Below are 275926 nucleotides of genomic sequence, written 5' to 3' on the forward strand. Positions count from 1 at the left end.
ACTTGAAATGGCCTGAAGACATGATGACTGATGGTTTTTAGTGAGGTGAAATTAAAGCTACATGTCTGACCAGTGTTTACCGAGTTGATGATCATAAAATAAGTTAACTATTAAAACGAACTGCTGAACATCAGTTCACAAATAAAATTGTTGCTGCCTTTAGTTATTGTTTTGGAATACATGTTCATCCAAGCATGAGATTTATACTTGTTTTTTAATAAACAGCAATAAAAATGTATTACACTATTAATGTAAAAAATAGAATAGTTTTTTTTTAATGTAGTATAAAGAATAAAAAAAATTGACAACATTTAGTGTAGCTGGGACATGAATTTACATTTGATTTGTAAAAAAAAAAAAAAAAAAAAAAAGTCTGAGGAGGTCTGCCTCCTCATATCAGAACACCACATAGTATTGATTGATTTTATACATGTTAAATGCAAACCTCTGAGTGCACAAGTGTCCATAAGAGTGAATGAGCATGTTAAAAACATTTATTTACAACATATTCTGATCTTATGTAATTAGAAAAATAATAGCAAAAAAAAAAAAAAAAAAACTAGAATTTTGAACCAAAATTTTAGAGGAATATAATGATGGATGAGAACTATTGACACTCGTCTGTAGAATTCCTGGATTCTGTTTTCTACATGCACTTTTTCAAAGGATGTGCAAAGGAGGGTCTTGCCAATGTGACATTCTGAGAAAACCCAAATGTCGTTTTACAGTGATGTTATTTTGCTTTCATTCAGGTCTTTTAGTAAGGTCGTTGTAAGAACACTAGATGGAGCTATTTACTTTACAAACAAAATAATAGCATGGTCCTGATAGTGTCAGTAGTGTACTTATTTTATTTACTACTCAGGTGTCATGACTTCTGTGACAATCTATTTCTAACTTACATGCTTGCATATTACTTGCAAGCATGACGTGACAATTAACACTCTAAACAAACTGTAACGTTATTGTATTTTACTGATAACAGACAAGCTCACATGCTCTATAAATAAACAATTAAATAAATTATCCATAAAATGATGTTGCAAGTCGCCGAATCACTGATCTCATAAGACCCCGGTGATTATTTAAACTCTTTGAGGTCCTAATTTAATATCAGTTGCACATTTAAGGTGATTCAAAATATTGCGAGAAACCATCCTTTTAAAGGAGTAATAGAAAATAAAATAGGTAGGCCTAATTGGAAAAATACAGATTTTCTCTTGACTTCTTGAAGAACACCATTAATTAAGTGCATAGATTGAGCTAATTTCATGACTATTTATGATGAATATCCTGGCAAGAAACATTGTTTTTTTTTTTTTTTTTTTTTTAATTTGACGACCACTAGGTGGAAACAACCGCTTGAATCTGACAGAAAGATGTCCGGACTGATATAGTGACTTCAATTAACCTGAGCTGTGCGAAAAAAAAAAAGAAAAAGAAAAAAAGATACCATATTAGGTGCTTTTCTCGATTTTTGTTTAAGATACATTTCAGATAAATTTCATAAGAGACATTAAAACAATTCAAAAATGTCTTTGTATACAAATGTCTTATCATTTCCAACTAAATATGTTCATTGATATTTGATAAATTGTGCACTCCAAACTATATGCAAATAATAGCCTATGTTCAAGAGTTTTTTCGTATAGCCAAACATAAGCCGGATCAAGGAATATTACTCACTTTTACAACCCGTCCGTGCAGTTAGAACGGCTCACATGATGTTTTACAATTTGAGTCCTTTCCACGGAATATAATGGGAATAATGTAGAGTAAAATAAAATGACATGTTCTTGCCATAAATGAACATATATAAGACATGAACATTTGATAGACTCCCCCAAAAAATCGAAAATAATAGGTATTAGAAAATAATTTTATAGCCTACTTAAAAAATCTCGGGCTTTCAGACGTCAGACGTCGCGGAAATATTTATCACGGGTCTGGAGAGTTACGAAAAGCGCACGAGACACAAAATCTTTATGTCAATGTCTTTTGTTTAACATGTTGTGTTTCGAAGTGTTGCAGATGCTGTGCTTTGAGTACTGACCCTTGAACCTCCTCTAAAATATATAGAAAATAATATTTATAGACCGTCTTATTTAGTTTCGTCATGTAACCAAACATGAGTTTCTGATGACTATTGACCTTCAACCTCCACTCAAATCTAGAATAGAGTTTTATTAGTGGTCAGGGGTCATGCTCCGTTTGAGCCAGTTCAGGGCAGAGGGGGATCGTGTTGTTTTGTAGAAGACTTTATGAACACCGGGCTGCTTTTCTGCCGCTTCAAGTATTTTGTCTTTGAGTGAGACTTGGACGCAACATTTTCAGACAACATAAGCAAGATAATATTGTTGTAAAATAAATTAATTTAAAAAATACATTTTTTGAAGAAGAGTGATATGTAAATATGCTAGGCTATAGCAAAATAAATAGTCCCACAGTTATTATTTAATAATAATAGTAATGTGTAAGGGTATGATGGATCCGAGGGATTTTTTTTGGGGGGAAAAAATGACTGCATTATACGGGGCTCTTTGATTAGGCAATACTATTTTTTAGTTGAAATTGAGTTTGTGTGTGTGTTTTTTTTTTTTCTTACATCCCACTGGGTCGTTTTCTGACTGAGCTCTGGATGGCTATCTGTAATAAATATTTAATCAGGCATCATGTGGTAGAATTCAAAATAATGCCAAAAAACACCAAAAACCCTTAATTCAATGCACAATTTAATTTTTGGGGGGATAATAATGTGTACATGAACAAAAACATTAGCTGATTTACGGGATTAATTTGACAAATAATATAATAACTTTTGTTGATATGATTTATTTAATTTATTTTATATTTGCATTGCAGGCGGACTGATAATAATAATAATATTGTGGTGATGATTGCTATTATTATTATAGTCCATGCAGCTGCTAATAACCCTGTGGCTTCGCAAAATTGAATATTCTTCTAATTTATCGAGCAGGAGGCAGCATATAGTCCCTAGTCAGGAGGACAACTTCATTCCTCAAGGTTTTACAAAATTAAGAGATGTCACTGTTTAATAATAATATCTGACAGTGTTACAGAATATTACTGCGCTTTGCCATATGTGGAAACATAATGTATAGTAGCCTTTCCAGTATGCTTATGGATCCTCATTCACTCACTGTGTATTAAATCATACTTCGGCTGCACTTTTAGACAAATTTGACTTCTGGAAAACGATATATCCAAGTCGGTTATGTTTTAATCATGATAGATGAAATGCATCGTGAATGTTCCTGGATATTAAAGAGAAGTGTCAGGTTGAATCTGGAAAGCACGAGACCACTTCCACAGGCAGAGCGCTCAGTCCCTCTAACATCAGCTGAGTTTTTGCGGCCAATTTTGAAAATGACGCAAGGGATGACCGTGACCAATCAGAGCGCGGAACGGAGATTGACATGTAAATGACTTCGCCTTTTAAGGACAAGTCTCCGCCCTCGTCAAGTCCACGCTTGTCCCCCCCGAGAGCTCTGGAGCCGCGGAACCCGAGAGAAGGTGCGCTCCGCTGGGACACAGGAGGCATTAAGAGACGGGGAGGGAGGGAATGAGATTTCTTGCTACCCAATCCCTCTTTTCCCCAGGGACAGCAAGCCTTCCCTGGTCCATCCCTCCCTCTTGTTTGGTAATCATTTCATTTTACTCCTTTTTGAAGCAGTCGCCCGTTTTATCCCACTTTTCATTTCACAATCCCGTGCGCGTCTGTTCGCCTTCTTCTTCAGAGCAAGTTCGCGTTCTCCCCTCTTTCTCCCCGCGACGAGAAGGTCTGCTTGATCCCGGCTGATCGTTTCCTTTGAGATGCTCCACAGCTCTTGCCTTCTCTCTCCACCCTCTTTTAACTAGAGACCGGTTAATCTTGAGTGAACTGAACTTGGGTTTGGAATCTAAAAGAAAGAGGAACACCCAAAGGGATACGGCAGCGCGTCTTTGGATAAGGACCTCTTTCCCCTTGTTGCACTTTGGGGGAAGATTTTTTTCCCTTTCAGTTGGTTTTTGTTAATCCAGGCGGTGCAGGAGGATTATTCCACTCGAGCTGGTGTAGAGAGACATCCCCCAGAAGGCTATTTTCATGTTCTCCATCCAGGACGGTCTCCCACGGGGAGCCTTGACCATGAAAGAAGAGCCCCTTACGAGTGGCATGACGCCGGTGCGCTCTTGGATGCAGAGCGCGGGGATACTGGATGCCAACACAGCTGCGCAAAGGTAAACATCACCAACAAGCTCCAAGTTGTTCATATTCCAAGTAGTTGGGTGCGTGAATCGGAGCTGCTTCTGAAAGAGAAAGCGCTTTGCCACAGTTCTGTGAGTGTTTCGAAACGAGTTGTTTTGAATCTGTAAGTGCTCATACAAAGTCGTTGCAAACAGCACAGTACCTATCCCAGTCAGTTTGTCGGCTGTTATTTAGTTGTAGACGTGTTGTAACCGATTGCGCATCTTTAGGCGCATTAGCAAAAGCTGCTCGCTCCACTCCAGAAAGGCGGACTCTGATTACACTAGCTGTCACACATGAGAAAACATTGTTCTACCTGATTTTTCGCGGTTGAAAGAGAGCTGGAGCGCTTTCAGGTTGTCCTGGATAGGAATGTCCCGCTCATGCCATCTCATTACCGTTAAAATGTTGACATTTCGCGCTAATCTAATAATATTTTACGTGCGTCGCAGGGGCAGAGAGCTCTAGTAAGAATCACTGACAACCACGAGTTTATAGTTTGTTTGTAAATAAAATATGCAATATTCGAGAGCCCTTGAAATAGTCGATTAAAAAGGATCTTAAATTATTATTCGGCGTTATCTTATTCATGTGTTACATTAGCTACAGAATAATGCAGAAAGTGTCGAAAATGTGTTTTACGCTGTCGTAGACAAAACTGTTTTCACAAACAGAAAAGTCAAACCGACCACGCGTGTTTTTTCAATAGCGTAATGCAAACCAAACCAGTTTCCAAACCATTTGCGCTTGGATCAAAGTTAGTTTTAGCGCTGTGAGTTGACTTCCTCCGCGCCTACTCTCCTGAATGGTGTTGAAACACCGAGGAAATGTGTGATCTTCTGTCTCAGCCTTCAAAGAAAGACCTGGGATTTTGAGAAATGTGTAAAGGTTACACTCAAGTTGTCTTGTAGAAATTTTACGCAGAGTGACAACATTTGTTTGAGACTCGAGCATTAAAAAAAACTCCGATAACGGCTCAAAATGATTATTATATGGGCCGTGATATCATGTTAAAACTGTTTAAAAATATATAGGAGAGGGAAGAACAGGGAGCATCACACTAATTCTGAAAAATGAATTGTATGTTGAACCGGCCACGCTTTTTTTAAGAAAATATACGTGTGTTTTTGGACCAAAATTTCAATTTATTTTCTTTTTCTGACTTCATAAACGCACAGAGAAAACGGTCAAGGACTAAATGAGATTTGCTAATTTACTGCTATTGATTTTTTTTTTTAGCATAGCCTATTTGAGCTCAATTAAAAACTTTATGTAGGCCTAACGTTATATTTGTTTATCATTGGCTATTTAATTTGTCTGGAGCAAGGCCAAGCGTGCGGGCTACAATTAATTAACATCTAAATAATATTTTATGTGATATTTATACTAAATTGAGCAGTAAAACGCTGTTAATGAGACAGGTTGTTATTTTCTGCTGGTGTGTGGAAAAGGCTATCTATATGCATCCTAAAATCAAAACATCTTCAGGACATATACGCTTTCGAGGCGTTTTTAATGTACAAATTATCTTACAGTTCATCGCCTACCAAGAGATATGCTGCGTTTACATGTTTTCGTGATTCCCTTGAATACGTTCGGAGATAAATCCCCGTGGTATATTAATATTGCATATTGTGAAGGATAAAGTTGATGTTTCAAACTTACACCAAGGCCAGCTGCCGTGTACAAGTGGCCGAAATCACCTGTCCATTCACAGCCTTTCACATGCGCTAACATGACAAAAGTCGCGAAAACCTTGTTCACCAGTGAGTTATTTGCAGTCGAAGCTGTTGATGTTTTATGATATTAATTCGAGACAAAAATGCAGAGTCTTTGGGCATCTAATTACCCTACATGGGATAAACTCACATCTTGAATTATTTATTATGGGGAGAAAAAAAAAGTCGCATTGAATGTAAGTTTCAATGCATATGCGCATACAAAAAGTCCATATGCAATGTGACAAGAAAAAGCACGTTTTATGTGCATTTATTTATTTAATTATTAAAAAAAATAATCGGTCAAAATTATCGCACGTTTTATAGCCTAGCCTAATTTCTCATGCTTAAAGTTAACCGTGCTTTCTCATCATGTAGCAGGGCTGCAGAAAAACACATATGTAAATGTTCATACCAAACCGTTTCCCTCATAATAAATTATTTGCACTATATAATCAGCCTCATACACAACATTCTCCCGAGCTCAAACGTATAGCGAAAGTGTCACGATAGCATCTTAAACTAAAACTAAAAGATTCAAAAAGGCTACTTAAATGTTTAATAATAGTTCTTAATTTTTGCATTACAAATAGTGTGTTAATAACCCTTAATATGTTGTACATTTCAATATTAGTCCATTAATGCTTTAGTTAACTTTCAGGTAAAATAAATATGCACCTCTTCTTCTGCTTCTACTTTCCCCTTCTCTCTTTCTTGCTCTCTCACTCTCACATTGTTTTTAAATTTAGTGCTCCATTTTAATCTCAAATATAGCTACCAACATCAGTTTTATGGGTGCAGTAAAGGGTGAAGAGACAGTAAAGAGAGTGAATCTAGACAAAAGAAGCAAAAGTGAGAGCTTAATTTTATTTTAATCTTTAATGTGATCCTGTTCCTACCATGTGTTGGCTGTGGGGTTGAGCTTGTTGTAAAGTGCAACCCTTTTTTTGGTTTAGTGCTGTCAGAGTAAAAAAAAGGAAAGTCATTATTCAGACCAATTGGGATTCTGCATTCAATTTTTTTAACTGCAAAAAATGAGGATTGAAGCATGATTCCCTTATTATTACTCACAATGTAATCACAGTTCAGTGCAAATTTTCATTCAGTGTAAACTTATTTGGATTGCTTTGCTATCTAAATAGATAGACAGAGTTGGCGGAACAGGTTTGTGATGCTCGGGTAGCTCGGGGGTACGTTTGTGGGGTCCATCTCCCCCCGAGCATTTCTCTCTCTCTTTCTCGCTGGGCCTAGGGGTGAGTGAGAGGGCCGCACAGCTGGGGAACAGATTTCGATTGACCCTTTCACCGATTCCGTACCCCTACACTGTAAAACCTGGCAAAGTGAATTATGTCGCCTCTGTTTTGTCCGCTGGGGTGAGAAGGAGGGGGTCAGACTAATGAAGTCCAGACCCACAGGCTTTGTACAAAATAAAATAAAATGTAAAAAAGCGTTTTTTTCTCTGCACCGTCCCAAAATCCCTTACATGCTGAAATGGCGGGATAGCCAGATATGCTACAACAACACCGGACGGTACAGAAATGGCACTTGGCCGCTCCCAAAAAAAGTTGTTTAAAACATTTCCGTATTCGTAAATACATTAAAACACTCACCGAATCACAAAACACACCTGATTTACAGGGTCTCGCTCTGCTCTGTCTCAGTTGACGCCTGCATGCTGGAATGTAACACAGAGAAACAAGTGTTTTGGAAGCAGCTGGCCCATAACACGCTCGCGATTAGAGGCCGGGTGCAGGGCCACCTCTGTAATGACCCCATTAGAAACATACAGGTGACCAGCTAATGATTTCAGCTGTAGGCCACTAACGATTTTAGAAATGACTGTAAGGTTGTTGTTTTTTTTAAAGAAACGAGTGCTATAATTTGTAGTGTGTGTGCAGGTCTGGCAGGTGCAGTAGGGCTAAACCTACAGCAAACACTCACAAGTGCAATCCTAATAAAACACACACAGACCTCACAGTGCAGGGGCAGCACTTCACACACACTGACTACACTGCTCGCTCTCTCAGTCCAGCTGAGGAGAGACATGTGACCAGTGCATTGATCAAGGCGTCTAGAGCAGATCAGTTACAATGAGACCCTGGCTAATTTAACTCTCTCTCTCATGATAAAAAGAAAAAACAAATATATGGCATTTCGGAGTGAGACAAGGAATTCAATGTGATTCAATTAAAGCATAAAGAATGCAATAATATTAGGGCTTAACAAATGTAAATACCCCTTTCCTATGCACTTGATACACTTCTGCAGCTCTAGCCTATTCTTTGTCACATGTTCAATTAGAGAGTCCTGATCGCATGAAACATTTGTCTGTAATTTAGCCGTCCAGCTCCAGGAAATAACTTCTCACTGTGCAATGGTTTACTTGTCTCAGTGCAATTACGAACAAATTAGAAATGAGCTGGAAGCGTTTAGCACTGGCTGGTTATACGCTTTTACGATTAAAGAAGAGGAGTATTATGTTCCCGACGTGTTGCAGTGTCTGACAGTGCCGTCAGCTCTTTGAATTTGTCGGTGCATGTGTGTTAATCTTTATTGCTAGTTACACTGGCTTTATAGTGCGATTAGCAATCATTGTGTGGACAGTAATTACCATTATTTGGATACAAGACATTAAAAGCTCCTGTTTATTTTAGAGACTTGCATTATGGATCAGAATATTATTTTTTCAGGAAAACCTGATTAATCTTTATGGTCCATATCACACGATATATATATGAGGACCACTATTTTGCATTAAAAAAGTCTGAGTTCATAATCTTAGACTGCATCATGTGACGTGCCCTCGTTTTGTCTCAGCTGTGGAGCGTTCCACACTGACATGATATAGCGAGCGATAAACAAACGCGGGTGAATTTGATTAGATGTCTAATCTGTGAGTGAGCCGCGAGTCTATTGACTCAGATCATCTCGTGTTGAGAGCCACAATCAGTGAGCAATGATGGCACATCAACCCCTCTGACTCCACGGGCCTTCAGCACAGCACCTTCTCTTCTCAGAAGAGACGTTTAGGTGGCATAAGCAGTGTTTTTTCAGTGGCTCGTTGTTTTTTTTTTGGGTGAAAATTCAGATTTTGTTCAACGCGTTTGTTTAAAACATGTTCGGGTGCTTTTAAGTGGCATTCATTGCATGAAGTGATTCCCTTATAGATCGAGATTATTCAAAATCAGTCAACAAAAAGGATCCAAATAAATGAACGGATGATAAATGACATTGAAAAGTAAATATTTGGGCTTTAATTTTTTTTTTTTTATTATTATTGAGAACCATGCATATTGTATAAACCAGTTTACATATAGCCAAACATGTCGGTGTATATAGAAAGTACAGTGAAAAAAAAAAAACATCTGTACATCTTAAACAATTGCATTCGCAGTTTGTATTGCTTTAATATTTTTTCTATTACGTATTTTTCCAAATGTCCAATTGTTCAAACTTATGCATTTTTTTTTCAAACAATTTGACTATATGAATATATTGACAATCAAATGCATTAATTAAATAAAAAATAAGTGTTACATTTTCATCACCGTCCAATGAGAAACACCTTAACATAGAAACGAACCCTCTGATGCATTTTTTAAGTTACATATAAAACATATTAGGTGATAACTTTTGACCCTTACCCATAATTATTGCATTGGATTTGCATTTCTCTTAAAATACATAATTTGAGGGGTAATATATTTTTTTCTACACACTCTAAAAAAATGCTGGGTTGTTTTAACCCAATTTTGGGTCAAATATAGACAAACCCAGCTGTTGTTAAATTTATTAATTGCATTTTTTTAATACATCATTTGGGTTTGTCCGTATTTTACCCACAATTGGGTTAAAACAACCCAGTATTTTTTAGAGCGTGGGTTGTTTCAATATGGACAAACCCAAAAGATTGAAATTGAACCAATTACAGTTGAAAGGGAAAGTTGAAGTTGGGTTACCATTTTAAATAAAATTTTTAACCCAACATTTGGGTTTGTCCATACTGGACCCAAATTTGTGGGTCCAATATGACGAGTGTGTATATTTCTCTATTTTTGTATGCCTTGTCTTTACTAATCCATGCATCAGAGGTTAAGGGAACACAATCAGGAACAGATAGGCATTTAAAGACACTGTGTACTTTTCAGGAAAGTGTTAGTATTTGTGTGTGTGTGTGTGAATAAAACGGCGAGCAGGCGGTGGTGGCAGCGATGCAGGCAGCTGGTGATGTATGTGCCAGCTTATCGCTGGGAGACGTGACAGACATGCCGTTTGTGTTTGTGTGGCAATAGAAATCATGGAGAAATGACAGGCCTTTCTTTATGCAAAGATCCTCTCCGACACGTTTGCTTTGACTTACGGCCACCCGTTACTGTGCAGCGGTGACAAATGCCTCTATTACTCTCTGCACTCTGTCATTCCAGAAAGGTTTTCCTATGATTCCACGTCGTAACATCCAATTAGCGATAAAGAAACAAAGATGCCGACTATCCATAAATGCAATCAGCACATCTGGCGCGGCGCTTTCACCTCAGATAACTGCCATGTAAAATACACATTTTTATACTTTAGGGGGAACTAAACTGCCCATTTTGACAATTTACAATGCACACGGCTTGTGTTGAACAATTAAATCACCACACACTTGAGTCGAGAGAGAACGAGAGCTACAGAGATATGACACTGCAACAGGCCAAGTGAACCAGAGAAAAAGAAAAGGCCCCGTTTGACCACAAGTGGGATTTGGGTTTCAAAACAACCTCTAATTTTCTCTCTCTCTCTTCCTTTTCTCATTCTGTCTCTGCTCTCCACTAATCCCAATATGCTGCCCGTGCTCCTACAGCGCTTTAGTCCTCAACTCATTAAATCTTATTACACAGCTAATAAGCGCTAACCAAACATACCGCTGCCATGCTGACTGCCCGCTGCCGCCCCCCAACACCGCACGAGTGCACACACACACACACACACACACTCGTAAGCATGAGCAAATGTATGCCACAGTAATTGTCTGTTTCTGCATAAATTACTCCTCATGTAAACATAGAGTATGTGCATATCTTAGCATCCAACATCCTCAAAATACTTCCACACGGACCCGGATGAGCACGAGAAAAGCGAGGATGTTCTGGTTCTCAGCTTTCTTCTTTCTCGTTTGGTCTGTTTTGGACATTTATTGGAGTAAAGGTCAAATTAAATATGATTCCCTAATGTTGGTTAATTTAGAGAATGATCTCCTTCTCACTGATGAAGGCAGGTGCTTTATCGACCAAGCTGATACCATCCAGCCATGTAACCTTGTTTTTAGTTTTGACGAGACCTTTCTGTCAGGGAAACTGGTTCTGAGACCTTTTTGAAAGGATGGAAGCAACAAAACCGAACAAGAAATCCTTAAAAAAGTGAAAAGAAGGAAAAGCGCAAGAGAGAGAGAACGAGATTTACATTTACTTGTTGGATCAGCATGTTGGCGCTCAGCCAGGGCAGAGATGATTTTTCCGCGTCACATTTGTATAAACAGAGCGCTGCTGTACGGCTCATTAGTTCGATAGTGAGAGAGAGAGACGAGCTGTAGTTAAAGACTTCCCTTTGTCACAGTCCATCACAGGCGTGATTAATGTCACCAAGATGTGGGGCCGAGTCTGTGATGCCACCCATATGCCACACACACACACACACACACACTCTACATGTGTCATATATAGTATCGCAGGCGTTTTAACAGACACCATGCCGAGAAAAAAAGAAAAAATACTGGTTGACACAGTCAATACAAAATTGACTGCCGTTTTTGAAAGAGATGGAAACATTTATTCAGCAAGGATGCTTTCAATTGTTGTTAAAGAAGTTTGTACAACGTATTCTCACCCCAAGGCGTCACCTTTGACCATGCTTCAATATTTGACGTTTTAGGCGCCCTTTAGCGTCACTTACATGACGCGATCCTACGGCGTCATCTAACTGACGCTAAAGGAAAGCGTCAGTTAGAGGACGCGGTTAGGTTTAGGTGTGGGGTGGGGGTAGGGTACACGCGATCCTAGGGCGTCATCTAACTGACGCTAAAGGGCGCCTAAAGCGTCAGATATTGAAGCATGTCCAAATGCTTCCCAAGGCGTCAGTTAGGTGACGCCTTGCGAGTGAGAATGGGCTGAGTTTGTAATGTTACAAAAGGTTTCTGTTTCAAATAAATTGTGTTCTTTTTTAACTTTCTATTCATCAAAGAGTCTTGATGGAAAAATGTATCAAGGTTTCCTCAAAAATAATAAGAAGCGCAAATGTTTGCAACAATGATAATTGATAATAATAAATGTTTCTTCCGCACCAAATCGCAATATGTGACATGATAATTCGAACATAAACATTTTTACAGACCCCAAATGAAGTGTAGTGTACAATAAAGATAACTTACGTTTGTTAACACAACAATGATTTAATAAAAATGGAAACGTTTTCCTTTGCGTTTTTCGCTTATGGATGCTTATGGACCCATTTAGACGGATCCGCGAAAACAAATAAAGACGCTGTATAATGCTGCTAGGCCCATAGTTGGCGATGTCACTTTGTAAAGAAACACTACACATCTATAGACGGAGCATGTAATACACGTGAGCATTGCGTCACTGTTTTCATATATTTGCGTTTTTTGTAGTTTTCATGAGGACAATAACGGTAGCATGTAATGGGCTCTATGCACGGCGGTATTTCCGGTGAAGCATTAGGGATGCTCGATAACTTCCGGCGATCGTAGAGTCCAATGCAATACCGAGAATTTATATCGAATTTTATACTCCATGGTTATACTAAAGAAACGTTAGTCACAAAAACAGATAAAACAGACACCCCTCGTTGTGTTTATGCTTCTTTTTAAAATTATATTAAATAAATATAACTATATATAAAATTACATCTAAACGTATGTACGTTTCATTTCAAAGACTGGAGGACAGTAAATTTTGATGACTCTGCCATAATCCCGTTTTCCTCGGTTTTCCTCCGCTTTAATCTCCACAACCGGAAATGGACGAGCATCCCTGCGTCAAATGCGGAATTTATGCGTGCATATAGCCCATACACATGAGCATTGCGTCACCATTTTCAAATTTTTGCGTTTTTGTAGTTTACATGAAGAAAATAACGGTAGCATGTAATACACACGAGCATTGCGTCACCGTTTTCACAAATTTGCGTTTTTGTAGTTTACATAAAGACAATAACAGTAGCATGTAATACACATGAGCATTGCGTCACCATTTTCACATTTTTGCGTTTTTGTAGTTTACATGAAGAAAATAACGGTAGCATGTAATACACACAAGCATTGCGTCACCGTTTTCACAAATTTGCGTTTTTGTAGTTTACATGAAGACAATAACAGTAGCATGTAATACACATGAGCATTGCGTCACCATTTTCACATATTTGCGTTTTTGTAGTTTAAAAAAAATTCAAAAACGTTCACTTTGAGCCCTATTGCTGTGTAAATTAATGGCAAAAATGCATAAGTTTGCCATTTTTAGCTTTAAAAAAAAACTATCTTGTATATCTAACTGACACTTTTGACCATGCGTGTAAATCCAACGCACATGGCAACCTTTAGCATCAGTTAGATGACGCGGGTAGGTTTAGGTCTGGGGTAGGGTTTGGGTTAGACCACTAGGAGGCGCGTCTCATATTGACGCTAAATGGTGCCATGTGCGTCGGATGTTGACGCATGGTCAAAAGCGCCAGTTAGATGACGCCTTGGGATGAGAACGGGCTGCAAATTCATAACTTCAACATTAAGTATGCATGTTAAACACCAACCGACCTCTGAAACATCTTTTCTTTTTGCTGACGTAATCTAAGTCCCATTTGCGGGAAAAATAGTAGTAACCAATAACGTAGCCTAACAATCCAATCAAATCCCGACAGCTGATAGCAATCCCGACAGCTCTACATTTGAATACCAAATATTCTGTTGTACTCTGAAACACGGAGTTAAAAGTGTTGTAAATTACATATTTGCAATTAAGTGGTGCAGGGATGACGTCAAAACCCGGAAGTCTAATTCGCCACTGGTTTCCTCGAGATTTTCCCATGGGGTTTTATAATGTTAAGGACTGTGTTAAACATAACTCGACGATACTTTGATGTTTTGTTCTACGATGTAAACTGCACACACTCACACCTCAACTATTAGATACATACGTTTTTAAAATAAACATGCAGTTTGATTTATCATCATTTTGCAGTGAGTTTATTGTTTTATTGAGATGTACATGCGAAGGCATCACTACTTTTTGCTCAGACACGTCATCTAATTCCTCAAAATCTCAGCAGATCCTGCTTTGTATCGGCAGTTTCTTCTCTGCATGTTCATTAGCAGATGATTTCAGAGTTTGAGTCTCTGTGCTTAATATCTATTTCCCTCAAGTGTTCAGGCCCTTGAGCTGTGAGGATCTTAGCCTGGGGTTCCTTTTTTCATTCAACATTATTAGACTTTGACTTTTGAATTATTAGACGGCGCTCTTGTATTCTGAAATGTCATCATTACAAACCCTTCAGCTCTTGCCTCTTGCTATGAATGGTTTATTGTGAAAGCGGTTCTGTGAGACTGTATTTATTGATTCAAATAAAAGTCTTCAAGTGGAGGGTGTTTTTACATCCAGAATTGTGTCAGAACCATGGTTGTTTCTGGCTTGCATGCTTTTTCCCCTTTTATTTCTCTCTGCTCTGTGACGAGAAGATGTCAAACAGTGTGTTTAACAGAGACCGTGTGCTGTAGCCGTCCGTTAGCGACTGATTTACACAGCTCTGCTGTCTATGTGTGCGTGTGTATGTCACCTCGATAGCAGTTATTTCGATACGGAGGGAGTGAGAGCCGACCAATCGTGCCTGCCTCTGACTCAGAACTGCTGGAGTGGATATGGCAGCAATCAACATAATTAAAATAATAACACTAACAAGCTTTCCGAGTCGATCGTTTCCTGCGCGTAAAGATCCGTGCTTTGCGAGAGTGTGCGGGAACGCTGTCTCTCTCTCTCCTTCACCCCATCAGAAACATGACGCCTGGCTTTGTAACCGAGCTGATGGAGTAATGGAGTGGAGCTCATGATGCAATGCGTGTGTGTTTAAGTGTGATGCTCCTCCACAAATGTGTCATTTTGTAGTTCTGTCTTCCTATGTGAAGGTGATAATTTGTGTTTACATGTGCTTGTGCATTTCATGCAGGATTTGGGCCCAGACTGTTGATGTATCCTGTTGTGCGAAATATATGACATATTTATTCTGAAATGTAAAAATGTCACACTGCAGGATCATTCATACACTCTTAAAAATGCTGGGTTAAAAAATGTAATTTCAAATTTTAAACCAACGTTCACTTTCAACTGTACATTTTTAAATTACATTTTTAACCCAACATTTGGGTTGAAACAAGTGTATTTGAACCTATTATCTTGATGATTTGGTTTAAAAAGGTTATTTAGCATTGGCAGTCGACACTTTACATTTTTTTCAAAATGATTTTGACGTATAATACACTTCTCGTAATGTTATTGTGATCTTTGATGAACCGTATGTCTTTTTGGTATTGCATTTAGAGGGCATCTGTCAGACTTAGCACCGCCCTGACCAGTCAGACAGCTAAAGATCTTCACTGCGAATCAATTACTACAGATGAAGAAGATCATATTTCCCATTTACGTTGAAGTCATCCGCTTTAAAAGTGCTCCTCCCAGAATCCCCCTCCCACAGCCTCTTCTGTAAAAGCTGTTTTTGCCTTCAGTGTAGTAACCTCAACTTCACGAATGAGATTTCATCAGGCTCGGATACAAATGAAGCATTAAGCCTTGGTAATAGTACTGGGGAGGGGTCAGGCTTTATTAATGTCCTATCAGGGGAATATCTCAACGAGCGGAGACAGAGAGCAGGCCGCTTTCCAAAACACTGGCTCCCCACCCCGAGCTCAGCAGATGAACAAATATTTATGTATGAGCATATTTTTGAGATTCAAATGCATTTCGGCTCACCTCATCAGGGTAACGAGTAAATAATGAACTGACTTAACAATGACAGCTGCAATTTACGTGTGTGAACTTTTTCATTTAATGATTCAGGGGATTGTAAATATTACGGGGCGCTTGTTTTGACTTAAAGGCGATGTCATTATTTCTATTAATTGTGTTAAAATACTTTTTATATACGTTTTATTAAGTCTGTTATGGTCACGGCTGCTTTTATTTGATAAAAAAATACACCAATACTACATTACAGTCAGTGCTACAATATTGTGCAATATTACTACACTGTAAAATTAATATGCTTTATCTAATCAATAGAATTGTGGCAATAGTTTACAAGCAATATTGTTAATTAAATTTAACAAATTAGAATTGAGTAATAATTAATCAAATTAATTCCTTAAAAGTTAACCATTTAAAATGAGTAAAACTTTTAGTCAACATTATGGTGATCGGTGTTTGTTTTAAAATTACGGTTTAATCTTTGATTTCTGTCTGTTAGTGAGATATTTTTGTTAATTTTTTTGGTGTTAACTTTACTCATTTTAAATCGTTAATTTTTAAGGAATAATTTGATTAATTATTACTCAATTCTAATTTGTTAAATTTAATTAATAATATTGCTTGCAATCTGTTGCCACAATTCTATTGATTAGATAAAGCACATTCATTTTTACAGAGTACAATTCTAAAACAGCTGTTTTGATTTGACATTTTTTAGTGTAATTTATTTCTGGGATGAAAAAGCTCAACTTTTAGCATCATTACTCCAGTCTTCAGTGTCACATGATCCTTCACAAATCATTCTAATATGCTGATTTGCAGCTAAAGAAACATTTCTTATTGTTATCATAGTTCATATTTTTGTGGAACATGTGATACATTGTTTCAGTACTTCTTGATTTTTATTTAGCATTTAATTAAAATGGTAATCAGTAACGTGCGTTTGGGGCGGGACTATTTGTTTGGCAACCAATGGCAGATGTGCTTGGAAAACCTGTCATTATCACCTTTACATACATGAATATTTAAGCATAATATGATTTATTTATAATTCAAATATATTGTTATTAATTAATATTTTGATGCATGCCAAATTTCTTTGTTGAAATCTAATGTGGGAAAAGTGTTAAGAGATCTGATGTCAGTTTCTGCTTGAGGGAAGGGATGCATGCATTACCACCCTATTAAAAATCCAGATCACCTGCATTTTAATCTTCCTTCCTTTACTTCAGGCCGTTTTCTCTCTCTGAGGACCATGTGTCCACTGATCCAGGTATGGAAAGATGATCAGTGCTTGCGTCAGTGGACCAGGGCTGACGGTTTGATTGATAGGTGGAGGTGCGGGGTTGGCGTAGAGGTGCGGGCCTCCTCCTCTCGGGCAGATCCTCGGTCTCTGTCAGTCCGTAGTTTGCCACGCGTTCTAATCGATGCTCAAGTGCGCGAGTCGGGATATAGTCTCCTATCGGCTAAACCCTGGGGAGGCCCGAGCAGGTTTGACTGACAGGTCAGGGAAAGAGGAACGCAGCAGTTGCCAAGGCGAGCCGTACCCAGTAGCGATTGGCAGCCGCAAAGGCAGACGGTGCCTTCTGGGGTCCCCGCTCTGAGCCAGATTACAATTGTTGAGGTGGCAGAGCAGAGAGGGGCAGACAATAGAGTTCATGGCACACACAGGGCATGAGAAAACAAGCCAAATATCGCTCTTCTACCCCTTCTCAGTTATGTCCTGTTATCTCTCTTTGTAACAGCTCTAATTTAATGCTTGTGTTTCCTATAGTCTTTATCATTTTACGGGATTGTCGTACATGTTCCCATGTAGAAAAAGGTTGTGAATCACATGCAGATCTTAAAAATGTTGACGATGCGGTGACTTTTCAATATATATTTATGTGCAATGTGATATTATTTGTGAAAGTTCATGTGAAACTGCCATTTCATCTTTCTGCAAGCTCATGTTTTGAGTGATTATTTGGGTTACAGTACATTAATCTCTCCATCTCTCTCTCTCTCTCTCTCGTAGTGGTGTGGGTTTGGCAAGAGCCCATTATGAGAAGCAGCCTCCCTCAAACCTGCGCAAGTCAAACTTCTTCCACTTTGTGCTGGCCCTGTATGACCGGCAGGGACAGCCCGTCGAGATCGAGAGAACCTCCTACGTGGACTTTGTGGAAAAAGACAAAGTAAGCACTCTGTCACTAATAGACGCCGTTCCACAACGCGACAGGGTTTGCGATATGCTGGGATGCTGCTTATTGAACTTAGAGAACATGCTAAGAATGGTATAATTGTTTTTAGATTATTATTATTTATTTTTTTTGTAGATTATTTGGTACGATTTTTTTTTGTGTTAGAATTAAACCTCGAAATAATTTTAATAAAGCCGAAAGGTTATCATAGATTTTATTTTAAAATCTCTGAAAACCTCAAATGTGAGACTAAGATTTTATGCCATCTCACACTTTGGTTAGTTTTATTTTTATTGTTGCATAGGTCAAAACCATTATTTATTGTCAGAAATGAATCTGATTGTAGTGTTTGTAATTTAAAAAGTAAAAAAATAACACTAATATGTGTATATATATATATATATATATATATATATATATACACACACACACACACACACACACATATATATATATATATATATAAATGAAGAGTTCAGATGCAAAAGCCTCTAAATGCCATTTGAAATTTTCTTCTTTAATGATGATTTTTATCAAACTTGTATATTTAAGTTCAGTAATTTCACTTAAATAACAATTAATAGGTAATTATCATTGCCATTTAAGTGAAATCACTGAACTTAAATATACAAGTTTGATAAAAAAATCATCATTAAAGAAGAAAATTTCAAATGGCATTTAGAGGCTTTTGCATCTGAACTCTTCATATATACATATACGTATATAGACTTATATATATATATATATATATATATACGTAATTACGTATATATATATCTCTGTACATTTTTTTTTATTAAACAACACAAATTCCAAAACATTTTCCAAACCCTCTGCAACAATGTTTAATGTAAAGTTAACTTTTAAAAAAAAATACTTTTTGATCATACATATTCATAATTTTTAATTATTATCTTGTGCAGTTAATATAAATACTAATTTTATTAAACCACACCAACATTTCCCAAACCCCCTTCAACAATGTTTCCTGTTTACACACATTTTGAACACATTTTTTGTTTCTTTGTTGTGTAGTTGCAGTGTGTATAAGTGAGATCTAGGTTCTGGGCTTCACCCTTTCTCAATAGTAGCTGTACCAAATTATACATCTAGGGGGCAGCAATGAGACCACTTTTTTAATAAGAAGTCCATTGACAATATTATATCAAATGTTCTTATTAACTTCAGAGCATATGTATTCATTTTCTTTTATTTAATTTAACTCTAAAATATTCAGTTTTTGTCAGAACACACTGTGTTTAGCTTATTCTCAGCACATTATTTTCTTCTTCTGAGTGTGATTATCAGTCGTGTGTTTGTACCTGCTAGCCCGCGGTGTGTGTCGGAGGGTAGTCCTGCTCACCTCGCGGTGTGTGTGTCGGGGGGTTGTTCTCAGTAAAAGGTTACAGAGAACAGCTCCGCCCACATTCATGCGGGACGGGGTCCAGCTGGCACAGTCAGAGCTCTGTCCTCGCTGTCCGTTCACCTCCGCCATAACCCCCGCCCAGCATCCCCTCCACACACTCCTCCACTCCACCCTGGGTCGCTGCCAAGACGCTACCACTGAACTTGGCAGTGAGGAGATAGAGAGAGACTGACGACATGTGTGGGTGTGTCGTGTTCTTGCGTCTCATTGGATTGATGTTACATTAGGGGAAAATAATTCACCTGAAGCCGGGATGAAATGCTTTAAATGTAAACCTCACACGATCTCAGTCCAAAAAAGTGACAAACTATAGGCGTTTGGATGGACTGCACTTCTTGTACTGTGACTTTCGAAATTATTTTGTAGTGAATGACTCACCAAAGACTTGAAGTAAGCCTTCAAATTAAGTCAGGAAGACTTTTATTGAGTAAATTGATCAAAATTTTACGATTTCAAAGAAATAATGTTCTGTTGGACTTACTATTTATCAAAGAATCCCGCAAAAATTTATTCACAAAAATATTAGGCAGGACAGTTGTTTTCAATACTACTTTTGAGCAGCAAATCAGCGTATTAGAATGATTTCTGAAGGATCATGCGACACAGAAGACTGGAGTAATGATGCTAAAATTTCAGCTTTGCCAACACAGTTATACATTTTAAATAAATTTTAATAATAATTCACAATATTACTGTTTTGTTGATCAAATAAATTCTGCCTCAGTGAGCATAAAGACACAAAAACAAAATCTTACCGACCCCAAACGGTTAAAGTGGTTCTGTATTCAAAAATATAAGGAACTACTGTACATTCAAGTATGAATTGCTAAACCTGCACAAATAAACATTTAGTTGTGAATCTTATTTAATTGTAGTGTTTGATAATTATTGTTCCCACAGTGAGAGTGATTTCATATTACTTTCACAATTCATATCTGAAGGTCAATGTGCTTAGATAACCTGTCTTGATTGTGAATGCTTGCACAGCACACACATGTAAATGCACAGTATGCTGGTTTTGTTTTTTAATCTCATACAAGTCCTATTGCTTTTGTGTTCTTTTAGGAATACAATGGCGAGAAGACCAACAATGGCATCCACTACAGGTTACAGCTTCTCTACAGCAATGGTGAGACCCACACTGCTCCTCCAAACCCTTTCCATATCCCATCAATAACAAAGACATATTGCGAGGCAGAGAGAGGCCAACTGTAAACGATATGTAACCACAATCATGCAACATGTCTCATCACATCTGGGAGAGTATTTGAGCGCTCCATCTGTTTATCCTGAGAGGAGTTCATGCTGTTGAACACATTTGCCACCCTTTCACAGTTTACGCTCATGTCTAATGTCATTCTACGCTACTCACCCACACAGACACGTTAAACATGGTCTCATTTAAGCTCTTAGTTCTTAGGAAGGATATACTGACTGGCCACATTTGTTACATGTCACTATAAGTGATTTAAATGAATGCCAATGTATATGTACATTGACATCACAGAAATAAATTATATATTAAAGTAGAAAATGGTTTTTAAATTGTAACAGTATTTCACAATATTGCAATTTACGCTGCTTCTGTGATCAAATAAATGCAGCCTTCACCCAAAAAAAAATGATATTTTGGCTTGAATTAACTTCAACAGGTTCCACATAACTGGGTTACGTTAAACAAATATAATTTGTTCATGTAACTTCAACATAATGGAATTTAATCATTTTAAGCAATTTAATGAGTTAATGAGATAATTAAGTGAATAATTGAGGGATGATTGATCATTATTGAAGACACCTGATGGTAACAAGCAGAATCCCTGAAGGAGAAAACTGGAATTTGCAAGTCACCATTATAGTGATCAGTGTGTGTTTTAGTTGGGCTTTTAACTTAATGATGTTGAAGTTACATGAACAAATTATGTTTGTTTGATGTAACCCAATTATGTGGAACCTGTTGACATAAAAAAAGTTAATTTATTGAACCTGTTAACATAAAAAAGTTAATTAAAGCCAAAATATAATTTTTTTGAGTGTTGGTGAACATAAGAAACTTCTTTCAAAGACAGTAAAAAAAGTATTACTATGTTTGCATAATATGTGAACAACTATATAGAACAACATGTTGACCTACACAGTCATGACCTACTTTAAAGTAACTTTCATTAATATCCGTATTAAACATTGGTACACTATTTAGTGCTTCAGTCAAATAATTACGACCCAAAAATTTGAATTATGTTCTCATTTATCCTCATGTTGTTTTAAACCCATATGACTTTCTTTCTTGTCAACCACAAATGCTGGTTGTGTTTTGTTTCATATAGTTACAATGAATTAGGACTGAAGCTTTCAAGCTTCAAATAGGATGAAATAATTATTTTGAGTTGGATCTTCTGTTCAATCTTTTCAAAAAATAAGATTCATTCATGATGGTTTGTCGACATTAAGGCGAATAAATGAAGTGAAGTTAAATTCCTTTAATGTACATTTCAACAGTTAGAAATGCCACCTTGAAATATCTGAAAATTAAAATGAAAGTTATCATAAAGTGTCACTCATCTCAACATGTATGGTATAGGAAGATTCAGAACCAAAGACTTGATTCAAGACTTGCTCTCCTTAGCGTAATGCTAACAGCTAGTGATGAGTGATTTGTCTATAGATGTGGATTCTCTGTCATCCACCAGCAGAGACAGCAAGCAGGGCAAGAGAAAAGCAAGCTCTCACACTTTAAGGCGGGAAGATCATAAATAATAGAAAAACTGAGCCGAGTTTGTTTTTGCTCAGAAGCGTTAGCGGAATAGCTCAGTCAGCACGACAAACATAACAGAATGAGCATAAACGTACTGTGGGGAAAAGAATAATAAAACAAATTAATTTCCAAGATTTTCGTAAGAAATTACTCCCTTTATGTCTACTTTTCAAAACAATTGGGCTCTGCGTTTTGGGGCTGGCTTTCTGTTTTGTTTGCTCAAAGAGCCTTTTAATTTGAACACACACTTGATTCTACAAGCATTTGTGTTGAAATATGGCAAATTGGATTTACTTTTTATTATACAACTGAGCAGGATTGCATTAAATGCAGAGCAAATGATAACATTTTTGTGTCCAAGACGCATGTTTTTGTGCCTAATATATATTTATTCCGTTTAAACTTGTAGGTATCAGGACAGAACAGGATCTGTTCGTTCGATTAATAGACTCCATGACTAAACAGGTAAGTACTTTTTTAAATTTATTTGCAATGGTTTTTGTTATTGTTGTTAATTCTTCTCCACTCTGAAAGTTGCATTTATAAAATGTATCTCACCAGATAATGAGTTAATAACTAATATTAATTAAATTATATTATAAAACATATTATAAATAACAAATAATTCAACTACAATAACCTTGCCCGGATGCATACATACTCACGTTATTCGGTATATACTATATAGAAAATTTCAACTGCTTGATTGTTCTATCGTTGATATGTTAGCTATATTAGCACCAGGTTTATTAAAAGAAGGATATTTAGTGGTATCCCACCACACACCAGCTTATTGGTGGAGATGCAGCCAATAAGTATTTATATTATGGGGATGATTAGGATGGACAGAGGCCAATGGGAGTAAATCTGGCTAGGATGCTGGGGTTAAACCCCTGCTCTTTTTCCGAAGGACATCCTGGGATTTTTTTATGACAACAGAGAGTCATGACCTCGGTTTAAAGTCGCATACAAAAGACGAGTAATGAAAATATAAAGCCAACTTATATCCAACTGCATACATACATGTAAAGCAATATATAGTAGCAAATCTCAACTGCTTGATTCTTTATTTTGTTTAATAATATTACTATATAATCAAACATTTCTAGATAAGTCTGTCCAACATTATCTGTATACATACAGTACATTCACATAAAGCGATACTACAGTATATAACAAATCTCAACTGCTTGATTGCTTGTATTGTCACAAAAGGTAAATTATATTAATACCCAGATCTTAAAGGAGTAGTTCACTTCTTAAAAAACTTTTGCTGATAATTTACTCACCCCCATGTCATCCAAGATGTCCATGTCTTTCTTCTTCAGTCGAAAAGAAATTAAGGTTTTTGATGAAAACATTCCAGGATTTTCTCCATATAATGGACTTCATTGGGAACCAAACGGTTCAAGGTCCAAATGAGAGTTTCAGTGCAGCTTCAAAGGGCTTTAAATGACACCAGATGACGAATAAGGGTCTTATCTAGGACCCTTCGAGTCATGACTTGAAAAAAGATTTGTTCATTTTGATGAACGAGTTCGAACAGGAGAGTCACGAGCCCTCCTCACAGAACAGAGCAAGGCGAGCTTTGGCTAATAAAACTTAAACTATTTTATCTATTTTTTAAATGAGCGATCGTTTCGCTAGATAAGACTCTTATTCATCGTCTGGCATCCTTTAAAGTCGTTTGAAGCTGCACTGAAACTCTCATTTGGACCTTGAACCGTTTGGTTCCCATTGAAGTCCATTATATGGAGAAAATCCTGGAATGTTTTCATCAAAAACCTAAATTTCTTTTCGACTGAAGAAAGAAAGACATGGACATCTCGGATGACATGGGGGTGAGTAAATTATCAGCAACATTTTTTTTAAAAGTGAACTACTCCTTTAATTGCTAAATGCGACTATAAGGCATGGAGATATTAAGATATTCTAAACATTATGATTTTCTAAAATACTTTGAAACAGCATGTCTTGTGAAAAGCGCTATCCAAATAAATCTGAGATGACTTAAAGTGCATGTGATATGAACCCCACGTGCAAATAAAAGTGCCATTATAGATGCCTCTCATACCCCGAACTCAGTTCTGCACCTGCGTTCTTCATTCCGTCATAAAATGGACCAGACCTTAACCCCCTCCGGTCTTCACATGGCCTATCCTTTCCCCAGCCCAGCAGGTCCTACTGTCACTGCGTGTCAGCCTGTCTCAGATCAATATGGCAACCAGTTCCTCGACAAAGCATCAACCCCGGAGACCAATCAATAGGTCTTAATGTAGCTGCAGAGCCGACACGCTGGAGACAATAATCCTCCCGACGACAAAAAAGGGCTATAGCTGTGCGCACCCGTAAAATCCTTCTCCCTACCCGCGCACGCAGTCTTTACATATGTGCATCAACAGCGAAGCTGCAAATATCGATTGACAACGGACACGTTTTTTTTTTCTTCTAATTGAGAATACGAGGGATACGGTTCTTGGTTGAGCTACTGTATGCTGCCTCCAATTTAAACATTTCCCCAAAATGAATTTAGCAAAATAGCTTTGTTCTACATTACTAATCATATTATTCCTCGTAAGGCGAGATGACTTTATTAAAGTACCAGGAAAGAGTGTGTTTGGAGTTCATGGAAGAGTTGTAACATTATTCCATGTCGCTGGAGTCAGATGTGCTTAAAGACCTGGGGTGGGGCCACTACTATGGCGCCAGCGATGTGAATCAAGAACGATGATATATAAATATCGACCCGATCCACCTCCCGACCCCCTCCGATACCAAATCCCCTCCCCCTTCGACAGATTTGGAGGATGGTGATGAAGAGGAAGAGACTTTCATAGGCAGCGGAGAGAAAGATCAATAATGTAGAAGTGGTCGTTATCCTAAAAGTATTATTCCCTAGGGCGTTGGGTCAACCCCGTCTGGCCGACTGACTGACTGAGTCGAGTAAGATGGAGGATAGTTTGAGGTGGATTGTGTTTTGTGTTCCTTATGTGTGTGTGTTTATGATGGATTCATCTTTACCGGTGATTGGGATGAGGTCTGGTTGGAAGGGGGGTGAGTCCTTAAACTTCCTTGATATGCACCGATCATCCGTCATTCAGGCCAGGCATGACAGCCCGATGACGGATGCCTGGGAGGAGGCCTCTCTTTCGGGGCCTGGCTGGCCATCTGGCTGCTCGGGTTGGATGCTGATGGGGAGAATGGGAAGATTGTTACTCCACATGAGCCCCAGCAGAGTCTGGATCCCCCTCAGATCACTGCATACATCCAACCGCCGATGACCAGATTTAGCTTTTAGCATATGTTAAAGTTGTCAGCATGCTTCGAACCAAAATCATGACTAATGACCAGGTGTCAACATCCTAAACATTTATCTTGAGCAATCGCTGGTTTCAGGATGAGCTAAAGGAGGGCTCAGCCAAGAGTCAGAAAGTAATCATTTTAGTGAATACTATCTTCCAAACTACACTACCACTCATTTTTTTTTAAATAAATACTAATTAAAACTTAATCAAAAGTGATTGCAAAGACATTTGTTACAAATGTTTTCTTTTGCAAATAAATGTTGTTCTTTTTTAACTTTGTATTCAAAGTGTCTGGAAAGAATGTATCATGGTCTCCTCAAAAATATTAAGCAGCACAACTGTTTTCAGCATTGATAACTATAAAATAAATGTTTCTTAAGCACTAAATTAACATTCGAATTATTTCTGATGGATCATGTTGCACTTAAGACTGTAATGATGCTGAAAATGTAACTTTGCCAAAGTATTGTTGGTTTAACTTAAAAAAAAAATAAGTAACCCGGTTGCCTTAAAATTTTAAGTTCATTGAAATGGAAAAATTGAGTTAATAGACCCTTTTACAGTTGGTAAACATGGTGACGTTTTTTTGTGGGCGGAGCTTAGGTGGAGGCAGAAAGATCCATCTGGCCGCTTCACTAACGCTAGTTAGCAAGGATTGTTAGCTTGTTTTTTAACAATGACTGGAGAAAATCCGATATTATCTTAATGTGTAAGGTCACTCAGTGTCCAGGACCGCGATTGTTATTTCCAAAAGTTATTTTTAACGGATGGAGCCAGATTGGCCGACCTGTAGCCGCCTACACGCTCACTCATGGACGATCTGACAGGATTAACGTACGTTACCTCGGTTGAGTGGCCTGACTTCTACACCTATCTTATAGAGAAACCGATCGTAAAGAGAAACTGAGGCATAAATCTTTAGATGCCTATATGGTCCTGTACAAGACTTGTGTGTACGATCCGCAGTTCTGCCGAGCCAGCGCCGAGACCACGACAATCATGTAAAGAGTAACATTACTGTGCGATTTTAATGATGTGAATATTTTCTAGAAATAAAAGTTTCAGATACAGCATATTCATTTTTCATCAATTCTTGCACCAAACAACACAACAAGATGACATTTAATAATAGTAACAATTATTTAAGCTCCTTATTATGTAGCCGAATCTGTGCTGTTTTGCATTGACCGCCTCCAGTTTTCACTTTGTTTTGCCTCCAGCTAGCGCCGTGACGTAACTGTGACGTCGGCGCAAAAGGGGTCTATACAATGAAGGAGATTGATTTAACTATCAGAAACTCAAAATATTAGGTTATCTGAACTACATAAATGATCTAAGTTGATCTGACAAAAGAAAAAATGTTGTGATTACAAATCATGAAAATATTTTTTTACAGTAAAGGCATTTTAAATTTTTATATAATAATTAAATATAATTATTTATATAATTAAATATAATTTTATATTGAAAAAAATAAAGAAAGAATATAGCTGTTGGGTGAGCACATTCAATCACTTCTGGGACAAGTTGTCACATTGTATTTAATTAACTTTTTTCTATGGACAATAATTGTGAGAATTTTTTGATATTTTTTTGGTAGAAAACACTTTATGGTATGTGACTACATAAAAAAAAATACTTAAAAAAATAAATAAGCCCTGGGAAATATTCACTGGTGTAAAAGTGTGACAACTAGCCCCGGTCTGCTCTGCCTGGTCTAAAAAATACTATGCAATATTTTTCTGCTAAACTTTTTATATTTAGCAATAACAAGCATTTGTCTCTCTTCATTCCTAGGCAATCCTTTATGAAGGCCAAGACAAAAACCCAGAGATGTGTCGCGTTCTCCTCACCCATGAGATCATGTGCAGGTCAGTTCAAATGTACCTCTCATTTCCTAAGACAAGATCCTGAGACCTCTATAGCAAGTACAGCTCTTCTCACATTCAAAGCACATATTGAACACAAAGCAATTTTTGAAGTATCTTTCAATGCCTTATTAATCCCTTTTTTATTATTTAATGTGAAAAGAAAGTATTACGCTTCATATTACTGATCACGATTCACTATCGCTGCATGAGAGAGGCTTTAGAAGAATATTAACATATGGTTTGGGAGTTCAGCTCAAGGGTGTACCACAGGGTTGCATAGGTTGGCCTACACGATTCTTCCCGCTCCACTGTGAAGTCCTACAGGGCTTTCCTCATTACATTGACCTTAATGCAGTGTAATTATGGGTTCACAGTAGGCTTGCATGGCTGGAGGCCTGGATACAGGTGAGTTGTCCATGAATTTTTGCCTGGTGGCCTTTGGAGGGGGTATGGACCAGTAGGGGAGCAGGGCTGGGGGGTTGAGGAAGTTAAGGGGGCTCAGATGCTGATGTCCTGGGTGACAGGGGGCTGACCAGGTGGGGAGCTCAGAGATAATAATGTAAAGAGGGGAAATTATTGGGCTTCGCTTGGGACCCGGGGCCAGTGGAAGACACAAATCCTCCAATGTGGCGAGAAGACAAAAAATAATCAGAATACCGATTAGGGCCGCACGATAAAGCAAAATAAAATGGATATTGTGATATGACTGCATGCTTGGCGTTAATTAATACCATGTTCTGTCTGAATACTCGTTTCTGATTGGCTGGAAGGTGTGCAATAAAACATTTTAATGCACAGATAGTTCCAAGTCAGTTTAATCACCGCTCTATATTAAGGTGCTGCTTTCATCACACACACATTCTTACGTCAGTTCCACAGAAACTTGTTCAAACTGTGCCATGACTTTTATTAATAAATTAGCTTCGCTACTGAATTGCAACATTATATTACTCAGCAAGGAGATTGTAATGTCGCTGTTTTTGGAAGTAATTAAACTCACAGCTTAATTGCTTGTAGAGAGACGGTGAACAGACGCAGGTAATTCACACGCACATCTCTCTCTTTCTCGATAGGCTAATTCATTCAAATAAACATTAGAATTCAATCAAATAGATATTGCTATTCAAGTCATCTGCTGAAAATCCATGTACCTTTTCATATCTCACTATATATTGCAGAAAAACTAAATATCGCAGTGTCAGATTTTTACAATATCTTGCAGCCCTACTACCCATGCAGTTTGCGTCCAATATTTTTAATATATTTAATTAATGCTAATGTTCTTTGCTTTGCTCTGACAAGAGATTTGCCAAGAACAGAGACTTTTATGGGGAGCATGTCGAGTTATTAAAGCGCTGAAGTGAATTTCAACACATTCCGAATCATTAAGATGGACTTTGCTAATTACGTTCATCACTGAAGTGATTCCATCTGGCTGCCACCAGCGCTACATAAATCTCACAAATGCTTCATCCAAAAAAGTGGACATCATCACTTCCAGAAAACTCTAACCTGTTTTATGCCACACAGTGACATCACTGGATGTTGGGTATTCTGTGCTATTTTGTCCCTCAAGGAACCAAGCTTTCTTGTAGATGATTTCGATACAGGTTCCATTTCCATAATGATGGCTCAGTTTGAGTTGGTCATTATGTGATTGAGTGTGATTATTAACTGCCTCCCCTGATGAATGGTGTGTTTCCATTCGCTAATGAGAGCGAGATGAGAGATATTTCCCCTGTCTCTCACTCCCAGGTGATAGAACTCTTTATCAGGGCCCTGACGGAGTCTGCCTCACCTGCAACACCCATCAACAGACTGAAAGCACAGCAGCTGTTCATGGCAAACTTGACGTTCTTGTCCCAGACATAAGGATGAGTGTCCTATGGTCCCTTTCAGGTTTAATAAATAGCGCTTGTTGTGGAGATCATTTCCTTTGTGAGGTAAATGAGCTTAGCAAACGACTTTGACAGATTAATTGGCATCTCTAGTAAGAAGAGTTATAATATTGCCTCATGGACATACTCACAGACACCAATAATTTTGTTCTGAGATTTAGCTGGTTTGCACGGCCCCATTAGCTGCCTGGTAACCATTCAAAATGAATTTGCTTCTATTGACAAAACTATTTTATACAAAAACCCAGAGATGTGTCGCGTTCTCCTCCCAGGTCAATTCATATTTACCTCTCATTTCCTAAGACAAGATCCCGAGACCTCTATAACAAGCACAGCTCTTCTCACATTCAAAGCACTTTCTATGCCTTCTTAATACCTTTTTTATTATTTAATGTGAAAAAAGTATTACTCTTCATATTACTGATCATGATTCACTATCGCTGCATGAGAGAGGCTTTAGAAGAATATTAACATACCAAATAAATTAAAAAGGGTGGTTTTTTTTTTATATTATTTGTTATATTTCCCCTGTCTACTGCCTTTGAGGGTTGTTAGTGTGTCCATCAACCAATCAGTCTGTCGTTATGTCATTTGCGGCTCAGGAGATTGGCTAAAATATTTTCATGTGGTAGGTGGGTATACATTTTCAAGATTCAGCCTACAAGTAAATGTTTGACGTCCAAATTTTATAGATGGAAATAATATGCCCCTAAAAATCAAATCCAAAATGCTAATTTAGCTTCTTAACTGAAAGATTAAACGTTAGAAAGAGTCTGGTGTTCTCCGTAATGTACCGTACAAAGGAATTTGTCATGGGACAGGACTTGATTTGCCTTGAACCATTCAAGGTCCTTTCTGGTCATCCCAATGACTTGAAATTGGCACTTCAGAGTCTCCAAATGAGGCATTGCAGCAGATAGTTGGCATGGCGCGTCTACAAACTCATGGCGCGCGATGCACAGTGGGCACGGACTGGTCTCTGTCCGCCAGCCTGGATGAGGATGCTGTGTTGGAGAGGTCTGTCATCGGCTCTCGCCCTCCAGTCAGGCAGCCTGGTGCATATGATTAGCCCTGGCTACATCCTCTCTGTGCCTGACTGGGTAATTACAACACTTGGCCTTTGAAAACAAGCTCTCTATTGACATCCATTCTCTCTGTCCTTCTCTATCGTTTCATGTCTTATCTTACCCCTTCAGCATGTTCCACTCTATCTGATGTTAGTCTTAAGATCCCCCAGGGAAGCTTTGAAGGCTGTTTTTTTTATAAGACTCGCTCTGATATTGCACCCTCATCCGATAAACCCACCTTTCTAGTTTTCGAGTGAATCTACTTCAGTGTACCGGAGGTCCGTCTGGTGGACTAGTGAGGGCCACTGTGGAGATAGCAAGCTGAGTAAGTAGCTCTTAAAGCATCTGCTCCTCAATCTATGTCTAATCAGTAGGAGCGACCAGAGTAGGTGCCTCTCTACAGCCGCACAGCTTGTCCTGTGCTTATTTTTGGGGCTTAAGGTTGGAGCCGCATTTGTTTTCGTGGTTCTGGCCCTTCGTCATTAACCAAGCCAGGGCTAGCCTACTCAGACCCTGGAGGGAACGCCATTAAGGCCAGATTATGGACGCTCCGCCAAGGTTTGTTTTTGCGAACGGGGGCCCGGGCCTCCCTCTGGACCTGGCTGTGCTCCTGGGGTCCAGTTTGTTTATAACACTTCTTTCGCAGTTTGAGGAGGTTGTCACCACAGCCTCACCATTGGGTTTCCAATGCTAATTGGTCTCCTGGAAGTTTGCTAATGGTTCCAAGTAGCTGGGGGAATAAATTATGGTGGCGCGCACTATGGCAACAGTCTCACACACACAAAGAACAGGAAAACAAGGAAACGGTTTATGTTTTTTTCAGGTTCTTAAAGATCAAACAATGTGATAAATGATTCATAAAGTCAGATCATTTTGCATTCAGTGGCTCTAAGTGAGGATTATTTGTCAAATGGCAATCTAATGCATGACAGCATGAAGCAAGTAGGATGAATATATCAGGAGTCTTAGTGGTCGGAAAAATCCATACAATATGATTTGAAGTTATTGCTTAGCTAATCTTAACCGAGGGTAAGGATTTTTTTGTTTAAGCATCTATTTCATAATTTTATCAAACTGTGCAGAGAAAAAGGGAGTAGATACACCAACTCGGTGTCTCCCGCTTAAACCGCTTTGTTATTCAGGAGTGCTGCTTAATGATTAATTTTGATTATGCTTAGTCACCGTTCATAAAAAAATTTCAATATTTTCTATAAATATGTTATATTATAAAATATTATTTTATATCATATTTTTAAGTATATATATATATATATATATATCATAATCTTTTTTAAGAATAAATATATCATTGAAAATATCAATATTTTCTATAAATATGTTATATTATAATATATATATATATATATATATATATATTTAAAGAAAAAATATATATCTCATAAAATATCAATATTTTCTATAAATATGTTATATTATAAAATATTCTATTTTATCACATTTCTAAGAATATAAAAAAAATATATATATAATATTTACTTGTTTTACCTTTCAATATATATTTTTTAAGTGTAATATATCATATTTATATGCAATACTATATTAAGGGGGAAATTATTTGGGATTATTTATTATATTATTAGGCCCAAATTCTTAGGGCTATTCCTGCCTCTTGCTGCAAAAACTAAATCCTGCAGCAAGCACTACTGCAACACTATTTCTCTTCTGACTGATGATCTCACGCTGATGAGATTAAATTTAATTGGAACCATTTTCACAAAGCAGGCAGCACCAGTGGTCTCACCAGTTTGGTTGGCAAGGGGTGAATGGGCAAGGCGGGATGTATTTAGGGGAACCACATGCCACCAGATGAGGTGCCAGCCTGGGGCGAGGGCATGGGCAAGGGCAGAGGTGATGACAGTGTCGGAGAGGAGCATTTGGGAGAGAGCCGCTGCACCAGGACTTCTCTGGGTCCTGTCCAAACTGTCAGAGGCTGGCTGAGTGACCTTGGCGGGGGCCCAGCCCAGCTGGAGCACAGGGCGAGAGGAGAAAGAGGGCGACCTGTCAGGCAGCCACCAGCTTGAGAAAGACTTGCCGGTCACCACATAGCTCCATCCCTACCTCTCAGAGAACAGAGCAGAGCATTTCTTTTAAGCATCAAAGCACATCTCTAAACTCTTTTCTTCTATGGTCTTTCAGAGCTTTCTTTGGTTCCAAATCAAGTCACTGTTCTCACATTTTGCATTTAAAAATCAAATTGAACTTCAAGTTGGTTGACAAAAAAATACCTTTTATGTTTCTTGCTCTCTAAATCAAGAGTAAATATAACCCTTTTTAAATATATTCTTTGTAAATACAGGTTCAATTGAGATTATTATGCAACCAATTACAAATTATAGTTTGAGTATATTGACACCCTATGTTTTTGCTGTTGATTCAATATTGGTACTGAGGTCGCAGTGGCTAGTATTGCACTCAAACATTTTGATATCGATCCAACCCTATTAGATTGGCATGTAACTTATGTCTTTTATCCATTTCAGCCGGTGTTGTGACAAGAAGAGCTGCGGGAACCGAAACGAGACGCCATCCGATCCTGTCATCATTGACAGGTAAGAACATCTTGTATCTTACTCCTGCCTCCCAAAATGGAAAGACGCCTGACCTACTGGCACCTGGATATTTTATTCATATCCATTCATATCAGACCAGTGAGTGAAAGATCATTTGCGAAGTTTGCATTCACATTCTCCTCTTGACAAATGCAGCTCTCGCAGGGGTTTGTGTGTAGATGGAGCGATACGATTCTGAAACATTTGGAGATATTGAATATATTGCATAATTCCCATCCTTTTTGCCTCCACACGTTTTTACTTTTAGGTTTTCTGACTGCCTATTCCGTTCTGAATACGTTTCTGAAACTCTTTACCCTGTTGACTGGACTTCTACCCACTAAAAGCGTCTGTAGGGAGGTTCTGTAATGACTGGAATGGAGTAGACGAGATTGTGTGAGAGACTGTGCACTTCCAAACAGGACAGCAGTGAGAGTGTCCTCCTTGGGCACAGGGGTCATTACCAAATCCATGTTGGCTCATTAGACTGGCCTTGGAGCGTATCCAGTGGACAGAAGTGAAGGGAGCCGGAAATCAGTGACCCTCCCTCTTTCTCAACACACACACACACACACACACTTACAAAAGCGCGTACGCTCAACCACACACGAAATGTTCTCACCTCTAGCTGCCATGGAGTGCATCTGATTGGTGTAAGGTCCGAACCTGCAGAGATGATGTCACCTTTTCATGCTCTCGGTGTCTTTTATGGAATGTACCATTATTTAGCCGCTCAGTAAATGACAAAACCCTGCAGCCGTTATTGCATCCACGCCGGCAAACAAACTACCAATAATGCCAATTTACTAACAACCGACGGGGCGAGAGAACCATCAAAGGCAGGACAAAATACGACAAAAGCGTGAGCGAGAGCGTTTGAATTTTTCATCTCTCTACAATGAGGCTGATATTGCCATCTGAAATGTTTCCTCTGGGAGTAGTCTGAATGAATGGCGCTACGTGGGGGCTGAATCGCTGATGTCTAGCTTGTGTGTGTGTGCCAGCCACATCCGAACTCCTCATTACGCTGACCAAAACCCATTCTAAAGTGTTTACGGGTGACAGCGGATGCGTGTGATTTAAGGCGGACCGGTCCATACGACTGCATTTTAGCGCCCTATTAAGATGGGCAGTATTTATAGGAGCGCCGCCCTGAGCTCCTTAAACCAACAGATAAATCAGTTCGGCGCGAGGGGCGGCCGCCGGCCCACCATGCAAATCAGCTGTAGCGCCCGTCACTGTAAAAGGCTTAATGACGGCCATTCATTCTGCCCTCCACAATCTCTACCTTTGTTTCAAGCACAGATCTGGTCTGTAAATCAAGACCTGCTGTGCACGGCTGTGCGGCCCCATGCATCACTAATAAGAGCCCTCGGACCCACACGCGCACGCTTGCATTAGCGCGGCCAGGCCTGGTGGCATTCAAAGGAATCATTTTTCACCCCTGCCTCTCTGGTAGTTCGGTCTCATCAATTTTGCCCCATTGATCGTGATGTTTACTGCTAATGGAGACGATAAACAACAACAAACAAAAGAGCTTCACTTGATTCTTTTTGATTTCGGCCCATTATCGCCTGTCACGGGAAATAAGGCAATTACGGCGACACAGTCACTTCCTGCCCTGTCTCAGCTTCGTAAGTGCGAGTCTATTCACTTGTTAAGGGTTAAGTAGGGGTCAGAAAGGTCAGGGGTCGTATCTCACCACCCCTTTACTTACACAAAACGGAAAGCTCTTGCATTACATGCCATTTATGGATCAAGAAGTGCTCAGGCAAGAGTACATTTGTGATGGGCTGAATGAAATATTGCTCCGTATGCTTTAAAACAGGTGTTAGTACAAGCTAATTTTGCAATTAGATTGGCCATAGAGTTCCCTAGTTGGACAATAAATTGTGCAGCGCTGTCAGTGCTTAGATGGGTTCGGCCTAATTACCTCCTTTTTCCCTCTCAACCATCTAGCCTCAAACATGATCATCATTACTCGCCTCTACGATTTTCGTTTTGAGTCATGCACGAAGAGAGACATGAGATGATAGAAAAGGGTTAACATCCATTTCCATGTGACCTTCATGACCTTTGCTCCATGTCTATGTTCACCAGTGCCTGTCCTCGTATCTCTTTATCAGGAAAGCATGTTTTCATAAAGGTCCTATAATGCATTGAATAGTAGATGTGTGGAAGTGTGCGTGTTTGCGTGGAGTGGAGCACAAAAGTCTGAGACTACATTGAAAATCATATTTTAAAGGAAAGATCAATTTCTTTCAAATTCAACGTTTTCACTTTTTTACTATTTTGATATATATATATATATATATATATATATAAAGATCAAAATAGTAAAAAAGTGAAAACGTTGAATTTGAAAGAAATTGATCTTTCCTTTAAAATATATATATATACAGTATATATATATTTTTAAGGATTAGAAAAATGGGAAAAATATGATTTATATTTAATATTTTATAAATATATGTATAATATTAAATACAATATTGAAAATAAGAAACATATTTTCAATAAATAAATAAAATAATTTTATATAATTATGTAATACACAGTATATTAATATATACAAACATTTTTAAATTAACAGTACAAAATAGAGGCATTTTCACAACTGGTCCTTGGGAGTTATCCATCTCCTTTATTTTTTACATGTGTGCTTGTGTCAGAACTTAACCCTGTGTTTGTCTGTTTGTGTAGGATAGTGTTTATACAAATGTGCATGCGTGTCTGAACTTCAGCTTAACCCTTAGTTTGAATGTTTGTATGTGATAGGACTGTGTGTGTGTGTGCTTTGTACATATATGTGCATGTCTGTGTCAGAGCTTAACCCTGTGGGGGTGTCTGCTGGTTTTTGGTTATCAGCCTCTCTGGACTCTTCCCAGCAATCGCGTTCTATTGATCGAGCTGCGCGCCCATCGGTGCCGGCCAGATTAAGAGTATAGATTTGCAATAAAAGAAGGACATTACTGGGCAGCCTGGGTAAAATTGAAAAAAATGATGAGCTATTGGAAGTGGAGATGAGTCAGAGGCAGAACAGAAGGGTGTTAAAGAGGCAGATTTTATGTGTGTATGTGTGTTAGAGACACATTACAGGCGGACACTGTACATGTATGACATTATATACTGAGGGCCAGAAAGTCTTAGCCCATTTTATAGTGCTTTAATGTGGAATATTAAGAGGAGTGATGCCGCTATTTTAATGATGAATCATTTTTAGAGTAATAATTTGCAGTCACTCTTTACAAGCAGCATTTTAATATCATATAAAAACACTTCTTAAAGGTGAACTGTGTAATTTCTGCATAACTAGGTTTGACAAATGGAGTTGTAAAAATAACACACCCTCCTGTCTGACATTGGTAAAATAATGTTTGCCAAAAAATATTGTTCAAGTGTTTTAGGTTGGATTCACACTATGGCTGTATGGTGTGTTTTATATGTGAAATATGAATGATTATGGTGTAGGGGCAGGTGTCCCGTTTGGCTGGTTCAATAATTCAGTATATCCTGTCCCTCACAGGGGATTCCCCCTATTCCAATCTCAAACACACTTCTGTGGAAAAGAAAAGGAAAAACAGGGGAATGGAAGGAAAAAGGGAAAGGGAGAGTGAGTTTCGAGTATTCTGCAGTTGCACGGCTCTAGCCCTGGTGGTGGCACTCTGATAAAAACAGTGACAGATGCAGGTGAAATGAGGCCAGTCGCCATGACGATGTGGAGCGTAAAGTTCCCATACCCATTCTCAAATGGTCATCTCTCATTAACCCTGAGTCTATTGAGCCGTTTTTACCCCCATCAACCGTAGAAGCGATTGCGAACACAATCATTCCTTTGCTTTTAGCCTGGACTCTAAAAGTTATGATGTTTTTTGTGCCTTTTCTGTATAGTAAATGTCAAGAGATGACAGGAAATGATGGAGGAATTGGATAATGACATTTTGCGGGTCAATTGAGACCCATCACAATTACATTGCAATTGCAATCGCGATTGCATTTTTTCCCCAACCTAACACCACAGATTACAATACATATCATATCTTACAACGTCAGCACTAATTTTGCAACCACGACCTAATGTGTACGTGTGTTTTTATCACAGCCGTAACACGATGATGACCTTGAGTGGCCGACTGAGAGGATTGAAGGGAAATACGACAGTCGCTGTTTGTGCTGTAGACCTCTCCTCTTACACGCGGGCTATCTGTTTCAACTCTCGTACACCAGCAACACAGCCAGGCCTGCAAATAGAAAGCCACACAACCACAAGCACCTTCCCTCTCGGTTCTGTTGTTACAGGCTCACCCTCTGCCACACACAAGCCTTAAACAGAAGGTTAACTCACTGTAACTTATCTGGAGCACCAGCTTCCACATGGACCTGGATGCTTACTGTCTTGTTTTGCAGTATCATCCATGTGTGACAATAAGATTTGTGTGCCACATATGAAGACTTTCACTTTAGAAAAATGTCTTTCACTTTATATACAGTATATATATATATATATATATATATACACAAACATATATTGTGTGTATATATATATTGTGTTTCGAGAAAAAGCTTGTTAAATTTCGAGAAAAAAGGCGAAATACAATCTTGAGAATAAACTCATTAAATATCAAGAAAAAAACTCGTTCAATTTACATACGTTTTTTTTTTATTGCTTGGCCCTAATCCTCTTCCGTATATATTTTATATAATTTTTTAAAACAATTTTAATTAATAGTTGTCTATTTTTTTTTCTATTAATATAATTCTATTTATTTATTGAGTATTCAATTAAATGTTTTATTTTTCTAATTTTTCTTATGGAATGTCTGTTTTTTTTTTTCTCATTTGAAAAAAAATATTTTTTTTTCTCTTTTTTTTTACATTTTAAATATTTTTTTTAAAAATATTTACTTGTTTTGTTATATGCATCTAGCTAAAAATTTTCTTCATACCAGAAGTTAAGTCATTCAGTAAATAAGGTAAAGACAATGTAATTGTAACTTGTTCCTCTTCGCTGCTGAGAGCTTTGTACTGGTAAAGAGTTTGTCTGCACTTCTATGTCTTCACTTAAAAACAGATGAAGGTCGTTGAGGCTAGCATGAGTCATAGCAGAGTGAAGGGCATCTGTAGTACCTGTTGTTTACATCTCTCTATGGGGAAGCGTTGTGTTTGCATCCAGAGCCTGAGGTGAGACGTGTCTGGGAGGGCCGAAAACTGTAGGCCCAGGCTCAGTCACAGCCTGCAGAACGGCCCCGGGGCCTGCAGAGATGGATGTGCTCCTGAGGGCCCCCTCTGAAAGGCATGAATAAATGGAGAGGAAAAACCCAAACAAAACAACAACTGCGCATCTGTCAGTTCTTACACCATTATGCTGGTTTTCATGCCTAACAGTTCAACTCCTTTAGGGATGCTGTTAGATGCTCCGAGCAAGAATCTCCAAACAGCCAGGTGAGCATCGCATCCTTCCAGTGAATGGCAGAGTGTGTTTGGGGTCATGGGAATCTGATCGCCCCCCCTCCAGCAAATGTGGAAGTGTTGCAGCTAAATCCACCCCTCCAGTGCCTGTCACTAATGCTAGCATTATCCCTCGCTACCCCTCTGCGAGGGAAAAGCTATCGATCGTTTCTTCCTCATCCCTCTGTCGACATATCGCTGCCTCCTGCGGGTCTCAAAGAGGGAACGCTGGGTGCTGTGTAATCTGGGAAAGTAAACACAGGCAGGGGCGCTCTTAGCCACGCCCCAGTATTGACTAAGATCATGCTGACTTGTCTGGGATACCACTGAACTGGACCTGAACCCAGAATCCGACCCACATTCTGACGCCAGAGGGCTACTGTATGATCGCAGACTAAACTTATGCTTTGCATTTTGCCTAAAACTGCCCATTAACTCTCTCCTGTCTCTAGGAGGGCTTTGATATATATGTATATAATATATAAATGTCGAAATAAAATTGATAGTGCTTAGTGCGATTGTCAAATCACAAAGGTTGCGATTTAATTAAAAAAAAAAAAAATATATATATATATATATATATATATATTGTATATATATGCACTACTGTTTTCTGAGTGATGCGCAACATTTACATGTAGTTCATGAAACAATAGTTACTGTTGAAGAAGTTAAGGTGTAAATATTGGTATTGTAATTTTACAGTAAAATAGTTATTTGTATTACTTGGATATTTATTTTACAGTACAGTATTACAATATTTCTTATTTTAAATAATCACAATAACAAATCATAAATATTATTTTATAGTTCTGTTGAATTACTCATTAATATTGATTTTTTTTTTTTTGGAGAAAAAAAATCAACACTAGAAAAAAATGGTTAGTTATTTTCAGTCCGAAATTGCTAGTAAATTTCACTACAAAAGTAAAGTAACACATTGAAATTAATGTTTTTAATGTAAAGTAGAAAGACTGAAATAGTATTTTCTTATAAAACATACTCCAATAATCTTTTGTTTTATTTACAACTTCAACAAATATTTTTTATTAACAGTGAAGCTTTTCCAAAATCGTTTACATTATAATAATTTCGCCATTAAAAAAATTCTTCGGGTTAAAGTGTTTTTTTTTTTTTTCTATGCAGATGAACTCCCCAACAAAATTACCCAAATTATTCAATCTTTACAAATATAGCTATTCAACTCATATGGTGAAAATTCCTGTATTTTTTTATATCTCAATATATATATATATATATATATATATATATATATATATATATTGCTGAAAATAAATCTCAAAGTCCGCGTTTTACAATAATGTACAGCCCTAGAATCTAGCAACGAAAAATTGATCAAATTTGTACATTTCAATATCAAATACATCCAGCGTGCTTCCATCCACTCTGTGATAACTTTACCCCCTCTCACCTTAGTAACGGAACGTCTGCCCAATTAAAAACAGCCCTAATGAGCCCCTGCTGTTTTGCATCAGAGGGTTCTGTGCCATGGTTCATTAAGGTGGCTCTCTCCATGGTGCTGATTCTGGCTAGCAGATGTGAAGGGGGTTAGCATTCTCCTCCTTAAACTGCTGAAAGGGTAGAGCGTTACTGTCGCCCCATAGAGATCCTGACCAGCATGGGTCTCCGTGCAGGTCATGGTCTGGTCAAACTGCAGATGTTCTCGAGAGGTGCTCACACATAAGGGTGGTTTTGAATACAGAATGCATCTACGGTAAAACAAATCAAAAGTATTTTCGGATTTCTTTGAGGTTTTTTTTAGTAATCAATTTAGGTATTTACCATGGCCTACACTGTAATCACATTTTTTTCTTTTGTCAAATCAATTTAGAAAAGTTACGTGGTTTAGGTTACATAATATTTTAAATTTCTGTTGATTAAGCCAATATCCTTCACCGTATTTTTTAATTTCAATGAACTCAAAATTTTAAGTTAAATCAACAATATCTTTTTTTACAGTCTAACCACATGTTAAGTAAGTGACAACATATTTTTATATTTTTTTCAAATTTCACATTGAAAATATTTCCTTTTTTATTTTTATTTTTTATTTTTTTATAAATATTTGATTTAGCATTTTCACTTTTCTTCCCAGAATTTCCATTCCATTAAATTTTTACCATTAAACACATTTTTTCTCACTTAATTTTTTGCACTTTCCTCATTATATATCTGAATATTATTTCCCTCACTTTCAGTGAAGTCCAGTTTTACTCTAAAATGTCACATTATGGAAATAAAATGGGTTGCAAACTCTGTTTCATGCTAATATAGATTCATGTTACAGGGATTTCACATACAGTGTATGTGTAAGACCATTGAGATTATACTGTGACCTAACCAGCACAACGTGACAAAAATAAAAACCAGTGGGCCGACAGAACCTATTCTCACTTGTTGGGACAAAAACTTGATGAGATACTCTATTTATCGCTTTTTGTTATATCAGGGTTGTGCAACGTTATGCCATTGAACACAATAAACCTACGGTAGATAAACGGTAACAACATGAGAAGAAAGGTCATTTCCCTTTTAGATTTCCCAACTGGATCAGGATGAGATTTGGGAGCTGAACTCTACAGGTCCAAACCTAGTCAACCTCACAACCTAAATCCCACACAGCTGAACAGCAGGACAGCACAGCGCTATACAATGTCCTTGATGAGGTTTTGAATGAGTGCGATTTATCCTCTACCACTCCATCTATGCTTTCTTTTTCCTTTCCTTCCTGTGTCCTTTGGGTCTCTCACTGTCTCAGGGTGCAATCTGGCCTTGACATGCCCAGACCAGCCTATAAGCGCAGAAAGAAGCAGAGACCAATGGAGAGGACAGACGTGATGGTGTGGATGAGGGTAGAGGGCAAACGAGAGAGAAAGGCAGGGGCTGGATGGAGGCAGGTGGAGAAATGGAAACAAAGTGAGAATGGAAGAGGGGGAGGGATGGAGGCCAGAGAGATTGGAGAGAGAAAGAGGAGCAGATTAAGAGGGTATTGATTTCTATATAAAGATCCATAAATCTGATGTGGGCGACCGTGGCAGCGTAGTAGCCAGTCACAGGAGACTGCTTTAGGGACTGACCGTTACATAATCACCATACTGTACAGACAATCACGCATAGATCCTTTCATTGAGATGTTATATTGTTTCAATGAACTGCTAGATGCACTTTCATTAAAATGCAAAAACAGTGACCAGTTCAATCAATCAGTTCAACACATAACATTACACTACCATTCAAAAGTATTATATATTTTTGAAAGAAGTCTCTTATGCTCATTGGTGTATATTGTGAAATTTTATTACAATTTAAAGGGGTCATGAACTGGCTTTTTAAATTTTATTATATTGTTGTCTGAGGTCAACTTATGACGTTCGCTTGGTTTTTGCATTCAAAAACATCAAAATGAATAAGTAATAGGCTATTTTCTACCCTAGTTTTGAGCCTAGCTGAAAAACGCTCGGTTTTTATGGGCGTCTCGCACTGAAGACTTGGAAGTAAACGCCCACTGCTGTGAGTGGATAACAGTTTTGCATATTATAATGAGTTTCAACTCACCCATCGATGCACTTGGGGGAAATTGTTTTGAAAACGTCCAATGTTGTAAAATGGCAACCGGAATGATTCGCCCATACATGTTCGACCCAGAGTCTGTGTGTTGCACAATATAGCGAATAGACGGACAATGTTTTACGTCATCATCTGGAACGTCATTAAAAATAAAGTTTATCCATGCAGTCCTATTGGAATCCAGAGGAAGCTTATGCAGCGACTGTCGTCTTTCACAACCAGGCACTGCACAATATTTTGTATTGCTTGCTCGGTAGCTCGAACCGGTTTGTCATCACGAGGTAGGCATCTATGTTATTTAGCTATGCGGGTAATGTGCGAACCGGTGGGTGGGGCTAAACCGGCCGTGTTGAAGTAGGCGTTGATCTTCTTCTGCGGCGGTGGTGTTCTATCCTCTTTGACGTCAAAATTCCCCACTTTGAAAAACGAGTTGTTTGCTGAGCCTGGTGTCAATAAAAGCTTTTATTGGACTAACAAGGACGTTTTCAGCTCTGAAACTTACAGGATATTCTTATAATATGATGATCTAGATGTCAAAAGCTCAAGGAAAATTTGATTTCTCAGTTCATCACTCCTTTAAAATTTTAATATTTTAGTCTCACATGATCCTTCAGAAGTCCTTTTAATATGCTGATATTCTTCTTTTTTCAATGCAGAAAATTGTGCTGTGGAAACCATGATAAAAAAAATCAGAATTCTTTGATTAATAGAAATTTGTGATTTGTGATTGGCTCATGCCCCTCCTTCAATGTTAGGTTACATATTGTATGTAAACCATAAATCTGAATGTTTAAAAGAGGAATAGCACACTCAAAAAACAATACATGATTTTAAAGGTATTGTAATAATTGTTTAAAAGTGTGTTAAATCACTAACTCTAAGTAAGAGCAATTACTGTACAACACTTCTGCTTGCCTTAAGTGCTGTAGTAAACACCACTAATTAGTGTTCACCACTATATACAGTAGAGAGCTTTCCCCAGAGCAGACATTGCGTTTGATGAAACCTGGCTCATGTGTGAGTTGTGGCGGTGTAGTTTATTGTGTTGGTATTTGTCTGGGTTGGCCTTTGTTGTGTTATGTGCAGTGGACATAGATCTCTCGTCTAGAGCTAGAGGATCATGTATATTTGATGCTTTGCTGTTGTTAGTTATTTTAACCCTGCACACATGTACAGTATGTGCACATAGTCACAAATGCACCTACTTGTATTAGTGTCATATGCTTACAGTCTCGCATGTCAATTCTCATTCATACACACAACACTGTACACACACTCGTTTGCTCACCCGAAGCTACATACACCTCTTATTAGAATTTTATCGGCCCTGTAAAAAAAAAAAAAAAAAAAAAACACTCTCTCTCCCTTTCCAAACGAACACTGCGTCTACATGCAATTACACACACACACTTTCTCCGTCTGTCTTTCTTACACACACACGCGTTTCTATATTTCTCGGTCTCTCCAACAAACACAAGAGTGCACGCACACACTCACACAAAACACAACACAAATCAATACCAATTTATAATTCAGGATTGCTGGAGTTTGGGTTTTAGGGCAGGCCAGCATCCAGCCTTCATAAATATTACAGTGTTATTGACTGGATCCGAATGAATTGGAGATTTTTTTTTTCTTTCTCTCTCCCTCTCTCCTTGCCCCCTTTCTTGTTTCAGGGTGCCGAGCAATAAAGCTCGCTTTTATTTATTCCCTTTGAGTTGGAGATGAGAGGCCTAACTGGACAACAAATTTGATCCTAGGAATGAAATAAAGTGGCTAATGGTGGGCAGAAGCCCCCCCCAAATCTGTGGAGAGTAGTATAGCGTGTGCAGGGATTGGGATAAGTGGGGCGATTTGTCTGAGCCGCGTCCCCTCTGGTTGCCAGAACCGGGTGCACTTTCACACATGGATTTATGCCCTAAGTAAAAACACATTGTCTTCTCTAATACATTGATCACTCGGACCGGAGCCAGGGGTGCAGTCCAGAACGGAACGAGTTTTTGATAACTTCAGTTTACCGTAATGTTTGATTTGTAAAAAAATTAACCCATTAAAATTGTTACATTTAAAAGGTAAAATTGAAACTGCCTTACATTTTTTAAGGGAATCAGTTACGTACACTTTTTCGTCCACTTTAAATGCAATTATTGATGAAGAAATTTGAGTGGGAAGCCTTTAGAAATGTATAGAAATTGTGGAAATTGTTATGACAAGGACCAAAGAAGTTACATCATTATGATGAAATCATTTTTACAGTAAAATTCCAGCTTATTAGATGAGCCATGTTCAAAGGTGATGTGAAATAGTGCATATAACACCAGATATGGCCTACAGTTATGCTAATTAGATATATTGGCGGAAGAATTGTTTATTGTGAATTTTTCGAATAGTCTGCCAGATGAGATATACTGTATGGTATATTTGGTGTTAGGCACGGAAAAAGGCTTGTTATATACACGTATCTGATCGATTTGTTATACATTTACATTTCTTCATTTAGCTGACGCTTTTATCCAAAGCGACTTACAATTGCTATATATGTCAGAGGTCGCACGCCTCTGGAGCAAGTAGGCGTTAAGTGTCTTGCTCAGGGACACGTTGGTGTCTCACAGTGGATTCGAACCTGGGTCTCTCACACCAAAGGCATGTGTCTTATTCACTGCGTGATAATAATTCTTACAATAGTAGGTACTAGTAATTTAAATAATAATAATAATTAAGGACTCACTGAAGGGAAATTTGATGCAAGAATGAACTGTCTCCTGCAAGAATAGAGTGTCTCCTGCAGTTATTTTCAACAGTTGGGAGGTTCAGAGCTGTCAGACCTGTAGAGTGTGCAAGTGTGTTTGGGGAAGATGTCTCTAACCCTCTTCTGTTTGCGTTCCCTGGCATGTTGTATTCAGGCACAGTGTGAAGCACTCAACTTGTCCAACATACACCGAAAGAACTGGTTGGTAAAGTTCGGTGAAAACGTGTGCACACACACACACACGCGCAAACACACACGGTTCAGTTTTCCCTGACCTACCCCTCCTCCCACCCCCACCACACATCTCCTGGGGAGTCTCAGCCGATGAAAGAAAATCAATCATGTCATAAAACAGGGGAGAAAAAAAGAAAAGAAAAACCTGTTTTTACCTCTGCAAGTAAACCACCAGCAGCTATAAACTTATCTAACTGATAAAACCCCAGTACCACACCACACGCATGCACTCACTGTACAAATAAAGCACACAATTTAAGTTAGCGTGACTTAATGTTTGCCACCCATTTTACTCTTATATATATATATATTTTTTTTTTTTGATGCATGGTAAAAAAAAATAGACATTATGATAAGAAAATTAACATTTTGATTAGTGATTACAAAGTCAAAGTATTTTATTTTCTCTTGAATAACGTGCACACATTAATTGTTCTCAATAACACTGGGAATGCTTTTAGATGTAAATGGGATTGAATTGAAATTCCAAAATAAAAGTACTGTATAGACTGAATGAAAAATGTTAATTGTTAATTAAAAGTGTTTTATTACTCACCATAATGTTCCAAACTCATGACTTTCTTCTATAAAGACAATATGTGTGTGTGTGTGTGTGTGTGTGTGTGTGTGTGTGTGTGTGTGTGCGTGTGTGTGTGTGTGTGTGTGTGTGTGTGTGTGTGTGTGTGTGTGTGTGTGTGTGTGTGTGTGTGAGTAAATGCTGAATTTTCATTTTTAACTATTTGCTTAAAGGGGTGGTTCAGGATTTTGGACATCGAGCCTCATTTGCAAGTTAGCCTTAGTGTTATTTATCAGTGGAGACTGGAGACAGTTTGCAAACATTTTCATCCAGTCGTTCCAGTTGCATATAGTTCGCCGGTGTTAGCACGAGTCAACCGTAACTACTAGCCTGCCATTAAAAACAGTTCTACCCACTCCACAGTACACCAAAAGCAAATAAATTATAACGCCATACTATCAATGTAAATGTCTGCTGAGAGAATAATGTTAATCACACACCCTCAAGTTGTTGCAAACCTGTATGAGTTTCTTTCTTCTTTTTTTTTCTACTATGGAAGTTAATGGTGCCAAACAACTGTTTGGTTCCAATCGTTCTTCAAAATATATTCCTTTGTGTGCAGCAGAAGAAAGAAACTCATACAGGTCTGCAACAACTTGAGGATTTTCATTTTTGGGTGGAGTATCCCTTTAAAGGCTTTTTCAATTATACACAGAACTTATATATTTACATATTCTGGCTTGCATGATTCATTCAGATGCTTACATACACTCTCTCACACTAGTTTAGAGGCCGGGTTGCAGGGCTAGTGGCTCCAGAGAGAGGGGGGATTTAGGTTTGCTCGTTCTCTTCCAGCAGTCAATACCGAGCTCATCAACCAGCCCGTTTTAATCCCTTAATCAACCACAGCGACTGACGCTTAATTGGGCCGAGAGTCCAGTAAAGATCCCTTCCTCCACCTCTGATCCTGTCAACACATACATAAGGGCCACCGCTCACCCCTCACGCATCTTAACCGTGCTGGAGAATCTACCGGTAAGACACAGTCAGCTGAGAATAAGAGTTTCTCGATCAGGGCTTTACTGTCTGTGTGATTGACTGGACTTTCAAACATTGCTGCAATACTAACAAGCTTACTAAGAGATCTCCACACGAGTTAAGCTAGACCTTAGAGACATTTAAGCCAGGATTGGTAAATGTACCTGCTGTTTTGTATCCCTCATTTAAGGGCAGGTTTCCTCAAAGTTCCTTAATGATAACGGATACATGTAGAAGCCCAAGTAAAACTATCTGTTTTTCTCACAACACAGCTTGAGCTCAAATCTATGGAGTCTCCAGCACACATCCTTACTGTACTCTTGCAAAGCACCCGACAAAAAATGAATGTATTGATTTCTTTCTGACCACACGCAAGATTTTTCCTATTTTCCTACCTGAGCCAAGTGATCTATATGTCCCCTGACGTGGGGTAATGGCCAGGCTGACTATACATACTGGCTCTGAAAATACCACCAGACAGGTTCACTGGTGCAGGCCTTACAGTTGATGCCTCACAGTAGCGCCAGTCTGCTTGATTGGGTTTCCAAACGAGCCAAGGAGGTCTAATATATTTGGAGAGAGCTATCCGTTAGCATTCCCATTCATTCCAATGGTTGGCGCATAGTCACTCCTGAAATTCCAAAAACTTAATTCCAGATTTTTTAGATCAATCCATCCATCCATCCAGCCATCCATACACCCACCCATCCATCCAGCCATCTATCCTCTAATTTTAGTATTATTAATTTTTTTAAATGGACAAAACTTGCTTTTTTTTCCTGCATGCTCCAAGCAATGTCAACAGTAATTGCTGAAGCTAATGAGCCAAACCTTCACCCATGAAACGAGCAGCTAAAATCCATCCATGCTAGCAGTAGGTACCAATGCATTGTGGGAAATTGTTCATGTTTCATACAATGGGTGAAGAATGAAAATAAGCAAAGACATCTGACAAAATCAAGCCAATTATGCCCGATCATTTAAATGTGATAACTTTGATAAGTTAGCGTTGGAGGGCCAGTAATACTTTTTAGCTCTGCCATGTGGGCCAACTGTGACCGCCCATAAGGCATTGTGGGAAAACAAATCCAGCGCTTTATCAAGCAAATTCAGGGGTTGGTTCTCATCAGCCGCAGTCTGTAGGCAGTTAACGGCAGCTTTATGACGGGAGCAGAGAGATCAGTCTCTGTAGACGAGTCCGAGTAATGAAAGGCAAGCCGTTTGTCTCTCTCTCTTTCGTCTTTACGCTAAAGGCTCTGGTTGCATGGAGCTGTTCAGCAGACCCTGGTGGATGCTAAAGGATTGTTTGTTGCCTGCTAATCATGACCGGCGTGTCTGCTGAAGGAGCATTTGGCAGTGGCAAACGAGGAAGAGAGAGAGAGAGAGTGGGCACCGCTGCTGCCCAGGCGTCTTTAGCGGCAGTAAAACCCTCTTAGTGGGTAGTGCCATCTGGCCGAGCCCCTTGTGGGGGCGTAATGTGCCCGAATCGCGGGGTCGAGATGCTTTACTACCCAAGCCTGCCGGCTGCAGATGGCACGGGCAGAGCCACTAGAAAACGCCAAGGTCGGGCACGCGCTGTGGCGTGGGATTCACTGCGCTAAATGGCATGGAAAGCATTTGATGGTGCACTGGACAGACAGCGAGGCATCTGAGGGCCCAGAATGCATCTCCCAGCATCCATCAGCACAGAAGCTCAACGCCCCTGTGTGCGGAACCGGACCTAAATGAACATCAGGGCCACCAAAATTAAGCATTGAAGCGTTGTTTAAATGAAGTCTCAAAGTTTCAGGTCACAGAAAATCTTAAAGATTGTATCTGTGCTTTAGTTTGGCTCAGATTTTGCCATTAAAGTGTGGACACATTATGGGCTGTGTGCCCATTAGTGTGTATTTAGGTATTTGCGCCTGTGTGAGTGGGTTCTGGGCCCACTCCAGAAATCCCACGTCACCCGTGCGGTTCTTAGGGACTCTTTATGTTGTAGTGGGTGGCAGCTGGCAAAATGAATAGACATTTTAAGAGCAGCGAGACATGAACGGCGCAACACACAAAGGAATTTAATAAGTATGCAGTCACCATCAGAGAGAAATGAAATATAGAGAAGAAAAGGTATTGGTGGAAACAGTGTTTTTTATTTATATGAGCCCGCTTTCCCTTCACCCTCCATCCAGACGTCCACAAACGGGCCGGGGGTCCCAGAACTCACACTGCCGTCGGCCAGAGAGATGAGACTGAAAATTAATTTTGGCTGAGGATGGGGTTTCATTAAATTCTTTTTTTGGCTCATTTCCCTGAGTGGTCCCTGAGATGAACACCCTGGCATCAGTGGCGTCTGTGCCAACCCAGCCCCCAGCGCTCAACAACAAAAAAGACATGACGGAATAGTTTCAGCATACACAAGTCTGAAAATGTCCAATTGAACTTTTAGAATAAAATAATTCTAATCACCCTTTGTGTTGTATGTGTTATATACTATATACACACCAATGATTTGGCTGATTAGAAGATCAGAATAGACACTTTTCAGCACACTTGAGTGAACTATTTTGGACTATTTATTGTTATAAAGTGTAGTTGCATTAAATTGATTCTTATATTTTACTTTCATTTTAGCTGCTCAACAGGATTTTTTAGTTTCACAAAATGTTTATTGTTTCCCCCATATACTCTGGCAATGAGTCATATTTTTGTGAGTTTTAAATCAATTGGTATAATATTTACTTTTTTCATTAATGGCCAATTAGGTTATTTCTGTCAATAGATACTTCCATGGCCTCGTGTGAAGCCTTTTTCAAGTGCTTTACTGTCACTTTCCGAAAAGCTATCAGAAACCATCCAGCCATGCTTTTGTTATTTTTTGCGATATATTTTAGAGCAAATTCCTACCTTTTTCTCTCAGTCGGACTCGGGAAAATTGAGTTTTCAAGGTGAACATCCCATTACTGGAGAAGGTTGACAAATTAATTTGGTGTGCGCCTTGTTGCAGTGTGGGTAGTGATAGAGACCAGCCTGTCAATTTGAGAAATGAGGGCCTACTCAGGCAGCCAGATGGGAGTGAAATTGAACAGCACATTAGCTAATTACTTATGCAAATCACCCGGTCTTGCACCTTAACTTAAGCACGGTGGATGATACTCAGGGCGGCTGGAGAGTTTTAGATAATACTAATCCTACTCCCATCACCCACACGAGCACATCTTTACCTGCTGAGAAAGCTCTATGAGGAATTGCTCACAAATAGCTGAATGCACAAACATACGCACACACGCAGCGTTCCCACTCTCGTGAGCGCACACACATACACGCAAAAACAAAGAAACACTTGTGAACCCGAGAGAAAACAAAGAGCTTCTGGCGTAAGGGGGAGAGAGTTTATTAAAACTGTTGAACTGGTCATATCTGCCCGCTTTCCAACAGATACTGTTTGCGCAAGTGCTGTCTGCTGCTTTTTTAAGTGTAAAGGCGCTTTGGATGCCTCGCGTCAGCGTTGTCCAATGCATTGACCTCGATGGAGTGAAGCAAGTGTCAGCTGCAGCTTTACCTCATATTCAATTCATATCCTTCAGATCAAACTACGTCTGTTTGTGAAACTATATCCTCATATTTTTGCTTGAGGACAGGCCATTTTTAACGACATCATTTCTTTTCAAGCTTTTACTTCAGTATTTTTATGTTATGTGGAGTCACATGAAACTATCTGTATTATAAAGCACTATATAAATAATAAAGGTGACCTGAATTGACATGAAAGGCCATTAAAGAATATTTCAGTTTCAGTACAAGCTCAGTTGACAGCATTTGTGGCATAATGTTGATAACCACAAAAATGGATTTTCACTTGTCCTTCCTTTTCTTTACAGAAAGCAAATATTTTGGTTAAATCAGAAGGAACTTATGATAGAAATGAATTGGGCCAATCTGTGAATGTTAAAATATTTTCTCATTTAATATATAGCCACAAAATATGAACAATGTGTGTTAATATGCTCCACAGTCGTGGCCCTATATTCACTTTTATTCTAAGTTCCTCACTGATACCTTGATTTTTGCTTTTTTTGAGAAAACAATTATGACAACATATTTACATTGCTTGAGTAGTTCACTTTTAAAAAAACTGAACGAAATGAACAAATAAAAATGAACAAATCTTTTTCAAAGTCAACTCGTTCACTTCGTTTGTTGAATGAACCAAATGACACGAAAAAAGATTTGTTCATTTTGATAAACAGGAGTCACAAATGCGCATCACAGAACTCATAAAACAGCTTATAAAACGTTTTTTTTTTTTTTTTTAAATGAGCGATCGTTTCGCTTGATAAGACCTTTATTCATCGTCTGAAATAGTTTAAAGCCCTTTGAACAGTTTGCACTGAAACTGTCTTTTGGACCGTTTGGTTCCCATTGAAGTTCATTATATGGAGAAAAATCCTGGAATTTTCATCAAAAACTTTAATTTCTTTTCGACTGAAGAAAGAAAGACATGGACATCTTGGATGACATGGGGGTGAGAAAATTATCAGCAAAAGTTTTTTTAAAAGTGAACTCCTTTAACTCATCAAAAATAAGTTATTTTCTTTTTCTTTTTTTATAAGTTATACAAGATTCAACTTTAAAGTCAGTTTAGTGTAATTTAAGTTGAAATGACTTAAACATCCAAGTTGATTTTACCTTAGATTTAAATGTCGAAATGATGTTTTGTGGTTATAAATACTGTTGACTGAGCTTAACTTCTACCGAGCGCAACATTCTTTTAAAAGTCAGAGAAAGCTGTTTGCCAGAAGTCAGGTGTTTTCTTAACACCTCTGATGACAACATCCAGACGGGACAGGTTGCGGACGGGGGCGGAATCTCAGCTTTTCAAGGTGTCAATCATGAATCGCCCACCCCCTCCTCCTTCCCAAAAGCAGCAGTGTGTTTTCAGGGGTCTGCATGCATCGCATCGCTCCTCGTGTCTGCGAGGGGCTTACGGAGGGCTTAACCGCTTCGCCGTGGCCTCTCCCCTAATCACAGTTCGCTAAGCCCACCTGTCAAAACACGCCGCCACACCAGCTACAAGATCTGCCTCAGTCCCCCTTAATTAGCTAATCTAGCTCGGGCTGCGCACTGGGAAAACTGAGAAAGAGACTGGCAGCAGTCAGAGACGTCCAGCCCGGTTCAGCCGAAACGCTCTCTAATGCTGAGCGTGTGTGTGTGTGTTTAAATGGACGTTGACTTATGTTGTACAGTGGAAACTGTCGATCTATTGATTTGTGTGCAGCTGACGGGCCCAAGGCACAAGCTTAAGTATTATTAGCGATTTTGCAGTTTGGCAGCTGGGCATTAATTAATGCTCGATTTCTCCGACAAACAGACACTTTCTCAGGCCGTCGTTACTGTAGACCTTCATCAGGCCTCTGAAATTCTAGTATTGTCAAGTCCACAGTTATTCGCATTTCACTGATGTCTCTGTTTTGGTTTTGTAAAAGAAATGGGAGCGATAGCCTTTGTGCCTCTTGGCTCTAGAGCTGGAAGTTTTGCGTCAGGGGTTCGTCCGCCCACAGTCTTTGTTACTCGTGAGCCATATCCTGTTTGATTAGAAAAAAAGGAGCTGCTTTCAAAATTCATTTTAGTTTGATAGTGTTAACTGCCTTGATGTTGCTGTTGTAGGTTGTTAGTGGGAGTTGGCGTGTTTTGCTCATCTTTGCAAAAGGTTGCGTATCCAGATGTTTCAGTGTCGGGTCTCTGCTAAAGTGTAGGTTGTGTTTTAACATTGATACTTGTGGATTTATATGTTTCACCTTTACCTTTGGTGGAAGTATGATGTAGAAAAACAATACATATTATTATTATTATTATATGTATTGTCATTGCACGTACAACGAAATTGCATCAGAGCAACAATCGACAGTGGTTTTCATAAAGTGCAAAAGATTTACAGGTTTATTTAAATAGTACTCCTTTTATAAATTTAATTATATATTGTCTTCACATATTATATTATATGATATTTAGGAAGTTTTTATGTTGTGAAGCATTTATGCATTATACCTTTTTTTTTACTTTCAGCTATTTTTATTGGTACACTCTAAAAAATGCTGGATTGTTTCAACCCAAATTTGGGTCAAATATGGACAAACCCAAATGTTGGGTTAAAAACGTAATAAAAATTGTACAGCTGAAAGTGAAAGTTGAAGTTTTACATTTTTAACCCAACTTTTGGGTTGGTCCATATTTGACCCAAATTTGGATTGAAACAACACAGCATTTTTTAGAGTGTAAGATTAAGTTTGACAAGATTTCATTGACAAGGTGTTGATAACATAAAGTTTCATAAATGCTCATCACTATTAACATTAGACGATGATATGCAAACTGTAACAGACCTTTCAAACAATCTAAAAAAAGATATTGAAAATATACTATTTGACATTTTTATGTTGAATGGCATGAATTCCTACTCTTTTTTTTTCAAGATTTCATTGACAAGATGATACTAACACATTTTCATAAATTCTCAGCACTAATAACATCCTTGTTTGTATGTATTGGAAAAAGTTTATACATGTAACTGACGAGAGAGAGACACTCCCGTTCCCAGAGGAAATGCAAACAGAGAAATAGCAGGAGGAAGTGGCTGCTCATTCCCAGGGGAAGGACTGGACAGTTTTAGTGGAGTTTCGTGGACACCCTGACGTTCACACAGTCAGAGCCAAGGCTGCTGTCTGATGATGCAGGGATTTTCATGCCGGTACACTCAGCTAACCTCCGACCCCTTAGCTGTGCACTTTAACCCTCTCATGCCTGACAGACACTCGCCTCTTAAGAAGCGGCCCTGAGAAACCAATACAACTTCCTCCTCTAAACAAATCTTGAGTTTCGCAATCATGACGAATCGAGAACTTTAATTAAATGCAGTTGTGTGAACAAATTTCAAGGGAAAGTTTGTGAATTGGATGTACAGAATATTCCCAGAGAGTGGTCATCAGTAACAGATACCAAGATACTGGCAACTTCGAGACTTTTCAACATGAAACAGACGTTGGGAGAGAGCGTCAGAAATACGAGGAGGGCAGCATCTGTGCTGCGCTGTCTAAAGCTTTAAATACCATTTTGCTTGAAGTGAACTCCAACAAAAATAATCCAAATGTGTGAGAAATATAGGAGTGTGGAAAAGGTGTGCAGATCCTGGGGGGAAACTAATCATTATTCAGAACGAAAGAAAGCCCTGATGAGTTTACAGCTCAGAGATCTGCTTTTGAGATTATCATCTTTATTTCAAAGAAATAGTGTTCACTCAGAGAACGTTATGAGTGCTTCACTGTAGAGCTTTTGGAGCAGACCCGAGGCATTTTGGCTGTTGTGAAAGTTGTTTATTTTGTTTATTTCTGCATTACTACTACTACAGTACTACTTCTACTACTATTACTAATAGTAATAATTATTATAAGTATTACATGTATTATAATAATTAAAAAACTAATAAATTAGTCAATTATAATAATAAAAATTATTATTATTTCCACACACTTATACACACAATAATGATAATAATTATTGCTGTTATTATTTTAATTGTTATGTATTAATTAATTCATGTTTAATTATTATAATATATTTAATAGTACTACTACTAATAATAATATTTACTACTAATTATTAATACTATTAAATAATAAATTATAATAAATAAAATAATAACAATGATTATTATTATTATTTTCACACACACAAATATACAATAATAATAATTATAATATATTTCAAAGTTATTATTTATTTCTGTTTGTGTAAAATGAGGGTAAAAATTTAGTAATTTTGTCAGTAATTTTCATAATAAAGGATTATAGGATTTCAAAAATTATCATCGCTATTAACATCCTTGTTTTATGTAGTTGGAAAGGGTAAAGTAACAAAACATTTTGAAAACAAAACAAAAAACATTGATTCTCATAGTGCAAAAATACAGTTCAGACCCGAAAGTACAACATTAAAAGAGCCAATGAAATCGAACTTCAGTACTGACCCAGCTTTTCAACTAAAATACTAGCATTTCATTTGGATAAGATCCCTAAAGTGTTTCATTCTCAAACGATACAGAAATTCAACATTAAATGTAAAATCTTATTACTCAATGGAGGAGCTCAGGTTCTGATCCGTCTGTTTATGAATGTTGTCATATTACCTATTAAATGTATTTATGGTGCAAACAAGCATAACATTGTCATTGGAAGTTGGCAGAAATGGAAATGGCAGTGAGCGAGTGAGAAAATGCTTTTGGCAGAGCAGCGCAGCGATTGGGCAGCGCACGAGAGCCTTGGCAGCGTTCTGTGTTTTCCTTCGGTGGTGAAGTTGCGATGCCACCAGGGAGGAAAAGGAGTTTTACTGGCACTGAGCACTCAGGTGCATCCACAAAAACACACACCAACATCCATCTGGGCATCATTAGATATCATACCAACACAGAACATTATGTGCCGCGTGTCATAATATATGATTATTATTCAAATCTTTTACAGCTGGGGAAAAACATGAAAATGGGCTTCACAAATGTAATGTTAACTGTAATGTCTCTATTTGAAATAACCAGAGATTCGAATTAAATCTATAGGCTTGTTTTCACTGATATCTTCCATTCTTGAGCGTTCTGATAGAGATATCAGTTTCTGAAAGACGTGCGTTGGTGTTTTTTTCCGTCCTGAGCTGCTTCACTTGCTCATAATTAGAATGGCATGTTTTATTGACTATAATAAGGGATCATATTTGAGTGCTAATTCAGAGCTGCTCTTATGGGAGGAAATAACTGTCATTAAGCAGGCTGTACGCTATCGAGAGCTGCCTCTAAATCACCGGGTCAGGCTACACGTGCTGAAAAATGCCAAACAAATGGGTGTCGGGTAAACATCGGTAGCTTAACGGCAATGAAGCAAAGCTGTTATGTGCTGCCTGTGCATTTGAATCAATACTTGTTTTGAATGTCAAATGAACTACATGCAAACGAGCAATATATGTCAAGTGTCCTCCGTCATAACTGACTAGAAAGTGAGCATAATGTTACCGTTGGCATCCAGAGAGCGGTTTTGGCCTGACATCAGTGGTTAGTGTACACTTCTGAGATCCAGCCGTCCATCTGTCCAGGGTCCTTCTCCAGGAGCAATGTGTCCTTGGATGGACCCCCCGTCCTCGGCGCGTTGCGGTAGTGGACTCCAGCATTCACAGACTAGCAGAGCCAAAGCTTCTCTCAGGCCTGCCAGCTCACACTTAGCCATGGCTGGGCTTGAGTACGCTGCTGGCGGCCATGACGGTGACGCCCCGGGGGGTACTGGCTCCCCTGACTGGCTTTAGTAGAGGAGAGATAGAAATTATTCCAGTGATGAGATGATTTCAAATGCAATATTGAGAAATGGAATCAGGATTTATGTATTTTTTGATTTAGGTTCAACTTTTATACCTCATTTCTCATGTGCCACTTTTATTGATAGCTAATGGCGCTTTTCCATTACCAGTACCAGCTCGACTCGGCTCGCTTTTCGCTCCGTTTTCCATTGCAGATAGTACCGCCACAAATAGTACCCGGTCGTCATAGCGACTCCTCGCTGCCCTATCAAGCTCTCGCTGGATCCTCTCTTCGGCAACCAAACAAAGGAAAGTCTGCACCTCCTCGTTTGACCACGGCGTATTTTTCCGTGTTGCCATAATAAAAATAGTAGTAAGTTTATAAACTATCTCTGGCCAAACTATTTAAAAACTTTTTACAGGTACAACTTTTACACAGTGGAAAACCAAACAAAGGAGAGATGAGCTGAGCCGAGTCGAGCTGGTACTATGTAGTGGAAAAGCTCCATAAAAGTAGACAGGAAATAATGGTGGACTCAAATTGTGTCGGACTTGTGTCACTAGCTCATCATACGTTTTGAAGTAGCATGATTCACTTCAGCATTTTTTCCAGCGATGTAGAAACATACTACAGTACGTCACTGTAAATTTCATTTTAGTGAATCGTCTCATTTTGAGTAAATCAAGCGGATCGCAAAAATGTTTCAGTTTATTTTAGTATGCAGTAGGGTTGTAACGGTTCACAAAATTCACGGTTCAGTTCGATACGATACACTTGTGTCAAGGTTCGATACGTTTTCGATACAGCAAAAAGAAAAAAAAAACGCCAGATAAATGTCCTTGATATAATTATTTTAATTATATTTTTATTAAAACCAAGATCACAAAGTATGATGTTTTTTTACTTTGAGCAATGATAGAGCGATACTTGACTTTTCTTAGAAGCTTGTAAAACAAAACAGCCCCTTAGACAAAATGAAAAGTAATATTGTAGTACTAGTAGTTATAAACAAAGGTTTATTTTAGTTCAGATTAACATTTGAGGGCAGCAATTGTATTCATAATGTCAAAATAAAACCGACGTGATTACTTGAAAGCATTATAGCCTTTTATTCCTGCCAAACTTACCTAGTGTTATGCAGTAAACCAATGGTGAATGTTGCTGATCTGTGGACACTGGATAGTTCGTGGCACATTTCTTCCTAGTTTCCACGTCAGCGCGGTTTGATCCGTTAATAACGGAGAATTTGAAACGTGAATGTTTCTCACAAGATCTCGCAGCGATGTTATTACTTTACTGGCGAACTCAAATGTTTTCTTTACTGGATTTCACTGTGTAGTTACAGTGCTGCTTGATTAAAATCGCCTAGCGCTGCGTTGGTCCAAACTGATAAACGGTCCGTCAACCACACAATGACGAGTAAGGTTAGCTCAGTTTCGTTCCGCTTACATTTTTTTTATTCCATAACAATAACAATATATAACATACACGTACAGAGGATCACATACTATTACATTCATAATAGCATCAAAGAAACAATAGACAGAAAGAAGATTCGTTCCACTTACATTTTGATGTTGGGCAATGTTGTGGTTACGTCAGCATCTATGAGCGCGTTTACCGCGCGCGACACGTTGGTCGGCAGGAAAAATGGTCCAACGAACCGTTCGGTTTAAAAATGAGTAGCCTACCGAAAGCCTCGTACCGAACGGTTCAATACGAATACGTGTATCGTTTCACCCCTAGTATGCAGTAATATTAGTTTCTGTGCTGCATGTTTTTGTCTTCCATGTTTAAAAATGTTTTTTTTCTTTTTTTTTTAATATCATATTGATTCCTTTAATGGCTTCAATGTAGTTATTTAACTCGCTAGCTTGTAATGTACACTAATGTTCAACACTAATGTTCAAGACAGTGAGTAAGACTTTTAAGTTACATTGTTACAAAAATGTCAAATAAATGCTGTTCTCTTTCTATTTATCAAAGAATCCTAAAAAAAAAAAAAACCCAAAAATGTATCATGGTTTCTACAAAAATATCAAGCAGCAAGCATTGATCATTATAATAAAACGTGTTTCTCCAGCACCAAAGCAGCATATTAGATGATTTCTGAAGGATCATGTGACACACTGAAGACTGGAGAAATTATGCTTACAGGAATAAATGACATTTTAAAATATGAAATTTTATATAGTATTTAGGCTATATTATTATAATTCTATTATATTTATTATTTGTATTTTATTTAGATATTATTATCATTTTAATATTTTCTGTATTTTTGATCAAATATATGCTGCCATGGTTTTTGAACAGTATTGATCTATCTTTAAATAATTTAACTATTATACTTTAAATGATCATAAGCTTTTAGCTTATGTAGCTACAGTTTTAAAGTAGGCCTAGCTACTCACCATATATTTACAACCTTGGAAGGCGTCCATAATGTTCTAACCTTTTATAGTCCACCTAAACATAGCTTTTGTCTTTATTTATTGATGTCTTCTTTTGTTTGCGTGTTTAATTTATGTTTGCAATCTGTTCTTCAGAATGAGGATGTATCTGAATTGATAGACCAACCTGGTTTCTCAATGCAGTGTGTGCACGGTGTTGGACAGGTGAATATAGGCGGGTGTGAACATGTTTAAAGCGTGTGACAGAATGTACGGCACTTAATAAAGACCCGTCCTGTGTAACGGAGATTGGAAAGTTGGGAACTGTGATCTCAGCTCATTAAGAGAGCGCCTTCATCTGTGAGGTGCGCTGTCATCATCCCTCACGCAAACACGCAAACACCTCACCTCAGCCTGTAATTAATCTTTACCTTTAAAGGGTCTTACGAGCCCCTCCTCTGCCAGTCCAAGGTGCATTATAGCACATGTCAGTTTGTGCCAAGAGGTAAATAACAGCTTGATGAAGATTCTGCTTCACAAAAATCGATAAACGTTATACAAGATTGGCACTTTGAATTGGGTCCGAGTATGTATCTCATCTGTGTGTGTGTGTGTGTGTGTGTGTATTTTGGTGTGTTCTCTTAGTAAAAGGAAAATTAGATTTGTACCTGAATCTACAGGGATGCAGTTTGTGATTCTCACTGTACGTGCTACTGGGTAATGTTGCGTCAAGTTCAAACAGCATAGAGTAGTTTTAAATAAACTAAGTTCAATTTCCCAAACCACATCATTGTTCTGCTCTCTCCACGGCGAAAAACGCTCCTTTCATCTCCTTTTGAAGAATCACACACGTCAGAAAGCTGACTTGGGACCTGGGCCAGGCGGGAACACAGAAGTTGATACCCATTTATACGTCTATCTTGTTTTAAACTGATTCCAATAAAACAGCTTGCAAATTTAATGACAGTTGAGATGCAACTCTGGCTCCTGGAGTCTTCAACTAGAGCATCAGTTTTCACTTCTGCCTGTACCTGGATCCCTCACCTGAATCAGTTGGGGAATGGTACCTTTTTAAAGTAACACTTTACAATGTTTTTGTACTCAACAACGTATGTAATTGCATTACACTGTTCATTTTAATGGAAAGTAATGCATTTAGTGGTACTTCTTCCTTATTACAATCTGATTTTTACATTTGAGGTGATATTTATCTAAAAAAAATGTTGCAAATTATCTTTCCTGATAGTGTTCTCACTCAAAACATGGACCGTTAACCATACTAAAAGTGTGTTTCTTGACTTTTTAAGGAATCATAATTGCAGGGAATATTGCGTTTTGCATCCGAATACATTTCATTAAATTTATTTTCCAGGTAAAATATCTAATTCTTGAAACAATTTACTTGGGAAGCGCTGCATAAAATAATTAAGTGCCCGTTTTATGCTATTTTAAAGGTTCCTAATTTAGTTTTGGAGGTGTGCTGCAATAGGTTTACATTCATCAAAGGTTAAAACACACTTTTATTTCCTCATAATATACATTGCGCCTTACCTCATTTCTCCAGAAGTCTGAAAACGGTTCCCTCGTCTCTCTAAACCCCTCCTTACCGTGAGCCTCTGCTCTGATTGGTCAGACGGCCCAGTTTGCTGTGATTGGTCTACCTCTTACAGCACGTTTTAAAAACAAAACGCCCATTTTTTATAACTGAATTTCAGCTCCAGAGGCTTCATCAGCACTTGTTACACAGTGATACGAACAATGACGATGGCGTCGGCTTTTCCGTATCGATTCCGTATAAAATATAACACAATACAAAAAAAAAATGATTTTAAATTGTAATAATAATTCATGATATTATTGTTTTTGCTGTATTTTTTATCAAATAAATGGATCCTTGTTGAACATAAGAGACTTCTTTCAAAAACATTTAAAAAAATTGCAACCAAACCCCAAACTTTTGTAGTATGAGTATAACATTTGAGTATTATTTAACCCAACAAATAGGCATAGTTGCCGCTTTAAATATACCCGAGCCTGAGGCTTTCAATCAGTAAAGTTATTTGAGAAAGTAATGCCTGCAAATGAGAATTTAGTTTTAAAGAGTATAGCTCATTAAAGCTAGACATGATCTGAAGACCTCTGAGTCGTTATGGTGGGTAATGCAATATTCTCTGAGTGCGTGGTTTGCGTCTGGCTCAGATTTTGCGGACGCTGCTCATTGTCTGGGATAATGCACACTACCATGATAGCCCCATGGCAGGAGACGTCCACCCCTGGCAGGGCAGAACTGCTGACGGGGCGGCTCTGATACAGACTAGACCCAGCAACAACAAAAGACGAACGACACGGGAAGAGTCGGACGCCGAGGGACTTCCCGTTTCCTGTACGGGCACACGTCGGAGTTTGTTTACCGATGGCCCTGTTGCCGGCTGTAATCACAAGAAGGGTCGGGGAAACAAAACAAAGATTGACACCGACCGTACAGCCCTTGACAAGCCGCCTCCATGCGTTTGTTCAGCAAAATGAAACACTCCGGACTTTTTTCACCTGCTCTGGCAAGCAGCGGCGCATATGGCCCGCGAGTTAAAAATAAAGACAATGCGCATATATTATCATACATAATGCAGAACGACCCCCATTTAATATGCAAATTCCCTGAAATATTACTGAACACCTTCTGTTCAGAGCGAATACATTTGAATTTGCAATTAGAAATTATCCTGTATAATTAATGAAAAGCGTCAATTTTTGGCTGCTTACTAATTTGATTAAACATGTTGATGAGGCATTTAGCAGCCCGACTGAATGGAGACTGAAACTGGACTGGAGCAGAGCAGAGAGAAAACCAGAATCGGTCCAGTTCCCCTGTGACCTTTCTGACCTGGCTGCCTGGCTCAACTGCGCGTGCATTTGCATGTGTGTTTGTGTGTGTGTGTGAGGTGGCTTTGGAAAAGGGTGGGGGTTACAGGCAGAGCAATTAGTAGGGCTGCGTTTCGTCTGGCCATGTGTCGTAGATGGCAAAGAACAAATTGCTTCAATTGTGCAATGGCTTTCCCTACAAATCAGGGCTGTGTAAAAGGCTGTACACTCTCTCTCTCTCTCTCTCCTCCCTTCACGTGTTTTCCACGGTGACATCATGAGAGGCTGTGATAGGGTGAAACAGGTGACTTGAACAACAGCAGCTCAACTCTGAAAAAGGTGACGTGTTTACAACTGAACGAGGGCTGCGAATACAACTTTTGCTTTCACCTGATTTTATTCACACCGAGCACATCACAACTTTAAAAGCACTACAAATACCATCCGGCTGAATAAAGGTCTGTTCACACCAAGGGTGGTAGCTCTGAAGATATCTATAATGAAGACTGTATCAGCATCTACCAACACATATTAAAGGAGTAGTTCACTTTAAAAAAAAAAAACTTTTGTTGATTATTTACTCAGCCCAATGTCATCCAAGATGTCCATGTCTTTCTTTCTCCAGTCGAAAAGAAATTAAGGTTTTTGATGAAAACATTCCAGGATTTTTTTCCATATAATGGACTTTAATGGGAACCAAACGGTTCAAGGTCCAAAAGACAGTTTCAGTGCTAACTTCAAACTGTTCAAAGGGCTTTAAACGATTTCAGGCGATGAATAAGGGTCTTATTAAGCGAAAAGATCGCTCATTAAAAAAAAAGTTTACATTTTATAAGTGCTCTGTTCTGTGATGCGCGTTTATCAAAATGAACGAATCTTTTCCAGAGTCAACTCGTTCATTTCGTTTGTTGAATGAACCAAATGAAACGAAAAAAGATTTGTTTGCCAGATAAGACCCTTATTCATCATCTGCTACCGTTTAAAGCCCTTTAAAGCTGCACTGAAACTCTCATTTGGACCTTGAACCGTTTGGTTCCCATTGAAGTCCATTATATGGAGGAAATCCTGGAATGTTTTCATCAAAAACCTTAATTTCTTTTCGACTGAAAAAAGAAAGAAATGGACATCTTGGATGACATGGGGGTGAGTAAATTATCAGCAAAAGTTTTTTTTTTAAAAGTGAACTACACCTTTAACATTGTGTTTATTCAAAGCTCTGCTTTAAACTCAAGCTCTGTAGAGTCGGTGGATTCTGATTGGCTGTCTGTGTTTTTATCGTTCATCATCTCGGAAAAACGTTTTGAAGTGTTCATCTTTGTCTTTATCATTCTAGCTGTGCGTTTGGACTTCCCCATTCTCATAGCTACAACTAGAAGGATTTTTAAAATGTTATATTTAGTTATCATTAATTTCCGTCGGTGTGAACAGGCTTTGAAGAGTTTATTTATCTTTTGGGTACATGTTGCCGACAGTCCCTGATGAGTCACTTATTCCATTCGGAAAACTAAGAAAGCTTAAGAACAAACGAAACGTTTTTTTATTGTGCAATGGCAGCACAATGAGATAGAGCTGTATAATTTCTCATGCGCTCTGCTGCTTTTCAACCATCACATTCATTCAGTATCTAAAATTCAGCCAATCAGATCAGGCGATAAGCCCGTTCCCAGGGAATTCTGGCGTTGTGCGTGTGTATGTTTGTTTATGTTGACCATTTTGATCTCAATTCAGCCCCCTGTTGCTATTTGTTATAGGGCTCTGTTTGTTTTGCACTGTATACAGTATCCATATTACACATACACAAAGTCAGTCGCAACGATGACACGGGGCTGGCTGAAGATCTTGAGAATGAGAGAATGCGAGCGAGCACGCCCAGCAGCTGATGCTGAGATAATTCTTTTGTCATGAGAGGTATTTGGCGAGATCAGTGCGGTGGAGGGTGTGTTGGTGTGTGACCTGCGTGAATGAGTGCGTATGCGCGAACGGAGTGTGTGAGAGGGGCTGGGCCGCGTCCAAGCTTCGCACCTGCACCGCTCTCTTTGGGCCCCTTCTTCCTGTTCTCTCTCACTCTCCATCCCTCTCTGTCTCTCGGCACGCTGCCACGATGAAATATCGGCTGTTTTCATAGCAGTTCGGTTCCACTTATGCAGAACTTTTCCCTCCTTAGAATTTCATTGATTTGAATATTGGATTGCAGGTCTTGTTTCTCCTCAACTTTAGGAAAGGAGAATCTAATCTTAATAGTTTCTCATAGACAGCAATGAGACTGACTAGAGGAAATCTAGACTGTAGTGTCATACTTCTCACATTTTTCTCCTGTGAAATAATGTTCTCTCAAGTGGTTTGTTACAAGTATGTCAGAAATGTTAGTATTTCATTAAATTCTTTCAAAGCCACATTTTTTGAGCGTTGCAGTCCAAGATTGTATTTTATTCACATTTTAATACATTTTTAGCTTTTTACTGACACAATTATACTTGATTTCTAATTATGTATATATATATATATATGTATATATGTGTGTGTACTGTATATATATATTTTTGGTCTTGTTTGATATGTGTGTGTTTGTGTAATAATTCTAATAATTATTTAAATGTAAAAAATTTATATATATATATGCATAAATACATATACCTATACATACACTTTTGACATTTAATTACTTATTAGAATTATTTTGAGCTTTCTTACCATATGTCAGAAATACTCTTTTTTGATGTGTGTATATATACATATATATACATACAGACATACATACATTTTTGACATTTAATTAATTATTAGAATTATTCTGAGCTTTCTTACCATATCAGACAGTCTTGTTTGATGTATGTATATATATATATATATATATACATACATACACATACATATTAATTATTTCTAACTACTACTATTTTTTTAGATTTATTTTTTAGCATTATTCATTTCTCAATAGTTTGAATCACAACTACGTATATATTTTTAATTATTGTGTTAATTAATACATTATTTTTATTCTCAACAATTATCTTATTTGTGTCTCTTTTAATTTTTCTTTTGATTTTGTAAAAGCAAAATTTGAATGAAACTTTAATGAGATCTCCAAGAAGTCTCCTGAGCTTTGAAAGAGCATCCTCTGAGCAGCACAAGTCCTCCACAGGCATGTGAGGAGTTGGTGTCACGCCGCAGGGCCTCGGCCCTCCTCGTCATTCTCCTTTGTTATTAGTGCCAGAGAGACCAGCTGCTCCCACAGCTGTAAGAGAGGAGGTGATTTATTAATTGAGTGGCAGCTTTTTTTAATCTCACACGTTCTGACGGGACGTGACAGGAGCTGTTCTCTCTGTTTGTCCTCCTCGGAAAGTGGCACCGTCCCCACGCTGCTCTTTTGTGATATGGGAACTTGTGTGGAACAGTCTCAAAAAGGAGATCCCAGCCCTTGTCCTCTTAATATCACAATGCATCACGCCTGACGGGACGAAAGTCTAATAGAGTGTAAATCTCACAGGACACCACTAACATCAGTTATCAGATCTTCCAGAACTTATCAACACATCCACACAAATGAAATCCTCTGCAACCTGCCGCACCTGGATCAATATGTCGACTCGTGGCAATAGCGGTCTGATCAAATTCATTCTCTGAGATCTTTTTATTTTCTCTTTCCTCTCTAAATTACTCTGGACAATTGTATCACACACACACAAAAAAGAAAATCTTTTGTTTGTTTTCATTGTGCCACAGTGCCAATATATTCCCAATAAATTTCATTATAAAAAGCATATAAGTAAAATGTATTTATAAAGATTCGGATTTTTTTATAGGGCTGTGAAACAATTAATCACGATTAATCACATCCAAAATTAAAGTTTGTGTTTACATAATATATCTGTGTGAATTGTTTCACACAGAATATAAAGTGTATATATAAATACACACACACACACACACAAGCACATGTATTAAGAAATATTTGCTTATACTGTATAGCCTATATATATAATTTGTATTTTATAAATATTTTATTTATAAATAACACATTTTTCTTGAATATATACATGTGTGTGTGTATTTATATATAAAAAATAATTATACACAGTTAACATGTATTATGTAAACAAACTTTTATTTTGGATGCGATTAATCGCGATTAATCGTTTCACAGCCCTAATTTTTTATTTATAATTATAATTATAAATAATATTTTATACTATATTAATCTTTATTTATTTATTTTAAAATGTTTTATTTGCGTGTTTAAATTTAATTATTTAAAATTGTTTTCTCTGTACTTTGTTTCTTTGTATGGTCAATTGGGATAGTAGTTTATTTAAATTAATTTAAACATGTTATACTATTTTTTAATAATAGTTTTAATAATAAAATATACCAAATACAAATTATTATAAAATATAATTATATATTTGTGCTTCTGATTAGTTTGAAAACAACAATCATAATTAAAGATTCTGCAAGTTTTGTACCATCAGATAGATAACACAGTTATAACACAGCTCTCATTACAGAATTTCTATTTATTTCATAGATTTAAAAAAAAATAAAAACATGCGCAGTGAATCATTAAGACAGTGAAAGCACAACATCCTAAAATGAGCAGATTTTCCTGAAGTTTTTTAATATATTATTTCTTACTGTACAGATAGTGGCATCACCTTCTGCCAGCCTGTTTTGTTCTGTAACCACTAATAAACACACTACCCGTGTGCCGGCACAGCCCAAACTGTCTATTTCAGTCATGCTGGATTTAATGGCGTACAAATCACATGACCCCGAACCCCACAGCGCGCTACAGTTTAAATCTACGATCCCAAATGACCAGCCTCCAATAAATCAATACGCTATCTGAGCGTATCCGCCAGCCCGAGTACATAGAGTAAATCCATTCTGCTGTTTAACAAACAAGAGCGTTTGTGTTCAGTGGGTGTAGGTTTGCAATCTGAAGGCAGCCGTGGCTAAACACTTGACCTCTCTCTTTCCCAGCGTTGGCAGCTTTCTCTCACTGTCATACTGTTACTCATTCACATCTGAGCTCACGCATCACTCAAGGCCTTTCTGGCATCTTTGAGCCTCACCAGACGAGATGCTGATTTGAGAATGTGGGAAAAAAGAGCGGCATTCATCAAATTTCTGTGGAATGTAAATCAAAACAGAAAGTGTTCACCTGCAGGCCTGGATTCCATGCAGCACTGCTGAACAGATTCTCATTTAGGCAAACTCACCCCAGCTGTGTACACTCTGAGCGAACAAGAGCCCGAACTCTCCTCACACACACGCGCTTTCAAACTTTTGCGGTAAGAATCGAGCCCTCTCCCAAGATGGGAACCGACGGAATGTTTCTGATTGGCAAGCTGTAGCTACTTCTGGCATGATGTGTTCCTCCAAACAAAACCCCATCAGGAAGAGAAGAGGAAACATTAAAAACACAGACAATTTGATGGAAGGTATTCAGACTTTTTGTTGTCCACAAAGGATGTGATCTGTGGAAGTTGAGACTCATTTGAACTGGCCAAATTTCAATGTGCATGTGACTTGTAAACGGAGGATTTCTTTATGTTAATTTATTACTTATTTATGTATTTTATTTTATTATTTTGGGGCACATCAGACATATTTTTTATTATTGTTTTTTTATATATATATTTTTTTGTTATTTTTTTATTTATTTTTTATTATAATTTTAGAATTTTTATTTTGTTTTTATTTTGGGGCACATCAGACATTTTTGTATTTATTTATTTATTTATTTTTTGTATTATTATTTTTATTTTATTATTATTTTGGGGCACATCAGACATTTTTTAAATTTATTTTATTTTTTATTATTATTTTTATTGTTTTTTTTTTTTTTGGGGGGGGGGGCACATCAGACATTTTTATTTATTTTTTTAATATTATCATTTTTATAATTTGTTTTTTTTTTTTTTTTTTTGGGCACATCAGACTTTTTTCTTTTTATTATTATTATTTATTTATTGGGTGGCACATCAGACATCCGACATTTTCTTATTATTACTATTATTATTATTATTATTTTATTATTATTTAGCTGTTTGTTCCTTCTTCTGGTATGATGTGTTCCTCAAAAAAAAAAAGTCCCATCAGGATGAAAAGAGGAAATAAACAAATAAAAGACTTGGGTACGGTTGAAATGCGGCAATCTACACGTGAAGATTCTGAAAAGATGTTGGCGACTGCGTGTATGCGTGTGTTTCTCTGGAGTGTGTAACCGTCCTCGGTCCTGTCCAGGCCAGCACACAGCCAGATGGTGATGCTGGGTTCACCTTGTCCATGACCGTCTCCTCAATGCAGCAGAGAATGAGGTGTGCCAAACAGATGGATAATATCTGCTCTGTGATTTTAAAAACCTGCATCTGGATTTTTTTTTTTTCACTCTCTGACTACCTCTTTATCTCTTTCTCACTTGCACTCTTTTCACCCCGAATGAAGAGTGAACTTTCATCTTTTCTGGCAGCCCGGCCCCGTTCGTGGTAATTCGATTTTGCTTTCGGGTGGTGTTGTTCACGTTCAGAATAAGTTCTCTCCCTCCATTATTTGTGTTCCCGTCGTGTTTAATTAAACCCAATGTCTGACGTGCCCCAAAATGGCTGCTGCTCTCTAAACACTTCAAAGCTCCTGCAAATTACATTTACTATGTAAGCGTTGCATCATGTGTGCTTTTCAAATCAACATACTGTATGTATCTAGGGCTGATATGTCTGCTCTCCTTCATCTTGACTTGGAGCTTCCCACTTCAAAAACAAAGCAAAACACACCCCACACAGGCAAAAGACTGACCTGGAGGTGTTTGTGTTTCTTGTTTATGAGGTTGCAAATACACAGTTTTGTAAAGAGATCGACTCTAGTTGTGTGTTCATATGTGAGTGCTGATTTCTCTTGACCGACAAACAAACGGTTGACGTGATGCTTGAAAAGGTTAAAGTGGCATGAGTGATATTAAAATGAGGCGGATGAGAGGCAAGCCCAAGGCGTTATTCAAATGGAGGAGTTATTTTTAATTTTGGTTCAATAAAGCAAGACGTTCAGCCATCCCTACCCAGATACTTAATTAAATACTTCACACACTATATTAGTTTTGTCTTGCCTGCCGCCGGTTTGGAATGGTAATAGCCATAAAGAGAAACATTTGTCTGACAGATAAAGTGAGGTATAAATCACTTTTCCCCCGAAGAACGATTTTGGAATAATAAAATACTCCTGTTTGCTGGCGTGAGAGAAATTATATTAGTTTCTACTTAAAGAGGCAGAGGCTATTTCACAGAGTGACTCTTTTATTCTACCGGTCTTAAAGGACTCTCACATGTATTGTGGTTCACTCACTTAGCCCACTGATTTACCTCGTGTTCCGCTTTGGTTCAAACACCGTGTGACTGTATTTCAGAGAAACATATTTATAGTGTTAAGTCACTCGGTCTCCGTGATTGTTTTAAAAGGGCTGAGAATTCTGTCATCATTTATTCATTCAAGTTGTTCCAAGCCTGTGTTATGGATCATTTTGTCAGGCAAGCATCAACATTTATTTTCAATGTATAGACATCATTTGAGGAAAGTATAGAGTAATTAACATAAATATTTGAATATTTGAATGTGAATTGAACATGAATGGCATATTTTTTTTTACATGTGCAACTTCAAACTGCTCAAATATTTTTATTTTATTTTATTTATTTTATTTTTTTGTGTTAAATTAAATTTAATTATTATTTTATTTACTTTTTTTATTTTATTAATCTGAGAGGGGATGTTCCACATAATATTCACCCTGATCTTTTCCATTCAATAAAAGTGCATAAGTGCATGCTGGCAGAAGATGCAATGCAAACACTTTATTAATAGGCCTAATTCTATCTAACAGGTACAGATAGGCAGACAGGATACTCAAACACTCTAAATAACAACATCTCTTTGACAGAGACATAAAGAGAAACAGAAACATTGACCGACACGGACTGAACAAACAGAGAGAACTAAATACAGAAGCAAATGAACACTAACGAGGTGAAGACAGGTGACACAGATGATAATCACGATGAACAGGTGGATGATTAAGGGAGTGAGATCAGATGTGGAGACAAGAGGATGCTGGGAAGTGTAGTGAAAATGACGAAGACAGAATGATGCAGACGAAGACTGTGACAATGTGACTGTCCACTGTTGTTCTGCTAAGAATTACAAAAAGGCGCCATAGAAGAATCATAAAAGTCCACAAGACTTTTGTAAGACTTTATAACTCTTTGTAAGAAACAGGATCAAAATTTAAGTTTGTTATTTCCTGAAAATTTGGATTGCGATTAATCGCATTCAAAATAAAAGTTTGTGTTTACTTAATATATGTGGGTGCACTGTGTATAATTATTTTGTATAAATATATAAACACACACACATGCATGTATATTTATGAAAAAAAATTATATATAAAGTATAAATTATATTATATAAATTATACATACATCTATATACAGTAAAGTCATGAAAATATTTCTGAAATATATACAAGCATGTGTATATATATAAAATAATTATACACAGTGCACCCACATATATTATGTAAACACAAACTTTTGTTTTGGATAAAATTAATCACGATTAATCATTTGACAGCCCTATTATATTCACATATTCAGATGCAGCTTTTGAATTTTTTTCTGTACTCTTTACATTCCTCACTGAACTGTCCATGATTTAGTTTCATTCTGTAATATTTCATCTAATGTATATATTTCATCTCTGAATTTGATCTCTGTCATTCACCAGCTATGTTTTCTGTAAACACTGAGCATTTGATCTCCCAGCGAACAGTGAAGGCACTGACAGTCCCTGTGGTGTGCAGTGACCTCACAGCTTCATTCCCTCGCTCTCCTGAGGAAGATATCTCCCCATGGATGAGCGGTGTCGGACGCCCATATTTCTCACTCTTTCTCCCATTCTGAGGGTTTTAACTGGTGGCATCTGCTTCACTGTCTCTCCCTCTGTTCCCCAATATGCTCCCAATCTGTCCACAGGGCCTTTACTCGCTCTAATCTACGACTTCATCTTCAGTGAATATCTGTTCGCTCGCTAGGCTTTGAACACTGCCGAGGATTAGTGCTGTCTAACTCGGGATGTTCCGGATCCCCTGGACTTTATAGGAATAGTTCAGCCCAAAATAAATATATTCTGTCATTATTTACATATGACCTGGATGACTTTTTATATTTTGATGGAAATAAAGTGGCCAATATACCGGTGCAAAATGACTTTGAAGCTACGAAATGACTGAAAAGCACCATTAAAGATTCATAAAATCCCAATTTTGTGTGCAGAACAGACCAAAGTTTATCTTGGTGCATTCATTTAAGAAATAGCAATGTGTGAACAAATCGTTCTTTAAATTTGAATCGGATCTTTCAAGTGAATCAGTTCATAAAACCTTTCTGAATGATTCATTCATGAATCCAGTACTCATAACTTGCTGACTCATGATTCAGTCATAGTGGTTGACAGCTGACTCAAGAGAAAGAAAATACATGTGGTTGAGTAAACAATGACAGAATTTTGGGTGAACTATTTCTTTAAAACAGTCTTCAATGTGCTGTTTATTTCCCCTCAGTCATGATGAAGCATGGGAAAGTATCCCTCCAGAAGCCGCTCAGCACGCTGTATGCTGGTGTTTTGGCAGTGAGAGACTATAGGCTTCTACGGAATATCTGTTTCGGCTGTCCTTTAATGAGGGAATATTCCCGAAATTAATACTGCATGACTTTTTCTTAGTCTTTATGGCTCTTCCTGAGATTAAGTGGCCTCAGAAAACACCTACCATTTCTCCTTGTCTTTCCACCCACAAAAAAAAACACGCTCCCTCCCTCTCGTCCTCCCCATCTGTAGTGGTTCCCTCTGTCTGAATAGAAAAATCCAGCAGGCCTGTGGGTGAAAAATGGGGCCATTTGGGCTTGTTTGTAAGTTCTGTCAAGAAGCAGCACCCCTGGCCTGGCCCGGTTAACAAATTGGATGTTTAATCTGGTGACATTCCTATCTGGGCCAAGGGCTAATGTATGTGTCTAAGAATAACCGGCCAGCAGGCCTGATAGATGGGAAGCTATTATAGGCGGTATTTAAATCTGAGCGCACAATTCCTCTATTTCCATGGTGGAAGAGTGACAGCTTGATTTCTACACTGGGGTGCTTGGATAGAGCTGTCAGCCTACACACATCAAGGAGGGATTTTCTTTGTTTTCTTTTCTTCTCCTCCATCGCCTCTTCCTCCTTTGGCTTGATTGACTGGACAGGCTGTTAACTGTGATGGTTGAGATGGAAGACAGTGTTGTAACGGGATTCGGGAAGTAGATATACTGCCTACAGATCTTTCACTTCAGTTCTTGACTCAAGGAAGAATGAGGAGATGGTTTACTGGTCTGTCTGTCTATCTATCTATCTATCTATCTATCTATCTATCTATCTATCTATCTATCTATCTGGTTTGATGGTCTATCTATCTATCTATCCATCTATCTACAATGGTTCTACCTTGCTATAGTCGTATCCATCCTTCCATCCATCCATCCATCCATTCATCCATCTATTGTTCTATCTTGCTATAGTTTTATCAGTCCATCCATCCATCCATAGTTCTTGCTATAGTTTTATCAATCCATCCATCCATCTATTGTTCTATTTTGCTATAGTTTTATCAATCCATCCATCCATCCATCCATCCATCCACAGCTCTATATATTGTTCTATCATGCTATAGTTTTATCCATTCATCCATTCATCCATCCATCTATCCATTGTTCTATCTTGCTTATCCATCCATCCATCCATCTATTGTTCTATCTTGCTATAGTTTTATCAATCCATCCATCCATCCATAGTTCTATATATTATTCTATCATGCTATAGTTTTATCAATCCATCCATCCATCCATCCATCCATCCATCCATCCATCCATCCATCCATCCATCCATTGTTCTATCTTGCTATAGTTTTATCCATCCATCCATTCATCCAAAGTTCTATATAACGTTCTATCATGCTATAGTTTCATCCATCCATCCATCCATCCATCCATCCATCCATCGTTCTATCTTGCTATAGTTTTATCAATCCATCCATCCATCTTGCTATAGTTTTATCATTCCATCCATCCATCCATCCATCCATCCATCCATCCATCCATCCATCCATCCATCCATATTTCTATATATCATTCTATCATGCGATAGTTTTATCAATCCATCCATCCATCCATTGTTCTATCTTGCTATAGTTTTATCAATCCATCCATCAATCCATCCATCCATCCATCCATCCATCCATCCACCCATCCATCCATTGTTCTATCTTTCTATAGTTTTATCCATCCATCCATCCATCCATCCATATTTCTATATATCATTCTATCATGCTATAGTTTTATCAATCAATCCATCCATCCATTGTTCTATCTTGCTATAGTTTTATCCATCCATCCATCCATCCATCCATCCATAGTTCTACACATCGTTCTATCATTCAATAGTTTTATCCATCCATTGGTTTATATATTATTCTATTTATGAGAATAGAGTATTATATGTGTTATTAATATATACATTACTTCATTAGTATATGAATATTATATTTATGAAGAGAGGTGTATTATTGCTTTTTAAATATAATTTAAAATATCATATTTAGACCTACTTTATTAATGATACTTATATGGTGTGTATATATGGTGTAATTATGATATAATATGGTATAGATTTTTAACCCCACTGGGTTCGTGTGATTTTACTTCTTTTTCTTTAAATAAGCGAACTCACTTGGTATTAGTCTCACACATCGACGCATTGTTCTCTGATCACAACAGAGCTGTTATACTATCAAGTCTGACCGTTTGATCTCCATGCAGAGGAAATTATTATCTTAACACATTCACCCTGTCCTTCTCACAACAATCAGTGGGGCTTCCAATGGGGACCAAATCATCTGTATGATCTACTTCTCTTTTCCTGCAGTCTGTACAAAATCACTTTTGACATTTGACAGTTCATTAAGGGGTGTTGTTTCATAAAATCTAGTATTCATTGTGCTGAGCATAATGATTCAGACTTCATGAGGGAATGTGCAGTTTCTGTTCACATAATGGGCCGTGTGAAAGTGTGGCAGGTTTCTGGGGTTTCGTTTATGGGTGTAATAAGTGACTGTGCTCTGTTCAGGAAGTGCAGCTTGCAGTAATTTCTGATCCATTCCTCCGTTGTGAGGTCAGCCACGTTCACGTGTTTTACACACTCTCTCTTTATGCATTATGTCATGGATTGATTTCAATTGGAGGTACAAATGTGTACTTCGCCATGGCAACAGGGGCCAAAATAATGCTTAGTAGGGTCTTGAGGAAATCTGATCACAGGGGAGGAGTGATTCTGTTACTGTGATTTGAGTTGCTTCATCGTCTGTCTCTGGCGTTAAGTACAAACAGACACAAGGACACTGTTCACTGATCCAAACAAACATCCCACCATCAGGGCTTTTGCAGGATCTTCTCATTTCTTATCTGTCTGTCTGCACCTCCTTCTGTCCCATTTTTCCCATGGTGAAGTCATGGATTTATTTTCCCAGGCTTGTCTCTTGCAATTCAGCATCTTTTGTATGAGATTAATCTCATATAAAACAGGAAGAAGCGAAAAAGAGGATTGTTAGTGTACATCCCTATCACTTGTAATTCAGGTATTATTTGTAATTTCAGTAATATTTTATTAGTATTACTATTATTAATGATTTGTAATGATTTGAACACACCCTCAACCCTTTAAAAAAGCTTTTGCTGATAATTTACTCACCCCCATGTCATCCAAGATATCCATGTCATTCTTTCTTCAGTCGAAAAGAAATTAAGGTTTTTGATGAAAAATTCCAGGATTTTTCTCCATATAATGGACTTTAATGGGAACCAAATGGTTCAAGGTCCAAAAGGTCCTTCCAGACCTGTATGACTTTCTTTCTGCTGTGGTACATCTCTTTTTTTTTCATTGTCCATACAATGGAGGTTCAAATGATTCAACGAGGTTCAAAAGTTAATTGGTTGATCCTATTGACCTTCATTAAACAGACAAAACAGTTCTTCAGAATATCATCTTTTGTGTTCAATACTAAATAAAATGGAAGGACATGAGGGTGAGTAAATGATGACAAAATCTCTAGCTTTTACTGGTAGATCGTTTCCTTATTCCTAAAAATTCTTAAAAATGTTCCCTTCGTGTTTTACAAACTCCCCAGATGCGCACAATAAATTTAATATGGATTCAAGCGAAATCCAGTCAGTGTTCATCTCTGATACATGCAGGAGACTGTGAGCTGTAACTGTTTTTGTACTCATAACAAAGGTAAGAGGCCAGGGGAGTGGACGTTAGATGCAGTGTAAAGGATGAGACTGAGGAGAGAGAGAGAGAGAGAGAGAGAGAGAGAGAGAGAGAGAGAGAGAGAGAGAGAGAGAGAGAGAGAGAGAGAGAGACAAAGATCCGTTCTAGAGACTGTTTGAGTGCCTTATTAAATATTTAGTCTGATTGTACACGGTCCTGTAATTGCCATCTTGGCTAGTGAATAATTGATGACGTGTAGGAGAGCAAAGGAGGGCCCCAGTCTCTCTCTCTCTCTCTCTCTCTCTTACACACATATCCACACCTTGCTTTTTTTGTACACCTACATTGTTGATATAATCTTGTCCTCATTAACTAAAATGATTCTGAAGTGGGGACAAAGTCAGTGAAATTATATTATAACCTCTGGTTTGTTTCCGGAATGTTCTCTTTGCTATCATACACAATAAATTATAGGGATGTGCTAAATTATTGGCAGAAATGTGGGTTTAAAATAATTTCACACAGTTCGCTACATTGAGAGGGCCAGAAAAAGCAAGTGAGTTTTTCTTTTCCGATACAGTGAGGTAATTGGATATCAGTCTGCGTGTTGAGAGAGAGCTGAACGTTGTGAATGGGGCAAAAGTCATTCTGTTAATCTGATGCAGAGCCTATGAGAGCGACCACCGCCCGTTTTAAGCATCCCTAAGAAAGAGCATCTTTTCATAGAAAGCAACGAGTGCTCACAGCAAACGGTGGCTGAGAATTGGAGCCATGGCAGCTTTTAAAAATACCTCTGCTGAAATATTGATTTTTTTTTTCTGCTTCTTCTTCTTCTTCTTGCCTAACATAATAAGTGAGAGACTCCAGGGATGTGTGCGTATGTGTGTGAGACGATGGGTGAGACAGAGATGCTCTTTTCACACATCATGAGGACAAGTATGTGTGTGTGTAAGAATGTTTGTGAATCTGTACATGTGTCTGTGCAGATACAACAAGTTGTATTGTAAGCTACAGTGATACACTGGTGAATAAAGCTTCTTTCTACACATTAAGAAGAAAATGGTTATTTTAAGAACTGTTCACTGAAATTGGACCCACTGTTTGGACCCCATTGGTTCACTGTTATTTTGGACCCCACTCACTTTCATTATAGGTTAAAACATTCTTCAAAATAATGATGACAGAATTTTTATTTTTGAATGAACTATCCCATTAATATATCTTTTTTTTCTTCTTGATGCCATGAAGACAGAATAGAAAATCTCAAGTTTATCAGATTTTTTTTCCAAAGCCACTTGTAATCTCTTTATCATTCAAAGTCTGCAATCAAAAGTTCGAAATCGTCTTGAACTTATATTCAGAGATCAACTTTATCTAAGTTACCCACAGTCATTTTAAAACTCAATACTCTGAAAGTGTATTTTGGACCTTGAACCGTTTGGTTCCCACTGATGTCCATTATATGGAGAAAAATCCTGGAATGTTTTCATCAAAAACCTTAATTTCTTTTCGACTGAAGAAAGAAAGACATGGACATCTTGGATGACATGGGAGTGTGTAAATTATCAGCAAAAGTTTTTTTTAAAAGTGAACTACTCCTTTAATGTAATCCCAAATTTGCATTTTGGTCCTTTTTTGTCCTCAAACTCTCAGATTTCCCCTTCATAGTGGCAAATACACATCACCAAAACATTTGTTTGCCAGCATCACCCCTAAAACAACTCAAACTGTTTTTTTATGTGCATGTACTGAAGAGTTGTAAATGGTCAGGTGGTCTAACACAGCTAAAGTCAGGTTTGAGGGCCTACCATAGGGCTTTTCTATGAGCTAAAAGCGAGAGACCCTGGCCTTCACAGCCTGAAGCCCACCAGCCCTTCCCTCAAGTTAGAGACAGAACGATGGAGTGAGAGAAGTGTAAAGGGTGCTGTAGACCAGCAGTAATTCCTGATTTGGAGTTGGAGGCACATTAGGGACTGACAGGGCCACACATCCCCCTGTAATTGATTGCAGGCCAGCGTAATGAGGTGACGGCTTACAACAGAGACGCCAACTCCCTCATTATCTTTACCCACTTTTTTAAGAGCAGAAAGAGAGAGAGAGACAGCAAAAGACAGAGAGAAGGATGGAGAAAAAGAAACACTGAGACTAATAACCGAGCCCTGGCTCTAGAAGGTCATTAATTATTTATGTTGTTTTAATAAGTTTTAGATGGGGAGGGAGAGGTTCAGCGTGAGAGTTAGTCTTTCCCTTCTCCATCTTTCTCTGTCCACACCTCAATTTCACCTGTTCTGTCATTCTGTCGTTTCCTATAGCTGTCTGTCCATTTCATACTGGGGTCTTTGTATCACAGGTGCAATATCAGTCATTGCCAAAGCCTCGAGGGGACTTCAGGATGACATGTATCCACACTTGGAAATGAAAACGCTCTGTATTTCTGAAAGTGACAATGATAGCATATGATTGTTGTATATGATATTTGCTTTTATTAGCCAGGAGAATGTTTTTAAATCATTTCTTTTTTGCATAGTGATCAACCTATATGGGTTTTGCAATATAGTCCAATGGCCGATATAAAGCTGATAAAACAGAATTTTATATTATTAAAAACACTTTTTATAGATGTATTATTATAATAAAAATATTAGGGCTGTCAGTTAAACGCGTTATTAATGGCGTCAACGCAAACCCATATTAACGGCGTCAATTTTTTTATCACTCGATTAACAGTCTTTTTGGCCTAGCAAACTTTGTAGTTTTCTTTCACATGCTTTTGCAACAGGACGCGGCATGCGCACGCTGCGCTATGAAACCCATTCATGGCTAGCTAGACCGGAAACAAAACAACAATCACGATGCCGCACACACTCGTTTGGGCTTGCGAGCCGGCCGAATAGTTGGTTAACGTTACGTTTTGAGTGGATGACGAGCGTGAGATGCCGAAATGGATGCCAATAAGATTCTGAATGGAAACTTTACTTTTAAAAAGTTGCCAAAAGGTTCCATTGACAAGACCAAAATGATCTGAAAAAAGAAATCAAGAGACATTTAGAACAGATAAAAATGTGCGATTAATTGCGATTAATCACGAGTTAACTATGACATTTAATCGTTTGACAGCACTAAAAAATATATATTATATCTAAAAATAATATAAATATGAATTATGCATATATAATACAGTGCCAAATACATTTATATTTAAGTGTTGCAATATATAATATAATGTATTGCAACACAAATATAAATGGATACCAATTATTTTTTTTATTATGTGGATTGTGTGCTCCTATATATATATATATATATATAATGAAATAGCAAATGTTTATTATATAATTCAATATTATATTTGAGAATTGAAACATCTATTGGGTGAACAGAAAAATTGCCCCATTAAAAGTCAAAGATGCTGTCAATAGAGCATAAGTTGCATTAAAAGTTTAAAGTCTGCTGGTTCCACTGGACTCTTTCAGAATCTGCCCTGCTCGTGCCTTTCCACTCGCCCCCGTTTTCCTGTCTGAGATCTCTATTCCACCCCGAGCCTTGTCATCTAAAAGCAGCTCTACCCCCCCTCGTTCCGCACACTTCCAAACACTGGGCTAGTCCTGCCTCGATCCGAAGGGAGCCGACCTGCTTTGAAGTGCTGCCGCTTTTCCAGGATGAGACCTGGAATCTCACATTCCCTGTCAACTCCTGCCCAGTGGCAGATGGAGAAGTCTAGACCTACGAGACTCTCTCCCGTCACGAGCTCCTCTCTCCCCCTCCATGCCCTCATCTCTCTCTCTCTCTCTCTCTCTTTCTTCCTCGACTCCGAGGGCTGTGCCGTTCCAAAGCGGGACGGGTTTGAGCCCACGATCCAGGCAGGATTCTCTACTTTCAGATGGTGACTGGGGCGGTGTATAAACACAGTGCTCCTCTAATATCTGAGAAGAGCTTCACTTACAGCCCTTGTCTCCTGCTGTGTTTTAATTCAATCCTTATTGATCCATATCTCTCCTTCCAAGGACTCCAATATCATATGAATGGAGCTCAGGGATGGGTTCCCCATATTATTGTATTCCATGGCCATAAAGGGCATTAGCAGCCAACAGAGCAACCCAGATCAAGTATCAGTCGATACTAGCTAAAGAGAGCAGGCTTTCTCGCTTTCTCTCCATCTTTCTCGGCGGATTTCTCTCTGTCCTATCTCTATCTGGGCGTTTGCTGTAAGAGCGCTGATGGGGTTAAAGTGTATATATATATATAGTGATTATGTCATGCGGTAAAGTGAGATTATAAGAAATCGCTCGAGTTAGCACCGTGTGTTTTTAAAGATATTGTTACTGTCTTATTAGGCAGAAATCAATGGCGTCTGCAGATGGCGGCCATTTATATAGCAGACGTGGCTTCTCTCGCCGCCTTTTCTCCCAGCATCCTTCTCTCCACACGCTCTGTGGGGCGGCAGCGGCGGAGGTTATCCTGTGGTTAATGTGACATGGCTGTCTGCGACCTTGCTGGTTGTTAACTGCCCGGATTATTATTGTGATAATGTGGCAATTAAAAGGAAAGCACTCCATCAAAATAGTGGGGCTTATGGTCCTGGAGATGAATGCATAGAGATTACCAGCCAGGGGAAATGCATTAAGACTGCAATCCATTTCGTACTGTAGCCCACCTCCAGCAGCGGAGGCTATTACGGCTCATCTTCATTGATATCTATTCCCGATCAATAGCGCCGGGCTCAGGTAAAAATACGAGTAAATCAACAAAGCTGGAGTTGGTCTTCGATATAAAGGAAGAAAAATCAAACATCATCTCTAATTGCACATCATATACGTCTATACCGGGTGTCTTCTCTGAGACGGGGCTAAATCACTGCAGCTGCTGAGTGTTTTCATTGTGTTTCAGTCATTAAAAAAACATTTCTGTCTTTCTTTTTCAGATTTTTCCTGAAATTCTTCCTCAAGTGTAATCAGAACTGTTTGAAAAATGCAGGGAACCCCAGAGACATGAGGCGATTTCAGGTGAGAATACTAATGTGTGGACAAAAACAGTGTGGTTACATGCACACAACTAGGGAGTAATCACGCTTTGTTGTCTCCGTAGGTGGTGGTGTCCACCACAGTGAATGTGGACGGCCATGTCCTGGCCGTGTCAGACAACATGTTCGTCCACAACAACTCCAAACATGGGCGGAGGGCGCGACGCCTGGACCCTTCTGAAGGTAAGACGCAACCTTCGCAAAACAAATACATGTTTTTTTTTTTTTTTACTTTCTATTCATCAAAGAATCCTAGGATGAGTTTCCACAACAGCACAACTGTTTTCAACATTTATAATAATTGTGCAGCAAATCAGCATATTAGAATGATTTCATGAGACACTGAATATGGAGTAAAAATTTAAATGTATTCAAATGGAAACTATTTTTTAGTTTATTTTAAAAGGAGTAGTTCACTTTAAAAAAGAAAAAAACTTTTGCTGATAATTTACTCACCCCCATGTCATCCAAGATGTCCATGTCTTTCTTTCTTCGGTCGAAAAGAAATTAAGCTTTTTGATGAAAACATTCCAGGATTTTCTCCATTTAATGGACTTCAATGGGAACCAAACGATTCAAAAATGAGAGTTTCAGTGCAGCTTCAAAGGGCTTTAAACGACACCAGACGATGATTAAGGGTCTTATATAGCGAAACGATTGGTCATTTCAAAAATAAATAAAAAAATTGAAGTTTTATAAGTACAAATGCTCGCCTTGCTCTGTTCTGTGATGTGTGTTCGTGACTTTCGTGTTCAAACTCGTTCATCAAAATGAACAAATCTTTTTTCGAGTCATGACTCGAAGGATCTTAGATAAGACCCCTATTCATCGTCAGTGTTGGGAGTAACGCATTACAAAAGTAATACATTACAGTAACATATTACTTTTTGCTGTAACGCAGTAGTGTAAGGCATTACTAATCAATTTTCAGTAATATTTTACTCGTTACATGTTCAGTCAGGCTTGTATTACAGTTGTATTACAGTGTATTTTACTTCTTAAAGGCAACAGACTATGTGAAAGTTTTAAAGCAGTCTTTTTGTTCCAGTTCAGAGCGGTCGCATCTGTAACATTGTTTTTTCCTCATAAATGCGAACACGAAAACTAAAATGCCAACCCCTCCTCATCCGTTTTGCGCAGTGTAATTAACAGAATTACAAAAAATATATTTTGCCTCCTATTTTTTTTTGTCACTCATGAATGTGTGTCTTTTCCCTAATATTAAAAATAAAACATAGACTGATATTTGTCTAATGTCTGTCCTTTAAGGAAATAGCCTATATACGTTTCAATACATGTATTTTCTGAGAATTTTTATTTCAAGTTTTGACTGCAAATATCATGTCCATAATGCTGGACTTCCCCAATTTTAAATAATTTATCCTCAACTAGTTTTGTGGAGTAGGTCCACGTATTTTATAACGTTAACTTCAAATAATACTAATAGCCTAATTTAAAGATAAGGCAGCATTGGATCTGGACCGTAAGGAGAATAACGCTGGAGTTGGAAGAGGTGTGTCGCGATTCTGTAGGTTCGTGGATCTGAGTCGTGTGGCGAATCGCGATTTCGGTTTCATATTGCATATCGTTACAGCCCCAAAGTTAAGTACTACGTAGTTATTTTGGTGAAAGTAACTCAAAAGTAATACATGAGTAATGTAACGCATTACAATTCTGAGACAGTAATATTGTAAGGTAATGAATTACTTTTAAATAACAGTAACAAGTAATACCTAATGTATTACAGTTTGGAAGTAACTTGCACAACACTGTTCATCGTCTGGTGTTGTTTAAAGCCCTTTGAAGCTGCACTGAAACTCTCATTTGGACCTTGAACCATTTGGTACGCATTGAAGTCCATTATATGGAGAAAATCCTGGAATGTTTTCATCAAAAAACGTAATTTATTTTCGAATGAAGAAAGAAAGACAGGGACATCTTGGATGACATGGGGGTGAGTAAATTATCAGCAAAAGTTTTTTTAAAAGTGAACTACTCCTTTAAATTCAAAAATCACCCCCAAACTGGTACTGTAAGTTTGAGACCCCATTCATTATAATAAATGATGAAAGCCAAACTCGTTATTGTTACTTTCAACTTCCTCACCTAGTTCTCTCAGTACAGGTAGTCTCACATCTGAAGGGGCTACACTGGGTAATGTTGCTTTGATATGAAGTGTTAAAAGTTTGTGCAGAACATCACCTCCCAGCTGACCTCAGAACAGTTCCTGTATGGGGGAAAACATGTGATTAGCTCAGGGACTGTTTTGTGTGAAAACCGTCACTGTGGAATCACCGGCACTCCTGTGTCCCAATCGAGGAAAAGGAAATTCACTGCTCTACTTTTAGTCACTCTTCAGTAGTGCTCCAAAGACCAGAACATGAAATGGAAGTCACTGATGGTGATGCATTGTGGGAGTTGTGCAGGCTTTCATCTTTAACACAATACCCATGCATTTATTGTAAAAAGGAACAGCTGTTCCTTTACATGCCAACAAGTGAATGCAAATTACGCCCAAAGGTTGTTTACTTTGATTCGTTTTCACATGTATTTGCACTTATTTAACAAAGAGAACAATCAAACGCAATAAGAACTGATTTAGACCCTAAAGTTTGGGATCTTTGAATTCCCTTAATGCCGTTTTAGTAAAGTGGCCATTGGTGTACAGCACAATATGCAGTAATGTGGTCTGAAGTTGCACCAGGAGCCCCTTGGTTTGCCTGTTAGCTCACCAAGCTGGGACCAATCAATTCCCGTCCATAGCCAGTGGAGACATGGGCCAGTCGTTCAGTCAGCCTGTCTGTCTCCATACCGCCTGCTCAAAGACGGATTTACGATAAAAGACCAAAAAAAAAATCTTAATGGTTTTATTGAGCTGAGTGATGCACAGACACCAAAGGCAAAAAATAAATAAATAAATAAAAATCAAATGAGCTTTTACAGTCATCGGACTTCCTGTTTATCAGGTTTTCTTTTCTTTTGCATTGAGAGTATGTGAGGAGAGTAGAGTAAAACACTGGTAAATGGTAATTTGTTTAATGATATTGTTTCCCAATGAACCTTGACACCGACCCGCTCTAACCTAGTGCTTGTGTTGCGATCTTGTTTTACGAAGCAGCCACTCCATGCATTAAGGCCATCAGCCCTAGTGAAGGATGGACGACTGGGGGGGCGACCGTCATCATCATTGGGGACAACTTCTTTGACGGATTACAAGTGGTCTTCGGCACGATGCTGGTTTGGAGTGAGGTAAAACTTTTGAAGGATTATTATTTGATTTGATTTGATTTTATTATTTATTTAAAGCCAAATCTTTAAATATTTCTACATTATCTTTCTTTATTATCTTTCTAAAGACTACAGTACTCTTTGACTTGGTACTGGTAGGCCTACTACATGGGTTTAAACAAATCAAATTTGTTTCAATAATGTAAGGACTCTTACATTTAATGTTTAATATTACATAAAACTTTTCAAAGATTTCAAGTTTGAAAGAGAAAAATCACAGCAGCACAGATCCCACTATGATTCAAATCTATGACCGTGTCCTTGAGTAACGAATCATTATTTAATGTGTTACGATGCTTGTGTATTGAGTACTGACCACTGAACGTGTGCTCCGATGGCTTCCAGCTCATCACACCTCACGCTATCCGGGTGCAGACGCCCCCTAGACACATCCCTGGGGTCGTGGAGGTCACACTGTCTTACAAGTCCAAGCAATTCTGCAAAGGAGCTCCGGGACGCTTCGTCTACACAGGTATACAACACTTTGCAACAGCCTGGAGCCATCAGAAAACATTTCTGTCATCTTTCTCAGAGGTCGATTTTTGCATGTGTTCTTTGTCCATTTTATCGAGTTCCTGCCTTTGTTAGCTTAAAATACTAGGGCTTGTATGCTTTGCCCCCCGTAAAGTCGCTTTCCCACGATGGCATACTGTTAGCATATCATTCTTGACTCCACACAAGTGCTAGTGTCTTTACTTTTGGCTGATGTCCGTTCTCCTGTGTCCAACGGGCGGGACGAGTATCATTTAGTCAAATCAATGCTTTTCATGCGATTATTCCATCAGAATAATCCAGATGCCAGTCAAAGTGGGCGAAAGGTCAGATCTAGGACTGTTTGGTGTGATAAGAAAATGTCACAGCGACGGCCATAAAAGAGAAAGAAAGAGAGGCCTGTGTTCAGGCTTTCTGTTATACATCAAGCTTTATCTCAGTGTATTTCCTAGATTCTTTGTTCAAAACGCCTCTCATTCAGATGCATTTGCCATGTAAGCAGCAAAAAGAGACAACTTTACAATAGAGAGAACGGCCCCTGTCTTACCTTCGACCGTTCCTTTGCAATGCTAATGTCTGCCGGACCGACGAGATGAGTTGACTGACAGCTGTTCACCGCGTCCGCTTTGTGAATAGCTTGATTTTTTTCTTAAAGTTCAAAAGAATATTCCCAGTGCAATGAAAGCTTGTTGCATATTGTAAAGATGAATCAAAAAGGACCTGTGGAATATCTCTGAATCAGAAAGCACTGCAGAGACGAAATTAAATGTAAGGTCATACAAGATAGCGGACAATGATAATATATGCACGCACAGATTATATATATCTCTATAATAAAAAATAAATAAATATTATATATATATATATATATATATATAATAAAAAAACGACAATTATATATCATTACACACTATTATTAATATATATTATTATATTATTAAAGATAAATATTTACCAGATAAATAAGTTAAATGTGTGTGTATATAGTAAATATTTATATATTCAATAGTACTATCTTCAATATTAATATAATTTCTTTGTTATTACATATATCATTTATAATAAATACAGACTATATACATGCACTTTTTATAGCAATTTCTAGAAGAATAGCTCTTTCTGTTTCTTAAAATCATGTTCATTGTACCCTGCAAATGAAATTCACACATGCATATTTTAGTTTGTGGATGCACTGACATACATCCAGCAACTTATTTACTGTCCCAGAGATGTGTGACATTCATGAATGTGAAATGAAGCGGGCTTTTAAATACTAAATAGGCAGACTGTACATAATTGAAGAGGAATGAGAGTGCATCTAACCTCAGTGATGTCTTTCCCACCAGAGATTTCCCATAAGCCCCAGTGAGCTCAACTTTACACAGCATTCCAGCTAAAAAAAAAAAACCTCACTCCTTATCATCAGACACTTCCAAATGAACAAGAGCCAGTTTGAATATTTTGAAAGAGATACATTTAGGTCATCAGAAATTAAGCGTTCAGGCCTTAGGGATTGGGAGGGGGGTACGTTCATTGGCAAATGAAACGGGCATCTCTTTGCAGACACACATTATTTTTATCATATTCCTTTTATCTGCTTTTCATTAGCAGTAATGCACCCCAGAAATTCATCAAAGATGGTCAATGTGCCCATTCCACTGATTATAGGTTGACTGTCTTATCTTTGCTGGAGTGCAAAGCCAGAGCAGCATGTCTTCTCTGATACCACTGCCATTAACACGTCCATCACAGGAAGTGATCTCACAGTCTTCAAACTGAAGCATGTGGGGCTGTTAAAGAGATAGTTCACCTTTCTTCACCAGGGATTGATACAATTCAGAATTTAGTACATTAGAGTTTATCAGTTCGAATTAAGTCACATGGAATTTTTTATTTAAACTGGACTTGCCCTACACATGATCTTATATTGGGATAACAGGAAAAGGGCTTTACTTTCTAGCTCACAGAAATGTAAAAAAATTCAAACAATCAAATTGCAATTCTGTATCCTGTTTGCTACCACACCAGTTCAAATTGAAATTTTGTTATTTAATTGCTATTAAATGGGTTCCTCAGTTAAATTCTGAATATCCAACACTATCTCACGACCAATTCGTATGAATTTGACGAATGATTAAAAAGTGTCTAATTCGCACGACCTCACTCGTACGAATTTGTACGATTTGTCTAAACCCACGTGATGGTTAGGTTTAGGGGCGGGGTAAGGGGTAGGTCATTCGTGTGAATTCATACGAGTTGGCCAATTCGTAAAATATGTACGATTTAGCAAAATCGTACTAATTCGTACGAGTGAGGTCGTATGAATTGTTACGATTTAGCCACTTTTTAATCATTCGTCGAATTCGTACGACTTGGTCGTGAGATCGGGTTGGAATATCACACAGCTCTACTAAGCACCTGCTGCCTCTGGCTTTACCATCTAGCTCTACAGGGAAATGTCAAAGATTTGCTATGTCCAAATTCCCTGAAAGCATTTCATGTGTGGCATGGGCTAGTTAGGACATCTTGTTAGATTAGCAGAATGTTAAGTCCATTCTCACTTTCATTGTTCCAGCTGGTACCTAATAACTATTACGGCTGTGTTGTTGCTGTCTCACATTTACTCTGTTCTCTCTTGCTCTCCCTTCGGAGAGATCTTCACTCTTATTCTGTTAGTTCTGCTTTCTGCCTGCATGCATCATTAAGTCCTTCAGTCCACCAGCTCATGTCTCTCTCTCTCTCTCTCTCTGTCTCTCAGGGGGTTAAGACTCCCCAGGTGTTGGGTTAGAGGAAGGAGGGCGAGATGAGTGTGAAGAGCCTGAGGGTATTGACTTTCCTGGGAAAACACAGCTCTCTAAAATCAGTAGCCAAATACTGCAATAACTCAACAGCCATTGATCCTCTTTCCCCTACGGCCACATTGATCTATACATTACAAGCTCTGAGACTGGCGGCATGGATTCGGCCTACGCTAACACCACCCTCCCAATAGCCAGTAACTTACTGCCTCTGCCATTATAATCATAATAATAGTACATGTGACCAGAAGTGATGTACAGTTAAACGACACCACATCGTGCCGCTGGTTTGCAAGCGTTCAAGCTGTATTTGGGGCATCTAAAAGTCAGCATTTGACTTGGCCTTTTGGGTATACCATTTTATTCGATTGCATCAGTCAAGGAGATCTACCAGAAATAAAACTTGTATCTGAAACATCCTCTCAACTTCCTGAAAGGGGGAGGGCTTGTATTCCCTTAGAGATGCTGCATGCATTCCAAGCAATTGCACAATATCCTAGAAACAGAGTCTGAGAGGATACTGGAGGTGCAGGACTGTTAATATGAAGAGCGCTGCTCTCCTGGGTGCCAATGTGCCTGTCAGAACTTGCCTGATGCTTTCCAGGCTGACAGCCTTTGGCATTGCAAACAAGAGCTGTAGCATCTTTGCTGGGTGAGACCTTTTGTTTAAAAGATGCAGGGGTCACTTAAAAAGGGTACAGAATGGTCAGGGACTGGGTGTACTACCTCCCCGTCCAACTGCTCAACCCATTCCTGGGACCTCATTTCAGCTTGTTTGAGCATCAATTGTAGGAAAGGGGTTGTTTTGTGAAGCTAATGACTGTCATGGGTTTGTAGGTTAGGCTGGCGTGGTCCCAAAGGTTTAGGAAGGGTGCAGTTGTTTTTGTTTTGTTTTTTTTTTGGTGGTAATGCTTACTTTAGGTTGTGTTATATTGACTTGCACTTCTGTTGATGGGATAGTTCACCCCAAAAAAATACCCAAACCTCTATGACTTTCGTTCTTCTGTGGAACACAAAAGTAGAGATTTTGAGATATTGGCAGTGTGCTATAAGTATAAGTCAATGGGATGCAATGTTGTTTTGGATCCCAACCCAGAAAACAAATTTTGGTTCCCAGAACGTTCCTAGAACTTTCCCTTATGGTTAGGGGAACGTTCCCAGATTGTTCTCCTTGCGTTATAAAAATGGAACCTAAAAATAACCTAAATGGAACGTTCCTATAACGCTCTTGTTTGGTTCCCAAAAAATAACCTCATGGGACCATTCGGGAACGTTAGGGGAACATTCTGTGTCATTATACTGAAAAACAGTACTTGAGAATTTCTTCAGGATTGAGGAGGAGACTAAGAGAATTGTTGGGTGGAAGAGACTAAGGGAATCTTTGTAAGGGTGGGATTGGATGTCAAGGCTACACAACAAAGATTTTCTCAATCTAGCTATGTAATTGCCACAGCCTGGGGCCCGAAGAGTTGATTGGAAAACCATGGAGCACCCAGCTGGTATGAAACTTAAAATCATGGGCTGGATTTGGAACCTGCTCGCTGTGTTCTCACATCAGCCAGGGTTTCTGGCGCCATTCACTACATCAGCTCTTTAATACTGGCACTAAAGCTTAATGGCACAGGCTCTGTGGATGCAGTGGCTGATGTTTCTCAAAAACTGTCCCAAAGCCTGAGCTCAGAGAGGGACCAGGAGCAGTTCACTTGTTGCACAAGCCATGGAACAATGGGCCACTTTGTTACCTTTTCATCCTCGGAGCGGGCAGATGGAACACATTAGCGGAACGTTCCACTGGATGAGCTCTGCAGGGCTGCCGAGCACGTAGAACAGGACCCGGCATGATGTCATCATTTCGTTCAGTTGTTTCACAGCTTGGACGCCGATGTATTTGTGAGTCTCGCACTAGGAGGTGGTCTGTCAGCAGTATCCTGACTGTGGCATATATTGCTGAGATACTTTAACAGTAGCTGAAGTACAACCTTTTAGTGGAATCCATAACCAGGCTATTGGGATGTGTTAACTTATGTAATTACCAATTAATTTTTTTCTTTCTTTCTAACCAAGCAACATAAAGAGTTTGTCAGGACTGTTAACTAATTCATATTTTTGTATTTGACAAAATGCTAAGGCTGTGTTGAAACAACCATACAGTATATTGATATACGTACCACAATGCTTTTTCTCATAATATTGCATTTATACTTTAAGACTTAAAATTTTTGGTGATGCACCAAAATAAATAATTTTAACGGAAACCAGAAATTATTGTTTAAACTTATAATTATTATTTAATAAAAAATAATTTAATTGTATAATTTAAAAAAAATTGTATTTTTAAAATATTGCTCTTTAGACATAAACGACTCTTTTAGACTCTCTAGACATAAAAACAGAATTTTTGGTAATAAAACACATTTTTAAACTAAAAAAATGCTTCTTTGACATTAAATGTACAATTTCTTATACAATATTTTGTATAAAAATGTATTTACAATGTATAATTTTTTATACATTCTAAATAAGTATAAACTCTGAGTCTATGTTTCTCAGTGCAGTCAAAACCACATTGAGGATCAGGGAGATTGAAACTGTATTGATGTATTGATTCAGGACGCATGTATTGTGATGTAAATTGTATTGTGACGTAGTTGGCGGTTCTCATCCCTATGGTGCTACACAGCACCAACTCTCAGGCCCTGTTTACACCTGGCATTAAAATGCATTAAGCTCGATCGGATCATTAGTAGACGAGGCAGACCCTTTTACACCAGGTGTTTTTAGCTCTTTTAGTCTCTTTTGTCCGCTTTTAGCCACTTCTGTCCTGATTTCTTGGAGGGAAGGGTCTATAGGTGGGTAAATGAGTTGTTGTTGTTGTTGTTTTTTTTAATCTGTTGATCTAATGGACAAAATAAGCTTGAAAATTTAGTTGGAAAAACATACAGAGAGCATAAGACCACTCCGAACGCTGCATGAGTGTGTGCTAGAAATCAGGAATGGTGAAAGAACATGGTTGGTACGTTTTTTTTTGTTTTCAAACCAAACTTGGGTCTCCAGCCAAAGTTTAAATCTCATCTGGCTAGTGCGTTTCCCATAATGTTCACTTTTTAGGTGAGGAGGCAGAGATAGGCGTTTGAAGAGTTGACTGTTTGAACGCATTTGACCACTCAAGCATTTACACAAAAGCAAACTAATGCGTTTTCGACTACCCCTGGAAGTGGTCGAAAGTGGACAAGCTTTTAAACCTTGTCTACACCTGCATCTAGTGTCGTCCACTTGTGATCCGATCGACCAAAACGCATCTTAATACCAGTTGTAAACAGGGCCTCAGATATTTGGAAACGTGTGCAGTGACTTGAACGTAGTGAAGCAGAAGTGACATTAACACACCAAGCTCCTTCTGTCACCCCTACTCTCTCTCTTCCCCCTCGGAGAACCAACAGTGATGCAGCCGTGCTGATTACCGCTTGCATCCGTTTGCCTTGCCAGCTAGATATGTTAATCATCTGTTAGGTAATTGCCTCTACAGCGCCTTGATTAAGTTGAGTGACACGTCAAGGAAGTGTGCTTCAAAGCCATACTTTCCCCACCTGAGGAGCCTGTTATTATTTTGGAGTCGCAGCCTAAAGTGTCCCCCCATGAAATCACTAATTACCCAACATTGGTTCCACAGGTCTCCTCTTTAAGAGAAAAGAGACTCCTTTGATAGTGAAATGAGCCTCGGCCCTGTAGAGGAATGGCACGTTCCCCTGGTGAAGTAAAGCCCTCCTCAGCTCATCAAATGTTCAACCTCTTCCTATTTTAATTCACTGATCTTATTTCCCATCTTGTACATGCATACAGAATGACTGAGACCCGTGAAGTGATACAGCACTTGTGCTTTCGGGACATCTCGTTGCTCCCTTACTATAACGTCAGACCGAATGTGAGAATCATTTGTTGAGTATCATCTGCCCCTAAAAATCCAGACAGTGTTTCATAGTGCGGTGTCACACAGGGGTAAACCAAGGTCAGCTCGGCTTTCGTAATTGCTGCCATAACAGCGAAGCGTATTCAAGTCGTAATTAAAAGTGTGTGGTTTTTAGTGCGAACGAGTCTGTGTTGTCTGCGTGTTTGAAGAGGCTGGGGTGGGTTTTTCTTCATCTTCCCTGGTGGCTCTCCACTTTAAAGCAGCCTTGCCTCTACTGTCAATCACAGTTTAAAGTTCATGAAATTTCTATGAGGATCGATCCAGGGAGGAGGAGGTGGTGGGAAGTGTTTGGGGGTTGCAGGGGTCAGGGATGGGGGAGCGGGCCGTAATGATTGATCAGAATCTCACTTCTTGTTTTATTCCTTCAGAATGGTGCAAAGAAGCGCATTCTGATTTTTCCACCATTCGCGAAGCGCTATATTTCCACATGCCGTGGCCTTTTTTTAACGTGAAGACAAAGAGGAGATGGATGGGTTGAAATCGATGACACGCAACAGGGGGTTTTCAGACGTTTGTCAACAAGCCAGATCTGTGACCTCGCGGCGACAGACCAGAACCGGAAAACATATCGCTTCCTCTAACGTCGCCCCGTTGCGCACCTGTAAATGTCTTCCCCCCTAAAGAGTAGCGGGGCAATCTAAGTGCGAGATTCCCATCTGCAGGGGAAAGAGCCGCTCGGTGCCATTCTCTCCCATATCAATCATGTAGCACATGAAAATGAGAAATTGAGGCGTGTTGCGTCGGAATCTGAACCTGCATCAAATTCCCCATTCCATCAATGCGCCTCCCGTGGACAGAGCAGGGCTTGATCAAGTGTTTCAGATGGGCAGAGGGCTCCATCTAAAATCATTTAGTCTGCGTTAGAGGGAGACCGCTGAAATAGCCTCTCTCTGAATGGCGCGGACACACGGTTGCGATTGTGGCCTAAGGGGGCATGACTACGCTTACGATCACTGCATCACGGGGACTAAGGGGGAGGGAATGGGAATGGAAATGGCACCTAAAAAGCCCCATGTTGTAAAGACAGATGCCATCAGGGAGAGGGGAAACGTGATCAGCTGGGGGGCTTGCTGGAAAGTGGGAACAAGAGAATGTAAATAGAAAAACAGTGGAGGGTAAATAGATGTAAGCCCATCGGAGAGCATGGATGTAAACAAGCGCAAACTAAACGTACATACAGTTGGCCGGAGATGAGTTATTCAGGCTCGGCTTGGAAATGAATTGCTGCGATAGGTTGTGTAGCGGGTTGTGTTCCATTCCTAATTCGAATTGAGGATGGTGTTTAAAGTCCAATTACATTTCTGAATTTGAGGTAGCATACAAGGACAATAAATCAATGAAAATTAAAAGAAAGAAAAATGCTTTTTTTTAAAGGAGTAGGTCACTTTTTTTAAGAAAAAACTTTTGCTGATAATTTACTCACCGCCATGTCATCCAAGATGTCCGTGTCATTCTTTCTTCAGTCGAAATGAAGGTTTTTGATGAAAACTTTCCATGATTTTCTCCATATAATGGACTTCAATGGGAACCAAACGGTTCAAGGTCCAAAAGACAGTTTCAGTGCAAACTGTTCAAAGGGCTTTAAACGATTCCAGACGATGAATATGAATATTTTTTTTCGTGTCATTTGGTTCATTCAACGAATGAAATGAATGAGTTGACTCAGGAAAAGATTCGTTCATTTTGATGAACGAGTTCGAACAGGAGAGTCACGAACACGCATCAAGCTTATAAAACTTAAACTTCATTTATTTATTTTTTAAATGAACGATCGTTTCGCTTGATAAGACCCTTATTCAGTGTTGTAGTACTCGAGACTCGGACTCGTGTTGGACTCGGTCACGAGACCATATTTTAATGGTCTTGGTCTTGTCATGGACTCGTGTCCATTTGGACTCGGAATTGACTCGTACTCGGACATCTTTTTTTTTAGGACTCGGAATTATTCCCGAGTCCACTCGAGTTCAATTAAAAATATTTTTCATGATTATTAATGTATGTTAATAAAATATTTCTTTAAATTGATTGACACGCCCAGTGATTGGTGATTTTCTAGTGCGCAACTGCGCATGACAAATTGTAATAAAATTACTTTTAACACCACCTACTATGTGGCCTTTTTACCCTAAACTGATCATATTTTTTAAACTCTAAGAAAAAAAAAAAAAGATTTCTCTAAGTAAATAAAAGTAAATTAGGTAATCAACCCTCACTGGTCTCGGTCTCGACTCGGAATCGACCGTCTCTGGTCTCGGACTCGACTCGGACTCAACTCTATGGACTCGGTCTTGACTCGGACTCGACTCTCTCTGGTCTCGGTGTCGACTCGGACTCGAGTGAGGTGGTCTCAACTACAACACTGCCCTTATTCATCGTCTGGAATCATTTAAAGTCCTTTGAACAGTTTGCAGTTTGCACTGAAACTGTCTTTTGGACCTTGAACCGTTTGGTTCCCATTGAAGTCCATTATATGGAGAAAATCCTGGAATGTTTTCATCAAAAACCTTAATTTCTTTTCAATTGAAGAAAGAATGACATGGACATCTTGGATGACATGGAGGTGCGTAAATTATCAGCAAAAGGTCTTTTTAAAAGTGAACTACTCCTTTAAGTATAAAAGCAAAGCATGTTGAGACGAACATTACAATTTAGCTTGACAAAGCCTTGTTCTGATTCTGTTGAGCCAATTCTTCATTTGCATTCTCAGCTTTTTTCCTCATTCTGGTTGTATATCTTTACCTCTCATCTTTTATTTCCCTCCATAAGACTCATGCTGTAAGCATTGCCCTCATTAGTCTGGCTATCATGAGTTGGTGTGTGTTGAGTGGTTTCCCAGTCAGCCCTATTTGACCTCTGACTTCTGCAGAGCGTGTAATAAGAACAGAGAGGTATGCTGGGATTGATTTCAGAGTTGCACGCACTACCTCTAATTTGCTAGATAGATGGAGCCTCAACAAGCTCATATGTGAGGACAAACGCAGGTGTGCCGTGCAGGTTAACTGCATGTCAGAGGTCAAACGCTCGACGGTTTTGTTGAGAGGATTGTGATGCGTGTCGATGATGATGGGAGACACGATTCAGACTTGACCCTGTCGTGCTGATGATAGTTATGCAAGCATACGAGGAAATGCTTTTTTGTCTTCTAAGGCGGCTCATTGTGTTGTCCCGTCCCACTGGACATCTGAAAGAGGAAATCATATTAATCTTTCACTGTTACCTCACACTCCAAAGCAGCCTTCTATTTAGCATCAGTAGATCTCAGTGGAGAGTGTGATAACCTTCAAATGAGAACGAGAGAGAAAGAAAAGCGATGTGCAGCCCCACAGCGCCTGCAATAAGGAGATGATTAAATTAATAATAAATATACAACCCTCACACACACACACACACACACACATACACTCGCCACCTCTTCAGCGAACTGCATTATCTTTCCCTTTTCGCAATCGCACGTCAGGCACAGCAAAGACGCGTGGATGGCTGAGAGGAAGGGAGAAAAAAATCAATACAAATTACGACGGAGAAAGTGGCACTGATGGCTAGAATTGCAGCATATGTTTACACTAAATCAGGCAATCTATCTTCATATGGGCTGTGTAATGCAGGCGGGGTCAGGGTTCGGCCCATGCACACACACTCTCCAATTACTCCCACTTCTCGGCGGGAGGCAGCCGTATCGATTGGCTGAGAGGACAGAGGCCCTGCAGGCAGCCAATGGGGCGCTGGGGTCAAAGTTCAGGGGGATTTTAATAAGAGAAGTAATGGGCTTAATTTCTTGGGGGTGTGATAGAGAGACAAAGCCCTCCCTCTCGTGTCCCCTGTTCAACGGTTCATTAAAGTGCAAGTTTTATGGGATTGCTTTGTGAAATTGCTCTCATGGACACTCTTCCTCCGTTGTTCCTGTGTCTCTTTCCTTTTCTTTCTTCTCGTCTCATTTTTTTTCTTCTTTTGTTCTTGTTTGTTAGTTCTTTTCTTCTTTTACATTCCTCTATCACCCTTTCTTCCTTCTTTTGTTATTTTGTTTGTTCATTCATCTGATCATTTGTTTGTTGTGTTTGTTCATTTCTTTCTTTCTTTCTTTCTTTCTTTCTTTCTTTCTTTCTTTCTTTCTTTCTTTCTTTCTTTCTTTCTTTCTTTCTTTCTTTCTTTCTTTCTTTCTTTCTTTCTTTCTTTCTTTCTCCTTTTTCCCCCTTTCCCCATTTGTTTTTTCATTTGTTCATGCATTCATTCATTCCTTCATTCCTTCCGTTACCTTCCTTCCTTCTTTCCTTCCCTCCTTCCTCCCTCCCTCCCTCCCTCCCTTCCTTCCGTTTCATTCCTTTCTTCTTTCCTTCCCTCCTTCCTTCCTTCCGTTTCCTTCCTTCCATCCGTTTCCTTCCTTCCGTTTCCTTCCTTCCTTCCTTCCTTCCTTCCGTTTCCTTCCTTCCTTCCTTCCGTTTCCTTCCCTCCTTCCCTCCTTCCTTCCTTCCTTCCGTTTTTCTTCCGTTTCCTTCCTTCCTTCCTTCCTTTCTTCCTTTCTTCCTTTCTTCCGTCCTTTCTTTCTTCCTTTCTTCCTTTCTTTCTTCCTTTCTTTCTTTCTTCCTTCCTTCCTTTCTTCCTTTCTTTCTTCCTTTCTTCCTTTCTTTCTTTCTTTCTTTCTTTCTTTCTTTCTTTCTTTCTTTCTTTCTTTCTTTCTTTCTTTCTTTCTTTCTTTCTTTCTTTCTTTCCTTCTCTATCTCTCCCTTTGTCTTACACAGTTTTTTCCCCCTGACACTTTATATCCAGATGGCAGCAATTATCCCAAAGCTGACTGTCCAAAACTGATACAACAAAACAATGGCACATAGTTTGCTTACTGAGTCTAATAACACTGCCGATTGATCAAACCCGCATTTCTTCTGACCCGGAGAAGGAGCGCGATCGTTTCCACTGTGCCTTTCTCAGAGCGTCCTGAGAGACTGTCCCTTCACTTTCACAGGGGCATTGAGTCACAAAGATCCCCGCACCCCCCCTCCTCCGCAAACGCTGTCACTCCACAAGCTCTTTTCTCCTCCTCGCTGTGAAACCGGCTCAAACAAATTTGATATAGCAGCTCGCCGAGACCATTCCCGAGGAAAGAAAACAAATATTGTTATAATGGTAATAACATCTATTTGCCACGCACGACAAACGGCACCGGGCCCTTTGAAAAGAGGCCCCTGCTCCTGCGCAGCCACCTTATTCTTATTCATGAAAGCACCGCTTATGCATATTAGTGCAAACTAGGTATTCTACTCGCTAGCATTTGGACTGTCAATCATCCTTACGGAATACAAGAGGCAACGGTGACAAAAGCGGACCGGGCAAGAAGGCTGACAAATTGTCCCCAAAGTCAAATTTGACAGCCTTTTATGATTAATGGGCTTGATTATGGAGAAATATCTCCCTAACTGCTTTCCGGGTGTTTCTTTCTGCCTTCGTATCGCGACGGAGAGATGGAAAAGAGGAGGTGCTGTTCGCTGTGACAGAATGAAATAAAACGTGAGCAGGATGAGTGAGAAGAGAGGAATTGAATTAGGCAGGAAAGGTTAGAGTTTGGGAATAAAGAAGTGTAAAGGGGGACAGGAAGGCCATAGGGCCTCGCTAAACACTTCATAAAATAAATTCACACAGGGGGAAGCTTGGATTGATGCCACAGGACAAACGTAAACAAATATACACGGACAATTGTACATACACACGCACTGATATTTAATCCCTCTGAACCCTGGCAGAGGACTCTGGGAAATGGACGAGATGACATAATGGCCTGTTTCTGAGAGAACTGCAGTCATTCAAATCAAATAAACATCTTGTTTTCGGTTTGTCCCGCAGCTCTGAATGAACCCACCATAGACTACGGTTTCCAGAGGCTACAGAAGGTCATCCCTCGCCACCCTGGAGACCCAGAGAGGTTACCTAAGGTAAGTGCGGTCTGAAATAATTGCTTTGGCTGGATATATATTTTTTTTTTGTTCAATCAAAATCAGGTAACGCTTCCTTTTACAGTACAGTACTTACAGTGTACTTACCTAAAAAGTACTGGCTTAGGTTTAGGGGTGGGTTCAGGGTTAGTACCTAGTTATTACCCTGTAATTACTATAATACGTACATAGTATGTACTTGGGTAACAGGACTTTAAAAGGAAGTGTTACCGAAAATCACACATTTTGCTGTTCCTGGATTTGTTTTAGATTTACACCACCTCTCCTGTTTTTGAAAAAAAAAAAAAACGAAGCTTGACATAAACTTTATAATAGGAGTAAAACATTCACAAGATGGGCATTTGGCATTAAATCTCCTTTCTCACTGCAAAGGATGGGTGTTTTCTACAGTATGTCTGTGAAACAAACCTTGATTCTGAAAGCCTGAGGGTCTTCTGTTTGATAGCATAGAAGAGCAGCTCGTTCCCGCTTGTGAATGAAAAAACAACTGTTTGTGTGATGCGGTCTTTGAGAGGGTGAGATGGAGGTTGGGTCTGTGCTGTTATCCATGCTGGTGGCATATTGCAGCTTTGGGGCAGCAAATCAAAGAACAAAGCTGATATAACGGGTGCAGACTGTGTGTATATATACAAAACACACATGTGTACGCACACACATCGAGTCGAGCGCAAAAACCTGATGTGCCGTCAGGTGCCCTGGGCGGTTTGCCGCCTGGTTAGTATGAAAAGATTATTTTCCCCTAAAAAGGCAGGAAGCTAAGTGAGAGAGATTCTTTCGGGCAGGGCTCTGGTGTAGGAGGGGATCAGATCTGATGCGGACTGACACTTTAAAACAGCTGCCAAATTGAAACCATTTATCAAAATCTGACATCTGAGATCCAGTCACCAAAAAAGCAGTTTATTTGTAAATTGATACTAATAGTGAGCATACATTGTCTGGCTGCTTTGATGCTGTGATACGTGGCAAGGGGAGACCGCCAGCTATCACCTCTTATATACTTATACATTCAAGAGGAAAACTCAATAAGAATTTAGACAGTTTTTTTTTTTGTTCACCGCCCTTTTCCTTTTCCTGGTGCCTCGTTTTTTGACGCAGGCCTATAAATAAATAACCATGTAAATACATAAGGCAGGAAAGGAGGTAAATAAATAATTAAGTGAATGAATAAGTAATTGAACATGCAAATATGTAAGTAAATTGGGCCAAGCCAAAAATGGCAAAATATTTAGTGGTCTTTTTTTAATCACTATTCAATGGTCTGGAAATTAGCAAGAATTTGCACAAATACTGTAAGGAGTAGTTCACTTTTAAAAAAAACTTTTGCTGATAATTTACTCACCCCCATGTCATCCAAGATGTCCGTGTCTTTCTTTCTTCAGTCGAAAAGAAATTAAGGTTTTTGATGAAAACATTACAAGATTTTTCTCCATATAATGGACTTGAATGGGAACCAAACGGTTCAAGGTCCAAAAGACAGTTTCAGTGCAAACTGCAAAGGGCTTTAAACGATTCCAGACGATGAATAAGGGTCTTATCAAGTGAAACGATCGCTCGTTTAAAAAAAAAAAAAGTTTAATTTTTAAAAACTCAAATGCTCGCCTTGCTCTGTTCTGTGATGCGTGTTCGTGACTCTCCTATTCAAACTCATTTATCAAAATGAACGAATCTTTTTTTCGTGTCATTTAGTTCATTCAACGAATGAAATAAACGAATTGAATTGGAAAAGATTCGTTCATTTTGATAAACGAGTTCGAACAGGAGAGTCACGAACGCAAATCACAGAACAGAGCAAGGCGACCATTTGAGCTTATTGGTAGTAGAAAAATGTCTCCCAGTTTGTTTGTGTTTAATATGAGGCCAAATATTCACTATAGGGTTCAAATCTAGACTCTGACCAGGCCAAAACATGAGCCTGATAGACTTGTTCTCTTGGTTGACTTTGTAGTTTGAGCAGGAGCATTGTCTTGTTGAAAAATAACATCTGATCATTCCTCTTGAGATAACTTTTCATTTGTGTGAAGCAAGTTATTTTGCTATATTCTCCTGGACACCACAGTATTAAATGACTTTTCACAGTGAAGTATCTCACCAATACCAGCAGCTAAAAGGCTCCCCACACAATGACACTCTTCCTCCATGCTTCTGTGTGGTAGAGATGCTTTTATTATCATATTTCTCTCCAGATGTTCGAAGACACTCATGCAACTCATCACTCCTGACACAACTTTCCATTTTCTGCCAAAAACTTCATTTCTGTCTTTGATGTTTTTCTGAGACAGCAATGGTTTTTTAAGTAGTGCATTTGCTTAAATTTTCTCACCAATCATTTGTTGTTAAGTCAAGTAAAAGCTTAGTGTTAAGCTAAGTTTATTTGTATATGCACAGAGTTTGACTGTGAATTTTGCATTTACTTGACCCCCTTCCAAAATCCTGATCGGATCTGCAGTGTGTGTGTGTGCCAGTGATGGCCCCAGCATTTAGAAACCCAGCTGTGTTTGTCTGACGACCTTTGCTGGGGCCAGGCATGTATCAGGTTTATCTATAATTTCATTTCCAGTCCCAGGTTTGGCCGTGAGCACACACCTCTCCGTCCAGATAGATCATGAATATGGACGTGATTCAGGACGCTCCACTGTCCCGCAGGCAGCTGCGTTTCTCTCTGGCATTCGGGACACACGTTCCTGGCAGTCTCAGGTTACCGCGAGGTTAACGACCTGTCTGTGAGATACTCTCAAAACGACACCTGGATTATGGCGTTTCTTATGAACTCAGAATGGTGGTCTCTCTTAGCAAATGAGTCTGCTTCCAACACAAGACAATCAAATGCACATTCAATTAAACGAAAAGTCCTGTTGTTTGCATGTTAAAAATGGGTTTTCTGCTCAGTCAGAGAAAATATGTACGTACTTTGAAGTCCTGGACAAAAGTATGGAGATGGGCTAGTTGTCACACTTTTTACTTAAGTGAATATTTTTGAACATCAATTTCTATATGGATGTGAATTTTGATCCTAAAAAGCTATTGAATATCGCAACTATGGTTGCCGCAGGAAAAACGTTTGTGACAACATGCCCCATTGGCAGGTTACATTGTTACACTATGTGTGGTAACTTTAACAATTTGATTAACAGGTATTAATCTGCACATTTTATGATTTCAGCTTAAATTAAACAACAAAGTAATTATGAAACAGCAAAGTAATTATAAAAAAACAAAATGTAAAATGTAATCAAGCCATTGTTTTGGTCAGCAGATATTATAAAGTACAACATGTGACTTGCTAATTTCAATTGACAAAAATGTTTTTTATTGAAAAGGCTTTTAGAAAAACCAACTTAAAAAAGCTACTTTTAAAGTATGCACTTTTAGCTTATTCAGATATTTCTTGCGTGACAACTAGCCCCGGTCTCCTTTTTAAGCTTTATGCGTCTTCTTTAAGAGGAAGCATGTTATTGACTTCCTTTGCCTTGTCATGCTGGCACATTTTACTTTATCAGTTGCTCTTTATTAGCACGATAAGCTTGTGTGTGTGTGTGCGTGAAAGTTGTAACGTTGTAGCCTATGTATGTGTTTGGTGAACCTCTGCTCACCAGGCTCAGTGTGTGTGTGTGTGTGTGTGATTTATCATTGTTAGGGGACCTGTCGGATGGCTTGCTCTCCCGGGTCAGCTGATCTGCTCTCGCCGGGCGCTTGAGAACCATCCTCCCATAATTGAGCCCCTGGAAAGAAAGCAAGGGGAAAACAGGAGGAAGAAAAGATAGGAGGAAGATAGAAACAGGCTTGTTCGGGAGACAGCCTTCAGGGCTAGAGAGCGGAGAGCCGGGCCAATCTAAAGTCAAACCGACTCACCTTGTTACCTGTGCTGAATGAACTGTAGAGCTTCTGAGCAACTCCTCGTGACCCATTCACCCACATACACTCCCCCCCACACACACAGAAAGAGAGAGACAGCAGGGGGCCAGGAGTGTTGAGATGGTTTCATGCTGTGAAGCTGGGCTGTGGAGTTCTGTGAAAAGGAAAAGGAGAGGAACACCGCATCTTGATGCACCGTAACACGTGCTCTCTGCCTTTTGGCAGGTAGAGTGAAGAGATTAACATGCAGACATGAATCCAGCTCATCCAGAACACCTCTCAGGGGAAGGAGCCGCTCACACGCCTCCCTGAGCGAATCTCTCGTAGAGTCCGAACCCTTCCCGGCCTGTCTCTTAAAAAGAAAGCTTCCAATTAGAAGGGAAAAGGAGTTTTGCAGACATTTGTTCAACACAGAAAGAACTTTTTTGTTATGATGTTCTCGGGCATTCTGATGCTAATGCTAAAAACAATGCTAATGCTAAAATGCAGCTGAGCATATAATCACAGTGGGGATTGCAAAATAATAGACTTTTAAAAGAGAGGAGATATATTTTGATGTTGGGGATGAATCAGAACAAACGGTAGCACTTTGTACTATTTATTTTTTACAGTAATTACAACAACTGGGTAATAACTAGGTACTAAACCTGAACCTACACCTAAACCTAACTTATAGTTGAACCTACACCTAAACGTAACTCCCAGTTACCTTATGTAACCCAGTATGTTCTTACGTAAGCAACTGTAAAATAAAGTGTAACCGAACAAACTTTATTATCTGTAACTTTGGTTTGGCCCAGTGTTTATTTACAGAATAATTTTAGTATTATCATTAGTAATATTTTGAAATTTTTTTTTTATATTTTTCAGTTTACATTTTTATTTTAGTTTAATTAAGTAATTTACATTTGTATTATTAAATTCAAATTATTACTATCCTAGGTCTGATTTATTTTTATTTCCATTTTAGTTCAGTTTATTTATTTTCAGTTAGTTATGTTGGTGCTTTACAATATTAAACATACAATATTAAAATGTACTTTTAGTTCAGCTTGATTTCAATTAACAAAAATGTTGGAAATAGTTTTAGTTTTAGTTAATAATAATTAAAAAAACGGGTGCGTTCCATGCAGATAAATCACACTTCTGCTTTGGTTTATGCATTTAAAAAAACTTCAAGACGTTTTGAAGTGTTGGCATTTGTGCTAAGGGTGCCCAGAGGCTATTTGGGTTGCGAGACAAAGCTCAGAAGATTGTGATTACCAAATTAGCATAAAATCATATAATTTGCATCCTTAAAAACAGGATCTCGTTTAATAAATAAAAATGATATGTACATGTAGGAACCGTGGGTGATGGAGTGTGCCGATCACTCACAGTCCTCTTGGTAGCACAAGAGACACTCCTGCCTCGTCCTTAACCTGTGATGCGAGGGACCCTCCATAAGATCCCATCACCTGATCCCCAACATTACATTGGGCTCCCGGGTGAGGAGGAGAGGATGTCGAATTGGGGCTCTGCTAAGAAAGACCACCACCCTAGAGTAATAAAGATCACAGGATGACTAATTGTATGCCTGGCAGGCGGCAGATCTTTACACCTCGACAGTCAGCTAATAAGACAAAAGGCCCAGCGCCTGTCTCTCCCAGGGCCGGGTGGCACACCTCTGGAGCCCAGACTGGGGTCAGGTGCTCAGGCCGACCGGCTGTAATCATCAGCGGGTCTACTCGAGGGCAACTGCCACCTTATCAATCATTGAATGCATTTCATTAGGGGTTTAACAGAGTGAGTATTGAGCCTCCGAGTGATATTGAGGTTATAGAGCAGCTTGACTACAGGGAACGTAGTGCTGATTTGAGCTGGCAGACATTTGAGGGGAATGTGCCGGACGTTTTTGTTTTGGCTGAGAAAGTGTGTTTTGAAAGTTTGTAGAGATGTGTGAGGGGAACGTGTGTAGAGTATAGCCACAGGTCGTTCTGTAGACGCCACATAAATAATGAAGTAAAGCTAAGTCCACAGAGCAGAGCTGTACAGTTTATTCACCTCGTGGCTGTTTGAAGTCATTTTATTTCTCTCTCTTTCTCTTATTTCTCTGTTTTCTGTTTTACATTCTTATGTTTCTCAAATAATTATTTTCTTTTTAAAAAATGACAGGCTAACCAAAATTGTTTAGTTTTACATTTATACATTTATTAACTTTTTTTTATCCAAAGCGACTTGCAAATGAGGAATACAACAAAGCTATAAAAATACATTATTATAAATATGATTTAATTTTATTCACTTAAATATATAAATAAATAAAAACATTTTTACAGTGCACTTAAAAATGTTTTCACTAGTACTGAATGATACAGCTCAGGGACACATTCAAAGAAAAATACATTTTGCCTTATTATTATTATTATTATTATTATTATTAATCATATCATAGCCATTTTTTATTGTCCATTTAATAATGATCACTTGCAAGCCTCTTAAGGTGACTTAAGTCACTGTAAAAAGTGATTTTTCATTAAAAAAAGGTTACTTGCCATTTCTTTATAATTATTTGTGAAATTTACTAGCAATTTTGAGAGAAAATTGTTTCAAAATAAATTCTTCAATATTTTTTTTGCACTGTAAAAAAAATATTTTGATTAGTAATCACAACATTTTTCTTTTGTCAAATCAACTTAAATAATTTATTTAGTTCAGATAACATATAATTTTGAGTTTCTGATGATTAAATTAATCTCCTTCATTGTATTAACTCACTTTTTCCATTTCAATGAACTTAAAATGTTAAGGCAACCAGGTTACTTAATATTTTTTTTTACAGTGTTGGGGTTTGGCATTTAATAAAATCTCTAAACCAAAAGTAAGAGAGAAATTTACCGCTAAACCAATAATACTTGAATTTTTCATAATTTCTTTATCCAAATAGTACAAGTTTTCACATTATTTGTACATTATCTAAACACAGAACAAACAAGCTACTAAATCTATGCGTGATTTGTTGTTTAATGCAAGCATGTTGTATTTATTAATGTGTGTGAAGATGTGAATAGTTAAGCACGAGTAAATGTGTGTGTGTGTTTTACGGAAGTGCGTGTGTGCACGTTCATGTTGTGCCAAAGGGCCCGTGGCAGGGTGTCGTAGCCAGCGAGCATCAGAGACATTAACTAACTTCTGTTTTATAATGGAGATTAATGAACTGAGCCGGGGCCAGAGGGAAGACAGGACAGGAGAGGAGAGCAAAGGAGAAAGAGGGTATGAAAAAGAAAGAGAGAGGGAGCGAGATGAGGGGTGTGCTGCCAGTGCCAAGGCTGTGTTGGTGACAGATTGCCCACTGGGTGTGGATGGCAGAGCGCTGTTGAACCAGGGACAGGTTGGGCGGCTGGGGCCGGACACGGGGAACTGCGGCGGGGAGGCGGCCTGGAACAAGAGCCCCATACCTGGACAGCATCAGGCACGAGAGCAGGGGACAACCAAACCACAGAGACACGTACAGATGGGCAGAGAGAGGGAGGGAGGACTGATAAAGAAACACCCACAGGAACACTGACATACAGGCATACAGTAAAACAAGAAATACTTTCTAAACAGGTGCATACATACACTTAAAACACTGCACGCATGTGTGCTTTATGCATAAAAGTGAGTGCCAAAACAATAATCAGAAAGAGCTTTAATACCAAGTTTGCTTGCTCACACAATCTTTCCAGTGCACGCATATGAATACAATACATAATAATGCAATTAAAGAATTAAAATACATCATAGTATAAAGACAGTTAGGTTAAGCCAAAATAGGCTGTATTTATAATTTTATGTATAATACAAAGTACTATAAAAAATGATGTAAACTGCAAAAAAGTATATGATCAATAAATTATGACATACATTGCTTTTACTCTAATTTTCAACTTTTATTTATTTTTAAGTTATACAAGATTTAACTAATTTTTTAGTCAGTTTAATGCAAAGTTAATTGTACTTTAAATGTTAAGGCAACAACTTTATTACAAGATTTTGCACTAAACAGTGGGAGTGTATTATTCATATACTAAATTAATACATAAAAAAAGTTGTTATCTATATAATAAGATGTTGTTATCTTAAATTTGACATTTAAAATAAATTGTGTTGCTGTAACCTAATTAAATAAGGTTGATTTTGTCATATTAAATAAAATATTTGGTTTTAATGTTTGTTTATCTGGTATAACATTTTTACAGTGCAATAAAAACACTTTAATAACACTGAACTATACACCCCGGACAGACATCCAGATTACATATAGGCCTATCTCATATTATATTATATTATATTATATTATATTATATTATATTATATTATATTATATTATATTATATTATATTATATTATATTATATTATATTATATTATATTATATTAAATATATTTCGGGAGGTCTTGTTTTGGGTGTTTTAAAGGTGCTCTCTTCTATTCTAATCATGTCACTTTTTATTCAGTTTTGGGGTTTACAAAACGAGTTCCTACTCATCACATTATAACTATTGTAAAGGTTGAATAAACATGTTATATTGAATAATGCAGGAACAACAGAGCACAAGGTCTCAACTCTCTCTCTCTCTCTCTCTCTCTCTCTCTCTCTCGCTCCTGTTTGTCATTGACTTGAGCCATCTGTGAGGATCGTTACTGCTCGTTGTTGATTGGCTGAGGAAGGACTGTTAGTTCTAAGGTCATATTTTGTCGTGGGAAATGCAAGTAAATGAGGATGAGGAGGAGGAGGAAGCCTAGTGCCCCCATCTCCATATGCCCCCCGATCCTCTCTTGCGCATGTGTGTGTGTGTGTGAGCACTACCACGCCAAGTCCCAGTTGAGCTCTTAAAGCTAAACTCCAAAGGAATATCACAATATTTGGTGGTTTCCTGAGCATGTTTCTGCCTCTCCGCCTGATCTGAAGGCCACTGTTGTTCTTCCTCGTAAATGTAACAGTTTCCACACAGTGTGTTCAGAAACTCCGCCAGAAAGTGTTCAGTTTCAGGGCCTCGTGGCCTGGCATAAAACAGTCACTAAGAGCTGCACTTCACAGATGCAGGCATGACATAGATGTGAGAAACCTGAGAGCTAATGTTCCAGCGTGAGCTCTGCTTTTCTGCATGTATTAAGGCATATTTGTTTATTTTACCTTCGTAAGTGTGTATGGTGTGTATTTTTGGCCTTGATGCACTTTTTGGGGACAGACGGTCTAAAAATGTCCCTAGATATAAGAACAATCTGAACATCATATATAAGAACAATCCACAACTGTTTTTGTTGATGTATTCATAAAATGAAATGGTTCCTATATAGTGTCTTTATTCATTTCTAAAAATGCTAAAAGCTTTGTTAGGGGTATTTTAAAGTTTAATTTACGAACAATACATTGAAAAGTGCGATTTGTTGTAATACATTTATTTACTTACTTATTTGAAAACTAATGTTCCAGCATGAACTGTGCATTTTTTATTGTAAAGTAAGGTATATTTGCGTATTTTTAGCTTCATTTGTGTGTGTGTAGCCTAGATGCACTTTTTGGGGGACACGATTTCAGAGAAATGGCCCAAAGTCTTCAGAAGATAAAATGGTTCGTAGATAACGTTGTAAAACGTATAAAAAAGACACAGAATAGTATTTTTAATACTATTTTTGTAAAGGAAGCCTATACAAAATCTTTTTTTCTTTTGTCAAATCAACTTAAATAATTTATTTAGTTCAGATAACATATAGCTTTGAGTTTCTGATGATTAAATCATTTTCCTTCATTGTATTAACGCACTTTTTCCATTTCAATGAACCTAAAATTTTAAGTTAAACCAACCAATATTTTTTTACAGTGAACAACAAATTTTCCAAATGTAATAATCAAATTCAACAATAACAACGGTGTAAATAAAGTAAAGTACGCAGCCGTATTAATTATTCATACCCTTGTGTGCTGGGAACTCCAGTACCGTAAAGCTAATATTTTACTTGATTTTATACCTTACAAATATACTCAGATTTGTTAAGGGTTTTCTGCTTTGCGGTCGATACTTGTTTGTAAATATAAGCAACATTTACTTTAATTTCAACATGCTTGAATTGTGTACAAATATAGAATCAGTCTAATATTTCCAATGTGCGTGTGAGTGTGTGAGTGTGTGTACAGACACAGGCTGTTGTTCTCACAGTACAGTAATGATAGGTTTGCCAGCAACCCCAGCTGCCTCTTACCTGGCAACTCTTGAGGGAGAAAAACAACTAGAACTTCCCCTCTTCATCCCCCTCTCTCTCTCTCTCTCTCTTTCTCCTAACATACTCACTCACTCACTCAATTCCACTTTATTTGTGCACATTTCCTTCACTTTGTCTTCTTCTGTCTTCTCTCTGTCCCTCGAGTCTTTTTTTCCTTTGTTTTCTTCCAACCCTTTCCCCCTTTGCTCATCTTTCAGCGCTGTTTTCTGTCTGCATCTCTCTTTCACCTCTCGTCATGAGATTTACAATTACTCTGCTGTTTCCTCTCTTTCTCCTGCTCTCTTTTTTTGTCATTTTATCCTGATTTCATGAACTGCATCTGTAGTTCTTTGGGTCAATCTTTTCTCTCTTTGTCTGTGTTTTACTCTATACTTTCATCTGTCTCTTTTTTTGTTTCATGTCCTCATACAGTCATGTGAAGTGTGTGTGTGTGTGTGTGTTTCAATGTAATACCCCAGGGAGCTCCAGTAGAGGTTGCCATAATACCAGCTCTGGCTTCCTCTGTATCACCTCCACACATCTCTGTCTGTCTCTGAATGCTGTGTGTGTGAGAGAGAGAGAGAGAGATAGACTCCTCTTTAGCCTGAACATGGTGGCTCAAATGTTTATTGGCATCAGTGGTTATATGAAGAATGGAAAAAGGTTGTTTTTTTTTTTTTCAAATGTTCTTCACAATAAGAAAAAAATATTATTTTAAGAACTGTTCACTGAAAGGTTCATTGGGGAACTAAAAATTGAACATTAAAATGATCAAATGGGACATTAAAGATCTTTATAATGTTACAAAATAAATAAAAAAATGCTGCCCCCCCCCCCCCAAAAAAAAAAAATATATAAAATATATATTATTAATATATATTAATAAAAAGAGGCAGCACAGCACAATTTCAACATTGATAATAATAAGAAACATGTATCTAGCATCAAATTAGCATATTATAATGATTTCTGAAGAATCATGTTACATTGAAGATTGGAGTAATGATCCTGAACTTTGTTATCGCAGGAATACATATATTAAAATAGTTATTTAAAATTGTAATACTATTTCACAGATTACTTGGTTGCAAATGCAGTCTTGGTTATAGTAGGAACTTGTTACTGACTCTAAGTTTTTGAATGGTATTGTATTTCTGAGCGGGAAAAAAAAATCAGCTCGACAACATGTAGAATTTGTTAGCAGAAAGAAAAGATATTCTATAGAAAAGGTTACATTATTTTATTTCTGTACAATAACATATAATGATGAGCTCATAAAAACTAATCTCAATTTTGACAGAACTTATTGTGACAAGGTAAATAGGTAAAACCAAAGTGATTTGATGTTTCCATTAGTGAATTGGAAAACTGGGGCGAAGACAAAATGTAGGAGAGAAAGTGAATTAAGCACAGATGGAGCAGAAGCCGTTGTAAAGTGCTCATGTCCTCTCTTGGTTTCGGTTCCCTCAGTGAGACCAGAATGGAGTTTGTGGGCCAGTGGAAACGTGTGACTTACACAGGAACACTACAGGATAACACGCACAAACACACACAGTCACACACGCCGTGTGAAGAATGACAGTGGAGCATATGTGTAGTCTGAAAGGATCGCAGCCCTGGATCACTGCTTGTGTGATTTGGCACAGGTTGAGTGCGTGTATTCGTGTGTACGTGTATGTGTGTGTGACAGGTTGGTGTAAATGAGATTCCAACAGCTTCTTTTTCTGTCCGCCTCATCACATGTTTTAGTTTCTCTTTTTGAGCATGGCTTGCTTATGTATAGTAAATAACTTTGGGAAAACTTGAAACATGAAGAACATGATTTATTCATTTTATAATTATGCCTAATTATGCTTTTTTTATGGTGCTGATTTTTGCTCTACGACATTGTTTATGTGTTGAGATGCAAACGGTGCTGATTTACAGTGTCAGAGGTGGTTATTGGACTAAACTCTGTGTGTTTGTGTGTGTTATTAGGAGGTACTGCTGAAGAGAGCCGCAGACCTGGTGGAGGCGCTGTATGGGATGCCTCATAACAATCAGGTATGAAAAATCACAAGAAATGACATGATTTCATATGGAGTAAGCTGATTTATATGTTGCGTGTGTTTAAATAATCAGTACTTTTTAAATATTTAGTAATTATATACGTATTTATGTATATACACACACACACACACACACACACACACACACACACACACACACATACATATATATATATATATATATATATATATAGATAATAATAATTAAAATAATTATAATTATTATAATAATATAATTATAATAATTAATTTGTGTTTTTATACAGATTTTTTATAAATAATTCTATTTAAAAACAAATTATATTATATATTTTTTATGAATTAAATTAAATATAAAATTCAATATATATATATATATATATATATATATAATGTTATATTATTAAGAATAATTCATATAATGTGTATAGAATAATTTATAATAACATTCGATGTGAATTATTGTATAAAATAAAGCGTTAACAATATTTATTTGTTTGACATTTATTTTATTGAGGAAGAAAAGCATTACCAATTTATCATGAGTTTTACATTTTTAATAATAATAATAATAATAATAATTTATTATTATTTTAATTTTAATTATTATTAACTACTTATATAATTTATGTCTATATTACATCTTATATAATAATATTTACTGTATATATCTTTACATTTCTGTAAGCTGAATTAATTATAGTTTTATGATTATTATAGTTTTTTTAAGTATAATAATTATAAAAAAATATTGTTAAGCTATTTATCATGCTAAAATATTATTCAATTAATATTGATAATAAATCTTTTTTTTTTTTTTTTTTTAAGAGCATTATTGTTTTCTTTTTTTACATTTGCTATGGTTGGAGCTATCATTTAATTTAATATCTTGAAACCCATTTCAACCCTTTCTCTCTCTCTCTTTCTCTCTTTCTCTCTCTGTATTGGTCAGGAGATCATTTTAAAGCGAGCTGCAGACCTGACGGAGGCGCTGTACAGCGTGCCGCGGAGCCATAACCAGTTGCCCTCGCTGACAGGCTCCAGCGCTCACTCAGGCATGATGGGAGTTAACTCTTTCAGCAGCCAGCTCGCCGTCAACATCTCTGAGGCCTCACAGGGAGACCAAGGTCAGTGTGTGTGTTGACATGCAGTATTTAAGTCCCGAATCACACATGTACGGCTGTCAATCTAATCAAATTTACTGCATACATCAACATTTAGTAGTCAATATATACATGAAGCCCACAGCTAAAAAAATGTACAATCAAGACTCGATTGAAGGTGGTACTTAAATTACACACAGTTCAAGGGTCATGCTTAATTGTGTTCATATTTTTAACGCAAATCATTTGTCTAATGTGTTGCGTTGACAGCCGCACAAAGTGTTTGACTGGTTCTGATTGAAACATGATTTCATGATTTCTCGAAACTCAAAGCTACTTGACAAACTCAACACAGTCTGTCAGTCCGTGTCTGGATCTGTTCACCTGTCTGTTGGTGAGCTTCACACCCAATTCCAGCCCCGGACCAGCAGCACTGCACATGACGATCACATGGCTGTGTTTTGGCAGGCCTGTCACCCACAGCACTCAAAACTGCCACTCACACTCACCTGCCCATAGAAACGACACGTTCATCAGAGTGAACCTGTGTGTGTGTGTGTACACACTCCCTGTCACTCCTGAGAGAAGTGTGAGCCACAGGCTGTGAACGAGCCGAGAGACTCAGACTGACAGCGCTACACGAATCAAACACGTTATTTGCAAATGCAAACGCATATGAGCAAAGCATGCATGCAATTGGGTATGTCTGTGTGTTAAAACCAAGATTATAAGTAAAGCAACGTCATTCTTGAGCATCAGATCAGCATATTAGAATGAATTCTGAAGGATCACGTGACACTGAAAACTGAGTAATGGTGGCGAAAAATCAACTTTGATAAAACATAAAAATTACAAATACATTCACATAGTCATTGTAATAATATTATATTATTAGCTGACTGCTAAAGCATGGTGTCAACATCAAGGTCATGAGTTTGATTCCACATAAATGGATAAAATGATTGGTTAAAGTTGCTTAAAAAGCCACTGAAATCGCTACGACGTTGCTTAACACATCTGAATTATGTAATTTCTGCACCACTAGTGTCAATAAACAGAACTGCAGTCTCCTTTGGACTTGCATGCGTGCATCTCATGCCCTGTGTGTGAGCATTTCCATGCACAAGTGTTTTCAATATCGCAGCGCCGAGCCATGTTTCTCTTCACCCACCAGATCTGACACTCACAGACAGGAAGTGAGATGAACAGATCACTCTCCTTATATCAGAGAGAGAGAGAGAGACACAGGAAGACAGAGGCACTCTCTCTCCCTCGACACTCTCTGCTTTCCCTCCTGCTAGCACTCATCCCGTTCTCCTCTCGTCTGTTTTCCTCATTCACGCAGGAAAGGAACACCTACAGGAATCCATGAGGTCATGGGAAAGGGCCGTTAGCTATTATAAAAATATTGCATTTGATACTTCATGCTCGTATGCAGTGAAACTTTAATTCGGTTAGCCTGCTGCTTTTTCTCGTTCATCCATCAAACTAATTATTGTTTCAAGTTCTAATTAAGTTGCAAACTGATTTACAGAATACACCACGTCTTTTATGCAGCTTATCAACCCACGTACTGTAGGTAACGGTTTATTTAGGGACATTTTTAGAGGCTCTCTGCTAACGAATGATCTTATGATGCAGTTATGTTGCCACTCATGTGACTAAATCATGTTAAAGGAGTAGTTCACTTTTCAAAGAACTTTTGCTGATAATTTACTCACCCCCATGTCATTCATGTCATTCTTTCTTCAGTCGAAAAGAAATTAAGGTTTTTGATGAAAACATTCTAGGATTTTTCTCCATACAATGGACTTCAGTGGCTGCACGGGAACCAAACGGTTCAAGGTCTAAAAGACAGTTTCAGTGCAAACTGCAAACTGTTCAAAGTGCTTTAAACGATTCCAGATGATGAATAAGGGTCTTATCAAGCGGAACGATCACTCATTTAATAAATAAATAAATAACAAAGTTTAAGTTTTATTAGCTCAAATGCTCACCTTGCTCTGTACTGCGATGCATGTTCGTGACTCTCCTGTTTGAACTCGTTCATCAAAATGAACGAATCTTTTTCCGAGTCGATTTGTTCGTTTAGTTCGTTGAATGAACAAAATGACTCAGAAAAACAAAAAATGTCACGATTTTCTGAATTTATTACTTGTTTTCCAGTTTAAAACTACACATTTGCTTTTCTTACTAAATTGAGTTGAAATTCATTCCAAATTTAGGGTCAGTAAAAAAAAGATAAGAAAATGATTGATCAAAGTCACAGTAAAGACATTTGCAATTTTACAAAAATAGTATGTTTTAAACAATTCAAACTTTCTATTCAACAAAGAATCCTGAAAAAAAACGTATCACGGTTTCTCAAAAGTATTAAGCAGCTAAACCAGTTTTCAAATATTCAGCATCAGATCAAAATATTAGAATAATTTCTAAGGGAACATGTGACACTGAAGACTGGAGTAATGATGCTGAAAATTCGGCTTTGCTGTTATAGAACTACATTACATAAACAAACTTGTATTAAAAGAATATGATCTTAATAAGTTGAAACAATAGAACGTTGCTTAAAATGGCGGACAAAACGTTCAGTGCACTCTCTATCATATCATTTTTTTTATTCATTCAGTTTTATTCTGCTTCTTCGTCATGTGGTTACTAAGGTTTTCACTTACTGTCAAAAATAGCTCTCTCTCACGTCTCGGTGATCTCCATGTCTCTCAATATGGCTCTGCTCCGTTCTATGACCAACCGCGAGGCGAAAAGAGTCCAAAACACCCAAACGCTGCTGCTTATGGGAACATAGACAACGTTTTGTTTGACTGTACTGAGTGCTTTCTTAACAGCAGTCGGATATCTTGTTGGTAAATGTTCTCACACTTATCAATGTTTTCCACCCACTAGAAACACAAACCCAGCATGTCGCAGACACACATTATTCCAACTGCAACATCAACAAATCACATCAAGAGTCTTAATAAGCAAACTTAATGAATCCCAGGGCATATTTGAACTTCAAGCTACAAGTGTCCTCAACCTGTCGCTGTGTCTTACGTTCCAGGTTACTCTCGTAACTCAAACAGCGTGTCTCCTCGCGGGTACGTTCCGACCTCCACACCTCAGCAGTCAAACTACAACACCATCACCTCCACCATGAACGGATACGGAGCCGGAATGACCAACCTGGGCGTCCCTGGATCCCCGAGTTTCCTCAACGGATCCGCCGCCAACTCTCCTTACGCAAGTGAGTGTCCTGTTTGTCAGATCCTGAAATGTGTATTGGGCTTCTTAACTAGTTTAACCAGCAAGGTTTTTGTTAGCCTCACTAGCTAGGCTACACTCTTAAAAATAAAGGTTCCAAAGTGTGTTCCAAATTTTGTGTTCCAACTCATTTTGGGTTCCCAAAGAACCTTTGAGTGGACAGTTCTTTTCTTAAGGCCTGTTCACACCTATAGAGAGCCGAAGTGATGACGTCACTTTCTAGGACAACTCGGAAGCTAACGGCGCATGGGTTCCCTCGGTCGAAAAGCTACGGATTTTCCCCATAGACTTTTGGAAAATTACAAAAAAATAAGATCTGTGTTCAACAAAGAGTTGTGAAACTAACACGTTTTTTTCGATCAAGATAATCTTTACAAGTTAATCCAAAATGTTTACATACATAAAGATTTTAAAAAACACAAGCAGACACAATAAAGTTTTAAAAACCACAAGCAGGTTATAACTGTGTGTTCTATGTCTAGATCAAAACGTGAAATTATTTAGAGGCTTTGTTCACCACAGATCTTATTGCAGGCGATTTAGCAAAAACCCATTCAAAAATCCCATAGACTTTAGAGCGTTAAAATGCTAACTCACTTCCGCGTTTTGGCCAACAGAGTGACGTCGTGACTTCGGCACTCTATAATGATAACTATAATTATCAACATCCTGTTTATTAGCATGCAGAGCAGTTACTGTATGTGACCTGTCGCTTTAAATGCTCGAGTGGTTTAAAGTCAGAGTCCAATTGGCTGTTAATTGTTCTGAAAATGATTCCAATAATATTGTTCCTCTGTGGCATTATCGTTATAGCTGTGGTGTGGCCTTCCTTATTATATGGCAATGATTATTAAAACTTTATAGGATTCGCACAAGGTCCTTGATGGGTTTGAATTTAGCTTGTAGAAATTTAAGGCCTGCAAAACCTGGAAAATCATCTTGTTTTGTTAAAAAAAAGTAGTTGACATTGAAAAGGAATGTATGTATGAGGTTTGCACACCTGAGAACGAATATAACTTATTGAAATGGCATTGAATTTAATTCAGCACTATATTATCTATATGCAGTACTCAAACCACCCTAATTTGACTGAAAAGCAACCAATAGCTCACTTTTTTTACAGGTATTTAAGGCCGAGTTAAAAACTAAGAACTGCACTTTTTTGTAGCACATTTTAATAATCTGAAGAACCTTTTTCCACTATAAAGATCATTTTGTCCAATGGATATTCTATGGATGATCTACATGGGACCATCATAAAGAACCTTTATTTTTTTAAGAGTGTAGTCTGACTCATCAGCTACAAACCAGCCAGGATATTAGATACTGACTGTTTCAGCAGGGTTGTGATTAACTCATCAGTGTATGTTTAGGATTCTGAATGGTTGTCTGAATTCAACTGTTTGTGATTTTGGATATCACAACAGGCATGTTTGGTCACGACTCAGCCAGCGTCTTAATTCTAATCTGAAATGCTAAGGTTGTTTGTTTGTCTGCGTGTTCTGTGAGGGAAAGGTTATTGTCTGTCTGCTGTTCCATACACTGTGAAAGTCTCCATCCGAACTAACTCCACGAACACTCATATTTTCTCATCTCCTTTCATGTCTAACACATTAACGACTCCTCCATGCCTCTCACTCACTCCGTCACACGCTCGCTTTCTTGCTGCGGTCAGGATAGTGAGCTTTCTGTCTGCACTTTCATGTAAATACGTCTGCTACTACTGTATTTTTTTTTGGGGGGGGGGGATCACAATGTTGGAGTCCTGATGAGGTTTATATACTGAAGACTGTTCATATATTCGATATATAGCAGCTGTATTTTGTGTGATTGGCACTTGTTTGGCAGGCCGAGCTTTGCGCAAAGCTGTTTTGGGGCAGGTTTGCTTTACATTCATTATAAAAATGGGAAACAAGTTGGCAAGGGTTTTCAATTGGAATTTCATTGAAGAAAATTCATTGGTTTTACACCAGTTTGGTGAGAAAGCTCAAGCTTTCTGCTCAAGAATCAGCACCGAGACCATTGGCTTTTATTACCTGTCTTTCTCTCAAAGCATGCAGACGACCGCATATTAGATGTCCTGATAATATCGGAATGCTTTATGGATACGTGTGTCAATAAAGAAAGCAGCTCTCATGTTGATGCTTCTCCAAAAGTGTGGTTTGGCAGTCAAATGTGGACAACATTGACATAAATGCTCTTCAAGAGTTGTAAGTTATGGATCAACTTTGCAATGCAGGTGTAGCACACGGTTTCATTCCCATAATACCTCACTCTGCCATAGCCCCTCCCCTTCAATTAACCCTCTAACAATCGGCATGACCCACCTCATTAATCTCATCTTTGTGTGTGCGGGTGTGTGTGTGTGTGTGTGTCTCTGTGTGTGTGTCTGTTTCAGTCACCCCCTCAAGTCCTCTATTGGAGCACCATGCCTCCTCTTCCTCCTCCTCTTCATGCATCCCTACTTCCATCTCTCTGTCTGCGGGCCCTTTCTCATTCTCTCCTGTCCATATGATCTCTGCAGTCAAACAGAAGAGCGCCTTCGCGCCGGTCGTCCGGCCACAGACCTCCCCGCCCCCCACCTGCACCAGCACCAATGGGAGCAGCCTACAGGGTGAGCACCCCACCCCTCTCCTGACTCTGAGCCAATCAGGAAACAAGACCCTCCTCTAGAATGTGTCAACAAAAACAAATGGCACTACATATTTGAGGACAAAGTTGATCCATAACTTTCTACTTTTTACTTAAATTGGTTTTACTGCAAATAAAAAATAAAAATGCTTTAGATTTTCATGCAGGTGGTGATGTCTGTTGGGGCAAATTAGTGTAAAATAGTATCAAAATTACTTCAGAGTTGCATGGAGTCAATAACTTATTCATAAAAGATCACTTCTCATGTTACTTGCATGTTATGAGCCCCAAAACTTTCTTATATTCTCAAAATTTTACAATATGCAGATCAGTTTGTACTAAGGAAAACTTTTAACTTTAAACTGTTAAACTATTAAACACTGTAAAAAAATAGTTGGTTTAACTGGTTGCCTCCATTGAGATGGAAAAATTGAGTTAATACAATGAAGGAGATTGATTTAATCATCAGATACTCAAAATATTATGTTATCTGAACTACATAAATTAAGTTGATTTGACGAAAGAAAAAAAGTTGTGATTACAAATCATGAAAATATGTTTTTTTAGTGTATAGAAATGTTTAGCTTAGCTAAAAATATTACACACTCTGAATGAGCTGCACTACTGACCCGTAATAACCATAATTGTATGGTTCAAATCGGTCAAACGCTGCAAAAAATAAATAAATTAATAACTAATGATTTTCTGTCCCATTACAAATATCTAAACATTCTTAAATCAAGATACTTTTTCTTGGGAAGAAAAATGACTTGAGATATTAAGTCTTGCTTCCTGAAAAATTAAAAAAATATTTAGTTTTTTTTTGTTTCTGCTTAAAATAATAATAAATATCTGCCAATGAATGGGGTCAGAAAAATTCTAATTCAAAACAAGATTTTTTTCTGACCCCATTTGCAGATCATTGTCCTTGTTTTAAGCATAAACTCACTTAATTTTTTCAGAAATTAATAAGACTTAGACTTAGTCAAAGCCAGGGCTAGGCGTTAGCTAAATTAGGACATTTAATTAGATTTTATAAATGTGCCTTAGAAAAAACAATTACTGTGTGCGTCTTGAGACAAAACAAGGGCACTGACATTTTAAGATAAGTCAGTGCAAGTTGTTTCCAGTTAAGGCGGCTCAAACTTGGACTAGACTTAAGCCTTGAGTCTGTGAAACTGGGCATTAATATCCTAAGTCAAATGTATCTTGATTTAAGAACGTTTGTCCTAAAAAACAAGACTGAGTAAGACTTTTTTAACAGTGTACATCGGAGTCAAATAGATCATATCTGTTAAACCGTCTCTATTTTTGTCGACAAACCTCTTGTTGTTTTTTCTCTTCCAGCTATGGCGGGTCTGATTGTCCCTCCCATGTGAAGAGGAACCTGATCTTCCTCTAAGGCTTCATTGAGCCAACAACAAACTCACTGGCTCACCAAATCTGTCTGCCACCCCCTTTTTGAACATCACCAGTCCTACGAGGAGCTGCCCGAAAAGAACATCGACACCTGGATCACTAAAAATATATATATATAAATATATATATATATATATGAGAAAATGTCCCATGTCTTGAAATGTCAATAGATGTGTTTGTTTTGCCCTCTATGACTTCATCCTTGGAGACCCCGAGAACGCCGTACCGGGTGGCATTTCGAGCAGGACAATAAAAGCTGGATAATATCGCAATGTGAACGAGAAGCCGAGGTTTTGATAGGGGCTTCTTTGCATGGCAGATGTTGTCTATAAACTGGTCATTCTCTGTTCGTTTCATCTTGTATGTCTGTCCTGTTTCCACTGTGAGAAGAGAGATGCCACTCATCCAGATGGGACTGCCACAGCTCAAAACGATTCATCCCTATTTACAAAATGCAACGTCTTTGGTTTTTAACATCAAGCTGATTTTATTCCCATCCGCTTTTGTTTGAAACCACGATCCCAGACTGAAAACCGTGATATATAGCAATGATCAGGATGATGGATGTCAGCCGTTTTTTCCTCATACTGTTTCTGTAGTTCCAGTGTAGTTCCAGGTGTGTGGATAGGTAGATTTAAGCCAGGAATGCTTTCTGCAGTTTTAATCACATTTAGGTACCAGACTTATTGTTGAACTTCTTATTGTGCTTTTTTGTATGTATTTATAAAGTTCGTTTCGGGATTTCTTTGGTGAGTTAGGCCTGAATAATAGTATCAAATATCTGTCAACACATTTGATGTCTTAATACCTTTTAGATATTGTAAAAAGAGTGAAAAATAAAAGGGATTACACTTTTTTTGTAAAAACAAAAACAACAATGACAAAAAAAAAGAGGTCTGGAACGTGACCAGGACACCTGTTTTTTTTAAAGCAGGGTGTAAAACTTCACCACTTTTGTAAAAAAACGAAGAAAAAAAAACAAAAACAAATCGACAAAACATTTTTTCAATCGTGTATTTAATGTTTTCTTTTTGCTAAAAGCATTTGTGTTCTTGTTCCTCCTCTTGTCTTGTGTGTTCTCGTGAAACGTGTATGATCATAGTTATTTCCTAATGCACTATTTTTGTTGGGGCACTTACAAGAGCTATGTATCTTAGCAAGCAGAAGAAAATAATAATGATAATAAAAAAGAACAAAAAAAAGAGAAAAACTTATACAAATATGCATTTTCAGATGATTATTTTGGGATTACTCTTTGCTTTGGTCATTATAGTTAAAATCGTTCATCATGTGATTTTGTTGATGTTTCTGAAATGTTTCCATAATACTTCTATGTCCTTGTTGAGGTTTATTTTACATGTTTCGCTGGTGAAATGTCAACATTTCTATGCCGTCATATCTAACGTGCCACATGATTATTGTATCACATGTCGAGAAATGGGCTTCATCAGAGAAGTCCAAACCTGTTGAAACGGAGCACATTTTGACAGTGAGGTCAGTGTGGCTAGTGATGCACACATGCAGAAGTTATGCAATCTGTATTTAAATGCAAATCGCTATCCACATTTCAGTGGATTAGCTGTGAAATTAAATATTGGAAGGAGATATATACAGGATGCCTTAAAATAGGATGTTCTCCAACATTCCAAATCAAAAATCAAGAAAAAAAGTGATTAAAAATAGGCAATTTTCACTGTAGAGAAAATGTGGAAAATCATTGCAAATGTGATCAACATATTGCAGGTTGTCATCTTCATAAAGATGGTTTCTTTGGTTGGACACGACCAAATATCACTAACTGTGAGCACTTGAAAATGACGTCAAATTTTTAAATTGCAGTCATGTTTTTTTTCCCCCTATTTTCTTGAAGTATGTGTGTTTGCAAAGATGACACGTGAAAGAAATAGTGGTTTCTGGAGACCTCTTTTAATTTCACAGGTGACCTAATTACTTATTCGTCCTTTTGGGGTTTAGACATAAATGGGGTAAAGAAAATACAGTTTGACCGTGCCCTATTATACTACGACAGCTGAATTCAATCTCAAAGTTCACATGAAAACATCTCAGACACAGTCAAACACACACACGTCCATCCATTTCACCCATGCATTGAGTTTCCTAATCGCTTGTGAAAGGATTTTTGTCATAGATGTAGAGAGCTAGCTTCTGCTTTCTTTCACAAACCCTGTTTTATTTGGAAATGTTGAACTCAAAGTGAAATGAAGAAAGGTACTGCATCTTTGTGAAATATGAAATATTATATCAAAATATATCAAAGCACAATGTTTAATTAATGTCTTTAGAAATCAGATAGGGAGATGTATTCTACTTTCCTTTTTTCTCTCTGACCATGCTGTAAATAAATGCATGTTTTTTTCCAGATTTTTTTCCCCTGTGATCCCGTGCTTTTTGTACAGAAACAGAAAAATAAAGATTACATTTGGCTTGAAAGCATTTTGTTATGCGTCTTCATAACGTGAAAAGCACAGCCAGTGTGCTTCGCTTTCACAACGTTTTAAAACATCAACAGTCCATCGAGTTATAAAAGTCACTTTTTATGCTGTGCTTCTCAGCATGGGGTGGACCGTCTCAGGCCAGAAATCTCCAGCTCCGCTCCAAACTTCACAGCGAGGCTCATCCTTCCAAGGTTTCGACCTTTTGGTCTGCTCCGCCTGCCAGCACTGCTCAGTTGATGGGATATATTTTTGAAACCTTATCCAAAGACGACATTGTGTTGTTTTTTTTTCAAGAGTTTTGGCCCTCAACCCCAACGCGCTGAACCTGCATAAAGACACATTGACCCATGCAGATCAGAATCAATCATTCCTGAAATCACTCCAGCGCAGTAATTTTCCTGAGCTCTCTGCTTATATAGGACAGAATGACGGAGATATTCAGAACGTGATTTGTGCTCATGTCAAGGAAGTATCTGAGACATGAAGCTGGTGGCCTTTTGATTACCTCTAGAGTTTGACAGTCTCACAAATTGCACAGTCGACACGGGCTAGTTTACAGCATGTCTGTCTACACCTAAAGTCGGTCTTACTAGCTATCCACTATATCTCAGAGGAGAAGTTTAATGGAAAAGTAGAAAATTATCATTTGGCAGTGTTTTTAAAGGGGACATATCATGCTAAATCCACTTTTTTAGCCCTTAAATGCATTTGGAGTGTATGTAAGTACAGAAAAGATGAAATTATACTCTTCAGGTGCTTCGTTTATATCTTTACATTCTGTTTTGGTCATATTTTGCAACCTGTTCAGATTTTTCTGTTCTCTATGACATTTTTTGAACAATTACGTCACAGTATTTGCAGTGGAACTGAAAAATAAGGACATTGACTACCGGCCCAACACTTCGAGCAATCCGCCATAATTATTTCTCGCTCCGATTTTGTAGTCCAAGCTCAATGATGCAGAAGTTACGAGAGGGCAAGTCAAAATGTTCGGTTGTTGGATGTAGTGACCCGGAGCACTTCAAGGATTCCAACTTCAACAACCTCCGCCATTATGGTTTGCCGATTGACTTTGTCTGAATGAGGGGTCAATTCCTTCTATCTTTGGAGACGACGAACAGAGCTTTTCGATAAGCTGTGAATATCGTTAATAAAAATAAAGTACTTTGTAAAAATAAAGTGCAGGTTTGTCGTCGTCTTTTTCAAATCGCTCGTGATCTGGCTCGAACATGTAAGGCTTGATGGACAAGTCTTCCGTTGTTGACATTTTGTTAACTTGTGAATAAAAATGTTCTTTGAAGCTATAGTATATAATCATATATCTCTAATCAAACTACAAAAATGGCCGAATGGGCGGGGTATGACACATCTCCTTTTTATTTAAAGAGACCGCTCCAAAACGAGACGCACACTTGTAGAAAAGGGGCCTGTGGAGCTGTTATAATGAGAAATTTAGACCCAAGCATTACAGTTATGCTTTACATAGACCACAAAGTATAAATCCAACAAATTTGAAAGGTTAATGTTTTCAAGGAAATAAGAAAAAACAAAACAAATTTACATGTATTTGGTGGCTTCAATGCATGCATTAATATGGAAGTGTACAAGGGAGAACCGTTATGTTAATGCATTGAGCATGCTCAGTTTTTGCACATCTACAGTGAAGAGTCAGCTTCAGAAGAGTCATTTGAAGTCTTGTTTCTTTATCTTCTGGGTCCTCACAGCCTTTGATGCCATTGGGCGGCAGAGCTTGTATCAAAGCTTTAGCTCATAAACAGGAAATCTGCCTGGTATCTCCAGAACGTGTGGGAGTATCAGAGCTCCGTCTATCTCTCAGTCCATGCGGCCGAGACCAGACTCCACAACCCTGAATGAGCACGTCTCAAGCACTACCATGACCCTCCTATTGTTGCTCAATGAATATCCACTTGTCTGTTTGTGAGTGGGAGAATGTCGTTCCTCAAAGATGCAAGGCTGCTATCAGTGTCTGAGTTTTCCCATGGAGAGTTTTGTTTCACTGCCATACATACGTCAGCTCTACGATGATAGCCAAATGACGGACATCTTGTGTAATGCCTGCTACAGTGCAATTTCGATAACGCTATACGATCATTACAAATCACACTGTACGACATGGATTGTACAATGATGAAACCTATAGAATCGTAAGCTATGACGCAAGATAGGATTGAAGGATAAAATGTAATCAGCATGTGCTGGTGGTAAACAAAAAGACCAAGATGAATCCACTTCGGCAGTTGTGGATTTTAATGTACGCTGAAAAAAGAAGAAGCGAAAGAGGAGAATATGGACACGGTCTTGGCTAGGGAGAAGAGGCCAACTTGGCAAGCCAATTTTGCAAGTGGAGCTTTAAGGGAGTAGTTTTTTTTTTTCCGTGTTGATCAATACGCCATTTCATGTTGTACCTATTTTTATTGGCTAGTCAGTAGACGTAGGCCATAGCAGAAAACACACTTGAGATTATCATGCTAATCTGACACTTTTTGAAACTGTCAGAAAAGAATCGCAGGCTATCTTTTGTCGCAATGTCGTGACAACAGCCGTCTTTGAATTTCTCTAAATGTACGACATTGGGCCAACTTTTTGGAGCCACGACCATGGAAAATCACTAAGATTGGTCAAATTGTGTCTTGGACAGCCCAAAATCATACAGTGTATCAGGCATAAAGGGGAAACATTAGAGCTGGTTTGTCAAAGCTTGAAACCACCAGCCACACCTGACAGTTTTAGGGCAAGACTCCCATTTCATATTTTTGTTTGATGGATATTTCAGAAGAAAAATGGGGCTTTAGTTGAATATGAAAACAAGTAAAGAGTTTTTTTGGTAAGCGAGTGAGAGACACTGGTTTGTATTTGTTTCTCATAACCCTAAAAGAATAGCTCGCTCTAAAAAGTCATCGTTCAACAAAATAATTTAGTCAGTTAAAGAGTAACTAAACACTTAACCAACTTAGTTTAGTTAATCATCTGTAAGAATGGATCTTTATTAATACCAGTCATTGATTTGAGTAACTTTTTTGACATTTGTGTATAAAATGTTCTATTTCTACAATATATGGTGTAAAAACGTCTTAGTGCTGCCCTCTTCAGGTTGAACGGTGGCTACTGCAGTTGAATTTTCCTATTGGATGTTCCGCACTTCGTGACGTACGCAGGTTTCAGCTCACCACGCGAGCAGTATAAAAACCATCTTGTGTCGTCAAAACCACTGTAGGGAGTCAGGAGTTGGAATTGTGAGTATTGAAAACGATCAGAATAGAGTGTTTTAGCATATATTTGGTCCCCTCTATCTCCGCTGGGGTCTGCCCACTTTTTCAGCATTTTCAAATATTGCCAGTGGGTGGAGTCAGGCTCTGACCAGGGGTTTCCCTTTAAGAAGTGTGAGAAAACATTTGACTGATAATGTACCTTTTCCATTTTTATATTTTATATGTTGTTCCCCTATGTACAAATAATACAAGAAATCGTTCTCAAAGACTTCCTTTCCAGGTGTGTGGGTGAGTCAGAGAACTCAATGCCATGATGTCACGGCCCATCTGTGTATCAGCCACCCTGACAAGTAAGGAATGTCCGTGCTTCCTGTGTCCTGATGATGTCATAGTGACAGTGCAGGCCCGCCGTCGCTTCTGCGAGGGGTTGGGCAGCAGTAAAACAGGCCCAGAGGACTGACAGGGAACTGTAAGTCATCTTAAACAGGAAGTGCATGAGGCCTCAGCATATGATGACATAGGATCCCTCCACCAACTCTGCACAGTTCACAAGGTGCATAAATCACCCGTGCAAAAGTTCACCTCCAGCCAGGGAAGCCACGATCGCTGAAGGAGCTCTGGAAAGATCACATCGGCCCATCGAAACCATGTGTTGCGCTATGGCCGGCTCTCGTCTGAAGGAGAACCTATTTAGGCGTATCTCCCGCTGTTGGTTGCGGTTCCCTCCCGGATTTGACGATTGTGTTACAGCGTGGCACAAGCAAATGGCCTCTGCAGGTGTGAGTTATTGAGAAGTGATCCATCATTCTTGTCAAAGCCAATCTCGGTTTTGATCGTGAGATATACGTTTAAAAGTTTGTTAGGGCTACTAGCAAAGAGAATTCCATCCGTAGAAGGAATGGGAAAGACCTCACGCTGACATCCATGGGCCAGGCGGTGATCTAACGTAAGAGGAATTGACGTGGTTTGATTTAGTTGATGTGCGTTTGCTTATAAAGTGAGACGTGCATTGCTGAACACTTGTTACTTGCTCTTCCTCCACCTGTCATTGAGTATGACAAGTGTTACCGGATGGCTCTCGATGAATACTGCTTTAAAGATGCACGTCTTTCACAGCCAAGGGGGATGCAAAAAATCACCTGTCAGAATAACCGCTCAAACCAAATCAGTTTGCCGTTATAGAAGAGAAAATCTCACTTTAATTAGGAGGCTTATAACTGTGTGTGTTTCTTCCCAGTTAGTCCCTCCTTCCTGTCATCACCTTAGCCTAAAACCACACCTCATTCTCTCACCACGATCTCTCCATTTTGAAACCGCTCGTGGTATCAGCTGAAGAAATATTATCATTTCCGTTGCCAATCGGACCTTGTGTGGCCCTGAAGCGAGAGGGCCGTGTGGAGAGTGTGACCGGGTCACCGAGACGAAGTGTCGCTGGATGCGGTTGCTCTGCTGGGGAAGAAGCGCTGTCACACCCCCCTTGGCGGGAAACTCGATCCTAGCGGCTAAGAGGCAAGCTGGAGAAAGCCCCATCACTCCTGCCACATCCCAGAGAGCTTGCGTCCCGGGAACCCTGCTTGTGTTGAAAGAAGAATAACATCCCTTGTTTTGTTTTGGTATTCCTTTTTTTTCTGTTTTAGACGGCCTTCGTTCATTCGAAGACAACCTCGGCGTAAAACGCCTCGTTGAGAAAACAGACAAAAAAAGAGTACACTTTACACCTGTTTCCTTTTTTCATCTGTCTTCATTATTCTGTAGGAGGCAGGATGTTTGGTTTGGCTGCGACCTGCCTCATGACTTAATCCCTGGGTGCTATTGTTAAATTTTCGAGAAAAAGAATGAAAACCAAATGTGGTGTGGGACCGAGGATTGAGTTTCAAGCCTGCGCTTTAACAATGTTATATTTCCAGCCGCGCAGGCCAAATAATTCACTTATGTTTCTCTTGTAATATTATGCCAAACATGAGATCTTTACTTTGTCAAATCTGGTAAATATCAAACCCACGATATCAATAGGAAAACAGTTTTAATAAGCATTCCCAGAAGAGGTCGGAGGAACACCTCTCACCTGGAAGCGATTAACGGGACAGGAAATGGAGGGAGAGAGTGAGTGCTTCCCAATAACGCCAACCCCTGAAGAACAAAAAAATGCAGAATCATCATAAACCATTATCTGAGAGCAGATGCAATCACTGGAGACATCTGGGGTACAAACTAATATGTATACAGTAAATATATTTTTAATGTGCATAATAAGTTCAAACAAAAACAAATAAACATGACTATACTTCACATAGAATCATTTTAGTAAATTTAACAATGAGATTTTATTAAAATTCGTTTTTTTTGTATACCAGTATTTTTATAGTTAACTAAAACCATATTCTATCAAAAATTCTATTTACATTCAAATAAAGCTGAAATAAAATTAAATATAAATATTAGAAGATGAAAGGCTTAAAATAAAATAAAAAATTAAAAATGTAGCTTTGGCAACTAAATGAAATGAATATGTTTAAGTTGAAACACTAAAATGACTTAAATAAAAAATAAAGCATAATTGAAACATACAAATTTTAAAAGTGACAAAAGCATTTAACAAAAACTAAAATTAAAAAGGAAAAACTGAAAATGCTATATAATATAAAAAGTAAAAACACAATTCAAATAATATATAAAATGTATATATAAAAATCGTCATCTCATAATTTAATCATTCCAATTATATTTTAAGTAGTAACAATTCCTTTATTTTTATGTACATTGAAATATCTTTCATGCTATCAAATTGGTTGCATTGGTTGCATTAATGTATCTATGTTTATCTTTGAGTTCGATTGTAAAGTACAAAACAGACTAAGTCCAAGAAATTATATATTTTACAGTATCATTATATACATAATACAGTATATATATATACGCATATATCCATGATATACTGTATATCCCAGTACAGGTCGAAATGTTAAATATATAGGGACCAAGTTGCCATCCCAGATTTTGTATGTAACAGGAAATGTATAAAAAATCCGTTCAATTTTGTTAAGATGGGTCGCCACATGTCTGATGTAAAATCCGGGTCCCAAAGCAAAACCAGGTGAGAACCACTACTTTAAGGAAAAGTTCTTCTTTAAAAGATTCCCAGTGAGCAGGGAAGCCCTTCCCGATTGAAATTCAAACAGCAGAGACACTGATCATCTCCCAGGTACAAATAAGAGTTAATAAATCAATCTGCTGCCTGGGTGTGCTCACAGTCACTCGCTAAACAAATGGCTTCTGCATGCTTAATGAGAACACAAGGATGGGGTGGAGGGCTGGAGGTAAAGTAACTAATACCTCTGATGGAATCAGCAGACGTGAGCCGCAGACACCTGCCAAAAAGCAAACGGCACCGGCCCAAGTCAGGGATTTGGCCAGCGAGGCCGTGGCGGCATCCGCGTAGGAGAGCTTCTCGTTCCGTGGCAGATTTACAGCAGACCGTGAGGCTTTTCTTGGAGAGACAATGGGCTGTCGGAGCACCCAAAGGCACGCAGAGGATAACTACAACAGCAGATCGTAAAGAAAGTCTGATGATGATGATTCTAATCCAGGCCTTTTCTATAGATGTCAGACTTATTTCGTTAATGCAAGGTGATGAAATGAACAGATGAGCAGCAATCAGCACTGCAGCTGCAAAACACATCCTCTTGCACATGTTCAAAACCTCACTTCACTAGCTGGATCATTGTTGCATGTCTACTGCGAGGTTTTGGCCTACAAGATCATGTTGTTCAAGAATTTTCTTTGGGAGATTCAAGATGTCTTTCTTGAGCACTGAAACGGTTTCTTCGATTTCAGTCACAATATTTAACATGACATTTTGAATGTATTGTTCTGGGCTCTCAGAGAGGTTCGTGTAAGGAAATGCAAAAACACACACACACAAAAAAGATTCCAGAAGTTTCCACCCTCATTTCCTCCTAAGGTATTTAAAACATTTTGCCAATAACTAGTTTTAAAGCTGAACCAAACCAACCAGCTTTGAGATTAATCAACTTTTTTTTTTTTTTCAAATTTTGATTTTAAGCAAAAAAGTATGTGAAATTCAGATAGAGAGGCACTAAGTTATACATCTGAAGAAGCACTCCACCAAATGTAACCCCAGAAAGGTTCAAACGACAATCACCAGTGACAACTGGAGACTCACCCGCTGCAAAATGTAAAAGACTTCGGACTTTGGAGTAGCTACAAAATAAAAAAAGACAGACTCCATCCAGGCCCATGCGAAACAAGGATAAATATGATATCTGATTAAAGATATGCGTGTTTATGTTTCAAAGAGTACCATTTCTAAGAAACATTAATTTGAATTCGAAATTAGACTGAATAGAAATGGAAACTGATCTACAGGTAGCCCCGATACACATTAAATGCAGTCACATAAGTGATATGATACGCGATCACTAGATTTAATTGGCGTCCGCGCTGTGCCGTGCCGAGGCACAACCCACGTAAAGTTGATAATTCCGCGAATGACTGCAATTCAGATTTCAAACAGAGATGGCGCCAAAGAGGAAAACCAACGGACTGCAGCTTTAACTAATGTTAACAAATTAAACCTTATTGTAAAGTGTTGCCCATTTCTCCATGAAGAAAAGTGGGATTTCTAAATCTGTAACCTGCACCAAACACACACTTCATGCCATCAGATCCAGCATTTACTTCACCAAGTATCATCTATTCTCCATCCATGAATATTTATCTATTTGACACTGTTCCAGGTGCCTTCTGGGTAAAAGCATTTGTGAATGTTGGTGACAGACTAAATGAAAGTGTGTATGAATCTAAGCAGAAATCCAATGATTGAAATGGGACCATCTGCAGGAACATTAGAAGGATTCGCAGGGAATGCATGAACTGAAAAAAAAAATTTATAATGTAAGTCGCTTTGGATAAAAAGTCTGCCAAATGTGTAAATGTGAAACTCTATAATCAACAATCATCTTCAAAATCTATAATCTAATAGAAGTATCCACCTATTTTTTCATCATCATAGCCTGTAACTATAGCAATCTAACTTTGATAGACAGACTCAATTTATATATTTAACTCATGAATTTGTCGAACTTTATAAAATATATATGTGGACTTTTAGCGCATATATGCATGATAATGTATGTTTCTATGCGAGAGCCCTGTAGAAAATATTCCATATATTCTTGCGTCCCATGAGAGCTTTAATGGGTCATTCCGCATGTTTACACAGCAGCCGAATTCTCAGCAAAGCGTCTTCGACGAAGTCAGTTCTCCGTTAACTATGCGAGGTAGCTTGTGGTGAGCGGCGCTCTCATATATATTTCAGCTGAAGCAGATTGTTGAAGGACTTTTGAAACAGGAGATTTGAGATGACTCAACTTTCACTGCAGCCGTATAAACATTCACTGCCGCTCTGCCCGAGATCCATCAGTCTGCCCTTAGTGAAAGCGGCCATAAAAAAATCCCCTCCGGGAACAGTGAGAACGTATGAGAGTTCCAGGCTGGCAAGGACTAATATTAAAACAACGAAGCCCCATAATTATCATAGAATTCCAAAGAAGGCCGGCCCTTAATTAGGCCACACAGGATCCTCTTTATAAAGTATGGAAGTAATAAATAAGCCATTAGCTGGGCACTAAAGGCGCAAGAAATAAAACCCAGTGCAGGAGAAGGCAAGAGATTGGCCTGAACTCAAAGACTGATGGTGAATGATATACTAAAGCCCCTGGGTCACAGATCTTCATCACTATTCTGAAACACAGCTCAGAGCTCGACTCTATTCTTACTGCACTGTGATTTATGGGTCATGTGACCTGCTGCAACTATAGGCGCTGAGGATGGGAAGCTCCGCCCACACCTGTTAGCTGATGTACGGCAATAGTAAACAAGTCACACAAATCATTATATACTGTTAGGCGTTGGTTTACTAAATTTCTTCAGGATAATTTATCGCTAACGTCACACTCGTATCCAATATGCGGTCAAGCGCAGTCTTGTCAGGGCTGCTTTTGAGGTTGAGAAAAATCTCATATCTATGAAATTATGAAACCTCTCCTTTAGGAACCGTACAGTTTTATTAGTTTTACAACGGCTGCCGTTAACGAATGACCGCCTTCACACACCGAGTAAAAAACAGCAAAGTTAATGGCTAACAAAGGAAGTCAGGAGCAACGCTAGGCTGATTATGGCAATAACTCTCACAGATACTAATTACAAATGGCTGTAAAATAAGTCAAACTGGTCATCCTAATGAGCACACCAGAGACCTATTGTTAAATTCCATTAAAAAGATCTATTCTTTCTCCTTTTTCTTTCCATTTTTTTCCGCAGCATCAGTGTCATGTTATCAGACGTAACGCAACAAATACAGCATGTCTCTTAAAGGTCATTATGCTGTAAAAAGTTTCTTTAGGTAAATTATTAATGTAATTATCCAACTTGAAATTAAAACCGATATGAAAGAGAGGAAGCAGGAACCACAGAGTGTCAACAACATATAAAAGCATGTCCACATATTTCAAAATTAAGCTTTGGCTAATTAAAAACACTAAAATTCAAAAGGAATTAATAATTTTAATCAGCAATGACGCATTAAATTGATCAAAAGTGAAAGTAAAGGCATTTAATGTTGAAAAAGATTCGACTTTTATTTCGAAAAAATGCTGTTCTATTGAACTTTCTATTCATCAAAGACTCCAAAAAATATCAGTTTCCACAAAAAACTATAAAAAAAAAAGATATTAAGCAGCACAACTGTTTTCAACAGAGGCCTCCATTACAGATTTGCATAAAAAAATGTGCGATATTTTTTAAATGTTGATAATAAACTATTGCATAATGACAGCATTTCCATGAACCGATGTTATGCAAAACATACTTTTTCCTCTTGTGAAAAGTAATTACAATTAAAACAATAGGAGGAGTTTGTTAAAGTACCATGCCTGAAAAAGGCAAAAACTGCTAGCCTGGCTAACGCCAGACCCAATTCTCGTTGAGACTTTTTTCATGTTATCGCATTTGAGGCGTGGTTTACGAATGCCCGGCGCCGTTTATTGGGTGCTAAGAATGTCTATCAAATGCGCCTGTTCCAGGATAACAAAAAGTAGGTGCTTTAGGATGTACAGTAACTTTTATTTTATGTACTATATCTACTGTCTAACTTTACTAGTATCATATTGTTTATAATACACATTTCCAGACACGTTAAAGTAATGTTACTTCCTACGATCTTACTGTTACACTGAAATTGTTCAGTCTAGTTCGCTAACCGTTTTCGTTATCATATTATTCATTCACCTATGATGACATTGCTGATTGTGAAAGATACACGAATAGTTAGTGAAATGCCTTAGGCTAGATAACACCACAAATGTAACGTTATCATGGTGCGAGCATAGAGCATTAGTTCAACGACAAGCTGATAAAAGTATCTTATTATTGTAATGTTGCAATGGGAGTTTACATGAGTTGTGTCATGTGATGCTTTCTCCGCTGTTTTGAAAGTCTCAGTAGCCCCTTTTCCACCAAAGCATTTCGAGAGCCGGTTCGGAGCCGTTGCCTGCGCGCGAACCAGTTCTTTGTGTTTCGACAGCCAAAGAACCAGTTTGCGGCCGGGAAAACAAAAAGCGTTCTCAACATCTTTTCTCACCATCGCAAAGCCAGGAGAAACCACAGAAACACGCAAGCATTTTTTATTTATTTTTTTTTTTTCATTTGAAACATAAGCAAAGAAGAAAACAGTCACGATATAGAACAAATAAATGGAAAGAAAAAAGACACAAGACAGGGGTACATAACCAGCCCATTCTCACTCCCAAGGCGTCACCTAACTGACGCCTTGGGAAGCATTTGGACATGCTTCAATATCTGACGCTTTAGGCGCCCTTTAGCGTCAGTTAGATGACGCCCTAGGATCGCGTGTACCCTACCCCCACCCCACACCTAAACCTAACCGCGTCCTCTGACTGACGCTTTCGTTTAGCGTCAGTTAGGTGACGCCGTAGGATCGCGTCATGTAAGTGACGCTAAAGGGCGCCTAAAACGTCAAATATTGAAGCATGGTCAAAGGTGACGCCTTGGGGTGAGAATGCGTTGAACTTATCCGAAAAGATTACATATCAAACGAAAAGATTAAAAGACTTACATATTTCAATTGTTTTTAAAGTTTTCTTGGTAATCCCAAAGCAATGTACTTGCAAGCGTTTCTAGCGACGTGCACAGTGACGTAACGACATCGTTCCCTGGGCACTCTAGTCAGTGGAAAAACAAACAGGTTCTGAATGGGTTCGCAAGTTGAACCAACTCCGAACCAAATTTGAACCAGCACCAGTTCCGAACCAGTTCTTTTTTCGGTGGAAAAGGGGTACATGTGGCCGGCGTGTGTACCATGAGTGCTCGCTCTTGTGTTTGAGCACGCACAAGAGCACGAGCGCTCTTGTAAAAATTGGTTGCAATCTGAAAGATCACCGATAGAGGCCGCTAAAAAATACATATCGCACCTTTAATATCTCTACATTTTTTAATGGTCCAATTTTTGTTCAGATGAGTTCAAGTGCTTAATTTCCTTTGACTACATGCAAAATGCAAGTCGGTGCATGGCTCCAAAGAACAGAGAAGCTCTCTTCACCACCTCCACTAATGTGGGTCACTGCAAATGAGCGATTGCCTTTGCCGTTATAGCACCAAAACACTTTCTGTAAAGCTCTAAGAGCGTTAAAATAAACCACTCTAGGGAGACGTGCTGCAGGCTGGTAAAGACCATCCCACCTCTCCAGTGGAGAATAGGTGGTAGAATAAACTTATCTGAGGACGAGCCAAATGGGTTGTTCTCCTCCAGCTGAATTTCTGACAGAACCCTTTCGCCGTGCCATCTTTCGACTGCCTGCAGTGGACTCTAGAGGACTCTGAGCTCCACGGGGTGGGCAGATTCTAATAAAAAGTAGTTGACATTTTAATTGCATTTTTCTCATCAAGGACTAATATGCAAGATGGGTCTGGCATCTCTTCGGAGAGCAATGTGGGTGATGTTATGATCAGTAATTTCTTTGATAAACACTCAGAACCCCCATTGATACGATCTCGCGGCTTTGTGTGGAAGCGCTTTTCGGCAGCATTTGTTGCCAAGCCCAACTAATGGAGACATTTGATTGGAGCGCAGTGAATGCTGAACGCTTAATTGCGTTAACAAAAGGTTGCACTCTCTGACCACTACAGTATGTGGATGCGCAAACTAAGTTTCTGAATGTACTGTATATTGTTGTGCTAAATTCTTATATTAATCAAGGCCAAGGAGAGGGAGGTCAAAGACTCAATATCCTTTAGTATTAAGCTTGTCACGCTAAATGAAACCATGTCCAAATCGTGTATCGTGGGAGAAAATGAAGTGCTCTTATATAGCGTACATAATAACTTTATTGGATTATTTTGTTACACTAATCTGTGAAGAATATAAAGTCAGATTAGGCAGCTGCCCCCTGGTGTGACAGTCACCAAAGACCTCTAAGATTGTCTGTATTAGCGTTTCCCAGAAGGCCATGCAGTGCTGTTTAAATTCATAATGGCTTTCAATTAAGAGGTCTACAAACATTGTAAATTAAATGTATTTTTCAACTTGCACATTTTAGGTGGAGAGAAATGTCGTTGCTGTGTTTCTGCTGAAAAGTATGAGAAATGAGCAGCAAGCTTTTTCTCATGACAACGCTCCAAGAAGCCACCTGGATTAGCTCGGTTTTCCATTGGGCACTAACACACTTCAACATCACCAAGTTGAAATGAATTGAGTAATTTACCATCTGGTTGATGCCATCATATCCTGCTAGTGTGTTGATTGTTTCTCATTACACGCCTGCTTATATCCACTCATACCCATTATAAAATATCATTTAAATTTTCAGTTGATTATTTGCATTTTTTTTACACCAATATATCCTCTTAACAGCAGTCTGTCGTATAACAGAGCACAGCTCCTCTATGAGAGCACGAATCCGGGGTTAAAGGTGTAAGCACTTTCCAAGAGGCTCCCAAACGGATTAAATGGTGGAAATAAAGAGAGGTAATTGGAACTAGTCGGCATAGCTACAAACAAGAACTTCTTCCCTCAGAAGCTTTAAATTTACTGTTTGAATGGCAGAAAACTCAAAGATTTTTCAATTACCAATTTTCTCCGTACTTCTCTTTTCTTTTGCTCTTATGCATTTAAATTGGATATGATCTCAGAGGAAATGGTTATCATTTTAATGACACTCTCCATTCATTAAAGGCTCCAGATCTCCAGCCTTCACGCTCTCATGGGGAACCGCCGAATAAGAGGCAGACTCAGAGAAAGAGAGAGAGAGACGCTCTGTTCAATTACCTCTGTGTTGGCCCTTCCTCATGAGGCCCCGCTGTGTGGCCCTTAATCCTATCCTAAGGAGTCAGGCCCAGGTGCGAAGAGAACTAGAAGGAAACAAAAGATTTTAAGTGCTTTTTGTGTTCACTTTTTTAACAGAACATGCACAGAAGTAGATCAATTTACTTAAAAACCAAAAAGGTTTGTTTAAGGGCTTTATTTTTATTATATGTAACATATGTAACAATATATATATATATATATATATATATATATATATATATATATATATACTGTAAAAAATATATTTTCAAGATTTGTTATCACAACATTTTTTATTTTGTCAAATCAACTTAAATAATTCATTTAGTTCAGCTAACTTATTATTATTTTGAGTTTCTGATGATTAAATCAATCTCCTTCATTGTATTAACTCACTTGTTTTCCAGTTCAATCGACTTAAAATTTTAAGGCAACCAGGTTACTTAATTTTTTAAGTTAAACCAACAATATTTTTTTACAGTAATACATAAAAAAAACAGTTAAATATGATAAAAATAAAAACACTATATATGGTAAAATATAAATAGGCTATATAATATAAAGAAAATCAATTTATCTAGAGTTAAATTTATCAAAAGTTAAAGGTGTTTAGCTATTTTTTACTGGAAAGACAGACTAAAATATTGATTAAAGAAAACGTTTTTTGCCTTTTTTTATTGCTATAGTTGTTGAAAGAAAGCTTTGTGGAATGGGACGTATAATCCTTTTGATAAAAATGATATAATTGTATGAGTACGGTTACCTCATTGAGAGAAATGAGAATCATTTGGCTTTAGTCTTTGTGGGCCTCATTAATTGGGTTTAATCAGAGGATTTCAAAGAGAATATAAGATCAAATATTAAACATGTTCAGCTGTCGTGATACACACAAAAACCGTTCATTCGTTTGTTCCTCTAAATTTCCTCCTAACACAAGTTGAATAACATCAATGCAAAAAAACACGCTCGCCGATCCTTTGTAATTTGCATTTTAAGGCATGTCTTTAAGTCGGCAAATGTGTTCTTTTTGTAAATAAACCAACACGCCAGATTTCCACCTCACCTCAGGGGCAACAAAGCAACGTGTTTTAAGTGGGGAGAAGAAACAACATTTGATCAGGGACTAATCACAAATTTCACTCTACGATGCTTTTAATATTTCAAGTTCCTAAGCAATATGCAAATAAGAACCGCATTAATCGTCGGGTGCATTAGTAAGTCAAGGCACACAACGCAGCTTCGGAGATCGGCTTTATTCATTGTGTAATTAGGACCCAAATGTTAATGAATTATGCTAATTCGGTACAATTAGCATATAATATTGAAGACAATCAACAATTAGCATATGCTATTGGAAACAATCAAAAGGGCTGCATTCCCATATGGATCTTGCACCCTACGTATAGGACGAGGCCGTTATGTGGGACGCAGAGGGGGGGTGTGAATTATAGCACTCTCTCCCACCCCCCGCATAGCAGACATGACCTCTAGAACACCGCGAATAGTGGTATGTGTGTATGAGCTAGCGGCTATGCCTTATCTTTGCACGAGTAGATTTTTGTTTTATAATTTACATTATCAACATTGTTCTGAAAACTGAACCATACTGTAGATTTCAGAGTCGCATGGACTGTATAATACCTGATGATCATGTTCTAAGATGATAAACTCATAAACATGACCCAGAGAACAAATACTAAGAAACTTTGGAATCCATGTTAATATTTCAAATCTTCCAAACCTCTTATTCAATGCTGACAATTTTAACTTGTAATCACACAAATTAGCTTATTTTACCTAGAAATTGGTCGTTTTATTTTACATCATAACGTTACTTTGTTTTAATATACATTTCTAGATTTGAAGTTTCACCGAATGCGAATCATAAAGGAACCCATTACAAAAATAGCACAAAACAAAATGGCCAATTAAAGGCTTTCTTTCTCCAGACTTTCTTTGTTACATTTTAGCAGATAATTCATGCCTCGATGAATTTTCACCTACACTATTGTGTTTCACAGCTTGACCCAAGCCATAAAATTCACATAATATATCCATCAGACGCTGCTCCAGCATGTTCCAGTTTAAGCCATTACAGCAATCAAGATCACTCCCATTAGAAAGCTCTGGTATTTCCTCTCTCGCTGAGATTTCTCCAGTGACCTTGGGCAGGTTCCTCCAGGTGTGTCGGCAAGCCTGTAGTCAGTGGCCCCCGCTGAGGCCCCACCGTTCTCGTGCTCTGGGTGCGAGATCGAGGTGGAGGGGCGGCCAGCCGATCAGAAACGCTGCAGCCAGGTCGCCCATTTGGAACTTATTAAAACGGTGAGGCGGGGCGAGGCCCAGGTGGGCCCGAGGGGCCCTGCACTGTCTGAGCTCATTTGCAGTGTGTCCTTTCCCACTGACAGCCTTCTAATTCGCATTTGAATTTAGGTCACATTGATCTGGGCCTGCGTCCAAAGCCGGCGCTCCCAATGGAACCTCCTCACACAGGCAAGACTTTTCTGTCGAGAGAGAGAGAGATACGGGTGTGAGATCTGTTGGTGAACGTTCCTTTCTCTGGACACAAGCAGGGCGGAAGTGAGGGTGGGAAGAGGAGATGGATGGATGGATGGATGGATGGAGGAAAGGTGTGTTTTAAACCAGAAATGAACTGTAGAGGGCCTTGACAGAAAGAGAGAGATATTCTCAATGAATAAGTGCTCTTTGAACCACTCCAGATGTTTAACAGGTCAATGGCTGCAAGAGTTATACATGGAGACATGTGTTATGATATAAAGCTGACTTCATACATAAAGAATATGGCTAGCAACTTGTCATCTTTAGCTGAAACATACGGCAACGTTACTAAAAATGCGGAATCTGAGCTCTAGCTGAATGCACAATTGTCTGTACTTGTGAGGGACACATTTATTTTACTTAAATGTCTAGTACAAAAAGGATTAATAAAAGGACACAAATAATCTCACACATTTACAACTAAAATTGAAAAGGTAGATGTACATTGTCTCCTAATGCACGAGGTTGTCATTTACTATATTGATTGTAGATCAAATAAATGGAGCATAAGAAACTATATATATGTATATATTATACATATATATTATACACATATAGTACACCCTTTCAACCTACCATTCAACGACATCTCAACAAACACAAACGAATTCACAGGAGGAAAACAGTGTTTCTGATTTTGTTCTATTTACAGAGCCTTGGGCTGCCACAAAAACAGCTGCTCATGACATCTATTGCAGTGATACTTGTCAGTAATTTGGAAAATTTTAGGAAAAAATAGACAAACAGCTTACAGCACCTTCAATTTACAACTGTAGAAGTCAACAGAAGCTTAAACTGCAAACTAGAGGAAGACATTTTTTAATGTCAGAACCAGAGCACTTAGTCACTAATGCAACCATATATACACTCACCTAAAGGATTATTAGGAACACCAAACTAATACTGTGTTTTACCCCCTTTCACCTTTTCACCTTCAGAACTGCCTTGATTCTATGTGGCATTGATTCAACAAGGTGCTGAAAGCATTCTTTAGAAATGTTGGCCCATATTGATAGGATAGCATCTTGCAGTTGATGGAGATTTGTGGGATGCACATCCAGGACACGAAGCTCCCGTTCCACCACATCCCAAAGATACTCTATTGGGTTGAGATCTGGTGACTGTGGGGGTCATTTTAGTACAGTGAACTCATTGTCATGTTCAAGAAACCAATTTGAAATAATTCAAGCTTTGTGACATGAGGCATTATCCTGCTGGAAGTAGCCATCAGAGGATGGGTACATGGTGGCCATGGATGGACATGGTCAGAAACAATGCTCAGGTAGGCTGTGGCATTTAAACGATGCCCAATTGGCACTAAGGGGCCTAAAGTGTGCCAAGAAAACATCCCCCACACCATTACACCACCACCACCGGCCTGCACAGTGGTAACAAGGCATGATGGATCCATGATCTCATTCTGTTTACGCCAAATTCTGACTCTACCATCTGAATATCTCAACAGAAATTGAGACTCATCAGACCAGGCAACATTTTTCCAGTCTTCAACTGTCCAATTTTGGTGAGCTCTTGCAAATTGTAGCCTCTTTTTCCTATTTCTAGTGGAGATGAGTGGTACCCGGTGGGATCTTCTGCTGTTGTAGCCCATCCGCCTCAAGGTTGTGTGTATTGTGGCTTCACAAATGCTTTGCTGCATATCTCGGTTGTAACGAGTGGTTATTTCAGTCAAAGTTGCTCTTCTATCAGCTTGAATCAGTCGGCCCATTCTCCTCTGACCTCTAGCATCAACAAGGCATTTTGGCCCACAGGACTGCCGCACACTAGATGTTTTTCCCTTTTCACACCTTTCTTTGTAAACCCTAGAAATGGTTTTGAGTGAAAATCCCAGTAACTGAGCAGATTAGGAAATAGTCAGAACCAAAGGGGAACAAACAACCATGCCGTGCCCAAAATTGCTTAAATCACCTTTCTTTTCAATTCTGACATTCAGTTTGGAGTTCAGGAGATTGTCTTGACCAGGATCACACCTCTAAATGCATTAAAGCAGCTGCCATGTGATTGGTTGATTAGATAAGTGCATTAATGAGAAATTGAACAGGTGTTCCTAAGGTGTTTAGGTGATTGTATATATATATATGACAAAAGGTGAAATAACCCTAAGCAATCTTCTAATCAGTTCTAACTGCCTTATGTAATCAATAAAATAAAGTCTCTAGAGGCTGACAAAGTCCGGTTATGGTGTCTAAAGGATGAATGAAGGTGATAGTACAGCTGTAGCAAGTGAGATCCTCACGGGCAAGTGTGAATCCAACTCTCCCCTCCTTTCTCTTGGGCTCCTCCTGGATAATTCACTGCGCAGACTGCACTGGGAGTTTTTTCCTTTGTATCCATTACCATTTTTTTTTTTGCTTTTCTCATGAAATTTGCAGATATGGAGGAGGCTCTGACCTCAGCAGCACGGATGTCTCACATTCCTCAAGAACTCAATTAATCACAGCATTTAAAATAAATAAATTAAGGGCGTCGTGTAGCAGTGCAGAAGCAGCTGCATCCTTACAAGTGCTCCTGAGAGACCAAATTAAGCCACAGAAATGTATATCTAATACACCGGCCCACTAATGATGCCCGTTAAAAGAGCGGGTATGTAGGCACAGCTTAAAAATTACACGGGTCATTACAGCAAATTGAAACCAAGATTTATCTGCTGCCAGAGCAGCGCATAATTTGTTTTACCTGGTAATCACAGAACCCTTATAATTAAACATGAAAACAAAAAGCACAAGAGCTACAGTACGAGACAGTGTGGAGTGATACTGTAGGACTGGATGTCAAATGGAAAGCATTCTAGGTGGCACCAAGTCATTGAGAAGACTGAGTGTTAACCTATGTGTGAAACTCTAATTGCTGTACTAAATAATATGGGATACCTGGAAGAAAGAGGTATAGTTGTTACTGTTCAGAGGATTGTTTGGGAATTTCCCGGTTCCATACGTGGGATTGAAATCCTGAGACACTGGAGAAATAGATTCCGTATGAAATGATGAACAGAGCAAACGTTTCCGCTGTAAATCTGAAAAGAGCAGAAAAGAACTGAAAAGTTTTACTTTACCATTCCATACCTTCTTTCTTTTGTGAAACACAAAAAAGACAAAAAATTGTTTATACACTCCAAAATGGCTGGGTTGTTTTAACCCAACTTTGGGTCAAATATGGACAAACCCTGCCATTGGGTTACATTGTTTTATTACATTTTTAACCCAACGTTTGGGTTTGTCCATATTTGACCCAAAGTAGGGTTAAATCAACCCAGTATTTTTAGAATGTATATATTATACGCACTTGTGTGTGTGTGTGGCACCTGTAAAACTCATCCCCATGAGGAAACCAGCTGATAAATCATACCGAATTATGCTTTCTGAAAATGTAAAAATGCAGAGTTTTCTGTGAGGGGTGTATAATTATTATGTATAAATATGATATTTTATAATTATATATCATAAATATTAATGCATGTATAGATGACATTATTATAAAATGATGAATATATAATTATACAATATTACATTTACATATTCGAAAACAATAAATCTAAATGTTTGAATTACAAAGGTCTGTGAGCTACCCTGGCCAGTTCACTCCAGATTGAGTGTGTGAAGCATAAAAGGTCATTTACAAAGGGAAATAACACATCAATTAATTTTGTGAATGGAAACATCACAGTAAAATGCAATACTTGTGTTGTATTCAACAATTAAATTACATTACACTTACTGGATTATTTAGTGATATCTTAACATTTGCACTATAAAAAATATTTTCAAGATTTGTTATCACAACATATTTTCTTTTGTCAAATCAACTTTATAATAATTTATTTAGTTGAGATAACTTATTATGTTGAGTTTCTGATGGTTAAATTAATCTCCTTCATTGTATTAACTCACTTTTTCCAGTTCAATCAACTTAAAATTTTAAGGCACCCCAGCTTACTTACTTTAAGTTAAACCAACAATATTTTTTACAGTGTGGTATAAGGACATTCATGACCTCTAAATCCCAAAGATATCAGAAATTAGTCAGTATAAATAACCATATATATATATATATATATATATATATATAAAAGCCAGTGTTTCTCTGCTGCATTCATGGGTCTCAGGCCTACAGTGTCACCCAATCCCTGGGAAAAGAAGAAAACATCTGCATTTTAATAGATTTTTTCACCCATGTCTTTCAACATCATTAACTTTATTACGCCGGACACTCCTGTTGCAAAAACAATTCAGCATAATCATTTGCGGTGCATCTCCCCTGCGAGGGAATATACCCTCCTCCTCCTCCTCCTCTCTGCCTGGCAATTACCACCGAGCCACAGATGCATATCTCAGGCAGCACAAACTAGATGCAGTAGATAATGTGATTACTCAGTCATTACATATTGGAGTGCATTCATTATGGGCAAAGACCAAAAATCTGGGCATTGTTGACAATGACTGGGAAATGCCCAAGATGTACAAGGTTGCGGAAAACATAATGTCCATAATTTTATGTCGGCAGTTCAAGATGATCAGGCCGAATCGCAGAGGAGATTGAAATGCATACGATTAATTCATTATGCAAACCGAATTCTGATGGGATGTGAGGTTGTCGTTAAAAAAAAAAAACACGAGAGAGAGAGAGATGTTTGTTTTTTTTTTTAGATGAAATGGTAATGTGTGAATGCTGACAATGACAGGGGGTCCCATTGGTGGAGATGGGAGGATTGTGGGTAAACAGGTTACAAAAGACGGTAAATGGTTTTAGCAGCCACCTGCAGAACGTTCATTAAAGCGATCAAGCTTTTCCGAATCGTTTTCGGCTTAACGTTAATATCACAAAAGTTGTTAACAGAATCATGATAATAATCTAGGACATTATAATCCTATAATGGGGCTTACTAGTGAAGAACGCACTACAGCCAAATCGCTCTACGGAGAATCCTAGCTCCCCAAGACTGTCATAAAAAAAGCAGTTGATGAAATCCTGCCAAATCGTCTCATTTAAACGAGATTAAAAAAAAAAAAGTTGGTCAATCCGTGAATCATTAAAGCGGTGTTATTTACGCACACATTTCAGGCCCCGAAATTATTTATCGTATTGAGTGCGCGGTGTCGTATGTGTGCATGTCGAAACCGAGGCAGAGTGAAACAGAGCAGATGTTGATTATTTAAGACCAACTGATACAATCTGCACATATTCAAATGGGAACGCCCGACTGTAAGGAGCAATTTCATTCAGCAATTTACTGCAATATGTTAATGCGGAAAGAAAGGGGGATTAATCCCTAAATGTATTCAGTCAAATGAAATGAAATAACCTATATTTGAAAGTGTAATTCTTAACACACCTTATTATTTCAATCCCGGTAATTGAAACCGCAATCCCGGCAACTTGTGTTAAATTAATGTGTGGCAAACGGCACCTTTCGTTTGCCAAGCCTGAGTGAGTTTCTGCATGAATTGAATTTAATTATTCCTGTGGCCCAATATATTATTAATCATCTATATTGATTTCTGAACTCCCTTGCTGCTTGCGGATATGCAAATCCGACCGTGGCAATATTGGGGTGGGATCATTTGCATGGAAGCCCATTATTATTTTATAAGTAAATTTTAATGTGGACTCAATTAAAACTCAGTGAGTGGAACAGTTATATTGGCCCAAGGTATATAGGCTCCTTGCGTAGAGGCGCAGGACTAGGATGTATCAATTAGTACAGATCAAACTTAAACTCATCTACAGAGAGATAGAGGGGCGAGCTGCAATCTAATCAGACTGGCTCTCAATGAAGGAGATGTTCTAGTGATTTTCTCTGCAATGAAACGCAATAGGATCAGCTGGTCATTTGGACACTCAACTATGCCAATGAAGTAAACTATAATTGAGATGTGATTAAATGTTGTAGCACATTTCATTTATTGATCAGATGGATCGTTAAGATGAAGGCCGGCGAGTTATTTGCAAACCTGTGCCTCAAATTAGAAAAGGCTGTGATTGACTATTATGTGGAGAATTGAAAAGAATATGATAGAACCAATAATGCAAGAGTCACTGAAAATGCCATTTGATTGCTTGAAAAGAATAAAATTGGTTGATCAAGCATGCCATTATTTAGGCTATGTATCAGTTTTTTTGGGGGGTGTTTTTGGCAGAAGACCATAAAAACTGTATGACATTAAAACGGACATCATTCTTCATCTCTGGCTTGAGTCTTAAAATCATAGCCACGGTGCTATTCATCATTACAGCTCAATGCAAATCCCTTTTCCAGAAGTTAACAGTGATTGCCTTAGCAATTAAATGACACATACTGTAAGTCTGATTTGGCATATCTGCACAAATCTAATGATTCTAATGGTACAAACGTGACCTTTGAAAAAGCACTCAGGGCATTGGATGAGCTCTTCACCTCTTAGCCTAGTTTCGTCACACACAGCCCAGGCTGGGAATAGAGGTGGACGGCTTTTTGCTACAGCGCTAATTGTGCACAGAAGGGAAAATAGATTAAAACACTGTTCAGGCTGATCTTTATCTGAGAGGTCAATGTGTGCACAAAGCTTTATTTTCCTTTTCTTGACCTCTCCACACAGGCTCATTCTGGCTTTTTCCCTGTCATGTTATGGCAAGCTCTCTCTCTCTCTCACACACACACACACACACACACACACATCTTGCAAATTAAGCATCCAGGCAGTCAGGAAGGATATCATTTTAATTCAAGCATAATTCAGGACTTAAACAACAAAATGTGCCTTTTTCTGGTCCCCAAGTGTTTGACAATATTTGATACTTTTTTAATTAAATATAAATAGAGCAAAAAAAAATTGTGTGAAATCAAAGTGAAATTTAATTTGATTAAAAATCAGGTAATTATAATGGTGGCAAGGGGGGCTTTTCATCCCACACTTGGGGTAAAAATCCCTGCAGCAGGGACAAAAGAATAGTGTAGACATAATGGGAGTAGTAGTAATATGTATATATATACACATTATTCAAGAATCACAAATAGTTTTCTTATATTAATATATGTTTGCAACATTTAAGTTAATAGTTAATTTAAGGAGAGAGAAAAAAATAAAAAAAAACATTTGACAAAGGGTGTAGGTGGTGAACCCATTACCAAGTTATTTCAAACACTTTTGTCATTAAAACAAATATATACTGTATATAGACCTCAATTTTTGAATAATCTCAAGACCTTGTATTATTCTGCTTTTAATTCAAAAACATCTGCATCAAGGTTTTTTTTTTTGTTTTTTTTTTCAATGCTCACTCATTCATATTCGAAAGTTTAATCATGCATTGAAACTGTAAATCATAGTCTTTGGCTTCAGATTCAGAATATATATGATCATTTATGCATGGTATTGCTCTTAAATGTTAGATCAAATTAGTTTAAAATTTGCCCTTTAGAACTTTCATACAATTTTTTCAGAACATGGACGGAGACAAAGTTGCCAGAGTAGTTTTTGATGCCACAGTATTTGTTGTGGAAGAAAATAAAGAACCTACATCTTCTTGTGAGGGGAACCTCACACAGGAAGTCCCAGGGCTGGATAACTCATGTAAGAGGAAGTGATGTCATGTCACTGTTATCATTGAGCACAGCTCCTGGCAGAGGAGGACACAGAGATAAGGGCTGCCATATCAGCCAGGCAACATTAAAGAACATTTGTCCTTTGTGGAGGCTTTGATATTTGGTTGATCCTGGAACAACATTCCAGTCTCAAAATTGAATCCTAATCCTATCCCTACCCATAACGTATCCCTAAATTATATGTGAATAACACTGATGTAGATGAACATAACCCTGGTTGTTAGCTTTAACTTGACATAAACTGTCAATTTGTTCCTCAAATTAGATTGGTTGATTGTAATGTTGTACCAGGATCAACAAGGATGTTGATTCAGGGACATGTTGTACTCGGTGAAATCACGTTCACCGTGTGGGTGGTGTGATATGTGGCAATGTGTTTGTGTTTAAATCAATTGTCTTCGCTTGTGTGCTGTGATATGACCTAAAACCTTTCACACTGGCTACACAATTAAGTCTGCAAACATAATGTTCTTCAAGACATGATGTGTTTGTGAATGCTGATGCAATTGCACATTGATTCATGACATAATTATGCAGTAATTCTTCCTTTAATACAAGGAATTGTGTGTTCTGTGCAAAGAAAACATGACTGAAAAAACATTTAGAAATCAGAACACACAGACTAATAGAGTCACAAACAAATATACACACAGACATATTAAAATAGCTACTGGCATTCTCTAGCAAGAGCAAAGTATGTTATTATATAAACGAAGTCAACTGCATAAGTTCGCCGGTTATATTGACAACATTAAGACCTAATTGCTGAGTTTACTCAAGTGGTTTATGGCCGATTACTGCCCTAAGTCGTTTAACTTTCCTAATTTCATTTTCGTGCACATCTCCTGCTGTGTGTTCTGTTACGAGTGAGAGGTGCATGAGAAAATCACATCAGCTCCACACAGTCAAGTTCATCATTTCCCATAAATCAGCAGTGTAACATCAACCGGTCAAGTTTTATAGAGATGTTGCAAATGCCAAAGCACTAAGCCAGAAATATCACAGAACAATAAATGGAAAGGAAAACGCTTCAGTTATGGACTTAGTTGGGGGGATTTACTGAAATCTTTCATAGACAAAAGAATGTAATAGTGATTCTAGACAGCATTATTTATCTTAAGGGTCAATCACAGTCTAGCTGATGGAATGTTCTGTGCTAAAACATAAAATGCAATCACATTGATGCATGCATGTAATTGTGTGTTCTCATAAATGACTGTAACTATCTCAGTAAGACTTTTTTTTTTAATTAGATATTAACTTAAATACTAGGCCTATGTAATTTTTTTTTAATGTTACATTAGGGCAAACTGTCAGATTTGTCATTTTTATTGTGGAATGTTATAACATTTCAGAATTTATTTAAAATGTAAAATTTGGGACTGTGAAACGATTAATCCAAAATAAAAGTTTGTGTTTGCGTAATATGTGTATCACTGAGGTTGTTTTATTTAATGCAATGCCAGTATCTAAGGCTATTTCCATGGCAAAAAGTGAATTAAAAAAATAAAAATATCATATAAATATAATACAACCAAGCAAACACAACAAGTCATATTAAACATTTTTTTTAATTAACATCACTTCACTGATGAGAAACATTACACTTTAGTAAAAAAAAAAATACAGCAAGTGCTAGTTTACTCTTATAATATGTACCTATTGATTGTAACCACTTTAAAGACTTTAAAACTTTAAAAGACAATCAAAATGTCATGTGTAACCATGAATAGGTGCATCAGAACTATAATTGTGGTCAAAATTATTGCTCTTGTTCAACAGATTTACATCATTGTTACAGTATAGATCAACATCATTGTGGTTAAACAAACAACTTCCCGGGGACACACAAGAAAGCTTCTCCCCTATCTAATGCAACCACACACTAAACAGTGTGTACCATTTTCTGACAGGCCATAAAAATAAAAAATAAATAAATAAAAAAATCGTGTGTGCATTTGTCAGCAGTACTGAACATATTGAAAATCCACATGGAGATGCAAGCTTGCTGATATGATAGCGGCGTAATATATGACCCTTCCACTCAAGCCTTGGGGACCGTCTGCCATTGCAAATCAAAATACAGGACCTGCTCTTGGCTTTCTGAATATCCCACAATGCCATTGGGCATTTCCCCTCCAGCCCCTAAGGATTCAGGGAATTCAGCCCGACTATCATTCCCACATCATTTGGAGCCGTAACGCTCAGATGGAGCCAGAAGTGTGGAGACTCTGTTACAATAAACCATGAGCATCCGTGATCCTGGATACTCTGACCAACGCGGTCCCAAAGCTCCAAGCCAGAGATTTAAAACTTATACATGAATGCCCTCTAGCTCACATAAGCCTAGCAGGCCATTCATCCAGGACAGAGGTCAGTGAACCAGGACAAAAACAAATCCCTCACTTGGGCCAAGCTGTCCTGCTAAGGAGAGCAGACGTATGAAAGGAGGGAAAGAGAGGAAAAAAGGGGAGTACAGTACAGTAAAGAGCATGGGTGGGATTGTTCTTCGTGTAATGCTGGAATTCCGAGGCTCAATAAAGAAGTATTTCCTAACGCGTTCCAGATGTGAGAAGCTCTGGATGCTCACTTGCTGTCCTTTCCCCCAGTATAGCTTTCGCTGTTGGAATATTGCAGGAATGGCTCTTGGCAGCAGGAGCAGGTTACACTACCCCTCTGGCTTCATTCTCTCATTTCTCAACCCCTGTCATAACACATCCAGTCAAATCAAATCTGCTCACATCAGACAGCATCATCTTTTTATGGGCATGTAATATGTTTTTTTGTTAATTTGTGTAACTGAATTTACCATCCAAAATATTTTATGTTAAATATCTTGGAGAGAAACGGACATGTCCTTGACTCTTTTTTGCTGTAGATTTCCAAAATAAATATATTCTTCATGTTGATTGATTGTGTATACAAATCTCTGGTTCCTAATTCATACAGAGCCCACCCTGCCTTTAACAAAGCAATGAAGCTATTTTTTTTAGACACACAGCTCGGGATGTTTGTGTTTGTGTACAGCTTTTCTTTTGCAGAAAATTCAACAGCATATAAATAAAAACTGCCTAATGTTACTGAACGAAATGCCGAAACCTTGAAAAAGTATATGACTGTGCAAGATTTGGAGGCGTTGATGGACTGGATCTGCATCCGATATGGACAAAGTCTGATAAAAATGAATGTTGCTTTTTACTTCCGTAAATTTGATGATTCACTTAAGACTTGCAACACCTACAGGTGTAACGTGTAACTGCAGAAAGAGTGACTGAAAAACCCCAAACAAGAAAATACAAACTGAGTGCCTGTCTGGAGCCATGGTGATGACATCATAATGCTGGTCACAACAAAAATGGCTAAAAAGTCACATGTTGAGCAGTGTTGCAGTAAGCATTTGGGTTTTTAAATTACCTAGTTTAGTAATCCTTACATTATTCTTTGTTTTTGTTGGGGCAGTGTATGTGAACAGAGAGGTATTTGTTGTCCATCAGTCACATTAAGATGACTGAACTACCGCCACAGTCTCCAATATAGCATGTAAACAGTGCTTCCTTCCTCTTACAGTGTTAGTATTCTCAATTACCATTAACGGACACACTAAAACCGACTGCTTTCAGACCCGCTGCGGTTCTGCTAGTCCGTTACGGGTGCGACCCCTCACCTCTCAATCTCCCTGCTTAACAGCCTCATTTCAAATCACAATCACTCTGAAGTGAATGTGCAATATTCACTGGCCAAATGGCAATCCCAGAACACCTCTCTAAAAAAGGAAAGCAGAAAAAATAAAACGGTCAGTGTTCTTAGAACTTAGCGATTGGGTTTCACTGGACGCTTGCACACAGAGGACTCTCCCTGGCCACTGCGGAAACATTTGGAAGTCAAAGCCCGTGGACGAACAATACGGAAAAGCCCATGCATACTCCATTAATTTCTTTTTTTTTTTTTTTTCAATAAGTAAACTTTAAGTATTCGTGAAATGAGTACTAAAGCCTCTTTAATGGTGTTTTCACAGCTGGCTGGAGCCCTCCTCCTGCTCGGCAATAAAGGTCCTTCCTGAATGAACATTAACATGGGAAGCCAGTAAGATCATACTTGGCTGACGTACCTCCCCACTAAACACCTTGTGAACCCGACACTTATCCTACACAGCCAGAGCAGAAATCTGCAAGCCATTCATGATCCGGGCCTGCCTTTGCACTGGTAGCCTCCAGTCTTTAACTGGTGACATATGGGATTTTAATCATGTTCCTCTCTTCCCTTTTCTTGATCCCTTCAAATCTCTTGATTTTTTTCAGTGTCTTTCTTGCTAAAACATACAGGAGAAATTCACTCGGAGTGATAACAGCAGTTATTTTCGTGTCATTTTAGGACCCATTTCCCTAAAGAATGCGGGTAATATTGGAAACAGCGTTTTGTAAATGTGGCACAAACTATAAGAATAGAAAATCAACAGGGAATCCGTAGACACCAAAAAGTTCAACGTCTAAGATCCATTGAGTATCTAAATAATTTCAATGAGGATTTTCATTTAAAGGTACACTATGTAACTTTCCGCCCTCTAGCAGTTGCAGAAGATCATTGTTTTGGTTGTGCTTCGGCTCTGCGTAACTGTGTTGATGAATATGTTTCTTTCTCATAACTAAAAAGAGAGCTGCTTGTACAGGTAGCAAATGAAAATATGCATCTGAAGCTGTAAATAAATATTGAGCAACAGTGCGTATTATAGGCTGTTTTTTTGTTTAAACGACGCTCACTTGTTTATGTGAAGGATCCAAGTAGAGGACGCATCAACTCTACCCCACTGAATGTGCTGCACACATTTGTAGTGATGTAGTACTCGAGTCTGGTCTCGGATAATGCAGGTCTATGGAGTCTGGTCTCAGACTCAAGACCGGTCTCGAGACCGATTTCTGCTTTCTCGGACTCGTCTCGGACTTGTTCCTTCAAAGACTTGGTCTTGGACCACAGTGGGAGGAAAAGGACTCATAATTTTCAGACAGAGTCCTCAAGAATTTTTTTTTTCAGCGCATTTTTTGTCTTATCTGAATGAGTAATAAAAAAAAAACTCCATCTGCGACCAGATAAGCACGTCCCGGGTTCGTCATTTAATGGGGTCCCCTGGAAACATTTCCGTTGTGGTCGCATTTCTGTATTTGTTTTAGTTGTGTTGTGAACTTTTACAGCACGTTTTTTATTTAGTTGTGTTGCGAAACTGATGAAGATGTTTTCTTTTTGGCAGTGTTTTTTTCTATTTGCATGTGTTTTCTTCAGTTGCAGCACATTGAGCTCTCTTGGCCACCGTACTCACGCCATAAGCAACTTTTCTCTATTTATGAATATGGCTTGGCAATTTCCCACAAAAACCATCTTAACAGGTCTAAAATATAAAAGAAAAATGAATAGGCTTATAGAGAGTCAGGTTAAGATAAAAACATTTTTTAGAAAGAGGGATTGATGGAGTAGGCTATTGACTCATTTAAATTTTTGTTAATGTTGAACTAAAAAGGTGACACCTTCAAAATGACAACAAAGAGCAAAAGTGCTCAAACTATAAAGTTGAAATTCACAAAAAAATACAGCAAACGTTTCTATCCACCTTGGACTCAAACTAACTACATACAGTTTGCAATCTATTCTAAGCCGAACTTACTCAAAAATTAGTCATTGTAAAGAATGATAATGGAAACACAACGTGTTTGTGCTGAAATAGATTGTACAAAATTTAGGAATGCGCCCCATATTTTTAGACTGCTTTCATTTCTTATGTTTGACTCACACTCAAATAAATGAACGAATACAAGAAACACACTTGCAATTATTGTCTAATTAGATCAGTCAAGCTCTGTGAGGCTTTAAAAGTGATCATGGCTGAGCTGAATATCTTTAGCATTAGAGTGAGATTAACCATGAGAAATGGTTGACAGGCTGTACAACTCAAAACCTCAATTCACAAAATGTTTTGTCTAATGAAATCTGCAAAGAAAGCAGAAAACGATCCCAATCCCCCAAAAATGTCACTCACAGAATGACATCATAATAAACAAAGTGACCAAGTCCAGGGAGAAACTTTATTTTTCTTCACAGAATGATGTTATCGGATCTGATGACATGTGGAGAAAGGTGTAGGGTTAGGATATTGGCCTTTTATTTCATCTCTCTTCATTTTGTACATGTGGCAACAGTGATTGTGCCTAATATCTCCTTTAATACTGTACTATTTTGACATGCTTTATCATATACATATTTTCAAGGAATTGTTCACCCAAAAATGACATTGTCCTTGTAGTTTGACAGTAAGGACCATCAATGTTGGGGAGTAACTAATCTGTGAAAAGTTCAAGAAGTTTCCAGTAATTCTTGAGTGACGCAAAGTAGACAAATAATTGTTCATACTATAATTGTCATTGTTAATAATTGTTCCCCCTGTGCAACAGCACAGATAAAACCTCCTTTTAAAAAAGCAAAATTCAAAAATCTGTCTTTTTCTTGATATTTTATTTGTTTTGTAGTCTTTTCTTTTTAAACAAAATACTAACGATACCAATTCCTCAGAACTGGAAATCGCTAGATCTGGCATGTGAAAGCTGAGAAAGGGCAGAGCTCGCGTCCCAACCTTCGCTGTCAGATCCGTTTGCGAACCCCGAAATGCGAGTCGTCTCCGCGCCTCGGCAACAGAGAGACCCGCGCGGGGAACGCGAACCGAACCGTCCTCCTCAAAGAACGCCCGGCGGGAGCGGAGCGTCCTCGCGGACAGCTTCTCGCAATGCCCAGTCAGCTTCCTCGAGAACTAACTGCTGGCATGCTCCACTCTCAAACAGCAGCATAATAGCTGATGTGTGTCCCCACCCGTGAAGTAACGAGGGCAGGGAACAACACAACATCTATAATCTTGCTTGCTAGCCATAAAGATAGTTCTTGATATATATAGGGCTTTGACAAACAACAATAAATAGACAAGGACAGATTTCAGAGAGAGCGCTTGCTGAAGTTATGCTGTCGCGGTCTGACTTCAGGGGTGCTTTATAGTTTCCTGGTCTATGACGTCACCCGCCTTGACGTTTTGGGCTTCCATTGGACTGATTTCACATGTGCTTCACCGCGTTCTACGTACATTCCCACAATGGGCTCTATGCACGGTGGTATTTCCGGTGAAGGTTTAAGGATGCTCGATAACTTCCGCCGATTTGCAATTACCGAGAATTTATATTGAATTTTATACGCGATGGTTATACTAAAGAAACGTTAGTCACAAAAACAGATAAAACACACACCCCTCGTTGTGTTTATGCTTCTTTTTAAAATTATATTAAATAAACATACCCAGATAGCAAACTGACATTGAATCAACGTGGAAATATGACATCGAAACAACGTTGATCTGACATTGTTTTGCTCATCGAATTAACGTTGAACCAACGTCAGACGCGTCATTCTTTCAAAACTAACGGAAAATCAACTTGAAATCAACGCGTTGTTTCAACGTTATGAAAGCAAACCAATTTTCGATTTCATTTAGCTTTGAAGAATGCCGCGTCTGACGTTGGTTCAACGTTAATTCGATGAGCAAATCAACGTTGTTTCAATGTCATGAGAGACGTCGTTTCCACGTTGATTCAATGTCAGTTTGCTGTCTGGGTAACTATATATAAAATTACATCTAAACATATGAAAGTTTCGTTTCAAAGACGGGAGGACGGTAAATTTCGAAGACTCTGCCATAATCCCGTTTTCCTCGGTTTTCCTCCGCTTTAATCTCCCCAACCGGAAACTGTAGAGCATCCTTGCATCAAATGCGAAACTTATTCGTGCATATAGCCCATTCCCTACGTCACATTTGATATATTTTTGTTGAAATAACTATGTTTGCTCATAATTTTCTTTCTTTTTTTTTGTAATTGGTTATGTGCAACGCATTCTCATCCTTTAACGTCATATAGAACGCTATTTGACAAAACGGCGCTATACTACGCACATGGCACCCGTTATCGTTAATATAACACGCGCTGTGAGGGCTAAGTTTAGGTGTGGGGTAGGATGTGCGTGTCATATTCACGCTAAAGGATTTATAATGTCTTGGGTTCGTGTGTTATATTAACGATAAAGGGTGCCATGTGCGTAGTATAGCGCCGTTTTGTCATATAGCGTTCTATATGACGTTAAAGGATGAGAACGGGCTGTTATGTGCATTAAGGTTTTATGTTACATTTACAGTAGGTAGACAACCAGAATGACACTTACCACCGCGGCAACTGAAATTAAAGTGAGTTGCACCAACACATGACGCAAATGACTTGGGCATGTGTAAAAAAACTTGCTGTTCTCCACTCGCCATTTGCCAATTAAAATGAAACACGAGCGCTCTGGATTGGACTGTTCTGAGAGAGTGGCCTGGATCCAGCACCATAGTTTGGGACTTGTTCAAAAAGAACCAGATAAAACACAACATTTACACTTCAGAGGAACAAACGTCACAACGTTTTACGATGATGAAGTCTGACTTTATACGGAGGGAGAAAACAGGGAAGGTGTGGGCGTTTTAAAACTGCAAACATTATGATAAGCCTGACAGCTGTTGGTGGTCATTCTGTGAAAGACACAGAAGATGATGATGTCATAGTGGTACCCTGCACCACTGTGATATCATAGCCTGGGTGTCATGGAAATGCTGGCTGTGATGCAGCCCGTTTGATGTGGTTTTGCTGGAGCTGTAAATCAATTGACTGGTGGAAATATTTTTGAACCCAGAGTTCGGGAACCCCTCTCATGTGCTGTAAAGTCATAGAGACCACCACATACATACATGTATCTTTATTGTACATAAATGTGTCAGTTACTTTATAAAACATTTTAACTTTTATTCTATACTTGCTTATAGGGAAAAAAGTACAAAAATGTTCTAGAAGTTAGGCCTATGTCGAAATATAACATTTTATAACAAAACAAAAATAATACATTATGACATTAATTTAAAGGGATGGTTCACTTTGAAATTAATTTTAGGTATGTTTTTGCTTACCTCAAGAGCATCCAAGATGTAGGTGTCTTTGTTTCCGCAGTATTTTCAATTTTGATATTTCTAGGTCAAACCGTTCTTGTCTGTCAGTCATATAATGCAGGTCTATGGTCACCACCTCAAAGAGCATGCACAGAGAAGTCCAAATTAAACATGATTTAATGACTCATAAATGTAACATTGATGGCCGAAGACACGAAACAAGCAGTTTGTGTGAGAAAACTAACACTATTTATATCGTTTTCACCTCTTGTAACCACAGTCACAGTCGCGTGGGTGCTTCGGTCTGCACAAGCGCCGGAAAGAGCTGGAAATGAAAACTCACCACTCCCGGATTTTTGTTTGCGAGAGCATACGTAATTGTTCTCTTTTACAACGGTTTAAACATCCTGCATAAGCGCAAATTAGAACCATTTTAATTTGCCGTTTTACCTACAATCTTTGCTTTGTGTAAACAATGAGTGACGTACACGCGCAAGAGATCACCGACGCTCGCGCAGACCGAAGCGCCCGTGCCTTCCGATCACTTGGACGTGGCTGTGGTTACAAGAGGTAAAAACGATATAAATAGTGTTCGTTTTCTCACACAAACCGCTCATTTCGTGTCTTAAGCCATCATCAATGTGTACTTAACATTTTCAAGTCATTAAATCATGTTTAATTTGGACTTATCTGTGCATGTTCTTTGAGGTGGTGACCATAGACCTGCATTATATGACTGACAGACAAGAACGGTTTGACCTAAAAATATCAAAATTGAAAATACTGTGGAAACAAAGACACCTACATCTTGGATGCCCTTGAGGTAAGCTAAACATAGCAAAAAAATTATTTCAAAGTGAACTATCCCTTTAATATTTAACATTAAAGCAAATAAAATCAAGGCTGATTCAGACTTCACACTCAGCAGGTTATTTAGTGTTTTTGCCCATGATGCAAGCCTTTTAAACACTAACAGTAATGACTTACTGTGGTTTTGCTTGGTTGGACTTTTTTACTACGGCTACGGTTAGAAAGTGAAAGAGGGAGCTTAAAAAGACATCATTAAAGTGGACTGCTTTTAAAAGAAAGCATAACATTTAATGAATATGCTGTCGCGTTTTTGAAAATATTCCTGTTGTACGAATTTTTATTGCACACAATTAATTAGACTGAAGCCTCTGTGCTGTGTCTTTAAAGTACAGTTCCTTGCATTTATCTTTAACTGCTGTAAATAATACTATTCTCTCACTAAGTAATAAAACTTCCAAGCACTGTGTTGGTGTCATTTTTCTTTTTAATACTTTTTGGATGTGTCTTCAGACTAAGAAGTTAAGAAGTCTTTCTGGAGCCAGGTCCTGGGCATGAATCAAGGTGCAACCCATTTCCTTAAACCAAATCTCATTATCTGTTCCTGGACTCCAAACGCATTGCAAGTTCTGTCCTCACACTCATTAACATGTATGTTTACTTTGGATAGCCATCATTCACATGACTTAGGTTTTTTGGACCTTTTTTCTAAACCAGAGCAAAAACATTTCAGGGAAAGTCATCTGCTGTGGTCACTGAAAAATAAACAGAACAGGCTGATGAGAATGGGAAGTCCTTAACCTTCTCCCAGTTTAAAAAATCAGGCAGATTATGTAAGGATCTAATTTTATTTCCTTCCTTTAAGTGAGCTGGAATTATCTTATAACATCATACATCAGCATAATTAATCATTGCCATTGTTACAAAAACAATAAAGATGGTCCAGATATGCGGATGTGGGATTAAATGAAACTGCAGTAAATCAAAACTGATATATATGTGCGCACATCATTGAAGATTCAGCAGGCGTGTTTCCAAAACTCCTTAATCATTCGAGGACACCGCTAATTCTTTGTGTTGACAACAGGAAAGCTGAACCCGGGTAATTGTATAATCTTCTAAAATCCCAGATTTGTGAGGACATTTGTTTACATTCCGTTTGTGAGTTCATTTGGCAGGACATAGTCATAGTTTGAGAGGATTAGATTCTCTGTAACAGATTTTACCTGGATCTCTGCCACATCTCGGACAGTTGTATGTGATACAATTTTTTTTTTAAAACCACTGGCATATGTAAATGACTTTTTCCATTATGGGAGATTAGTCTTTTTCCATGTGTCCAAAATCAACAAAAACGTTTTTAAAATGAAATGATGACATTCAATAAATCGAATTACTTAGGAGCCAGCCACACAAAATATGCATCTTAAATGTTGCCTAGATCAGGGGATTTTCAAATATTAATAATGGTTGTTAGTGGCGATAAATAGCTTTCTTCACGAGTGAGTCATAATCAAATAGATTATTCAACTGATTCGTTTAAAAGCACTAATTCATTCAGGAACTAAACTAGTGTTACTCATTCAATCGATTCGTTCAACAATGATCTCAATCATGAATCATTTGTATAACCATTTCGTTCTGAAGTTCTGAAGGCCGTGGGGGAGGATTTGTGAATGAATGAAAGTGAAGTGACGCAACGCCGTATCAGGTCACATAACAATGACAATAACACAGTCTTATCCCAAAAAGTCATATAACTGACGTTTTGGGACGTATTTTGACCATACGTCAACATCCGCCTTTTTAGGGTACCCTTAAACGTCGGTTACGTGACGGTCCCGGGCCGTCATACAACTGACGCTTTACCTTTAACGTCAGTTAGGTGACGGGTTAGGTTTAGGGTTAGGTTTAGGTATGGGGTAGAGTTAGGATCCCATAACCTCATCTACCGACGTTTAAGGGGGCCCTAAAAAGGCGAATATTGACGTATGGTCAAAAGACGTCCCAAAACGTCAGTTATATGACGTCTTGGGATGAGACCGGGTTGATGACAACATGGCGGATGTACAGTAGTACATCCGAATTTCATTCATGCTACACACAATCATTCAATATAGAACATAGTTTTTTTTACAGTCGCAAAGTAAATTTCAAACCAAATATAGTAGCTACCTGCTGCATGCGATTTCGGATGCAGCAAGTGACTGTGTTTATGTCAAATTAATAGTATAATTTGACCCCGTTCTCATCCCAAGGCGTCATAAATGACGCTTTTGCCATATAGACATCCAACGCACATCGCACCCTTTAGCGTCAAATGATATGCAGATATATATGGGGCAGAAGGCGCCTCCTAGTGGTCTAACCCTAACCCTACCCCATACCTAAACCTACCGTGACCGAAGCGTCTCATTTGGGTGCCATGTGCTTTGGATGTCTACGCTTTTACTCAGCTGATGTGTTCAAGAACACCGAATCATCCAGTACCTCAACACCACAAACTTCAGCTTTGTTTGGAACTAGTTCCTTTGGCGGAGCAAAAAAAAACTTGCTTTTAAACAAAGTAGCCATCTAAAATATACAGTACATTGTTCAACATTTCCTTCTTATTTTAGTGAATCGTTGTATAAATCATACAACCGTGCTGCCTTTTATTACCATAACTGATTGCTGTCTATATGCACATGTGTTTTCATCGAACTGCTAAAAACTGGATGTCAATTAAAATAATCACAATTAATTTCTTTCTTTTCTGTAAAATTCAGTAAATGTTAACTTTCCAAACCACTGGCAAACAAAAGTGCTGACCCTAAAACTAAAAGGTAAACACTAATTATGGGACCCCCAAGTTCCTACACTACAGTGAACATTTGGTCATCGCAAATAAACACCTTTAATTAACATCCAGATTTATGCCTTTGGAAATGTCCTGCTCCTGCTGTAAAAATAAAACATCAGCAAGGTGTTAAAATGGTTAAATGTTTTCGTAATAATCATTTCAACGTCAATTCATTTGACAGAGGCATTCGTTATACTCGCAGCTCTCTCTGCACGTTTCCCAGCGACCTGGGAATTGTAATTCAAACATGGCCTTCCTGTGCATTTCTCAGGTTTAAATGAAGGCATGTTTTTCTGTGGTCAGTGAACTCAGCCCCAGAATCTCACTGCGCTCTGAATGGGAGAGGACGTACGGGGCAGGTTATTGCCGAGCTTTCATGTGTCAGCAATCACGGGGTCGGTGATGTTATTGCGCTGGAGGGAGGTTGGCACGCCGTCACAGAACAAATGGGTTTTGGAAAGACGCCCAGTGACACGAAACTTTAAACACATTAAGAAATCTGTGCTTTTCACTTTCCTGTTGTTGAGAAACAGGCTTTTATTTCGCCGAATTTCATGCTCAATCTAAAAACTTGGAGTATATATGGTCACAAAATCAACATGTGTTGTCTTAGAAGGGGTTGGAGCAACCTCTCAGCCAATAGATTCCGCAGACCAAAGAAAATTGAAGAGCTTGTGGATTTTATTCTGAATACTCTGGTGTCCTATAATATTTGATTTAAACCAAAGCAGAGTAAAAGGTAATTGTCAAAGCATCAATTTATGTTAATTTACTGTTTTTTTCCCGCTCTGTTATTTTAACAGCCTCAGCATTCAGATGTTTCGCCAAACGCCAGCAAGGTGAAAAGAAAAAAACACTCATCTAATCCTGATGTCAATCTCCCAGTTGATGCTTCTGGGATTTCTCCCTAGGATTGACTAACCCCCATTCAGCGAAAGAACCATTGGACACACTAATTTGTCTCCAGCTCTCCCAATTCAAGCCACGTTCATAGAGTTCCTTCTCCTAGTCCATTATTGACATATTGCCAATCAAACAGACTGACATCAAAGACTCACTCAGGCAGGTTCACGCAAAAGAAATCAACACTGTTACCTTGGGACAACAGTATGCTGTGGAAACCCTGACATCTGCATCTGCTCTGTTATCGAAAAGATGCTCTTTTCAACACACCTGGGCTGTATGGATCCTCTGGACAAGTACTGCTGAGCGGTAGTTTTTTCCGGTTTTGTGTTTTACAGTTCAGGAAAGGTGATATGTTTCTCACAGCAGGAGAACGGCCCCTATCGACAGCCGTTCAAGAGTCACATTGTGCTCTGGAACAATCTGAACTGAAGAATTGGCTCCATTTTAGTTCATGAATTTGGAATGGCTACAACCCACAGGAAGTAAAACTGGAATGAAAGGAAAATTAATTTACTCAAAAATTCAAAACTGCTAATGCATTCTGGGAAATAGATATATTGGCCCATAAAGCCTACAAACCATAGAACGTCTCAGGTTACGACTGTAACCATAGTTCCCTGAGAAAGGGAACGAGACGAAGCGTCGTTGATGCACCGTGAGTTCCCTCGAAAGGGAACGTCTCAGGTTACGACATAGTTCCCTGAGAAAGAGAACGAGACGATGCGTAAACGACGCTTCCCATTGCAAGTTCCCTCAAAAGGGAACTTAAAGGTTCTTCTTTTTTTTTTCAAAACTTTCAAACAAGGTTAAAAACTACAATGATATAGATATTATTTCTTTGAATTTATTCTTTTTCCTTTCTTACATTCAAATTTGAATTGCAATTCTACGTTCTGTTACTACCAAATTTAAAGGGATAGTTCAACCAAAAATTATAATTCTGTCATTAATTATTCACCTACGACTCAATGTCGTTCCAAACCCGTAAGACTTTCATTTATCTTCTCTATAAAAAATGCTGGGTCGGTTTAACCCAATTTCAGGTCAAATATGGACAAACCCAGCCGTTGGGTTAAATTTTTAAATAGCATTTTTAATCCAACATTTGGGTTTGTCCATATTCGACCCAAAATTTTTAATTTTGTAATTTTTAATTTCGTAATGAAGATCTTTATGATTAAATCTAAGAGCTTTCTGTCCCTCAATAGACAACACTTTGATGCTTCAAAAAGTTCATAAAGAGAAAAACATAATTAACTTTATAGGTAGCACTTTACAGTCCTGTTATCCATTTACACTATGGTACATAATAGTACTTTTTTGTAGATTTGCTGTAGTGTAGTAAGCTATAGCCTATACTTAAAATAACAAGTTTGGATCTGTTCAAGATGGTAAGCCACCATGCCAGATTGCACAGTCTCTAGACCATCATGCTTGCATGAACCATTCCAATACAGTTCAGCAGTTTCAGTGCACAGATTTAAAGGCCTGTAGTGAGGGACGAAACTTTATGGAAGTTACAGGCCTGGACGGAGACAAAACCAGAGGCGAAGTGGCCTGCGATGAGAAGACTGCTGGGGGCCGTTCAGGGCAGTGGGACTGCTCCCAGCCGCCCCCAAAATGTAAATGAGGCAGAATGTGGAGGTAGAATGAAAGCATCTCCCCTCTGCCCTGTCCACTAGTGGAGCATCAGGGGAGAAAGATGAATGCACTGTCAGCCATTTGCAGATTCACCCTCATGATCAGAGCGAGTGCTTCCGAGCCTAGGGGTCTGCACTGAGAGAGCGTCAGCGTGATATACGAGTGCAGTGAGATGTCCACAGCCGACCCCTGATTGCCACTGTGGGTGCGTGGAGTGTCGATGGGTGTTTATTTAAGCTTTCTTGGCATACCGCACTCTCCCGCAAAACACATCGCCTGTGAGTTCACTCTCTCGGCTGCTTGTTTCTGCTGTTCTCTCACACTCAGCATCAGATGGCTCTGTTCAGGTTGACAGCAACTAGATGGACCTGTGAGAGAAATATGGAAATATAGCTCAGTTCCAAATACCGGTGAACTGCTTTGCACTGCTACTAGGCAGCTGCTTTGCAAAAAAAAAAAAAAGGTGATTGTTTTGGGGAACACTACATAGGAAGCAACTCCAGCTTGATGATAACACATTGCCAAGCTAATGACACTATATTCAACATACAAGTACATAGCACAATAATAAATAAATGAGTTTTGCAGTGCATTCTAGGATTGCATTCTCAATAAAGGATGCATGCAATGCATCAGCATGCTCTCATTGCAATTCTTAACTAATTTACGTTTTGGAAAATCGGTGGCTATAATTCATATGAATTTGAACGATCTTTTTTACGATCTGTTTACACCCCATCGACATATAGTGAGGACCTTCATGTTTAACTTTTTTTCTAAAGATTGCATGTTTCCATGCAACTCATGAATTGATAAGAAATCGCCACCTCATAAAAAAGTTTAATGAATTAATTTCTTAGAATGCACGAAAAACAAGGTATCTTAAAAGGCAGCACAAGAGCAGCACAATGCTTTCAAACGCTGTCTAAGTAGGCAACTTATAGGTTTTGGAAAAGACCTTAAGTTATTAAAGGGTAACTAAACCCTTGGTCAGAGCCTGACTCCACCCACTGGCAATATTTGAAAAATGCTGAAAAAATGGGCAGACCCCAGCGGAGATAGAGGGGACGAAATAGATGCTAAAACACTCTATCCTGATCGTTTTCAATACTCGCAATTCCAACTCCTGACTACCTACAGTGGTTTTGATGAAACCAGATGGTTTTTATAGGCTACTGCCAAGGGCGTAGCTCACGTGGTGAGCTGAAACCTGCGTACGTCATGAAGTGTGGAACATCCAATAGGAAAATTCAACTGCAGTAGCCACCGTTCAACCTGAAGAGGGCAGCACTAAGACGTTTTTACACCATATATTGTAGAAATAAAACACTTTATACACAAATGTCAAAAAAGTTACTCGAATCAATGACTGGTATTAATAAAGATCCATTCTTACATATCATTAACTAAAAAAAGTTGGTTTAGTGTTTAGTTTCTCTCAAGAGACTGAGACCAGAGGGAGAAAATTTAGAAATAAATCTCCAATCTTCCCTTAAATCTAGAGCCAAAACATTTCAAACGCGATAATGTTTAAAATAGCTGACAACGCTTCACAGAACAAAGAGAAAATTTCCAGTAGGATGTCATTTAGTAGAAATGATGGGAGAGATGAGCTTTGTTTCTATATGTCAGGCTGTAAATATTGGCTGGATTGTGACAAGCCCCTCCACATAGAAAAACAAGGAATGGTGCACATCTGTTTCAGTGGTGACCAAGTTCACATGCACACACACAAATCACTCCATGTGACTGTGAGTTCAGAGATACAGAAGCAACCTTTTTATTTGTACATAGGCTACAAAATTTAAGAAAAAGTCTCATGATGCAACAGCCAATACCGACTTTTCTTTACTAATATCAAGGGTGCGTTTACATGACAATGATGTACTAAAAACAGAAAAGTTTCTCCTTTGCGTTTTTACAACTTTGTCAAAATGATCCCCACTCACACGGACCTGCGAATACTATTAAAAAGGCTCTATTATGTATTATGCTGCCAGGCCAGTAGTTGACGATGTCACTTTGTAAAAAAAAAAAAAAAAAACCTTTATCACTTGACTGAGCATGTAATAGGCATGCGCATAATATCATGTCGTTTTTGTAGTTTACACAAAGACAATAGCGGTATTTGTTTCAAAAACTTGCACTTTCAAACCTCTTTGTTTTTTCAGACCCCTAAAACGCTGTTGGGTTGTAAAGTTTTTAGTTTTTAGTTAAAAATGGTGTACAGCCCCTAAAATAATCCATAATCTTCAGTTTATCAGTGAAAAGTTTTGATGTACTGTAAATAATTGTTATTTTTTTACAGTTATATTATTAGAAGATGCAAAAATCCCATCATTGTCATACATTTGGTTTAGACAAACTCTATCTTTAAACCATTTATTATGTCAAAGTTCCAGACAAAGCTTTTATTTACTCTACGAAGTCCATTTTTCTTGCATTTGGCCCTGTCAATCCAAAACATCTAAAACTTGAGAAGAATCCTACACTCTCGACACAAACAAGAACACAAACAGGCTCACAAAACCGCCACAATCCCTCTGCGTTGCTGGTGGAACAATTAGCGACACATTTCCATGGACAGAATATTTACAAGGACTGCCAATTCCCAGGTCCATTTTACATTCAGCGTCTTTTCCTCCTCAAGGCAACACGGCGCGTTAAAAACGAGGAAACAATGATCAAGTGCCCATTGGGTCAGAACCAGATTGAGATGGTGCAGTTCTCCCAAAACTCCTATTAAAATGTCAAACCGCAAAAAAGAGAGAGCACGTCTGCCTCCCTCTTAAACCACAGAGGAGAAATTAAGTGTGGCCTCTTTGCAAGCCATAAATTACAGGTTTTAAACAACAGGGAGTCAAGGAAACTCTCCATCACTGTTGTAATTGCTCCGTGAGTGCCACACTCTTGTAAAGAAATTAACCTCGGTTCTGCAGCGGCGCATGAGAGAAAGAGAAAAAGACAGAGTGGGAACGTATAGACGAAGAAAGGGAATGTCTTTACTCCAAAGCCTCGACCTCAGTCTAAATCGTTTGGACTGAAGGAACCACTTCATTCATAAATGTTTCTCAATGATACAGGATATTAAACTTTAAACCACAAGAGATGGCTGTGCATTTGTTTTTTCTTAAAGAGCTTTGAGTCTCTTTACACCTGTCCAGAGTGCACGATTGGTCATAAAAAAAAAAATCAACTCACAGCTATGCATTGTGATTCATTCTCATTGAATCACTTAGATGTACTTTTCAGTTTTGTTGACAAAGTTGAAAAGTTTTGATGGAACTATTTCCAGCCCGTTCTCATTTCAAAGCGTCATCTAACTGACGCTTTTGACCATGCGTCAACACCCTTTAGTGTCAATATGAGACGCGCTTCCTAGTGGTTCAACCCTAACCCTACCCGTGTCATCTAACTGGCGCTAAAGGTTGCCATGTGCCTCTGGTCCACAGACGAGAGTCACCTTTTCCCATGTCAGGAGCCTCGATTCTTGTTACTAATTCAAGTGATGAAGAACTGACTACACAAAAAGATGTCTATCATATCTCAGATGTCTCTCTCTGGAGGAAAAAATATCTGGTTTGATACCACTTCCACAGTGACCAGAGACTAAATGTTCAAAAAATAAAATCATAATTGTTAAAAAAAACTTCACTGAAATATTTTTATTACAAAAACATTTGAGAGAATGTCTAATTTGGAATATTAATCAAGTATTAACATTCTAAAAGTGCTCCTCCTCCTCATTAAATATGCACTAGATGTCAAAGCAGTGCATTTAAAATGTTGCGTAATTATGATTTTTTATTAGGGCTGTCAATGTATCAGTTTAACAATTGACTAAATAAATACAAGTTCTTGTTACCAGAAAGAAAATGCTTTAAAAATGCTAGAAAAACATGGACTGCCAAGTCAATAATCACCAACATCTTGACTAAGATCTGTCATAGTCTGACAAAAAATACTGCTGACGTCACTGGCTTTTACACAAAATCTCACCGGGGTCACATTGTACATCTGTTGTGAAGGATAGAAAAAAACATCACACAGTGAGTATCAGGGTTAAGTCTCAGACAGATCGACAACCTGTCTGAAAAATGTAGTAGACTTATGTTCAAAAATATAAAAAAACAAAAAATACATATATATATGAAGAGTTCAGATGCAAAAGCCTCTAAATGCCATTTGAAATTTTCATCTTTAATGATGATTTTTATCAAACTTGTATATTTAAGTTCAGTAATTTCACTTAAATAACAATTAATAGATAATTATCATTTCCATTTAAGTGAAATCGCTGAACTTAAATATACAAGTTTGTTAAAAATCATCATTAAAGAAGAAAATTTCAAATGGCATTTAGAGGCTTTTGCATCTGAACTCTTCATATATACATACTGTATATGACATCATAAGCCACTTTATTGCTTTCCAGTGCATTCATCTGCCATCATTACTTTTTGAAAGTATCTTAATTTGTGACTTTTCTCAGAGAATGTTGATATGTAATTAATTGGATTAATTACAAAGCATTTCATTTAAATTAATTTGATGAAAAATATTTATAATTATTTATTTATTAAAAAATATTGCACTGTTAATTTTAGTACAATTATAATCTGTAACAAAATTTGTAAACCTTTTTACACATGCAATTCACTGGGCGCTTAACACTGGAAAATATATTACACAAATAACAAAAACTGACTAAAATACTGTGCCAGTAACATATTAAATTATTTTTTTAGAATCTATTCTCAACGATAGTCTGTGGGTGAGGACAATCAGCATGTACTATGTCAGCTGCGCTGTAAGATCTACTGTATTAGCACATAAATATTAAAATGTCTCGTGCTCTCTGCTCTACTGGGTCTCTGTAGAGTTACACAGGACTCTGTTGTAAGAATTTCAGACACCACAGGGACAAATCAGCTTTAACACTCCACCAAAGTCAAGCGAAACACTGACCCAAACACACACACCATCAAGCATCAAGAACTCTCTATCTGTCTCACACACATGCTCACAAATTATGTAGGAGACCTGTTAAAGAAGTGCGAAGGGGTCCTTTAAAACAAGCTCTGAGGGACTATAGTCTGGTATCATTGAGAATCTGAGAGAGAAACGACTCAAACGAGACATGGAGAGATATCAAAGCCACCTACAGTATGTGACGGCTGCATTCAAGCTGGCTGTGAGAATGTCGTTTTCACTATATTCCCTATATGAATACTTTAAATCCTTCTGTTAAAATGATTAAACAACACATTTACAGATGTTACTTATTAGATAATTGTATTAAAAATAGAAATGCATGTATTAGATTATTATATCAAAAATAAAAATGCATAACAATAGTTATAATATTATATGTGAGTATTTTGCAAAAACCAACATTCAGTGTCCCCATAAAGCCTTAGGTTATATCAAAACAAACTTCGATTTATCTACAGTACTTTTTTGCCAGCTCATCCCAATGTCCCAATTTATGGCAATTGTAGATTCCATGTGAGCAAGATATATAGAAATCTGCATGATCATTTGTGTCTCATTTATTCCAAGATAAAAATAAAAGTGATAGAAAAAGAATGTCCTCTTCAAAAACGCAGCAATTAGCAGCTCTTTGCAAGAGCAAGACCAACAAATAAACAAATTGTGTTTGAGTGACGGCGGACACAGATCTTTTGTATTTTTTTTCTTTCCTTTGTTTGTATGGTGTTCATAGTCCAGCTTGGAGAAACATACTGTAGAGTGGAGTAAACAGTCCTCTTTCTCTCGTCTTCATCTCGTGAGAGGTGAGAATCCTGTTTTAGCAGTCTCAGCGTACGGCGTCAGAAGCGCCATCGCCCATTAATTACGATCTCCGTGCCAGACATGTGTTAGAGTGGAGAGAGAAAAATAATTAGCTCCACACACACTTCTCACCGGATACAAAGACACAGATACAGTTTCTCTTTAGCGGAAGAAAACTGTTAACAAGTGAAAGGGCCTCTGAACTGCAGAAATTATATCATACAAAATTATTATACAATTGTTCTCAAAAATTACCACACAAGTATTATATTTATAGTTTGATGAAGAGATCCACTATTTATAAAACAAGCTAAATACATTTCTGCATAACCTGTTTGGAAATTCTTAGGTAAAATGTTGGATCAAATTGAATGTGATTATTTATACATGATTTGCACAAAAATTCAACATGGTCATGTTTCACTTTCTCCTATCGCAGTTAAGTCCTTCAGAGCTTGATTACCTCAGCAAGCTTGGCTCTGTTTGATAAACAATGGAAGACAGGGTGAGTCGGGCTGTTAGAATTTAAGACATTTTTAGACAAAATTGGAATAAAAATGCAAAACAGTGGTTTTAATTTCAAACTGTCCGCCAGAGTTTGGCTGGTTAGTATGATCATGCTCAGGCTGGAAGATGTCAGCAATAGCCACAGAAAAAAACATCTTTCTTTACTCACATGTTTGACTAAATCAAATGTTTAGCAATTAACATAATTATATATAATAAAAACTATATATATGGGCATATACCACAGGTACTATACACTCAAAAATGAATATGATAAAAGAATGTAGGATTTACATGATACATTGAATGCATTTCTAGACTATACCTAGCTATTACTTAAATGAAACACTTATTAACATATTGAATGCCAAGATTTACTCTTTCAGCAAAGAGAGATATTCAATTGAGAGTCCACATCCTAACCAAATGCTTCACTCTTCTCCATAATGGTAACCCACTTTAATTTAAATGGTTCTAATAATTGCAATATTGAACATTAAACACAATTAAACACTATAAAGTCTTCCCCTTTCCTCATTTTCTCAAAAACACATAAAATAACACTTAATTTCAACATTTATTCTCTCTTAATTCAGCTAAATGCAACGCATGCTGCACCAGTTTTAGTTAATGCAACACAAACTTTAATTTTACATATTTAAGCAGATTGAACACAATTAAATTAAGTTTGGACAAAATTGCTTAAGCTCATTTGAAGCAATTTGAACAAGCAGACAAAAATGTTTTTGTTTTATTTTCCATTGCAATATATTTAAAGCATTCCAAAATCCACACAGAAATGAAAGAATGTGCCTTTAGATTAACTTTATATTTTCTCTGAGGCCATGCGCCTTGCCACCTTCTTCCAATACGTGGGAAATAGTCACATCCGGGGTTTTTCGAATCGTGAAATTAAACCATTTACATTAGTTGAACGATTGATAATAAAGTATAGTTGAAAACTATTCAGGTTAAGTTAATTAAACGCAATACAATAGTGTTTTGGTGGTAAAAGAAATATATGTGTGTTACTTTAACAAAAAAAAATTGGGTAAAAAGAACAGTGCCACAAAAACATTTTTTTTTACCTTGCATGTTGTCATGTTACATTAAATAGGAAGTAATCACTAATCAGTGAGTCATAAGCTATTGTTTTGTTTTTGTTTTTTGCAATTGCATTTGATAACATTAGTGGCACATGAATTGCACTTCACTTTGAAATGTTGACATTTAAGTGAAAATAATAACTCAAAATGTTTTTAACTGCTAACTTGACAAGATAAGATTGTGAAGTTAATCATCCCAAGAACAGATTCATTTTCCCAGACTTTGTGATGTTGTGAAAGACATGAATTAAAACCTGAGATCTGCCATTAGTGGTCTCCAGTGCCGTCCCAGAGAGATAAAGAAACCTCAGCGTGGAGTCTGACATCAGTTTGTGCGGAGCGGGGTGATGTCAGAGCAACACACAGCTGAGCTCACACCACACCGGGGGTGAAAGAGAGGCTAACATGTAGGGCTTGAATGGAGCGCTTTTCCCTGCGTCCTCACTCAGTGACGTATGTAAGAAAAGCTGTGAGGGGACAATTCTTTAATACATGGGGTCTACCCTTCTGATCCAAAGCCTGTTCTTCTGTTTGATGCACATGTGTCATAGCTCCAGCATGGGTCTGTGCTGGTCACAGCAGGGCTTTAGGATTACGCCTCGCTTGTGTGTGCGCCTGTGTAAAGGTTACAACGCAAGTCCTGTCTTCCGCTCAGACGCACGGCCCTGTACGGCACCGCGAGTGTCGCTAAATGTCAGCTCGTCCATATGGCCCCCTGGCCGGCAGATGCCACTTCATAAACCGACCAATCACGTCGTGGCATGGGCAGGGTCTCTGGGGGCTCCGTCGTCACGGTAGCAAGCCAGCTACACCCACACACACATGCCACCCCGCAGCAAGCCCTCACTACAGGGCCGAGCGCTGGACACCTGCTCAGGAGAGAGAGAGGGCACATCTGCTCCTGCGGGCACCTCAGACCTGCAGCCTGCAGTCCTGTACAGCTCTGATTAATGAGGCAGAGCGAAGGTGAGGGGCCCCAAACAACAGGGGCACTACAGCTGAACCACAGCACACTCTCACTGCACCGGCTGCGGGATTTATCCACACAGAGAGCGAATATGGTGATGTATAATATTACCATCAAAATATAAGAATAGAACTGTTTTGGTATTCCAGTTTAATCGGTTTACATGCATAATGTAATGTAATGTAATGTAATATAAATAGTAAGTCAATATGTCATGCAAATATAATAGGTTTTTCTTTAGAATTTCATAATTATGATTTTATTTGTAAATAATTAAAGGGAGGGTATGGGATTTGCAAAACGGCCGGCAAATTTTGAAAATACACAACTCAAAAGGTCCAAGGTTTTTTTTTTTTTTAATTTCATAATTATAATTTTATTTGTAAATAATTAAAGGGAGGGTATGGGATTTGCAAAACGGACGGCAGATTTTGAAAATACACAACTCAAAAGGTCCTACCTTCTTTCTTCCAACACTGGCCCTGACTCCACCCATTCAAAAAACATGGACGCGCAATCATGCATCTGCAAAACTCAGATGCGCGAGATTGCATTTACTCTCTCTCTCTCTGTTCCGGGGCGACTTGCACTTGTGACTTAGTCGGGAGCGTTGAGTATCCGTACAAAGGGGAAACACACGAGGGGGAGGGGGTTATGGTGCGATCGTTTGATTGACGCATTTTCTGTCCAATGATTCTAGGTGGTCTTGGAAATGATTGGATGGAGTTTTTCAAGTCCTGCCCGTTCCACGTATGATTAAATTGCTTAATTTTTTGATTTTCATTCATTTCATTGTCACTTTTCTTTTTTTGTAAAATGGACACTAAACATATTTTAAATACATGTTTCTGCTTTTATTGTGCAAGATTCATCTATCCATGAGTAAATTCCAGCGTTTTTGTACCTTTGAAGGGCACTCCGGGAAGGGGACGCCATTTGTGGGAGTGTTCCAAACCAAAGTGGACATTTGAATCCCTTCGCAAAAAGCCCGTCCACAATTCCATTAGCGAAGGGAACATGTCATGGTCACTTTAAAGAAGTAATTTAATCGTTATGGTCATGTGACCCAGGATGACAAGTCATTTTGAATCTAGATATGGCGGGAGAGTTGGAGCTAACGCATAAACAGAATATTATTATTATTTTTGTGATGCATGCATTTCATTAAGTTTTAAAAAGTTTCATAGCTAAGAAATGTGTTTAATGCTATATGTGTTTAATGCTTAACTTAAAAAACTTCATTGTAAAATGTACATTTATTTCTACCTATCTATCTATCTATCTATCTATCTATCTATCTATCTATCTTTCTATCTATCTATCTATCTATCTATCTATCTATCTATCTATCTATCTATCTATCTATCTATCTATCTATCTATCTATCTATCTATCTTATCATAATCATTGCCTGGGCATGCACCGAACTAAATGTTTGCAACCACTGCTGCTAAATGGTTACATAAATGTGTTTTGTTTAAGTAAGAGTGTGTTTGTGTGTGTGTTTGTATGCGTGTGTGTCTTCATGTCAGGGGAAGTGGCCTTGCATTAACCCCTTAGCAAGGGGTCACAGGTCAGCAGGGGGAGATTGAAGAACACTTCCACCTCCAGGCTGTACTGGGGAACGTTTAGAGCGCGCGGCAGTGTTATGTTAAAATGGCTATGTGGGAAGAGGTCAGCTGGTCAAAACTATCAGAACAAGCAGTCCAGGCAATGCAAACCTTAAAAAATAAAATCACCTCCCTTTCCTGTATTATAACAGCCTCAGATTTCACATAATATCCGATGTCTTTCTTTTTAAACGACCCAGCCATTCATCAATGCCAGTTTCAGTTTATCCACAATAAAAATGTATGAATATATATAGAAAAACAGGTTGTGGGCTGTGGTGTTTTCGCTGACACACACAAGAATACGCTGCAGCAAGCAAGACCCAACTACAATCTTACAGGAGTTAAGGGAGTTATCACTTTTTTTCTTTATATTGCACTTAAATATTTCTTTATATTTCTTCTAAATGCATGTCAATTTGATATTTTTGAAATGTTCTCCATTATACTAAAATTAATTCATGCATATTCCATGCAACAACATTCATGCAACAGTTGTGATGCTTAAGTAAATTCAACGCAGAGTTAACAGTTTGTTTTTTTTACAAAATGATACGTAACATATTTTTCATCCCTTAATCCTATACCCAAACTTAACAACTACCTTACTAACTATTAATAAGCCATAATTAGGAGTTTATTGAGACCAAAGTCGTAGCTAATAGTCAGTGAGAATTGGACCTTAATCTAAAAAGTGTAAATAAATTGTATATATAACAGGTCAATTTCAATATATCCAGTTTAATTCATAATTAACCAAACTAGACAAAATAAGTTTAAATTGCCTGGGCTGCTTGTTCTTGTTACAAAAACTAGAAAATAAGAAAGAGATTGAAATCCAAATTCATCTTTCAGGCTGTTGATACAGCATGCTTGATTGCATGTATCGAACTCTTCATTACGTAAGACTTCTGAGATACTTCGACCACTTTTTTCCTCATCTTTCTAACCAAGCACAACAGAGACACGATGTCCCCAGGGCCCCCTGCCTCCAGGGCCCCCGCCCCAAACACAGCATTTTATATGTAAATGAATACCTTTTCCTAAAAAGCTCCACTTTGAGCGTATAAGATTGGTCTCTTTTGATCCACTATTGCAGGATTATTCATTCTAACTGCCTGCCAGGGCTCCAGATATTTGCCCATATCACAGGAGACTGTGCACTGTGTACTGGGGCAAATCCACAGCAGTGGGACATAGAAGCACAGTCCTCCATGACAAATTAAAGGACAATAAAGTGAGAGTTATTAGAAAGACAAAAGATCTGAAGGAGTTTCAAAGTTTTTACGACTCTTAAGAATATTCCCCAGTCTCCCTCCTCGAAGATGGAAAACTTCTACCTAATTAAAGTTTAATGAATCATTTTTGATGGTGCACTCACACTCACAAATTAAGTTGTGTACTAGAGCAGCAACATTTCTAGTTAACACCACCACAAAGCAACAGTGACGCTAATGAAATTTGAACCAGATCATTCAGACCCACTTATACTGTATATTTTTGAGCACATGTAATGATCAATATACGTATTATAAACTGAAAATGGCATGCCGCTCAGGGGTGCGTTTCCCGAAAGCATCGTTAGCCAACTGGTCGCAACTTGGTCGCAATTTCCATTGAACTCTATTGGTAACAACGGAAGTTGCGACCATAGTTGGCAAACGATGCTTTCGGGAAACGCACCCCAGATTAGCAATCAAACGTCCCAGTTTTTTACTGACATCTCACCGTCAAAAAGCACGATATGTCTCGAAGCTTTGCTTCAACGGTGGTCCGAGTGTTCATACCTTTGTGACAGGTTCTCTTGCGAGGTCAGGATTGCAATAATTCATTAACACTCTGCAGCAGGTAAGAGATAGCCGTGCTGACAAAAAGGCGATTACTTTGTGGTCTGGAAAAGTCCCAAGCGTGCCTCGAAAATATTGGGAAAATCGAAAGCGAAAAATTTTGTCGCTCAAAAGGTAACATTAAGATGATATTAATTGTAATAAATTGCCCTTAGCAGCTGCTGCTGAAACATGTATTTCTGCAAGGCTCGTTTCGATTTCATATTTCACCCGCATCTCTGAAATCACAACCAGATGTTGTCATCGGCTCCCCTTCCTGTTTCCTCTGCCCGATTCCCACCAAGCGCTGGAACGTGACACTTTCCCTGGAAAATACAATAAAGTAGAAAAGTAATGTACAGCTATTTCCTTTCATAAATTCTTTGGCCCTCTTGCCATGCTAGTACAAGTCTCATGTACATATATTTTAATGGAAAGTAAAGCAGTGGATGGCTGTAAATCGGAGGCTGACAGCTACCACTGGGCTTTCACGGTGTACCTGGGCGGCAGTGATTTATGAGGGGCCGTCGTGCTCGTGCGTGTAATTCCTCCTCCCAGCCTGTCGGCGGACCACATCCCTCAGCCAAGATAGATGTGGGCTTTGCATCATTGCGTTTGCTTCAGATCCATCAATCCTCTTAATAAACGAGTGGATTACCTGTTGACAAACCCATCAGCCCTCATTTCAGCCTTCGATCACGAGTTGGAATGCATTTCAAATCGGTTAAAACTGACCCACTTTGTGCTTGACGCACCTAGGCTAATTTTGACCCAAAATATATTATGGGCTAAGTGGCCGGCAATAAATTTTTATGTATATTTTCCCTTCTTTTCCATTCGCTAAACACTGAGAGCACATGATTTAGCGGCGTTAAACATCGCTCGATGGCTTTTTGGATTGTAATTTCGTGTAAAGTTCACGTGTTCCTCAAGCGTTGGACTCGAGCAGCCATTACAGCATTTGACCCCTCGTAAATGAACACCTCTTCAAACAGCGCTGCGGAGCATGACATCATTTCCCTGTTTGGAGATCAGAAATGTGAGGCAGGATTGCTCCCCAGCGTTGAGCGGGCGCTGCTCTTTTTTGCGCTCTGAGCTAATTGTGTCTCTTGTCTGTGAAGTTGCTTGTGGTTTCAAAGTCATTTTAAAGTTCCCTAGCAGATTGCACTCGACCCAGTGGAGGGCAGAGGACAGCGAGCGGGATGGGAGGTGGGCTATAGGTGTTTGATGTAAAGGTGTTAAAGAGCTCACAGGGATGTAGAATAGGCAGGGCTAATAAAAAAAAACTAGTTTTGCTGGGTAATTAGATTTTTTTTCTATTTGCTGTTGTTTTTTTGTGGGGTTTTTTTTTGAGTGAGAGAGAGAGAAAGAGAGAGAGATGTACTTTCTGTCCAGATCAGTTTTGAACAGAATTCTTCCCTTTTTCCATTAAAATGCTGCTGTTACTCAGCTGTGGGACCTGTTGAACTATTTGATTGACATAAATGAAGACGCAACTGACTGTCGACAAAACTGCCCAACATTGTTTTTAAGACAATGTTTTAGCCCATATTTACAAAAAAAAATAAAACGAATTCTGCATCTTTTTACCACCACAAGCAACCAATATATTTAAAAATGATTTAAATCCATAATGAATAAAATCAATGGTACACTGTGAAAAAATACTTTCATAATTTGTAATCACAACATATTTTCTTTTGTCAAATCAATTTAGATAATTTATGTAGTTCAGATAACCTAATATTTTGAGTTTCTGGTGATTAAATGAATCTCATTCATTGTATTAACTCAACTTTTCCATTTCAATGAACTTAAAATTGTATGGCAACCAGGTTACTTATTTTTTTTAAGTTAAACCAACAATATTTTTTTACAGTGTATATTGTAGAAAAAATAAATACTATAAAAAATATGTGAATGAGACAAATAAATGAATGTAATTTACTGCAATTGTAGAAAATTAAAACGAATAAAGAAAAGACATTTAAAAAAATACAATTAAAAATACAAAACACAATTTGAATATAAGATCATTTAAAAAAAACATGACTAAGGCTAATAAAAATAGATAGTTTAAATTTAATAAAACATAAAATGTAAATAAAGAATAAATAAAATAAATAAGACTTGAAAAATAATGGCCTAAAGAATATCAATATGAATATGAAAAAAAAAATAATAATTGTAGGGAAATTAAAAGAAATAAAAAATGTGAATATAAAGTCCCAACTGAACCCATATTTCACTATGTCTGTATCAGGAATTTCCAGTGTAGACAGTTTCACTAATTACAATGAATGAATTGAAATGGTTTTAAGTGCCAGTTCATATCCAATTTTTCTAAATCAAAACTATATTTTCTGTGGCAAAAAGATGCTCCGACACCAACAGCGGTCAATGAAAAGGGGGCTTGGGTGAAAAGAGCAGAAAAAAAAAAGTTCTGTTCAGGTTTAGCTGAACCCAGTACGACCACCTGCAGTCTTAAATTGGGCAATTAGAACAGCAGAGTGTTTTCTTAGTGGGTAATGCCTGGTAATGAGTTCAACAGTGCAAATCTGCGGAGAGCACACCCCTCCGGCTCACACCTCCAGCCCAAAACAGGGGAAAACACGCAACTCTCTACACCTCTCTATCAATCACCTCGTCCTGTCACTGTCTAATCTCTCCTGCTCCCCGGCTCCATCATCCCTCTCTCCTTCTACATTCCTTCATTTCATTGACCGGATCCCTAAAGCTGAAAGCAGGTTCAGTAACACCCCCACCACCTCTTCTAATTAAGATTTCTCTCGCCCCCTCTAACTTTTTTTTTTTTGCTGTTCTCCCTATCTCCCTTACCAACCCTGGGCCCTCAACACAAGCTGAAAATTTCTGTGGCTGACAAGAAATCAATGGCATCTGGGCGTGGGGCTCAGGTATTGGATTTCAGGTGGGCCCAGAGGTGCCGCGCAACACTGTCCACGGCCGTTAGCCTTCCGCGCCGGAGATGCAGAGTCTTCTGCTGCCGGATAAAAATGTCAAGCGCTAATAGGTTCCATTGTGATTAGCCGAGATAGAGTTCGCAAATCCTCAGCAGAAAATGTGTTAGAAACAATCTTTACAAGGTCTTACGGCCCCCCAACCACCAACAGCACCTCCATCTCTCCATCCTCTTCCGAGATTCCGCTAAGCCTCTCGGCACCAGGATGATTGTGGTTAATAAATAAATAAACGATGGACGGGGAAAAAATAAATAAATATATTAAAAAAGAGAGAGTTAGAGTGACGAGATGTACGAAAGACGCAGGAATATGCATGAAGAGAGAAAGATGCATGGTTACCTGAGGATGCGCCCATCTGCATCTCTTTACAGCCTCTGTCTCACTGCAGGCGATGAGAGCGAGTTACACACTCGCAATACTTCAGCCGCACCACCATCACAAAGAATACTATCAGCTTTTCATCAACATCTGTGCAAGTGCCCTTTTCTACTGTCTGCTGTACACACAAGTTGCTCTCCAAAGGAAAATGATCGAGATTTGGGTGAAATGTTGCATTTTGGAGTAATGCATCCTCCTCAGTTAATTATTCTGAGATCCTGAAAGCTAAAAATTGACAAGGTCAATAAACAGTTTGATATCAAAGTATAGGACTATATAGACAGATGATAGATAGATAGATAGATACATGCAGTGAAAAATTATTTACATTTAGAAAAGTACATAAATATGGGGAGAAGAATGTACTGCAATACAAAATTATGGTTCATGAAATTGATTATTGATCAAGTGAGACATCCTTATTATTATTTCCAGAAAAAATGCATTATAATATTTTATTATAGAAATTCCAATTATTTATTTATAGTAGCTCATTAGCTAAGTGATCACGTTAAAAAAATGGCCACACTCTGCAAAATCAATAGAAATTTTTAGATGTTTCAATGTATTTTGGCTGCTAATAAAAAATAATCGTGTTTTTGTAAAAAAAAAAAAAAAATGTGATATTAACGGTAAAAGACTGTAAAACTGCTACAGTGCAAATCTGTTAATTGGTTAACAGAAAGTTTCCATACTATATAAGGTAAATAACTGTGATACAATTTTACTGTAAAATACCGTTAAATTTACAGTTTTTTGAAAGTGAAAAAGAACAACTCCTTGTATAATTTACAGTGAAAAAACAAAAATTGACATTCCCACAATTCCCTGCGTGACACTTCACATTTTATGTATTATAGGTTCCTCATAGTTTTCTCATTTAATATCTAATCAGTTCTAATCAGTACATTAGGATGATGATTGTTGGTTGTCAGAGTATTACAATGATGCAAAACATATCAGTTTTTCAAAAGGTTGGTAAATTATTTATCAGAAAATGAAATAGAGTTTATTACTGTAAATTTTAGTTAAGTCTGTAAAACTGAAATGTAAAAATTAACGTTTCTTCCGTATTTTTAAAGGTAAAGTTCTGGCAACCACAGCTGCTGGTTTTTTACCCTAAAAAATACGGTTTTATTTTTTACAGTGTATTTAATATTTAGGCATTGATTAATGAATCATTGGTGCATTCAAATAGTATTAGACCCCTAATTACTGTTTCATGGGATATACAAAACCTACAACAAGTATAATTGCTTGCTAATTATTTATATCATAATAGCATGGAGTGAGCCCCTTGATCATGCGGTTATTAGTTTAATGTAAAGGTAATAAAGAGGTCCGGTATTAAATTGAGCTAAGTTATTAAACAGCCGGCCCCTGTGAATGCAACTGTCACTTAAAATTATTTGTGCTTTCTTAAACACTTCCCGTTACCCCTCAAAAGCCCAAAAGTCCTCACAGTTCCAGCCCGACCCAAATCAGCCCACAGCGTAAAGGCATCCTATTAGAATGCATTGGATTATTTGGAAACATGTTAACGGCCATGCAGTTGGGACTGACAGGAACATCAGTGTTTATGTCAGCCTTGTCGAGGGTGGAGAACGCAAATGATGGTGTGTGTGAAGTTGAATGTTCAGCAGGGAACGAGAGAGTTTCAGAAAAGCTCATTAAAGCCGAGTAGTAGGCTACTGCATCAACTCTACAGTGTTGTGTTAATGCAAGCGCCACCGGGCCGGACAACAAGCCACAACATCCAGATACACACTCAGCATTTAATGAGATTGATCAAAATAAGTGCTGATGTATATATTGATGTGTGCGCATCAACCAACATTTGCAAAAAAATATTATATTTACAAAATGTATTTAGTTATTTTATAAGATAAAGTAATAATAAATCTAAATATTATTAAATTAATATTTGAAAAAAATACTAATAGTATACTACATGTAAAACTAAAATTATAAATTCAGTGAAAATGACATTTGAATTATTAACATAATTTTACTCAAGCACACACTGTAAAAAATTAAACCACAATTTTTACGGTAAAAACAAATGGTAGCTGTGGTTGCCAGAACTTAAAAAACCATAAAAACACGGTAGCAATGTTAGTGTCATTCACACAAACATTAAACACCATTATGGTAATACACATGAGATTAAAAAAAAAATGCAATAAACATTAATTTAACATTAATTTAATAATGAAACATTAATTTTATGGGGGGAAAAAACAAGAAAACTATGAGGAAACATAGTGATTTCAACAAAAATACATTGTGGGAATGTCAATTTACAGTTTTTCACTGTAATTTATACTATGAGTTGTTGTTTTTTCACTTTCAAAAACTGTCAATTTAACTTTATTTTACAGTAAAATTACATTAAATGTACCATGAGATCTATCACAGTTATTTACCGTATATGGAAACTTTCTGTTAACCAATTAACAGTTTTGCACTGTAGCATTTTTACCGTTAAAATCACGATTATTTTTTTACAGTGAAAATAACAGAGCAAAATGACCTAATTATTTCTGCATATAATATAAATAATATAAATTTCTGTTTTCTTATTCCCATTTTTTATGCACTTGGACTGAACATTCATTCTGCAATGCATATACACTGCACCTTTTTCTGTATGGTTTTAAAATATTAAGATTGTCCCTTACACTTTTTCATATAATAATGAGAAACAACTTGTATCGTAACACCTCATCTGAATGTCTGCCGTTCTCCCAAAATCAAATCCCTCTGAATAACTTTTACAGCAAATTGCAAAATCAGGGAGCTTCAATTTGCGTCAGGAGCTGCGGCGAACCCTGAATCTTTACACTCACCTCTCGACCTCCGCCGGCATCCTTACTCTAATCATCCGTTTCCTTTAACGGCAGCCCACCATCCTTCCCAAGCTGCTCTGCTTCTAATGAATTTCCTGTCATGTAGCCTCAAAAATGTCAACACTCAATCACACAGTAATTGAATCCTAAACCTGTCCAAATTTCTTTCTCCGTATTTTTTTTTATCAGCCCCTGCCATTAGAACATTCTTTTGTTTGCAGCCATGGAACTTTATTGTTCATGGGTTTCGTAATGTATCCAACATCTGTGCGGGGAAGACGGGGGCCGTGAGTAAAGCGAAACCATGTAAAAGTTGTTGAACATCCAGAGCTCGTTTCTACGAGGGGGCCATTTTGGACTTATCATATAGCACGGACAACTCCCAGAGCGATTGGCCCGTACAGAAAGGTCTGAGAGAGGGCAAGGGAGAGCTGAGCGTTTATAGATTCACACACAACATGCAACAAAACTGAAACAGGGTCCAAATGATCACATCATCTGGAAATGTGAGGAATCAAATGATGAAGGAACATATTCATTCTGAGTAATTGAATTATGGTTTTCTCTCTTTCTCGTTTTATGTAATTGCAAGTTGAAATAAATTAGCAAATTTATAAATCAATATTTATTATATCAATATTTTTGGATAGATAGATAGATAGATAGATAGATAGATAGATAGATAGATAGATAGATAGATAGATAGATAGATAGATAGATAGATAGATAGATAGATAGATAGATAGATAGATAGATAGATAGATAGATAGATCAAATGTAAAACAATATTCACTGTAAAAAAACGGTAAACTATCTGGCAGTTGTGGTTGCCGGCATCATACCGTAAACATATGGTGAGTTACTGTTTTTGAAATTAACAGCTAAATACCGTATTGTCAGCTAGAGTATACAATTTTAATTTAACAGCTATATGCTCTAACACAAAAACAGTAACACACCGTATTTTTTCACAGTTTAAGTAATGAAAAAGTAATATTTTTTAAAAAAAAAAAAGATCTGAAAAGTGGAAATTATTGCAATATAGAGAAAAGTAATGATGATAATGAGACAAAAATTGATGATGATACAAAAGAAAAATAGTTATTAAAAATGTGGTACTTTTGGTTAAAATGTTATTGTAATATACATTTTATATTTAAATTATTTGAAAAAAGGTGATTATATATATGAAGAGTTCAGATGCAAAAGCCTCTAAATGCCATTTGAAATTTTCTTCTTTAATGATGATTTTTATCAAACTTGTATATTTAAGTTCAGTAATTTCACTTAAATAACAATTAATAGGCAATTATCTTTGCCATTTAAGTGAAATTACTGAACTTAAATATACAAGTTTGATAAAAATCATCATTAAAGAAGAAAATTTCAAATGGCATTTAGAGGCTTTTGCATCTGAACTCTTCATATGTATATATGTATAAATGTGTATAATGGTTGTGGTTCACTCATTTCTAAATATCAAACCTAAAAAATTTTTTTCGTTTTTTTTTTTTTTTCTGGGAACATAACTGGACACACTCCATTTTATCCAAAGCTGAATGAATTTCCACCTGAAACAAAGGGGGAAAAGTGTTAGAAAATAATTTTCTAACAAGAACAAAGCTATAGAACATATAGCTTGATGCTCATTATCTTTACAAAATAAATTTTGATTTATGATTTTTTTTCCTCTAATTGGCATGTAACCTGCCCTGTACTTTTCAAGGTGTGGTGGGTTTTCATCACCCGGGGGCGATTTCAGTGTGTGGTTGTGCTCCCTCCCAGCATCCCGGGAGACATCTGAAGAATGGACCTGTTTGTGGACAGGCTCATAAAGGCCCATCCGGACCTCCTTTTTTATTTGGAGCGTGTGCGGCTGTCTGTGAAACCAGGCCTGGTCCTCTGTGAGCACTTAGCACCTGTAATGAACAGTTGTGAGTCCTCACCCGGCCAGCATGACCCTGTAGCGGCTCTACTACAGCCCTGCGGCGGGACCCCCGTCTGTGGGTCACATGCTTTCTATTTTCCTTGGCCCCGGCTGTTCGTATCAGCTCAAGCTTTCAAGGAGAATCAATCACAGGGGGTGCGCACAAGCTATTCAATATGAACTAATTTGATTTGCCGGTATAAGGCAATAAATAACTGCCATAAAACAACACTCTCACATTTGCTGGGACAAAAAGTACATTGTACATCCTTAATTGACTTCAGATTTTTTTTTTCTTCTTTTTTTCCACAAGAACACTACAGGCCATCTGCAGTCAATACTAACATTCCTCAACATTTTATTTCTGAACACAACCGACTTTGAGTCAAAGAGGGAGGTGAGAGCGAAAGATACTGAGAAGTTTAGGCAGAGACTAATTTGACAATGGAGGAAAAGGAAGCTCGGTTGATTTTTGTTTTTATTAAATGTGGCACCACAAGCTTTGTTGGGTGTTTGGACAGCGGAGTGGATCAGGAGGGAGGAGATTTCTGCTGCTCTGTCAGGTCAGCATGTGTAATACGATGTCATCGCAGGTGTTAAGAGGACAAGGACCTGGACAGTCTCTTTCTTTCTGAGACATATTAAAGTCCACAAGTTGTCTTGATGTAATGAAGGAAATGGATCAGCCCACAGTTTGAGGGTCAAGGGATTACTAAAGAGCTGTGCTGAGAGAAACTAAGGAACATATGATGTTAAACAGAGTTACATGTCATTCTCATTATGTTTAAGATGTAATATAAAATCAAAATTGGACTAGTCCAAGTGTAACCTTCATATGCTAGATGTTGACTAAATAAACTTTTAGCACACATACAAGTTTGAAATGTAGTCTTTATCTTTCAGTAAAATTGACTTATATGCTTTTGAAAGAAGTCTCTTATGCTCAACACACAGTAAAAAAAAATCCACCTTAAAATTAAAAGGTTCAGTTGCTGCCTTAAAATTTGAAGTATAATCATTTCAACTTAAATTAGATTAAAATGATTTAAATCTTGTATAACTTATTAAAAGAGTTACATTTCTTAAATTATTTTGATGAGCTAAAGTAATGTAAAAACAAAGGTTGACATGAATTTTTTATCATATATTTTTACAGTGCAAGGCTCCATTTACTTGATCAGAAATACAGTATATATATATATATATATTGTATATTATATATATGCTGTATATAGTGAATATTATTACAATTTAAATAACTTATCTATTTTACTATATTTTTCCTGTCTTCAGTGTCACATGATCCTTCAGAAATTATTCTAATATGCTTATTCACTGCTCAATAACTTTTCTTATTATTATAAATATTGAAAACAGTTGTGTTTCTTTTGTAACATTTACACTTCTGATCAATTTAATGCATTTTAAAATGCAGAAAATCTTACTGATCCTTTTTTCTAAATATATATATTATATATTATATATAATAAAATCAACATTTATGACAATAAGAAAAATAACATAATATAATTAATATAATTATTTCTTAATGATCATGTGACACGGAAGTATAAAAAAAAAACAAAAAAAAAACTATTTTTACTGGACTGCAAAAGTGTGACGACTAGCCCCGGCCTTCACTCCATAAAATTGCAATAGATATATTTTATGTTTAAGCATGTGTCTTCAGCACCCAGTGCAATAAACATCAGATAAAGAAGAATAACAACTCAAGACATGTATCTCGGAGTATCCTCAAGACACTGATGCACTGGAAAAATGCATCAAACCTGAGTGTTTCTAAATCCTTTAAGATCCCTGCCGTGTTTTACCTCAGTGTGTGATCCTGATGAGAAATCCACTGTGCGGTTTTGGCTCGTTCGGGGAACCGGGACACGACCGCGACTCAGGCAGTCCTGATGAAACACTGAAGAGATTACTCCAACTAACACGGGGAGCATCGCTCATAGCGCAGACACTGATGATCATTAAATGGAGATCAAACACTGTCCCTATCCTCCCTGTCTGCTTGTCTTCTTCTTCTTGTTGGTCAAAGGGGACAGGTAATGCATGTGGCCACGCTTCATTTAGGGCTAAAGCATTTTACAGGTCCGTCCCGGACCCCATGGGTCCTCGGCGTGCATTTGTGAACATGAATATAGATTGATTAGCCCATTTAAAGCCATATTTTACTCAAATAGGAAATGGAATCTGAAATCATAACCATCACAGTCACATTATTCTTGTTGTCTGAACCAAATTGCAGCTTTTGACAGGAAGAATGAATCAATGATTCATTGGTGAGTCAACTCCAAGTCAAAGTTGAGCACATTTGCTTGTGTATTTTTTTCTGTACACACAAAAGAAACATTCTTCAAGCACAAGGCGTGGTTGTGGGACGCTTTCCGCGGCCTGCGAGCTCATCTAAAAGGGTATTGTTTTTGACACATGACAAACATCTTGGTGACATTATCCTACTTGTGTTTTCAATTACCGGTGAATCCGTCCAGGCCTCGTTCCATGGAGGTCAATGAAAGAGCTACAGCACAGGATGACTGTGAGCCGCTCACATCTGAACACTGATGTGGTTTGTGAGGTTGTCTTTTTCCGTGGGAAGAGCAGATTTGGAGTATCATTCTTTTGAACTGGTCGGTGAATAAATGCCAAGGGGAGTTATGTGTCTCTGTCTGCCAAATAAAAAAAAGTATGCGTTTAAATTCCTACAGAGTAAATACATAGTGTAGGTACAGTATGCAGGTGTTTACTATAATACGTTTAGTGTCATGCAAGATTCAGTTCCTCAAAGTCTTATATACGAGTGGGAAAATCCTTATTTCTTTAAGCAAATGTGTCAGTTACAGAGTTATAGTGAAAACTAATTATTATTGATCATGAATTATAATTATGCATATGTAATACAACTTATTTTGTATGCATAATAAAATGTAGCAATACTGCTAGCTAGGGGGAAAAAACATTTTAGCTGGTTTATGTGACACATTTCGTAATATTAAGCCTAATGTGTTTTAATATCAATATTAGTAAGGAGCATTATCACTTTAGAAATATATCTTTAAATGTAAGATTTAAAATTTACTTAAAGTCTACTTGCAATACTTCCATTTTAGCACAATCAAATATATTTATATCTTTAGTTGGATCTCACCATTTCTGGATAACTAAAGTAGGCTACATTTAGTACAAAATTAGTTGTTCCAATTTAGCAGAATATTAATTTAGAATACCAAAGTATTCATATTAAGTACATACATACATATAAAAGTAGCATAACAAAAATGTATTTCAAATGCATTTTGGCATATTTATTTTTCACTATAGGGAGACCTGAAAACAAAAATGGTTTAAAACAGAACAAAATATTAATGTGCATTAGCACTAAAAGCCTCTTTACATGTCTTTCACTCCAGCCAAATTCCTCTTTACCAAATAACAAAGGTTTTATTTCTAGACATTAACAATAAATACGGCTGCTTATATGTAGTAATTGCTATGGAACTGAAAATACAAAGAAAAGGACATGTTTCATTTGACCACCTATAAGGTCAGTAATATGTTTAATTTGATTTAAAAGAGATAAGATTTGCTTCCTTAAAGGCCATTGCACGAGTCCGAAATTTGCGTCCGAAATTTTCGCTCGTTAAAAAATAATTACGACCTCACGTTATGTCAATCAAGCTTGCACACTGCCTCTGAAACTTCATTAAAAAAAAAAAAACGAATCGGGTTAGATTTTCTGCGTTTTTCGCGTCTGATTTTCGCAAGCTGATGTTTTGACAATTCAGAGCCACCAAATAACGAATACGAAAAAACGCATACGAAAATTACGGAGTCAATGGCCTTGGCCTTAAGACAACATGCATCATAAAGCAATTTTATGTGATTTTCAAGATGTGTTCTTCCTGCCAATCACCTGCGATACTATATATACTGTGTGTTTTTTTAACCCTTGAGCTACTAACAACAGTTGCAAACATAAGTTAAACAACAAAATGTACTTTCTTCCTTTCAGCTGGAAGCTGCAGTGAATTGTGTACACAAGCTACTGTACGTTTCTGCAAAAACGTAAATAGAGGCCTGTTTCTCCAATAAGGAGAAGAGGACTGCGCTAGAAAGATCTCTTGACAATAATACTTTTAGATCAGTGTCTCCTCCTGTCATTCACTGCCCTAATCCGCCATATTCCATTGAAGCGACCGCCATGCTGAATGCAAAAAAAAAAAAAGGCCCTCCCAGTGGAAAGATGTATTTTAGGTCAACTACATACATCGCCATCTGTTCTCCTCCATGACTCGAAATAGGAGTGAAGGATATGGGGGAAAAGCAAATGGTGGAGAGGAGAAAGGTATATAAGATGGAGAGAGGAGGCGCTGTGTATTGGGAGCGCAGGGCAGGTGGTGATGAGAGAGAAGCGAGCGAGAGAGGCCGGCGTGGAGTTGTAACTCGGTCGGGGAATTCTCTGTCGTGACTCGGAGGAAGGCATTTATCATCCTCCAGACCCTCTGCCTGCCTTTTGAGTGAAACCTAATTGACACAGAGGACGCCGAAAATCCCACAACATACTCCTGAGCATGTTGCCGGAACGGTTCAGGGATTGAGGCGGGGGACGCGCGCTGTGTAAAATCGCAGTAAAACGGAGCCTTTATGCAGTTAGCGAAACAAAACACCTCTAGTCAAGGCCCGGATTTGCTTAAAGCAGATGCAAAGTAAAAGTGCATGAGAACATCTCTTTGGAGATGCCAAGCAGATTGAATGTAGACGAACTGTAAGTGGATGTTGCAGTCATGGGAGAGATTAAGCGTAGCAATCTACATAAACAATTAGCAAACAATTGCATTCACGTTCTTTGCAGTGGATATACTTGCAAATATGCAAGCAAAAATTTGTGGCTTTATTTCAAGTAATTTTTGTTTTAAAAAAAAGATTTCAGACATGTGATTAAAGGTATGTTCACACAGTAAATGCATGCACATTAAAAGTTAAAACTTGATATAACCTAATGGTAACACTTTACAATGAGGTTTCATTAGCATTATTTAACTAAATGGAAAAATACTATTGCAGCATTTATTAATCTTAGTTCATGTTAATCTCAATACTTGTTATTATGGCAATCAAGTGTTATTTGTTATCATGCACTGTGCACTGTGAACTTATATGAACAAACAATGAAAAGCTGGATTTGTATTGTTTACATTAGCTAATATTAACAAAGGCAAATAAATAAATACTCTTGTTTGTTAACCAATGTTAGCAAATGAACCCTTATTGTAGAGTGTTACCAACTTAATAATATTAACCAACCACCTGGTTGGTGGTTGGTTAACACAGTGAATGTGCGCAAGACCTGCATGGGGAAATTTTTTTGCCCGCAAAACTCCAGATTCCTTATTAAATGATTGTATATCACCCCAGAAAATTTTGCCTCACCTCAAGTCACATCCCATCATGCTTTTAGCTTGCACACTTTCTAACCGGTAGGGGTGTAAATCGGACAGTTAATCGCGATATCGATTCTCTCAGTCAGCGATATTTGTCGATACCTCAAAAAATTCTACGATACAATTTACGATTTGATTCGATTCAGGGCTATATCGATCGATTAATCGATATTTAGATACTATGTGCCAAGTGTACACAACCAGTTACATTTATTAACTCACAATACAGCCAAAAATAAATTACATGAAAGTTTAATTAAATTCTTTGAAAATTGCACACCCTCTCCCAATTGGGACATTTGCAAGTTGTTTGTTACAAGTAAAAAAAAAAAAATGATGAAAACGAACAAGAACGGAGTTATCTGTTTTTGCAAATTAACTCTTACAGTAAAGTTAATTGAAAGGATATATATATATATATATATATATTGTGTGTGTTTCAAAAGTAGATAACTCCACATTTCATGTTTCAGAGATAAATAAAGCCAAGTAATTGCTATGATACATAATAAAACACTTGGTTCTCTCAGCTGACATAGACGCCTGTCAAACTTTGTTGTTGTGATTAACATACACGCAATACAGAGCACATTTCACTCACCACTAAACGTGCCGTTTTAGCAGGATTTCGTGAAAAAGTTTCAGCTTTTATTTTCCTTTTATGAGCCAAAAAAGATATCACGGGTTCATCAAGTTTGCTGAAATCCATCCTCGATCACTTTTAGTCAGCTTTGACGAAACTCCTCTCAGATAGCGCGTATTTTCAAAGTGACAAGAAGCCTTGTCACCTGACCTGAATACTGCACACTGATTTGCTAAAACAGACTTTTCGGGGCTCGTAGTTTCTGCTTGTGATGCCTTTACAGTGAAAAACACCATGCAGCTTTTGTGACAAAGAGTTCAGTCAATCTTGTCAGGCGTCATTTCAGTGGAGAAAAGTTACGTGAGGATGTGGAGTCAGTCAAAATAAAGATACCATATATTGATATTTTATGTGTGGTATCAATGCATCGTTAGACATTTGATCGATGCATCGATCCATATCGATGTATTGTTACACCTCTACTAACCAGCATGCATCTGGCAGTGATCGGTAATCTTAAAGTTTGCCAATCACTCTTGGTTCTATATATGTAGCATAGGGTCCTTTACTGAACTCCAAAGGTCATTTAATGCTAAAAAGGTTCTATAATTACAAGAAAGAACCCTTTTGGCACAAAGGTTCTTTATATTCGTTCATATATTACATTATTCTGCAACATTTTGTAGTATGTAATTAAATTATTGTTAAATAAACTTAATATCACATTTTAATCATGCTAATTTTGGAGGATAAAAACTGAAATGGCACTCTTCGTGTGATATTGATTAATTACTTTTTTTAACCCACATATCTTGAATTTTGTGATCATTCACATGCATTGCATTTTAGGGATTTCAAATACATAGCGCTTTAGAACCTTTTAAGGTTCTATATAGAACCTTTCCTTCTAAGAGTGATCTCAAACAAGCCCATTGTCAGGTCCATATCATGTGCAATGACTGCCATTAACACAGCAGGACAAAATCCACTCCAACATCCCTGTTCTCAACATCAGCAACATTCCTAGAGTCACACGGAGCAGGAAAACCAGAGACTGAGAAGTTTACGGATGATTTCAATGAAGAGACAAACAAAAGGACATAGTGAGAGAGCGAGAGAGAGAGAGGGAGAAAGATCATTAGAGCCTCTGGAAACAGTTCAAGTCATTCTCATGTACGAGGGCCGTCCAGAGGGACTGTTGTGTGGGCCTTGGCAACAGCGGTTCCCCCGGATCTGCAGGTGGGTTTTACTTCACTCTCTATCAGTCTCCATGGGTAACGCACTCAAAAAACCATATTGTTTTCTCGTCTTTTCGAGGGTGCGTTGCGGAAAAAGTGTCAAATTCGAAGGCCGCTTCATTCACGATTTATGTCACATTTGATGCTAGTTTAATATCAAATACAAATACGTCTTGCTCTAGTACAGTGCAAAACCATCTCCAGCCGAAAAGGAAATGTGGAGCAGGGGTCGGTAAGGGTCACAGGCCTGGGGAATTGAGGGCCTGCGGCCTAGTTGACAGGGGAAAATATTTTGTAATCTCCAGGGTGCAGCTCGTTCAAATTCAGCACTGGTTTTGCTTTACTCCCAGGACAAGAATTTGGCTTCGATTTCAATAGCTTTTCCAGATGTTCATTTTGCAATTTTTTTTACCCTTTCCCTCTTTTTGTTTTTTTTCCCAACGCAGTCCATTTTGAATTTTTGAATACCACAATTAACATTCATAAATCACATCAGGGACACTTCCCCTTCAATCACATGGGAATATTATGGGAAGGTACGATAACTCACAGCAATGCGAAGGCTCATGAAAAATCTTTTTGACAAAGTGCCTTGATTTGGCCAAACAATACAGTACAGATAAGAATTATTATTGATTGGCTTACTTGGAAAGACAACCCCATTTAAATCATCCCAAAACACCCCATATGAATTCAAAACAAATATAAACCGGAGAAACACCTCGACGTCAATGTGAAAAAGTTGCTTTCTGATTAAAACTCATAAGGACGGAAATTAAACAGTACATTGATATATTTTCAACTCGCTTTGTTTCAATATTTGTCTCAACACGAGTGTTGTCACACATGGATGGAGGCAGAGGAACAAGGGGGGAACATGAGACCTCAGGGACCACGGCGCACGACCCTGAGATGACCCTGACATAACCGTGGTGAGTGAGAGACAGAACGCAGAGCCTCAGAACACACTTACAGGTCAGCCGCTAACACAGCGTAAACAATCATTCAACCCTACGGCTTTCTCTCTCTCTCTCTCTCTCCCTCCCTCCCTGTGTTTTCCTCCATTTCTTTTTTGCTGCTGTCTTCTGGGGCTCCATGTTGTCAACACCAGCAGTTTCTACCAGGTAATTGATGGGTGTAGAAAAATACGTTCTAATTTCACCCCATCAGCTCCTCCATGTTTCTGTTGACAATAACTCATAAGCATGCTACATTCATATTCACAGCAATTAAACATCCATCTTGTCTTTTCTTTATTGTTTTTTATTCCACTTGTATGAAAGCTGCTCAAAAATTTGTTTATAACATTAAAATGATTATTATAAATTAATTTATTTTATAATATCTCATTAGCTATTTATATGAAACTACGCATATGCAACTTTTAAAAGTCAGAAATTGTTGGAAAATCAGCACAAATGTTAAAAAATGTGTATTAACATTTAAATTGTAAAGTGCTGAGAAAATGTAATTGAAACTGCTCAGAAATTACTCTTTCATTGATCGGGATGGTTAATTCATATGCTTCATTCAAGTATCAACTTGTGGAAAAAAATGTGGATTATATATCGGTTTTGGTCTTGGAAGATGAATTAACATTGAAATCTGAGCTGACTTTGTTATATCGTCAATTCTGTACACATTTGTAGACATTTTTTCTGATACTTAATTTGAAACAGATGTGAGATTAAAGGTCTTTTTCTATTGAGAAAAAAAACAACAACATTGTATTTATTACCATTGCAGTTTCAAAGAATCAATTAAATAAAATAATAATAAAAATGTAACCTATTTTTTCTCTCCAGTGTGTACATAACAATTACAGAAATAGTATGTTTTATTGAATAATTTAGATTGCGAAATATATACTGCACTCAACAAAAAATTACTATGGTAGTTACTATCATATTACTAAAGTTATTGTGAGTACTGTAAAACTGAAATTCATCTGTACAAATAATATCTCCTTCAGAAAAAAAAGCTATACTAATTCCAATTAACTTTTTTTGTTTTTGTTGTTGTATTTTTGCCAATACACCAAACTGCAAAAAGCACATTTTCATGATTTAGGGTGGAATAAAAAAAAAACAGAAACAGGCTTTTTCAGATGACATTTTTGATTTTCCTGATCGTCTGTGAAGACCTCGACATAAAACTAGGGACCTCCCGAATCCCTTGCACGGAGAATTGACAACAATCCTTTCAGCCAAACTCACAACAGATTAAATAATGCATGACAGACGCTGTATTCATGCTCTCTCTCAGCTCTATCACTCTGACCTGTCGGATTGTCTCAGGACACTTACCAGAGGCTGAAAGAGAACCAAGGCTCTTTATGAAGTCAGTTTGGAGTGAATTACATGCAGAGATGCAAAGAGGTGATTATTTTTTAGCTGTTGGCCTTCGAGGTGAGCAGGGAGAACTTGCTGATAGCCAAACAACTTCATCTGCTTACATGATTATAATTGCTGCATGTGGGACCGCAAACGGTGATGCAGACTCCCCCCCATCCCATCCCCTCCCCAACCCAACCCCCCCTCTCTGCAGAGGGGGCGCAATGCCCTGGGTAATACACACCGCTGGCAAATGATTGGAGAGAGCGAAAGAGAAATGTTATCATTAACGGCTCATGTTGCATGTAAAGACAGGAAATATTCAAATAAATAAAAAGTAGAATGCATAATCTACACAGAGATTTTAATCAAAATAATTAGCCTGGCCACTACGGGGACCTGTTTTGACCTTTGTGCATTAGAGCGATTAAAACCTCACCTGTGCGCTGAATCTGAACCAGTACGCCTGCGGATACAAGCCGGGGGAATCAAATACCACTACGTTTTCGGTGCAACAGTGATTGCTTTTGACAGAGAGACATGGCTAGCATATCAGAGCAGTGCGAGTTTAGTTACATAGCTAATCTGTAAATGACCGCCATTTAAACTTAGCACTGATATATGTCTGTGTTGTGTTAATGCCTCAAGTGTTTAAGTATTTAAGTGTGTGTGTATGTGTGTGAAGGGGGTTCAATCACTAGTTGTTTTTAAGAGACCTTAGTATATATAGTTCACCCAAAAATGAAAATTCTAACCTTTGGGTGATTCATTTCTGCTAGAATCATGACTTTTTCCTGGATCCTGATTGATGATGTGTCTGAAAATTTTCTTTTTTGATATCTACTCACAGTCGGGAGAAAAATGTCAGCAAAAATGACTAATCTGATTATACTGTCTTATATTTCTCTGACATTATTGGGGTTATTTTGAATATGTTACATTAAAGGAGTAGAAAATTTTTGCTGATAATTTACTCACCCTCATGTCATCCAAGATCCATGTCTTTCTTTCTCCAGTCGAAAGGAAATTAAGGTTTTTGATGAAAACATTCCAGGATTTTTCCCAATATAATGCACTTTACTGGTAACCAAACGGTTCAAGGTCCAAAAGACAGTTTCAGTGCAAACTGCAAATTGTTCAAAGGGCTTTAAACGATTCCAGATGATGAATAAGGGTCTTATCAAGCAAAACGATTGCTCATTTAAAAAAAAAAAAAATAACAAAGTTTAAGTTTTATAATCTCAAATGGTTGCCTTGCTCTGTTCTGTGATGCGCGTTTGTGACTCTCCTGTTCGAACTCGTTTATCAAAACGAACGAATCTTTTTTCGTGTAATTTGGTTCATTCAACGAAAGAAACGAACGAATTGACTCGAATTGATGAACGAGTTCGAACAGGAGAGTCTATGGAGTTGTTATTTTTAATGCTGTAAGTTCAATCTTAAGCAGTGGTGACACTGAAGTTGTGCCTCTGTGTTTAATGACTAGTTGCTCCAGGACACAATCCTCAACAAGGGAGATGTGGTGACCTAATGGTAAAGGACTTGGATTACAGCCACAAAGATTGCAAGTTCAATCCCAAGTACGGTTGGCCCAGATATTACTTTAGAAAGAGTCATTTCACCATTGGTCGCTCCAGGGCAATGTCCCTTCAAAAGCTGTCGTAACTTAATTGTTAAGGATCTAGGCTGACACCACAAAAGTTTCATTGTCAATCTCAGGTAAGAATGACCTAGAAACTTCAAGTTAAGAGGCTAAATTTAACATTTTCCTCCATCACTATTTTGAGCTGACATCATTATAGTCATCATTAGTGCAGGTGAGCTTGTGTGCTGATGCAATGGGTTATATGATCTGGGGTGCGTTTCCCAAAAGCATCGTTAGCCAACTATATTCGGAAGTTCTGTCGTTATCAGCATAGTTCACACGAGTCGGTGTGTCCCGAAACCATAGTGATAGTTCTAACGAACATTCGCAAACAGCATCGCAAACTTGTGTGGCTGGAACGACGGCTCTCGACCTGTGGTTAGAAGCAGTTTCTAGTTTACATGACATGTGGACTTAACAAATCTGTATCATGAGCAAAATAAACTGATATTCAGTACAACCCGTGTTTTTTATTTAGAATACCGTACATACAAATGTAGTTTACGTGTTTTAGTTTGTCAAAGAGTTTTTGGCGTTTTTTGGCATGTGCAAACGTGCTTTACTAAGAAGAGCCTATGATTGAGTCTGAAATAAAGCAAAATAGTCCTCAGATGCCATGTCTGTAATTTTATATCAAAACATCTAGCGTTAAAGGGTTAGTTCACCCAAAAATGAAAATTATATCATTAATGATTCACCCTCATGTCATTCCAAGCCTGTAAGACCTCCGTTCATCTTCGTTAAGACATTTTAGATTTAGTCCGAGAGTTTTCTGTCCCTCCATTGAAAAAGTATGTACGGACGCTGTCCTTGTCCAGAAAGGAAATAAAGACATCATCATGGTAGTCCATTTGACAAATTAGTCCATGTGATTTTTGGACCAAAATGTATTTTCGATGCTTCAAAAAATAAAATAAAACACCCACTGAGGGTTAATTAGTATTTTTTGAAGCATCGAAAATACATTTTGGTCCAAAAATAACAAAAACTACGACTTTATTCAGCATTGTATTCTCTTCTGGTTCTGTTGTCAAGCCGTGTTCAGTGACGCTGATGACGTAAGACACTGCTGACGTGCTTCGGTTACCATCTGAGGGAGACGCACGCTGTAAACAAAACAATCTTCGCAAACATGTCTAAGGATTTCGACACAGAGGAAGACTTGCATTTTTTTGCCCAGCCATATTTGTTTGAACACGAAAACACGGACACACCAGAACACGCCATCAGCATCACTGAACGCGGATTGACAACAGAATCGGAAGACAATACAATGCTGAATAAAGTCATAGTTTTTGATATTTTTGGACCAAAATGTATTTTCGATGCTTCAAAGAAATTCTAACTAACCCACTGATGTCACAAGGACTACTTTGATAATGTCTTTATTTCCTTTCTGGACAAGGACAGTATACCGCACATACATTTTCAATGGAGGGACAGAAAAGCTCTCGGACCAAATCTAAAATATCTTAAAATATGTTCGGAGGTCTTATGGACTTGGAACGACATGAGGGTGAGTTATTAACAACTAAATAAATTTTTTGGGTGATAACCCTTTAATTTGATCTCAAACAGTTTCATTGAAGGAAGTTATTAGTCCACCACACGCGTGACATCATAAACCAAGGTGATTGAACGACCACTTTGTGACAACATCAGTCAAGAACAGTCGTGATTAGCTAGTTGACTTCTCCAACGATGCGAACTATGTAGTTGTATGGGAAACACACCTTAGGTGGTGGTAAGAACGGTGTTTCAGATGAAGATAACCTCCAAAACACTTGGAGGTATAATATATAAAATAAATAAATAAATGAATGAATAAATAATATATACATCCCCTTGTCAAAGTCAATTTATTATTTTAGTATTTTTTTTATTATGCCAAGAACATATATAATATAAATAACCAGCGCAGTCTCATCCCAAAAAGTCATATAACTGACGTTTTGGGACGTATTTTGACCATACGTCAATATCCGCCTTTTTAGGGCCCCCTTAAACGTCGGTAGATGGCGATCCCGGGCCGTCATACAACTGACGCTTTACCTTTAACGTCAGTTAGGTGACGGGTTAGGTTTAGGGTTAGGTTTAGGTATGGGGTAGAGTTAGGATCCCATAACCTCATCTACCGACGTTTGAGGGGGCCCTAAAAAGGCGAATATTGACGTATGGTCAAAAGACGTCCCAAAACGTCAGTTATAAGACGTCTTGGGATGAGACCGGGTTGCCCAAGACGTCAGTTATATGACTTCTTGGGATGAGACTGAATAACATAAAAAGTCAAACCTTCACTTATATATACAGTAAGTGTTCTCTTCACATGTGAATTTTTAATCCCAAACTGTGGGTTTGCTGACAACTCTAGCTTTAATTTACCCATCCATCAATAACAGTTTCTTTGCAAAACCTAAATAATATTGTGACAAGTGTATGAAAATTATTTAGTCCTGGTTCGCTTAGCGTTCATACTGTCGTTTTAAACACCGAACAAAAGAACCAAGAGAACAGAATTAAGTGTGAACACACCCATGGCTTCATATTTGATTCTTTATTTTATTTTTATTTTTTTGCTGGTTTTGTTTATCAAGTATTTAGAAGTAAAGAATGAGCCATTTTTACAGACTGTCCCACGTTTAACCTCACTACATCCTATAGAAAAGGTTATGTCATTACACTGATTCAATAAAGCTTGTTAAATAAGGAAGGAGAGTGAGCGTCCCATCCTCTCTCCCCTAATCACCATGTGGGCTTTGATTAGCTGTGGCGGAGGAATCATGGGTGGCATTTTCCAGCCCTGTTGGGTGTCTCAGTAAAATGATTTACCGCTCTTTCAGCTTCTTCATTTTTTTCCCTTTTTCCTCCTCTCATTCCCAGTGGTTTTGATCTATTTTTTGCTGCCTGCCTGCCAGTCGTTTATCACAGGAAGAATGGCTAGGAAAGTAATCTGGCATTAGCGACCAGTGACTAATACCTCCGGATTAAAACAGAGAAAGCCAACGTTTGTCATTTGTATAAATCATGGCAACATGTCACCATTAAAGATAAATAAAAAAAAGATAATCTTGGTAACACTTACAGATGGAGGAGAGAGAAGTACAACTGGGAGAATTGCTGTATTGTAAAATGTTTAGCCATAAATTTACTCGGGTTAAGGTATTCATAGCACACAGCGAGCCAATATATACTATAAGCCTCATATGAGATGGCACAGAAAGTTCGGTTCTAACTAAGTCCAAAAAACATTGCATTTATTAAAACCTATTCATGTCTATTTTTATTATTCTGGGTTAATTTATTTTAAATATTCAGATGCAAAAAAAAAAAAATTATTCAAGCATACTTTTTTCAAATAAAGAAACATTTGCATCATACTTGGTATGAATAGGGTTGATGCAGCTATTATGATATGTTTTCTGTTCATCTTTAATGACTTGTTGTAAACAGAAAATTGACTGAGCAAAACATTGAGCCTTCGTTTCTACAATCAGACATGGGGATATATAATACTTTCCTCAATCTCAAACCTGCACACAAACTCTCTGCCACGGGCCACTGGTCAAACTCCCATCCTCTATTATTCATGACGCACATTCTGCTCTGACAGTCCACTGCCTGTGTGTGTGTGTGTGTGTGTGTGTGTGTGTGTGCGTGTGTGTGTGTGTGTGTGTGTGTGTGTGTGTGTGTGTGTTTACCTTCCCCACAGCATTAGTAGTAACACAGCCCAACCAGAACAAAAACAAAAAACAAGAGATGATTAAATAGATCAACTGAACAGAGAACATTGGACTGACGTAGTTTTAGGTCCTATTGTAGAAAAAAAATTGTAACAATCAAATAGAACAATGTAATTAAAAGAGTGAGTCTACACTGAAAAAAACTGGAGTAGGATTTACTTGAAAAAAGCTAGGCAACTTTTTTGACTCAGAAAATGCTAGTATATTTACAAAGATTTGCCAAGTAAAAACCTAAACATATTTATCAGTAGCTTTAATTATAAATCTTTAAGTTAAATTTACTTGGAATATGAAATTAAGTAAACTTTACAGAAAATAAGTAATTTTAACTTGGCTTGTAAAAGGTTGATTCATATCGATTTAGTTGAAATTGCCTTTGCATTACATTTCACTAAAACAAAAATATAAAATTTTATTAGTCATTTATCGAATGTGTTTTACTTAGATCATCTAAGTAATTTACATTACATCATCATTAAGTGTCATGTGCATGCAGTTATAGTTTTCAACATTTGTCAACATTAAATTGTACTTTAAAAAAAGTTTAAAGACATTAAAGGGACAAATTGCTGTATCATTTGGGAATTGATTATCACATAAACTGGTCTCTATTATTGCAGGTGGTTGAAGTGAAGGGATTGGATAATAGTATTTTATTAAAATAACTTTTTTATGTCTTGAATTACTTGAATTAATGTTCTAAAAATAAATCTAATGTCATGTTGACTTTGAGCTAACATTTTCCATAGCAATTTTGGAATTTTAATGACAGTGTAGAAAGTAAAGAGCACTTCTTACACATCTCACTACAACAAACTATGCAATAACTAAGGCCATTTTTGTGCTCACCTCTTCTATCTTTAATTATCCCGTTCTAATACTCTCGGTTATAGATTTCCCTCTTTCTGAAGTGCCTTCATACGTGGTTTAGCTGCTGGAATGCTGCACTGACATACACTTAGCCGTCTAGCCGAGCTTTACATTCACACTCAACTGAACGTGTGCGAGGGAAACATTAGGGACCATTTAAAAAGCACTTTGAGGGGCAAATCCCTCTTGGCAACATAAAGTTCAATTAAGCAAACAACCTCCGCTCGTTAACCCTGCCCCACACCTCACAGTTGATCAATAAGGTCATAAAACGTGTGCTAAAAACTAAGATGTGATGCCGCACCTCTCCTGTAGTTCCTGCATTGTTAGATCTAAAAATAACAAATTAAAGTGCGAACGAGATGAAGAAAGTGAAGCCTTGAACCTGTGAGATGAAGATGGCACCTCTTTAGTCCTCCTGGTGCCTTTACTTTTAATGCGAGCATTAGTGCATGGTGTCTCTCTGGGCCGCTGCTCTTCTCTAGCTTAATTATTAAGAGTGCCGGCTAATGAACTCCAGGATTACTGAGGTGATAATCGCTGTCTTGGTAGGTGCATTAAGTCTTGTTCCATGTCACTGTGCTCTGAGGACAAGAGAGAACGGGAAATGGAGGGGGGAGAAAAAGAAAAGTGAGAGAAAAGAGTAAGAAAGACAGAAATAAAAGTAAAAGACTATCCGTTCACTGCTGCTTCTTCTGGGACACGACAGTGTGCGGTTCACGCTCCCAGTGTGAAGGCTGTAACCTGTTAATATGTGCGCTGAAATGATGTTGCGATGCTAACGCCCCACTCACGGAGCATGTGTTAAACAGGCCTAACTTGCTAAAATATAAGTTATTCAATATAAAAGCAAAACATCAAAGCCATTTTAAAAAGAAAATCTGTGACTAGTACTACTACAGTATATTATTTGGCATAAGAACTGGTGGTAACTATTACTTTTGTTCCTAATTATAAAGTGTTACCACCAGTTATAATTAGGAACAAAAGTAATACAATGCATTTATTTTTTTTAACAGCATTTCTTAATCTACACTGTAAAATGTTTGCTGTAAATTTTACAGTAACTTACTGGCAGCTGGATGCCAGTGTAAAAGTTACTGTAAAAGTCTTTACAGTATCAGTACTGTAATTTCATTTACAGTTATACAATTGTATACTGTATTAATTTTTACAGTATGAGTACTGTATTTTTCCTTTACATTACAAATACCAGGAATAATACTGTATATTGTATTCATTTAACTACTGTATTTTTATTTACAGTATAAGAATAGATTTTTTTACGATTTACAGTTGAAAATAATTACAGTAGTAAACACATATTTTCCCATAATCCTTTGCTATTTACAGTATTATACTGTTGGCACATTTAACAGTATTATACTGTACATATTACAGTAAAATACTGTTCAAATTACAAAAATCCATTACAGTGTAGGTAATTGAAAAAAAATTACTTTCGTTCATTGTTAATTCATGTTCGTTCTTAATAGCTTATTTTATCTTATAGAACGTGAAATGTTAAAAGATTTACAGTATGCCGTATCAGTCATCAAGAATAAAAAAAAATGCTGTAAGAGTACGATTCATCCTTTTGTGTTTTTATCTCGTGTTAGCTTTTGCATTATTGAATTGTTTATTCCAATTTATGATTATTTTATTTACATTCATTATTTTTTTAATAATCATATTGCTGCTGTTTTATAAAAGCAATAAGACATTTAAATAAAACACATTCGCATTGATTAACTAAATGTCTAGAGAACTCAAAACATCTGCCGAATGTTGTTTTAATGTTAGACAGATGTCTTGCAGAAGACCATATGCAATAAAATGAATATCTTCCAGTCATATCGAACACATTTATCCATGTATGTGGGAATCACAGGTAGCGCAAATGGTGTTGAGACCGAGAAAAAGGGAGAGTCTCGGACATTTGACTAGTATCACTTGCTCGAATACAGCAAATATAGACCGACCACATTATTTTATACGCCTTCTGTTAACATGAGAGCAATTGAAAATACACGTATGTGACCCAGTTCTGTCCACAGCCTTTCACATTTGCCTTTAATCTATGTGGTGTGTGTATCTGTGTAAAGGCCGGTGTTTGCCGTGTGTTTTACACACCGAGGGCCCTGACAGAAAAAAAAGGGGCCCCTCTGCGTGGGCTTTGACATTTCAGCAGCCTGCCGTTGCTCCGTCCTGCGATCTTTGCACACACATGCGCTTGCAACTTCCCACGATGCCTCTCTGCGCTCCCGCCCACCGGGGACACGCTCCGGTCTCATTTACCCATGAACCCCGGCGTTCCTACCCCCACCCCGCCACGTCTTGCCACGGACGATTGTATTTTTTGATGTCCAGAGGGGCAGTGCTCCGATTTATCATCTTTTAATGTGACATCTCACATTTATCACTCGGGTGTTAGAACACGCAACCGCCATCGAAAATGAGCTTCATTAGCCGGATATTGTGGCTGTAAGTACGCCGGCTAATTAAATTCAAACAGACTCCGCCGACCAGAGAGGCAATTATATTATATGCACACAACATGATGAAGTATTCCTTGCTCTGTTAAAGAGGCAGCACAGCATGCAAATATTTGTGTGTCGCTGACCCCTCCAGCGGTCTGACGGAGCCGGCCCGGGCATCGCAGTCTGTTTGATTGTGTTAATTTGGCTTTTTGAATAATATATCAGGCCTATATCACAGCCTGCTTGTGCAATTAAGCACCACCGATTACAGCCTGTGACGAGATCACCTTCCTGTGTGTTGATTTATTATTTATTTTTTTAAGTCTCATTGTTTAATTTCACCTCCGAGGGCAATTTGGGAATGGTAAGTGGAATTATAGTTATTTACTTTAAGGTAATGAATTGTTAACCTGCAAAATCCCCGCCCACTGTAAGGTTGGATTGTCCCTAGGTCATGTTCTGACATCTCTGAAAGGTTAGCTACACTGTAAAAAATAAAACCGCAATTTTTACGGTAGAAAAACGGCATCTTTGGTTGACAGAACTTTACCATTAAAAAATACGGTAGGAACGTTAATTTTTACATTTCAGTTTTACAGACTTAACTTAAAATTTACAGTAATTAACCATATTTGATTTTCTGATACCAACCTTTTGACTTAAATTAAGAAGCTGCACAGTATCATTCACACAAACATTAAACACCATCATGGTAACACACATGAAATAAAAAAATGCAATAAACATTAATTTAACAACATTAAATGTAACATAAAACCCTAATGTACATAACTGATTAGAAAATAAACAAGAAAACGATGAGGAAACAGTTATTTCAACAAAAATACATAAAATGTGAAGTGTCACGCAGGGAATTGTGGGAATGTCAATTTATGTTTTTTCACTGTAAATTATACAATGAGTTGTTCTTTTTTCACTTTCAAAAACTGTAAATTTAACTGTATTTTACAGTAAAATTATATCACAGTTATTTACCGTATATAGTACGGAAACTTTCTGTCTGCTTCTCTTCCAATTAACAATTTTGCACTGAAGCATTTTTACAGTCTTTTACCGTTAAAATCACAATTATTTTTTACAGTGTAAAATCAGAGTTAGAATTCAGTTTAAAAAGATTGTTTGATAGATAGAATACCACTTATATTAGCATGTTTGTATTTAATTTTTCATCATTTAAAAAATAGTGGAGCATTACAAATTCCAGAACTCAGTAAATTCGACATCCAGTCATTTAAATTCGAATTGGTGTGGTAGAAAATTATGTTTCAATTCACACAAGAACTAAGTTCTTCAATTTTGAATTTGGCACAACCCTGGCTAAAATGGCATGAATGAAAGCCTGACGAGCTCATAAAGGACTGAAATTAAGGTTAGTCCCTAACAGAATCAACAGTCACATAAAAAAAATGTAGAGCAATCAAGAGCTTCTCCCTGCTTTCCTTTCTCCTCGTACAGCAGTTTTGACAGGCTCTTAATGGCTTTTCCACAGCGGAGGGCCCCAGGAATGTGCCGGCTGGGCTCCGGGTAAAGGAACGGCGCAGGACCGGGATGGCCACAGATGTCACGCCGCGGCCTCTCTGTCTCTTTTTCCACTCCATTGAGCTTGTTACAGCCGCTCTCCATACGCACCCTGCCTCCACATCCTCTCACGAACACGGCCCTCTCCACGTGAGGCGGGGAGCCTGGGAGGCCACTGGAAATGGGTTGTGAAAAAGGGCTCCCAGGGGTCAAGTGAAGAGTGAAGGGAGAGAAAAAGAGGAGAGAACGACCCAACACACCTGCAGGACGACCAGACGCTTTGCTGGCTGGCTGATCAGGCCCATCCAGTGGACCGGTGGTCCTCTCGCCATGCCTTTTGCCCTCGCCCCCATCCGGCCGCCCACCTGTCTCCCTCCGTACGTCTCCGCCGGGCACCCCCCAAAATCAACAGCACCTCTTGGGCACAGCCTCCCATTAAAGACATCTGTGCATAGGCGATGAGCAGATAAATCATTTTTGCAGAACAATTTTGATAAATGAGCTGTTCGCTTTGGAGTGCCTGTGCTTCTGCGCTCCTTTACCCCAGTGGTCCATGGCCTCTGTTTCCAACATGCTGCAGGCTTATTTTAAACCCATGTATACACTCACACACACACACATAGAGAGAGAGAGACACATGCCAAAACCGCCTCCTGCCAACAGCAAAGGTAGAGGAAGTTGGAAAGAGCTTTAAATAAGGAAATGTTCTGAGGCAAGTATCGCATTATTTGGCAAGTACAACTTCCAGTTAACATTAACAACCTAATTTAGACATAAATTAACACATTTGGGACACTTGGGCTAACTGCCACTCTAGGAATCATTCGCAAGGGCTATATCAAATTATAACGAGTCAAAAGTCCAATCACAAAAAAAAAGTGTTTTCTCTAGCAGTGGTGTTATGTTGGTTTCAAATATCGTCATTTTTTGTAATGGGTAAACAAGGAAAGCAGTGAAACCACTTTGGGATCCATTATCCCTGTAAAATATATAACAAAGTTAGATTTTAAGCCAAAAGGTTAAACTGTTTAAAGGTGCAGTAAGCGATTTTTGAAATCGGACTGTGTACCACAACAAACTTGTAGCCAATCAGCAGTAGGGGGCGTGTCCACTCATGATGGGAGAAGAGGGAGATTTGAAGAAAGACTGAAAAGACATTACAAAAGAGAAAAGCTGAGATGAATATGACTGGAAAAATAAGTGTTATAATCAGGAAAGAGCTTTAGAACCCATGTTAATTTTAGAAAAGCATGAAAACGGCCTGAAAACGGACGTCGAGGTTGCGTTGTTTCTACTCCTTACGTGAGTAACATTGGTTTTGAGTGTGTCCTGCAAACAACAAACTCTTGCTTGTAAATACTGTTGTGTTTTGTATGTTCATTTTTTGTGCTTTCGTGTTGTCCGTTCGTCATATTCGCTTTTTTATTATATAATAAGTGTCATCTTCGCCGACATTATTTTGCTTCGCTTCTGCTATGATAAAAGAGACATTCTTGCTTTGCTTGTTGGGGCATTTTGGGGGCGGAGCAATGAAGGGAGGGGTGTGTTTGTTTGGGTTGATTTCAAATATCAACAGTACAACAACGATTTTGAAAAATCATATACTTGCACCTTTAAGCCCATTTTTTTTTTTCATAAATATCAGGATGGAGCAAGTTGTCATGCTTTATATGTTGTAATAATTATAATATAATTTCTAATTACAATTTCTGTATTCCAAAACATGCACTTTCCATTTTCTGCTATTTTATGAATTTTATGAATATGAAGTTTACATTTAAAAAAAAAATTGACAGAAAATATACAAAAAGTTAGCCTGGCATGCCAGACCTACATCAAGATGTTAGGTCTGGAAACTCTTCATTGACAGGGCTCAATCCGCGGGGTGGGATAAACGGTTGTCTTTCAAATTCTCTCTGCACGTTATTGGATAGCGCTAAAGCCAATCAGAGCAACAAAGACAGTGACGTACTCAGCGGAGCAATCCAATCCAGCTGTCAACATTGAACATTGAAAATAAGGGAGATTTCCCGGAATCCATCCCCAAAATATGGGATTTTTTTTTTACACGACCCACAAACTTTAAAAATAAAACACTAATCATTAAAAGTCTAAAGAGTTTATAACTAGCCAACATATGTGTGAGAGAGACAGTATGTGTGTTTGTGTGTGTATGAGAGAGAAAGAGACAGTGTGTCATTCAAAAAATAATATCATAGAGAATGTTTAAATACTAATATCAGCTTACGAGGGAAACGGAGCCGGAGTAGTGGTGCTTCGGGGTGGTGGAGATGATTCGGGAGAGGTCCGTGAGCGCGCGCTGACACGGAGTAAAGCCTTTATACTCGACGTGACAGCGAGCGCGGCAAATATGACAAGTTGATCATTTCGCCACAGCTTTTTTGTAACAGCGCGTGCGGCGCCGGCCGCATCCGTGGATGAACAACTTCAAACCGAATATGTCCGAGCTGGCTCTGCTCGTCGCAACTCTGTCATCATTATGTTAAGCCCGCCCTCCGACTCTATACACGATGTGATTGGCCCTACCAGAGTTGGGGTTTTCCAGCTCAAACGTCTATGGAGAGTTGCTAGACCACACTTTGCTGCAAAATAATTTTTGCTGCCGCTAGGGTGCGTCTAGATTTCTAGGCTAACAAAAAGTATTAAGAGCGAAAACTAGCCCTGATGGACTCCCCTACAGTAGTAAGACATTTGTGCATCATAAGAAAGTTTAATGATGAAAAATATCAAATATGATACATAAATCTTTTAATATTCCAAGTATGAATGCAGTACACATCCATATTATTTTCATTTCAAAAAGATTGTCATAAAAGAATAATTTTGGATGCGGCTCATCCAATGTTTCAAATATTGTGAATGTTTTATTCCGCATACATTCCAGTGTGAGAAATTAAGTTTGTTTTTATAAGGCCTGAATTGATTTTCAGAGGTGTTGGTTGACTACAGATCTTCCCTTACTCGTAACATACAGTGTGTCACCTGTATGTTAACTTAATTCATTACCAGTAAGGGTCTTAACTTCACAAACAGCAAGTAACACATTGAATTAAACATGAAAATTTGAAGTAGAAAAACTGAAATAGTGTTGTTTTGTTGTTTGTTTGTTTTACAGTGGAGTTAGCCCTAGTTATAAAATGCTATGAAATGTTGCAAATGTTTGATAACAAATAAAACGGGCGATTCTCTAAGGAAGCGTTTTTGTGCAACCTTCAGTCCAGGTTCATTTCTGACACTGATGCGCATTTCATTTTTTATTCAATTGACAAGCCCACTGAGCATTAAATCACAGTCATAAACATCTGAAAATACAATCAATGCACATTAATTAATTGAATCATTTTCTGAAGACTGATGATGGCCTAATGGATAAGACACATGGCTTTGGTGTGAGAGACCCGGGTTCGAATCCACTGTGAGACACCAATGTGTCCCTGAGCAAGACACTTAACCCCTAGTTGCTCCAGAGGTGTGTGACCTCTGACATATATAGCAATTGTAAGTGGCTTTGGATAAAAGTGTCAGCTAAATGAATAAATGTTCTAAAACTCTGAAAAATTGTCTAAAATACAACAAAAAAAGTTTTTCAGGCCTTTTGAGGAAAGAAGCATCCAGCACAATGATGGCACACTTATGCAATTCAAATTACTGCTTTTCTTCACCAGTTCAATTATCCAGGACAATATAACAATCATAAAATAAATTAGGCTTTGCACTAGAGGGAATTAATGAGGTATCTTTGATGTAATAAAATCAAACAAATATCTAATTAAGCATAACCATTACAATATGGTTAACAATTTTTATTAGACATTGTTAATGGAATAAATCATTAAGTAATGCACTTAAAGTCAAGAAACACTGTAGAACAAATTAAACAAGATTTTTTTTGTCACGTTATAGTATTTGATGTGTGGGTGGAAGGACAATAAGGGGTCGATTTCATGTGCTGTGGAGTTTGATATGGTCGACTTGCTGCTTATTTTTACAGAGAAAACTTTAGCTTTTCTGCTTTGTTATGTTCACAGAAGGGGGAAAGGGGGCATTTCATTTCATTTGGATTAAGCTTTAAGCTTAAATTAATCTTAAATTAAGATAGTTTCTCAGGTCACTTTTATGTGGCCAGGTAGACAAATCTAAATGCAGCTGAATTCAGAATAAATTAGAATTAAATTAACTTAGAGAAGACCGGGGCTGGTTGTCACACTTTTTATTTCAGTGCATTGTTCTCTCACTTTTTAAAATCAATGTCTGTATTGTACATGGCTAAAAATGTACAATTTCCGTCATAATTTTCCAGGAAAAACTCAATTCATTCAGGGCATGTTGTCACATTTAAACAACAAAACAGTTCATTAAACAGCAAAAAAAAGCAAATGTTGTGAAATTTATATTTATAGCATCACTAAAGAAAATTAAATAAAAATCTGAAACACTTTACAATAAGGTTTAGTTTTGCATGAACGAATAATGAACTGCACTTGTACAGCATTTATTAATCTTTGTTAATGTCAACATTTACTAATACTTTATTCAAATCTTGTTAACATTAATTAATGCACTGTGAACTAACATGAACAAACAATAAAAGGCTGTATTTGTATTAAAGACCATTAACAAAGATGAATAAAACAGTAACAAATGCATTGTTCATTGTTAGTTAATACATTACCGAAAACCTCTTTTCTATAATGAGCAGAATGCAACCACTTGGTTAAAACCTTCATTACAGTTGCCTTAATCAAATTCTGTGTTTTTAATATACGGTAACTTATTTATCCAGCCATAATACAAAATTATGATGACAACACCTGCACACACACATCACCACTCATTTACTTGCTGTATCTCACTATTTTTTTTATATTCGTCAATACGAATACGAATACGATATATTTCTCCTAACTGAGAATGGAAGTGACCTCTAAGTTCTCATTTAAAGTAACGAATCTCTTGTACAAATCTGATAAATGTATTTGTATCCTTTCCGCCACTGAAACAGCAGTTTGTGTCCACTGTGTGCCGACGTCCGGCTGGTCTGTGACGGCAAGCACACTTGTAGTGGAGTGCAGAGTGAGCAGTCTTCTGCTGAGTGTAAACTGCCTCCACCAAAAGCCTGTGGTTTGTTGTCCTACACTATATGCTAATGGCATCATAATGTTATTTAGATCAATCAATCCTCCTGAGCCCGCTGCATGACTTGGATCTGTGGCGCTAAGGTCAAGAGCAGCAGGGGGGAGTTGAATTTGCACAACATCGCTACAACACTAAGCAGTCCCCAAGAGGAGCGGACTTTCTCAGTTTGACTCTCTCTTTATCTGTCTGTCTTTCTTGCTCTCGCTCACTCTGTCCGTGTCTCTTCGCAAGACTGGCCTTTACCCCTTTCTCTCTCTCTCTCTCTCTCTCCCCGCATCAAATCAGAAGGCGATGTCAGCTCTCCCACAGACCCTGCTGGGATCACAGTGACCACTTGCACACTCGACCAGAGCAAGGCCTTATGGGAACTCAGAGCGTCCGGATCACGTTCACTGACTTAGTACTTTCACCAACCGGCCTTTATGTATGCATCCGCATCTGTTAGTGGGGACAAACGTAACTATGGCTACTACTAAACATTTAAAGAGGGAATTGACATAATTATCCCCAAAATAACATCGGTAGTTTATAAAAGTATAAAACAGAGCTCAATATTAAGGCATGCAACATTAATGGTAGTTTATAAAAATAAATCAGGGCTCAAAATTAACGCATGCAATATTAATGCTTTTTCAGAGAAACTAATTTGAGGGAGGATTTTATTTTTTTTAAACGCTATCTCACGACCAATTCGTACGAGTGATTAAAAAGTTGTTCATTCATACTACTGTAGTTCATACGAACTCGCTCGTACGAATTCGTACGATTTGTCTAAAGCCACATGATGGGTAGGTTTAGGGGCGGGGTCAGGGGTAGGTCATTCGTACGAATTGTCCAACTCGTAAAATATGTACGATTTTATCGCACTAATTCGTATGAGTGAGGTCGTACGAATTGTTACGAATTAGCTACCTCGTAAAGACCACCATATAATCGAGAAGCACTGAATCTTCTGCCATCAAAATGTTTGTTCAAGAATGATTCTGATTGTAAAAACTGTGATTGATAATGTATTGATGGTAACAGGCTCGCACCATTTAAGACTCAAAAATGGAGCAACTAGTGGTAAAATCAAAAAAACGAAATGTTGAGTCGATATAGTTAAGGAATATCTGAACACGAGTGCTGCTTTCCAAAATATCATCACGACTGCAGTTCAATGAACAATAGTTTTTTAGACTAGTTTAGTTTTTTAGTAACTTTAGACACAATATTGACTATTTTTGCTCTATTTCGCCATCGGAAATAGTTTGTAAAAAACAAGCAAGCAACACAGTTGTGTTTTGTAACTGAAAGATTCATCGTTTTTGAACGAATCGGGTAAATCAATGATTCAATGACTCATTCGGTCACTTGCCTTATTCTTCACTTAATCAGCCATTTGAACGAATCATGTGACTCAATGACTCACTCATGAAGACAGTCACTTATTTGCGGGCGAGTTAGATTTAACAGCATCATTGCATTTAATAACATAACATTTCATGTGTATACTCAAAAAGATCTCATAAAATTATTTATGCAATAATCTGCTGTGTAAATGTATACAGACACATGCATAAAAATGAATTACATTTTATATAAGCTTTCTAAACAACATTCTGAATTAATATATTATATTAAATATATATATTTATACACACACACACACACGATACATATTAGATATACAGTATAAGATTCATATAGGAAAGCCTGTCACAAAAGATACCACATAATAATTTATTACAAAATTAAAAACTGTTTAGTAAGAACAATGCCTCGAAGTGTAATCTAGCCATTATTAAAAATTCTCTGTTACAGTGTTAAAATATATTTAGCGACTCTCATATAATGACTCTCCACATGAGAATGGAACTGCATTATTACAATCAATATTCATTAGAAGTGAAGTGTACACTTGTATCCTCTGCTAACATTAGCATATCATGATACATAATTTGTGTGATAAACTAACTTTTTTTTATTATTAACTTCAATTTGTCAAATGCACTAAAAGCCTCCAGTTTTTCTCACAAAAGCCTCACACAGGAATTGATTTCACGGTAGCTAATGGTGTTAGAATTACAGGCATTAATACACAACATGTAACATATGGACCTGGTCATTTAGACAGGTGTCAGCAATTTAGAACAGCTAGACCCTATTTTTCATGCTCTACGGGGCTGAAACCGGGACGGCGAGAAGAACGCTCTGCATTCTGTAATGAAAGCGTAATGAGTCGATGTGTGTGCATCATGGACGCACGTCTGCGAGACGAGACTTTGGCCATCCAGGCTCCGTCTTCCACTCACAAATCATAAAGTGCATCCAAATATAAGCACACAAACATCCACGAACTTACACGTACACACACACACACAAAAACTCCATCAGTCTCCCATGAGGCCCATAGGAGTTCTCAGTACTATCCTGTCTCCCCTGACGATTCAGTTCACCAGGTGTTGTCTGCAACAGGCAATTAGTAGAATAGGTGTACCTGTCAATCACAGGGGCTGGAAGATTAGCTGCTTGCCCGTAATTAGCGGGTTAGAGGCTTCTTGGCCCAAAGGATAAAGGCTTTGCCAATAATGGGCCCTGGGGTATTAATTACTGAAGGTCGAAGCTGCAGTAAAGGCCAGGATCTTAGCAGCAAAGCACGTAAGATGATTGTTTAAATTTCAAAAATAATACTGGTCTGACAGTTGTTAGTGTCCCAGGGGGTTGTGGGTACAAGGTAGCTGAGGTAATTAGTTTGAAGAGGAAAGGGCATGGTTGCAGGCGTGTTTGTGAAGAGCAAGAGAGCGAGAACGAGAGAGAAAGAGAGAGCGAATGAGATGGGGAGCAGTCAGAGAAATGAAATAAGACAACGGCAAGGGGCGAGGAAAAGCGCCGGGATGAAATCAAAGTAGACGCGGCGCATTTTTCCAGCCCCACTTTAAACTGGCTGCCCACCCCTGTGGTCTCACTTACCGCCTCTCTCACGAGCGCCATCGCCATGGCTACCGACCTACAGTGTGAGCGTACACCTTTGTGTGTACGGGTAGGCGGACAGGCAGGCAGGGGGTAAGGGGTCTTATTAAAGTCCTAAAGATGGACTGACAGATGCTAAGAGGCGAGGAAAACAAAAGCAGCCACTCACCTCATGTCGACGGCCGTGGAGCGGCAGATGCCAGCGAAAATAACCGTGGCGGATGGGTTCACCCAGAGTTCATTCGGAGGAGAGGTGATGAAGTGGACCTGCCACCGGCTTACTGGGCCCTGGAGGCCCCCGGGGCCGGCCGCGTTTCTGCCTTCTCGAAACGGCATTAAAGCCACCAGGAACCACGGCCCCATTTCACGGGCTTCCTGTGGTGGACGGCGCCGCAGCTGATGAGGGGCCGAACCTTGATACGCATGTCAACATGTAAGCCCCTCAAACCAGCTTGCGCTTCCCGACAGGCTGCAGATGAGGTGCTGTTCTAGATTAATGGTCCGTCCTTTTTTTTTTTTTTTTTGATAACGTTTGCGAGTGTAATTTACGACGCTTCTAAATGAAGACCTGAAAAAGTATGGAGGGAAAATCCCTGAGTTGTCTCCAGATTTCAATATCCCACTCCGTCTCTCGCCAGGTCGCAACAGGACGCTTCCACTCTCACTCGTGCACTGGCAGGGAAAACGTAAGCCGTTAGGTCGACTGCCATCAGATTTATTCACTCGAGGACAGGCTTGCAGTTTGGCAAACCAGTGAGAACATGATCGACGGAGACTGCGGAAAGAAAGCAGAGAAGATAAAACCTCAATAGGGCTAATTTTATTCACAATGGCTGTTGGCTAAATTCCCTTCTACCCAACTGGCCTGAGAAGCACTTGTCAATGGAAAAAAATTCAGGCTAGGTGAACCTGTTGAAGCTGGAACCGGGCTGGTCAGGAAGGCCAACAGCTCAGGCTCGGAAAGTTAAACCCAAACCGATGGCCAGCAGAGGGCAGCGTAGCTTCCACAGGTTTAGCCAGCAGGTTACTAATAAATCTGTGCTCATGTAAAACTCTGCACCTGTGACTGGCCGCGGGGTCCGATCTGAGACGAGCCATCCGGTGCGCAGTAAATATGTCACTGGCCCTGCTCCTCGGCGCCGTTTATCCATACAATTAGACTGCAGCCGTAAATAAACATGAGGCAGATTTTTTTGTGCACTTTACCAGGACTCTGACAAAACTCACATTTCACGCTTAAAATATTTTTGCAATGTGCAATATCCAACCAATACAAAGATTTTAAATCAGTTAAAGGTATTCCAACACAACTTCTTGAGATGCATTTTTTTACATGCTATTTGAATTATGCTAATGACAATTTGAGTTCGTTTGAATGTCATGAAAATATATATTTTTTTTAAATCTGTTGAAATTGACAAAACTAGCTCAAGTGAATAGCGTCGCAAGCAAAGAACCTGAGTTGAGAAGCGTTTTGCATTACCATAAAAAGATCTAGATTCAATACATTACAATTTCCTATAAAATGTAAAAATAGAAGGCAATAAGTATACCTGCTGGTGAGGGTGAGGTTGCACATTACTTGATATTCGATATCTTTAACCTAATGTTCCCCACAGGGAACATCATAGTAGTACCAGTGAGTGTTCCCCAGAAATCCTGTGTGACAGAGATTAAAGAAGAGTAAACAAAATGCTCTGCTGATCTCTCCTTTTCTCTCTGACACACGTTATTACACTGACACCTGTGCGTAGCATGTGGAACTTAATGTCTTTTCATTTGCCATTTGTTTCCTCCTAAACAAGGCAGGGCTGTGGGTGCCGTGTGCCTGGTGTAAAAGACGCCTGGGGAACGCCAGCTGTGGATTTACAGTCAGGCAAGCAGTCGTCCAGAAACCCGTTGTAAAGGCCCGACAGTTGATAAGAGAAAATCGGTTTCCTGTGATGCTGTGTGTGTTGAACAGATTTGTACAGGCGAGACTGAACAGGTGCAGGGACGAGGAGGCATTGTTGCAGAGACCGAGCCGATTTCTGCCTGTGTGCAAGAATGCATTTATTTGTGGACATTAAACCAACAATAATTTTGTCCTTATCTTATAAGCCATTTATAATTTTATATAAAAACAAAAATATAAATAACAATAGATAGCTCGTGTAAAACACTTGTGCCTGATACATAGTAAACTTGTCACTAGCCCAGATCAGTAATTATAATATATAGAAAATAAATAATTAGAAATATATAAAAATAAAAATAATTATAAAAATATATTTTAATAAAAAAAAAATATATATATATATATATATATATATAAACTGTGAGGTAGATACAGTGCAGGGTAACACAAATATAATATCATTATCATGTTATTTTAATTTATATTTGTATTTAAGTATTTTATTTTTTAATTCATATAAATTACTTTAATTAAATTGCCTGAAATATATTTGTAAATACATTTTATATTATATTTATTTATTAAAATAATAAATAAAATAAAATAATAATGAATATATTATTTTAAAATCAGATTCAAAATATATGTTATTGCTACTGTAGCAATTATGTAGATGATCATCTAATTATCTTCTTAATATTAGTGCAGTTTGAGCCTCCCAGTAGGTTACAGCCACAGGACCAGCTCTCTCCGCCTCCTCGTGGTTGCCGTGGCAGCGGGTCACCAAGGGGAAGCCCAACCCTCAGCACACCCTGACTCTGGTTTTGATTCAGTCACCTGGCCAGCTTTGGTTGCAAGCCCACACTAATCGCTAGCAGAGGCCTTTTCTCATTCTTCCTGCTGCTTACTGGTTTTTCACATGCTGATTGCATTCCTACTCCCCCTCTTGTTCCGTTCTGGGAAAATCTGGACTGGCGGATGTGTGCGACTGCTTCCCTCAAGTTTCCCACTTTGATCCAATACGACTTGAATGTTTCCTCTAATTAAGAAGGATTTCATTCGCCTTGCCTGAATAAAAAGAGAAACCTCAGTTTGGGTTCGCACTTGCGTCCCACCCCGTGTTTATTTTTCCTCCGTTTCAAAGCCCAAGTTGATTCTGAATCCAGCCCTAGACTGAGAAAGCTAAAAGACATTAGAGATAATGAGGATAAACTTGGAGGTTTTCCACCTCGAATTTTCGAGGTAACACTGGAAAAAAAAAATCGGTGAAACTTAGTGAGATAGAGCGAAATGTCGTAAAAGTGCTAAATCCCTTTCCGCCCATGCCTGGTTGGAAAGGACCCAGAGCCATTAGTAGGCATCAGTTCTGGCTGGTGTTGGCTGAAGTTAATAGTGTGTCTCCAGTCCATCAGGCCAGTTTTCCGGGTGGCACAGGCCTAAGTCCTCCTCGGTGGCCCCTAACGGTTTATGGGGAGTCGCATGCGCTAAGCACTGCTCCTGTATGGTTCTGCACTCTTCCATTATCCCACGCTTCCAACATCCTTCCTGGATCAATGACACAATATGGCTCTTAGTGCTACAAGTTTTCCATATCCACACACACAAGAAGGATACCGATGATTAGAGAAACTAAAATTGCCCAACTCACTGATCCCTGTGGCTTCTCTTTGACTTCACCAAATCAGAACCCTGCCAATGATAAGGTGACCCATTATTTCAGTAAAGATTCTCATGTTTGTGAAAAATGGATTTTAGAAGCCATGCTACTAACACATTAAGTCATTTAGAAGTCACTTTTATCCAAAGCGACAAAACAGATACAAAAAGTAAAACAAGTACAATTACAGGGACAATCCCACTGAAGCAAACTGAGGTTAATTGTTTTCTTTAATAACACATGACCAGATCTGGACCCATGGGATCTGGACTTTTTTATGATGATTTTAGGAGAAAATCTGTGGAATATATTTAAAATGGGTGGAAAAAATAGAACAGAGTAGTACGCTCTAAATGATAGCTGAAAGCATTGCCTGCTTCAAAAAAGTTTAAGCTGATAAGGTGTGTTTTGAAATATGCTAGCTGGTTTACTGAGGATTTCTATACTTAGTCCAAGCTATTGGCTGGTTGCAAAAAGAAAATAAAAAACATCTTGACCCCCCTTAAATTGGTAGCTACCTGGGGCCCATTTCAGAAAGGAGGTTAAGTGAAAACTCTGAGTATGTTAACCCTGAAATGAGGGAAACTCTGGGTTTTCCGTTTCAGAAAGGGGGGTATATCAAACCCGAGAAAGCAGAGTAAGTCAAGCCCATTTCTGAAAGAGAGGTAAATTATACTCAGAGTCAGTTACCATGGTAACTTACTCTGTGAACCTAACCTGGTCGGGAGCAGGTTTTCTTCAGTAAACTCAGAGTTTCTTGCGGTCTCCTCCCCTTTTTTAAAGAGGAAGTGCTGTTAAACACCAACAATAAAATGTATTTACACATTCTTTAAGGAATATATATTGTTTGTCCATGTTTTAATTGACTAAATCTGTTTTGCAGCACTTTGCCAAAAAGTAAAAGGATTAAAACGTTTGCTAAACTTTTATTTGATTACCACCATTTTTTATAATATATTTCTATTAAATCATTAAAAAAATTGGAATAAAACATATTTAATAGAACTCAATTGTTTTTCAAACATAATTTAATAAGTTATTAATGATAAAAATAAGATGTTAATCTTATTCATAATCAATTATTGAAGTTAGTTGATTACATATGTTTTATTGAACAAATGTTTAATTTATTGAACTCATTTTCATTTTAACTGATGATAATAATAATAACCGTAATTTAATAATGCAGTTTATATATTTAATAATTGTTTAATACCATAAACCGTGATATTTTCTGAGACGGTTCTTATACTGTGAAACTCTCATACCCCACATGGGGGAGTCCCGCACCCCACCCCCACTGTTAAACAAGTTACTCAGCAACTTTTACTGTTTTAAATTAACTACTTTTTACTTTTTAGATTTTTAGAATGGTATTTTTACTTAAGTAAACATGTATCAAAGTAATAGTAGCCTACTTTAGGTTGAATAACATTCTTCCAGTTTCACCTCTGATATTATAACAGTAAGTTACTGTAAAATAGTTACGAATTATTAACTACAAATGACATCTTAAACGGTGTAGTTAGATTAATGTAATACTTACTATTTCTAGAAAGTATTGGTCTACATATTACTAAATCCTATCAACCTCAACTACTTGATTAACACAAAGAGAAGAGACAAGAAACAGCACTTTTAATTCTTTCAAATTAACAATATACAATTGCATGAATTATTCTTGAATTGATCAAAGTGTGTAGAGGGAGAAGGTTATATAAAACATATAACTTTTAAAAATGTATGTTAAATGCACTATTGTTTTATACTGAATTGTTCTATAGTTTATGCAGTAGCTTTTTTAATGTAATTGCATCATATTTTATTTTAAATTACAGAAGAATTAAGAGTAACCCCCTTAATTAAATTACAATATTTAGATCACTTGTTAATTAATTACACCTAACACCTCTTTTTGTCTGGCGCTGTTGCCATGGTGACTCATAATATCTGCGCTCCATTGATAATGGCTTTTTATAGTTGTAGTGCACGCGCTTAACTCAGAGTCAGTCAACTCAGAGTTGATTGAACTAACTCATTTCAGCTGTTCTGAAACGGAAAACTCAGAGTTTCCCATCTCAGGGTAAGTCAACTCAGAGTTCAAGCTTTAACTCAGAGTTGGTTGAACCTCCTTATTGAAACGGGCCCCTGATTGGAACTAATGTTGTTACTAAACACAAACTAAAACAAAATCTAATGAAAACATACTGTAACTGGTGAAAATTGAGTGGCAATGATCAAAAAATAAACTAAATTAAATAGACAAATTGGAAATAAAATAGAAATACAAACATTTGTATTAATAAATGCTTTGACTAGTTAATAACCAGGGGTGCGTTTCCCGAAAGCACCGTTAGCCAACTATGGTCGCAAGTTCCGTCGTTATCAGTATAGTTCAACGAGTCGGTGTCTCCCGAAACAGTCGTTCCAACAAAGATTCGCAAAGAAACGTGTCGTTTGAATGACAGCTCTCGACCTGTGGTTAGAGGCATCGTTTCTATATTCCATCACATTTGGAAGTAATAAATACTTATCTTGCGCAAAATACGCAAGCTGACATTCAGTACAACCTGTGCCTTTTATTTAGAATACAAATGTAATTTACGTCTTTTAGTTTTTCAAAAGATTTAAAGTACCGATTTTGACGAGTGCGAACAGGCTCTACAATGTAAGAACAAGCCAAATATTGAGTTTGGTAATAAAGCAAAATAACTGAGAACAATTAGAAATAGTCCTCAGATGACATGTCTGTAATTTATATAAAAAATCTAGCGTTAATTCGATCTCAAACAGTTTCATTAAATGTAGTTATTACTCCACCACGTGCGAAACCAGCGTGGTTGAACGATACATTGCGACAATGGGTTTCGGGAAACAGTCGTGACTAGCTAGTTGATTTCTCCAACGATGCATCGTACTATGGTAGTGAAACAGCGAACTACATTGTTGTACAGGAAACGCACCCCAAACCAGCTAGACCACCTAGAACCCAAAGTCCAACTCAGTTTATGATGGATGTCAGCCGTTTGGAAAACACGTTTTAATCTCTATTTAAATTCTATGCAATCCTGCTCTAGAATCTTATAGGACTCAAACCAGCAGTCTCCCAGTTACTAACCCTGAGCTTTAACCACAATACAACCCTGCCCTGCTCAGCTATATGTTTGTACTGTCTGCACTCTTCAAACAAATATCTAGGGCCCTTTCACACGTTATTTGTTTCGAATTTCTGACTTTTCAGTTTGATCCGAATAAAAATTACAGGTGTGAAACCTACCCCCGGACCACGGTCCGGACCAAACAGATGAAATTTGGTCCGACGAAAAGAGGTAGTCTCGGTCCGGATCAAACTGAAGAAAGGTTTGGTTTGTTTCTAGTGTGAAAGCATTTCTGTATGGTTTGGACTTTCAGACCTTTTACAGGAAGTTCCGGTGGTTCCCACATAGCCGAAAAAACAGAAGGTGGCAAGAAAAATTAGCCACATGGGGATTGGAGGAGACGAGGTTTTTAATTGAAGTATGGTCGGATGACATAATAAGAAGTCAACTGGAAAAAACGCACAAAAATGCAGACACTTTCCAAATATTTTCGCAGAGTATATGAGAGGACGGGAAATATGCGTCTGTTCATTCATGTTGTCAAAGTTACCCGCCGAATTGACAACACACTGTCGTCAGACGCACGTCCATTTACAAACCAATCAAGATGCATGATGACAGGTTCTTTAGTGTGCTCACACCATAGTGCAGTGTGAAACCAAACCAAAACTTTCTGAAAGTATGAAATTTATCAAAACGTGAACTTTGGTTCGGACTTTCAGGTGTGAAAACGCCCTTAAAAACATAATCCGTTAGAAAACCATCCAAATTCTCCTACTGAAATTATTACATGGGTCTAGCATGCCTCATCATTTGTGGTAAAGCATTACGCAGTGCAGTATAAAGACAAAGGGCCCCCTGGAGTTATCATCCCATAATTTAGATTTAGTAGCCTATTCCAGGAATCCGCGGAGAGGACTGCGGGATTACTACTATGGCCTTGAGTATCTTAGAGAGGCTCGGGTGGCTGTCAAACTTTCCGCACAGTCCCTGAAAACACTACGCAGGCAGTATATAGCACAGCAAGTGCATTAATGCGTTGATTGGTCCATGGGAATATGTACTGAAGAAACAGATGTACTCCTGCAGTCGGCAGGATTTCTCATCGATGGACAAGGACACAGCGTTTTTATAAGGGTGCATGGCCAATGAGTAACATGACGCTTTGCCAAAAGCATTTTTGAACAGACTTCTCTCCAACTCAAATACGACCCCTGTCCTTATTCTTTAGCCAGAGAGAGAGAGAGGGGGGAATCAAGGGACAGTGTTGTTATCATTAACGAAAGCTAAAATGAAAGAATTTTGTAACTGACATTAAAAATATCTGGGAAAAAAAAATACTTTATCATTCCATCATTTTTTACTAAAGTAAAATAAAATAAAAATCATCATTTTTCATGCTCATGGAATATTATAATAAAAAATTACATGAAAACGCCACTAAAATAACAATAACATTAGATTGTGCTCAGAAATTTTACGTTAGCACAAAACAATGCTGACTTTAGCCCTTTTGCAGCCCTAAAATTGTCATGGGGTGTGATGCTGGCAGAAGAAGGCAGATGATGTAAATGCTCCAACGCAAACACTTTACTAATAATTCACTCAAACAGCTACAGATAGGCAGACAGGGTACTAAAACACTCCAAATAATACTAATCACCACATCTCTTTGACATAAACAGAACGGACTGAACAAACAGAGAGAACTAAATACAGATGCAAATGAACACTAACAAGGTGAAGACAGGTGACACAGATGATAATCACGATGAACAGGTGGATGATTGAGGGAGTGAGATCAGGTGTGGAAACAAGAGGATCCTGGGAAGTGTAGTGAAGACTAAGACAGACAGGTGCAGACGAAGACCGTGACAAAAATACTAAAAAAAAAAAAAAAATGCAAAATTTGTTAAAAATGCAAATAAAATCTAAATAAAAGTTGTATTTTAAATAAAAAATAGTATTAATGTTAGAGTGAGAAGTAATGAAAAAAACAATTTGTACAATTGAAAATACAAATTAAAACCTGTAATAGCCCTCTCAAAAGACTTAGGTAGGTCAGCATTGGTTTGAGTAGGGTCCTCCAGTTAGAAGTGACATCCTCTCTAGACAATTAAGATGAGAGAGTGTCAGTCACCTTGCAGGCCTTGCATTTAATTAAGACGTCGCTGATGCTCTGTTTGGATTTTCTCTCACTTACACTCATGCACACACGCACACTTTTCCACTCGCTCTAGAGAATACAGATTGTGAAGCAGCAGTGAAAAGCTCAAACAAAGCAAACACAGCACAGACCCTGACTCGCTCTGACATACCCCTCATTCATAAGTAAGGCTATTCGCTTCTATTGTCTTTGACAAGTGATATTCCGAATATTCAACATACAGCTCTTTATTTTTCTGGCCTGTGGTCCCAAATATGAATGTCAATATTGACAAGTCCGAGGCATTTTCCGACACCTCAATTCTGCCACGGGTTTTTCTAGGACGCACAAAAACAGCACAACCTCTCGGAGAAAACGCTGTTACCTGGGCCCCTGAGCACTGAACCCAACAGTTGGGCCTCTTCTCTCTCGCATAACGTCCCACGGGGGAACTTTTTCACTGGTTCTAGCAGTAAGAGAATGAGGCCTTGGGCAGTGCAACCGACACGGAAAACACGTAACCTCAAGAAGATAATGAAATCACGTTAGAGCTAGTTTGGAAACATATGCACCAAGTCTGTTGATTATGAATAGTCTCATCATTAATTCGACTGCATACGAACATGGGACATGAAATCTGCATGAGAGAGAGAGGGAGAGGTGGATTAGCTCCAAAACACCCCGAAGGAAGTGGGGTGTACTGAACTGGAACAAACCAGTCTCCAGCCTGAGGGAGCGGAGCATGTGTAACAAAGCAAATACAAAGCTGCCCATAGGCCTCCAAGCACCCCCTTGTCTTGAAACACTCCACCAACTCACCTGGGTAGGAAACAATCCGAACTCAGGAGGCTGGAGCGTGTTGGATTAATCGGAAACGACTGACAAGTGTCATTGGAGCGAATAAGAGGATTATCATTCCGAGTTGGGAAAGGGAAACACGGTGAAAATCATCCCAACCAACATATGAACACATTTTGATAGAACGATCATTCTGTGTTTTATTGCACAGCACTGGCGAACGGCCTCGGAAAGGTTCCCATCTCAGGAAGTGACATGCAATATTATCTCTGGGCATGACAGCAGCATAAAGTATCAGAGGATGGCTATAGCATCTGGATATGAAATTAAGCTTTTATTGCTGTTGCGTAGTGTTGGGGAGTACCATATTTCAGGAGACTGCATGGCATTGCTTTCAGAGATATGACTTTTCAGGGATATACAACCTGCTATTTTTGCTAATGCATGGGCTGATGGTCAATGCCTTAGATTTCCTCTAGCTCAAGAGAATGACCAAACAACATCATGCATTGCCATAAGAGAGAGAGATTGTGCCTCATAATGGTGATAAACTGTATTAAATACTGCATGAAGAACAGGCATTACTTTTCAACCCATGCATGTGTAACCCCTCACACCCGGGTCCTACTCGCCCCGCTCCGAGCGGGCCTCGAACCCGGGTCTCCGGCGTGAGAGTCAGGCGCTCTAACAAGGAGGCTAAAGACTGCAGCCTCTAGCGTCTGTCGCTAGAGCGCCTATTGAGATCGGGGAGTGAGGTTTACTCGCACAGCAACTACTAGCTGGCCTCCGTTACACATGCATCATGGTTCATTGAGTAAAACACTTAACTTCAGGTCGCTCCAGGGCACTGGATGTCACTTTGGATGAAGGTAAATCAGCAAAAGGACTAATTAGTTGGCCCACAAAGAATTCACAGTCACACAATTGACACTTTGTTAGGCCCTGTCTGTTACTGACCAATCGTACCTTAAGCCGGATGCACACTGTACGATTTGGGCATATGAGGCCAATTTTGTGAATCCTACAAGATTTCACTGATCCACTCCAACAAAATGGCAGTGTCAGGAGGTTTGAGGCACTCTCCTGCAAATATGACTTTAACAAAAACCAATGAAACCACCACTTGCTCCACCTACACACGTCACCTACCAGTTTTCTTTTCAAGAGAAGCCAAGACCAAAATTATTGCTAGAGACTGTTTTTGTGTGTTAGCCACCTTTTGCTATGTAAATGCAGCTCACGGTCACCAAATGCATTGGTTTATAACATCTGAGATCCCAAAGTGACATGATCATGTTTGTACAGTCTGACAAGCAACAGTCGTAAAGGCCCATTGTAAATTGTACAGCGAGCAGCCAGCTTTAGCAACCGTTGTCATTCGCCATTTTACAGCCCTGGTTTCCCAAACACCTGCAAATGCTCCAATAATATTCTCTATTAACTGTGATGTGATGGTAACTAAAATTCACAGTTCATAGGGAATGTGTTGGGATAGAAATGTTATTCTAGTTTGAAGTTAATCACTTTTTTTGCATAATTTAACATTTCTTCAAATTGACTTGAAAGAAAAACAGGAGATAAAAAAAAATGCTTTGCAATGTCAAAATCCGTTCCATCCTCCTAAGAATAAGTCAATCCGTTTTTAACACTTTATTTTACTTTATATTTGTTGTTTTACTCTAAAAAGCTTAGCTTGTGACAAAAACTACACAAGGATGGCGGAGCTAAGCAAAATCAATTCCTCAGGTCAATGGGAAATCTAAATAGTTTCTGCTTTCAGATACTTTCAGATACTTTAGTAGTCTACATTAAGTTTCACTTAACACACTTGGCCATGTTTTAAATCAGCGCAGTCTCACCCCAAAAAGTCATATAACTGACGTTTTGGGACGTCTTTTGACCATACGTCAATATTCGCCTTTTTAGGGCCCCCTTAAACGTCGGTAGATGAGGTTATGGAATCCTAACTCTACCCCAGACCTAAACCTAACCCGTCACCTAACCCGTCACCTAACTGACGAAAAAGGTAAAGCGTCAGTTGTATGATCGCCATCTACCGACGTTTAAGGGGGCCCTAAAAAGGCGGATATTGACGTATGGTCAAAAGACGTCCCAAGACGTCAGTTATATGACTTTTTGGGATGAGAATGTGTTGTTTAAATCCATTATGCAGATTTTTCTCCAGAAAATCAACAAGAATGCAAAAAAAGATTGCAGGTTTTATCTGGCCTGACCAATTAGTGTTAAGAAATTAGATTTAATAAGTTATTGCACATGACAACTAACTAGGCCTCATAATGCAGGATCTGAATTTGGTTACATGAAGTAAACTTATAATACAGTAGTACAGTATGAATGGCAATTGAAATCTGAAATTGCAGCATCAATATTCCAGATTAAAAAGTGTCAGTAAATGAATGAGCAAGATAATATTAAGTGTCAAAAGAGGGATATTAATGAATTGACTGAGTGATATAGTATAGTACAATAATATACTAATGTCCTGCTGGTTGGAATAAGCTATGAAAAACAGAAAAGAAGGAAACGTGCCCTCTGTACAAGGGCCATGTTGTAATTTGCAATCAACCGGCAAAACTATGGGAGCGAGCATGAAGGAGCCCCTGTTTGCTTTGCTGATCTGTATGAATGATATAGTGTAGTCCAGGGGAGGTGAGGATGAATCATGTTGATGGCCCGACTGCTGTTATGAAAGAGAGCCGGAAAGCCTCCACTTCCTGTATGACACACTCTCCATTTCCTGCCTGCACACATTTCTCACACAGAGGGTGGCAGAGCCGCGCAGCGCTGGGACACTTACGGAGCTAAAACAACATCCTGAAGGAGGAGGTTACCGGGCCTTAAAGCCAGCGGGGTTCTCCGTCTGGGGGACGCTTGTCAAAGCCGCGTTAATAAGAACAGACGGAAGGACCGCGGGTGCAAACGCCCCTCCTGACGGCCGCTGACTTTTAAATAATCCTGTGAACTTCCAAAATCAACCAAAAGAAGGTTAATGATGCCCACCCAGGTAGAAGTCATTATGGCGGTGTCAAAAAGTGGATTATTGTGGCCCTAGGAATTGTCTGATTTGTACCAACAATTTGTTATTTCATTCTCATAACAGCTGTGGAGAGGGATGGCAAAGCTTCACGACCCAAATTGGTTCACGCGGCATAACTTTTAATTGAAACAGATCTGTTTGCTTTGCTTATCACTCTTTAAGTTCTCTCTTCATCTCTCCCGTCTCACTGAGGGATTTCAATTCACTCTTACACTCTATTGTATTACCAGTTTAAGGTCAAGTCTCGCTGGCGTGCTGTAATCATTAGCATCCTCCTCGTAAACTCCCTAATTTGTGCTTTGTAATCGCTCCTCATATTCAAATAAAGCAATACCCTCCCTACCTGTCACATGGGTGGGCATCTTCGCCTAGCCCTCAGCGCTACAACATTACGAGGGGTTAATCTACACAAGATCCGCCACATGCACTGCTTCTACTCCGAGTTAATAAGACTAAAGCATTATTAGCCCGGCTCCATAACATTCCCCCGTAATAACGCCGTCGGCTGTCAATCATAGGCACAATTAAATTGTTTAATGAATAAATTTGCATAGATAATGGTGTGGCTGTAGGAAACATCTGGTTCCCGCAGTTTAATGACATACCTTGCATCAGACCCCCATATGGAATGCTAAAGAAAATGCTGTTTTGATGCTAACTAAATGAAAAGTATCACTCAGATTAATCTGGGCTTTTTGACAGAGATGAAATCACTTAACGAGAGTGATTCTGGCATGTTACAAGCCTCACAGTTAATTGCTTCAGGAGGAGCCGGCCCCGTGTCTCGCTTTCGCCGGCAAACCGAGCCGCCTGCCCGAGAAGTCACAGTTTTTTCCTCGCTGCATTTCAATATTGCAAAGGCATCAGGAATTTCGAGACAGTGCCAAATTAAATGCAAATTGGCTCCCCGATGCTATCACATCTGCATGGCTGAACTATATTCCTTAAAATCTTTATGTGCTGTTTTTACAATTTAGATGAACAATTGCCACTACGTTGCTAATTTCTTCTGCATGAACACTCCACGCTGCCAAGATATACATTTGAAACTTGCGGGCTGAGAACGGGACGTGCTTTTAATCATGCCGGAGGAGCTGCAGAAACGCAGACATCAGTGTCATTACTGTGCGATTCCACAAATCATGCGATACTCATGCGATCGCATTACAACACAATTCTGTTTACAAATGTGCAAGCATTTGTGGAACAGAGTTACTTAAAACGTCTCCGTCTACACATGGTATTCGTTCCCCCTCTTTTCTCTTGGCAACTGACAATAACCAGTTTCAACTTAAAAAAACACAAACTGTAAATCATTGTATAAATTATTTTTATATCTAAGACATTGTGATACCCTGTGCATGCATGCATACTGAGATTGGGCAATAGTGATGCATGCTTTTGGATTCTACTCCTGCATAGTAAAATAATTTCCGGTCCCACTTTATATTATGTGGCTTTAAAGGAGTAGTTCACTTTTAAAAAAAAACTTTTGCTGATAATTTACTCACCCCCATGTCATCCAAGATGTCCATGTCTTTCTTTCTTCAGTTGAAAAGAAATTAAGGTTTTTGATGAAAACATTCCAGGATTTTCTCCATATAATCCACTTCAATGGGAACCAAACGGTCCAAATGAGTTTCAGTGCAGCTTCAAAGGGTTTTAAACGACACCAGACGATGAATAAGGGTCTTAACAAGGACCCTTCGAGTCATGACTCAAAAAAAGATTTGTTCATTTTGATGAACGAGTTCGAACAGGAGAGTCACAAACGCTCATTGCAGAACAGAACAAGGCGAGCATTTGTGCTTATAAAACGTAAACTTTTTTAGTTATTTTTGAAATGGCAGATCGTTTCGCTAGATAAGACCCTTATTCATTGTCTGGTGTCATTTAAAGCCATTTGAAGCTGTATTAAAACTCTCATTTGGACCTTGAAGTCCATTATATGGAGAAAATCCTGGAACGTTTTCATCAAAAACCTTCATTTCTTTTTGACTGAAGAAAGAAAGGCGTGGACATCTTGGATGACATGGGGGTGAGTAAATTATCAGCAAAAGTTTTTGTTTTTTTTAAAGTGAACTACTCTTTTAACTACTATGTACTAATTTTAAATGAATAATTTGATACAATGCACTTATTGTTTACACACATGTTTTTACTTTGTACTTGTAGGCATATGTAATTACATAATTCAGTTCTGTCATTTCATCAATACACTGTTGAGCCTTCCCTTACACCTTAACCCACCCTTAAACCGAACCATTCCACCACACCTGTCCCTAACCTTACCCGTATCACACCTCAATAGCAGTAAAGGTGTTTACAACATGAACACAATTAGTACAGTGTACTTATTTTTATGTAAGCATTTGCTAGTTAAAAACACCTTGATGCCAGAACTAACTTTGCATCAACACTACCTGTACTATTTTGCATAAAAAGTCAGAAATTATTTATATTCAATCAATAACTGACAAGTATATTTTCCCCATCTAAATATGGATAACTCCTTTTAAACCTAAAGTTTTTTATTCCTAGTTTACGCCTATGGGAATTGTATTTTTTTAATGGCTGTCAATATTTCAATATAAGAGATGCTACTGTGAGTTGTTGTAAACTTGTACTTCTTGTAGAGTACAGTTGCAGGGATTGTAAAAAATCTGCATTCTTATGTGACCAGAAAAATTATAATCATGAAATATATTTCTCATTATGCATTGAGGGCCTAACATCTCAAGCTATAATGAGCACAAACAACCTAAGACCAATTCAGACTGTCAAATATTATTGTTATGATTTTGCCTAGTTCAACAGGACAGACGTAGTAACTGGAACAGACAGCTATAGGCTTTAAAACGGATTAGATTGCTGCTTTTCAGCATGTTAAACCTACAACTGAGAAATACGAGAACTACAAAATTATTAATTACATCCCGACTTAGTAATCGATGTATGATGAACAGGGAGTAAAGTTTTGACAGCGCCACATTGTTTACTATCAAAAGTATTTTAACACTGAAAAAAAAAAAACAATACTTCACATTTAAATATTATGATTTTTCTTAGTCCCTAAACATTCAGGCCAATGGCTGGTAGGGGAACAGTCCTGAAGTAATGTTTGCATAACGTATTCAACATTTTATATTTATACTTTTTAGAATACAAGCTATTGATTTTCCTCTCAGAAGTTATTCCAAAACTTCCAAGAGAACGCCACATGAGACTGCAAAGCAATTTACTAATCAGTAGCGGGCCTGTAACATCCTTTCACGTCCCCGCAGCCCGAGACCCACAGTCCGGGTGCGGTTAAAGGTCTCCTCCTCATGAGGATTTCGGAAGAACGCAAATATTTCTCCCCTGAGAAGCATGTTGGTCAAAAATTCAAACATGAGACAACCATCCTAATAATAAAGACATCCCTTCAGCCAGATGATTCTGACAGAGCCAAAACACACTGATTAAAACACAGGCCATGTCCACACTAATACGTTTTCGTTTGAAAACGTATATTTTTCTCTCCGTTTTGGCCTTCCGTCCACATTGAGACGCCATTTTAAGTCAACAAAAATGTATTGTTTGGAAAACGCTCTCCAAAGTGGATGAATTTGAAAACGCCGTTTTCGCGTTGTAGTGTGGACAGTGAAACCGGAGGCATTTCAAAACGAGTCAAGTTTAGTCATGTGATCCATGTAGTACCAATAGATATTCATGTTTATCGGTATTGTGCCTCTTATGTTATTCATTTTTACACTATTGCTAAAATATGTTACTTTCTATGTTACTTAATATGTGCTATTCTTCATAGCACTACAAAGATGACAGATAATGTACTTGCATTTGCTGTCCTGCGGCAAAACAGGAGAGCAGTTGTGTTTTAGATCAAACATAGGGTGACTGAATGCGACCTGGACGCATCAGTGATGGTGAGATATTTTGCTAAATAAAATTATCCTGTTATTGTGCGATAACATTATTATCTCAGTGAGCTTTTGTGAAGTTTCACTGAAACGTCGGAAAACGGCTGAAAACGCTAGTGTGGACGGAGAGCGTTTTTAAACGAAAACCCTGTTTTCAAATGTATCCGGATTAATGTGGACGTAGCCTAAGTTTATTCATGTGACGCATATTGAAACCATACATGTTTATACCGTAGTGCCTGTTATGTGCAATTCACTTTCACACAGTTGCAAAAATATGTTACTTTGGGACGTAGCCTAAGTTTATTCATGTGACGCATATTGAAACCATACATGTTTATACCGTAGTGCCTGTTATGTGCAATTCACTTTCACACAGTTGCAAAAATATGTTACTTTGGGCACTCTTCACATCACAGTCCAGCAAATATGACCGAAAATTGACTTGCATTTGCTATCCTCCAATAGAGTGCCGAAGTTATGATGTCACGTTGTAGGCCAAAACGCGGAAAGTCTATGGGTTTTTTGAATGGGTTTTTGCTAAATCGCCTGAAATAAGGTCTGTGGTTAACGAAGCCTCTAAATATTTTCACGTTTTGATCTATGGCATAAAACACACCAATTATAACCTGCTTGTGGTTTTTTAAACTTTATATAGGCTTCAAAATGTATACATTTTGGATTAACGTGTAAAGATTATCTTGATAGACAAAACGTGTAAAGGTCACAACTCTTTGTTGAACACAGATCTTATTTTTTCCGATTTTCCAAAAGTCTATGGGGAAAATGCATAGCTTTTCGATCGAGGGAATCAACGTGCCGCTAACTTCCGAGTTGTCCCACAAAGTGTTGTCATAATATCGGCTCTCTATGAGAGCAAAACACGTGTGACCCAGTGAATGCTGAGATATTTTGCTAAATAAAATAATCCTGCGTGAAGATTTGCACGAAAAAATTATTATTTATTTTACCGTCTGTATCGTCTCAGTGAGCTTTTTTGAGGGTTTACGCATGCGCAGTAAGGTGAATTTCGCGTTGTTAGCCGTTTTTCAGTGTGGCGCTAATGGATGGAGAGCGTTTTTAAACAAAAACGGCATTTTCAAATGTATCCGGATTAATGTAGACACAGCCTAAGAGTGAAGAAAAGGCTAGAGCTCATTGCACTTAATTGTGTTTCTTTTAAAATACATTAGGTTTGGCGGAGAGGCTTGGGAAATGGGGAGCTGGATTAGGTGCTGCGAGGGAGGGGGAGGCTCATTAATGTTGTTATTATGTTTGGTACATGTTTGTTTGAAGATCCTGGTGCGCTCTGTGTTGACATATTGAGAAGCCTGCCTTGAGGGACCCTTTACACGCAGCCGGCTGCACTCGCACTCAAAGACTTTTTGTTACGGCCCACGTTCAGGGCGACAGAGGTCAGTGGCTTTCTCCTGAAGTCTTTCGACTGCCCGAGACCCTGAGGACAGAGGTTTTATTTAACAAAATTACAGTATGTGAGTCAGTGGATTCATATTGTCATTGTTAAACACTTCTGAGAGGACACTTCTAATGTACCTGAACTCAATTACCGATGTGTACCTGTCTCGGCTATATCCTATACTCCATCAGAAGCCTCTAAATCATTGAGTCTTACAGGTCTCAAATCCTAGTTCTGATCAGTAGTTTGAGTCATTACCCAAAACCCAAAGGACACATTTGGGCTACTTTATTTAAAGAGCAATTCTCACGGTGCAACTAATCAGAAAAAGGATCGTGCTCCCGGCCCGGGCAGCTGTGTCCTCATGCCAGAGGTTTTGAGGGCTGAAAAATGAGTTTATGGTTTCTGAAATATGTTTTGAACAAGAAAGGGTCTCCAAAATAGACAAAGGCATATCTGCCAAGATCGAGGAGTGGCTGGAATGTTCTTGTTTTTTTAGCGTGGGTTGAATGAAGAAAGGTTTGTCTGGCAAGTGTTCTCCAAACCCACACAATCTCCTTTGAGTGCATTTACACTCAACACACACACAAACATACAAATACACACACACACACACTGGCCTGCATTGTCTGTTCAAGTGCACTCCCCACGCCAAGACACACCTCAATACCACTGACCCAACCTCAGTCCGGCGTTTCCATCAAAAACACATTGCGTCAACAGCTGCAGAGTCTCTCAGAAACCCCCCTCCTTAGTATTTTTCATCATATCATTTCTAAACCTTTACGCTCTATACCCAGGGGGTCAATAATACTTGGTGAAAGCAATCCGTTAGCATTCCTAATGTCAATGGCACTTGCTTGGCTGGAGAAGCACAGCCCTGTTCAGCTGCCATATTGTTTTGAGCCAATGACCTGAACTTAATCATGTAACTAATGACTCTAAATGCAGCAGACAGGGTACATTTCACAAATGTAAACAACAAAAGGTACTGCTAAAACATATATATGTTGAAATACTTGCAATATTCTATAATTAATTATTTCCAATTAAATAGTCAGTACATTTGCCAAAAAAATTGCCAAAGGTTGATGATGTCATTAAAAAAATGACAAGTCATAGTGCTGCAGAAATATTAACCTGAATTAGCATGCTAAAAAAACTAGCCCCGGCCCAGCAGGTGTCATAATACCAGTTTCGGGCTAGTTGATAACGGGCATAAAAAAAATTATCTTTCACACTCTATGGCAGGCAGGGTGGACATATATTTACTTGACATGTTTTATATAAGTGATTTACACCCGTCGGCTGTGTACGGATGTTGGTTTTTGCCGTTATTTTGTATTGAAGTCTATGGGGAGTCAAGTTTGTTTTCTCCCAAAAGGGGGCGGGGACAAAATTGACAGTTAAGTTCCCAGATGTGCCGGTTGTGCGTATCATGCTTATATAAAACTTAAACGTTTTTTTTTTATTTTTGAAATGACTGATTGTTTCGCTAGATAAGACCCTTATTCATCATCTGGTGTGGTTTAAAGCCCTTTGAAGCTGCACTGAAACTCTCATTTGAACCTTAAACCGTTTGGTACCCAGTGAAGTCCATTATATGGAGAAAATTCCTGGAATGTTTTCATCAAAAACCTTAATGTCTTTTTGACTTCCCTGTCCATGTTTTCACTGTTATACGGTACGGTGCGTTATTGTGAATCTTCTAAAGGAGTACAGAATATCTGGATCCAAAAACAAGCAATAGAAGAAGCAGAAACAAGCGATAAAAATGCAACAAGCGTAAGCTAACGCAGTCATCAAACACCCAGGAAGAGCACTGTGCACACTTTGGGGGTGTTGATGGACTTCTTTTCGTTTTGATTATCTTAAGGAAATCCATCCGGACATAGTCTTTGATGAAATGTAGTCTTTCCTTTTTTTTTTTTTTACACCGACATTGAAGAGTTCACAAAAAAACACACAAAAAAATAATGAATGAATCAAGCAACTAAAAAAATGGATGGATGGATGGATGGATGTATAAAATTGAAAAGCACCACAAAATCAATCCACAGTTATCAGAAGTAAAGTTGTCTTTGAAACAATAAACTGCACATTAACGTATTAAAATTTTTATACCGAGCATTTTGATAGCATATTATAATAAGATAGCATGCAAAGCATGTTCTTAAAACATTTCTGCCATAAATTAAGCATAGCAATCAACTTTTCTAACTTTCAATGCTGTTCTGGAGTGTGTAGTCACAAGGACACACTGGTGGTAGGGCCACTGTGAGGTGCCACCTTGGCACATCGAGCACCTTCGGCAGCAGACGAATTCTGCAAAAGACAGGATGGAGCGGCACACGCTTCCTCTCCTCTAAAACAAGGGGGCTGAGCGTTTTCGCACTCCATGAATGCATTGCAGCGTGGCTCGGCGGGCTGTTAATCTGTTTGCACATTTGTGGCGCTAACAATGTGTTGACAACACGCTGACATCACACAGATGTCAGACGCATCTGCCTCTTCTGGCCCATGAATATTAATGCAAAGCGCTTTGTCTCCTCCCGTTTACAGCAGGCCCTCGCTTTCTGTCGGCACTCATTTACACCAGCTTGCACATGTTTTCTTTACCTCTGCATTGCTCTTTTCTTTATTCGTTTCTCTCGCCCATTCTCATCTTATTGTTTGATCAAGTGATATGCTTCACTTTCCCTCTGTGCTGGAAACACTTGCTCTAATTGGAAAATGTTTCACCTTCGCTTTAGTAAAGGTGTCATTTTCCTTGTTTTTTCCATAATTTTTTATACAATGTAAAGTAAAGCATGCAAACCACTCTATAGTGCAATAAAGAAGGGATTTGGCTTTAAATCATCAGTTCTTCACCTCTATCAAACTCAGGGTGCCATTTATCCAACCTATATTTTCACAGGCCCGCCACATATATGATAAATAGCAATTTTTGCAACAAATTCCGATGTGTTCAAAAATGTGATGATTCAGTGCTTATACAAAAAAAAAAAACGAATGACATCACACACTTTTGCGAGAACACATTTACTGCTTTACAATTCTCAGACCCTTCTAACTTATGCTCACATGTCAATCTATCCTATTAGCAGACTAGATTATATTTAATACATGTCTCCCAATTCGCAATGATAAATGTATTACAGAAAACCAAATGTTTAAATATACAGGTCATCCACATTCAACCCCCTCAACATGCCCCTGTTTTCCCAGTGCATTGTGGGAGCAATAAGAAATCCGTGGTTAAAGGGAGTATATTCTGCTCTGCACTGGGATTATCCATAAAGTGTGGGAGATAATTGCCCTAATCAAGAGAGGTTAATTAGCCCGACTGTGTCTGCAACCAAGGAAGAGTGTTATCAAAGCGGCGCCGCTGGTGTGGTGGGGTGACACAGGCCTCACCTCTTTTGCAATTAGGGCAGAGGCGATAACGCAGGGTTAAATATTCACTGTGAGCACCGCTGTGGCGCTGAGAGCAGATGAGGTTTTGTGTCAGACTCTGTCCCCCCAGGAAGAGGGGAAAACTGCAGAGGAGTGTAAGCATGTCACGTGATCAGGGATGTGCAGAGAGTTCCTCAGAGGCAGGGGCGAAAATGTACATATATATATATATATATATATAGGCCTTTATATGTTATATAAACCCCAAATGTACATAACTGATAACAAAAACTAAAAAGAAGATAACTGTTTAAACGAAATAACATCACATGTGAAGTGTCATGCAGGGATTTTATCAAGCTATCATTATAGAGAAACAAGAACAGAAAAAAGAGAAGCGACGAGGAGAAACACAAGAGCTACAACTGTCTTCAGCCACAGTCTAATATCGACTGAAGATGAAACAAGACATTAAATCTTGCAAGATCTTATCACATCAGATTAAACAACTCCACACACAACATTATCAACTTCACTTATTACTAACCAGACTGACTTAATTTCTGCCAGACATCTACAGTTCTGAGAATTAAAAGAGTTTAAAAGTGTTCACATCTACAAAAGTGTAGATGTTGATGATTTATTGTTTCGTTTGGAGTAATGGTGATCAGTGTTTTCTTTAGTTGGGCTCTTGACCCTTAACTATTAACATTATATAATCTCTGGCTGCAATAACTCTGTGTTTTTATGATGCTTTGGTTGTTGTGAGAAAATCAGAGAGAAAATGAACCAGGTGATGTTAGTTATTTTTTGATGATGACATAGTCATCATGTAGTGGCCAAATTCACTAAGCTCATATAGAGTCTCACCTTTGATTCTAAGAATCATTATCTTAACATTATTGAATTTTTGAATTCATTATTGAATAACATTATCTAAAACATTATTATTTTAGTAGCCCTATGATTCTGCAGCATGTGATCAATTAGTGATGTGATAATCTAAAGACATTGTGTGCAAAAAAGGTTTGGTATCTTTCTGTATAAACTGTATCTTTCAGACACACACAGACATCAAGAATCATCATATGAATCTCAACAACAGTAATGATAAAAGTGCAGTGCATGATCAAAACTTATCAATATCTCCCAGCATGCAATGCAGCATGAATAAATTATGCTTTGCCTTAGTCATTTCTTTTATTATTTTAAAATGCTTTTATTTTTGCTGTTGTTGCAGTCTTTTTGTTGCAACTTTTTAGTAGCTTGATTTGTGAAGTTCAGAGTTTTATCTGATTATTTTGTTGATTGTCACCATTGTTGAGATTCATACACTGATTTAGGGCTGGGCGATATATCGAGTATGTACGATGTATCGTTATATTTTTTGAAACGATATGGAATGAGGCAATACCGTTTATATCGATACAGTAGTTTGAAATGAGCACATCTGAAAAATAGCGGAGGTTGCAGTGTGAGCTGCTGCAGTGAAAGTAGCGTAGTACAATTTGTCCTAAACATGACACAAGCTTATATTAATTGCGTCAAAATCACTTTGATATAGTTAACAAGTTTAAGGCATCTTGCCGCCCTGTCAAATGCTCTGACAGACACTGTTGCTGACTGACAGATATACTTGCGCTGTTTAATGCGTTTGAGATGTGGTGCTTTCCTCAGTGCTCAACTTACATTTCACAGGTATATTCTCCATCTGTAAAGGTTAGAAAGTAAAGCAAATATGTCCATTTCACAACAAATATGTCCATGTCAGAAGAGGACGAGCTTCTGCAAGTGAATCTCCGCTAAAATTCATGCTTCCTTGAACGAGCGCCGGCGCGTGCATGCGTGTGAATAGTACTACGTAGTACGCAATAATTCTGACTAAAATAAACATATTGCTAAAATATTTGTTGTTGGAGAAAATAAATGTGCCATATGTGGAATTTTAAACCTACAAGTATATATTTTTAATGAAAGTGAAAGTGATTGTAATGGCGTAATCAAATGCAGGCTAATATAATTAGTTTGTGCTTTTGTTTTTGTTTTTATTTTCATTTTTAGTTTAGCTTTTAGTCAATATAAAAACAAAAGCTTTTTGCACATAATATATTGCATAGCCTATATTATATTTGTTTCCATATCCTTCAATATCAACATTGTTTGTAGGATATCATTGGGCCGAATGTGAATATATATATATATATATATATATATATATATATATATATATATATATATATATATATATTTTTTTTTTTTTAAATATAAAGATTTTCTTTATCTAAATAGAAAACGTAGAAAGTACCGAGATATATATCGTATGTCGCCATTTGACCAAAAAATATCGAGATATGATTTTTTGGCCATATCACCCAGCCCTACACTGATTGTTGATGTCTGTGTTGGTAGCTGGTTGTACAACGCATTCTCATCCCAAAGCGCCATATACAACGCTTTTGCAAAAGCGTAAATATCCAACGCACATGGCACCCTTTAACGTCTAATGAGACGCTTCGGTTATGGTTAAGTTTAGGTATGGTGTAGGGTAAGGGTTAGACCACTAGGGGGCGCCTTCTGCCCAAATATATCTGCGTCTCATTTGACGTTAAAGGGTGCCATGTGCGTTGGATATTTACGCTTTTGCAAAAGCGTCCTATATGGCGCTTTGGGATGAGAACGGGCTAGGTTGTACAGTAGTTCAAAAACTTATTTGAACACCATGTGTTTTCAAAGTTCATCAGATTATCTGTCAGTTGTCACTGCCTGCTAGAGGATGGTAGGGTCACAGAGCTATACTCAAAAATGTGAAACATATTAGTATAAAATATTCCTCCTACAATGAAAGATAAGACTCTTTATGAGATCAGTGGGCAATCTGATTTTCATGACATAACGAATGTGCTTTATAAACACACAATTAAAGCAATCAAATTAAAATTCTAAAGATAGAAAGTCAAGGGTCAAAATCCCAACTAAAGCAAACACTCATCTCCTTATTGATGACTTTATTATTAACTTTATTTATTATTTAATACATTTTTATTCTTAACTTTATTATTTGATAACCACACTAAGCCATATCATGATTACGGGTTAATTTCGTGCACCCCTACTTACAACTAACTCTTAGGGTAAAAAATATGTAAATTAATAAAATTCCAATACAATTATTAAATATGACCTGCAATCACATTTGCTGTTTAAGCAGGTCATTTTTAGGCCTGTGCTCAAAAAAGGGGGTAGGATAAACAAGGATCAACACAATTTTGAAATGATATCATGAAAGTTGTTTTTTGTTTTGCTTAGTTTTTTTTTTGTTGTTGTTGCAGAACTTTCTAGAGTGATGTTTCCCTTATGAGACTGAGATTTTTTAACACAAAGATGGTGGAGAATGTGAAGGAAGATTCCACAGGGCAAAGGGGAGCCGTGCCTGAGCGAATGCTCTGCGGTGGGTTGTTTGAAATAGTTCACACTGATGCGGCCTGCTGAACATGCCCAGAGGCTATTGTCCATTTCCAAATGGCAAGCCTTCCCAATTAGCAGCTCTGCACAGCCGTGAATAGATAAACACATCTGTGCCTTCACCCCTTCATTTTTAATTCTTCGTGAGAATCTGCCACCTCTTAAGCCCAGCAATTATGAAGACAGGTGTGTTTTTGGCCTCAAAAGCCTCTACCCTACCCCTATCAAGACAAATCTCGGAGATGGAAGAGGCGCAGATGCAGAAGATGACAGAGAGAGAGAGAAAGATGTTTGCTTGAAAGTAAATGGTGTCATCTCTGGCCCCCCTGTGGAGGCACGTTGCCATCACAAACAGTCTCTTAGTAAATATCACTCCAGGAAAACACACCGTCACAGTCCATTTCAGCCCGAATATTTCACGCTGATTCATGGCTAATCTTAAATAAAGTTTTAGCAAAAGATATCCAAGAGCTACATTCCATCCCAGAGCCATGTCAGTAATCATTTTTATAGTCTTCGATGATGAATTGCATCTCAGCAATTCGAACAAAGCCAGAAAAATACGACACTGTACTTCCACAATAAAACTAAATCCTCAGACAGTTCGGGTGCTTTTGTAACACACTGTATGTTCATGGAGACAGTATACGCTGTGAGCGAGAGTTGATGGTGTGTTTAGGTAGAGGTGCTGCATAGGGGAGCCAAAAGCAGGTCTGATCTATAGAGCTGTAAGTCAGAATCGATCAGGTCCAGCACATTCTGGCTCTGGGGAGATCCAGGATGGATGTCTAGGTCTCCCACAGGCTCTGAGCACAGAGGCCCGGGACTGGAAACTGAGGTTAATAAAGACAAAGAAAGAAGAGGAATCTTTCTCTGCTTTAGCTGAGGGCTGTGAATTTTAAACGTTACACCAATTTCTCCAGTTTAGTTAATTCAAAGGGTTGAAACTTTGGTGAGATTCGCCAGTTTTTAATTAAGAAACGTGGAGAAAGTGGTGTAACACAGGTCATTTAAAATTAATATTTAAAAATGTATACATTTAGGGACCGTTAACATTTTTCTGACATTATTCTCATTAAAATTAAGCAGAAACAGGTAAGCATGCATTTCCACTGAAGTTCTCATTGATGCATGCCGGGGGGTTATTATTAATTTGTAATTATTTGCAATTTTTACTCTGTAAAAGAGTTCAAATTAAGTCAAAATTAAAGCCAGTTATGTCAATGAAATTTTATTGGCCTTAAAAATGCTTCATTTTCTGTATGAAGTTTATTGTGAACATGTTTTTGATTGTTGATATTCACCCAAAGACTGCCAAAAAGTTCATCATATTCAATTTTAATATACGTAATGAATTTTTTAGTAATTTATTTTTTTTTAGTTTAAAGGTTAGTTCACCCAAAAAATGTTGAATTGTAATTGTCATTAATTATTCACCCTCATGTCCTTTCAATATTTTTTGATGAAATCTGAGAGCTTGATGAAATATCCCTCCTGACAGCTACACAATTTAAACTTTTAATGTGCTGCGTAACACAAGAATGATCCTCATTGGTTCTTGTTGAAGCTCAAACGTGTTGCGTAACATGAGAATGAACCTCATTGGTTCTTGCTGAAGCTCAAACGTGCTGCGTAACACGAGAATGAACCTCATTGGTTCTTGCTGAAGCTCAAACATGTTGCCTGACACGAGAATGAACCTCATTGGTTCTTGCTGAAGCTCAAACGTGTTGCGTGACACGAGAATTAACCTCATTGGTTCTTGCTGAAGCTCAAACGTGTTGCGTAACATGAGAATGAACCTCATTGGTTCTTGTTGAAGCTTAAACGTGTTGAGTAACACGAGAATGAACCTCATTGGTTCTTGTTGAAGCTCAAAAGTGTTGCGTAACATGAGAATGAACCTCATTGGTTCTCGCTGAAGCACAAACGTGTTGCGTAACATGAGAATGAACCTCATTGGTTCTTGTTGAAGCTCAAACGTGTTGCGTGACACGAGAATGAACCTCATTGGTTCTTGCTGAAGCTCAAACGCGTTGCGTAACACGAGAATGAACCTCATTGTTTCTTGCTGAAGCTCAAACGTGTTGCGTAACACGAGAATGAATCTCATTGGTTCTTGCTGGAGCTCAAACGTTGCGTAACACGAGTATGAACCTCATTGGTTCTTGCTGAAGCTCAAACGTGTTGCGTAACACGAGAATGAACCTCATTGGTTCTCGCTGAAGCTCAAACGTGTTGCGTAACACAAAAATGAACCTCATTGGTTCTTGCTGGAGCTCAAACGTGTTGCGTAACACAAGAATGAACCTCATTGGTTCTTGCTGAAGCTCAAACGTGTTGCGTAACACGAGAATGAACCTCATTGGTTCTCACGCATCAATCGAAAATGCTTGCGCTTCGGTTTACCACAACTGATGTGTCAGTTGATGAATGTTTATGTCAATAAAAGCCTAAATTCATTCATTTAAGAAAATTTGGACTGAACGCTCAATTCAAATGGATTAGTTTTACGGCCTCTTTATCAACTTTTTGAAGCATCAAAGTAGTTGAGTAGCTGTCTATGGAAGGACAGAAAACTCTCAGATTTCGTCAAAAAGATCTTCATTTGTGTTTCGAACATGAACTAAAGTCTTACAGGTTTGGAACGACAAGAGGGTGAGTAATTACTGACAGCGTTTCAATTTCTGGGTGAACCATCCCTTTAAGCTTACGTTGGCGTATATGAAAGTTTATTTTATAAAGTGGATAATTAGGCTTTCATTATGCAGCGTAGACTCAAGTAATTATTTTTCGCTTCTAACCAAATGTAGATTCTGACATTTTGTCATTCCAAAAGTTGCTCAAGTTGTCTCTTTTTTCTGGGGCCTGCACCTGCAGTGCCTCCAAGTCTCTGACATCAATAAATCATGTCAAAGGTAAATGCAGAATAAATAAAAGATTTCTACATGTATGGCTGATGAATTATGCAGACTCTGTTTTTCTTAAGTTTTTCTTTGTCCTTCTGAAACATTCTTTCCAGCGAAACCCAAAAGGCATTTCAAATTAAACAACATGGTTCTCGGATGAAACAATAACAGTAACACACTTCGTCTCGGCTTTGTTATTAACGTGAAAAGATCTGCTTTGTGTCGGCACTCCCTCGTGGGAGCGAGGAAGAGATGTGAGGGAGAGACGAGAGAAAATGCTCTGGGTGATTTGAATCTCTTGAGAGGTGGAGGACAAAAAAAACAACCCTGTGACAGACTCCGTTCTGACTGGGAGCTACTAAAATCAGTGTTGATACAAGACGAGTCCAAAGTGATTTTTTTTCCCCCCTCATCTTCTGAACAACAACAAAGAGTGAGCTGAAGTTTAATAAGACACTGTGCTTGACACGTTTCAAGTTTCTGTTCTACACACAAAGGTAGAGAAGCACCAGTCGAAGGCAGATGTTGAACACGGTCCAAACGCCACAGGCTTACAGAAACCTGGATTCATATTTTTTTAACCCGAGGACAAGAATGCGCTGGTGCTTCGGTCCCTCGTGATTTACCATGTTCGGTGAAGTCTTCTCCATCCTTATAAACACTGACGTACCTTCTCTCTGGTACCTGATAGGCCTCTTGTCAGGAAGGAAAGCAGTGTTCAGACAAGCAAATAATGGAAAGCCTGCTTTCAACGGCCGAACACTGTTGCAATTATCATTATCTTCTTGAAGGCCCGAGGCGCTACTCTGACTGAAGCCATCTAATTGTAACAGCGAAACATCATCTGTATCACTGCATTTACGTTATCACTGCATATCTAAAAAAAAAGGGCTTCCTGGTCCGTATTAAAATCATTTTAAATGTTGTCCAATGCATTGAACTCAAAGTTCAAACAAATTTAACAACGACCACATTTTCCTCTGACCTTTCAACAGAAACCAATGATTAGACGATTTGCATGCGACCTGAAATGCCTGTGCAATCACATATTCCACACTTGTGATTTTAACATGCCTTCGCCTATTAATATTTAAAAACTTAACTTCATGATCTTGAACTCCTTATTTCTTTTCATTCATTTTTTCCTTTAGTTTCCAAAAGCAACTTGAGACTCTAGTTTTTGGACAAATGCTGATTCACCAGAGCATTCAGTGCAATATTTTAACCTATAAAGTATATTTGATACAGCCTTTAAAAAAAAAAAAACTGTTGTACACAATCTACATCATCTCTTTTTAAGTAAAAGGCCTTTTGGCATGAATTAAAAAAAGGTCAACATTGTTGTGGTACACGTTTTTTTTGCCGTGAAATCTTTACTGATTTCTAAGTAAATGCAAGAATCACTTTTATTATTAGTAATATTTCAAGATGAACACTTGCTGACATAAAGCATAGCTGTTTACTTGATTATGCACATGCTTGATGATACATCAGGTTTTGAGGAACGTTTATGCATCCATCTCTCAGTAATCATTTGTAATTGCATTGCATTATATACAATAATTATATAAAAAATACAGATCATAAAACTAAGCATTTAAGCTTTACTGCTACATTCTTAAAAACTGCAACATTAAAACTTAAAAAAACCCTGTTATATATGTTTAGATATGTTTTTTAATTTTTTAAAGAAATTTTAAAAAATGATCTTTCTTGCAACATTGCTGAGAGAAAGATGACCAAAGAGTCTGAGGGGAATGCACACAAATCACAACAGGTTTCCACATATTCATTTCTCTTCCACACATTCTTTCTGTCCCGCTGTGTTTGCAGGTGTACATGTGTGTGTGTGTGTACATGTAATCCGGGAGTCCTGTCCTGCGCTGATGTCCTGGGTGAGGAATGCTGGGAGAGTTCACATCGCACTGAAGCCAGCCTGGCCAGAGAGAGCCCAGCCTCGCCTCACTGCAGATCTGCAATGAGTTATAACCCGACTCTGGACAACTCTGTGTTTCCTGGGTTCATGCAAATGACAAAAACATGTTCTCCGATCTCTTTCTTTCGGCCTTTTTTTCCCTCAAACAGGCATCGGGGATTTCAGAAAGAAGCTTGTCTCCGAGTCCGAATATGATTTTTGGCATGGACTCGTGGAAAATTGTCAAATGCTTAACGAAAAAGACCCCCTTACTCAGGAAGTTCATCATGTTTAATGACAGACTGACAATGAGCAGAGCAGGAAGTAGAGCTTATTTAACCCTTCTCAGACTTAAAATAGAGATTTACCTTTTATATCATTTCTAAATAACCACACAAATAACAACAGAAAAATGCTATCATACATATTTAAAAATTAAATTTATTTATGGCGCCGATGATTCTTTAACACCCGTGGAATATTTCCACTAGACAAAGGGGTCTTTACACAGGAAAATGAAATATTTCTTTAGATTATTAAAATGTTGACTTGCTAAGATTTTTTTTTTTCTTTTATGAACTGTTCACTGAAAGGTAATTTGTGGAACCCAAAAAATAAAGTCGTTATTTTTGTTGTTATTTTGCGCACAAAAGTGTTCTCGTCGTTTGATAAACTTAAGATTGAGCCCCTGTAGTCACTTGGACTATTTTAACGATGTCTTTAATGACTTTTCGGGGACAGCAAGAGCCAGTCCCTCAAGAAGCCTAAGGACTGTATGCAGGAGCGATCTTAATATCTTAAATATCTTAATTTGTGTTCCGAAGATGAACGAAGGTCTTACGGGGTTGGAACAACATGAGGGTGAGTAAATACTGACAGAATTTTCATTTTTGGGTGAACGAACCCTTTAAAGGGTACCCTAAAACGGCGGATGTTGACGTATGGTCAAAAGCGTCAGTTAGTTGACGTCTTGGGATGAGACTGCGCTGATTAATTACTTAATTTTCATTTTTGGGTGAACTAACCCTTTAAATTTCAGTTGGCTTTTCACTAAACCTTATCATACTGTATAACCCCACGTGTCGCATGGGATCATTCAGTGATACACTTGTGTCTTTTTAAGAAAGCTTGATGCTGGTCGCTATTCACTGCCATTATATGGACGAGTGCTAGCGGGAATTTCTTTTTACAAATTCTCCTTTTGTGGTCCATGAAAGAAAGAAGGGCAAACAGCATTAGAACATCACGAGTAAATTATAACTTGGCTAACTTTCATTTTAGTGTGAACTATTCCTTTAAGGAAAATTTGCAAAATTATGAGAATGTTATTTTAAATGTTCTTGAACATTTGTTAAAAAAAACATTCGACAAATGTACAACTAAAACTTTTCAGGTAAAGAAACTTCCCATGAATGCTGTATAAGTGTTTTTGTGCTAACATTTTGACTTTGAATGAATATACAATAATGAATATTGTCTTATCCACTGTGGATAAGACACATGCCTTTGGTGTGAGAGACCCGGGTTCGAATCCACTGTGAGACACCAATGTGTCCCTGAGCAAGACACGTAACCCCTAGTTGCTCCAGAGACCTGCAACCTCTGACATATATAGCAATTGTAAGTCGCTTTGGATGAAAGCGTCAGCTAAATGAATACCGTAAATGTTAATGATAAATTGTTCCCTGTTTGCTGAGTTTATTCTGAAGAGTGTAGGTTTAAAGTGCAACACAAAGTGTTGGTACAGTACTAACAGCATCTGAACAACATGACAAACTCTCTGAGATGATCATACAGTGACATCCAGATGCATCCGGCAATGGATTGAATTCAAAGCGTTGCCTAGTGACTAAATCAAACAACATTTGCAACAACAAAGCGCAAACAAGAATCATCTTAATGCTCAGTGCACAGTGAGGCCGACAGTTGATACCACTGTCATTCCGTGCAAACTCATTCCCAACTGTGACAGTGACCTCAGATCCTTCTGTAAGTGGTTTCATGCTTGCAGTATTAATCTGGTATTGTAATATTTCTCATTTGTTGATTTTAAAGAATGTTAATTTAAGGAGACAGTGTGCACCCTTCACTTTCAATCTAATCAGAGCAATGTGTGCACGGTAATGTGCTGTCTATATACATTACTGCATTACCACACTCCAACTCAAGTGCCCCAATTCAAAAGGACAAAAAGACAGATATTTATAATGCATCTTGACTTTAATACACCTCTCATAGACCCTGAGCACCCAGAGATGTAATGCAGTTCCTTTGACAGTTACAATTATATTGTAAAGTAAAATGAGATCTAATCCAGCTCAATCCCAGAATCCTGTTCTTGTATCGAAAGTTCATCTGCTTCCCACTGAAAGCTGCTAAAAGATCTAAATATAATTTTATAATGGGAAGCAAGAGGGGATATCCACAATTTGACTTTGGCTTCAGCAAGGATTTCAAGTACAAAACTGCCTGCTTAATGTTTATTTAACCATTTCAAATTGAACATATAATTGAGGAAATATAATGAGAAAATACAGATAAGAACACTTAATATTGGACTTTCTAAATCTGATCTCAAGTATAAATGGAATCTAATAAGCAAATTTGACGTATTTATCTTGATACAGTAATTCAAATGTATCAAAATATAACAAAAAAAATGAAACGATTTTGGCATCATTGTGGCATGTGTTAAACCGTTGCATTAAAGATGTGAATTATATAAATCTGAGATTAAGGCTTCACTCTAATTCAATTCATTATAAATGAAAGATCTGCTTGTTCTCTTTCCAGTTGGCTAACACAACCGTACGCACACAAAATGGCAAAACACACACCTGCACAGTGCATACACATCCACGTATATCAGTTATAGTCTTTAGCCAGCAGAGGTTGCTATGTTGCCCCATGTTGGACACACACTCAGAAACACACACACACACACACACACACACACACACACTCAGAAAAACACACAGTTTGATTTTTAGTCCACTGCAGCAAAAAAAAAAACTGATGTCAGAATCACAAAGTCAACCTGTGATATGTTTTTATTTAGTCGTATTCCTTTGTCTTTAACACTTTTGAATCATCATATGAAGACAAATAAATCTAACCAAAGACTTATCATTCATATTATTTCATATTATATTCATGTTTTATTTTATTTTTTTACAAACACTCATAACCTTAGAACCCTTTGTGAATATATGCAGCAGGGACCCCTGCTTTTGTATAAATGTTAAGCCTGATTTAGTACAATTTTTATGTGTTTTCTACTTTGTAAAGCTGCTAATGTTGCAAAGCCAATAAAATAATAATTATTAAATGTATGTATAGTTTAATTTTAACACAATGCGTTTTAGTTTTCCTAATACATTATATGTGGGAAGGTCAATGAAATATTTAGCTGATCAGTAGTTTTGGTCGAAGTTAACGTACACTGTAAACAATTAAAAATTCAATAAGTTACGACAACATGTGTTTTTACATTGCTTAAATTTATCAAAATACGTTAAAGGAGTAGGTCACTTTAAAAAAAAAAAAACTTTTGCTGATAATTTACTCACCCCCAATGCCATTCAATATATTCATATCATTCTTTCTTCAGTCGAAAAGAAATTAAGGTTTTTGATGTAAACATTCCAGGATTTTTCTCCATATAATGGACTTCAATGGGAACCAAACAGTTCAAGGTCATTTGGTTAATTCAACGAACGAAATGAACGAAATGACTCAGAACACTGTTTCTGGATATATAACAATAGGTAAATGAAAATGAGATGAAATGACTTAAAAATCCAAGTTGATTGTGGGCTACTTACAAATTTAAGGCAGCAACCCTTTTTACAGTGTAATATTATATTTTTCACATTTTCTTTTCTTTCTTTCTTTTCAAATGAGTCTAATCATTTACAAAGCACTTTGTACAATACAGATTGTTTTCAAAGCAGCTTCACATTAATAAACAGGAAAATAACAGTTAATGTTGTCAAATTAATCAAATATGAAACTGATTAAATTTCAGCAATAAGCACCCAGATGACAATAATGTCATTATCCAGCTCAATTCAGCACACATTTTGTTCTCCAACAGTGGCAGTGCAGTTAATGCCTGGTTCAGATTACACGATTTTAGCCCGATTTTGGCACGATCCGTTTGACGTAGGGTGTCGTGGGGATTCGTAAACGACAACGGGCGTCGGGACGCAAGATTCGATCGTATCATCTCGTATAGTGTGTCATAGTGGGCGACCACCTACGTCGTGCCTGCGATGCTTCACAACATCGCGACAAAAAGACTAGCATGTTTAATTTTTTTAACGTTCGTCCACGACGGTTCCGGCACATGTATGAGGTTGACCAATAGGAGCACAGAAGCTTTTCCGTACACAACTTTCAAAAATGGCGAAACGAAAGAGAGACGATGGTGCTAACATTAAAACTAAAAGTCAAAATATATAAGAAAACATTATTTTACCTCAAGTTCTCTTTGGAGGATTGACAGCCCATACTGTCCTCTTCGAGCAATCCAGGAACGTGTCCATTATCGGGTTCTCTTTCTTTTTTTACTTTTTTCTGAACACAGGACAGTCAATATAACACTCACCGCTTCATCCATTGTTTGTTTACGTTCGTTACTCGCTGCTAGTTTCGCCTTCTCGATGACATCACGCGCAACGTGATGTCAACGTGTAGTCTGACATGTGTCTAGTCCACGACACGACAAGATTTTAGGAGTCAAAATCGCGTAATCTGACACAGTGACTATCGTAACAGACAAAAAAATCGTGTAATCTGAACCAGGCATAAATCGATTTGAATTCAAATCAAACAATAACCAGTAAAGCTGTTGAAGATCACGAATAAAATACATATCCCATATAGAACATCTTTTTTTCTCGAATAATCACATTAGTACAAATCACAAAGTACAAATCCATTCAGCAATCTCAACCTTTTTTTTTTCTCTCTATCTGGCAGAGGATATTTTGAGACAAGACCATTCCCACTAATGAAGAGCCATGGATTAGTTTTCTGCCACATTCTCAAGGTTTTGTATCCTGGCGCTCGGAGCCTGGCAGGTGGCTGGTTGGTTCTGACAGGCCCCACATGCATCCAGCAGTAAGCCCGGCTCTGCGTCTCATGGGCCGATCGTCTGTATCTTGCCCGCTCATCGCTCCTCCAGTGCGAAGTGTGCCAGGCATTCCATCAGAACGAGGGACAGGAAGGGGCGGGGCGGAGGCCGCAGCGGTACATTTTGGCAGGGTTTTGCCTCTTCCCTGAGCCCTTGTCTCTTTATTAGATGCAAACACAGTCACATAAACTTTCCTTTTATTTAGTTCTTTGCTTGTTTTGTTCATTTTGTTGCTGTCGGGATTTAATTGCCTTTGGAGTAATCTTGGGACAATGCTTAAAAGACATGGGGATAATTTTCTCACACATTAGCGCCTCAGTCACTGTACCTGTATGTCTTTGGCTTTTAGGTTGGTTTCACCACAGTTTGCATATTAGAGGAGAGTAATATGAGTAAGCTGTCAGAATTATGATAGTGTGCTTGCCGAGACCTCCTTAGGGAGCATGCAATTACTTTACGTTAAACACACACCTAACAGGAAATGAGGCAAAACAAAGTTGTGAAAATGTATGGTCATACCTCTAAAACAATGTGTTTCTAATGAATATTCTATATGGTATAAAATTCTAAGATTAACTTGTGGGAAATAAAATGCTTTTAATATGGCTCTCTGCAATACTTGATTCTGATTGGTCAATTGCAGTCAAAGAGTTTTGTATAATTAACGTTGAACTTAAGTATGATAGCACTCTTCTTGTAATCTTTCTGTTCGCATAGTAAAATTATTCCAACACTATTATTTCTGTTCTGGTTCACTTAAAAGAACTGGTTTGATCCTCTAAAAATAACCCAGCAAACAGATTTAGGTTCTGGGAACGTTAATTTTTGGCTCCTAGAACGTTCCTACAACTTTCCCTTAAGGTTAAGGGAACATTCCCAAAACATTCTCCTTACGTTATAAAAATGGAACCTAAAAATAACCTACATGGAACGTTCCTATAACGTTCTTGTTTGGTTTTCCAAAAAAAAAAAAACATTCGGGAACATTAGGGGAAAGTTCTGTGTTTGCTCGGAACATACGAATCATTCGATTGGTAATCGAGCTACAGGATTCAGTTAAATCTCACAATTCTGACGTTTTTTCGTAGAATTCTGAGATATAAATTTGCAATTGCAATTTATAAAGTCAAAATTGCTAAATATACCTCACATATACCTCAATTATGAGATAAAAAGTCACAATTACCATTTATATTTTTTAATTTTGTGGCGGAAACAAGCTTCCATCGTGTTTTTCCGTCTGCACAGCCCGTTCTCATCCCAAGGCGTCATATACGACGCTTTTGCCAATGCATGTGTCAATATGAGATGCTGATATATATGGGGCAGAAGCAACGCGTTCTCATCCCAAAGCGCCATATAGGACGCTTTTGCAAAAGCGTAAATATCCAACGCACATGGCACCCTTTAACGTCTAATGAGACGCTTCGGTTAATGGTTAAGTTTAGGTATGGTGTAGGGTAAGGGTTAGACCACTAGGGGGCGCCTTCTGCCCAAATATATCTGCGTCTCATTTCACGTTAAAGGGTGCCATGTGCGTTGGATATTTACGCTTTTGCAAAAGCGTCTTATATGGCGCTTTGGGATGAGAACGGGCTGGCAGAAGGCACCTCCTAGTGGTCTAACCTACCATAAGACCTGAACCTACCATAACCGAAAAGTGTGTTATATTGAAGCTAAAGGGTGCCAAGTGCATTGGATGTATACGCATTGGCAAAAGTGTCGTATATGACTTGGGATGAGAATGCGTTGCTCTGCAACATGCGAGAACCTTAATAGGAATTTATTAAAAAATGAAATAGTATTTTCTTGTAAAATGTACTCCAATAATCGTTATTTACAACTCAATTTTTTTTAGTGTACAGTGCCAAATCTATTTTCTTTTCGAAAGACTGCTTCGACTGACAGTACCTGGAGAGTAGGCCTACAACATTTTGCCTCCAAACTTTAGTGCCGAATGAACTGGAGGTGTCAAGGCATCTCATCTGAGTTCCAGTGAATATGTAACTAACTCTGATCTCTTGTGTTCTGCCCACCCAGGCTTGAACGACAGCCAGAGTACTGAACAGCCGTATTAAGCAAAGGTCACGGAACCAGCCTCGGCGTCTGTCTAACGCACACATCTCTAATTCACAGAGGAAAATGCAAAATCTGTCAAATCTGACAGACATGTGCTTTGAGCTTCCCAACTCGCTCTGCTTCGTGCTCCTCGCGGCGACACCTGTTTGAATAGATTCCTACGCCCCGAAAGCACACGCGTGTGACCGCCGCGAACAGAAAAAGTACCACAAAAGACAAACTTGGGTCGATCCTATCAATTAATACCAATAAAGACCTTAAGTGACAACACAGAGACACATTAGGCCCAACAAAGCACGGCAGCTTTGTTACAGCGAGGCGCCAGCTGCCGGCCACGGGCCCGGAGGAGCCAGCGGGGAGCCGGCGGTTCTGCACCAGCGGGCTCCGGGGCCGGGAGGAGTGCGGGAGGGGGGGGGGCGGCGGTGGATGGCGGGTACAGGCCGGCCCCGTTCCCTGTGCGAGTGCAGTATTAATGAGGCGACAGCACGGCCCTGCTTCCGTATTCATTAGGCATCTGGGCCAGCAGATGTGAAGTGCTGCCTCAAGACGAATAAAAAATGACTTCCCATCTGGACTCCCTAAACTGGAAAAGACAAGAGCGCGTGGTTCTCTTTTTCACTCTCACTAACTCGCTCACTCCCTCTTCCCCGGCACTCTGTCTTTCAGTGCCGAGGCCTTTAGAGGTACGGCTTTTGTTGAAGTTTGGGGAACTGAGATCAGACGCTGATCACGGTTTATAAACCGGAATAAAGGTCATTGTTTGACTAATGCACGCGGGCATTCTCACGGCGAGATTAACATGGGTGAACTTCAGAACATCACGGCTGTTATTCAAACTCTCTGCGGATGCATTAGAATCCACACACGACAATGTGCTTTAAGTTTATGGTAAAGGGCACATACTGAATGAAAATGCACACTTTTTTCAACAGCACTTTCAGCTTTTAAAAATTACACTGTTAGATCATTTAAATGAGACCATGAAACACCTTTCTCATATCACCTACATCACAAGAATGATGAATATGACAGGATCAGTCTGTTTTATCACATACTGTCAAAAAAAATGTTTGTGAAAGTTTTCAGGTTCTTACTTTAATGCTAATTATTCAAGGACACTAAACATTGTGCATTTTAATTTAAGCATATAGTATGGGGGAAAAAATACAAACTGTTGACCAATCAGCATTCTAGATCATGTAATTTTTATATTTTATTCTCTTCCAAACTACTTCTACTGTAATTTAGCTTTGCTAAAAACTATGATTCATACTTCTAATTTAAGCCACTGCAGGTGGTGTTTTAAATTCCACTAATATCATCTAAATAAGACTTTGAGTGATTGAGTTTCTCTCGCTTTTTTCCCTGTTTTATAAGATCCTCTATTAAAGGGCTCATTTCCCCTCATCTGCTTCCTGTGTGTTTTATCTGCTGAGTCCAAATGGACATCAGATGGACATGGGGCTGTACTGAGGGTTACTGGCTGGAGAGTGTGTCACTGTGAAGGTCAATGACAGATGGCAACTGCAAATAGAGAAATAATTGCCCTCTCCGTCCCTCTTCTCTGTTTCTCTTACACTATATATACATATGCACCTGTCCTTGAGAGAAATTAAGTTTTATTCCGCAAGAATTGATCAACAGTGACAGTAAAGACATTAATCAAGAGATTTCTGTTTCAAATAAATGCTGTTCTTTTCAACTTTCTATTAATCAAATAAATGAATAAAATGCATCACAGCTTCCACAAAAATGTGAAGATGTTTTCAACATTGATGATAAAAATAAATGTTTCATGTACACCAAACCAGTTTATTAGAATTATTTATGAGATATAATTGTAATAATATTTCATAATATTGCTGTTTTAAAGTATTTCTGATCAAATAAATGCAGAGACTTTGTTTATAAAATCTTACCGACCCCAAACTTTTAAATGGTATATACAGTATATTTATGTATATATATATATATAAGGTTAAACAAATAAATACTTTTCAGAGCAACTAAAGATTTCATTTGGAAAAATACACTAATTGGCAACACAAAAATATTAATTTGACTTACTTGGAAATGTGTTATTGGCATGTAGAATAGACATCAACACTTCACATAAAAATCTCAGCAATGGTGACAACCAAAAAATATCATTCTCCAAGCTCAGCAAAGCAGTAACTGCATTATTTATTCATGCTGAAATGCTTGTAGGGAATTTGCTCTGTATTTCAAATCAACTGTTTGTTAAACTCTGTTTGGGTAAATTATAGGGGGGGGGGGGGCATACTGATGGTCTAACTGTGTGTTTTTTTAATGAAATTCTTAGTATAACTTTGACTCAAGAAGCTGGATCAAATGTAATCCCTTGTTTTATAGTGTACCTGACACCCATTAAAGTGAAAAGAACCACATACTAGCTGAAGGGGCAAAGAGGCCCAATACACAAAAGCTCAACAATGAAAAAAAAAAAAATTCTGAAACAAGCTTTTTTTTTTTATCTTGTCTGCAAAGTATGTTTCAATTTGAGACTATACACTAGATATTCACTGACAAAACCCCTCAGTTTACATAAGCGGTCAGTCCTATTCAGCTATTCTGCTCAACATCTATCATCGTTGCATCCCCAAGAGGTGCAATTAAAAATGGATGCACGGCGATGGCTGAACAAAAACTTAATAATAGAACAAATAAAAACAGACATCAGGGCTAATAATCGGCGCTGGGTGATTTGGTGTGCGTGGGGTTGTCTGCACGGGGGCTTTACAGCAGATTGGTGAGGACCCCCAAAAACAATTTGTTTCACTCTGACGGCCAGTGTTGCATCTCCCCAGGCTGGACAAAACCTCAGGCACGACGGCAGGCCTCCCAGCCACTGTCATGCTCTTTATATGAAGAGTAATGGAGGAATGTGGTGGCCAAGCCCTCAAGACAAGGGCCAAACCGAGATGGAGACATTGGCGTTATCTGCTGCATGTAGATTTATCCTGTCAAAAGCACCAAGTTATTGCATGGTGAAAGCTGATTCAGCAGTAACGGCTCACATGAGAAACTCATGGAACATGTGTGCTGTTAATATATGTTATTTAATTGAGATGAGCAGCTGTAGATTATTAGCTGTTTGAGTAAAATAAGGCCAGATGAGGAAATAAATTAATAAATTAATAAAACTGCTATCAGTGCAATCAGTGTTGATGTTTACACATTTTTGCTTATAACAAAATATTTTTTAAATCAAATAAATTTAATCAGTATTTCACCATGTCATTTTAATTAATTAAAATTAATTAATTTATGAGAATGTTTTTCAAACATTTTACAAATATTCACTGTAAAAAAAAATAGTTTGAACTTAAAAAAGTAAGTGTTCGTGCTACCTTAAAAAATTAAGTTTAGTCAACTCAAATATCCAAATCACATTTCACGCACTTCACATTTCAAGTTGACTAAAAGTAGTTGAAACAAAACTTTTTTTTTTACAGTGTATGTTTGGATTATTTGAAACAATAATTTAATTAGAGATTAAATATATCGGCGTACAGATGGACGGGAGCAAATTTACCATAAGCAAACGCTGATGAAGAGGTGCTGGGTTAATAGAGGACTGACAGCGCCTGCAGCCACCACCTCTCTTTAACCAGCAGGAGTTAAAGAACCCAAAGCCACATAAATGGGTGCGATTTAAAGTTTCGCAGGGCAGATAAAGGGTCAGACACAGGGGGAGAGAAGCTCTTTCACCGGGAACATCTGGAATGATCCAGCCTCTCCAGATAGAGACACAGACCATTTTGAGGATATGAAAGCTGTCACATCTTTTATATAGCGGCACTCTCATTAAAGACAGGGAGGGCGTGCGCCACGGTAATTGTTTTAATTTATTTGTTTATGGCAAAGACAGAGGGGGACGGGCACATGGCACTCAGTTTTTTTTGTTTTTTTTGTTTTTTTATTGGGAACATATGGAACACATTTATCACCATTTGCAGCGATCGGCCTAAATGATTTTATTAACTAATTTGTAACTTTACACTTTTTTAATCAAACACATGCTGCGCACCGTAATGTTTTGATAATGCTCCCGGGCTTTGTAAAGGGAGCCGTGGCAGAAGCCAAAGGGAAATAAAAAGTGAGAGAGAGTGAATTGAAATGAAAATGGGGCGAGGGCTGCCGGGGATGGGAGAGGCCGCAACGCCTCGCAGGCATTAGAAGGCGGCTTTGGTAATATATGGCGGTGATGATGAAGATTATTATGGCGTTCTGCATCGAGGGGATGTCGTAGAGGGCTCGAAGGTATTTAGGATGTCATAGAGCACGATTGTTTACCTAAACTAAGTGAAACGATACAGGCGCTGTGACAGAAAAAGCAGGCATTGTTCTCTAGTGAAGTGCAAAAGGCACGACGCTGCCTCATTGCTTGGGTAATACGCGCTCCGTGGGGAGTCATGGCTACTGTGGGAAGTTATGTTGGGAGTTGAGGTAATGTTATTTGGGACTACACTCTGAGGGCATGGATAATGCTAACTGGTTGCAGGGTCCTTCAATGAAATGTGCAGAGGTCTCAAGAGATGTTAATAAGGCAGACGGCACAACTAAACCAGCTTTGCAATATATAAATGAGGTTGACATTACTGGACTAAGGCTAAGAAGTCAAAAATTCTTACCCCACTGCAAAAACAACAATATGCAAACTTACACAAGCAATCAAAAGTTTGGGAAAAGTAAAAAAAAAAAAAAAAAAATTAAAGAAATGAATAGGCTACTATTATTCATCAATGGAACATTAAATCAATAAAAAGTGACAGTAAATGAAAGAAATGTTTCATGAGCACCAAATCCGCATATTAGAATGATTTAGAATTAGAATTTTTGAAGGATCATGTGACACTGAAGACTGGAGTTATGATATGACATGAATTAATTACAATCTAAAATATAAGAAAATATTAAAGGGATAGTTCACTTTGAAATTAATTTTTGATATGTTTTAGCTTACCTCAAGGGCATCCAAGATGTAGGTGTCCTGGTTTTGACAGTATTTTCAATTTTGATATTTTTAGGTCAAACCGTTCTTGTCTGTCAGTCATATAATGCAGGTCTATGGTCACCACCTCAAAGAGCATGCACAGAGAAGTCCAAATAAACATGATTTAATGACTCGTAAATGTAACTGATGGCCTAAGACACGAAACGAGTGGTTTGTGTGAGAAAACGAACAGTATTTATATTTATGTCATTTTTACCTCTTGTAACCACAGCCACGTCCAAGTACTCTGAGGGCAAGGACGCTTCGGTCTGCGCAAGTGCGCCAGCAAGCGCCGGAAAGCCCCAGAAGTTATTTATTGCGTGTGTACGTCACTCATTGTTTACACAGAGATTTCGGAAGTGTTACTCTTCACTGTGAAGATCTAAACATATTTGGATATACAGGAAATCGCAATGGAAGACCATTTCGATATATCAACAGACAACGTTGAATTTTTTCGCAACCGCACGAGAGATCACTTCCGGCGCTTTTCAGCGCTTGCGCAGACCGAAGTGCCCATACCCTCAGATCACTTGGACGTGGCTGTGATTACACGAGGTAAAAATTATATAAATACTGTTTGTTTTCTCACACAAACCGCTCGTTTCGTGCCTTAGGCCATCAATGTTTACTTACATTTACGAGTCATTAAATCATGTTTAATTTGGACTTCTCTGTGCATGCTCTTTGAGGTGGTGACCATATACCTCCATTATATGACTGACAGACAAGAACGGTTTGACCTAAAAATATCAAAATTGAAAATACTGTGGAAACAAAGACACCTACATCTTGGATGCCCTTGAGGTAAGCTAAAACATAGCAAAAATTAATTTCAAAGTGAACTATCCCTTTAAAGAGTTATTTTAAATTTAAATAATGTTTCACAATAGTATTGTTTTTACAGTATAATTTCAAAAGCATTAAAAAAAGTGCACAACCCAAACTTTTAAACGGTAGTGTAATTCAAGATATGGGCTACTCTCTAAAAACAAGTCTTAATATCTCACACAGTTTTGCTTCTCATGTAAACTGATCTTGTTTTAAGGATGTTTGGTTACTTTCACTGAAAAAAAAAAAGATACAAAGTTGCTGTTTTTGCCAAATGTATCTGCTCGAGCCATCACAAAATTTCATTTCACTCTGCCGATGATCACAATCTGTTGAATTCTGGGACTGCAAAGCCAAAACGTTCCCACAGGGTCTCCAAACTCTCACAAGGGCCCTGCAGTACAACACTGTAACTCTGCCTCAGACACGGACTCTGAACTTCATCCAATTTTAAACTGCAGCACGAAGAGCCATTTTGAAAGAGAAATTTCAAAGAAAGCTGATTTTTGAAAATCGATGGAAGCTTAGTAGCTACATATTTCAGATGCGTTTTGTTCGATCGGATCACAAGTAGACGAGGGAAACATACTTCTTTACACCTGGTGGTTTAAGCCGTCTCTTTTGTCCACTTTCAACCTGTCCTGATTTCTTCGAGCGAGTGTCGATGGGCGGGTAAATGTATGGGCTTTTTAAGGTCTTTTAATCTAATGGACAAAAATAAACTCATGCAATTTACATATGAAAGCGACTGGGAAAACATTTCGCTTGGTTTTTCGTCTTCAAACCAAGCTTGGGTCTTCAGCCGACAGTCTGGCTTGCATGCTTCCCATAAGGTCAGCAACGATGTTGACTGGACGGCAATCCTTTGCTATGGAAGTAGTAAGCCTGCCTGCCGTTTGTCTACTCACACACCGTAGACACGGATCCAATGTGGGTTGTTGCACACGACTCGTCAGTTTGCTGTAGTTGAATATAATACACCTGTGATGTGTATTGTTGGTGTTGTGCCATTATAGATGCTAAGAGTGATTCCCAACCCCCAATATATCATGCAAATTACATTAATGACGCACCTTTCTGTGTTTCAGTAATTGATTTGGGTTGTTTGCGTTAAATTATTTTAACGCGATAAGGTTTTTTTTTAATCGCATACGTTAACGCATTAATATAAATATATATATAGGTCCAGTAAAGCCCAGCAGCTAGTGCTTATGATAGCAAATATAAGCCTTCCTTTCCCTTCTCAGAAATCATAACGCAGATGCCATAACCTCAATCATTAAAAAAGCATGCTCAAACTGGCTCGTAAAGGATCAGCATGTTGTGTGGCACAAGCGTCATGTGCCAACAGCTCCATTATGAAGGTGGCAAAGTCAATTTTGCAGTTTCGCTGTTAGGATCCAACGCTTCCCTGCGTTTAGACACAGAAGCGCAGAAGGTTACTGAAAGCGCTGGGCCGAGAAAACAATGTCAGCCTGGATGATGTCACCTGTCACCCACACAGAAGCTTGACCAAAGGCGACTCAAACTACTCTGTCTCACTTTGTTCAACAATTAGAGCCAGGAGTCTGGCAGAGCGAGGAGAGAGACGGCGCTCTAGCACACATGCTACTGCTAGTGCCTGGGTAATTGAGCCCCATTTGTAGATCGACAGCTGGACAGAATTCACTATTGCAATTTGGACACAAGACAACAGCAAAGAAGCCACATGTTCGATTAAAATATGATGATGTGTGGCCCTCCCGAGGTTCTGTCTGCTCCCCAGATTGTTTGATGTCCTCCTCTTTAGGGTTCTAATGGGAAGTGCTCCGTCCTGCCACTCCGCGGGCCACGGCTCTTTGCGGGCGCGACACGTAATGGAGAGTGTCAGTTGGCACACTCTGGCGAGGCATTGGGTGGGATTTGATGTTCTTATTTGGGGCCAGATGTTGGTGGAATTGAGAACATGTCAGCAACAGCTTCACTTCTGAAGTCTGCGAGAGCTGCGAGTTGCATAAGACGAAGCATTGAAGAGAAAATGTGAAATAAAAGATGCAAAGGATCAAAAGTAATTCACTTTAAGACATGCAGTGGCCCCAAAAAGAACTTGGACACTTAATGCTTAAAAATATGAAAATTAATTGCATTATATATAATTTTTTTTAATAAAACCAAGTGCCATTTGCAGGTTAAGGATGCTTAAGTTTCACTAAGCCATCCATGGATGGAAATAAAAATCGATCAACACAATATTGGCAATATGGTGGTAGTGGGGAGTGGGGTGGTGATGGTAATGACAATGGTAATAAATAATAAATGGTTACTTTGTTTACGCATACACACATACACTTACACATACCCACACTCACACCCACTTAGATCAAACACTTTGTCACTTCTGGAATTATGGATTTACAAGATTGCTCACTACTGAACTATGTTGGTTTATTTGTATGTATGTCTGACTGTCAAATAAAAAAAATTAAAAAAAAGTTTCATTAGCCGTTTCTGCAACTAATTTTGACAAAGTGATGACAACGTGATGTTCCAAAACTTCAAACAGGTGTTCAAGAAAAAGTTATAAAAGATGTTGTTCATCATATCAACCATCAACATGATCCACAAACATTTAGCAGCCAGTGATTGTCTGAATACTTTCTGGCTTAGTTTTCAATAATATTATATTACTTGAATTATATTAACTGTATATTGCCTGAACAAGTTTTTTGAAATTAGATACCACTCTGTGTTATATTGACTTGGTGTGGTAAGTATTTTTTTAAAGGAAAAATAATAAAAGAAAATAAGTATTTATTTCTATTAAATGGAAATACAAGGGTACATATGTATTGTACAGACATAAATAATAATAAAAATGTATTTGTATTTAATAGAAATATAAGTGTACTATATATATATATAAACTTAACTTAATTTAACTTAACTTTACCTGGTTTCTAAATATTGTTAACCTAACTTAAAAAAATAAGTAAACTGGTTGCCTTAAAATTTTAAGTTCATTGAAATGGAAAAATTGAGTTAATACAATGAAGGAGATTAATTTAATCACCAGAAACTCAAAATATTATGTTATCTGAACTACAGAAATTATCAAAGTTGATTTGACAAAAGAAAAAATGTTGTGATTACAAATCATGAAAATATTTTTTTACAGTGTATAACTTAAATATACAAGCTTGATAACAATTATCATTCTAGAAGAAAATTTCAAATGGCACGTATAGGCTTTTGCATCTGAACTCTTCATATATATATATATATATATATAGTGTACAGATAATTGGGGTAAATATGGAAACCAGATCTGTTTGGTAAACATATTGTGTAATTTCTTATTTTTATAATTGCCTACCTTTATTCTAATTCGGTCTATTAATTGTGAAGCCTGTGTTATGTTGAAGAGTAAGTGTGTAGTCTGCTCCTCCTGTCCCTGAGCACAGGTCCCAGGCGCCTGGTCCTGAGATGGTTTCCCGGGCGACACCTGGCCGTGGTGTTGTGATGAGAGAGCCCATGTGTTAATTAAAGCCCCATCTGCGAGGGGGAGTCCATCTTCACAGACTAAGACACAGGGGACAAGAGCCCGCGCACACATACACAATACACATCACTCACACTCTCTGATACCTGCGGTGCCATGAGAGAAACACACACACACACACACAGCCCTAAGCCCTCTGTGTTTTGGCCATAATGTATAACGAGTCAGTGGATAGTGAGAAAGAGAGGAAGGATCAGTCTCTGTTTGTTTTCGGATCAGTCTGATGTGTGAGAAATAGTGGACACCAGATAAAAACACCCCTGTGTCGTGATGGCAAAACAAGCAGAGTCACCCTCATTGTGACCATAGAAACACGCTGCTGCACATCCACATCATAGCTAAATTAATCTGTATTGTTTAAAAAAAGGAAAGTTTCATTTATTATTAAATATTTGTATTGTACTTCAGATTTGTTTTATTAATGAAATGTTTTGTGTCAATGGCTCAAGCCTCTATCTCTAAAATTACGTTTTGGGATGTGTAAGAATCCAGTCCTACGTAAAAAAAAAAATATATATATATATATATATTTTCAAGATTTGTTATCACAACATTTTTTCTTTTGTCAAATCAACTTAAATTATTTATATAGTTCAGATAACTTATTATTTTGAGTTTCTGATTATTAAATCAATCTCCTTTATTGGAATAACTCACTTTTTTCATTTCAATCAACTTAAAATTTTAAGGCAATGAGGTTACTTATTTTTTTAAAGTTAAACCAACAAATTTGTTTACAGGGTACACACAAGAGCATTTTAAGGACAAAAACCTGATAAATGTCTTGAAAAACAACTTCTGAACAAGGTGTGGTAACCGTATTGTAAAAGCAGAATAGTTGACTCCGGTCCGTTGAATTATTACAAAATAATGCACACCCGAGGTCTGCTTCGGGCTACAATTATAAAATGGCTATCGCAATGCATTTTTACATTTGCTTTTATTCAAATTGAAAATGTTGATGATGTTTGAAAACAAATCTTAAAAGATTTTCTTCGGTAGTCAACATCATACCACATTACAGTACGCTGTCAATAGAACTTAGCTTGCATCGACCCCAGAACATTAACACAACTCTTTCCATACACCTGCCTGCAATATTCTAATGGATAAACAGCAGCGTTTTCCACATTACTCTAACAAATACATCACATTTCAGAATTAAGAGTGCTTTAAATCCATTTCATACCAGCTGTAACAGCCTGAGTACATGAAAATACGATTATCTGACAGGAGGCCAAACAAACATTTCTATACAGGCTTTGGCAGGAAACAGACAGAACACCTCTCTTTCCAGGCTGCCAGAAACTCTGCGCTGAGTAATTGGAGTTTCTCCCGTAATGAATGGCTCTCCGCAGGAGAATGGCTGCGGCTCGCTTTAAAACTCTCCTACATGTTCTTGGACGAGGCCTTTGCGTCTTTTGACAGCTCTCTATTGTGCTGCAGGAGTTATGCCTCTAAACATATGACGGTTCATTTGGTCCCATGTTGATTGTGCAATCAAATCTAATTACATGTGAGAGCACTGGTGCAGTGCCAACGGTGGGTAATATGTTAGTTTTTAATAGTGCACGTCAAAAGCATTATATATGAACGGTCCTAAAAGTCACCATATGGAGTTAGGTGCACCAATTTATTTCCTTATTTCCAGAAAAATGGAGCGACTCATTTCATCATCGAGAACTCTGCTTCAGAGTTGCCCAAGAAATTTCACATTAGGGATTCTCATTCGGAGATTTCAGATTTCATACAGCTATTTTTTGAGGGGAGACTGGCTCACTTAATGCCCAAAGAAACATAATAAAAAACAAGACAATAATGTAAAAAATAATATAATATAAATATTTGTTTAATTTATAATAACAACAATGATCAATCAAATTTGGATTTATATATATATATATATACACACACACACACACACACACACACCGCGTACTGTAAAAAATTATCCTGTAAAAAAAACGGTAAACTACTGGCAGCTGTGTTTGCCAGCATCATACCGTAACTATATGGTGTGTAACTGTTTTTATGTTTGAACATATAGCTGTTAAATTAAAGTTTTATACTGTAGCTGACAATACGGTATTTAACTGTTAATTTTAAAAACAGTAACTCACCGTATTTTTACGGTATGATGCTGGCAATCACAGCTGCCAGTAGTTTACCGTTCTTTTACAGGATTATTTTTTACAGAGGGTATACTATATATATATATATATATATATATATATATATACACACACACACATACACACACCTCTAGGTGTGCAAAGGATGACCTGTTGTCTTTACCATCTGTTTCATATTATCATTCTTGCTACTTTCCGTTTTGTCTATACTTGTTTTAAATTGAAGAGTTAATCGTTGTTCATATGGTATGCATTTGAGAAGCCACAAAATGAGTGAATGGTTGCTATGGATGCTGGTCCTGTGGGATTAAGTCAGGAGTTGAAGCAAGAGTCAGACTCTGCTTGTTTGGACCAGATGGAGAGCTAAAACACTTCCTCTCCTTCAGACTCATCCTCTCTATTTCTCTCTCCCACCCTTCCAGGACTTACGGTCCACTCCCACACTCCTCTGACAGATGCGAGATACACCCCAGGGACTGGCCATTACAAGTTTTAACATCTGAGGTTTGAGTTTTCATTAGTGCACTTGTCTGTGCGTGTATCTGCCCAGCTAAAGCCTGCTTGTACTGTATATGACATTAAAAGGGAATTTTTTTTTTTTAATTTAATCTTAGTTGCTTCTAAAAAAATGTAACCCATTCATGGGTTGGTTGTACGTATATACACAAATATACACATGGCAAACATAAAGAGACACAGGTGATAATAATAAGTAACCGTAAAAACAAACAATGACATAAACCATAATCAAGGAAACCAAAACTAAACCCGAGGAGGGAAACAGGAGCTAAAGGAAACAAAACAGAATACCAAAATAAGAGTCCATAGAATGTATCATAAACCTGACAAAACCAAAGCATTATTTGAGGTATTTCATGCAGCATGATCAGTGTAGGATTTAGGTATTAAAGTGTAATATGGAACAACATTAAACTTCCTCTTATAGCACACATCAACATTTTGATGTGACAAAGTCACATTTTGACATATAACAGATCACAACTATGAGAAATAATAATGTCGCAATTGTGAGATACAATTTCAGAACAAATAGTACAAAAGCTGTCACTGGGATGTACCCTTTAAAACATTCTAATGTGTACCATATAGCTACTAATATGTACACTTTTGGTATCAATATGTACCTTTGAGGTACGAATATGCACTCTTTAGGTCAAAAGATAAACCTCTTGAAAGGGCACTGCCCTATTTCTGACAGTGTATAAAGTAATATTATTTTTTTGTAATATTATGTTCCAATAGAGAGCAAGAGTCGGATTCAGGAAGTTAAAAACTCCATTAATTTTATCCATAGGGAAATTAAATGTTAATGATAACTTATAAACCTTTAAAGACGGGCCTTCTGTGAGTTACAAGATTGTTAATCGATAGTATTTGTCTCTGTTGAAACCGTCAGCCTGCATTATACTTTTTTTTTAATTGTGTTTAACAGCAGAATTCCTTGTGAAAAACTACATTACGCTGTACAGAAAATTACACCAATCAGAGAGTCTAAAAAAATGACACACTCCAAAATAGCTCTTTAGCTCTGCCCACTCCCATGAAGCACCGCGAATGAGATAATCGAGTCAGTCTCCCAAAGCTCTCAAAATACTTAAATGTTTGTATGCAATAAACTTAAAATGTTTTATTTATATATATATATATATATATATATATATATATGAAGAGTTCAGATGCAAAAGCCTCTAAGTGCCATTTGAAATTTTCTTCTAGAATGATCATTTTTATCAAGCTTGTATATTTTAAATTCAGTAATTTTACTTAAATTGCAATGAAGATTACCTTACATTAATTGTCATTCAAGTGAAATCACTGAACTTGAATATCTAAGCTTGATAAAAATGATCATTTTATAAGAAAATTTTAAATGGCACTTAGAGGCTTTTGCATCTGAACTCTTCATATATATATATATATATATATATATATATATATATATAAATCAACATTTGTAAATTGTTCTCTTTTTTTCCGATTATGCTGTTAACGATGCACAACTCTTTAAAGCCATTAAGTACACAGTCTTGTAACTTTAGCATTTTCGCCCGATTTTCAAAAACTTTGCTTCAAATTCGTTTTTGCTTCAAATCAATGTTTGTAGTGTTATGATTCACATCAGCTGATTGGCTGGTTCATAACTCTTTTATGAATACTTTTTAACAAACCCCTATAGGTAAAATGAATGGGAAAAAAAGACTTCCAGCACCGTTGCACTCTGATAAAGTCGCAATTATGAGCTAAAGTTGCATTTGTAAGATATAGAGTCACAATTATAATAAATAAAGTTGCAATTGTGAGATGTTGTCACATTGTGAGATCTCCAGTAAGAAGTACAATTGCAATTGTGAGATATAAAGTCACAATTACAAGAAATTAACTTGCAAGCACAATTGAGATATAAGAATGCTCTTTTTTTAAGAATGTTTGAGAACGTATGAAGAATTTCCTTATACTCATTGATATATGTTTATCATTACAGGTATTTGAATATGAGGTGGATTTTTATCAGTAATTTTGGGGCTTGTAAATAATCTGTTTTGATGTGCTATCATTAGAAACATAAACAGAGGCCTCGCAGATCTAAAAGGCTAGCGTACTTGTTCTCCTAATTTAGTTGTCCATCACCTCGAACAGACAACATGATTACTTCAACAGGAGAATTAGTTTAATATTATATTGCTCTCCTCTGGGGAAATGACAGCTAATCGCTGCTCTGCTATCATTTGCTTTGCCGCGCAGCAGTTACGGTTGCATCTAGACGCCCCCAACATAAATTAATCACGGCGAAATAATGCGAGATGTCACTAATTCCACAAAAACCACGTGCGGCGATGACAGAGGAAATAATGTGTGCGCATTAGCGCCATGATTGCGTTTAGCATGCTTTCGCTCGTGGTCATTCACCCTGCAAACTTCATTTCGACAGCCTGACAAGATTTTTCTAAATAGTCCTCATGAAATTTAGGTGTAGCAAAACATAATTAAAAATGAAGGCCTTTTGGTCTTTGGAGTTTGCTGTGGTTATGTGTGTTATTTTCACATGTTCGAGCCCCCGTGTTTGTGTTTACACATCGAAGTATTGATTTGTTTTATCCTATTTATGATGCTTCAAAGACATTTCCCGAATGCACCGATCATAGAGCGGTTTGAGCGGGGTTTTGTGCTTGTGTTTGGGGTCATTTCCTCATATTGATCACTTGTATCGGCAGAACTGGGAGCCACCTGACTAATTTCTATTCAGCAGAGCTGTCCGATACAGCATCCGCAATCCCTATATCTCACAAAACACGCACATATAACAAGCAGACATGACTCCAGGGGGAAAAAACTGCATTCAGGTTCAGACATTCAAGGGCTTCAGGGAGTTCAAATGAAAACAAATGTGTGATGGGGAATCAGGCTAATTATTTTTGAACAAATCCAGTGACTGGCTGACCTGCACTTGTAATAAGTGCCTACATTTCAGGGTAGCACAGCTATGCAAATGAAACCTTGTTCTCTCTCTCTCCTTTTCTCTATGCACCTACCCCTCTCGCCGCAATATCAAAACACAATGACCCCGGGCTAATTATTAGCGAGCAAGTGCCAGCGCGGGGGAAGGAGCCTTTGTTTGTGGCTTGATTTGGACATTAATGATGGACTGGAGAACAAACAGAGGGAGTGTGTGTGCATGTGTGTATGTGTAAATGAGTGACTCGCTGTGGTGATACGGGGATGCGGCCTCTAACCACCAGGCTAGCAGAAATAAACACGTTCAGCAGCCTTGACTGAGCAAACAGCCCCTTCAGCTCTCTATAGAGAGAGAAATATAGAAATACATTGTTAAAAACCAAATGTAGGCAATTCAGCTGTCATACGAAGAGGCCGAAATGTAGACTTTCGCTGCCCGTAAGGAACAATACATAAATCAATATAATTTCACCAATATTTAATTGCAGCATAGCTTGTAAAATATATTTTTTTAAATAAATTAATACTTTTATTGTATTAAATTGTGTCAGTAAAGTGACAGCAATGACATTTATGTTACAAATGCTGTTTTTTAACCTTTCTATTCGTGAAAGAATCAGTAAAAACTGTTTACAACATTGAACCAATAAGAAATATGCAGGAAATCAGCATTTGATAATGCTTTTTGAAGGATCCTGCATGTAAGACTGGAGTAATTATGCTGAAAACTGACATTTAAAAATATATTAAATAGTTTTAAAATAGTTATTTTAAATTGCAATATTTCACAATAGTACTGTTTTTGCTGTATGTTTGATCAAATAAATGCAGCCTTGGTGAGCAATTTTTTCAAAAACATAAAAAAAAATTGTAGAGATCAAACATTTGAATGACTTTAAGCTTTAAGTTTTAATTTTTGATTTTTTTTATGATTAACATAACCAATATACTGTAGTAATACAGTATTTAAATGGAGTCAAAATGTAATCTTCCAATTAAAGCATGAAAAAAAAAACCCTCTCTCTCTCTCTCTCTCTCTCTCTCTCTCTCTCTCTCTCTTTGCAGATTTGAACTCAAATGCAAAAACATTCATTTCAAATGGTCTTCTGAAGTAGTTATTTTGCCTTATTATTATTTTTAAAGCAATGCTTGGAACAACACTATACAATGTATAACTGCCATGAATATTCAGATGAATTGAATTACAATGTTTTCTAGATAAACTAAAATTTCTCCCACAATTGCATTGTGAATCAGTTCAACTGAATCATTTAAAGAACTTCTCCCAAAGAACAATCCATTTGTGAAACAGACATCACAAAAAAGAAAGTGAGAGAAAAATGACAAAACGGAAGTAAAGCCAATGTCACGCTTTTGGTCTGTGTGTGTGTTGGGACTCTTAATTTGACGTTCTTTCTGTTCCATTTTAGTTTCCCTTTTCCTGTTTCAGTTTCATTGATTAAAGTCTCACCTGTTCCTCATCATCCACAGTGTATTTAAACTCTCAGTTCATTTCTGTTCAAGCTGTGTTGAAGTTTCATGCTGTTGGTTTTTCTCCTTTTAATTAAACACGAGTTTGTCGTTCTTTTGCGTTGAGCATCTTTTTCGGATTATCAAGTCAAGGCTGCACGTGACAGCCAAAAGAAGGGCAGGAGAGGAACAGAGGAAAAGAAATTCAAGTTTCAAGGTCAGAAAGAATCCAGCAGGTTATAGCAGAAGGGTAGAGAGCATGAAATCATACGTTATGCTGATAGGACTCGGATTCTCTCAGGCCAGGCCACACAGCTCAGCTGGGACATTAGAGGAAAAAACACAATTAAAATAATTGAGCCTGAGACCTCAGGTCGGCAAAAGATTATTTACATGCTCATTAATAATAAATAGGATAGACTGGCATGAAATATGGAGCTTTGTGAGGGTGTGTGTGGTTTTTGAAATCATGTAGCGACTTAATTGTGTGTTCTAAGCCCCACTTGTACAGTATGTGTGTTTATTAACAACAGGTGGTTACTCCGATTAACACACAGGTGCATCTTAAAGGTGTAAAGAGCAAATAATTATCTCTATATCAACATGTGAATCTTTGTCCTCATGTCTCCCCATAACAAATAAATTAGTAGATCTTCAAGTGTATACATTTTTGCAAATTGTCAGACACAAAAGCTAATTTCTTGCAGAACGCTCATTGCAATTCTCACCCACTGACACATTTAAATAATAGAATATGTTGTTGCAAGTTTCAAAGCTTTTTGAAGTGTTTCTTCAACTATATGGGCATTTTCTGAACTTCTTATAAAACACAAAAGCTATATTCTGATCATTTTATTTAATTTGTATGTCTATCACTTTTTCCAGAGACATTATGAACATTATCACTACAATACAATTTCTAAAACATTTAAAATCTAGGTAAAATCAGTCTGTAGTAGAAATCGCAGTGACGAAAATTACATTTTAAACATTTATCAATCAAAATCAAACTTTCTTTATAATATAAAGCATAGTTGTAAATGTAATATTTATATGAAGAATTTTCATAGTTTAAAATTGAAAGTGTGAGTGTATGTGTATATATAGTATATATATATATGTATGTGTGTGTGTATATATATATATATATATATATATATATGTATGTATGTATATATATACACATACACACATATATACATATATATATATATATATATATATATATATATACTATATACATACACACATATATACATATATATATACATACACACATATATACACATATATATATATATATATATATATATATATATATATATATGTAGCAAAAATAAATGACACATGTATGGTAAAAGTTTCCAATGTGAGAAAAAAACAAAAAAAATCTATATTTTTAAAAATATTGAAGAAACTTCCATAATTTACATATGAACGACATGCCTAGCCAACCAACAAAGCGGCTAATTATCGATGAAAAATGGTTATATTTATATATTTCAACAGCTTATTGTATCCAGTTACTCAGCAACATGTGTTGTCAGAGTTATTCTCTATCAATTTAAAACCTAATATAATTACGGACCTACAATCTAATAAAAAATCCTGGACTCATTTAAGTTGTCTGACGCAAATTTTGTTTAGCCCTGCTCCTCCCCTAATTTGGTTGGACATCATGGGCAAACACCGACAGGATATTTTTAGATCCTGTTTGAACCCTTTTGACGGATTAAGAAGGAAACGCTGCCCTGATGTTTATCTGATGGAGAAAAACATCCCAGCGATGTTGGTGTGAAACTGGCAAGGCCGTCTGGGCGGCGTTCAGAGAAATCTTTTGGTTAGCGGTAGGGCAGCCCTCTCTCTATCTCCCCTTGACCTAATAAAGCAGCTTTATCAGACATCAGCAGTGACCGTGTGAAAGTTGGCCTGGATAAAGCAAAGGAACGAAACCCTGGAGCCCCTGATTGATGGACTGGACGCTTGTCAACGCTTGAGATTATAGAAACCCTGGCTCTCATCGCGCGACGCCCCTTTTGGGCCGCAAACAGAAACATCTAGAAGCTTCCATGCCAATCCTGCTTCTCCTGTGAATTCCCCCCCACTCCACACAGGAATTCCAGACTGTGGGGAAATTAATGTTCGGATCTGGCGTAGAGGAGGGTAATGCAAAGCGCTGCCAAGTCATCTGAGAGATTTTTTTTTTTTATTATTATTATTTTGTTTGCTCCGTCCGTGAAATACGGCTGATTCCCAGCTCCGCGTTTTCGGCTCCCAGTCAAATCCCAGCCGTCTTTATGGATTCTCCAGATCTCATTACAGTCAATGAGCCTGCAAAGACTTTCAGATCAAAGTGAAAGACTTTTAGCACTGGTGAGAGAGAGCAAGAGTAAGCCAAATCAAGTAATTATAACCAAGGAAAGGCATATCAGGAATACCTGATAAATAAATACTGGTCAACAACAATTTAAGCCAATGGGGGGAAAAAATCCACCCAGGGTCCTAAATCTATAGCGGCTTCATCTGAACAGCATTTATTATTCACAGCCAGACACAAATTTCCAAGTTGCAAAAGCCTGCAAGCCATTACGCGATAAGACAAACGAACGAGCGGGCCTGACCTTGAATAAATCGGTAGGGCTGGAGGAGCTTCGGGTGAGCGTTCCCCGCACGAGTGTCACATCTCCATGTCGGAATTGAAATGAGGTTTTGTTTATAGACTGAAGCTGTCAGGGTTACGGATGAACCCGAGGAGTCATCCGTCAGATCGCATATGCAAGGCCGAACAGAAGGAACTGTGGCTTTTTACTGATTCATTGTCTTTTACCATGGGCTTAATCCTCTGATCTAAAATGTATGGCTTGTATCTGTTGGAGATTAGCCCGACGGGACGTGTTGCGAGATGCGAAACAGAGCGAAGGTCAGGAGGGAGCTTGTAAAGCAGAGGGCACAGCCAAACACAGAGATACGTAGAGCACCTGAAAGAAAGAAGAAAAGAGACCAAATATCTCCACAGCCTGATAAAATGTAGTTACATGGATCCATTGGCGTCGTTCCTGAGAGTCAAAATGCTAGTCAGCGTCAAAGCCAGACCTTCCACTATTTTGCCATCAAATATTTGGACGCGAGAATGAAAAGCATTTTCTCATTACTTGTCAAGCACCTTGTAAATTTGTTTAAAAATCTCTGCCAGACTGTTCCACTGATTTTACAGAGCCAAGACAAACTCGATATGTGTAGTGTATACTGTTGAGTGATCGCTGAAAATAATAGGCATTTGGCTCGAAGTTCAGATATATATTTTATTTAGGCTATAGAGCATTTCCTCCTTTCAAAAGAAGTGAGTTAATGTTATGAGTCTGTTTTAGGGCTATTAAAGTTGGGTTCCTACGCTTGAATCCGAGACGCACTTTACGGGTCATCCCTGTTACATTCCTGTATTCTCATGCCCCTATCATATATGGCTTTACAAATTGGAAAAAAATACAAAGCTCATAATTCTTGGTTTTCTTTTATCACAATATCACAATAAAAAGTGAACACAGGACAAATTTAGAGCGAACATTCTAACATAGAGATTTGAAAGACAAAAAAAGCGCATCTATCCATCATAAGAGTAATCCATACGGCTCTTGTGGGTTAATAAAAGCCTTCTGGAGCGAATTGATGCGTCTTTGTAAGAATAATATCTATATTTATAAGTTTAACTATACTATAAACTTTAATCACTGTCTTCCGGGGTAATGGATTTAAACGAGTCTAGTTCTGGCGGAAGAGTGACCTCTGTCCCGACGCATGACGTATTTTAAATAAGAATTATTCGAGAGAAATCGAAGGAGCTTGAGTTTGTTGCCTAGCCATATTTGTTTCAACCACGAGAGGCGTCAACAGCCAGTTTATAAGCGCTACAAGAATGTGAAGATGTTTGTCACACACTTTAAGCGAGCCAAACTCGTAGTACATGCAGACTTGATTTTTTTTTAAGCATTTACCGCTAACAGAGCTGCCGTGAAACACCAGATGAGTTGCTTGCGTGTAAAAAAACAAACTTAGTGCCCCAGTTCGCTCTGAAACGTGCAGTGAATATATTTATTTAAATAACAGCCTGATGGATTCAATAATTACCCTGAGCCATATCGAGATTTGTTTTATTTCGATTAACAATGTAGCCTTGTAATCAATCTAAAGTTTAAGATATCTTAACCAGAATATTTCTAAAAGTCTGGTTTATCCTCTTAATTAAATTATAACACAGGCAATATTTTGTTAATTTACAGAGTTTAAATGGTGCTGCATCATCACTGTAAAAAGGTTGCTGTGAATTACAGTAATTTACTGGCAGCTGGATGCCAGTAAGTTACTGTAGAAGTGTTTACATTTACAGTAATACAATCTTATACTGTATTAATATTTACAGTATGAATACTGTATTTTTCATTTACAGTACAAGTACCATATTTTAATTTACAGTAATAATACTGTACATTGTATTTATGAGTACAACTACTGCTTTTATTTACAGTATTAGCATATTTCCTGTAACATAATTAGATTTTTTTTTTACGATTTACGGTAAAAAGTAATTACAGTAGGAAACACATATTTTCCCATAATCCTTGGCTATTTACAGCATTATACTGTACATATTACAGTAAAATACTATTCAAATTACAAAAATCCGTTACAGTATTGCTATAGTACAGGAGAGTACACTTGTCAATTGAGCATGGGTAGTAAGCCCATACAGTAGCTGACCAATAACAAGTTAGACGCACAACTTCACGGGCAGACTTGCAGTACCACACCAGCTCGCCTCGTTGCTTTGTTTGGGCCTCTTATTGAGGGGGAAAAAATAAAATAACATTTCTGCACCAGCACACTAATAACAACCCACTACCAGACTGCAACCCACACACATACTGCACTCCTCTCCCTCACTGCCTTCATCTCTCAGATCCCCTTGCTTGCTTCATCTCCAAGTCCCTCCATCCAAACCCCCAATGCACTCAGCATCTGCTTGCAGGATGAATAAATCAGTGCTTCTTCCCGGCTGCGGTCCCTTGACTGACAGAGGCCCGTCTTAATTGTAGCTGAAAGCCGGCTTTCTCTGTGCTAATTAGCAGAATGCGATGCTAAATGATTTAAAAACTCGGGGCTTATACCAACCCTGCCGATCATCACTTATTCACATGGAGCGCGGCACTTTGTGAGAACATGGCGCCCGAGGTAAATTAATTTACTCCAATTAGCAGGCCCTGTCAGCGCGCATCAATGTCTCTTCCTAGACATGCCTCTGAAAAAATAATGCACTTGTTTTGTCCTCTGCTTTGGTTACATCTGGTGTGCAGTGGAGGGGAATCGGGTGAAGCAACCGCAGGAAAACGTACAGCTCTTGTCTTGGACGGCTAAATGCCTCCATAATGCCATCCGAGACGATGCGGAACAGGAAGTGGTCACTCTGAAGGTGGGACTTTCCACCACATGCATGAAGAAATCAGAAAAATGTGAAATTTCACTATCTGTCTAATGGACAGAAAACAAAACGAGGCTTTGAAAAGTCTTTCTAAATGTAGTTGCACCAAAAATACTTGCATGAGGTGCAACAAAACTGAAATCAGGGGTCTCGAGAGGCAAATTGAAAAACCTGAGCTAATTTTTTAACATGATACAACATGTTGAAAAAGCAGGAGGAGAGAAAAGTGAACTTACGGAATCTACTGCAGCAAGTGCCTACCAGCTATTATTATTACTTTTCTGATTATAATTATTCTTATTTATTTTTTTTACTTGGAATTAAATTAATATAAAATTACATAATAATAACATATAATGTGCATATTAAAAAATAATAAGTGTTGCATCTTTAAAAAGATCACAGCACAACTGTTTTCAAATGAAAATAATGAGAAATGTTTCTTGAACACCAAATCAGAATATTAAAATGATTCCTGAAGGATCATGTGACACTGAAAAGTTTAACTTAAAAAAGTAAGCAACCTGGTTGCCTTAAAATTTTAAGTTTATTGAACTGGAATACAATGAAGGAGATTAATTTAATCATCAGAAACTCAAATAATAAGTTATCTCAACTAAATAAATTATTTAAGTTGATTTGACAAAAGAAAAAAATGTTGTGATTACAAATCTTGAAAATATTTTTTTTTTTTACAGTGTGGAGTAATGACGCTGAAAAGTCAGCTTTGACATCACAGGAATACATTTCATTTTAAAATGTATATAGAAACGTATATAGTTCGTTTAAATTGTAATAATATATTTCACAATATTACTGCTTTTACTGTATTTTTGATCCAATAAACACAGTGAGAAAAAGAAATTATACTTTTTTCCCCCAATATTTTTTCAGTTATTAATTCAATAAAACAGAAGAAAATCAAAAATATTATGTCTATGGAAAATAATGGAATATAAATAAAATGTAACAAGTAATTGGAAGATATAAAAAGTAAGCCAAAAAACATGAATGCCCCCTTTGCAACAGTTGTTCAGCCAAAACATTACAGAAAGTATTGCCACACACTATTCGTAACTTAAAATACTAAAAAGGCCACAAAAACTTCCCTTAACCATTAATCATGAGGAAAAGAATATGTTTTTTTGTTTGTTTATTTGCCTGGTAGAGTACAACCCTCATCTCAGTTCCAGTTTAGTCATAAGAGAGCATGATGCTGCTCACTTCCTCTACCTATTTTAATTTACGGAGGGCAAATTCCTCTTCCTTATACAAGGGTTTGAAATGTCACTGACAGCTGAAGCAGGAGAGATCAATCTAGAGCGAGTAGACTGCTGAAAGCTGCTAATGATCAGGTAAGGAGAAAGAGTTGGAAAACACTATCTTTTTCTCATCCTCCACAACTACTGAAAGCAAGTTGATCCATCTTCCTCTCTTAAGAGGGAAGCCAGCGCGCAACGCAAAGGCAAGTGCCAAAAACGGCTTCATCCGACAGGATTCAGACAAAGGCACGGGACAGGTTTGCTTGGAATGCCTTCCAGATGATGTCAGACTTGAGCGCAAGCAAACATACAAATCCAACCCGGGCGTTTTAGAGTTATTTATGATTTCACTATGATAAATCTTGCGAGTGGTGATTCTTTACGGGGCCCGAGGGATCACACAGCGTTGTGGGAAGCCTACATGTTATATATTGCATCCTTGTTTTACGTGGAAATTATGTTTCAACATAGCAGCGTCTGGTTATGGCCCTACCCATGATGCATCAGAACAAATCTGGATGTGAATAGTGTTTCTCCAATTCTTTTTCTACACTAGTCAAGTAGTAAGAACACAGCAGTCAAAAGGCCACAGCTGAAAGAGAAATAACTAGGCTGATATTTCACACCCCACTATAGCTTCCTGATCCTGCTGCTGAGGTGTGGACAGTGTGAATAAAACTGACATTGATAATAGGTTCTCTTCGAATTGGTATAATTGCATCAAAGCATGCTGGAATATTGTTTAGCTTTTTTTTTGAAGACATAAAATAGCTCTAATAAAAATAGATTTTTGCTGTCTTATGGCAGCTATGTAACAATTGAACAAATATTTCTTTAATCTTATCCTATCAAACATGCAGCAAAAAAAAATATGATGTGGAAAAAATAATGTTGCCATATGGCTACACCATTAAGTGTTAAAAACCTGGTGTCACTGTTCTCTAACCTTTGCTTCAAACGTGAATGTCCTGGATGCAAAATCATGCTTCACTGATGCATCCTCCGCAGTGATGGTGCTTCATGTCCTGATTCTCAACTGAGCAGAAATGAAATCATGGCTTGTTTTGGGCCAGCTAAACTGAGCAAACAAGCGTCCAAACATCTGCATTAGCATTTGGCAAGTGTGGAGTCGCTGTTTTTTAACCATCTTCTGGCAAAGGTGTCTGTTGTTAAGCACATTTGGCTTTATTCTAAGGGCTACACCTTCCTCATCCTCTCATTTTCAACATGTTTGCAGATTTAGTGGTCTTTGGAGGAGCTGGTTGGATGTGGTAAGCAGCATGCGTGTCAGTCTGAGGGCTTGTTGCAATGGCGATGAAAAAGATATGGCACCCTGATAGAGGAGGACTTGCTAATAAGATGAGAGTGGGAACATTGACTTATGACACCTCCAAAACTAATTTACGTGAATCAAAAGAAAAATAACCATGATTTTAACGGTAAAATAGTGTAAAAAGGCTACAGTGCAAAACTGTTAATTAGTAAACAGAAAGTTTCCTTACTATACACGGTAAATAACTGTGATTTAATTTTACAGTAAAATACCGTTAAATTTACAGTTTTTGAAAGTGAAAAAGAACATAACTGATTAGGAAAAAACATACTGTAAAAAGTATTACTGTAAAATACTGTAAAATACTGTAAAATACTGTAAAAATGCTACAGTGCAAAACTGTTAATTAGTAAACAGAAAGTTTCCACACTATCCACAAGTTTCCGAGGGGCGCTCATGTAAAAAATAAAGTGGGTGAAACTTCCGGTGAGGCGGCGGAAGTAGCATTCCAATGGTATTTTGTGTGTTAGTTAGCGAAGAGGCTAGCTGTTTTTCGGAGAATTATTTTACTATTTAAAGACGCCAATCTTTATGAGAGATGTCGTTACGGAGCTCAGGGACAACATGTGCTGTTCGCGGTTGTATGTATAACCGGACTAAACTAATTCAGTGGCTTAAACATGATTGTTTTGAACATAAGCTGAAAACGAAATCACAGTGATCCTACCAACGACTGAAGTTTCCATCAACCTCCCAAAAGACAACGAATCATCCTGAGTACATTTGTTTAAAATCTTAATATTCTATAAACTCTATCAGCATGTGATTGGCTGTTCGCTACTGATGTTACACTTAAACTCAGCATCAAAGCCTGAGGTGACAGAATACCAAATGTGCCAGTTAATGTATTCAAGTAGCACATTCATTTATAATTTTGAATAAACTCCAAAGCACAATGACTAGTGTGTATTTTTTATTTTAATTGTTTGTCAGCTCGCACAACTGTCTGTCAACATGCCTTGATCAGTATTGATTATTAATAATGTTATTATAATACTCCCAATCAACGACTGCGGAGGGTAAAGGCACTGTTATTTCACCCTTTTTAATTTCGTTGAGGTTGTGTTTCCACATCGTTAGCTAGTTTGGATCGCTATAACTTGAATGACTGTCAACTGTTGAATGAACGAGTGTCAAGCATGTCAAGTAGCGCTTTGTTTACTTCAAACTGGAAGTCGCGCCCACTTTTGACGCAAGGAGGAAACTTGTGGATACACGGTAAATAACTGTGATATAATTTTACAGTAAAATACTGTTAAATTTACAGTTTTTGAAAGTGAAAAAGAACAAATCATAGTATAATTTACAGTGAAAACCCGTAAATTGACATTCCCACAATTCCCTGTGACACTTCACAATTTATGTATTTTTGTTGAAATAACTATGGTTCCTCATAGTTTTATTGTTTTTTTCCTAACCAGTTATGTACATTAGGGTTTTATATTACATTTAATGTAGTTAAATTAATGTTTATTGCATTTTTTTTTCATGTGTGTTACCATGATGGTGTTTAACGTTTGTGTGAATGACACTCTGCAGCTTCTTTAAATAAGTATTGCCTTATACAAGTATTCATTTGTGATGAGCTGTGATTGCCCATGTAACTCGCATCACTGCTGTGATGATTGTTGGTTGTCAGTGTATTACAATGGTATAAAACAGATATCAATACATCAATAAGTTGGTAAATCCTACATTTTATTAGAAAATAAAATATGGTTTATTACTGTAAATTTTAAGTTAAGTCTGTAAATCCATTAACGTTCCTACCGTATTTTTAACGATAAAGTTCTGGCAATTACAACTATTAGATTCTTTATTTTAATGCCACCCAAACAGTGTTGGCTAGAGAGACCTGGTTTTTTTTTTTTTTTTTTGGACCTCCACCAACATGAAAAACAACAGCATGTTTAAAAAAAAAAGTGTTGTGCAAAATTCAGAATTTAAAAATTATTTTCAATTCATGAGTGTGAATGTGAATCGATTAGTCCCCATAAGATGTCAAATTGGAATTGGAAGAACCTTAAGAGGAATTTAACGCACTTATACTAAGTTTTGCAACAACATTCAAACATTCATTTCGAAACTCGACTAGAAATTAAAATGGATTCTCAATTGAATTCTGAACGCTGCGCAACCTAAGCATCACTAATCAGGTTTCATCAAAGCTGCGGCGCTTTCAAGAGCTCTCCAAGGTGCTGAAAAGGCCACTTCCTTTCACCTGCGAGGCCCACTGACTCCATGTCAGCCCGTCACTGCACTGCAGGACTCTGAGCTGCCTCTTTTGCACTCACTCTTCGTCTCCTCCATCCTGAGCAGAGGACGAGGCTGAGTAGAGGGAGTCGCGGAAGACTCCGGGGTGTCTTTGTTTAGATTAATGACTTTTGAAAATGCAGCAGTCTCACGGATTCATGGCCAGTGCCCCACGTTGAGCTCTTAAGGGGCTGCTGCAGGAGGAGGCAGACTGACAGTCGGGCTGTCAGCATCATTATCTGGCCTGAGTCCTGCCATTAAGGTGGCAAAGAGCTGAAGGGTGTCACCCTCCGGAGCAGAGATTTAGCCTAAAGCTCTCATCTGTGCAGACAGCAAGCGAAGAGGACCCTCCCAGGTGAGAGCGCCGGGGTGAACCTTGTTTCATTACCTTTCTGCACTAGTACATCGACCTGTTAGTAACCTTACCGTGACAGGGAAAGAGACTCTGTTAACGCTTCTCAGCTCTTTTGTCTCAGACTGACAAGCTAAACTGAAGTGAATATGGGGTATGTAGCGACAGTTTGTGTCCAAACAGGTCCTTAAATTATGATTTCTAGTTGCATTAAGACACCTTTTCATGGCAATAGGCAAACATCATCTTTCAAATGAACATAATTCTACATGTTGCCACTACAATACACAATATGATTATGAAATATACCAAAAACGACATTTTTTGGTGTATATGTGGATCTTTTCATTGAGCAGTTGATTCATTTATCACTTTTAAAAGTATCTCAAAGCTTATTTGTTTACTTTCCTTATAAAATTTAATAGATTTTTCTCCTTAGTTTTGCATTTTACTATTATTTACTCTAGTGTTCAAAGGTTTGGTAAGTGTAAATGCAAGGATGCATTAAACGTATCAAAAGTTACAGTAAAAACTTTTATTTTACAAAAGATTTTTGTTTTGAATAAATGGTTCTTTGAACTTTGAATCAGAGCTTCCACATAAAAACTGTTCTTCACATTGATGTCACATGATACAGCGTTTTTAGTAATTTTCGCAGATTCATGTGATCAGGATCATTTTGACAACGATTTGTCGTCTGTACGTGAAAAAAAAACACAGAGAACGCACGCTCTTTCAATTTAACTTCAATAGGGTGCCAGATTTCTTTAGAGCATTGCAGGCGAAAACACATGTAAAAAGGCCTTAATATGTAGCGAAAACAAACATCCAATCGGGCAACACCTGTGACGATCTGCGGCTGGAGTGCCCGCTTGAGCCTTTGGGGGGCACTCCTTCCTAGGTTATTGTTTCTTTCATGTTTTACCCTGGACTGATTATGGTTTATTTCATGCACCTGTGTTTTATCATCTTGTTTAGTTCACCTGATTTAAGCCCTGTGTTTCTGCCCTGTCTTTGTTGGTTATTGAATTTATGTGTGTTACGTTGGTGCTTTCACGTCTCTCGAGTCTTGCTTCTAGTGTCTTGTTTTAAGTTTGTTTAATAAAGCTACACTGCGTTTGGACCCAGCCTCAGCTCTGTTTCTCCGCACAGCGTCACAGAACAACCAACCTCAATATGGGTCCAGCAGTCGTCAGCAACCGGGCTATGACAGAATACCTGTCGTCAGTCTTGCAAGAGGGCCGGTCTGTCCAAAGGTACGTGAAGGAGTTCCTGTCCATTAGCAGTGTGGGAGCGCTAGATGATATCCAGCTCATGGGCCTGTTTCTGAATGGGCTGGATTATGAGATCGCTCGATGGATGCCGCGGGACCTTGCCAACTGGACTCTTGACGGGTATGTCGCTCGGGCTTGTTCCTTGCAGGACCTCTTCACTACTGCACGCTTATTCTACTCGACACCTGCCGAGTGTACTTTACCCGCGAAGCCCTCGTCGTCTTCACCGCTGGTTCACGTCAGTCACGACGAGCCCGCGCTTCACGTGCGCATTGACGAGCCCGCGACTCACGTCAGCCCAGCCGAGCCCGCGCTTCACGTCAGCCCAGCCGAACTCGCGATTCACGTGAGCCCCGCGAGGGAATCTCCTGTTCAAGTGGATGAATCTCCAGTTCAAGTGGATGAGTCTCCGGTTCAAGTGAGGGAATCTTCAGTTCAAGTGAGTGATCCTGTTCAAGTGGATGAATCTCCTGTTCAAGTGGATGAATCTCCTGTTCAAGTGGATGAATCTCCTGTTCAAGTGGATGAATCTCCTGTTCAAGTGGATGAATCTCCAGTTCAAGTGGATGAATCTCCAGTTCAAGTGGATGAATCTCCAGTTCAAGTGGATGAGTCTCCGGTTCAAGTGAGTGAATCTTCAGTTCAAGTGAGTGATCCTGTTCAAGTGGATGAATCTCCGGTTCAAGTGGATGAATCTCCAGTTCAAGTGAGGGCTGAGTCTTCAGTTCAAGTGAGTGCCGAATCTTCAGTTCAAGTGAGCGAGTCTCCTCTTCAAGTGAGCGCTGAATCTCCTCTTCAAGTGAGCGCTGAATCTCCTCTTCAAGTGAGCGCTGCATCTCCTCTTCAAGTGAGCGCTGAATCTCCTCTTCAAGTGAGCGCTGAATCTCCTCTTCAAGTGAGCGCTGAATCTCCTCTTCAAGTGAGCGCTGAATCTCCTCTTCAAGTGAGCGCTGCATCTCCTCTTCAAGTGAGCGCTGAATCTCCTCTTCAAGTGAGCGCTGAATCTCCTCTTCAAGTGAGCGCTGAATCTCCTCTTCGAGTGAGCGCTGAATCTCCTCTTCAAGTGAGCGCTGAATCTCCTCTTCAAGTGAGCGCTGCATCTCCTCTTCAAGTGAGCGCTGAATCTCCTCTTCAAGTGAGCGCTGAATCTCCTCTTCAAGTGAGCGCTGCATCTCCTCTTCAAGTGAGCGCTGAATCTCCTCTTCAAGTGAGCGCTGAATCTCCTCTTCGAGTGAGCGCTGAATCTCCTCTTCAAGTGAGCGCTGCATCTCCTCTTCAAGTGAGCGCTGAATCTCCTCTTCAAGTGAGCGCTGAATCTCCTCTTCGAGTGAGCGCTGAATCTCCTCTTCAAGTGAGCGCTGAATCTCCTCTTCAAGTGAGCGCTGAATCTCCTCTTCAAGTGAGCGCTGAATCTCCTCTTCAAGTGAGCGCTGAATCTCCTCTTCAAGTGAGCGCTGCATCTCCTCTTCAAGTGAGCGCTGCATCTCCTCTTCAAGTGAGCGCTGAATCTCCTCTTCAAGTGAGCGCTGCATCTCCTCTTCGAGTGAGCGCTGAATCTCCTCTTCGAGTGAGCGCTGAATCTCCTCTTCGAGTGAGCGCTGAATCTCCTCTTCAAGTGAGCGCTGAATCTCCTCTTCAAGTGAGCGCTGAATCTCCTCTTCAAGTGAGCGCTGCATCTCCTCTTCAAGTGAGCGCTGAATCTCCTCTTCAAGTGAGCGCTGAATCTCCTCTTCAAGTGAGCGCTGAATCTCCTCTTCAAGTGAGCGCTGAATCTCCTCTTCAAGTGAGCGCTGCATCTCCTCTTCAAGTGAGCGCTGAATCTCCTCTTCAAGTGAGCGCTGAATCTCCTCTTCAAGTGAGCGCTGAATCTCCTCTTCGAGTGAGCGCTGAATCTCCTCTTCAAGTGAGCGCTGAATCTCCTCTTCAAGTGAGCGCTGCATCTCCTCTTCAAGTGAGCGCTGAATCTCCTCTTCAAGTGAGCGCTGAATCTCCTCTTCAAGTGAGCGCTGCATCTCCTCTTCAAGTGAGCGCTGAATCTCCTCTTCAAGTGAGCGCTGAATCTCCTCTTCGAGTGAGCGCTGAATCTCCTCTTCAAGTGAGCGCTGCATCTCCTCTTCAAGTGAGCGCTGAATCTCCTCTTCAAGTGAGCGCTGAATCTCCTCTTCGAGTGAGCGCTGAATCTCCTCTTCAAGTGAGCGCTGAATCTCCTCTTCAAGTGAGCGCTGAATCTCCTCTTCAAGTGAGCGCTGAATCTCCTCTTCAAGTGAGCGCTGAATCTCCTCTTCAAGTGAGCGCTGCATCTCCTCTTCAAGTGAGCGCTGCATCTCCTCTTCAAGTGAGCGCTGAATCTCCTCTTCAAGTGAGCGCTGCATCTCCTCTTCGAGTGAGCGCTGAATCTCCTCTTCGAGTGAGCGCTGAATCTCCTCTTCGAGTGAGCGCTGAATCTCCTCTTCAAGTGAGCGCTGCATCTCCTCTTCAAGTGAGCGCTGAATCTCCTCTTCAAGTGAGCGCTGAATCTCCTCTTCAAGTGAGCGCTGAATCTCCTCTTCGAGTGAGCGCTGAATCTCCTCTTCAAGTGAGCGCTGCATCTCCTCTTCAAGTGAGCGCTGAATCTCCTCTTCAAGTGAGCGCTGAATCTCCTCTTCAAGTGAGCGCTGAATCTCCTCTTCAAGTGAGCGCTGAATCTCCTCTTCGAGTGAGCGCTGAATCTCCTCTTCGAGTGAGCGCTGCATCTCCTCTTCAAGTGAGCGCTGAATCTCCTCTTCAAGTGAGCGCTGCATCTCCTCTTCAAGTGAGCGCTGAATCTCCTCTTCAAGTGAGCGCTGCATCTCCTCTTCAAGTGAGCGCTGAATCTCCTCTTCAAGTGAGCGCTGAATCTCCTCTTCAAGTGAGCGCTGAATCTCCTCTTCGAGTGAGCGCTGAATCTCCTCTTCAAGTGAGCGCTGAATCTCCTCTTCAAGTGAGCGCTGAATCTCCTCTTCGAGTGAGCGCTGAATCTCCTCTTCAAGTGAGCGCTGAATCTCCTCTTCAAGTGAGCGCTGAATCTCCTCTTCAAGTGAGCGCTGCATCTCCTCTTCAAGTGAGCGCTGCATCTCCTCTTCAAGTGAGCGCTGAATCTCCTCTTCAAGTGAGCGCTGAATCTCCTCTTCAAGTGAGCGCTGCATCTCCTCTTCAAGTGAGCGCTGAATCTCCTCTTCAAGTGAGCGCTGAATCTCCTCTTCGAGTGAGCGCTGAATCTCCTCTTCAAGTGAGCGCTGAATCTCCTCTTCAAGTGAGCGCTGCATCTCCTCTTCAAGTGAGCGCTAAATCTCTTCTTCAAGTGAGCGCTGCATCTCCTCTTCAAGTGAGCGCTGAATCTCCTCTTCAAGTGAGCGCTGAATCTCCTCTTCAAGTGAGCGCTGAATCTCCTCTTCAAGTGAGCGCTGCATCTCCTCTTCAAGTGAGCGCTGCATCTCCTCTTCAAGTGAGCGCTACATCTCCTCTTCAAGTGAGCGCTGCATCTCCTCTTCAAGTGAGCGCTGCATCTCCTCTTCAAGTGAGCGCTGCATCTCCAGTTCAAGTGAGCGCTGCATCTCCAGTTCAAGTGAGTGAGTTGTCCAGCCCAGCGAGTGTGTCTAGCCTTGTGACGCGCCGCCGCAGGAGGAGAAGGAGGACTCGTTTGGTTCGCCAGGCCCCGGTGAGCGTGCCCAGACTCCTCGCTCTGCCGGCCCCGCCTCTGCGCCTCGCCCTGCCGGCCCCGCCTCTGCGCCTCGCTCTGCCTGCACCCTTCAAGCTCCGGGAGGCCTTTCCTGTACCCTTTCACCACCCAGAGGCTCCTCCCGTGAATTTCCCCAAGTATTTTTTGGGGGGGGGGGCAGTAGGTACCCTGTGAGGGCCATGGAGGCGATGCAGACATGGACCTCGCCTCTTCCTGCTCCGCCCTGGTCTCTTCCTGCTCCGCCCTGGCCTCTGCCTCGTCCTGCTCCGCCCTGGCCTCTGCCTCGTCCTGCTCCGCCCTGGCCTCTGCCTCGTCCTGCTCCGCCCTGGCCTCTGCCTCGTTCTGCTCCGCCCTGGCCTCCGCCTTGTCCTGCTCCGCCTTGGTCTCCGGCCCAGTCTGGTATGCCCATGCTCTGCGGCCCAGGCCCGCCTTAGCTACCTCCTGGTCCTGTTCCCCTGCACGGGCCTGGCCCTCCGTCCCTCCCCCGGGATCACCTTCACTCTGCCCCCCGCCTGGATCGTTCTAGGAGCGTCTGGAAGCCGCTCCTTAGAGGGGGGGTTATGTGACGATCTGCGGCTGGAGTGCCCGCTTGAGCCTTTGGGGGGCACTCCTTCCTAGGTTATTGTTTCTTTCATGTTTTACCCTGGACTGATTATGGTTTATTTCATGCACCTGTGTTTTATCATCTTGTTTAGTTCACCTGATTTAAGCCCTGTGTTTCTGCCCTGTCTTTGTTGGTTATTGAATTTATGTGTGTTACGTTGGTGCTTTCACGTCTCTCGAGTCTTGCTTCTAGTGTCTTGTTTTAAGTTTGTTTAATAAAGCTACACTGCGTTTGGACCCAGCCTCAGCTCTGTTTCTCCGCACAGCGTCACAACACCAGCCATCAGTGTTGCACCGCGGCCACCGCATGCGTCATTGAGACAAGAAGTAGCATGTAGTCGACAAAGCAACGAGGAGTCGTCGCATGATCGTATGATCAGTTTTAAAGGGGTCATGATATGGCTTTTTAAATTTTATTATATTGTTGTCCGAGGTC

General features: G+C 38.3%; 1 protein-coding gene across 5 annotated transcripts; it reads left to right on the plus strand.

The window, feature by feature from the left end:
* The first annotated feature begins 3488 nt into the window (after positions 1-3488).
* LOC120461128 (transcription factor COE3) lies at positions 3489-118989 on the plus strand. Of its 5 annotated transcripts, none has more exons than XM_039649262.2 (16): positions 3489-4242; positions 17986-18142; positions 20640-20703; positions 22739-22794; positions 27432-27505; positions 32972-33040; positions 79436-79517; positions 79600-79717; positions 82650-82783; positions 83168-83294; positions 95912-96000; positions 108075-108140; positions 109077-109251; positions 112289-112471; positions 114887-115102; positions 116467-118989. In XM_039649262.2, exons 1-16 carry the CDS (start codon positions 4109-4111, stop codon positions 116496-116498), a joined length of 1776 nt encoding a protein of 591 aa, XP_039505196.1. In that variant the 5' UTR covers positions 3489-4108; the 3' UTR covers positions 116499-118989. The 5 variants fall into 5 exon arrangements, with proteins under 5 accessions (XP_039505196.1, XP_039505197.1, XP_039505200.1 ...); XM_039649263.2 differs by having other exon boundaries at positions 82653-82783; XM_039649264.2 differs by having other exon boundaries at positions 3499-4242; positions 115013-115102.
* The last annotated feature ends 156937 nt before the right edge of the window (positions 118990-275926 follow it).

Source organism: Pimephales promelas, chromosome 9 (assembly GCF_988280905.1).
Source record: "Pimephales promelas chromosome 9, fPimPro1.hap1.1, whole genome shotgun sequence".
Classification (NCBI taxonomy): domain Eukaryota; kingdom Metazoa; phylum Chordata; class Actinopteri; order Cypriniformes; family Leuciscidae; genus Pimephales; species Pimephales promelas.

Excerpts from the sequence above, each read along its gene's own strand:
- LOC120461128 (XM_039649262.2), top strand. The coding sequence starts at position 4,109 with ATGTTCTCCATCCAGGACGGTCTCCCACGGGGAGCCTTGACCATGAAA. Across the intron at positions 79,518-79,599 it reads GAGACATGAGGCGATTTCAG|GTGGTGGTGTCCACCACAGT; the intron begins GTGAGAATACTA and ends TTGTCTCCGTAG. Across the intron at positions 112,472-114,886 it reads CGCCAACTCTCCTTACGCAA|TCACCCCCTCAAGTCCTCTA; the intron begins GTGAGTGTCCTG and ends TGTCTGTTTCAG.